The sequence below is a fragment of the Vanellus vanellus genome (assembly GCF_965231255.1).
Source record: "Vanellus vanellus genome assembly, chromosome: 2".
NCBI lineage: Eukaryota > Metazoa > Chordata > Aves > Charadriiformes > Charadriidae > Vanellus > Vanellus vanellus.
The window spans coordinates 70,628,506-70,871,023 of NC_138906.1; the positions used below are offsets into that span (position 1 = coordinate 70,628,506).

Below are 242,518 nucleotides of genomic sequence, written 5' to 3' on the forward strand. Positions count from 1 at the left end.
TTGTAACAAGGTTTAAGATTCCCTCACGTTAAGAATGTCCCCAGACTGATGACCAAGATCTCTGCTGTCTCTGTACCATTAATTGCCAAACAATTGTATTGTTTCAATTGAAAATTCTATGGGAAGATTACAAAATGCTGTTGAAAAATGATGAATTTAAAATAATGAAGGGTTTGATTTTTGTACAAGTTTTTCCAGGCTTAAAAGAATTCAATGAGAGAATTACTTTCCTCATTCAGAAGGTATTGTAAACCATGGTTTTCCTCAGGAATGAAGATTTATTAATTAGGTAGATTTTATGCTCCAAACTTGTACCTGAAGAAGTGGGTGAGCAGCAGAGCTATTGAAGCCCGGTTTGTAGGGATTTGTGTGCCTTAACACTACTAAAACAATAACCTCCAGCCCCCTTATATCGCCTACAATGTGCCCCTTGACCAGGGCAATGCAAGTTATAATTTGCATTGACCCACCTGCATGCTGATTAGCAAGCCTCATATACGATGCCCGTCTTCTGACTGGATGACACCAGAAAGTCTACAACAGTGGAGCGCTGCCTGCCTTTTTACATCAACAGTTCAAACAGTTGCCAAGTGCACCAGCACACAAATAGTGAAACCCACATGGGCTCTATTTCCCTAAGAAATTCGGTTAAGCAGAAACCTCAACTCAGCTCAACCTTTAAGGATTAGACTGATCACTTCACAAAATCGTAGCAAAAGTCAGTGCACTCTACCAGGTACTCTTCAGACTTGTGACTAAGTACAGCATTTATCTTTTGTGATTACCTTTCTGTTTCATTATACGCAATCAGAAGCAAAGAAGAAAAGCTTTCATTTGACAGTCTGGTTTTGACCAAGGAGAACCAACTTCAGGACTTCTGCAATAGGCTTTCCACCCCCTTAACAAAAAAAAAAAAAAAAAAAAAATACCTGCAGCACAGATACAAGATTTAGATTTTTTTTTTTTTTTCTAGGCTTGGCCACAAACATCCTCTGACCTTGGAAAAGTGCACTAATTTTATCATCTGTAACACCACAAAAAATCCCTTCCTTACTTGTGCCCCAGATTGTGGGGACAGACTGTGAAGTGTCTAAGATATCCAGGCTAGATGGATTCAAGGGCAAAGCAGAGAAACACAAATGTTCAACAAGGAAATCTGAAGTGAAGTCATAGACCATCACTACCTTTGTTAGTCACTACAAAAAAAAGTTTTCTAGTGAACATCAATGACCCAATGAACTGGATTATACTTGTTTGGGAGATAATGCAAACGATCATTCAAACAATACAAAATGTCTACATATGGTGTATTTCAATCAATCTTGCCTTAGCTAAGGTAGAATAGATAAGTGCCACACACGCTCTTAACTGCTTGAATACTAGATGCTAATACAAAATACATACTAATTGCCTGCAGAGGAGTCATGGGATCACGAGGGGCCACTGATACCTCGTATTTCTGAATCTCTCCCCGTGTTCTTCCTTCCAACTTCCAGCCATCTTCCATTTGACTCTTCAATGTATGCTACGTATGTCTTGTTATCTCAGCCACACAAAGACGTTGGCAGGCAGTTCCTAAAACCTCCTGACTGGTCATCCCTGCACTACCTGTCTGAAACTTGGCTAAATCTACTCTAAGAGTCTAAATCTTTTCACCTTTTCTTCAGAATAGTTGTTTCACTCAGCAAAACCCCAAATATCCCACTGTGAATATGGCAGTAGTTCATGATTTTTCACATCTGTAGAAACATATAACATGCTCCAGTGTGCTTGATCTTGGTTTTGCCTTAAAGGCTTTCTTTGTGCAATGTGTTGAACCAACAGTTTTTCTGTTAGTATATACATCTGAGTTCCTGGTTTACTGGAAATGTAATATGCATGACCATGATATTTTTATGCCTGTCATTAATGTGTGCATAGGATTATCAGAAGGTAACTCCTTTAGGTTAACACCTATTTGACAGTTCCTAACTGCTAACATTTCTACTATTAAAATGCAAGTAATGATAAGAAGCCGTAATTTGTGAGACTGTGAGCTAAATTAATTACATAGCCTTGTATCATTACATTTTATCTTATACCCTACTTCAAACTGTGGTCCTCCTGCAAAACATCACCCAAACATGCAGGAAGCTGCCCTGCCAGAAAGAGCTCACGCCTGGGTTGCAATCAGAGGCAACAAGGAAGAGTTGTGAAACAAGACAAGAAAAGTAAGGCAGGAAAAACTGTGACTGGAAGACGATATAAGCTACCTTTGTACACAATGAAATGATTCAGAACTTTTGACATTACTTCTTCAGCCTCCTTTCCTCTTCATCAAGAAAATAAATAACTGCAATTCTTGACCAATATTAACCAGTCATCACTGTTGGCTAGCCACAGGTAGAAGTCATAGAGGAAGTAAAGAAGCTGAAGGAAGAGAAGATGTTTCTTTTATGAATAATAAGGCAAGGCGCTTTTTTTACAGAAGGGGCCACATAGAAGGTCCTAACAACATGAGCAAGGCTGACATCATTGGCAGAAGACAAAGGAGCAGCAATGAGTTGCGGAGGACCTGAGAAGCAGAGAGGAGAAGCAGTAGTCATCCCAGCTGGAGGGCTGTGGGAGAGAGGGCACTTGGCATGTGCTGCAGGCCAGCACAGGAACCGAACAGCCACAGCTGAACAGCCACAGCCACCACCACAGGATAGTTGATGGCAACACCTAATGCCTGAGAAACAGTAACAACCAAAACCACACATTTCCTTTCACTGTTTCCAGAATTGCTCATTTGTCACTTACAAAAAAAGAACAGGCTTTTCAAGCACATTTTATGAACTGGACAGAATGCTTTTCCGGGCCCGAAAGCCACATGAAACACTTTACCACCAGTTGATCTCAAGCATTTTTCAGTCACCTGATTTCATCACAAAGCCGGCGGCTCCTGCATGGCGTTAACTGAAACGTAATTATTGGGAGATTTTTTTTCCCATTTCACCTTTTCTCAGTTCAGCCCCCAACCCCTTCCCCACTTTCCCTCTCTCCTCAAAAATCCTCACTGTTTCAGACAGGTCTGTGAAGAACCTGTTTTAGTAATCAGTGGGGTGCTCCGATTGCTTAATCATGATGCAGATATTGCCAACACCTCATAGTGAAGGTGTTTCTGGCGGGGTTTGTATTTTGCCATGTAGCCTTCATCCACAATGCGAGCCATCTTAATAAAGGAAGCCATTTTACTGACACTTACAACTGAGAGGAACTCTCCCTGGCATCTGTAATTAGAGCTTCGGTAACTGATTGTCCTGAAAAATGATATGAAGAAACTATTCTAGGAGGGATTAGCTCTTGGTTAGGAGCTAGAAACAAAGCAGAGTGTTTAAATGCCATGAAATCAAGCAGTGCTCCGCAGACCATTCTGGAAGAACAGCTCTGTGTGGATCAGCTTCCTGAAACACAGACAGGGAAAGATGTGGAGACCTGGCTCTGGAAAGCTTCTGTCTGTTTGTCGCTGGGGTTGGCAGCGGCCAGGCAGATGGGTTACTGATCCCCTGATGCAGCCCCTTTGCAGAGTCACACAAAGCTCCGCCTTTCCTCAGATACAAAGTCCCAAACCCCGCTAACACAATCAGCAAGGGATCGACTACCCCAGCCCTTGGGTAGACACATTTCTCCTTTTCAGAGACCATTTGAGCCATTTAATCATCATGGACACTGCCTTTATCAAGCCTGCCTTCATTCACGTGGCAGATTCCTAATACTGCCTGGCAGAGCAATTGAAACCTAACATGTGCAGAAGGGTATGCCGCTCCCCCACAGCTCACATCTCCTCTTGAGCATTCCCTTGCCACGTTTTTAGACACTGGGAAAGCTTTTAGCCTTTGAGAAGTGTCACAGGCTCCAGAGCTGCTCCTCCTCTATTTCCACCTCCTCTTTCCAAGTGAGAACAATTTATCTTTTTCCCAGCCAGTCCCAAGTGAACAAGCTCTCCTCTTTTTTTCTTTCTTTTTTTTTTTTTTTTTTCTCCTCAGTCCCTTCCCACCATACTGACACCTGCTACAAGAACAGTGGATTGGTCATTTGTGCTCCCTTCAGCTCTTCAGCCTTTTCTGGACTCTGCTACATTTGTAGACTTCCTCTCAGGAAAACTGCCCCATGTTGGATAAAACTACAGTAAAACTAGCAACAGCTGACAGCAGCGTCTAGCCTGAAAGTCAAAATGCTCACATAACATGTTATCAACATGTGGAGTGTTAGACAACTTTTAGTCAAGTACACGTGCTATGTACTGCAATCATACAATCGCATTATTTGTCTTAACATCAGGCGCAAAACAGATCCGACAGTTACTAATGAGCTTTTCAACTTCTGTAAAAGCAAAATCACTAACGCACTGTGTGGGAATTTCCAATGGGTTTTCCAAGGGGGGAAAAAAGTGATAAAGAGCCCTCTGCTCCTGTATCGCATCTCCTTCAAAAAGCTGCTGAGCAAAGTGCTAAATGAACGTGGTAAGGTCACCTGAAAACCAGCTCTGACCAGTTATTCATTGGCTCTTCAAGAAAAAAATAAATATTGAATACTTTAAAACACTGTTCATATTTAAGATTTACCTTAACATAAAAGGGGAATAATCAATAAAATCGGAGACTACCTAGTCAAAGCTACCACAGTAAAGAACCAGAAAACATTAAAGAGAGAGTGCACATCAAGAGCTACTGTGATAACTGGATAGTGTCTGGCATCAGGAGACTGAAGAAAAACGCACTGCTGTTTAAAAGGGGTATGATGTCGGGGAAGATGTGCAATTAGGACCAGCTGTCACAGGGTTTAACACATTATTGCTTGAGACTCCACCAAACAGGTTCACGAGGATCTTTGTTAAATGAAATCAGATAGACACTGCTGGCGAAGGAAATTACTGGTGTTCCCAACTGCTCACTTGTGGGATAAATGCCTTTGAGATCCAGAGCATCAAACAGTGCACCAAACTACAGTTTACCTTTTTTTTTTGCCAGACTGATTGTAGCTTGCTCACTAAGTCCCATTCACCTCTCCTTCTGCCTTCCTTTTATTTTGCTTCCTCTCTTCCCCTGTATTACAATGTGCAGTATAATGTTAAACAACTACATTTGTGAATTGTAGAGAAAGTATCCTTTTGAATTCATTCAGCAGGAACCAGCAGAGGAGTTGCACACAGGGACCAAAGAGGATTCTCTCCATCCCCTCTGAAACTGTGGCTTTTCACAGGTGCATGCCAAGCTTGATTTTGAAATTCCTTTTTGATGCAACTACACACCAGTTTTGACTTTAAAGCTCCCTTTCAGTAAAACTACTGTTGTGCTTTCTTTTAAACTATTGTGAAGAAATACGACCACAGAAAGCTATATTTTGATACCAATATTCTAGAGGCACTTAAAATAGAATCTAGCTTTGCCCTTATGATTTATACTGTTGTTATGGTTTGAGGAACCCACAACAATTTATTGTCGTTTAGACAATTATTCTCTCACCCAATGACCCCTCCTCACCTGGGAAGGGGAACTGGGAAAAAAACAAAGAAACCCAAGGGTTGAAATATAAACAGATTTAATAGAATAAGACTAAATAATTACCATTAATAACACTAAAGAACCAGTATTGATCCCGATACCAATATAAAATATACAAGGATTATACTCAGCCAATTCCATCAGTAGGAAGATGTGCACTCCCAGCAGTGGACAGCAAATGTCGGACACAGCGAGCACTACGGCTTCGGGAGGAAGGGGAGGCCTCAGGGGTCCGACACTGGGGCAAGAAGTTCTCAGCATCGCAGCCATCAAGGGAGAGAGAGAAACTTCTCAGCCAACTTTCTAATTTATATCAAATGTGATGTTCATGGTATGAAATAAACCTGTTGGCCAGCTTGGGTCAAGTGTCCGGGTCACAAAATCACAGAATCAGAATCACAGAAGGTCAGGGTTGGAAGGGACCTCTGGAGATCATCTAGTCCAACCCCCCTGCCAGAGCAGGGTCACCTACAGCAAGGTGCACAGGATGGTGTCCAGGCGGGTTTTGAATGTTTCCAGAGTGGGAGACTCCACAACCTCTCTGGGCAGCCTGTTCCAGTGCTCCTCTACCCTCAAAGTGAAGAAGTTCCTCCTCATGTTAAGATGGAACTTCCTATGTTCAAGTTTGTGCCCATTACCTCTTGTCCTATCACTGGGCACCACTGAAAAAAGACTGTTCCCTCCTCCTCCTCCTCCTCCCCATACCTGGCTAGCTCAAAAACACTGAGACCTTGAAACCCATGTACCATAGCTGGCTAAAAAGTAAAGATTTTCACAAATTCAGACACTAGAGTCTTCTAAAAATGCAGTTTTCCCTAGCATTAGAAGAGACCTCACTGAAAAGTAAAATTACTGAAAGATAAATTAATCCTGTGTTGCTCAAACCAGGACAACTGTGAATAGAAAGCTTTAACAAAATTACAATAATATTATTCAGTTGAATTTAGTTTGTTGTATAGCAAACATATGTAAGCTATAAATCTCAAGAAACAAAAAAAAAATCTATTTAGCGGTAGGCACTTTTATATCACCAGTGGGCTTGGGTATGCTTTCAATATTTTGTCTATTCAATGTTAAAGCCAATGGATTAGGCAGATTAGGTGTGCCTACCAGTGCAGCGATAAATTACAGGGTTTCTATCCACAGCAGGCCCTCAATAATTCCATTTTCTGTGGAAATTAAAATGTATCTTTGGAACAAAAGAAAGCACTCAGTCATCAAGCCGTTCACTGAAAGTTTTGTTAATATCTTAAGAACACAACCATACATCGAAGCATGCCTACCATTCCGTAAGTCACCCTGTGAGCAGCAGGACTAATGAAGCCTGGTTTCACGGAATCCCAGACTGGTAGGGGCTGGAAAGGACCTCTGGAGATCAGCTAGTCCAACCCCTCTGCTAAAGCAGGCTCACCTAGAGCAGGTTGCACAGGAACGCATCCAGGCCGGTTTTGAATTAGAGGTGCTCCAGTCCCCTGATCATCTTCATAGCCTTCTGCTGGACTCTCTCCAGTAGTTCCCTGTCTTTCTCGAACTTGGGAGCCCAGAACTGCACACAATATTCCAGATGTAGCCTCACCAGAGCAGAGTAAAGAGGGAGGATAATCCCCCTCGACCTGCTGGACACGCTCTTTTTAATGCGCCCCAGGACACCATTGGCCTTCTTGGCCACAAGGACACATTGCCGGCTCATGGTGAACCTGTTGTCCACCAGGACTCCCAAGTCCTTCTTCACAGAGCTGCTTTCCAGCAGGTCAACCCCTAACCTGTACTGGTCCATGGGGTTATTCCTCCCTAGGCGCAGGACCCGACACTTGCCCTTGTTGAACTTCATTAGGTTCCTCTCCACCCAGCTCTCTAGCCTGGTCAGGTCTTGTTTGCCTAAATGATCTCTAACTCGATCCTCCTCAACCAAGGGAAAGTCTTCCTTTCTCCAGACTTTTTCTCCTACCTCCAGGGTCTGGGATGCCTGAGGACCAGCCTTAGCAGTAAAGACTGATGCAAAGAAGGCATTCAGTAACTCTGCCTTCCCTGTATCCTCTGTCACCAGGGTACCCACCTCATTCAGAAGTGGGCCCACATTTTTCTTAGTCTTCCTTTTGATACCGATGTACTTGAAGAAGCCCTTCTCATTGTCCTTGATGTCCCTTGCCAGATTTAACTCCAAGTGAACCAAAGCCTTCCTCATTGTGTCTCTGCATACTCCTAGAGCATTCCTATACTCCTCTCAAGTGGCCAGTCCCTTTTTCCACATTCTGTAAACTTCCTTCTTCCATTTGAGTTTTCCCAGAAGCTTCTTGCTCATCCATGCAGGTCTCCTGCCTCCTTTGCTTGATTTCTTACTCCTAGGGATGCACCTATCTTGAGCTTGGAGGAAGTTGTCCTTGAATATTAACCAGCTCTCTTGGATCCCCCCTACCTTCTAGAGCCCTAACCCATGGGATTCCTCCAAGTAGGTCTTTGAAGAGGCCAAAGTCAGCTCTCCTGAAGTCCAGGGTTATAATCCTACTTATTGCCCTGCTTATTCCACGCAGGATCCTGAACTCACATTTGTATTTTTAAACTGTGTCATGGACGTCCCTTGAAAATTAAATAAAAGGCAGGAGTGTAAAAATGAGGACACAGTCGTGGATATGCTGGGTTTAGAGAGTGTGCCTGTATGCTTTGCATTGGACTAAAGGTTATTTTTTACCACCACCCACATAAAATTTCCCACTGCCAGCAGAACTACTGAGCTGAAAACCGGAAGCCATCAACTTTAGATAATGGATAGAGAGAAACATATCTATATATCTGTCATGGACACATATTAGGCCGTGATTATAGTGGCCAACACTCGCTTAGATTATCAACAAACTGCATTTCTATGAAAAGGGATTAGCACTAATTACTGTTGTTTATATGGCTTAGTAGATATCTGTGGATGTCAAACAAACAAAACTGCAGACCTCTTCAGTATTTCTACCCCTATTGGTATCCAAAGTAATGGGAACTGGTTTCAGACTGTTACCACCAGTTTCTACTGGCAGAAGGCAGGGCCTAACATGAACATACTGCCTCCATTTCTTCTTTCTTCCCTTTCTTCCATTTCTTCTACTTTCTTCCCTTCCTTTTCTTTCATCCCCTCTCTACAATTCAGGAACACATTATCTTTTCCTCTAGAAAAAGCCATGCCTTTGAAGGACAATATTAACGCAACTTGTCCTCAATGAAAAGAGACATTAAGACAAATAACAATATACATGAAAGAGGATTCCTCACGTTTATTAAGATCCCCAATTGAATTTCTTTCATCGGAAAGACAGAACTCTGAATGTGCTTTTAATTTTTGGTTTGTTGTTGATGATTAAGCTTGGCGCTTTTTTTATGTATTTACAAAATGTCAAAATTATACATTTAATTATTTTTCTCAAAATGTTTTTAACAGAAACGCTGTTGAATGTTCCTTGTCTACAACCCGCTTTTGTTTCAGAATTTATGTCATGTAGAACAAAATTACTTTCTTTCAAAGAATCCTATATCAATTTTAATGATAAATAATGGTAGTAGTTTATAATTTATTCTCAGACAAGTTAACATTTTAGAATTACTTGACTCTTCTAAACTAAGCCTTTATCTGCTAATAATGTGAAATACCTTAATTTTTCCCAAGTCTATTTGGCACAATTTAGCTTCCTCCTGAAATATTGCAATTCTCATCAATTGTTTGAAACTTGCTCTGAGACCTAAAATTGCAAAAGCTAAAAATTTTAAAATTCATTATTTCAAGTAAGAAGCATATATATTAATTCACACTAGCAAGAACTGAGTAAGTCAACAAACGATCTCAAGCTTTCCAAAATCCCAATACTTTGTGTTATCTTTTGTATTCAAACAAAACTTAGTCAAACAGAGCTAACCATGACACAGAAGACTAAAATAATTTTAAAATATATTATGCTCTTTTCACTGACTACTCAGTCTGTTCAGCTTAGTGCCAACACAGGTTCTCCTTAAATCCTAGACTGCGTTCATGGGGTAAACTGCTGATTATATCAAAGGAACTTCTCCTGTCAAAGTGTTTGATACCTGGCTGCCACTTTCACTAGCCAAGTGTGTTTTGTAAGCTTTATGAACTGTGCTGCAGCCTATGCTATTTTAGTTCTATGACAGCTAGAAGCAGCAGCTGAGACAGATCCAAGCCTGTCATTTTCTAATCTAAGTCACCACGTGCATCATGCTCTATCAGTGATGAAAAGTAGAAATATAGCAGCCGGACGCGTCTTAAGCTGAAGAGTGCCTTTGGCCATATAGTGTCCAGAAGACATTTTAATGAAGTCTAATGTCCATAGTTCCAGTGCGTTTTGTGTGCAGCAAACTGAACTACACACTCAACGCAGACCATTTATTCATCCTCAAACTGAAATTGATTTGATGCTGATAATTGTCAGGTACAACATCAGCAGTGTTTAGGGAAAGAGAGCTGTGCTATCCTCCATGGAATCACTTCAAGGCTCCTCAGCAAGACAGGCAAAACTAAATGTTACTGCACCAAGAATGAGAAGAAATTAAGTAATTTTGTCCTCATCCCTAGGCCAGCAATATGCAATTTGGGAACAGCAGCAAAGCAGGGGTATAGTGGGGAGGAGGTGCTAGGAGGGGGCTTATGGTAGGTGGTGAAGTTATTGGACTGCAGAGGAGTAAGGGTGAAGACCTGAAAGAGGTCTGGAGGGATTCCCAGATACCCCTAGAGAGTGGCTACCAGCAAGCAGTTACAGGGTTCTGAGGGGGAGAAGGTTTAGGAGCCATCAGGGATGATTTGGGCCCGTACCAGGTTTTCTTCTCCTCCCTTTCCCCCCTAACCTCCCCCTGTCCTCCTCCCAGTCTGACCTCAGTACAGCAGACCCCTCTGCCTATTGCTTTTCAACACTGTATCCTCTTTCCCCACCTCTCTCCCCTCCAGGCAAAGCACTCTAATTCCCCTCCCATCACCCTTAGATACCTTTCTCCATACATTCCTTTTCTCCCACTTCCCTCAGAAGTTTCTGGCAGGTGAGAACAATAATGTGAGCTTGATGGGATTTGGAGAAGAGAGAACTGTAAAATGGACCAACAATGCTGTTTCCCTGTCCTCTTTGCAGGCTGTTCTGTTCAGTTAACACTTCACTCACCATCAGCCAGAATTTTCCCTGGCTGGTTTTGTTCTTCTTTGTAAATTCATAGCCTCCTTTTGGACAATGGATATTTTGGGTCAGCAAGTCTCGGGAATCTGAAAGAAAAGCCAACTGGAAATACCTTGTCTCCAATCGTGAAACAGTTCAAATAGATCTCCTGCTCTTGTGCCCACTACGCCATTACATTTCTTTACCTCCAAAAATTCCACTTGGAGGCCAAATGTTTTGTACAGAACAACCACACCATGGGCTAAAAATAAGTTGCATATACCTGTGACTGGAAACAGTACAGCATGGCCAGGAAAATCCAAGAAAATAGGGAGCGTCTGACAGCCAAAGAAAGTCTGTCAAACAAAATTACTCTGCTGCTGCCAATATTATTTAACACAGAAAAATCTCCACTGTTTTCTAGGACACTGGTCCCACAAACCAACTATCTCTCAACCTATCTTTCAAGTCTTATTTACTTCTTCGATGATTGACTTGCCATAGGGAAAATTTTTCTAAACAAGCAACCTACGCATTGTTCTCCACAAACGCTTCCCAAAATGAGTGTGTACATTTGTGTGTATGTAAAAGCTTTAAATTTTAAAGCACAGTGGTATTAAGTTTGGTGCTTAATTCAGGCTTCCTTCCTTCTGACAATATAAAATTATGCTGCCTAGAGTGATGTAAATTGGGTACCATAATAACTAATTCAATTTGTAATGTCTCTCCCTTTCTCTAATATCAATTATCTTCTACAACACCACAGTGTCATTGAAAAACACTAGAACAAATTATGCACAAGAACCACTTTACAAGGAAAAATCAAGGGGATGTGTGAAAAAAATACATCTGATTACAAAGACTGTGTAAACTGAGACAATTAGATCACTATTCCTCTACAACTTATAGAGTGGTCCTATTTTACAGGTTTTCCCATCAGCTGCAGGTTTTGCAGCTCCCCCCCCTTCCACCCTCCCCCTGAATGGTGTCAGTTAACCCTGGAATAAACACACTGGGTCTGAATTTCAGTCAGTGTAAGATGACAAAGCCCTTCCAGGCTGTACTAGAAATTTACACCAGCTAAGAATCATTCTTGACATCCACAAAATGTATAATGTTTGACCCTTTTTTGAAAAGCAATTATAAAGCCATTGAAAAACATTTCCAAACAAGCATAGCTACATTTTACATTCACCTCTGCATACAGTGATGATGTATAGTACAATGCAATGTAGATTTGGGCTTCATAATACAAGGGCTACTATAAATTAACTACCGTGTACGGAAAGGAATGTAAAGGTGGACAGACAAGCAGAAAGAAATATAAAATGTGTAGTTATCTTAAAATAAACCACGTGGAATGGGAACATGAAAAAAATTGTGACTGCTAATCAGAAAAATATATAAAAATTTAAACCAGCTAGATGACTCCATATAAAGGCCCCACTTCTCAAAAACTCAAAATACTTGCTACGTAACAACAGGCTATACTCTTCTTTCAAAGACATTGCCTTATTTTTTCTTGAAAAGGAAAGCCTTGCACTGTTCTAATGAAAACAGTATTTGATTATTTAATTCAAGATAACAAAATGCCTCAGACTCATCCTCAAATACAAACATGACATTGTATTATTTTGCATTAGTCTAAAGAGCCCTCTAGTGTTCACATACCACAGGCAGAATAAATTATTTCAAATGACTAAGGAACTTCCTGGCAAATCTCTATCTATTAGCTCTACCAAACACCTCTAGCTAGTGGAAAGAAAGCAAATTTTAGGCACTGGGTGTTACATCTGCATGAAGAAAATAATTTGAATTCTATAGTTAAAACTGTTTACCAGGAGAATATTTCTATATTACTTTCTGTATATTTTTTAAGGACTCGTGGGTTTAAACAACATTTCAGCCATCCATTAATAATATTCATTGATATATATTTATTTATATATATACAAAAGGAGCCTTCAGTCTTCGAAATTAACTAGCTCTCTCATTCAGTCACCACTAGTGAAAGTCAGTGACTAATGGGCCATGCTGCAGTTATCTCCAAAGAGGTATTTTTCTATAGAGGTTCTGTTCAGGTCAGTTCTTGAAGGACCACCCCATTCCAGTTTAAGCAATTAATTGCAAAAACCTTCAGACCACGTTGTGGAAAAAAGACAGTATTAGCTTAAGATTTCTTATTCATTCACATGCCCCACTCCCTCATCTGGGTCAACAAAATTGCCTGTGGAGATAAGCTATGAACCACACCACGACATGCCCCAATGCTACCACGGGCTGTAGAAAAAGCACATAGAGAGACTATGTCTTCGAGTTCCCTATCCACCGTCTGAAAAAAGATATTAACCCATTCCTCCACTGAAAAGGGCTGCAAGACAGAGACATACGCAATCTGTGAAACAGCACAAAATATTCTTACATTTTGTCCACAGGAAATCTACTGATAGACACATGCCATGTGTACCTGTAGGGTGACATATATCCTGGACATGAAGAAAGAACGATCTTAGATATATACGTCAACAGAGCAGTGTCTTAAGTTGGATAAAATAATTGGCATCATCTATCCTTATTGCATCTCCCCACCAAAGAAATACTTCCTGAAGTATGGTGTTACTGGTCATTCAGACACCCTAAAATATATCAAACCTCCCACGTGAGTTATTTTCCCCATTATAAGTCTCCCTCTGGAGCAAATTCTGGTTTAGTCACTGAATATCTGGATCCCTCTACTCTCACCTGATGCCACAGATATTGTCCACGGGGCCAAGGAGATCAGGGAATTTTCCTGCTGAAAATTAACGACCTCTCAGATCAGGCCCATGGTCTGTCCATCACACGGCCCCACAAGAGCCAGCACTGGCACAAAGTGGAAGCCAGAGCTCATGGGTAAGGAGAAAGGGCATAATCATCTCATTTGCTGATACACTGTCCCACAGGCTCCACCACCAGTGTCCTGACACCTGATCATCATGGTTCCTCTCCTTGCCGTGTGTCAGTCATCGATAATACACAAGTCCCTACTGTAGTTTCTCATGAACCCCTTCAGATTTGCTGTAGTCTAATGATATATTATGTACAATGAGTAACACTGCTAAAATAATGGGATTATGCAGCATAACATCAGCCTTTGTCTGAGCTCTATTAAGCAGGTTAGACATATGAAAAGCCATTTAGTAACTACTTGCTCACTCTGCCATTAGGAAGAACACAGAATATGTGACACAGTCTTAACTCTCATATGTTTATTTACAGGATTCTTACTTCAGGGATTTGAAAGGATTTTTTTTTTGTGTTGCAGTTACTGTGAGGACAAAAAGCATGAATTATTTTAAGTATGGAATGAAAATGTCAATTCACTGACCTCAGTTATAAAGCGTTTGTACAAAAGCTTTAGAACTGTTTATAACTTCCTAGCACTAGCACAAGTTGGTTATTTACATGTAAATTAAATTTATGTTTCCCATCAGTATCAATAAAATTATCAAGGGATAATAAGCAAAAGAAAAATACATAAAATCCTGTAGTGATTTTAAGTCTATGAAATGACTCTATTGAGGTCATTAACCACAAGGTCAAAGCACATCCAATTTTATGAAGAACAACAGTACCGTAGAAGAAAACCTTGTTTTCCCAAAGGAAATTCACTGCTACTTTACCATTATTGTATTTTTCCATGTAAATCAGTTACATTCTCAGCGTCCTGTTATAATTTCCCGCTTCCTGTAACCTCTATTAGAAAATGAAAAAACAGCATGAAAGCAAGCAGACTGACACTAGAACAAATTAATTATGATGCTGACACATGGGACTGGACTGTTTTATTATATTAGTGATAATATAGATTAATTTTAAAGAACCCTACTGGTCCTACTTCACAGAGACCATAGATGCCAGAAGAACATTTTGTTAAAACAAGCAACAATTTCTAAGGTCAGGAATGAACTGAGCATGCCATTTTTTTTGACAGGAACATTTTCCAATACTTCCCATGACTCAAAATCATGTTTGACAGCAGCTATCATGTCAATTGTCACAAACACAAGGTTTCATTTTCACCCCGATGTAGCTCAAAACTATCAACTAGTCTATCCCCTGAGAAAGACACAATATTATATACCAAATTTATTCAACATTTTTCCCTGTCCTCCTTAAAAAAAAAGGTCAAGATAAGAAAAAACACAGGCACTACAGATCCTTGTTGAGAGGTGACTCTGCAGAGGGCAACTCAAGTAAGCAAGCATGTTTTCTTCATCTGAAAACCCTAACATGAATATACATCTTCTGCAAATACTTTAAAGAGAACTGTAGTTACAAAGGTTACAAGTACTTCCGCCTTTATCTTTTAAAAGTACATTGAAAAGAAATCATTTGCAAGATGTGTAGAATCACAGAATCATTTTGGTTAGAAGAGACCTTTAAGATCATCAAGTCCAACCATTAACCTAGCACTGCCAAGTTGCCACTAAACCATGTCCCTCAGCACTACACCTACACGTCTTAAATACCTCCAGGTATGGCGACTCAACCACTTCCCTGGGCAGCCTCTTCCAATGCTTGACAACCTTTCGGTGAAGAAATTTTTCCTAATATCCCATCTAAACCTCCACTGGTACATCTTGAAGCCATTTCCTCTTGTTCTATCGTTTGTGACTTGGGAGAAGAGACCGACCCCCACTGCACTACAGCCTCCTTTGAGGTAGTTGTAGACAGTGACAAGGTCTCCCCTGAACCTCCTTTTCTCCAGGCTAAACAACCTCAGTTCCCTCAGCTGCTCCTCATAAGACTTGTGCTCTATACACCTCCTCAAGAGGGGTCCAAGGGTTCTACTTCTCAAAAGATATTTCAGAAATCAATGCATTTTCCTTCTGTAATCAAAAAGGTTTACGGATCTCATAAGATTTTACATTGATCTCTTCTAATGTCTCTAAACGCTACATGCCAAAAGAGGAGGAGATTTAAATACTTACCCAAGATTCTTTCAACCCATTTCAAGGTGGAATAAAAGACAGACATTAAAAATTTTGTGACTGTTTCACATAAAGTCAAGTCTTTTTATAAGAGCATTAGTGAATTGAACTCCCACTTGAAATTGAAGCTACTTCAAATTCAAGTGCAATCCAGACCAAAGCAGGGACCTGCTGCACAATGGCAGTATACGCTACTGCCATCACCCTGGCTGGCAAAACCAGTTTGTAGCCCTGCTACATAATGTTCACTTCTAGTTATGGAGGCTTTAAGGAGAGTGGCCAGTAGTCCTTCACAGACCTCACACAGTAAACTGGCGGGATGATACGGAATTATAGTGGTGTGAGTGACATTAAAATTCAGCGCTGCAAAGCATATAATAACAGTAAACCACCAGAAACTGGCAGCCAAAATCTTGGCCCCCCAGAGCGCCCACCTCTAAGCAGTGGCTGCTCTCCTGGTCCAGCAGTGCTGTTCTGAGCACGCACCCGGGGTCTGCCTGCAGCTGCTCACAGACTTCAGACAAGTGCAGTTTTAATTCCTTGCATTTAGAGTGTTGTCCCTCGTGGCAATATATGACATGATAAACAATCTCTAATCTTTAAATAACATTACAAAGCCTGGTTTCATTCAGTTATTAATCACAGTCTTGTATCTATACTTGTCCTTCCTACAAAAATATGCTCAAACCTTTATGTTCATGCCTTCAAAGCACACGTTTATCAACAATGACATAATAAAAAAGAAAAAAAAACCGTGCTAGAACTCAAAGCTCCATACATTAAAACCAACAAGTTTTCTCTGTTAAAATAAACAGAAATGGGAGAGCAATAGGATTTGGGAACTTTTAAAAGTGTTCTTTATAGCACTCATGATACGCATTTAACTATTTGCTCAAAGTTTAATTAAAAAGTAGGGGAAAAAAAACAACTGCTCTGGAAAGCTGTCCAGCTCCACAGTGCTTTGCTTGTGTACTTCAATACCTCCAGCTAACATATGGCATAGAGTTTTCTTTCCTTCTAGCAGTTTCCCTTTTCACTGTACCCTGGATGACACTCCTCAGCTTCGGATCGCAACCATACATGGAGAAAAAGTAGTGCTCGTTTCGCTTTCACTACCACAGAAATACAATACTAAAAAGAGGTAAAAAAGAAAAAGATATTGGCTCTTTCTATACTGATATTAGTATATAGAATCATAGAATGATTTGGGCTGGAATGGACCTTGAAGATCATCTAGTTCCAGTCCCCCTGCCAAAGGACACCTTCCACTAGACCAGGTTGCTTAAATCCCCATCCAACCTGGCCTTGAACACCTCCAGGCACAGGGCATCCACTACTTCTCTGGGCAATCTGTTCCAGTGTCTCACCACCCTCACCCTAAACAATTTCTTCCTGATATCTTTACATCTACCCTCTTCCAGTTTAAAAACGTTACCACTCATCCTACCGCTACACTCCCTGATAAAATAAATGTATTCAAATGTCAAAAGAACTAAGTATGAGTTCCAATTTTTAGGAGACACATTTTTAATAGCAAAATAAAATCAATTACAAATCTTATATGTCCACTTTTACTATGTCAAAATCTAATGCTTTATTCAATAAATAAAACATAGAACTATTATTCATACTACTTCACATTTGGTTTTAAGCCCACAAAATAAGCTAATCTCTGTGGATGCTGCAAAATCCCATGATTAAGATTGACTTTATAGACACACAAAAAAATAGAAACATTTCATAATGGGGCTAAAAAACCAGAAGCATTCAAAATCATGAAAAAAAAATCAGACACGGTATTTTGTTTTGTTAATGACAAAGTATTTCTGATTCTTATTACATTTTCCCTTCATGTCAAAGAAAACTTGTTGATTCAAAAGCAAGTAATCAGACCTGCGAGGAAAGAAAGAAAAGCAACACTGAACCGAAACTTTACTCATACTGTAATTTATTATTTTAAATATTTAGGTGTGATGAAATATAATGTCTCCGGCATCTTCCAATCTGGTGCAACTGTGGGCTTTCCCTGAAAGAAGAGCTCCTGTCTGCATCCTTCCCCTCACACCTCCCTTCCTTAGCTTTCTCTCCACCAGATCTAATAACTGTATAGCCACAAAGTAAGAAAGTCCACCAAGCTCACCTGACAGAAAACTTAGTCTTCCGCCAGCCTCCAAAAAAGAAAGAACTGGACTTCTGCTGGACTTCTCTTGCCCCAGGAACAGAGGAAATGTATGAATCGGTACAGAAACACAAGAGAAATCCACTTCTTTCTGCAGGAGTTACAGTTCTACCAGACAGCATCATGTCCAGCCTCACACTCAGGGCATTGTTCTAAGCTAAAACTGACCTAATTTTATGTTGCCCCAAATAAAAGATGGTCCTGACTTCTCACTTGTGCCAGAATAGCACTGGTGTAGGCAGATGACCTGCAAGGTCTGGGAGCTGATCACAGCCTTAATCCTACAATGACAAAAAACACAATCCCTTTCCAACTGGACCACGTCTATTATCCAGCTAATCATCCTGTTAATGAACGCTAGCAGCAGCATAAGACAGGGCAGCGGCTCGTGGTGGGTGGGCAGGGGGAGGACAAGGACATCCCCTCCAGCAGAAGCACAGACTTACACTGGCTTCAATGCAAAACCGAGGTTGAGGGGGATTCCCCCAAGGGCCTGACGTGGAGGTGAGGAAGGAGAGGAGATGCACCTCGTGAGGCCAACAGGCACAGACCGGCGCCTTCGCTCTCTGTAGAGCTTAACCAGTCCCCATTGCAATGAATGAACACCCAGACAGATGGGAAACCTTCCTGTGTTTTGGTGGGGTTTACGGTTTCTGCATCCCTCCACTCTGCAGAGGCCATTTCATATTATTCTTTTGCTTCTGACAGTTTTCTTCTAAGAGCAGAGTGGTCCCACTAAGACAGCACCACAGTAAAGTAACAGGAGTCCTCTTCCTAGCCCATTGCTATTTACTAAATAAAATGAAACATTTTATTTCTCTGTATCTGTTTTTTTCCTAGTCCCATTATGTCGTGGTTTAGTAATGTGTCCTCAAACCAGGACACGTTGCTATTTCCTAAATAAAACCAATCATTTTACTTTATCTGCTTTTTTTTCTTCCAATCCTCATCTTACTGTACACTGGAAGCATCTGGAAATCTATTGCCATTTGAATGTACAGGCCACATTTGTCCCTTCACCCCTCTCCTCATCAGCTATACATGAACATCAGTTAATTCATTTTTTAAATAACCTACACATTCGCATTTTAAAATATCCTGAAACACTTGAGTTTTCTTGGACTTTTTCAAATGTATGTGAAAACACCAATTGGTATAAACAAATACATGCAAGCTTAGATATTACGCAATATTTGCCAGAATAAAATGCAATACAGAAAGGTGAAGTGGGCCAGTTCTCAGCTCCGCAAAGGCAGAGACAGAACGCAAGAAGGGGGGAAAAAAACGCATTAAAAAAAGTCTTAAAAGCTGTAATATACTGTAAGTATGAAACATTTAATTTACACACAAAAAAAAAAAACAACAGAATATAAATGATTACAAGTCTACAAGCAATACTTACACTAGCCTCGACAGAATAACCCCAGGCACAAAACCAGGTATCCTCAGAAGAAAGTAGAAACCAACACCTAGTAGCACTTCCAAAAAAAGCTGTTTCCAACTGCTCTGAACTGTTTGAATTCATTTTCAAGACTGTTTTTCTGAGGTCAGGAGCAGAGCCCATGCCAAAGAATGTGATGTTTCGTTAGTCAAAAGGGAGTATTTAGTTTGGGAAGCATCAGGAATGTTTAAGGGATCATATTTTGGGGGTTTTTGCAGGATACTACCAGGAAAATTCCAGATTATTGGGACTGAATTACAGGAGAAGAAAGTGATGTGTAACTACTTAAAGGTTATAAAGGAGTTTAATATGCACTACTACACACTAAGTTCGCAAAGTAGTCAGCGTTCCTAGCCAGAACCATACAAATGAGAAATATTCCTTATGTTCATCCAAATCAGTCTGTATGGAATTTAATCATAATTCCAGAGAAGGAAGAGTGCCTTATCCCACCACTAACTGCATTCAAAATTTCCTCTTGCACACAGTTTCTGCAGGATGGCCTCACTGCATGAGTGTCTTTGACATCAGGGATGTCCACAACATGAGAAGCAGACTTTTGTACTGCTGGAAGAGTGTGGAAAGATATTCAAGGATACATGTCCTTGCATGAATGAAAAAGGACTCTTACAGCTTATCTACACAAAGAAGCTACTCTGTATTAATTGAAGGTATGAATTTACAGCGCAAATTCAAATGTTCGACAACTCCTTCCATGTGCAATTAGTTGAACGCTCCAGGATATTGAACTACTTCACATTCAACGGGAATATTCAATACCCGTAACAGGAGCCAGTGCAGAGCAACGGATGTTGTGTACATTCTGCCTTATTCCACTGCAACTTTTCTTGGAAGACACACCTTCAGTATCAGGAAAATGGAAACTTAAATAAATAAATCTAAACAGTTTAACTTAACGGCTTCACTTTTTGCAGATTTGCAGGAGAGAGCACACTCCCACTTCACAGTTTGTGGACAGAAAGCTCACTTACACAGGGATGCTCATGCTACTGACTCAAGTCCTGCCAAATCCTGCAACTGAAGACGGTAGGGAACACAGAAGATGTTGGCCTTTTCGCTGCCTGCCTCACCTTTCTGTCAAAGACGGCCCTTGCTGCAGCACAGTAAGCAATCTGTCCGGGCTTCATGACGCCCTAGTTCTCAGTCCACTGTATTTGCTTTCTCTGAACATAAGTTTGGGCTATGTACCATTCATGAACTACCCCAGCTGCACAGCAAGTGTACCTGTTCTGCCGCTCTTTGTCCAGCAGCCTAAGGACAGGAGCAGAACAGAGAACTAGACCAAAACTTAGCAGAGTTTACTAGCCAGGACCTTCAGGAAGATTAATTCAAAGACGCTTTTAAAAATGTATCAGTTAAACCATAAATAGAGTTTAAAAGTGATTGTAAAATGCTTTTGTTCGATTTACTTTAGAAGTCAGCTAAACAAACAAAAGTCACTTCCAAATAAACGTATCCATAACAGATTTGAATGTGATTTAATTAATACACTTTGAAGTTAGCTCAAATTAATATTCCAGAATGTCCATGGAGTTAATTTGGAATATTTTTTTCTGAATGTTCCTATGTATGCAAGCCTGGAGACTGCTATTCATTTTTTCTGAGGCACAAAATGCAGTAAAGACAGAGGGCTGTGTTTAGCACTGGGCAGGAAGGTAGCTGTGAAGTGTGAAGTGAAAGCATTTCAAGCAAGTATTTTTGTAAGGCACTCACAAAAATGACAAAAATGGCTCTGTTGCTTTGCTCATTTTTCAAGTGAATTACTTAACCAGATGGAAAGCCAAGATATGTGACCTTCTGTGCCAAGTAAGGTCGCATATTTTTTTTTTTTTTTTTTTTAAGAGTTTAAAAGTAGAAACTACTCTGAAAAAACAAGCAAAACTTTTGGTGAAAACTCAAGGTGAATGCATTTTCTAAAGGTTAATTGCATAGGCAATTAGACACACAAAACAGATTTGATCTAACAGCACTCAGATTTCTGAGAAAACACATATATTATACCACCCCTGTATTACTGATCATTCTGATGCATACTGCAGGCCAAATTCTTCCTTGGTAAGTCACCCCTTAAGCACACCAGAAAAAAAGAAAAATTACATACCTACACATTTTAAAGGAGAAATAGCCGTGGCATAACTAAATTGCTACTCTGATGAGAGCCATGGCATTTGTATTTAGTAGGTCTTAACTTTTACAGTTAATGCTAGATCATGCTTTGCTTTTCAGTATTTTCAGTATCCCAGCAAAGCTCAGAGTGTATTAGACAGAGGAGAGGCTTAAACTTACAAACTGAACTGACATTTACATGTCAGAAGTGACACACAGAAACTCTCTGCAATTGGATCACTCAACCTGCGTACTCCCCCCGCTGGCTTCAATAGCGACATACATCACCTCGCAATTTACTGCGGGCAAAAAGGTTTCTCCTCAGAGCAGCTTCGTTTGGGACTCCTTTAAAACAGTGGAAGGACTTTAGCAGGCTTTAGGACATGACAGATCTTATACCCAATTTTAATCAAAATTAAGCACATTTTTAATGTTTACAACAGGTTTGCGTTTCAAGACCAAAATAGGAAGTTTTCTAGAACAAGCAGATCTAATAAAATTACATATTAAAGCTTTATATAAAGCTTTAAAACCTGTATGCTGCATTTTTAAAGTCTACAATCCTGCACACAACTGTACAAACTTTTAGGTATGTGAATATTCCACTTTTATTTGGGTAGGCAAATCAGGTAACTACTCTCATAGATATTTATAGGATTGGGATTTCAGGACCTATTTCTGAGAGGTGAGAGGCAACTACTACTTCCAACTTACCAGAGTGTTCAGGTTACAGAGCTCATGTGTGATCAAGGATCTTGTAATCAATGCTGCAATCCACCACCAAAAAGTCTAATTCTCATAAATAATAAAAGATGCTTTACAGAGTGGGTATAACTGTGTCCCTTAAGGCCTAACTGAGCATCCAAGGAAGCCTTAAGCCACTAAAGGTAGCAGCAAGTGTAATATGTGTTAATTAATGCTAATTTACAGCAGCTTAAAAGCACAGCAGTAAAAGCCTCACCACACCGTAGCAACCGGGGTACAAGTCTTTCAAAAAACAAATAGCATAAAGCAATTAAGAATAAACTAGAAACAGACACCAGATTTTTAAAATATTTTGTTCAATCTTTTATTTCCAAAGTAATTAAACACTCAATGAGAAATGACCAGGCTATAACTCTCAAATTACATAGCTGTCCTTATATAACAGCAACCTCTTTCCCCAGCTACATTTCAAATGGGAAAAGCTTTTTTTATTATTATTTATTTTTTTAAATCAAAACCAGGCAAAGGATTTTCCCATAAGCTTTCCAGGAAAGTCAACCTCTGGAATAAAACCAAACATAAAAATTTCAGCAGGAAAGGAGAATATTTCGTTAAGTTACGAGTATGCAAAGACAACATTCAGACACAAGACAATGGTGAAAATTCTTATGTAACTTCCAATTTAGCAGGCCACTACAGACTACCAACTATTATAACAAGAACATAACAATTTATTAAAAAAAAATCTCAGATTAATTCAAGGCAGAGGCATTGTATTGTGTGCTCTCTACTTCTGTCTGATTTTCATATATCAATCTTCAGTATCAGGAACAAATGCTTAAAAAGCATGAGAATGTGTTATATTCCACAAAGACACTTCTGTCCACACAACTATGCATGTTTTGTTCCAAAAAGCACTAGATAATTGCATAGAATCACAGGATTTTTGCCAAGTTTGACAGTTAACGTCTTTGCCAAAATTAAAGAGTTTCAGTTTATTTATAAAATAATTACTTGGGGAAGCTAGAGTATTTATTTTGAAATTTCACATGCTGTATCACCTTCTTGTAAGATGAAGAAGTACAACAAATACCTGCAACAACAAAGGTTATGTAACCAGAACAAGAGTTTGAAGCATCTTGTGAAATTATTTTTATAACAGCTAGAAAGAGTAATACCTGAAACACTCCAAAAACTTTTGTAGAATATAAACAAAACCAAGATCTCTTTTACCAATTCTTATATACTTTAAAAATTATTGGGAGTAATACACCTCTCTGCATATACCCGATCATTCATAAGATTTAACTAAGACAGTTGTTCAACACAGGCCTAACAAAAGCATCATCTTAACCAACACGTTGAAAAAATACCAGTTTTAAAGTTAATTTTGCATTTCAAGGTCTTCCTTAAAATCCACTTATAAGGTACCTGAACATATGGAGTGAGGATACAGGAGACATCAGGCCTGTGGATACTTTAGTCTTGCTAACACCTCTTTGCCCTGACAACAGAACATCAACAGCAATACCGGTTTGGTCATTTTTTGCTGAAGTCTTGATAAGCACAAACAGTGTAAGTTCCAAAGTCACTCTCAGAAATCGAAGCAAATAATTTTGCCATATTTTTCATGCCAACAAAACACACATAATAAAATGCATGCTTGTTTGCAAACATAGCAGAGAATATTTGGAAATGAAAAGTCATCAGTGAGATAGCTTATGTTGGATACATGTTATTACAACGTATGTTTGGTTTTCCGTCCTATAGCTGTCTGCCACAGATCATAACCTGGTATTTCACCTTAACACATCAAGCTGTAAAGCACAGTGAGGCTGCTGCTCCATAGACAACAAAACCATGGAAGGAGACAGAATGGGTATCATAACTGTTTCCAGATAACCTATCGCTGTTACCAATTAAGTGTCCTGGAAGACTATACAGTTCGATCTGTTTACTTTGCTGTTTTCTACTCGCTTTTAGAAAAGATGTTGTAAATTTCTTTTTTTTTTTTTTTTTTTTTCCCACTGTCCAGTCAGTATAGATGGGAATCAGCAGACTTGGAGCCTATTTCCAGTTCTGCCATTAAATGATATTCAAACTATGTTATTCCACATTTTACCAGGTCATAAAATGGAACAAAAAAAAAAAAAATTCAACAACCTACTTTACTTGAGCAGCTAGCACAAATTTGGCATCTTGGAGGTTGTTTCACTTAGACAGACTAATTGGGAAAGTCCAATATTCCATTAATAGAAATTTATTTATTTACAACACATGTATATGGGACAGCAGAGGATGGGACAGAGGAAAAGGTGAGACAAAGAAGAAAAAGGTTCCAACTAGTTTATGAGCTCTTCCATCATTAAGTATTCACACTGTTATATATGTAATAGAGGGATGAATATTAACTAGCTAGCCTGTGAATTTTCCGAAAAAGCTCAACCAACTACCCACAGATGCACGTGGGTAGTGATGTGATGTTATTCCTGGAAATCCTACTTGTAATGTCCACATTTCAGAATTGGTATCACTCATCCTCAGGCAATTGAGTACTCAAATTCTGCCTCCTGTGACATCCTTGCAATAATTTTGATTTGTGCAGGGATTGCCATAACCAAAGTTTTTTTACAGAGCAATTTAATTTTTAGAATTACATCAAGTAAAATAGTGACTTGATACTGTCTGCAAAATAAATAGGATAACTAAAGTACTGATTTCCATATAAGTAAGTGGATACTCTTGTGTTTGGGTATTTTGACAAGGAAGGCTTTGCCTAACTTTATAGAAATTATTTTAAAAACTATATAAAATTCCAATAAACATTTTAAGAACTTCTATAGCTTCCATTCACTAGGCATCACACAGTGTTTCATTTTTTTGAGCAAGTTTCAAGCTTATTTCCTCCATATTATACTTACAAAACCCAGGTACAGCAACATTCATTAATTTGTCTTTGATGACACAAGAGGTGACTATTAGGTTCATACAGACAGGACAGAAAACTTGGCTTCTAGTTTCATACTGAAAAAGTCTTTCCACTTTTGCAAAGATGAACATTTAAGCAATAAGCAATAATTTGGTAAAACATGCTTAAATCTTGAGCAAGTATTTTATAAAATCCATCAACGCATGTAAATACACTTTGTACTCGGAAGATTTCAGAATCTATTTCTGTTATGGTCATGAGAAAAAGACTGAAATATGAAAAAGTCTTTCTGTTTAAAGGAGCAATAAAATTTACAACTACAAGCTTCTATTCTGTGCAGAAAACTAGAAAAGGTTGAGCAGCTGTTTAAGATCAAGGAGTTTAAATCCGTGTCTTCCTCCACAACTAATGGCTGAAGTACTAGGAATAAAATTAGGAAGAACTCAAATTCTGCAGAGCTGACTGCAGCCTTCCCAGTAAATACCCAGCCACCTCCACATTTGCATGGCAGTATCTCTCATCATTCCTATGCCGGCATCTTCGTTCCTTTATACCTTATCAGAGTACTGGATGCCCTTGAATTCCACTCCTGCCCGTTGGAGCAAAATCTTCCTCATGTTAAAACACCAGGTGAACTTTTCTCTTACCCGTCATAACTCCTGCAAGCCAGATTGCTTTATCTGGTAGTTACCAAGGTGCAGTCTTTATGTTAACCTCTCGTAAGGAGGAAATTTGTATCACCATGTCCACAGCTGCTAGTCAGGAATGACGAGTTTCACAGCTTTCAAACCTTTCCACATCATTTGAGTGCACTATACAAAGGCACATTTCAAAATGATGGGCTTCTTCAGCCAGCTACATCCATTGGAAGAAGTGGTTGGTGGTTCAGTCCTCTTAACCTAAATGTACTCTCCCTTTTATGCTTTTTCTTAATTTTTATTGCATATGGATACCTCTTGGAATTATGTAATGCATGCACATCAGTGCAAATTCTTTATGCCCCAAACTTTAAATGAGAGGAATCAATTGAAATTTACTTGGAAAAATGATAATGAAAAAGAAATACGTTGAAGAAATGTAGTGACAGAATTCATGGTTACAGACTTTTTACCTTTGTATAACATTTAGATTAGGCTGCAGCTCAGCAGAGCCTTCAAAATATTTATCTTAACTTTCCCCTTCACATGACAAACACTTATTTGAGTCTCACGTTCAAAATTAGGCTTTAAACCATATGTATTCTCCAAAACAAGGATACTGCTATCAAAAGTGATACTTCAAATAAGCATTATCAAATTTGTTTCCACTTTAAAGTAGTGTGACAATATTTAAGTAAGTGTTTGCCAATCCACTTCTAATCACTCATACTTAGATATCATTTCTGTATAATAAAAATAGGGAGCATTTTCTCTTCACAGACGTTAATAATTTAAAATACATCTTTCTAGGTTCTTAGACTGCAAGCAAACTTTACCTAAACGCCTCCTTAAGATGCATTAATACAGGATCAAACCTAGAACCTGACTAACGAAACAGTAAATCTTCTGTCCCGTGCTAAACCCCTGCAGCTCTCTACAGGCCTCCTGTAACTTTTCTTGGGGTCCTAGACCATGATGGAGCCCACCTAACACTAAGGGGAAGCTAGATGCAGAAATCTGTGAAGCCTCTGAGGTCCAGCCACCAGAGAGGAAAATATGAGCTTCCTATATTTAAGTTGTCTCTATTTCAGAATGTCATTACTGGAATTATTTAAGACCTTTTTTTTAAAAAAAACTTTAAAAGTCCTTCTCATCCTGACTTTGCAAGGCTATTTATGTGCAGTATACATAAAATAGTTTCCCTAAAGCTTTTAGTTATGTCATACCAAAATTTCCACTAAAAAGGTCATCAGAACTGAATGCTTATAGCTTTTAGCCACACAAAACAGCATTGTGGTTTCTTGCCTCTACTGAAAACATGTGTTACATCTATATTTCCAGTTCTGCAAGTCCCATTAAAGAGGAGAATCAGTTCAATTGTGCACTATACAATTTACATACAAATCCTGTATTAAAAGCCTAGCTTAAGCTAACCAAAGTCACAAAATATGACAGAAGCTATTGAACAAATTCAGTATCCAGTCACAGTCAGGTAAATCTAGAGTAACAGCTCTGAAACAAATAGAGTTACCATGGTATAAAGTCTGAAGTAATTGGGAACAGAACTTGGCCACCTGGCATTTACTCACTTCACTAAACCTAAAGCCCTGGAAGGGTCAAACAATGAATAACTACTTAATTTGTGAGAAGTGTCTAGAAACCCAGGATACAGAGGTGAAATGAGGATAAATGCTTTGCTTCCATGCTGAACTTTCCAGATTTTGTTAGTATAAGCCAGGCCGTGGATATTGCTTTAATATGCCACGAATATTTTCAGTGTGAAATTCCATTCATTTAAAAATAAGATGTGATTCATAAAGAATCCACATGGCAGGCCCTGGAATTTTAAAGTAGCTTGAATATAACATGCAGATGTATAAACCTTTAAACAGCTGTAACTGGGATTTCTTTATCTATATAATAAATGCAATTGCTTCAAATGCAGACTGAATACTTTGAGACTTTACTGTTTGTTTCTATATCTAGTTTATGTATTTCAGAATAAGTAATAAGGGTTCAAAACTGAAAAGTGAGAGGGTTGTTCACAATAGTAATCTCCTCAAGGCTTAGAAGCTTTTGTAGGGTTGCACTTGCACCACACGTGGCAAAGCATACCTAGAGAAAAGGTAAGTGCAAAATGCCTGAAAACGCCTGTTAAAGTTACAGAGAGTACATGCTTAAATGAATGTTACCTAAAAAAGACTGAAACCTTAATTAGTCTTCATAATATTACTTGTAAGTGTATGAAATGAAACCCCCACTGAATAACATCGCCGCACTGTTTTAGCCCTGGAGCAAACCGCCGAGCAAACCTGCATTCCCAAGCTCCCAGGGTCGAGAGGAATCGCACGAAAACCCCAAAGCTGAGAAAACTTCACCTCTTTTGCAGAAGATAACGCGATTAACCCACACGCCGCGAGCCAGCAATCACCCCCTGTTCACCTGAAAGGCGGGAGTGGAGAACCCCGCCTGCCTGGCTTCGGGCAAGGAGAGAAGCGGGCTCAGCCCGTTCTCTCCCTCCTTCCCGCAGGTGCCCGCCGGCGGCCGCTGGGGACGGGGGAGCGCGGGGCGGGCAGCCTGCGCAGCTCCTGCCGCCGCACGCCGAATCTCAGCGCCCGCAAGCCGTTCCCTACCTTTGCCCCTCGCCGCCCACGGCTGGGGCCGGCACCGGCACCGGCACGCGGTTTTCTCCTGGACGCGGCGCGGGTGGGAAGGCGGCCAAGGGAGTCGCTGCGAATCCTCGCTCCGCGCTGGCGTCCTCCTTCCCGGGCTGCTCTCCGCCCCCTCACGCATCTGCCGGCTGCCCGAGGAGGCTGCCGGCGAAGGCGGAGAGCCGGGGCCGGCGCCCCCTGCACGCCCGTCCCGCTGTTGCGGGCGGAGAGCGGAGGAAGCGGCGGCCCCGGGCAGAGCCGGGAGCGGGAGGGGGGCTGGGGTGTCCCCGCCGCCGAGGCCGCTGCCTGCGGCGTTCCCGGGCGGGCAACAGCGGGCGGCGCTGCCGCTGCCGCCTCTTACAAAGGGCAAATTCATTTGACATTTCGGTGGAAGGGCTCCGTTGCGGGCAAGTCCACCGGCTACCGGACGGCTGGGGGGGGAGGAGGAGAATCTTACTCTGAAAAGCTTCTTGTTTTCTGGAAAATGTCAAATTATATCACGTCATGTCGAGAAATTATTACCAAAATCACCTTAAATTATTCGAAAGCCACAAAGTTTTCCTTTTTCTCGTTTTTGGTTGTTCGGTGTGGGTTTTTTTTTAAACGCAGGTTGCCACTAACTACACGCAATGCATACAGAAAACCACCAATTTCACTTTGTAGCTCAACTTGATGAGCTAAGTGCAAACTTGTCCTGGTGCAAAGCAATGATACCCTTGGAAACGTTTTCCATTTACAATGAGTTTAAAAATGTGTAATTGTAAATTACCAACTGTACCAAACCCTATAGACCTGTCAAGCAGAAAGTTGCAGGCTCGAACCTTAAAGCCTACATGAATTGACAGTGTTTCTTTTTCTAAAGTGTGAGTTGCATAACATTTACATAGTTACCTGGCACACACACCCACTATTCATGGCAAAACTCTCTCAAAAATAGCAGGAGGCCAGTAACCGAGTGAGCACTCACCACCGGTCAGATTCTGTCCTTGCAGCACTTCACGAGGGAAACCATCCTGCGAAAAGTTCTCCAAGTGAGGGGCATGTGGGACCCTCGAGGTGAAAGAGGGATGCCGGAGAGCTCACAGGGCTATTGTCTGCAAGAGCTGCATGTCAGCCATTCAGAGTTCCCAGACTGCATCCATAGATCTAAATACTGGATCTAGTGCTAGATCTAAATACTTCATAGAAGACACAACAGCTGTGCATGCTGTGACTGAACATACCACTGCAGATGTTACTGAACACACATAAAGCAGTGATTTTCAAACCCTGCAGAGTGAGATTTAACTTCATGGTAACTGAAAGGTTAACAGAAATCCCAACATGGAGCTCAGTTTGACAGAGTACAGTGTTGTCATTCACACACAGATGGAAAATGTGACTTTATGTACTATTTTGATTCATTGTCTATCTCTGATGTTTCTTATTACTTTACAATTTTGTTGAATCTTTGCATATACTTACCCTGAAGCATGGGTCATACAGATATTTCTAAAATATAGTGAAGCTGCTTAGATCAATTCATATCAATTACTCATTTAATGTTTGGGAGAATTTGTATTTACAAGGACAACTCTTTAAGCTTCTTAAGGGTAAGAAACAGATGACAAGTGTGGACAATGCAATAGTCTGCTAATCCTGAAACACTGACATGGGGAATGAAAAGGGGAACGCAGGATGTCAGAAGTGAGCAGGACCCCCTTGGGAAACACTTTGCAAATTGGGTATTCTTATCAACTGACAAAGGTAAAGTATTGGGCACAAATATGCAGTGAACGCTTGGAGATACTCAGCAGATGTTATTAATCACACCATAACTACATACTGGTCAAATAGTTTTCGAGTTTCTCTTGTCTTGTAAATTGCATTAATTAGTTCAATTATCAGTTCATATTTAGATTCCTGTTTTCAGGAGCAATTATATAATCCTTAGATTCAAAAGCCATGTAACGCTTCTAATGTTAGTAAAGATGTACTTGGCATTTACACAGGACTTTTCTCAGCATTTCATAGACAAGCCAGTTTGACATTTCTAGGAAATATGTAGTCACATGACTTACAGAGAAACTGAAGCATGTATGCATATTTATACAACTCATACAAGAACACAAAGCAACAGTGCCTACATTATTAAAAAGTAACATCCCATAATTTGTTGCTGTGGTATTTTACTCTGTGGATGAAATTCCTAATGAGAGTTACTAAGTACTTACTTTCATGCAGGGGCTTTCTCTGCAATCTACGGATGACCTTTTTTGTAATTTTGCCCACAGCAGACCCACTAGTTTCTGTGTTGATGGCAGGACGCTGCAGTAACCAGTCACTTTGGAAACAAACGCAATCCTAGGGGACTTTGTACACTTTGTGAAGCCTACACTTCTACTCCAAAAAGCTTCTCAAAAACTGCTATAAGCTCTATACTGAAAGCCAATCAATGTTGCTTGCTAATACAAGCTGCTCTGAACTAACTGAAAAGAGCTGCTTCTATTAGATGCTGGTAACCATGTTTAAAATAGCACAACCTGGTGCACATCAGCATACAATACAAGCTTGTAATGTATCTTCAAACATGCCAACTTCTTCTTTTTATGGCACCTTCAAACCATTTTTCATCATTTAATTCTATTAAGTTACTACATCTAAGAGACATACACTTTGATACCTAAAAGTGAGCTCAGGGTATCTCCAGGATAATTGTTTTATGGAACTGGTGTTTGCAAATGGAGCTAGCCGTCAAGCCTAAGAGAGTGTCCTTAACATCGGGACTATGGCAGTAGGAGAGCAGCCTCTCCATGATGGAATAAGAAGAGCAAGCTACAGTAAGCAGCTCTCGCATTAACTCTAAGAAGCTCTTAGAATCACATATCCCTTTCCAATTTAGCCTTCTTCAAGAACCAAGGTTTTTAAGTTGCCTTTAGTATCTTTCACTACACTGTGTAAACACCTTAGATAATGCTAACATTTTATATCAATATAATTATCATACCTATCATTTAGGTCTCTCAAGTCTCAGCTGAAATTGTATCATTATCTTCATCAGGCTGGGTGGAAAAACAGCAGCAATACAGAAGTGTCAATACAGTGAAGCATCCCAAAGCAGTGTAGTGAGAATGAACATTCTTACTCATAGTAAACAAGAGGAGATAAACCAGTTTCGGTCTCTTCTCTTGAATATAGCAATTTCCCCTTAACACATCTGAAATTTTCTTCTTCCAAATTAGCCCCCTTCCGTCTCTCAGATTCTTGCATCGCAGATTTTTCCTAAAAGCCTTTTTAATCCATATTGTCTCAATCTTGTCTGGCAGATGTAACAACCACTTATGAAACTGTTAACAGAACACTCCATAAACTAATAAATCAAAAAGATACTACAAGGGACAGAGAAGGTTTCAAAAAACAGAATCAAGAAAAGTTAGTTATCACAGCTGTTGAAGTTCTGCCAGAAGAAACCCATGACAAAATGCAATTTACCTGTACTAAGTGTTCCTAAATATTGAATTCAGTCTATGCTTAAGTGTCTGCCTGCTACTAAAGCGATGTCTTCACTAAAAGGATCAATGAAGCCATTATTTTCTATTTCTCCTCAAGATGCAGCTCTACTGTGCTATGTGTAGGACATTAACATAGGTAGTTTAATTAGGTAAATCATCTCCATTGGGTAAACACGTCACTCTCTACAAAAGAGACAGTCTAATTTATCATCACAACCTGAAGCACAGCCTTTGGATGTCTTCTGTCACGATTCTGAACTAACTCAAACCTATTCATCTTATAGGAATTAGCCTGTTGTCTTCAAACATCTGTCTTGTGCCATTTGTGTAGCCCATGGCTTAATAATGAGATATTTTTGTCTCCTTATTGTGTGTTATATTCAGGCTTGTCTAATTATGTATTGCTGGTAAATAATTTACATTTTTCCTTTTTAAGACCACCACCATCTGTGATTGCACCAGCTTTAAAATTTTTTTAAAAGGAATCTGCATGTTCATTGCATAAATTGGGGGGTAGTTAATATACACTCCCCAGACTTTCCTTTTGTACACGGTATACGAATTGTAGTATTCTCCTATTGTAGATTCTATTACTCTATAGTATTAATATCACACATATACCCTAGTTTTATTACCAATTCCACATGACTATGCTTTACACACACCTACGATTAACAGTTCGCATCAGCGTGACATTTTTCTCACTTCCTCTCTATCTCCTTACCCCTTGACTTGATCCCTCCCGAAGTAAGAGCCACCTGCCCACAGCCACTCACACTAGCCAAAAAGCTGCTGTCCGTATTACGTGGCTTGGAGACAGCCATGGGCACTGGCTAGTCGGGGCTACTTCCTCCTCACACGTATTTTCTGAGTACCCCTGACTGCTGCTGAAGGCACGTTAAGCCCGGCCAGGCCTCCTCTCAGCTTGGAAGATTAAACTCTGGCAGGCCGCAGCGCGGGGAGAGGGACGGGGCTTTTGCTCTCTCGGGGTCGCCGGCGACACCCACATTGTACAGGGGGTGAGGAGGCGGCCTCACTCTTCCTTCCCCGGCTCCTACTTCAACGGCCGTTTTCTTCCGTTGGCCGCACCTCCACCTCCTCTCAGCCCGTCAGCACCGCGGCCGCCGCCCCTACGCTTCTCCGGCACCCGCAGCCGCAGGGAGACGCGGCCGGTAAAGCGGGACCTGCCAAACCCTTCCCCGCCCGCACGGCACCGCCAGGGGGGAGGGACGGGAGGGGAAGGGAGAGGAAGGGCGCGGACAGGTACGGCCCAACAAAGCGCCGGTGGCGGCTGGGCGGGGCGGCCCCTCACACATTCCCCCACCCCGGCGGAGGCAACGGCCCTCGCGGAGGCGCGCGCCACCGCCGCCGCCCGCGGGGCCTGACGTCACCGCCGCGGGCGGCGCTGCCCGGCCGGCCGGGCGGCGGGCGGGCGCACGTCACGTACATCCCCGCGCCCCGCCACAACCGCCCGCCCCTGCGCGCGCAGCCATCCTTCCCCATCCCCGGCCACCGCCTCCCCGCGCCGGCGGGGCTGCGGGCGCTGATTGGCCGCCGCCTTCCCGCTTCCTTCTCCCCGCCCGGGAACCCGCCATTTTGAAAACCTTGTTGATTCCGGGAGAGCCAGAGAGTGACCGACGGCGGGACGCGGAGCGCGCGTCTCGGTGGGGGTGTGCGTGGCTCTTTGAGTGTGTGCGTGTGTGGCGCTGTGCACCGGGGCGCCCGGCCCGGCCTGGCCCCGCCCCCTTCCCCCCCCGCCCCCCCCCTTTCTCCGGTAACTGTCGCCTGCCGCCGCTGCTGCCGCAGCCGCGCCTGAGGAAGGAGCCAGAAGCCGGGGCTTGAGCTGAGGTGAGTCCGGCTGCCATGGCCGTAACGGCGCCGGAGAGGGCGCTCCCGCCTCGCCGCGGTGGGGCCGGGCCCGGGCAGGCGGCCCAGTGAGGGGGGTGACGAGAGAAAATGAAACGGAGCCGCTGCGCCGCCGGGGAGACGCCGTGTGGCGGGGGCGCCTGTCACCGAGCCGCGGGGGCCGCCTCCCTCCCAGGTCTCCGCGGGGCGGCGGGCGGTGTTTTCCGCCTGAGGTGTTTGCCGGGCGCTCCGTCCTGCCCGATGGCGGGAGGGGGGCGGAACGGAACGGTCTCGCTGCCTGCTGTTTCGGGGAAGGGGATGGTGCTCGCCGCTGCTCCCGCCGTCCTTCTCCTTGGCCGCCGGCTCCTCCGGGCGCTACCCATCGTCATCGCCCTCCCCGGCCTTCGGCTCGCAACTCGGGAAGGGGACAGGTGGCGAGACCGTGTCCGAAAAGTCCTGGACGAGGGTGGGAGGTGCTGTTGTGCACGAGTGTCCTTCTCGGGGCGGCTTGCGAGATACCCTCTGCCGGCCGAAAATACCCCCGACTGAAGTCTTCCGAAACGTAGATCCCAGTACCCTTTTTTTTCCCTAAGCAGGTTGTCCTCAGGGACCTGGTTGCTGAAAAGCTAAGAAGGCTTTTACCTTCCTATTCCCGTTCGGCTCCTATGAAAGGGGAAGGAAGGACAACTTGTACTACTTCACGTGTTTTGTCACTTGTGCAGACAAGTAAAATTCAGAGAGTAATGTCGTGAAAAAGTCGGATTAGTTTTCTGTGTCAAATGAAATTCTGATCGTAATACCCTGAGAGATATTTCAACTTTTCCCCCCCTAGTGATTTAGCAAAGAGGAGTAAACTTTCTTTTCCCCCTTACTATTGGTAATGTAACTCATGTTTTCTGTCATTTGGAGTGCTGCTGTTTTCTGACACCTGTTCATATTGTATATACGCAGTTGATTTTATTGTTGTTTACTGAGTCTGACCTCTTGCAGATAGTTTTGGCTTTAATATTGGAAAAAGAAAATGGTTAATCATGGTTTGTTTGTGGCTTTCTTTTTTTCCCAACAAGGGCTTATACAACTGATGCTGTTCCAGATTGTAAACAGTGAAAGACTTTGAAAGCTAGAATTTTACTAAAATGAACAGACATGGTTGTCTGGTGGGGGCTTTGAGCAACCTGGTTTAGTGGAAGGTGTCCCTGCCTATGGCAGGGGGGTTGGTACTAGATGATCTTCAACATCCTTTCCAACCTAAACCATTCTATGGTCTTCCTTTGTTAGATAGGCATCCTTTGTCAGTAAAGAAATGGTAATTGCTGAAGTCATATGTTTTAATTTTAAAGTAAACATTTAATCCACTTCAAATGCTAAGAGAAGACTCTTCTTAAAGATCCTAAGTATGAAGCATTTATTCTTTTTTGTTGTAGATCTGCAGGTTAAAACCAAAAAGCATTTTCAAGCTCTAAGATGTCACAGCTATTTGAATTCTGAAAGTATTAACTTTTTCTATATTGCTTGTAACTCTTATTTTTTTATTTTTCTGTTCCCATTCCCCATCTAAATATCTAGTTTGTTTAACTTACTAGGAAACTTGTATGCATAGTTAACCATGATCAGAAATAACTTCAGTTTATAATATGGTACACTAAAATTGTGATATCTTAAAACATTACAGTTCTTAATAGATAACAGCAGCAGCTGCCTTGAGTGGGTGTTTCTGAATGCCTCACAAAGCAAGCTGGAAGAGTTGTTTGTGGAAAGAATTGATAATCTTTTAAACTGTTCTTAGCCAGGTTAGTTGCAGAATGGATGGCAACTTCTGAAAAAAATTTATGTATTGTGTGTATGCAGAATACTTTAGTGTCTTAAAGAATGTGAACAATCACAATATGAGCGCTATGACATTACTTCTACTGTACAAGAAGATTTTTAAAAAAAAAAAAAAAAGACTCCTGTAATTTTCCTGTATAATGTTATATTGATGATGGTTTCCCTGATTGCTTTTTACAGAACCATACACCATGTCTTCTGTTGTTTCGTCTAAAGAAGATACAATGTCTTCTGAAAAAGAAGATGAGAAGCAACCCGAAACTGAAAACAAAGCTGAGGAAAGTGATGAAGATGAAGAGGAGGAAGAAGAGGAAGAGGAAGAAAAGGGTATGTGTTTTTCCACTGAATAAGCTGTCCTTTAAAAACACCTGAATGCAATCTCCTGTGATCTTGGCTAATTGTACAATTATTGATTAGGAGAATCTATGGTACATCTATCTCATGGGTCATAAACTGCTTCCCAGTGGACTGTAACAAGCAACACTGGAAACAGTGATGCTGATGTTCCTCAGAAATGATTCAAGGAATTGCCAGCATCCTGGATTCCCATGCTAGGTTTTTTTGTTGTTGTTGTATAAACTTCTAGGTGATTATAAGAGGTAGTGTCCTTTATCAAATTATTTGTATAAAAATAGATATCCAAAACAGAATCCTTTTATTCCAGTAACACTCTGATGTGATCGGTGTTTGCAAAAGAGCTGAGGTTTGACTTTAGGAAAGGTAGTAGAAAAAAAAGAGATTATGCTGTTTGGGAAACAACAGAGTAATTAGAACTAGGTTTTTAAAAACAACTGTTTCTTGTGTACAAACAAGTGTGTTTTGCTGTTTTCAGCAGATGCATATCCAATTTTGATGATGTTCATACACATTTTGAAGTTGCTTTCAGATATTAAAGCCAGGAGGGCCCATCTGTTTAGCACCAAGGATAGCTCGAGATGTGATTTGAGGTTAAATTTTTTGTATGAAATGTTTAGATGAAGCTTTATTTTTTTCACCTGAGACGGTATCTTTAAAGTAGCGATGTGCAATGTATTCATTACTAAGCAGTACCAGAGTTACTGGGAATAGTATTCTTGTAGTATTTGTGACACTCATATTGTGCCCTGCAGAGTGCTGTCCTGGGTAGCCCTCTGAGGTGTAGTACAGTTCCACTGTGCTTGTGCTTCTGCCTCTCCTGCTGATACGTGTGGGTCCTCCAGTCCAGCAGTGGGAAGAGAAAGTGTTTGCAGGCATACTGGACTCTCCTTTTGCCCATCTGGTGCAAGTATTCTCCTCGACAGAGCTAAAATGGAGCTGTGCGTGTAGGAGCTGGGGCATCCCAGAAGGGGACTATGCAAACAATGTAATTTCTGTACATCAGAAAGGCAGTGAAGTGAGAGAGGATGGATTTCTGAAAATGCATAGTGCTGCAATCTCCATTGTGGGGTGAGGTTCCCTTTAGGAAATGCCCAGCCTTGTCGTCAAGGTGAAGTTGGATGTAGGATTGCTGTTAAGAACTGGAGACTCCAATAAGCAGCTCCATAGAATCCCATTGACCTATTAGCCAAAGGTTTCCAAGTGTCATAGTACTTGGTTATATGCATGTTTGGTTTGCAGTTGCAACGATTCATTGTTGTATTGTCTGTCGCTACAGTGGAATCTGCTTATGTAGTGAAGAATACTGTGTTTAAGGAAGCTGTCTTTTGCAGAAAAGAGTCTCATTGTTGAAGGAAAAAGGGAGAAAAAGAAGGTAGACCGACTGACCATGCAAGTGTCCTCGTTGCAAAAACAACCTTTTACAATTACACCAGGTAAGCTTGTGCTCTCACATAAGAACTGTGTGTGTTGGGAACAATAATGAAACCTCTTAAAAGACCAAATTATTAATTTGTTGTAGATGAGACCTAACTTAACAGTCATGATACATTTTAAAATAGTAAGGCTATTATCATTACATGAAAACACTCTTTTACAGTGTAGCATCAATTTAAACTATAGAAGTTACATAATGTTTAAACTTAGTTGGAATAGGTTATTCAGTAACTAGCCATCACTGGAAAAGGCAGGAGCACCTAGAATAAAGAGAACTGCCAAGTCCTTGTACCCCAGTCTAGGTACTGTCAAGTAAAGAGAATGTCAGGATGCCTAATTGATAGGAAAAGGCCTACTTAATGTTTGACTGATTATTATGTCTGATGCTATTCTGAAATAACTGCTTGCTTAAAAAACAGTAGATATTTGAAGATAAAAACACACAGGTAAATAGGAGTGTGATGATTTGCATAATTGATTTTAACTGTTTCAGGAAAAGGACAAAAACTCTGTGAAATTGAAAGGATACAATTCTTTCTGAGCAAAAAGAAGACCGATGAACTTAGGAACCTGCACAAACTCCTCTACAACAGGCCAGGCACTGTAAGAACTTAAAATCACTCTTTCACTATGCATGAGAACTAATAGATATAAAAGTATTTGTAGTACAGTTTTTTACATTTGCATTTGTGGATCTACTTCTTATGTGTCATTTATTACAAACTACTTAGAAAATGAATATTGCAGGACCAGTTAAGCAAGCCCATAATTTTTCTAACTCCTGTAAAGTCCTCTTCCTATAAAAATCCTATGAGCAGGTGCACTGAATTGTAAGTCTGCTTAAATATAGATTTTGTTTTAATTTTTTTTTTTTTAATGGGTGGAGGGGTGGTTTACCTTATGAGAATGAGTTGGAAATAATGTATGGTTTGCATACTAAAAGCTGCTGAGATACAGAATTTAGTCAAAATACTGCATGTAGTTATTTTGTTCAATGTAGCTTTTTCTTACTACTTCTATTTCTCTTATGTTTGAAACCTGTTAGTAGGTTTTAATACATTGCTACTTACCTAGCCATTTTCTCCTTTAGTTTGCATAAAGCAGTAGAAAGTGAAACTACACTATACGTAAAATCTTTACAGTGATTTTTGTCACATTTGTCTAAGGTAATTAAAATATTCATTAAAAACTGATATGCTCGCTTTTGTATTTAAGGATGAAACTTAAAGAAAATGTAATAGCAAATCTTTCTTGGAGCCCTTTATGTATCAGTGATTGTGCCTTAACTTTCAGAGTAAATATTACCCAAATCTTCTTTGCTAATAGAGGTAAAATGGATGCAGAGAAATTAAGGCAGATTACATTTTACTATTTCAATACACTTACCATATTTATAGGAATTTGGTTTTAGCCTCTTTGTGTATTTTGGAAACTTGAACAGCCAGCACACAGAAACCAGGAACTAAATAGTACTAGTACAGATGCATGCTAGCTGTAATATCTCAGACCACTACTACAAATGTAGTGCTGCTTTTAAATAGCAAAGAAAGATCTGTTGCCTTAATTATTCAGAAAAAGAACAGTATATATTCATTAAGACCCAGTTCTGTGAATTATGCTGTATATTCACTATGGCAATAAATCAGACTAGAGAACTTGTGACTCAGAGCGTACAGAGTTTTGCAAACCTTTGGTTTGTCCTGCAGTAGAATTTAATTTGTTTGATAGGAAAGGTACAATGACAGAACCATGTAACCTTCTGATTTAACATGCTCTACCGTGGAAGTCATCTAACTGCATCCATTTACTCTTCATTAAAAGAGTAATGCTTTTCTACTGTCTTTGTGGGGAGTTACTGGGATACCGTTACCTGAGTCTATCTTTTCTACTTTAGATTGCAGATCTGAGGCGTAAGAGATTTAAGAGACTATAGTTTATTGATTGTGCAACACACTGCTAAGAAACTAACAACTCAATGATACTGTTGTTAATAATTGATTTAGTAATAAATAATCAGCTAATAGGCACACAACTATTTGCCCTTTCATAATTATGTGCAAATTATATAATTGTAATTAATATTTAACACTCTTGAATCATACTAATTATACACAACTGCTGTTGAAATACAGATCTCGCCCTTCCATCCCGCACCACTTACTTGCATGCAATTTCACCCCCACTTTTGCTCTGCCCTCCCACATTTAGTCTTTTGGATGTAGGCTTGTTAGAAAGTCCAGCTGGATTGCTGCAGTGTCCCAGTGGTTTGACTCCAAAGATATGAGAATGTAATTATTTGCCTGGAAATATGTTGGTATGGTTTCATCCAAAACTGTATTTAATCAGAATTGTTGGGAACTGAGAATGCTGTTTAATATAGCGAAGATCAGCTGTTGTCTTGTATGCACGTTTTGTATGTGCTTTGGATCATAATTAATATTTTTAAATAAAACATACCAATGCCATCTGCAAATTTTCTCTAGGTGCTGGACAAAGATAATTCTCTTTGGAAAAGGAGCTTAGCTTTGGTAAAATTATAAACTAATGGAGAAACACCAGGAAAAAAATTTGTAGAACTATTGAAAGTGAGTTCAAAAGTGAGTTCAAATTATTCTTGATAGTGTTCAAAAGATCTCAGAAGAATAAAAAGATTTGGGGATGTTTTTTAACTTACTTTTGGTAAAAAGAGATAGAGTGAAAACAAAGAACTTAATATATTGGGATTTTGATGGGAGCAATTTTCTCATTACAGGGGTTGTCACAATGAAAGTTCAACCCCGTTCAGGCTGCAGGTATAATGGTTAAACTTGTAAATTGGGTGGTATGTAAATGCAAAAATTTGTCATGCTAAAGAAAAGGTTCAAAAGTACAATCATGGTCCTATGTAAGACTTTAGAAAAGCAAATAAAGCAAATCTGCTTTGGCAGATCGTAGAGTAAAAACAAAATTCACTATTCTATAACAAATTGCATGGTACAAAGCATGCAACAGGGTTCATATGATCATAGTTGTGAAAAGCTGTAAATAATCATGCGGCATGTTCTAAACAAGCTTGAAATGGCAGGTGATTTTACCTGGTAAGTTACTAAAATGAATTAAAAGTACTAAGATCACAAGAACTTAATTGTTGTAGTTTGGCTGTCATGAGATAAAGGCATAATCCATGTAGGTTATAACTTAAAGGGTATAACTTTTTGTCAACAGAAAGCTAAATGTTGGAATAGATTTTTCTCGTATGAAAAGTTTACAAATGTAATTGGATTAAATCTTTTAAACTACTTGCAATGGGAAGTAATCTGTGTGTTCTGTTCTAGGTTGCTTCCCTCAAGAAGAATGTGGGTCAGTTCAGCGGGTTCCCATTTGAAAAAGGAAGTGACCAATACAAAAAGAAGGAAGAAATGTTAAAGAAGTAATGATCTCTATTGCTGCTTAACATAGCTTGACTCATGCTATACACTCCTTCTTATTCTCAAAATTTTATTTCAGATTAAATTTAAACTTTAAGCTGAGTCACTGTTTTCTAGAGCTCTATGGTCTGTTTCTGAGCTCATTTTAATCACACAAACTGATCTCTTAAGACAACTTGAAATGTAGGAAAAGGAGTTAAATTGTGAACATTTCATTCACAGTTCCTACAGTCATGGCTTTAACTATCGTGTGCTAACTAGCAGATTCTTCTGCCAAGTGAGAGGAAAACCTTATTTGCCCAGGGCAAGCATAGTGTTGTGAATAAGTTGTCCTCTATTCGTGGTGCAAACGTGCATCCTTCTATGCCTCAAAACCTTCCTCCTTCAGAATCAAAGCCATTTCTAGTTATTGTATATGAAACACATAGTCTTATTGCTAGAATTAGTCAAAAAAGTGAAGTAACTAGTCAAAAAAGTCTTTCTTTTTTAGTGTCTCCCCACATAAGCTGCTTCTGTATTAACAGAAGAAGCTGGTGCAGCTTGGTTTTGACTGGATTCAAAGGGTTTAAAAATGCCCTTGCATATTTGTGCAGCTAGTTGTAACAAATAAAAGAACTAATAAATTCTACACAATTGATTCTAAATCTTTTTTTTTTTAGCATCAGTTCATTGATAGTGAGAAGGCTTCCGGAATTTGCAAATCTTCCTTCCTCAGATATGCAGTTTTCTAGGAGTAGGGTTTCTCAAATCCATATGAATCTATCTACAAGACAAACTCTGTCTCAGGATGGGTGTTTTGACTGTTTCCCACTGATTTAAATGGATAATGTTTCCCCTTATCTGCAAAAAGATCACAAATTAAATATTTTAGCTCATTTTTTCTTCATATTTTCCGTATGAAACAATTGCTAGTTAAATTTTGTTACCCTTCAGTCTGCAGCAAATGTTCTGAAAACTGGTTGCATTTTCACTAATATCAAGGTACTGAGACCTGTGTGCTTGTGTTACTGTGGTAAGTTCTGCTGCTGTTCATACTTATGTATGAAACACTGCTGATTAATTTATGTTGACTACTTGGTTGATTTCTGCCCACAGTGTACACTTGGATGTCATCATGTTTAACAGCATTAAACAAGATGAGCAAAGAAAAAAAATATTTTGCAGATTCTTACTGTTCAGATTATGAACTCCAAAGAACGAGAGTTGAGGTGGCTGTGTGAATTAAAGTTCTTGGATATTTTTTTTTTTTTAAGTCAAAACTACTTGCTAGGGAAGTTACTGACTGAAAACTTGTGTGCACTTGTTTATTCCACACTTGAACTGGATTTTAATACTTAGTACATTATGTTTGCTGTTACCTGCAGATGTATCTTCAAAGAATTAAAATAGGAAATTATTTGGGAGGTGATATTTATTCTTTGTATATATTCTAACCTAGGTTAAAATATGAGGACAGATGCTGCGTGTAACACAAGTCATAAAGAATTCTAGTTAAAGCAGCAATAGAACCATAAAATCCTAAATTCAGTATACAGGGTCTTGAAAGTCTGAAACGGAAACTTCAGTGTTATGCAGTTTTTAAATCTGTTAACAAGTTAAGTAGCTTTGACTCTATAGTATCATTGTCTCCTAAAATGTAAGAGAATGACTTTTGATTCTGCAGGAATAACTTACAAATACTCAGTGTATTCTCAAAAGCTAAACAGGAAGGCTTTCCGCATGTTAAAGTTGCAGAAATTTTTTTTTATAACGTTGTCTAGAAAAATGATTGAAAGATGTGCCTTCATCATTGGAAGGATGGTGGATGAACTATACTTTGAAGCAGCGAGATGTACCAAACCAGTTAAGATTTCTTGTTCCCATGCACTAAAACATGGGAGAACAAAGTTGTTCTGCTCCCTTAAGTCTGTGAGTTTAAAGGGACAGACTGAAATTAAATGCTACTCTAGAGAGGTTGTAGGCCACCGTGAAATAGTTGCACTGACTCTTTGAAGAAATAATGAAAAATAAGTTTCCTTTGACTTTGATTACCAGAAATAGCTATGTGAAAAACGGTCAGATAATGAAATCCACTTTTCAGGCAGCATTGTACAAAATAAGTGAAGAGGAAATCATAAAGACTTGAAGGGCGGTAACAGGTAGAATAAGTAGGGGTTTCCTTGTTTGGTTTTGGGGTTTCTTTTAGATCTCATTAAGCTTGCATTCTGATGTCATACCCTCACAGGATTTGACCTTGTCTTTACACTTTTTTCAATACTAGTGGGACAAATGATTAAGTGGGACAATTGGTTCAAGATCCTTTTAGAGTAAAGGGGGTGGATGTCAGAGTTTCTCTTCACCTAGCTTCGTCAAAGGTACTTCCTTAAAGGGATAAGGAACCAGAGTAAATAAAGGGAGACCCCCACTGACAGCTTAGCATTCAAGTCTTGTACCCACTGGATTTATTTTCCAAGGTTGATTCTTTCCAGTGTTGGTAGATCAGGGGAGATTCTGGGGAAGACTTTTTTACTAAAACTTTATAACTTTTTTTCTATTTTTTATGTCCCACTTTACACACATGGGGATTTGGGAATTTTGTTTTATTTTGCTTTATGTAATATGGTGGTGGTTCTTTGCTAACTATAGATAAGACTGCAAACATAGTTAAGTGTATGTATTCATGTCTGTTGTCAGGTTGCAGACACAAACCAGATAGGAGCTTCTAACAGCAGTCAAATGTTGACCAATTGTTTAGGGTGTGATACTGAATCTTTTTTTTTTTTTTTCTTTCTGTCTCTCCAGATTTAGAAATGCAATGTTGAAAAGTATCTGTGAAGTTCTTGACTTGGAAAGGTCAGGTGTTAATAGTGAGCTGGTAACCAGAATCTTAAACTTCTTAATGCACCCAAAATCTTCAGGCAAGGTGAGATGCAGGTTGTTATGCTTGCTTTTATAACTTTGTTCTGATAAAAAATGGAGCTGCCTCTATTCCTTAATATTTGCCTGTTACCAGTGGCAATGCAATTATTGTTCTAACTTACTGAAGAAGCAATGGCTTCTTGAGAGCAGCTCTGCTCATGCAGATATCCATAATAGGGTGAGGACTTAGAAACTATATGCTTACATGTAAATGCACCCATTCTGCTTTTGTGCACTAACAGTGTGTATGTGGTCAACAGATGAAGCTAATTAGAGATATCCGTACCCAGATACCCTAAGTAGCTTGGGCTTTGCGGGTGAACGGAGGCAAATAGGCATAAAATGTGAGCAGGAATGAAAAAAAAAAGTGTCAGAGCAAGGAAATAAAACATGAAAGGACAGGAAAATAAGCTGTCAAATGTTACTTGGGTGTGCTACAAGTTGACAAGTGCGTGTGATCACATTTGGTCATCACTAAATGGAATTTGTTGCAAGGCTAGGAAAACTTGCTTTAATTAGAATATGCTAGTGCACTAGATTTAGCTGCCAAGACTAATATACTCTTAATCTTCTTGAACTTTCAGTTTTTAATCTAAAAGCAATACTTAAATAGTTAGATTCAGGAAATTAAATTTGTTGCCAGCAAACACTGGTAAGTGATGTGAACAAGGGGTCTGCATGGTGCCTTAGGGACACTGGTACTGAGTGACAACAAAATGTAGTATTGCATAAGACATGACAGAATTCCTGCCTTTACATCTTTTGAAGAGTTGTCAACTAATTTGTTACACGAAGAAAAACCTTGCTTTTAGGGGTTGGGGGAGCACAGGTAGGTAAAACATTCCTTCTAGAATGTTCTTTCTTGCTTCCCTTGCCTCACCCCCCACCTTTGAGGATTTGTTTGGTTATGGGAATGGAAAGGGTGCTTAGCTGAAATTTCATTTTACTCGGGTCCATCTACATAATGAATTTCTGCTTACTGCAAAATGTTACGGCTTAAGTGTAGTTCATAAAATAGTCCTGGTTTTTGTTTCAAGACTTGAGAGACCTCTGTATTTGTTTACTGTTCTTTCATGTAACTTGAAGGAAATTATATTTTTAAAATGCACTTTTCTATCCTTACTTGGATAACACATCTCCCTGTCTCTCAGCCATTGCCGAAGTCCAAAAAAACACCAAGCAAAGGTGGCAAAAAAGAACGCAGTAGCACTGGAACAACAAGAAAAGCAAAACGCACCAAGTGCCCAGAGATCTTGTCAGATGAATCCAGTAGTGAAGAAGATGAAAAGAAGGAAAAGGATGACTCTTCAGAAGAAAAAGAGAGTGAAGATGAGGTAATGAGGTTTTTGTTTATTTTTCAACATAGAACTAAAAACGTTTGTCTGCAGTTTGTCATTATGTGGTTGTTATCTATTAGTAATTCTTGTAATATGCAGAGTTGAGGGTGAGTGATGTTTAACTGAATGAATGGTTTGAAAGAAAAGAGAATACACCTGCAATTTATAAGAGATTTTCATAATTTCTTAGTGCATTAAAGTTAGGGTATTAATAGGAGGTGAAGATTCTGATTCTTGGATGTATATGTGCACCTTATAAAACTATCTATGATTTTGGGGCAGCCAGGTTTTAAAACATAATTGATTGAATTTCTTGTATCATCTTGTGATGACTAATGTAATTTCATAAAAATTCCCAATATCTATCTATCTTTTCTTTTTCTGTGTTGTGTTTGTTTGGATACATAGGACTTAACTATGAATTCGGTAGAGGTCCCTGACCTACCTAGCTGTGTTGGTTTTGGGTCTTGGTTCCATATTTCTCCTGGATTTTGTGTTGTAATCTCTCTTTTAGGGTTCTGTCTTGAATCACAAAGGTAAAGTGAGCAAAATAGTAAGCAGCCTTACAAAGATCCCTGCAGTCTCCAAAGTGTTCTCATCTCGCTGTATTTTCTGTTTTTTCTCCTTTTTCTTTGAAACTTCTTTTAGCCTTTCATAGTAGGAGATAAATGAGATTAACTTTGTATTTAAATGCAAAATACCTTTACCTGTGCATTCTCTTTCAGCCCCCTACTTATTCACAGAACAGACACAGTCTGGAGGGCTAGGCTAGTACAAGTGTACAGCTGATTTGTGTACAAAGTGAATGCTGATTTGTCCATATGCCTGAAGGCTGGAAAAAAAAAATGAAAAGGAGCTACAGGCTCCATCTTAACCTATATTTTGATTTAGATGGGACTGCCTTTTTAGCCTCAGAGTGCTGCAACAAACAGTACTTAGTTGACTGTTGTTGTCCAAGGAAATGCTTTATGTAAGCTATGGAACCTTTGGCTGTAATATAAGACCATTGTTTACATTCTGTCTATTACAGTGGAAATGTGACAGGCTGTTAAGTAAATAGTCTGAGCTACAGAAAATAGTAACAAAAATCTTTTGTTGAACGGCCAATTTATGTAACGTCAACAGCTTTTGTCACTGTCATTTTGATAGGTGTTAGTTTTAATTGAAAAACATGTTTAAGGAAATTCTCCATGCCTCCATGAAGCAAACTTAATTCTTAGTTGGCCTTTTCCTTTCCCCACAAATGGCAAATTGAAAGAGGGCTGAAATACTAAAAGTTTTGCATTTGTTCATCTCTTCAGCAAGACAGTCTTCCTATTGTGAGGAGAGGAATATCACTTTGAGGCAGGAGTTGTCTTTTAGAAAATTTTTCAAGAACTCAGTTATTTAAAGAAAAACAAAACAAAAAACACACAAAAAAACCCCAGCAAACAAAAAAACCTCACAGTAAACCCCGTTGATCTAACTGGGTCTTCTTTGCCTCCTTTCAGAAGGTAGGAGTTAGACATCTCTGCCAAGCAATAGCTGAGTAGACTGTAGTCTTCAGAAACTGAAGCTGACTTCCATGGAGTAAAAGCTTAATTATTACACAAACACTAGTATGTCAAATTAGTTTGAATATAGGAAATGGTGAAATGGAAAATGTCTGTGTTTGTGCAGCTTTAAGATTGCAGCATTTAAAAAAAAAAAAAAGGTTAAGTTTATGACATCCTTTAACATATTATGAGTGGAAGGCATAGGATGTAGGAAGATGTAGGCAGCACATCTGCTTTGCTACACCAGCTCCATTAGGATCCTAGGCATGGAGTGGCTGGAATAGATTGCCCTCGGAGTTATATGTTTCTTTTGGTTGCAACTCTTTCTTTAAACAATAGAAACAAACAAGAAATCTTACAGTTACCTGGAAGCAAAAGATAACAGAAATATTTTTGTGTGCTGGGGAGCATAATTTTATTAAAAAAAACAACTGAAATGTGAGTTCTGGGTGTAACTTCTAACTTTGTATCTGCTGATGGAGCTTTAGCAGAAATTAAAAAACTGAAATGTTAGAAACTACAAATGTTTGTTTAGAAATGGGGCCATCCTTGAATGTATTTTCTGAATTTCAACAGTGAAAGTCTTTTTCTTTCCTTTAACACTGCAGAGTGAGTGCAACTATAACTGAGCAAGCCAATGTAAATAAATATAATGTTTTATTAAATACTAGTTTCAAGAGTTGCACAGGTGCTAATGAGAGAAGCAGTTAAGTTTTATATGAATTAATCTTAATTGTTTAGATGTCATTGTTTGCTCTGTTGATTACACTGCCATTTTAAATATAAATTAGAATTACGAATTTAGTAACTACTGTTACTTAATGTGTTTTGTGTTGTGATGTTCTTTCTCTGAAGTACGGTTTATTCCTGGTCAGTGTTCCATGTTTGTTTCTGTAAGAAAAGCTTTCAGAGTTGTCAGAAGTACTATCTAAAGATTTTGTGTGTTAAGCATGTATTTAATTTGTGCCAATAATGCAGTGCACTGATATGTATATACTGTATTTATGTTACCAATTTCTTCTATTAATGTTAACTTAATGCTACATTTTTGGGGGCTTTACTAGTGGCAATAATTGGCCAAATTATGGATTAGCTAATGTAGTTCTCAGCTAGTGCAAAAAGAATTGGCTGTGTGTAGTCTTAGAGAGCTCTAGCATCTAGAAATAATTGATTACAACGTACCATGTCCTTTTTAAAAATTTTCCTTTAAAAGTGATTTTATAAGCTAATTATAAGTAATTATCACAGAATCACAGAATGGTAGGGTTTGGAAGGGACCTTCAGAGGTCATCTAGTCCAACCCCCCTGCCAAAGCAGGTTCACCTAAAGCAGGTTGGACAGGAACGCATCCAGGTGGGTTTTGAGTATCTCCAGAGAAGGAGATTCCACAATCTTTCTGGGCAGCCTGTTTCATTGCTCTGTCACCCTCAAAGTAAAGAAGCCTTTCTTCATGTTGAGATGGAATTTCCTGTTTGTGCCCATTGTCTCTTGTTGTGTCGCTGGGCTCCACTGAAAAGAGTCGGGCTCCACTGAAGAGTCTGGCCTCATCCTCTTGACACCAACCCTTTAGATTATGAATAAAAAGTTGTAGCACAACAAATGATTAGTATCATGAAAAAGTTCTAGCTGTTTTAACTTAAGAGCTCATGTAGAAGAAAAATGTGAAATTTAAAAGAATGTAGAAATACTTATTGTGGGCATGTTCCCCGTATGGTATAGGGGTAGAAATTGCTAGTAAAATACAGTAATTAAATTTGCTGATTTCGTTTATATTGGCAGAAAAGATAATTTCAATTGTAGAAAAGGGGTATGGATTGTTTGAGGAAAAAACGTCATTTTAATCTTCTGTTTCTCCTCTTCTTCATAGCCCCCTAGAAAAGCATCTAAAAGAGAAAAATCTAAAAAGACGACTTCCAAAACGAAGAAGCCTGTGAAGGGTGCAAATGTCAAGAAGGCAGACAGCAGCACTACTAAAAAAAGTCAGAACAGTTCTAGAAAAGGTAAATGCTTTAAGTCTTTCATCATACGTTGTCTTGTGGCTTAACTGGGATGCTTATTAGAGAGCAAGCTTTTGCACCTAATTGTGAAAGAAAATAAAATTGGTGAACTGTTGGCTTGCTACTTGCTGTTTCTTTGCTTGCAACAGTAATTTAAAAAACGTTCTTGGTTTGGGTTTACTTCATGTAATTTCTGCTGTGTGCATATATATACTTTTTATATGCATATAAACTGAGAGTATCAGCCTAGTTGTCCCTTCTGCTGGAAGAACGTTAGAGAAATTCTGTTGGTCTCTGCAGTGACTTTACATGAAGCTTAACATTGATCCAGTAGTAGATAACCCACTGTGTATGTCTTTTGTTCGGCAGCTTGATGTGGTTTTTGTTTAGATAGGAGTTCTACATGTGTCCTGTTGCTATTGGTTTTCTCATATCTGATGACATGCATAAAAGGTATACGTACACTGAGTTCCTTAATACCTATGTAAAGATTGCAGTATTGCAGGAGGGGACGGGGTGGTTTCTTTCTGAGCAGCTTTGCAGAAAAGAACCTGGGTAGGAGCAGATGGTCCTCACAGACAAGGAGTTGAACCCAATTCAGCAGTGTGCCCTTGTGATAAGGAACAGTGGCAGCACTCTGGGCTGTTTCAGCAAGTATGTAGCCAGCAGGTTGAGGGAAATGATTATTACCCCCCATTCGGCACTTGTGAGCCTGCCTCGGGAGTGCTGTGTCTAGCTTTGGGCTCCCTGGTGCAAGACAGACATGGACATACTGGAGTAAGTTGAGCAGAGGGTCAGTCAGTCACCAAGGTGGTCATGGGGCTGGAGCACAAGATGTAGGAGGGGAGGCAGAGAGAGCTGGGCTTGCTCAGCCTTAAGAAGAGACAGATAAAGGGGGACCATACCGCAGTCTGCAGCTACCCAAATGGGAGAGCAGGAGAAGGTGGGGCACCATGTTCTGCTTGGAGGTGCCTAGTGAGAGGACAGGAGGCAACAGGCACAAGCTGCCACCAGGGAAATCGTAATTACGTGTCAGGGGAAGAAGAGCTTCACCGTGAGGGTGGTTGCACAGAAACAGGGCCTGGAGCAGTTGTGGACTCCCCCCTGTTGTTGGAAATGTTCAGAACTCAACCTGGCATGGTCCAGAGCAACTAGCTCCATGTTGGCCCTGTTCCGAGCCAGATGATCTCCATCTCTCTTTTCCCACCTTAAAATCTCTGATACCCTTATGAGATAAGTCATGTCTCTGTAACAATTGTAGTATGAGTTATTAATGCAGAATATATCCATGCTGCAAACATACCTTTTTAATGTCAACACTAGCATATATATGCACAGCCATCAGACAGTTCAGATTATTTACCCAGCTTGTCAGTGTATTAAGAAAAGGAACGACATGGAATTATACTAAACTTCTTTCATAGCCTTACTTGTCAGCAAAGTAAACTGGCCTGTGCTGAACTCAATGAATTTTCAGATTGGCTACTGGCACTACTAGTGTGGCTGACTCTGTGTGTGTGTGTGCGTGCTATATTTTTTCATCAACAAATATATATATATATAAATACATGTGTTGTGCATATGTTATGTAATATATTCATAATGTCTCTACCTTCAAAACAAATGCAGTAGGAGCATGTTCACAGTACAAAAATCAAAATCTTAAGTCTTCTGTAAGCTCATTATCTAGATCATTTGGCATCTGTTTTGAATTTTGCCTTGTTGGCAGTAGAGGAACTGAGTGGATGTTTGAGTCGTTCAGCCTAATTTTTTTGCTGCTGGAAAAGGTTGTGGGAGTGTCCTGTGCCTCTTCAGTTAACAAACGAAGAGAATCTTAAAGGAAGTTGTCACAGTGTTTCCGATAGCATGTTCAGTAAGGCAGCATTGCAAAATTACAAGATCCTAGTGGGCAGCACTGCTGGGGAAAAAAAATCTGAACTTTTTTAAAGCAAATAAGTACTTTTTTTAGGGCCATAATACCTCAATTTAGAATTGCTGCAATAAACTTTTTTTTAGTTTGATAGATTAATTTAATCTGTCCAATGCTTTCTAGAGTACATATTGATTTGTAAACTGATTGTTCATCAACAATGACGTGGATTCATAAATAAATGTAGTCTTGATAGCATTTGCTTTGTTTCTAAATGGATGGTCTGGCAAGATGTCTATTTTAAGGGAGAACATCCGCATCAGATGTTTGGGGAAAGTTCTGATGGCTGCTGTTTTGGAGGAAGGAAGCAGATTGGAAATCTTTTATTACAATTCAAATTATTCTTCATATTTAGAAAGTGAATCTGAGGATAGTTCAGATGATGAACCTTTAATTAAAAAGCTGAAGAAACCACCCACAGATGAAGAACTTAAGGAAACTGTCAAGAACTTGTTGGCCAATGCAAACTTGGAGGAGGTCACAATGAAACAAATTTGCAAGGAGGTAAGCAAATATGATTTTACAATCTCTCTTTAGGCAGTGGGTTGTCTGTGAACAGATTTTTGTTATTGTTTCAGAAATGGAGTCTTGCATTCCGCATAAAGGTTCACAAACAAAAGTAGTTTTGCATTGATTTATTTACTTGCCAACAGCTATAACAAGGAGAGCTTTAATCTTAAGATATGCAACACTGATACCCAACATTAGAAGGGAAATCTCCTAAGAAAAATTAGCTACATGGAAAGTAGCAATATTACCTCCAGAACAGCTGCCATGTATTAAAGAGAAAATATTTGAGATGCTGAGACAGTGCAGCAGCTTGCTACTGTCAAAAGGGGAGGGCTGTGTCATGCTCTCTGTACATTTCTCCTGCTCACCTTGCTCTCATTCTTCATATGTTCTCTTTATGAGTCTGTTCAACTCTATCAGCAAAAAATGAGTAGTTCTCAGCTGAGTTAGTGAGTTGAATCAGTTCAGCAAGGAATCCATTAGTTGCCAGGACATGCGCCAGGAAGGGACCATGAGCTGGAAATGGGAAAGGTGGGGAAAAGTGACCAAATCACACGCAATGCTGTTACCTTGACTCTTTCTACAGTCAGTTAACTTGCATGTTTGTTTTCCTGATACTTCCAAGAAGTTATTCTTACGAGAAAACTGTATGCTTATATTCTGTACAAACTCTTTGTCATGTTTGTAGTCATTCTAGAAGTCTGAAATTTGGAATACTGAAATAAAACATTCTTCATTGGTTGTCAGTGTTGGCATCAGTTTTTTGTTTGTTTGGTCCTCTCCCACCCAGTTAACCAAAGAATAGTTGTAGAATAGCACTTAAATATGTTGACGCTATTAGTCACTTGTTAGCAAAAAATAAATAAGCAATGGGATTTGATATTTGTTTAGCTTCCTACACTAATGCAGGGGTATGTGACTACTTAGAGAGTATGTAAGACGAAGATTGGGGAATTCTTATTTGCCTGACATGGCAAGTTAGGCATTCCAGTTTGTTGATGTGAAAAATTTAGTCGGTGACAAAACATTACAGAAAACGTGTATTTATGTATTTAAATATTTGTGGTCAAAATAAGGACAGGAAAACAAGCTTGTCACTTGCCATAATTAACAGGGGGTGTTTTGACAGTTGTAGTACTAGAAGTACCACACCAATTTTTGCCCTAAATTTACTTAAACTCCTTCTATTTATACAATACATTGCATGAAAGTAATTTGAAGTTGTTTTTTTTTCTTTTTTACTTTTTTTTTAGGTATATGAAAAGTATCCTAATTATGATTTATCTGACAGGAAAGACTTCATTAAAAAAACAGTCAAAGAGGTAAAGACTTTATCATTTAGAAAACATCCTGGGTTGGGTTGTTTTTGTTTTTGTTTTTTTTTTTTTTTCTTCAGCCTATTAGAAAGTGGCATGGCATCCTGTTATGTTAGTTTTAATGGCATCCTGTTATACTAGTTTTAATAGCCTCCTGTATAATATTGGAAGTTTAGTGCTCTGATAAACCTGAACTCTGGCTCCGATTTTTTTTTTTTTTTTTTTTTTTATATCCTTCTTTCAAAAAATAACCACTTCAGAGTCTGTTTTCTTAGCATGCCACTGCTATTATGATTCCTCTGGTAAGCAGAACTAAAATGAAAGCTATCATTTTTTATGACTTTTACTCTCTGAAAGCTATGCATTTGCTTTAAATTAGTCTTGGCTGCAAGGTGCCCTGTAATTCATGTGCTGACCACATACATTCGTAGGTAATGATGCATGAGGTTGTATAAGCCTGCAGCCTGCAAGCTCTGGCAAAGAGAAGGCAAAAGAGCATAAAGATAGACAGCTTTTCTCTGTATATGCTGCTGGTAGCACAGTTATAATGCTGCCTTTGAGTTTGCTGCACTGAAGTTTAGGCCTGATATAATGTACTCATGACAAAGGGTTTATTGTCCAGTCTGTGGTTGGTAATTTGTATGTGAATTTGAAAGTTTTCTTACTTTGCTTGCCCCAAAACTAAAAATGGAATTAGAGAAGTGAGGCTCACCGAGTGGAGTTAATAAAGTATCTTCTATTTCTCTTGTGGCTTCATTTGCAGATATTGATATATGGTTACCTAGAAAAAGTTGCGTCTATGTGCTGTGCATGCATGTGTCACTATCAGCAAAGGCATTAAGAGAGCAATTTGTCTGCTGTAGGGGTGTTCCTGTTTTTTTTGTGATAGCAAAAGTAGAGTGTACTTTCTTGATAGCCTGATGCAAAAGGAGAGGCTGTATGTAATTGGATTGAGAGCAAGGAGAAAACTAATACACTTTTCATTTCAGTTGATTTCATGATGTGATTTGACTGTGGGAAATGAAGATTCCTGGTTTTACGTTCCTATGGATTTGAAGATCTGATAGGCACCAGCAAAAGAAATGTGTCTTACCCCTGTGGTATTTAGTCAGAGATGATTCTGCTGATCTAATGTTAAGAGTGTTGATGTAAATTGCTTTGTGTATCTTTTTTTTTTTTTAAAAAAAAAAAAAAAAAAAAAACCAACAAAACTGCATTTGATGCAGTTTTTAGTTGAACATACTTAAGTTTCATGCATGGCAATAAATGTTCCCTTTTTTATAGTTTTTGTACATTTTGAATTGCTTTGTATAACTAGATTCATTAGAACCATCATAGATTTTTAGTGTGGATTACTAGACTGCAGGAGATTTTAAAATCACGGAAGATGAAAGCTGCTTATCTGCACATATACATGCAGAGACTGGAATATTGCAGTATTGGTTATAAAGATATTTTGAATACATATCCATTCTGACAATAACAAATTAGTCACATGTTAATGTCTTTTATATTCTGATACATTCTACAGATGCAGAATTATTCTAAATCTAGATTACCGTCTTGCATGTGTAGGCACTGAGAGAACTGTCAAAGCATGGTAACTAATTGGCATATAGATGTTATTTTTGTACTTTTAAAAGGCTTTCTGTTGTGTATATAAAGTTATTTCCGATTTCTTTTGTGCAAATCAGTTTTTTAATCTTGTTATCTTTGGATTTATGACATGAAATGTCAGTGTTCCCCTGTGAGGCTGGGAGGAAAATTGGTATGCAGAAGTTTCATGAAACTACAAACAAGTTGAGGTTTTACGATGTTTGTCCCATCTTACCTTGTACAGAAACTCAACTGTAGTTTTATACTTAAGTTTTTCAGCATTTAACTTTGTACAAAAGACTACAGATGCATTTGTTTCAAAGGCTTGACATAGTAAATAAAATCACTCCAAAGGCTATAGAGAAATTTCTAAAGTTCACTTTTAAACAAATCTTTTACTTTAGTGTCTTGATGTGATGGCCTAGCATCTCAGAAGTGGGTATCCAAGATATACGGCTGGGAGGCTCAATAGCTTTGGAAGTCCACAGTGGGGCTTTTGAATTGGGTAGCACTGACTGTGTCGTTAATCTCTCTTCTGTATGGGGAAAGCTCTTCTGAACCTGAGCCTTGGTGCCTCAACATGGACAATGGTACTCTTAAGCCTGCAGTTTTGAACTTTGGCCCATAGCTTTTTGGATCGAAGGGAACTATTTGCGTAATTTTTCGTTGTTTAGGTTTCTGTTCTCCATACACTTTGTTGCTAATACGAGAAGTCCTACATGTAAAATCATGAAACAAAGAGTTGCCAAAGTGTGGGCTGCCATTAATGCCATGAGCACAGAATCCCTCTGACTAGTATTGCTGGAAAAACAAAGTGTATTTTTTTGAATTTTATTATTGTACAGTTGAGAAATAAGGGTTCATAAATGATCTAAATTCTGAAAATGTTCAGCCAGTTAGACTAATTATCTTCACACACTTTTGGAATTTCTTTGTGTGTAATCATTTATAAAATAAGGCTGAATGTAATGGGGCTTTTTGTATCCAATAAATGTCTTTCACAAAAATGTAAATCAATTTTGATGATTTAACATTTGCTTAAATGTATAGTAAAAAAAAAATCTATACAGAAACAAGGTTGTTGTCTTAATCGCATCTGGTAGAAACTTCAAGCCTGATTCAGCAGGCTACTTTAAAGATACCGTTGCTGAAATGTGTGTCCTTGCACCAGGATAAGATTTTATACCTTATGTGAGGTTGGTTTGGTTTTGGTTTTGTGTGTGTTTGTTTGTGTTTTTTTTTCCTTGCTGAACTACCTTAGCATAAAGAACATTCTTAATTTGCAATTAAAAACATCAAAAGTTTCCAAAGGGTAAGTTACTTGTGTCAAGTTTTGTTGGGTTTTTAGATGGATTTTCTACAAATACTTGAACTGCCTTGTGATTTTTATGTAAATACACAAGTCAGTTTTAATTATGTGGGTCAGGAAGTGTTTTTAAGATGAGTGATTCACAAGTATAAACACTTCTTACAGTGTAAATTCTAATGAAAACTTACAAAAGGATAGTGTACTTCTATTTGTTGTATATACACATTACTTGCTACTTTGGAATTGCACAGATGGAATGGAAATGAACTTCAGATCCTTCAAATACTTTGTTTAAATCTCTTAGCTAAGTGTAGTCCTCAACAGAGAAAAAATGCCTGAGCCTTTTACCTGCTAATACATACCAGTCTGGCTGCAACTGATACAAGATTCCAGTTCTTTCTACAACTGAGGGAAAGGCTGCAAGACAATACTAAAAGGTAAATGAAATGTCCTGCTTATCTGGATGCTATTGGATTAAAAACATAGCTGATCAGGTGTCTAAATCCTTTACAGAGATGCTCATGAAAAATTGAAACTGGCTAACTAGGTAAAACGTAACTGAATGAAGTGTTCAGGCCTATACCTTCCAGATGCTCAAGATGATGTCCTGACCATTTGTCCTGGTTTGAGGTAAAACAGAACCAATTTTGTTCACTAACTTTGCTTCTTAGCTGGGCCTCTTCTAACTAATGAAATTAACAGCATATTGTGCAGACAGTGTTCACTCTCTCAGAGTGATAAGACCAATTGTTTATAGCTGATGCCCGGGCATGGTATGCAGAGAGGCTCTTGCTTATACTTATTGCTGTAACACCCAAGGCCAACCAACTTTGTTATTTGCCACGTTGGAGGGTTAGAAGCGGAAAAGCATAGTGGGGTCCCACCTGCAGGGAGGAGTGGACAGGACAGGTGACCAACAGGGTATTCCATCCCATCTGCCTCATGCTCAGTATAAAAGCTGAGGGATCAAAGGGTCAGCTCTCTTGTCTTCAATGGCTGACCTTTGAGGAGGACTCTGTTTGTCTGCCTTTGATCCTGATCCTGAATCCAGTTCCCGTCCATCACTGAGTCCAGTCTGGGACTGCCCCAGTGCCAGCCAGTGTCGTGATTGTCATCTCGGGAGCTTGATACAGTTTTGTATACATTTCATTATTTCTTTTTATTTTATTATTAATATTTCATTAAAGTAGTTCAGTTCCTTCTAAACTCATCAGTCTCTTTTTCACTCCTCTGCCTCTCTCTTTGAAGAGGGGTAGAGGGGAGCATCTGCCGGTCCCATCTGGGGTCCCCCAGGTCCCCAGTAGCGGATTTGGCCTAAACCATGACACCATTGTATTCTAGAAAAATAGTCCTAACATCTTGATTTAATTGCTTACAGCATAATTCCTACAGTCCAGTGTGTTGGTTCCTCTGTTTAGTTAAGGATTTGGTATTCAGTGTTTTGTTTGTTGACCTGTAAAACCACACAAATTGCCCTGAATGACTTGTTTATATAAACAACTGTTCTTATGAGTGAGTTTGGTACTTGAGGTAACAGTGTATGGGCCCAGTAGGAGAAAGGCTAGGTGGGGAAAGGGAAGAGTAGAAATTTTGAGTGAAGAGAGGTTACATGTCTTTAGGTAAAGAGCTGAGTTAGAGTTATGTGGTAGCCCATGGTATACTGCTCAGGCATGTCTAACCAAGATGAAATTAGGCATATACAACTTTAAGTGTCATCCCACTTTTTTTCCAGAAGCTCTAGACTAATAGCCTTCTTGGATCTGAGCAGGCTTACAGCATCTGTGTTCTTTCTGCATTATCCTGTTACATGGCATGTGACAAAGTAAGATCTATGAATGTCTGGGTTTAGATTAGCCACTGCTAAGATGAACTTAAAAATACCTCTCTTGGAGCCCAGTGCTTAATCTGGCCAAATAATGGCCTTGGCAGTCAGCATGGTGATTCCAGTAAGGTTTATTAGCTCTGTTGCTGTTTCAGAGAGAGGGTGGCTCATGACCGCTTGGGTAGATCTAATTATTCCTGCTTCCAAATCTGAAAGTTGACTATAATCAAGTAGCTTAGGCTGAGCTAGATGAAAGCATTCCTGAAACAACTTCTGGTGGTGGTGGCTGTTATTTTAGTTCCCATAGTTTAGGGAGACCAGTGGAAAACCTATAAGGCGCCAGAATACTGTCTGAAAACTTGCAATAAGAAATTTATTAAAATCAATGTTTCGCTTGCTGAAAAAATTTAAGAAACATCTTGAATGCTGATAAGTTTATTTTCTTTCTTCAAAGAAATGTCTCCCTGCCTTTGAATTTGGAAATATTTATTAAAGCAATTAGCTGGAAGTTGTAGGTCTAAAAGTTTATTCAGATGGACCTTGACTTGCAGGAGAAATGGGCTGAGAGGAACCTCCTAAAGGTCAACAAAAGCAAATGCAGCATCCTGCTTTTGGGATGGAATGACCCAGTGCAACAGTGCAGGAGGCGACGGGATGGTTTCTTTCTGAGCAGCTTTGCAGAAAAGAACCTGGGTAGGGGCAGATGGTCCTCACAGACAAGGAGTTGAACCCAATTCAGTAGTGTGCCCTTGTGATAAGGAACAGTGGCAGCACTCTGGGCTGTTTCAGCAAGTATGTAGCCAGCAGGTTGAGGGAAATGATTATTACCCCCCATTCGGCACTTGTGAGACTACCTCGGGAGTGCTGCGTCTAGCTTTGGGCTCCCTGGTGCAAGACAGACATGGACATACTGGAGTAAGTTGAGCAGAGGGTCAGTCAGTCACCAAGGTGGTCATGGGGCTGGAGCACAAGATGTAGGAGGGGAGGCAGAGAGAGCTGGGCTTGCTCAGCCTTAAGAGGAGACAGATAAAGGGGGACCATACCGCAGTCTGCAGCTACCCAAATGGGAGAGCAGGAGAAGGTGGGGCACCATGCTCTGCTTGGAGGTGCCCAGTGAGAGGACAGGAGGCAACAGGCACAAGCTGCCACCAGGGAAATCGTAATTACGTGTCAGGGGAAGAAGAGCTTCACCGTGAGGGTGGTTGCACAGAAATGGGGCCTGGAGCAGTTGTGGACTCCCCCCTGTTGTCGGAGATGTTCAGAACTCAACCTGGCATGGTCCAGAGCAACTAGCTCCATGTTGGCCCTGTTCCAAGTAAGGGCTTAAACCAGATGATCTCCAGAGGTCCTGGGGATAAAAGGATGGTAATATTGTATAACTTGCCATGCCTTTTCATCTGACCTTGTTCACTGGACTGCATTTAGTCGTAAACTTGCCACTGCACTTTTATTTCTGATCTAAGTTTTAGACAGCTGGGCTAAAAGGAAAAAATAAATTCCCTCACACCAACTGCTTTCTTGAAGGACTGTCATTCTTTGGGGGGATGTGATGAAATATACTGATTTGTACTTTATTTTAAAAGAAGCTTTAGTATTTTGTTTCCATTTTAAAGACTGTTATTCTTAGAATGAAGTTAACATTTTTCAAGACCAGTGTCAGGTGTAACAAAAATAATTTCCTGCAGGGAGTTAGCATTAGGAGAACAAAGCATGTCCTCAGGATACAAACTTTGAACTGCTAATCAAGTATGATGAGGTTAGGGGAAAGCAGTGAATCCTTCACACAGTAATGTTTTCACTGTTTCAGACCTCTGTGTGTTGCTGGTTGAAATAAACTTTCAAAAGGAGTCAGAATATTTTTTTTTTTTTCTAAGTTGCCTGCAGTCAGACTTATACTAAATGAACATCTGACCCTCACCCCCCTATTCAATAAGTACAGTGTAGGTATGTGTTATCAGAATTTGTCATTGTTTGTATTTTAAATGTTTTGGGGTAGAGAGTCAGGCTTGTACGTGCCTATAGTGATCTGTGCTAACAGGAACCTTTCGGGACCATGACCCTACAAAGCATTCACACTATTATTCAGTGAAAAGCATTAAGTGCTTCTCTAGTGATTTTTCTGGCTATCTTAAAATTATGGGCAGTGCTTCTAAACAATTATCATTTTATCTTAAATTTCCTCTGGCTAAGGAAAATAATCTGACATGAGCTTATGAATTGTTTTGTAAAACTTTGAGGCAAAAGGCACTGACTATTATGGTATTGTCCAAATAACAGCAAAGGTAGTACTTAGAGCTCAGAGAAGGCTGTGGAGCAGCGCTACTGAGGAATTGTCTAATTATGAATATACTAAAAGGAAATTTTAAATCAGTATCAAATGTAACAAAAAAGTAGGCTTAGCCACTAGTTAAAATTAAAGAAAAAAAAAAAAAAAAAACAACAAAAAACATGAGCATCCTGTGGATACTTTCCAGTTTTATTCTGCTGCCATAACATAGTCACACAGAAGAGTTGAAGTGTAACAGATCATGCTCTGCATTCAAATATTTTTATATAACATTTAAACAAATTACTCAAAAGAAAACATTCCCCAGTTCTTTATTTGCAGGGAATAAATTAAACACAAAAGAAAAAACACATACAAGCTTGAAATAAATTTTAACATAAGTCTTAAAAAAATTTTTGGGGAACATTAATTAAAGAATGAAGTCTCAGAACCAGCCTGATGTTCTTATACATTTCAATGAACGTAAGTTAAAATGGAACGTACTTTTTTTATTTACTCCTCAAACTTAAGTGCAGCACAACATAGTTTAAGTGCCTTGGCACCAAAATAATTTACAAATAATTAACAAACTAGGCCATTGGTAAATTTATCATTTGTTATCCTTTTTTTTTGATGCTGTAAGAAGTGCGCAGCAGCTAAAGTCAAATGTGATGGTGTTTGTTCATGTCCATCTTTATTCTCTACAATATAGGATTTATCTACCTGCAAAGTTGTAGATAGATTTAAAACCCTAAATACAAATTAACAGGATGGAAGCATATGTCTGAAATCAAGCATGTTCACACAAACTTTGGACTGCAGAAACGGATGCTGAGCTCAACTTTCCAGACAGTTCCTACCTAAAATGTGGTGAGTTTATATCTTGTTATTACGCTGACTGAAGTTTTGACCAAGGTCAACTGAAGCAGCCGTTGAATATAATGTTTTCGGCTCATAGTAATAAGCTTATTTCCCACCTTCAGAAGCTCCTCTCCTAATAATGTTGTCACGTATGATAAACTGAGAAAGAAACTTGGAACTTGAACATACGCAGCTCAATCTTTCCTAGTTATGCTATAAGTTGGCCTGTAATATATGAAATCAACAAAGTGCAAATGATTACCAAAAGCAAAATCTGATGTCTGATTAGCGTTTCTAATCAGAGGATTTTATCTTGCTTCTTATAGCCTTTAAATTACAATTTAATACTTGGAAATACTTTAAAGCTGTACATACTAGCATTTATGTAGAAGAAAATTATTATGAAGTTACAGTTTTGTTATTAATCCATATAATTCAGCTTTAAGAAGCAGAACAGAAATATATCTGAAAAACATCTAGTTATATAAACATCTTCACCTTGTAAATTAGAGATTAAATAAAGGTATTTAACAATATCATAGCTACTCTAAAAACAAAATACTAGGTATTTTAAAAGAATTGTGTTTATTCAGTAGGATTTTTCTTAAGGTTGCTTGTTGTGTTGGTTTTCTTTTTTCCAAGGATAGAGCTTTATGGAAATAAGCACTGTAACTCAAAGTCTGCTGTGTCGTTCTTAAATGAAAAGATGAAAAGAACAAAACGGGCTATGCATGAGAATGAGAGGGGGGGAAAGAATAAGTGCTTACTTTCATTCCAGAAATCATGAGGTCTATGCAGTAAAGTTACAGAGAAGGTGGTGGGGAAGAGATCTAAGAGTTGGCTTTCATTTTTTTCACTAATATTGTTTTAGTAGAACAGTATTACAACAGGTATCCTGGTTGGGTCTGTCTTATTTCTACTGAAAATTTTTTTTTTTTTTCTTCCCTGCCCCATGGAAAAGCTATTAGATAGATGCTTAGCCCTTACTGAATTACTCCTCAAGTTGTTCTTAATAATACTTTAATAATAAAATTTAAAAAACCCTTCAAGTCAAAGTGCAAGCCACCTTGTTTCAGCCCTTCATAAAAGTTAATATTTTTCCTCATTCATCTTCACTTATTTTTTAAATAGAAAAGCTGAATGAGCTGTTAGGAACTTACAGTCCTTCACCCCTCACTGTGCACTCATATCAGAAGATAGTTCCTCTACTCAGCCCGAATGAATTTGGAAGTTTGTTTTCAAAACATCATAGAAATATAGTATTTTTAAGCTGTCCTGTTTCTACATGATCAGAAGCACTAAGCAAATCTAAACTTAGCCTATTATTGTAACAAGAATTTCTCTGAATAAGTAGCAGAGAGAATATTTCAAAGTTTTTTAAAGTAATGTAAAAGTTAATTTTTCAAGTTTTTATTAGCTACAATAACCTTTCTATGATTGCACCGTAAACTGTTCCAGCAGTCTGATTTAAAGGAACAAACTTGATATTCCAAAGCCCGCTTAGTGGAGGCTAAGAATATGAAAAATAATATAGAAAAGGTTATTGACTGCAAGTGGAAAGAATGATAGTTGAGTTCCTACAATAATTCTAGAATTTGTCTAGGCTATTCAGGCTTTTGGGAGCAAGTTTGAACTCCTATGAGCATAATCAACCTGAGAATCACAGTTAGTGGAAAATTCCCATTATCGTTACTAACTGCCAGCATTTTTAATGCTGTATGTTAACTTAGTCTTGTTTTAATCTGGCCTTCTGAAATGAAGGTTTACAATAGCATGACTCGAGCCATACAGAAGAGGACTCTCAACAGAAGTTCCGTTAGTTAAGCTGTGGCCAGGGACTCCAATGTCACTCTTGCTAGTAATACCTTAGCTGGAAAAAAAGCCCCAACAATACGTATCATCAGGGCTTAAAAAAAGGGGAAGGGAGGGGAGGGGAGGGGGGGAGAAAGAGGGAAAAGGAAGATGAAGATTTTATCTTCAGGTACCATATACTATTTAAGTACCACTTAGGGAAAAGGCAGCAAATAAGAAACTTGAAGATAGTTTTATCCACAGAAAACAATTAAAAATATATCTATAAACACAAATTTTCAGTACTTAATATGCTGCTATTTTGCTCGCTTCTCGAACGCCACTCAAGTAAGCTCCTGTAACGGTCTGAGGAAAGTGCCTATTTGTGGCCTGTATGTTAAAAAAAAAAAAGTTAATTATTTCTAAAACTATTAGAACAGATAGAATTTCAGTTTATAAGATCAGTTTTGTTTTCCTTAAGCATATACCAACATTTTTAAAAGCCATGGAAATATTTAAGATTTTTAGCAACTTCAAAACGTGCAAGCAAGTCGGCTAGAAAAATTAGTACTCTTTTGCGATCTGCATGTTAGTGGGGCAGGTAAGTTCTGTTCCAGTATAGAATGCACCTATACCATCAGCAACATGCATTTGTTATGTTACCCACAATGGGGTAACAGAAAGATAATTGGACTGAAAACACAAGTGAATCATATAGTCTTGTCCTGTTCTGCACTTATTGGTTATGCAGTTCACTCCTGACCTGAAGTATCTGGCAGACTTTCCATGCCCAATAATAATATGAATAAAGAGGGTTCTTTGTCAACTACAAGAAATGTTAGCATATTTGTGTAACAGAATATTTGTATGCCATTTCTAGACTAATGGTTCGCAAAAGACGATCTTTCGTAAGAAATAATTCCCCAATAACAGTAATCAACAGTAACAAAGATACTTACCTCACCAGCGAAAAAAATTTTTCCTTGTATGTCTTCAGCTATAATGTCATAAGCTTCACCACTGCCCCCTGTTTTTACAAAACTGTATGCCATCTGGAGCCAAGGGTCTTTGCTCCATCGAGTAACAAAAAACTTCACTGGGTCAGGAACCTCCTGCATAATCAAAATCAAAGTTATGCGCTGCAAAGAAAACCTCATATTGCATAGGTTTTTTTCTCATGAACAATTTCTTGTAATTTTCAGAGCATGTAATATTATTATGATACAGATTAGATCACATTCCAAAATTAAATTTGAATTTTCTTTATTATACTACTAACTGCAAAGATAATTTTGTTTGCTAGGCTTTCCTGATGTCTGAAACATCACAGTTGCGCTGTTTTGAGTGAATCAAATCTGGATATTGTAGTTCTAGGTATATTACACCCGAGGGAAAAAAAATTTCTCAAAATACATACATACTCTTGCAAACAGATAAAATACCATTATCAACATCGTTCAATATGTTTGTTTGTATAATGTAAGAAATTTACACCTTGGTAAGGCATGACGCTTTGCTACTTCTAGCTTGTTAAATCTCAAAATGTAATCTTCATCTTGGAGATAATTTTATTCCAATGGAGAAAATAATGTTACTTGTCTAAGATCAGAAAATGAGCTGGCTTGAAAGCTAGGTTCAGGGAGAAAACAAAAAACAGAAATTCAGAGTGCCTGTAGCTAAGCCATGACAGTAATACTGTGTATTCTTTGTCACATTGCAGCATGCAAATCCCACGCAGTTCTACCAAAAAGAGCCTGGATAACAACTGTATTAAGGCTTAATCAACTACAGCTGTGTCTTACCCTTGAGGGACTTGTGGCAAGAAAACAGAAGCAAACCCTGGTTGCCTCTTACACAACATCTGGTATCGACAAATATTGACTATTCCATTCAGGTAGCCCACGAGAGACTAAAGCTCAATCAATCAAGACAACAGCTAGCCAAGTATGCCAAGTAGTATGGCAAGTTTCATGGACGTCCCAGAAGTTCTGATATGGCCCTGGAAGCTGTCTTGTCGTTGAAAATCCCGCTGCATTGTGGACAGATGGCTGAAACTCACAACTGCTATAAACCATGGAGAGAGACATGAAAATCACTCTTCTAGACTAGAGTGGCACCAAAGACCTGTTCGGTACCTCGACATTCTCGTGAGATCAAAACAGCAGGTATGTGGATCTACATTGCGCATGATTCTGGTAACTGCATAGCCATTACCAAAAGTATGTTTTCTAGGAAAAGTCGGGCTTTCAGATGCCAACGTTTTTCTAAGATCCTTAATCCAAATATCACTAAAACTTGAGAGGTCACCTATGAGCATTAATGCAACCTTCCTCAGGATCTAACTGCTCTAAGTAATTTAACTAAGGCATTTTACTGTCTATAGAGTGGAATACAAATAACATTGCTAAGTGATAGTCTTCTGCTTGCCCCAGATTTCTCTCATTTTCCTATTAGTTTTCACCTGGATGATGAGCTGGGGGAAGAAAAAAAGGTAGAAATTTGTATCTAAGATTTTTTTTTTTTACAGTCAGGATGTAGGGCGCTTGATCGATCATTTTGTTTGTGCCTCCATCCCAAGACAGCTCAGGAAGGGTTCTCTTATTAGAAGAGTAAGGCATTCATTTGGTTTGCGGGTGGGGGTGGTGATCTCATTTCAGTTGCTTTTTACATGGAAGGAGGGGGAATCGCAATCAAATTAATCTAGCTTAAAGCTTTTATGAGGTATTGTAAGTGGTGATGACGAAAAAAAAAAGCTTGGAAAAAGTGACAGTTAAGAAGTGTATTTCCGTTACCTGCCTAAAGTACTGATCTTAATTAATTTTCCTTTCTAAAAGTACCTAAAAGGATGATAGTTCATTTCTGTTATTCATTACCATTTTCCTTCATACAGATCTAAGATAATTCAATTCACGTTCTTCACACAGAAGACCAAACATGTTTTCTCAAAGGAAGTGTATTTCCTCAAACTGACACAAAAAGAAAGAGTTTAAAACGTCAAAGGTTTTCCTATACATTATGAAGTAATATAATCAAAAGCTTTACCTCTGTTGGCAAGTTAATTCATCTCCTAAGAAAAGAGGCTCCTCTTACCTGCTCCTTAAACAGCTCTCGAAGTACTGTCATACACTGTTGCAGTACTTGTTTATCATCTAAATTCTTAATGGTTGTTACAGCATCTCCAGTGACCACTGACATTAAAATGCTTTGTTTGCCCTAAAAACAAGACATTAACATACGAAATAATAATTTTGAAGTTAGGTTATTATGTATTTCTTGAAGAGTCCCTTTTAATTGGTATTGACAAAGAGATTGTCAGCTGCAAAGCAACTTTCGTTCTAGAGGAAAGTGAGTTTGATTCCTTAGAATAAAGGGTGCACGTTCTACAATGTTTATGCTCACATTACTAATATCCTCTGATGTCGTTTACTGTGCTGTGTTATGTTGAGCCCCTTTTACGACTCGCTGAGTTAACTGAAAACTTCCCATCTAACTATTTAAAGGCTACACCAAAAGATTTGACATTTCTAGGGTTTTTCTTTGTGACAGGCCTCTTAAGTTCCAGTTCCGTGCCAAAATTCCACCTCAATTGTACTCCAATTTCAAAAGGCGGTAACAAAGAGAATCTATTTCAATACTAGTTAGATATGTTTTGGATTAGGCCAATACTAAGTTCTTACCAGCAGATTTGGGCCCAAGAAATGAAAGCTCAGTTCTACTGGTGTTTCCTTCCACTTAAAAAAAAAAAAAAAAAAAAAAAATCTGCTACCATGCAGAAGCTTCAGAGATGAAGTGGTGACTATAGAATAGCACACAGGTTCTCAACTCCTTTAAAGAACTCTCCCTCTCTTGTTTATATAAGGCAATTCTTCTGTTACTAAACTTGATAAGTAGCAAAGAATAGCTATCAAGAAAACTAAGAATTGTATCTAGTGTCTTCGGACAGCACCAGCACGCTGAACCTTGCCTAGAACGAGCTTAAAAGTACTGAAGAGAGAACTTCTTTAAGGAAAATCATACAGTTACAGATAATGTAGTAACTGAGCAGTCTTCACAGGATGGCTTCACTTTGGAGTAAGCCATAAGGTCACAAAATTTCTGCCAAGTAGTAAGTAGCAGTTGCTGTAAAAGCATGAAAAGGGATGATATAAATCTGTAATGTGTCTGCTTGGAACTGGCAGGGAAGAGAAACACGATGTCAATGCACTGGTTTGAATTTGTTTTGAAATTCATGAGTTTGGGATTGACCTTACAGATCTCTGTTTCATACAAAACCTACTGTTTGTGTCGTCTTCCGCCAATCCACATAGTTGTTCAGGCTAGTGCAAGCCACTAAGTATTAATAAGCCAGCATGATCTTTTTAATAGGATTTTTAGCTGATTTAAATAAGGGAACAGAAGCCCTAAACTGGAAGTAACTAATAGACTTTTTTGCATATCAGTACATCTGTAGTCACGTATTACAATCTGTTTTCAAGGCAGTTTGAGAATTAACTTGCTTGTATGTTATTTTGTATCCAAAGGTAGGAAAACATTCCCATTTATTGCAACAAAGTATCGATCAGCTTTTTCTTGATGACTAACACTGCTTCCACTTCTTTTAACAGTTGCGGGGGTGGGGGAAAGAAGAAAACCTTAATTGTTCAGTAATTATTGCACCTAGTTTCCAAACTGAATTTCTGAAGGGCCAACAGAAAATACAGCTAGCATATGATACCTCTGGATCCATGTCATAGAAAACACTGAAGAGCCCACGTTGGCTGGAATTGGGTGGAACATGACCAAAAAAATCAGCTCCTTGAATTTTACTGTCCCAAAATCTGTAAGGAAACTGCAAGGCAATCTAGAGACAGAGTGAGAGAGAAAGATAGAATTAAACCAGTTCATACCACAAAACTCATAACTGCATATGGTATATGATGTTCTTCTAATTCTTTTTCCCTTTTCCACTCCATTGGAAACACTCAGTTCTATGAGAGGGTCTCAGTAGAGAACATATGGGCCGATTCTCCAAGGGGGACAGGGAAGGAAAAAAAACCTGCTAGTCTCACAAACTGCAGATTCACAGACAGTATCAAATCCACAATGGAATTCACTATGGAAAATGCTCAAGAAATTCAGCAAAATTTTTACAAATCTAACATAGAACTTAGTAATCCCCATCCTGGGGGGAGGGGTTCTGAATCTTGCCTTTAAATTTCAACATTATTATAATCCTGTTTCTAGCATTACTTCTTTTCCTGTTTTATTCTAAGCACACATCCTACTCGGGATCTTTTCGGGAGAGTCTGTCCTTTTCCACTGGGAAAGGATAGGAGATTTTACACTGGTCAAATACACAACTCTCAGTATTCTTCTGAAATATTTTATGTGTTTATTAGGTCAAAAGAACTTGGAATAAGCATATTATGAGAATTTTGGAAGATCTAAGACGATCATGAAGGCTTGCTCAAAATTAGGCACAAAAAGCTTAAGCTGTGGAGTGATTCTGCAAACAATTTCTTTAAAAAGCCCATTAAGTTGGGAAATCTAAGGAACAGAAATACATGTGATCCCTGATAGCATTCTGCTCTTCTGGGCTACTGTATACAAGTAAAACCAAATGTGTAATAAATCCTGAGAAATACGCAGCAAAAGTAACAAGGACAAAGCAGCCAATGTTTCTATTAAAAGAAAAAAATGAAATATAATCTGAATTTACTTACTTTCTCAATCACTCCTGCTCCCAAACTATTAATGGCTTTAATTTTTTTTTCTGACAGTGGAGGATTAAACTGAATGGCATTTTTCTGAAGAAGGGCCAGTGGTACAGTCACTAATACCTGAAAGAAATAATTACAGTCACAACAGAAGCAAAAGCTTGAATACTGCACTTAAGCCTCACGGCATCCTCTTAACTATCTTGTCTTATTCTTGTAGGATGCAGCATAATACTCACCAGACATCTCTAAATTAGTGTCTGGTTTTACTCCCATGGGAAATGCATGCCTTACTTTCTGGTGAGAACAGATCCTGCTGTTTACTAGTTTGAAGTTGTAGTCTGTTAAATTACTTGTATCAGAGTGGCTAACCATGCTACTAAGTTTAATACCTCCTGTAAATTATACTCAATGGCGCTCAGATTAACAAAACTGTATTTTTGAAAGGAGAGAAGATAGATACTCATTGTTTTGGTTTGGTTTTAATTCCTTCAAAGATCCTTTCTCTTTAAAAAGTGCTTAGTAACACTGTTGATGTCAATCCAATCTTGATCAAGTGTATGTATCGTTTTAAAAATTACTAAAAGCTAGATTACGCAGCATGAAGCAGGTGGGGATATAGGGAATAAGGGACACTGAGAAATATGGGTTGTCAAGTTCTGCATACCAAAGGGAAAAATTTTAACAGGGCAGATTCACATGCTAAACAGGGTAAAGCTGAGCTGGGAATGCAACCAGAAAACACATTGTCACTTCAAAGACCAGATAAAAACTTATTTGCTTGACAATTTTAGTACTACCTGTATAGTGCTTAGTTCTTCAAATTAACTAGTACTCAAAACTCAAGCATGCTCAACGGAAAATAGATTTTAGGACATTCAGATTTGCTAGAATATATGAGTTTTCATCTTTGAGTGGGTAGAAATTGGGCTAAATAGTCAGGGGGCGGGGGGAGCGTGACTAAAAGGACATGTACTGTGGTCAATATCGTTCTTGTGTTCCCTAAAATCCTTAATCTTGAAGCATATTGGGTACCTTTTGTGTTGTCCACACTGTTCCATCTGCAGTAGTGATCTGCACTTCTTCACCAGAATAGTCAATACTCTGTACCTATTAAAAGACAAATTGAAGATTATACTACAAAATCTAAATATGCAATGCAAATTCAGACAAGAATAGCTAATATAGCACCAGTCTGCAAAACAGAAATTGAAGAACACAAATTTCCAGAGAAATATTGAAAGAGAAAAAACAGCCTCCATGGAAATGAAAAAGAAGAATCATCATGATTCTAACATGTATAAGTTCATCATATCATAATATTTAAGTACTGACAGTCCTCAAAGAGGATTTCCAGAAATGCTGGAATTGTCCTCTTTTTTTCTTCCAGACCAGTCAAAATAGTCACAGGCACAGATTTGCCTGGTCCAAAAGAATACGAAGATATGATTAGGTGCTTCAAAGCAATCCAAGACAGGCATTGCATCAACATTTTCCAGACTCACTGGGAAATTCAGCCGGATGTCCAGCCCTTCTGCCAATTTATCAATCACAGTCGAATATCCCACAGTTAGAAGAGTGTGATCTCCAGCAAACTGGGCAAAAAATTCATTGTGGTCCCATGAGCGTGCAGATACCTGTGGACAGAATATAACTAGCTGTCTCTGCTGGTGAGGTGACATGGGTCCTAGCAAAAGTCCCACAGTTTAGAAGAAGCCACCCTCATTCCCTTGAGAACTGGAAAAAAAAACATGTATCGCCAAAATGTATGGTAATGCTGACAAAAGCAAATGGCTTATTTACCTAAGACCACTATACAACATATGAATTGATGGATTAAGAAATGTCATAATATGGGTTGGTCACAAGCAGTTCTGCTTGGTAAAGAAAACAAGGAAAGCAGTTCAAAAATTCAGGTGGATTGCAGTGTATTTATTTCAGTTTTCTGTCTCTAGCAAAGAAATCAGATTTTCCAGCCTTAAGACGTCAAATAAAAATGGAAATATTTTATTTCCCAACATGAAGGGGAAAATAAGATACAAAAAAAGCTCAAGGGAATTTTTCTGCCACTCTGGAGGTTCTTCCATGGTATCTTTCATTGACCTTCTCCCCCCACCCCTGCAAACTCATAGTTAGTACAATAGTGATATTTGCTCTAAGCAATCACCACTTAGCAGTGAAAAATCTGAAGCAATTCCCCAACTGCTATTCAAATGCCAATTCCTATCACTGCAGTTGCATTTACTTCTTTTTTTTTTTTTTAAATTGAAGGTAAGATAGATGTTAAAGTCTTTCTTATTTCCCCTGGGTGCTCCTGAAGTGTGAAAGTGTGACATATCAAAATATTTTCCATTGACTGCCCTGCTATAGCATTGTCTTGCAGATTTCTGTTATATTCTTATGCGCTTCTCAGTTCACATCAGATTTGTGCATCTGCACATATCAATCAGCTGTCCCACTACCATAGTACAATTAACCCTAAACATCTTTAACCCAAGCAATGCGACTGAGTAAACAATGCACTGCAAACAACATCATACTTTGATAGTTCCTGAATCTGCTTGCTAAAAACTGAAGTCACGAGGAAAGTCAAGTATCACATAGTCAACAGAATACCTAGGAGTGGTGAACTGGGGCCCACCGTCAAGGTGTTGGAACACTTCAGAAGTTAAATGCTTTTATTTTCAAGATACCTAGCAAGGTAGAGAAATACCTCAGTTTTTAAACACAGAACTGAGAAGCAGAAGTCACACATAACATCTGTGGAAGAGTAACTCTCCTGTGAATCCTACCACCCAGCATCTCGGCAAAATGCCCTACTCCAGTGCACCATCTACTCTCCAATTCTATGTTAAAAAGGCTGTCGCATGCAATAAACTCCCATCAGATTACCTAAGGCAGTGCTGGAGTCTGTCTCAATGCTTTTGAAGAACAGGTTAGGGATGTAGGAAGAGTTTAGGGATAGCTGATTCTTCCTTTTGGGCCGTGGAATGGATCAGATGACTTCTCAGTGTTACTACCAACCCTATTTTCTATGAAACTCAACCACTTCAGAACACAGCTGTCAAAACTCACCTGAGAGAGATTGCTGCCACAGGCATACTCCAAATTACTGAGATGGAACTGTAGTACTTTTTCTTCCAGCTCACTGAACTGGATACCAGACTCCTGAATAAAGGCTTTATAGATCTCTTGTATTTTTTCTGTGAAAGAACATGTTTAAGATAAGAATATACCATTAACTGTCAGAAGTCCTAGTGCATTTCAATGTGCTGTTCTCTGGATCACAAGATTTTCAAGCTTATTGCTGATTTGCGCTAAGATGTTTTTCTTCTCATAGAAAAAAAACCACAAGATCTTTCCGGTGATAAAATACAACTTTGTTGTTTAGTCATAGGTTTCCCTAGTAAAATCTTCTTCAAAAAGGAAACATACGTAGCTTCAGGAAAAAAAAAAAAAAAGAAGTTAAAATGATTTCAAAGAGGGGGAAAAAAAAGAAACTGTGCAACAACACAGCTAGGCTAGCCAATTGAGACAGGAGAGAAATTAATTGTTTAGCTATCATCAATATAGAGTTGAAGATATTTCAAGGCAAATACACTTTAAGATAAAGGAGAATGCTTGCAAATGAATCCTGCTTAATTTTTACAAAACCAAAAGACCTGAGAAATTTGATTCGGAGTTCACTGGCGAAGATGGGAGTTACTAATTCTGTCTTACAGAATCCACGCTGAAAAGATTTGGGAGGCAGACATTTCTGAGCAAGTTTATTTTTTGTTGTTGAATGTGCTTGCATGCTATAAGTGTGGTGGGAGGCGTTACCAAGGGAGATGGGACTATTCTTGCCAGCAGATGCCTTTGATCAGGCTCTTTTTTAGACAGATTAGTCAAAAAAACATGTCTAGCTATGGCCTGCTTCAGCAAGAAGCAGGTCTTTTGAGCTGCTAGCGCCACTAGTTATGCTGAAGCTACCTCGTGAAAACAAGATAGTACATCAGTAGTCATCCAGTATTATAAAAGCCTTCAACTTAGGCTTTCTAAGAAGTTACAAGTGATGTTTTGGTCTGTGTGTATACGACAGTCAGTCTCCCTTTGTCCCCCGCAGAGCCAGGTTATCACTGTTGGATTTAAGGTCAGATGTACAGCCGTACACATCTAAAAATATCCGATGTAAAAGCTAATTTAATATAAAACTCTATGAACACAGCCAACATCTTCACTTTGCATTACATCTCCCACTTACCACCAAGAGGAACATCTTGATGTTGGGTTTTATCTTTTCTCCACTCAGAGACGACATCTAGGATGGCATTGAAATGAAAGTCCATACGTTTATCAATAGTGGGATCTGTTATCCTTCCACCTTCCTGGATCAAGTCACATTTCTCCCCTAGTTTGTGCATTTTAATGCCAAGCTTAAGAAAAAGACATTTTATTGCTTTTTAAGTATGGAAAAACTATAGTGCCTAGTGTGCTCAAAGTTATTTAAAGTAAGGTGAATCCCTCAGATTTAAGTGATGCCACTTAAAAAATGTCCATGACTTGAAGTAATTTGTCAGATTAACTCAAACTCTCGTTCTCCTAAAACTGGAATACTAACAATCCTTCTACCCATTCATGGTCCACAAACTGGTTTTCCCCACTCGTCTATCCTTTTCTTTATACGGGATTCCCAGAAACCTCATTTGCAACTTTCCTATCAGGCTGGGGGCTAGTACGGAGATGTTGGGTCTAGTAATCAAACACGATGAACCAATCTCCTTCATTTCTACCTCACCTTATTCTCTAAATCGCCATTAAAATCAGGTCTTTTCTGCAACTTTCTGGTGCCTGATGCCCAAACAGTTCCCTGCATTCAGGAATTGACAGGATGTTGCATGCCAGTTACCACCAAATTCATTAACAAACAAGCAAAGAAAAAATTTATTTGGAATTAAACCTAGTATCTTGCTCTGCTTGTCCAAGTTTTATCGAACACACAACAGAGCTAAATCAGAACAGAGACGTTTTTACGTTCTACAGAGTCAGTCTAGAGAAAATAGCACAAACATAGCGCTAACTTCTTCTTAGGGCCTTGTTCCTTGGGGTGCACTCCAGTGTTTTTCACATATCCTTACATCTCTCTAGGCTCTTAGTCACCACTGCAGATCTGCCTTCAAGATACAGTTGTACTTTGAACAAAACATGACATCAAATGACAACAAAGGGATAAGAACCCAAGATGTATTCATAAGTCATTGCTCCTCACTTCATAACTAAAACGTTATTTAAAAAAAAATAAATAATCCTTCATACTATAGAGCACTAAACAATTAAAATAACATGGGCTGGATCTGCATGCCTCTGAACAAAATCCATACTCAAGTCCCACTTGGAGAAATTCAGCTTCCTGCCCAAAAAAACTCAAACCAAACCAACAAATTAAAAAAAAAAAAAACAAAATCAAAACCAAAACATCAAACTGCAGTGTGTTTGCATCAGTAGTTGTTATACATATTCATCTTAACTTGTGCAGAATTCAACAAGAAATACAGAAGCTGAGCAAAGGCAAGTCCATCATAGAACTACGTATTAAGACAACATAGCAATAGCCTTCCACAGTAAAGCCTTTCTCAGCTCTACAGAAGTCTGTCAGGGACCTTTTACATTACTGTCTCCAGAGAAGGGGGAAAAAAGTGGTTTCTTCTGGTTTTGAAGCTGGAGCCACCTTGTTTTTCTTTACATAATGTGCTCAAAATAATTCTACAGCTCCTCTCTGTCCCCAACTATTATCAAAGTTATAATAGCAACATGGAGTTTACTTACAACACAGAATGGTGTTTTAGTCATGTCACGGAAAAGGACTCCCACCCTTACCCAGCCACCCAAATCTGGCTTTAACAACAGTTTTTCACTAGTGATAATGTACGACCACTGCAGGGAACCCACTTGCTCACACATTAGTGCCATTGGGTTGTTGACACATCCATTGACGATTTGTGCACCTCTTCCAACGGTGACTCCTTTGAATGTCTTATCATCCCACACTCGGCCACCAATTCTGTCTTTAGCTTCTAAGACAATGACCTATGACACAAGACAGCTTAGTAAATTGCAAGATTTGATTATATTAAACATATCGGTTCGACTCCAGAGCAAAAGGGAAAACAAAACACAAAAAAATCCCAAGCAATCCATCAGTGCTAACAATCTTAACACTTTATTTTCATTTGTGGTATAGTTCATTTATGCATTTAAATTGTCTTTTAAAGGTTACCCTTTAGGATATATACATATAAAATAACTGTTACTTTAAGAAACAATCCTAACAAAAATAAGCCTTCTTTTTCAAAAAGCTAAAGACCTATTCAGGAAATCTCAAAATTGGAGTTTAAGGCACGCTACGGGCTTTTAAACACAATGATCCAGGTGGAGTGTCCATCGGAGGAAGTCCATACACCTTTTGGAGACCTTTATTCCTGGGATAGTCCAAGAAAACCCCATTCTCATGTATTTCCACCATTCATACGTACCTCCTTCAGTATCCACTACTTGTCACAGACAATCACAGGATACTGGACTAGATGGATGTCTGACTGACTATGTTTACCCTTACTTATATTATCTTTTTGGTTTTAGAGAAAGTCTTTAGAGAAGCTCCATCTCTCCAGAACAGTGGAAAGCAACAGTGTGTATACATATGAAAATATATATAGCATATTTTATATATTAAAAAGGGTCCTATCAGTTTATATTTATATTTATTATATTTATTAATTAGGATGCCCTATACATAAATATTTGTAACAAGAATGTAATATTTTTCATTTTGGTGAAGACCGCTGTCAACGCAGGGGAAGTCTGATCTTCTAAGTAATGTACTCTAAAGTTTCTTACCTTAATTCCAAAGTTGTGCAGTTGTCGGGCTGCTGCTAATCCTGCTGCACCAGCCCCAACAATAATGACAGATTTCTAAAAAATAATAAAAGATTTAAATAAATAAAAATAGTTAGAACTAAAATAGAAATTATCATTGCACACTTATTTTTCTTCTTGCTAAAGTTAAAAATACCTGTAGGTTTCAGAAGTCTAGGCTCTCTTTTCCTCAGTAAAAGTAATCAGTGATAACTTTTAAAGATTATGATAGTGCATTTAATATAGAGAAAAGATCAACTGTAGATTTGATAATAGATACAGTTTTAAGGACTTTAAAAGCAGACGTCTCAGCTTCTTTTAACAGAAACAGCTGAAGGTATCAGTCAAGTAACAAAATCTAACTGAAGTTATCAGACAAGAGAAACACTTTGTAAAAACTATTTTATAAATTAAAAACATATGCAAATACACTTTACAAACATAAATCAACTTAAAATTCCTAGGAGATATTCTATTACAGGATACATTAATTTGATACATTTCTGTGTGTTGTCAAGCAAATTGCTAGTCATAAATATGTACCCTTTAATCATAGTTCTTGCGAACCAATACACAATAGGAGTTTCCTCAACTATGGAAGCAGATGTGTATTACAAGATTAAGCCATAAGAAGAACCTGAGTGTACTGTATATATTTTTCACATAGTTCCCGTCCATCTGAAAAGCTCATAGGAAGCTCCAATCCATAGGACTGAATTCCATCATTGTGGGAACAAAAACCCTGCTGGAAAGAGTCCCATGTCTGTAGTTTCCATAACCATTGAAGGCAGATAAGAACCATGTGAAAAATATCTGATGTGTTTGCTTTTAGATATATTTTTTACATAAAAGGTTGGAATGACAGGTAATGAGTAAAAAATCCAGAACCAAAAAAAATATGACATGTGCCATGTAGTTTTATAGCACTAATAATATAGGGATTATTATAGCAACTTACATTGTGGTATTCTTTAGGAAGAAGATACTGGTCAGGACTGACTGATAAAATCCCTGTATTAATTAGCCCTTTCCTTGTCATAAAATAAAGTATCCTCTCCATTTCCCGTACACACCGAATACGCACAAGCCCCCGAACAATGATGTGATGGATACATTTTTGAGGGGTAAGAGCCTCCTGCAAAGGAGAAACAAAGAATAGAAAGTTTTGATTTTCTAATATTCAATTATTTCATGCATTTAAATAATATTTAAACTGTGAACCAGATGGTAAAAAATTAATCATGAATCAGGCTTCTGACAGCATTTTAAAAGCAAGTTTTGTGGCAGTTTCTTGCTAGCCAGCTTTACACAGTAAGGTAACAATTTATTAAGATAGATTAACATGGAATAAAAGCAAATGAGTCTACAAGATACTCTTGCAGACTCCATGGTGTGCTCCATTAGTACAGGAACAGTACTGAAATGCATTCCTGATTGCAAAATGCATCTACCTGATGGCAATGCTCACAGTGACATTCCAGTAAAATCCATTCCAACATGGTATTCCATATAAAAAATAGATCAATATCCAAAACCTTCAGATAAATACAGACATCAGTATCTGAAAGCTTCAATATGTGAAATTCTAGCAGTTCCATTGAAGGCAGCATCATAGAGTTAGCATAAGTAGAAAGACAATAACTTCCCTGTCCAACAGTCATATGGAAAAAAAAATTCATAAAGCACCCACAAACACTGTTTAGAAATGTTCAAGCATCCCTTTAAAAGTTAATAGCTGGGCAGACTCAGTAGAGTTTTAACACTTTTAAAAAATTTGCATTTTACTGCAAAAGAAGCTCCCAGGCATTAAAACTAAAAAACAAAACAAAATGCCAAAAAAACAGCCAATCTTAGAATGGATTTTCAAAAGGATGGGAGCAATTTTTCTAGTGCATAAGGAGCTCTCTCCAATCCCTTTGCTCCCCATCCCCCCAAAAATAGCTAGCATTTGTAAACCAACAAATTAACTATTAGCATCTCTCACCTTGCAGTTTGTGTACCACAGAGCTAAAATCAGGTTTCTCAAAGCCAAGTACATGGTAGGGTCTCGTGAATATTCTGGGAACTCATAGAGCTCATCCAGTTCCATGACATCTGGCCTCACACAAAGTGCTTTCCCACATTCATTGGGCTGGTAAAAAGGCTGGAAATACTTGTTCATGCCTGCAACTGAATAAAGACAAACCAAGAACTAGTCATATTCCATCGTATCTTCATTGTATACTTTTCCCTCTAAGACGATCCACTGACCTCAACACAGATAAACAAGTAACGAAGCTTTCCGGCCTCTAGCCACCTTCAGAATGATTTACTGTATATTGCTGTCCCCTCTCCTGCTCTCTAGGCTGTGCAGTATTAATTATTGTCCTACTACCTGATGGATATGTCTATCGGAGCTTAAGTTTTGTCAGAGAAACAGTATGTGCCCTCAGATGCCACGGCGAGTCCAGCAAGGAACAGGATCTAAACTCAAGTCTAAGGTCTAACATTACTGTACAGGCTCATGCAGTCCTCTGAATCCCTTTCATCTTCAACTCCCAATACTGCCCAGAATAGGTAGTAACTAAAAGCAATCATCTTCCACGTGCAGTATTGGTAGCTCTGTGTAATGAAGTTTTCTGTTTATTAAGCAGATAAATATCTGTTGAATAGATAAGCAGATTTATTTTCAGCACCTACGGAGAGCAAAGCCTGCTAAGAAGACACAGAAACTGAACTTTATTCTACGGGCTCTCTCTGAGCTAATATTGAGGTATATCAATAAGGATGAGTATGGGAATCCTGAATTACTTTTCTCCATACCTGACCTATTCTGCAGATCCACACTCCCAGGCTGTCAGTCTCAGAACTGCCATTAGCAAAAAATTCATCTAAACAGAATCCGAGTGCCTTAAGAAATCAAATCCTTTTCTCCAAAGGCCCAAAGATCCACTATATCAAAACGAGCAGAATCATGTTTTGTTTTGATAAATCTTAATTTCCTTAAGAATGCAAACAATCTTTAAGTACCCGCATGTTCATTTCCCATTTCTATACACAAATGACAGGCGGTGAACAAAAAGCCTATGCAGTCTGTGCTTACTCCCTAAAGAAATGCCATACGAAATGTATTACCTTTATCTTACAAACGAGTAAATCGCATCAAAGAAGTACAGAGGCAGTCCCACAGAGAGTGTGTATTAGTGCTGAGAACAGAACCAGTAGTTCTGAACCGGGAGCATTATGTGCCTTATACACTCACTTACAAGACAGAATTTATCACACCTATTTAAGCAACAGAGCCCTGCAGATGGCCCTTACCAGTCAAATTAGGCACGCTCTTTAAGTGCTCTAACTTCACAAGGTTGGATTCACCAGGTAACCGATTAGTGCTGGTACAGGATGGACTCATGCCCACGCAGTCTGGATAATATGCAGCTAGAAAGGGAGCTGCCACACTGTCTTTCAGCAAAGGAGGGAGTATGAGCATGGAGTACCACCAATGGTCTGAAACTTCAGCCACTCTCTGGCCAAGCGGAGAAGTGAAGGAAAGAGGGGAGAAGAGAACACGTCAGTACTTTGAAAACGTTGGAAAATGAACCAATTTCCCCCCCTCCCTCCAATACTGAGACCAAAAAGCACGAGAAGTACCAATCTCAGAATTGCAAGTCATGAAGACATTTTCTCTCCCTCTTTCCCCTTCCTCAGCCTGACACAGAAAACCTGTAGCATTAATCTCTTCCTCAGAAATGGAGCTGAAACTTCACAAACTCCACAGCCCCGTGGAAAGCAAACAGATGAGACATGCCATGACAACACATCTATGCCTTATCAGGTCATTTACAGTCATTTATGCATCCAGAAATCTAAACCTAGAAAAGTCTACGCTAACTCATCAATTTAATTTAGATTCTGCTATCCTTGAAGACCTTCTAAAGCTCTAACAAATGCTAATGATTCAGCTTTGATTTACAAAAGGAACATGCATTAAGGAAACAAAAAACACAAAGCTTCTACAAGAATCAAAAGAAAGCTTGAACATGTTTCCTGGGATAGAGGTGCCGCAGGTACACTTCCCAACATTGGCTTTTTGAACATCAGATCATACTAAATCTGAACTACAGGGTTACATGATCATAAAGCCACTGCAACACCAACGTACATCAAGTCTAATTTTGTATTACGAGGGAGAGGAGAGAGAAAACATGTTCTGATGTTCTCTTGCAGTCTTCAAAAAGAGGAGACTAGCTTTACTAAAGATAGAAACCACCTGAAAGAGAGGGAAATTTTAGGATGGGGAATTGTATTTGAAAGCTGGCAGCTGAATACCATTTTGCCTGATCAAAAATGAGAATTAGGAGTAAACCTTGAATCTCAGGCCACAGCTCAAAGACACCACAAACCACCTGAAAGCTAACTGGCATGGTAAGGGAAAAGAGGAAAAAGATGAGACAGCAGAAAGCCCTAGGCTCTGTTGCAAATAGTGTCGGACAGTTTCCTGAGCAAAATGCATAAATACTGCCATAATTGGCCAAAGGACCAAGAAAAGGAAGGTAATATGCCGTGCTTTAAGATTGCTTTTATATTCTAGGACAAATGAGAAAGAACAGCTGTTACTCACCAAGTCCTCAGGCATGGAACACTGGTCTGAGCCCTCAGTCTGAAAGAAAAGTGAATGGTATCAGAGGTATTCTTAAGCTGTATAACAAAAAGTAAATCTAAACCAAAGTAATTTGGCCATGGCATAGTTCTTTAAATTTAAAAAACAAACAAAAAATGTATTAGTTTTAGCCTTCTGTAGCAGAGATGACTATGTTAGTAAAAGCAAGTAATAGAGAAATGCACAGTTAAAAACACAACACACCATAAAGCCCAAACACCCCAGAAAATGTTTCTTATTTGTTAAATTAAATAGTTTCTACTGATCAGACATTAAGATATACATTTTATTCCATGAAATTTAGTGGAACACTGAAACAAAAAAGGGGGAGAGAGAGGGGGGAGGAATTTTATAGAAAAAATCTGGAACAATTCCACATTTTCCAGAGACTCTTCCAGTCTAGTCTAGACTATAAAAAAAGTTTCTCATTTATTTTAAGAGGGTTTTTATCATAAAGTTTCAAGAAGAAATGCTGACTCTTCTAATTTTCATGTGGTCAGTATTTTCATGTTATGTTTTTTACTATATAGATTCTATGGCACTATAAGGACTCTTTCAAATTTCAGGAGTTATCTTCATGCCAAAGCTGAAAGTTTTTATGTAAAGTCCCATGACAAACTTGCTAGCAATTAATAAAAGCCCATTGAGCTATTCAAATGTTTTCCTCAATAATGAAGCATGGCCAAACAAAACCAAAATAAACATTTTGGTGTATGTCTATTTTGTACATGCTGATAAACTTTCCATAGTTTCAAAATGAAGGATTTTACAATTGATTATGCAGAGAAAGAGTATTCCAGATACTTCTTTCTTGACATTCCCACTTGGGAAACAAAAAGTCCAAACAGCGTGTAGACCTGTCACTGTGCAGCTCTCCAGACCGTCAGGCAACTGTTTTGGCATTAGACACATTAAGTAGCAAAGCAAGAAGCAATTAACGTCTGCAAACAAGAAAAATCAACTTGTTGTTCATTTCGATATGAGCAAAACTCTTCTGTGTTACCTTGGTGGAATTGTTCAGTTTCATACCACATCTGTAGGTTTTTGCTATTTGTGGTGTCAGCTGGATTTCCTTTGTCAGCTGACGCCATTTACCACAGTCTGGCTTTGTGCACTGCACCTACAAGTCAAAAAACAAACATGTTTTTACTTGTTGGTGTCTGATTACAGATAAGATTAACGAAGCATAACTAACCAATTAGAAAGCGGAGAGATGTGAGGAAGTCGTCAAATATAATCGTTAAATTCATTCTCATGTAAGCCTCAAGTCACAAGTAGGACAGTTGGTATACAGAAACCTTGTGCCCATCTCCTGTAAGACTGAATTTCTCCACAGAAGCTAACTCCAAAATTAATTCCACCCAGTTACTGTGGTCTTCAGTGGGTTTTGCAAGTATTACTGCAAAAACACATTGTTCACCACTTCAAAAACAACAACGAAAAACAAACCACACCACCAACAACAAACTTCCATCCATTCTAGTCTCTCTTCTTCTGCTCTCTTTATCAGGGAAATACAAAATCTGTTTTGGAAGTCTTTCACACTCGTACTTTCCTATAGCTGGCACACTTCTTTTTCCCTGCCAAGTCTTATTCTACCTGAACATATTAGCTGCTGCTTCACTGAAAAGCAACAGAATGTTGTTCTTTGTGGGGTGTGGAGAAGGTCTCCAGCAATCAAGGAGCTGATCAGAATTACTATCTTGAGCTTTTCCAGAGTCTTCTAATACTGGAAAAACCCCGCAAAAAGAACCAAACCAAACCAAAACAAACACCTCAGCTAACCTGCTGCTTGAACATACAATATCAGAAACTCACATCGGAACATCACATTGAAATATACCCTATTAAATAAATCACCCTCCATCTTACCCAGTAAGGAAGCTGTTGATCAGCCATGAATGCTTTTGGACTGGGCTCACTTTTACCATTACTTGTCCAAATCCTTTTCCAGGCAGTATATTTCTCATAACCATCTTTATGGCTACAAAGAAGGAGAAAAGAAAATGGCAAGCAGTTAGAAAACTGGATATCTAGTTCATTTCAAGCAACAGCAGTTAGTCTAAAATTAAACATTTTCTATAAGGACAGAGAAATAAGGCTGTAGAGTAGTCTTATATTTTTCCTATTAAAAAAAGAAAGAGAAAGTCATAGTTCTTAAAATAGCAATAAATTGCATCCTGACCACTATGTCCTGATGATCATGAGCACACTTCCCGGTATCTAAGGTCTGGACTGAGTCACAGGTACCGCTGAGCATATAATCACCTAAAGGTCTTAGCAGAGCTGGACTCAACTCCCACTCAAACGGGAAGGAGCTTGGAGCCGAAAGCACTCTGTGAGCTTGACTAGTCTTCACGGTCACCGAACCGCAAGCATTAAATCTGCTCACTGATCCGATGTTACAGAGAGGCAAGATTTCCTGGCCTCACATTGTAACGTGAACTTGCTTTATAAAAGAAAATACATTTACTTAAAACTGTTCTCATTATTTAAAATTCTCTGATGTTGTTTTTAAAAAAAAGGACCAAAGCTTCAAAATAACCACACACAAACCAGCCTGCCTACAGTAACCATTTTTGTTCATGCTGCTGTATTTTAAGTTGATGATTAAGCCATAAAACACCTGCAGTTTTAGCACCAATATCTAAGCCTCGCTTTGAATAAAGCAAGCACAGAGGACAGGTCTTTGCACATGATGTTTCAACAGCTGTAATGTCTGCTAAATTTTAATAAGCACTGAAAAGGCCCAACCTTAATTGACAAATTTACCTTCGGTAATAGTGGTCAAAACATTCGTTGCAGAAGTGTTCCCCACAGGAAAGATGATACCATCTAGACGTATACCCATTTTTAGCACATCTGTAATGCAGGAGACATAGAAATAGTTTTATGGTACAGTTAGAATTCTAAATAGAATCTATTGACAGTAGCACATTCTAGACTGTGAACAAAATATTCAGGATGAGCCAGGGCTTTATGTGACATTCACGAAGGCTGACTTGCACAAGGCTCTACAGTCATACAAATAACAATAAGATCCTTTCAATTGTCTTAAACATTTCCAGTTTCCAAACTAAGCAACACCAGATGCAAAGGAGGCAAAACGTACACAATGCGCAGTTTTTATAGTTGGTCTGGATTCCAGCAACCTCCCGCTAACAATGGTCAACTGAGCTGGTCTTTAGTACACTTAAAGCAGACGTTTCCTGAACATTAAATGCATTTGATCTTACAATATGAGCTGTGACACACTAAGCATTTTGCAAATGTATATGAAGGTGAAGTCCCTCTCCAAAGGTACTTACAGTTCCTTTACTTTGTTCCATTTTTCCTGTTATTAGTGCAGGGGTGGGAAGGATCCTTTAAATTAGTATTTTTCTTGTACGCATGATCAGTTGATTCATAAATCATTACAACATCCCATCCCCAGAACAACTGACAAAACTATAAAGGCAAATCTGAACGCAAAACAGATGTTGCCTATTTTTTTCACGTGACTGAGCTGACTGCGATTTTAACCCAATGGGAGAAAACCCTGAGGAAGCAGTTACACATTCTGGGCATTTATTCTTTATTACTCTTAGACAGAAATATCCATTAGCAAAGATTATATTCTTCAGACAAAGTAATCGCTCTTCACTTATAGAACTCTCATTAAACTCAATGAAACGGTTCCAGATAAATGCACGAGGTAAAAAGCACAAGGTATAAAGCAGTGACTTCAGCTACTAACTGAAATAGCTAGCCATGAAATGATCTCATCGCAAATAAATAATGTTGAAACTATGTTCTTGGGGAGGTGGGGGGTGGGAATGAAAATATTAAAATAACAATTCAAAAAGATGACTAAGCAGTATCTATTGTTTCCTTAATAAAAAACATAGTATCACCAATGGTGATCTCTCGGGTGCTCATTTCCCCTACAAGTCTCTTAGGCCGCTGCCAAAACACTTGGCTTTCCGATGACAACATCCAGAAAACATTGACCTCCTGCCACTGAAGAAAAATCCACATAAGTGACTAAATGAAGCACAGAATTATTTTATATCATTGGAAAATAAATAAAACAAGGAAAGTTTGTCTCAATTAACCAGGGAGGGAGGCATGCTATGTAATTACAGTCTGCCTGCTGCATAATGAGTTCTAACGTGTTGCTTATTATAGATACCTCTTGCCAGCATCGTGCGTTCAGTACCTCCGGGGTCAGAATGCAAAAGTACACATGCAAGTACACAGAAAGCCACAAAAAACTCGAGAACAAAGAGTTGAAATAAGTACGACTGTCTCCCAAGACCTAAAATCTCAAGGTCAGAATCTCACCTCAGACTGCAAAGCATTCCAACGGAAGAGTGGTAAAGACTTTCTGCAGTAAATGACGGTTTCATTTTCCATCTTGAAAGCAAGTTTAGCTTCCTCAGATTACACTAATATGCTCTCAGTTTCACAGAAGCAAGAAGTGTTCCAGAAGACACCATTAATAACATAAATAAGCATATTCTAAAGATATTCTATATCTGAATTAGCAACTTGCAGAGTAGAAAGTTATCCACAGCAGGAATAACTTGTGACACTTTCCTGGCATCTTAAGACTTATATTAGTACCTTTCAATTCTCCCTCTACGTTTAGAAATGAAGGGTTTTACCAGAATATAATTACAATCGTAAACTTCAGCTGCAAGTTTAGGAAAGTCCATGGAAAATGCAAATAAAAAGAAACAAACCTTTCAGCTGCACTGGCAAAGCAAACAGGACATGTTGCAGTGCATCCAGCTTTTTCACACTTTCTATATTTCTTTTCTGATGCTTCATCATCATCATCTGCTGCTTCAGCCGCTTTCTTCTTCACCTAATAAAGAATAGCTGAAATCTGACCAGAAATGACACAAATGCATCTTCTACAAAATGGCATTCAGACAGTTTTGCAGCTTGAGGGTAGCATCAAATGGTTAAAATGGTAGTAATGAAAATTTTTGTATCCATTGTAAAATAGCTGCAGCGTGAAACAGCTGTCAAAGTAGGTCAGTTTTTCTACAAAAAAAAAAAAAACAAACCCAAACCACCAAACAGTAAGGCTGGAAATATCATTTAAAACTAAAAATGTCTTGCTTTAGTATAATTGATGCCACTGAAGAAATTATAAGCAAAGCTTCCAATGTAAAACATATTTTAAGCTCCATCACATGCTAATGAGTCAAGCCTCATGCATTCATTCTATTTCTATTTGTATTTTTAACGCTTTAAGTATTTACAGGTTATATCGAGGATTTGTCTTTTCTGAATATTGTTGATAAATGAGACACTTTGCCTACTTATTCACAGAATTAACCAATTCTCCCTCTCTCTGGATAAGTCCAGTTATGCACAATGGAGCCCACTTTCTTTATAACTGTCAACAGAAAATAAAAAATATCAGAGTATGAACCCATGTGGTTTTAAATTATTATAAATACCTGTCTTCCAGAACTCCTCAGAGGAAGGTTGTCTGGAGACTGGTCTGAAGAACATGCCTTTTTTTTCGTTCGTACCCTTCCAGTTGACATTGTATTATTAGATCTGCAAAAAAAGGTCGGCAGTAGTTAAGAAAAAAAATTAAATTGCTTGACTTTGCAGCACTGTCTAATCACCTGGGCAGTATAACCACTCATAATACTACTTTTGTCAGAGCTACCTAGGTAAGAATCTGTTTAGCTTGACTATTAATTCAGGAGGAAAATGAGCATGAGGCATTATGGGAAAGGAATGATACTACTATTTTAAACTAAATTCGGAGTTAAGATTAGATCCTTGAGCACATCTTGACAGGCTGTTCCTGATCAGCATACCCTGGATTTCTATAATCTGATTTGCATTACGTGAAGACCTGGACTGGAATTTGGGTTGGCAAAGTGAAGAGACATCAGCTCATAATGCAGGCATTGAAATACCACTCTGAGAAACGCTCGTCCTGCTAACTACCGATTTATTGGTAGCAAGAGATTTGCACTGTAAAGCACTTTTCCAAACAGTGTACTGTTTAATACTGTTTAATACCAGGTGAACAACCAGTTCCAAGACCTGCACACCCTCCTATGAAAGTACGTCGGAATTTAAAGTCTAAACTGCAGTTGCGTTGCAATTATAGGTGATCAGAATATTACACACTTTGTTGTTAAGCTTACTATAGGAGCAAAGATTTATGCCACAAGAGAGCTCTATAGCTGTCTCTGACTACATCGGTGGGAACACGGAAAAGACCACAGTTTATCACATAAGCTGGAAAGCACAGAGTGTGAGAAAGCATGCCACAGAAATATGAAAGCGTATTTAAAATGGTATTATCAAAGGCATTCTTTTCACAGGGAGTAGAACACGAATAAATAGAGCCTAGAGGAAGAATTACATCTAAATGTGCTCCACCACACACAGAAAGGAAGTGGAAATAAAACCCTTATATTACAGCACTGCATCATGAACGTTGTCTTGTTGTACTAGGGATCGGTTTGTAATTATATATTTTTTTAAATATATTTGAGACTTCTCAGTTCTCTCTGTTCCAGGCTGCATCTTCCTTGTTCAAGATGACAGTGATGGACACGGCTGTAGTAGTTTTGTTCTGCTAAAAGTAAAGGTAACAGGAGGAGAGAATGGGCATTTTTACAAAGTTTCAAATGAAGGTGATGCAAATCAAGTAAATCGGTGCTTTATTCTCCTCTCAAGATAGAAGAAATTGATTTGGGAGGGGAAGGAAAATCATACTATGATATCCACCTACGTGAAAAATCAGTTCAGACAACCCAATACTGTCTTTTTTGGATGCAATCCCCCCCAGTTATAACTAGAGGGAGGAAAAAAGAACCAAGTCAATCTTTATTACCTAAAAAAAAAAAAAAAAAGCATGACTCCACCGTAACTTACCACTGTGCATAAGGTTGGAGAGTAGAGAAAGAAAAACCAACCAGTTTCGTTTACATGAGATTTCCCTAAACTACTGTGTAACGCCCTAGAAAATGGTGGCTTTTTTTACCCCCCCCAGGAGCATTCCTTCAGGATCAGTGGCACAACAATATCTCTTTCTGTCACCTTAGCTTCTGACGCGAGATAATCGTTCCTACGTGCTGCTGCCTTTACAGTCGGAGGCCATGGACTACCTTAGCACCGAGCAAGGCGCCAGGCGGCTCATTTTGGTGACTACCAGGTGATCACAGCCCGCTGCCGCTGCCAGGCCCTTCATCCAAGAAGGTAAAAGGACACGCGGCTGTTCTATCGCGTATGTGGGGTTAGAAAAAGAAAAGGCGGCAGTTATCGTTTACTAAGAAGGCCGGCAGAAATATTTAGGATTTAGAGAGGCCTCCCGTTTCAAAAGGCAGAGGCCAGTCGTACAGAATCACAAACATATTTTTTGCTGTAAGCACTACGGGAGGGAGGTGGGGAGAAAGAGATCAGCTTATGCATAAAACTGCAAGCGAGGCCATTGCTTCCAGTCGGATGCCACTTTGTCACCACTTCCCCTCCCAAAACAAACACCACTCCCCACCCACCCCCAAACCCCACAAATTTTTAAAGAACAAGCAAACATCGCTTACTTTACTAAGCTTTACATGACTCTGCATCCTAGAAACCTCATCTTATTGGCTGAGAAAATAAGCCCTTTAAAAGGAGAGAGAGAGAGAGAGAGAGAGGTGCGTAATACGCTGTCACATTCTATAACATTTCATCCGTCGGTAACGTGTGCGGCCTATATGGGAAAGCTTTGTGGGGTTTACCTGGACAGTTGACAGCAAGTTTGTCTTTGGGGGGAAAAAAAAAAATAAATTTAAAAAAAAAAAAAAAAAAAGAAACCGGCACACACGCTGACAGAGAAGGAGGATACAGAGAGCAGCCGGATAAAGAAGGGGAGCTGGGACCTGGGGGTGCGCACACACCTCCACAACTCAGCCCCCGCCGGCCGAGGCTGACAGCCGCCCGCCCCCCACGTCCGTCCCGTCCGCCCCCGTCCCCCCCCGCCCCGGGTCTGGCTGTCGCCGGGCCGGCGCTCAGCGGGGGCCGCGGCTGTGACAGCTGGCGGGCGGGGACGGCGGGAGCGGGGTCCCGAGGGGGAGTCCCCGCGGGAGGGGCTGTCCCCGGAGGGGATGTCACCGGAGAGGAGCCGGAGGAGCCCCCGGGGGGGAGGGGGGTGTCCCCCAGGGGGAGCCGCCTGGCACTCACCTCGGGGGCCGGGTCACTCGGGGACCGGAGACCACATTCACGCGTGTCCGCGCCGCCTCCTGCTAGAACTGCAGCGGGGGAGAAAAGGGGGAAAGAAGGAGGAAGGAAGGGAGGTGAGGACGGGGGCAGCGATCGCACCTGCCCCGCCGCCCGGGGATAAGGGGGTCGGCGGCCCCCCCGGCGGGCGCTGCAACCGGGAGAAGGGGGTCACTCACCGCCGCCATCCCCACCGCCATCCTCCTCCTCCTCCTCCTCCCCGGTGCCGTGCACCCTCAGCCCGCCTCCTCCTGCCGCCGCTTCCGCTCTCCGCGGTGCGTAGCGAAGGGGGGGGGGGGGGGGGGAGGAACGGGGAGGCGCCGCCCCGTCCCTGCAGACCCCCGAGGGACCCGCCGCCGCGCAGGTACCCGCCGCCGCCGGGGCTGGGGGGGGGGGGGCGAGCGGTAAGGGAGAGGGGGGGAGAGGGGAGGGGGGGTGTTAAGCCCCGCCGGGTCCTTCCGGGTCCCCTTCGCCCCGAGCCCCTTCTCGCCCCCGAGGTCTGCCCACGGGTTTCACGCGAGACCGGGAGAAGTGTCGGCATCCACCTGGCTGACTTACCGGCTTGGGCCCGCGGGTTGCGCCCGTGTGTGCTGTGTCTGTGTGTCCGTCCGTCCGTGTCCCCCGGGGCAATGGGGCCGGGCAGCCTCTGGGTGGCTTCCAGATGTGTACTAAACGGGAGGTCACCGGCGTTTCCGCAGCGTTTCCACTGGGTGCGTTTGAGGAGGCTTCACCTCGGGGGGGGGTGGGGGGGGGTGGAGGAAGGTTTGGGCGAAGCCACCCATAGCAAAGAGTCTCCTCTGACTTTCAGTACAGCTACATTTAAATAGTCGTTAAAGTATAATCTCTTAAACTGTACTAGATTTTTATTTGATTCTAGGAAGTAAGAGGCAGTTCCAAACTATTCGTTGGGTGGGGGTAAATTCTTCCCTCTTTTTCCACAGCTGCCAGCGCTGCCTGGGAACGATGGACGGCTCAGCAGATGCGTGTGGGGTCCCGGAAGGCACTGAGATCGGGTCACAGAAAGACAGAGTGGTGACTGAGGAGGAATGGCTGCGAAAATGGGAAATGGGTAACATTGGATTTCACAAGGAACAAGGGCATCCGTACGTGACTTTACCCTTCTGCCTAAGCTGTTTTAAAAAAACACTGTGAGGTGAATGCCTTGACTCCGCCAAAAAACTCTTTAACAGAAAATGCAGAAAATGGAGCATTTACAAAAGGAAAAATCTTTTACGCAGCTTGAAAATAAAATAAATATTTTTGTGGCCTACATTTGTCAAAAAAAGGGCAGAGAAAAGAGAGGATTGGATTGAATTTAGAACTTTTAAACCGGGTTTTAAACTATAAAGCTTGGATAACTTGACTAAAAATCTTAAATTTTCTGATGCAGAAGCTCTGCGCTGCTGTTCGTAAGCTATGAAACTGGGGCCTAAAACAATATGCAGAGGGCATGGGAGCAATTACTGTGCACTGGAAGACAGGGGCCTAGGAGAGAAAACCTAATTGTATAGTCTTGCAACCAAGGAAGGTTACATTTAAGACGTGTATAAGTGATTTGATTGATACAGAAGTTTAATAATCATTCTAAGTTGTCTATTGTGGCCCTCTTAGAGGTGGGTTGTTTGGTTTGTTTACTTGACAGGACAAACAGAAAACAGAACAAAGAGAAATATGTGTTATTTTCTCACAGAAATTAAATTTACTTTCTTTCTAAGTAAATGGAAAGAGAATGGTTTTCTTTTATGTTTTTATTTCTAATGGTACCAAGCAGGTTGAACTAAGAACCTGTGTTCCATCATGGAGTTTGTGTTACCTGGCATAGGATGCAGCGCTTGGCTTTTAGTGTGCCGGCACAAATACTCGCAGTGTGAAGTAAAACATCTCTGTTCTTCTGCAGGCTCCTACACAAGTATCTGGACGTTCTTTTAAATGGCAGGAGCGAACTGAGGATTTTTTTCCCACTTTGTGGTAAAGCAGTAGAGATGAAATGGTAAAGCGTGGATTATAAGAGCAAAAATCTTATTTGATGTGGGGAGGGAGGGAGGGAGAAGGGGAATTCCCAACCTTACATTGGCCAATGGAAATGTGCCGCATCTCTGCTGGTAGGAGAGCAGCGTCACTGGAGGCTGAAGGGAGGAGGAAGTTTGGTTTCATTTCCTGGCATTTTGTATAGGAGCATAAATGGGATGGATAAGGACTAACCTGAAAGTCCTCCTGCTTGTCCCGAGCTCAGCTTGGGGAATGCTGAATTTGTGATGGACAGAGCGACTGAGGCTATACCCTTACCACTGCATCTTTTGGTGGCAATGCCGCCTTAAATTGCCCGCAATGAGGTCGGTTGTGCCAGAGCACATTCTCAAGGGGTCATGTAGCATGTCACACTGGGAACTTAAATGGTTTGGGTTAAATATAACTTCCTCTTTTTTACGTTTATTATTTTAGTTTTACTTTTTTAGATGGGTTGTATTTATCACTAGGAGCTGTATAAGCCAGTGTTTCTTCTTGGAGGGGTCACACAGAAAAAAAAAAAAAAAAAAACCAACCCTGACTGAACTGCATCCTCAAGGAATCGAGTTAGTCGCAGTTACCGGCTTTTATCATGGTAACCCCCTGACCAGGCTGACCGCAGGCTCTGACGCACGTTGCCCTTGCGTGGAGCTGCAGCAGCAGCAAGGAGGGTACGGCAGACTGCTGCCTGGTACTGCCGCCCCGCGGGGGCAGCTGGGGGCACCTCCGCGGCCTCAGCCGCTGCAGTTCAGGGCAGAACCTACTTCTGTCAACCGAAACGGACGGTTTTCTCCGTGTAATCACCTTTGTTTTCATGGAGTTCATAGAAATAAATGAATAATCCGTTGAATCTAAATAAAGCCCTCCATCAACTGTACACTGAGTGGTGCCAATTTAAGCTCAGATCGTGGAGGGGAGGCGTTCAGTAGAATGTGAATGCTCCGGAAAGTCAGGATTAGACATCCCAGCGTGTCCTACAGCCAGGGTTTCTCTAATGAATAAATGCTGCATGGGAGATACGCGTTTGGTAAGGCCCAACCTGTGGGCCTCACGTAAACTCGTCTCCTCGCTCTGCTGCCGGCAGGCTGGCGGACATGGGACACAGCGTGGTTGGTGTGGAGGTCAGCGAGCAAGCACTGAAGGAATTTTTTGTAGAACACAGTCTGCCTTATCGCGAGGAGCCAGTCCCAGAGATTCCAGGAGCAAAAAAGTTGCGGGTATGTTTCCTGCGTTGTCGAATGATCTGGTGTGGTTGATCACGCAATACCGGCACAACTGAGCAAACAAGTCATTCTGCTTTTACGCCTCTGTCCCACTGGTAATCATTCACCTCTCCTGATGAGGTGTGAAAGGAAGCTCTGAGTTGTAATTTTGGACTGAGAACTTCTTCTTTTGAGCTTATTACTTTGGCCTTATTTTCTTATGACATTGAATCACCTGAATGTAAAGTAAATGTATTTGAAAATTGGATAGTTGCATGCCTTGATAGATCGGAACCTCTCTAGAGGGGATCGGAAGAGGTACCTCAGTAAAGAAAAACTAAAAATGTTCCTCACGAGTTTTCCCTATTACACTTAAGTATATTTTTAAAAATAGCACATGTGTGTATTTTAAGGTATAAAGTATAAATATACATTTACAAGCGTATATTTAGGGATAGTTTGCTGATAAGTATTGTTTCCTCTGCTTTTCATTGTAGAATACCTCTGGGAACATTTCTCTGTACTGCTGCAGTATTTATGATTTGTCCAGGTAGGAATACACAGCATGCTCTACAATTTTCTGTAATCAAAGATGTATTAATATTGTCATATTATTTTATTTGAATCGGCCATAAAGATTTGAAACAGGTCTTCTCAAGAAAACTCTTATTAACCTGAATGAGAAATGTGAATAGCTAATCTCCAACAAAAATTAACTGTTGACCATTAGAGAAGGATGCCAACTAAATATCTTTAAATGGGCTTCTTGTTCTAAGCCATCCTATGAAAATTATAGAAAACTTGGTTTGCTTTTACAGTAAAAACAAATTAGGTTTAATATTGTTGATGGATTCTACAAAGCAAAAACTGTAGCACAATCTCTTATTTAGTAGCTTAGTAAAAGTGAAGAGAATATACCAGAGGTGTCTTCTTAGACAGCTTTTCTTTTAACTAAGCACTAAATACATTTTTTCCACAAACTATTGATTAACATATACATAGGTAAGCTGTACCTGTTGATTATACGTGTCCAATGCTTTACTTAACGTACTTTTCTCCATGGGTTTAAAGTACATTGCATCACTCCGGTTTATGTGACCACATACTATGTTGTCAAACACTGCAAACACTCTGCAAGTGTCTTAACAAACACGGCTTGACTTACTAATGTCTTTTGAAGGATTTTTAGTGCTGATACGTCCTTAGTTAAAAGACACAACAGGAAATGCAAAATACTTCAACGCAATCCGCACTGCTGACCTCTGAAAAATGTTTCAACTCATTGTGCTCTGTCGCCTCAGTCGTTGCTTCTCAGATTTTGTGGTGGCTTTGCACCTGACCTTCTGCTCAAGTGTCAGCTGGTGGAGGAATTTTGAAAATTACCCAGCTGTACAGAGACTGCAGGAGGACTTAGGACTCTCTCCAGCCTCTAGCATAGAAGAGTCTGCCTTGGACAGTAACGTGTCTGGCTTATTTATTTGTCCCCAGAAGTTTCCTAGTGGTGTTGGTAACAGGCATATTTAAGTCTGTCCTAAAATGTCCTCAGACCCAGACTGGTGCTGGGGTAGCTGGAGATTGAAGAGCGTGCAAGAAAGCAATGTTGTTTCTGGTTTTGTAATGCATCTTGTAGGAAGCTGAAGGTGCCCAGAGTCCTGCGCTGTAGTTCCCTCCTCTTGCAGTTCTTAGTCAGACATGATTTTCCCTAGATTGTAAGGTTTTGGTGAAGTTTTGTGTGTTTGTTTGCTATTCTTAAAAACAACTGTCAGGAACGAGGTTTTGTTTCATGGCTGTTCAATAAGAAGGAGGAGGTCAAGTCTTAATCTTTAGCTTTTTAGAGCTACTATGTATACAGGTGTAATAGGTAGTTTAGGACACCAAAATATGGTGCTCACTATATGATTTTTTTTTTTATTCTGCATAAACTGGAAAAAAAAGAATATTTATCGCTAGAGTTCAAAATCTTTTAGACAATAGAGCGTTGCTAAGACTTCTGCTGGTGCAGCTGACTGCAGTTGGTTTGAATAATGTATATATAACTAGCCCTGCAAAGTGAGGGCTTTGGAACAGATGGGCTGTATATGAACGTGACTTTGTAGATACTGCCTGGTTTCCTTCCCCGCCTTGCCCCTGCCATGTAGCTACACTTGCTGTGTAGATCCCTATAAATCCGTGCTGTGAGTTGACAAATTGCCCAGGGATTGCTTAAGCTTCTTGTCAGCAATTTTTGAAAAATTTGAGCTCTAAGTTTTGTAGCAAGTAGCGTGGTAAAATCTGTAACTTCCATCATAACATGATGGAATAATACTCTGGAATAAACCAAAAATAAGTAAGTGATGACATTTCCCATGCATATTAGTGGGTCCAGTACATAGTTTGTCATCCACAAAATAAATTGGCAGATACATGTTCTGAGCGCATTGTTCTGTTCTGGGTACAGTTATGGTGCCAGTATGAGCTGTATTCCCTATAGCAGTCAGCAGATGCCTGTGACTAGAAAAATGCACACACTCTTCTAGTTTCTATGTACAGACAATTTGATTAATTATCCAGCAATTATGGAAATTAAACTTATTTCTCTCTTGCTGAGGCTGGCCTGCAAACAAATCCTTTTGATCTCCATTAGCCTAGCATTCATTAGAGGAGAACTCAGATGTGCTCGTGACCTTTGTCAGAATGAGACATTTCAAAGACTCCTGCTAGTTAAAGAATAACAGGAATTACTGCTCTTTGTGGAAACTCTGGGACACATGTAAAACAGTTATATTACACAACCATTCTACCTCCTCATACAATTATGGCTGCAAGACTTTAAAAAAAAAATATTAAAAATTGCGTTAACTAAAACTACTAAACTTAGGCAAAGATAGAAATTCACAACTTTACTCCTTAAATCCAGTGGGATTTCTGCAGATATGTGAATTTCTGCTTTACATGTTAATTTTTATTATTACAGTGTAGTACCTACACTGTGATCTCTCTTGCTACATACCATATAAATGCATAGCAGGAGATAATGTAAGGCTAAAAGATCGGGTAGTGATATAGTGAAAGGTACACCCAAGAGGAGCGCTTCCTAACCCCTTAGCTTCATCCTGACTCCACGTCAGGATGAAAGAGAGCTGTGTACCTTTTTTGACCTTTTCCTCGTGGCTTGGTTATCCTCAGAAGGCAACTGGATGCGCAGACAGGCGGGGAGCACCCAGATGCTCAGCAGGTCCCGAGATCCGGGCACCCAGGAGACCAGGACTGGGGGAAGGCCACAGCATGAGGCTGCCTGCAGCCTGCGATGTCTGTATACCCTGATGAAATCGGTGGGGAGTAAATTACGTGAAACACCTGTATGGAGTCACCGCCACCATTCCAGTTAGACCTGATTAAAGTTGGGAAGAAAAACCAAGTGGAAGAAACTTCAGGAGCTTGCCTAAGGTCACACAGCAGGCTCAGCTATGCAGAGGAGAACAGCCTCCAAGCCTCAGCAGATCAAGTTTGTCACTTGCCCAACTAGATTTTGCTTTGTCCCCCTCATGCCCATTGTATGTTTAACTTGTCTCTTTAAAAATCTCCTTTCATTTAAGAGGCTGGTTATTTAAATTATACGCTTAGCCTTGGCAAACTTTAAAAGAAGTCAGGACTTAAAAGTGTTATCATGTCTCACCACAGTAGAGTGGGAAATACAGGATCAGCTTCTAGGTTAGATGCCAGAGACTTAGCAATGCTGTTGCAATGAAATAAGCAGAAGGCGGGGAGAAGTTGTGGTGGTTGAACCCCAGCTGGCAACTAAACACCACACAGCCGCTTGCCCATTCCACGCCCGCTGGTGGGATGGCAGGGACAATCAGAAGGGTAAAAGGGAGAAAGAAACTTGTGGGTTGAGGTAAAAGCAGTTTAATAATTAAAAATAAATTAAAAGAAAAATTGTAAGAAAAAAAAACAGCAGAGAGAGGAAAATAAAACCCAAGAAAGAAAAGTGGTGAAATCAAAACAATTTCCCACCACCAATCAACCGATGCCCAGCCAGTCCCCAAAGCAGCAGCCCCCCTGTCCATCTCCCACCCCCGAGTTTTATTGCTGAGCATGACATCACATAGTCTGGAATATCCCTTTGGTCAGTTGGGGTCAGCTGTCCTGGCTGTGTCCCTTCGCAATTTTTTGTGCACCTCCAACCTACTTGCAAGTGGGGTGTGGTGAGGAGCAGAAAAGGCCTGGATTCTGTGTAAGCGCTGCTCAGCAGTCACTAAAACATCGGTGTGTTATCAACACTGTTTTCAGCACAAATCCAAATCATAGCCCCATATAAGCTACTATGAAGAAATGTAACTCTACCCCAGCCAAAACCAGTACAGAAGTGAAGAAAGAGGTGAAACAATTGGACTTTGACACCCTCCCAGAAAGGTATTGCACAATTGCATCCCATATTTTTCTAAGTAAACTTATTTCAGACTTTCTTTAAAATCATGCAATTTATGTTTTTACTACCTTACTCTCTCAACTCTTGTTTTAATAATTATCAGAAACAAGGCTCTTCCCTCCCCCCCCAAATATCCTCATCTCTAGTTTCATCCTGACCGCTCTTACAATCCATCAATAAAGGCACTTCCTAGTAGTCTTGGCCATTTGCGGGATTTGGGTGGTCACTGAAGCCACCTGCCAGCATATCCAGGAGCAAAAATAATGTCTGTGGCAGTGGTAGACTGGGGCAAGCAGCAGTGTAACTTGGCTTTTCTAACATTAAACAAATTGCAAGCTGACACTTACTGTCCTGGGCATGTAGCTGGGAATTGAGGTGTCTAAAATTACTGGGTGTGCTGAGTTCAGTGATAGTAAAGCAAGGGGGCACCTTCCGTAACTTATGTTGGAAATCATGCGTGAGTTTTAGAAGGTGGACCAGAACTATTGACGTGCTGAGTGCATGTTAGCACAGCCTCAAGGGTCACGGCAGGGCATGATTGCCAAAACCCCAGATTTGTAGCCCAGTTGTGTTTAAGCTTCCTCCCCGCCTTGTCTCAGCACACCCTAACGAAGGCAAAATGCTGAACGATTCCAGCACGTCTTTGCTATCGCGGCCCGGCCGTGTACCAGGGGGTTTTCTTTGGTTCCAGATCATATTGGTTTGGATCACAGAAATGCCGGACCATAACGAAAAGGTAGTGGGGAATCTGCACAGCTAGCTGGAGAATCCTTGTGTCTTCACAGAGGTATATGAATAAAGATGAAGGTGCCTTTTTTGTATTTTTAAGCCTTTTCCTCATCTCCCTGTAGCTCAATAGTTGGCAAGTTTGATGGGGTTTGGGACAGAGGAGCTCTGGTAGCTGTGAATCCCTGTGACAGACAACGGTTAGTAAATTTTCTTTGTTATTGTCTTTAATGTATGCAGTGACACATGTTTTTCCTCCTGCCACTTGTCGAGGAGTCCTCTTTCATTTAAAGGGGTAACCTACGCAAGTTCTTCTCTACCACAAGCATGAGCTGCAGTTGCAGAGTGCTGTACTCTAAATTTGTGAGCTTCCTTCAGGAAGCCACCATGCCTCTTGGTGGGAAAATATGTGGTTTGTTGCAGCCCAGCAGAAGCAGAGCTGCAAGTCTCATCTGAATTTTATTATTTCCTTTTCACCCCACCTGCTTCTCCTCTCTGTTCTTTTTGCCCTCACTTCCCTTTATTCCAATTTTTTGTTCTTGCCTATAGCCAACCCAAATGTAGTTTGACCCTAGCCTAGGATTTTTATTTTGATACATAATCTTGAATGATTTTAAAAGATCGGTACTGTTTTGCGTGTGGTATTCTAGACTGTGGTAGATGAATACTATGTTTTGTCTGTTAGTTTTGAGATGAATATGCAAAAAAAGATAAATGCTTTTTTATGAGGAGTAAAGTCACCTTTATTTGAGGTGTTTCACGTGTAGCATGAATTTCATGTTCATGAAATTCAAACTAAGCTTTGCTTAGTTTCTGTGCAGTTCAAGTTGTCTCTGCACAGAAATACATTACCTCTTTTGTTGAATGTTTCAAATGCTATGCTTGAATGTCCGTACAGTTCCAAAATAATAAAGTATGACTTTGTTCTTTTAGCTATGTCAGTTTGATGATCACCCTAATGGAGAAAAATTCTTCTTATCTCCTCGTTACGGTTTCATATGATCCAAACAAACACAAAGGTGAGAACTTTGCACTGTTCATGCTTTAACACAAAATGTATATAGATGTGGTAGATATATTAGTGTCTTACCCAGGTTTTTTATCAGCCATAGCTTTGTCATCTGATCACACCAATACAAACTGTGTGTTAAAAATGTTAGATGTTGACCAAGCTTGAGACTAAATTTGCTTTCTCTCTAGCATTCAGACATGCTAAGAGTAAGTGGAGGACAGACACGGTATATTAACAAAGAAATGAAACTGGAAGTGTGGCTATGACAATGAAGCTGGAAGAGTGAACACTTAGCGTAACATCCTGTCTAGCCTAGGGAGCTTGAAGCGCTCCCAAGAACATTGGCTTTGCTCTGTTACCCAATACTTGCAACCCAACATGTTCCCCATCTTGTGACTCTCTCCCATGGTCTGAATATGCTTAGAAGAGGTGAAATTCTTTAAAATCATAAAGTATTTTATTTTATAATTTTAAGTTATTTTATAACTTTTTTTACATACCAAAGTCTGAGGTACTTTTAAAAAAAAATTCGTATTAATACTCAAAAGAAAGAGATTTCTTGCTGCTTTTGGGCTCTTCAGTATAATTATCACTGAAAAAACAGGTCTTGTTGTCATAAGCTATAGTAGTTTAATTCATTGCTCTTCCTCTCACATTATTCAGCTTTTAGCTTTAATTATGCCATTGTAGTATAACGAAATTGTTGGCTGGATTCACGCAGTGCACTGAGAGTGGTTGTATCCACGGCACGTTCATGACTTCTGACAACGTGGCTACCCTGGCTGCAGCCTGGAAATGATGCAGCAGCGAACACCTGAAGCTGTTTGGTGGCCCACCAAGGATGCCACGAGTTCTCGGGGATGGTGTTTTCTGGTTCCTGCAGGTGGTGCTACACACTGGGGCGTGATGGTGGGCCAGGTGCTGTGAGTGATGGGGCTGGCTCTCCTGCTGCAGTGTAAATGTTTGTCTCCATCCCGTGCCTTCTCTCTGATTAGCTTCACCCATTTTCTTTCAGGCCCGCCGTTTTATGTTCCTGAATCTGAAATTAAGAGCTTGTTTGGTAAGTAATATTTCAGCTAACTCGTCAGAATTTCTTCCAAAACACATGAACATGTTTATATGCTTCTACCTCGCCCTGTGACAAGTGATAGAGAGACATTTGCTTCTCATCTAAGGGGTGGAGTCATGGAAAAATAATGGGGAAAATAAATACCATTTAGCCACAGGGATTTTGCTGTAAAGGAAAATTCTCAGCTCTTCAAAAGACATGAAGAAAACCCGAGAGACAGATACTGTATCTTTCCTCCCCTTGGCATCTTTTCCTTCTCCCAGGATTCATACTGCTGCATGCAGTGATCTTGCAGCTGCAGTCTTAGTCCCATTTGATCATTTTGTCTTTCTCTGCACCTCATCACCATCTACCCTGGTTTTAACAGAAGGCCTTTGCATACCAGTTCTACAGTTTCTGCTGTACTTCTGTAGTCTAAGAAGGAAAGTAACATGCCACGCAAAGAAAATGCTGAATGTACAGCTCAAATCCATCAAAATAATGAAACTCGGAATTATGGTGGGAATTTAATTGTAAAAGTTCCTCCTGATATGATTTGATATTGCACTACTTTTAAATGTACAACTGTCTGAGCACCCTGCAGTGTCTGTGTGCAGTGAGTCATTGGCATGGACAGTTGCATCCCAGTGCAAAAGGGACAGATAAGTTTTCCCCAGTGCATTGGTGTCAGTGTGTTAGGGACTGTGAGGAAATCTGTGGATAAGATTTTTTTTTCCTGACAGTTTGCATTTTTCAGTGACTAATTATTCAGTAATTTGCTACTCTTTCCTCCTTTTCAGGCAACCACTGTGAAATTAAGTGTCTTCAAAAACTCGATGACTTCTCAGACAAACACAGGCAATGGGGACTAGATTATTTTCTGGAGGTGCTATACATACTAAAGTTTGTAGCTTGATTAAAACGAATTAAAATAATTTACCTCCCATCTTGCTTTTGTTTTTATCTCACCTTTTAAAACAAATCACGTTTTGGGGCACTCTTAAAGCGGGCTTCAGCATACAGAAAAACACCCGTGGGACATGGCTGACACCCCAGAGGGCCGTGCTGCCATCCAGCGTGACCTGGACAGGCTGGAGAGCTGGGCAGAGAAGAACCTAATGAGGTTCAACAAAAGCAAGTGCAAGGTCCTGCACCTGGGGAGGAAGAATGCTAGGCACCAGTACAGGTTAGGGGCGGACCTGCTGGGAAGTAGCTTGGAGGAGAAGGATCTGGGGGTTGTGGTAGACAGTAAATTATCCATGGCCCAGCAATGTGCCCTTGTTGACAAAAAGGCCAATGGAATCCTGGGCTGCATAGGGAAGAGTGTGGCCAGTAGGTCGAGGGAGGTCATTCTCCCCCTCTACTCTGCACTGGTGAGGCCACAACTGGAATACTGTGTCCAGTTTTGGGCTCCCCAGTTCAAGAGGGACAGGGAACTGCTGGAGCGAGTCCAGCGAAGAGCAACTAAGATGATTAAGGGCTTGGAGCATCTGCCTTATGAGGAAAGGCTGAGAGAGCTGGGCCTCTTTAGCCTGGAGAAGAGAAGGCTGAGGGGAGACCTTATTAATGCTTACAAGTATCTAAAGGGTGGGTTGAAGGAGGATGGAGCCAGGCTCTTTTCAGTGGTTCCAAGTGACAGGACGAGGGGCAATGGGCACAAGTTAGAACACAGGAAGTTCTGTTCAAATACACGGAAACACTTCTTTACGGTGAGGGTGACAGAGCACTGGAACAGGCTGCCCAGGGAGGTTGTGGAGTCCCCTTCCCTGGAGATTTTCAAGACCCTCCTGGATGCAGTCCTGAGTAATGTGCTCTGGGCAATCCTGCTTTAGCAGGGGAGTTGGACTAGATGATCTCTAGAGGTCCCTTCCAACTCTGATAATTCTGTGATTCTGTGACATTTTTCTCCATTTTGCTTCCCAAGTCAGCTCTCCTACGTCTCCAGCTTCCTTCAGCTTACATCTCCCAACTGCCTTCCCTGCCTGGAGATGCGCATAGCTCTTCTGAAACTCCACGCACAAAGAAGCATTTTTGAAGTCTGTCTATTCCTTCCGTATCAATTCAAATCATCAGAGATGGGGGGGGGAAGAAGAAATGTTGCTGTTCCTTTTCGGCCATTGCCGGTCGATGCTGTCCGCATCAGGGGAAGATGTCCCTGTGGCTGCTCGCGAGCGTGACGCTCCCCCCCCCGCAGCCACCACCGGCGCCGGGCGAGAGGGGTCGGAGAAGGCCTGCGGAGGAGCTGCCACACGTTCAAACTCTCCTTTGAGGGTCTTCTATCACTCCTGTGTGGATGCTACCGCAGTTTTTAAAAATGACAAAAATTTGGGGCTCTCAAACTCTTCTCTTGCCCCGGCATTCTCCCCTTGGCAGCTTATTTAAAAAAAAAAAAAATGCAATGTAGCGTATTACATATAATTCGCCAGAAGGCGAGTCAAAGCCACGGGGCTTTTTGTGCCGGGTGACGTCAGCACGGCTGCCCCCACGCGCCTATTTTCGGAGGTGGTGACCGTTTTGGCGGGGGGTGGAGCGGCGCTGAGGCGGCGGGCGGGAGCTGTCGGTCCTCTCCGCCCGCCCTCGTCGTAGCGGGGATGGCGGCGGCGGCGGCGGCGGCGGCGGCGGAGGAAGACGAGGCGGAGCTGAGCCTGCTGGAGTGCCGGGTGTGCTTCGAGCGGTACGGCCCCGGCGGGCAGCGGCGGCCGCGCAACCTGCCCTGCGGCCACGTCCTCTGCCGGGGCTGCGTGGCGGCCTTGGGGGGCCCCGAGGGCCGGCGGCTGGAGTGCCCCTTCTGCCGGCGGGCCTGCGGCTCCGCCGAGACCAGCGACTGCCTGCCGCTGCTGCAGCTGCTGGAGGTGCTGGGCCCCGCCGGCGGCAGCGTCCGCTCGGCCTTGGGGAAGAGTGGAAGGGCGGCCGGGCCGGCCCCTGCGGGCCTCGGGCTGCGGTTGTCGCTGGGGGGCTGGGGGTCGCTGGTGAACCCCACCGGGGTGGCGGCCTGCCGGAGGTCGGGGCGCCTGGCGGTGGCACACGATGGCAAGAAGAGGATCCACGTCTTTGGGCCGAGCGGGGCCTGCCTGCAGCGGTTCGGGGAGCGGGGGGACGCGGGCAACGATATCAAGTACCCGCTTGATGTGACGGTCACCTGGGATGGGCACGTGGTGGTCACCGATGGCGGGGACCGCTCCGTGAAGGCTTTTGATTTTGAGGGAAGGGGGGTCCTGGCTGTCCGGGAAGGTTTCTGCTTGCCGTGGGGCTTGGATGCCACCCCCGAGAGCGAAGTGATCCTGACCGACGCGGAGGCAGGTGCTCTCTACCGCTTGACAGCTGACTTCAAAAGGGGGAAATTAAAGAAGTGTCAGATGATTCGGTCTCAGCTCATCAGCCCAAGAGGGGTTGCGGTCTCCCAGACCTCGGGTGCTGTCGTGGTAATAGAGCACCTTAAAGCCCAAGGACTGAACAACGGCAGCACCCGGGTGAAGATATTCAGTGCAGAGATGGATCTCATCAGCCAGATGGATAGCTTCGGTCTGAACCTTGTTTTCCCCTCCAAAATAAGTACCACAGCTGTGGCCTTTGACAAAGAGGGTCGTGTTATAGTAACAGATGTCTGTAGCCGGGCTGTAATATGCTTAGGGAAACCAGAGGAGTTTCCCATCTTTAACCCTCTAATTAGCCACGGGCTTTCTTATCCCTCAGGACTGACTTACACGGCAAACAATTCTCTTGTCGTCTTAGACAGCGGTGATCATTCAATAAAAATATATAGCTCCACCTGAAAGGGTTTAGATGCTTACTGCTATAGGTTCAAACTGCTTTTTGCCATAAAGCAAGCAAAGTTCTTGTGTTTGTAGGCATGTAGGGAGGAGGTATTTTCTGGGCTTTAAGTGAAATTGCCCTCTCTGACCAGCATGTTGTGCTTCCTGCAAAGCGTACGTCGAATCTCTTTGCCTATGCACAGGAGAAGACCTGGCTGTTGCAAGGCTGTAGTCAACAGTGAATCAACCAAACAAATAATTTGGCATTTTAAAAGTATTCCATACTTTGACAACCAAACGTTTTTGGTACTTTTTGACAAGTAATAATGAAGACATTTGGAATGGAGTAATCAAAGAATGGCACCTGGGAGAGAAAGTGATGGATTGTTTGTTTACCTTTCCCAGCACATAGTTCTCATTGTTCTTTGTAAAGCATAGCTGCACTCATTAAAGTGACAGAGTGGTTTGTTTCCAGGATTTCTGCACCGGAAAGGAGACTGGCTTGATGAAATGACAGGAAAAATGGAAGCTTCAGTTCAAGGTCATCTGAATTCAGCTAAGAACATTGTGATGGAGGAGCTACCACTGATTAGTGAGTTATATGAAGTGAATTGATGCTCAAAGCCTATTTTTTTCCATACTGGGGAAACACACTTCTGGGCGCACTCTTCTCTGTACTAGTTTATTCCCACCTTTATTAGGGTTGTACTGGAGCACTCGGTCTTCCTGTACAGTGCACAAGTCTGTCTCTTCATCTAGTGATAACTTGGTGTGTGGTTGTCAGCATGGGCAGCTTTCCCTAAAAGCCCCTTGGAGTATTTATTTGTGTTTAGACCACAAATACTTTTGCACATATAAAATTGAGTTGGCTGTGCTGCTAACGCAGCTATGCTTGGGAGGTTTCCAATACTACCTTCCCTGAGAAAGGGGGACATAAGCCTCATTTTTTTACTAGCTTCCAGATGAGGTTTTGTTGACTGTGAATACACAGCAAGTTTTCTCCAGTTTATATTTCCTTGCTAGTTTCACTGGGGACACGAGTTCCATTGCCTTATTGCACAGTGGAAATTAAGGTATATCTGAAAAATTTTGAGAGGGATTTAACTCCCCCACTAGAAGTCACTGCTGCAGTTTTAGGCATTTACCAGCTCCTAAAATGATCATTTAGGCAGTTCAGCATTAAAAGGAAGTTAGATATAAATGTAGATGCTCCCTGATGTAGATTAAACAAGTAGGTTAAAATGGCATAAAACTTTTAGGATAATTTCTTTTATTTAGTCAATGAAATAATGAATATTAACTAACAATTTGAAATCTACAGGTGATCTTTCTATCCGTAAATTTTTAATCTCGCTTTTGCTCCGACTTTAGGGCATTTAATAACTGCATGTATTGCTGCACCAGTGATTTACCATTACTTTAAATTGGAGCTGTGGTTTAGCCCTCTAATTCAGACAATGTATTAACCTGTCTTATGTTAACATTTATATAAACAAAACAAATTATTAAATGCAGCTATTTGTAAAGGTTAATTGAACAGTGACTTGCCAATAAAGTGTGATTTGCTTACTCCTGTATTGAATAATTTAGTGAAAACTCCTTGTATCTTTTTATCATGGGCTTCTCTGTTACGATCCAATTTCTCTGTTGCGGTTGCCATGTAGATGGTTTCTTTTTTTATTTGGAGATATACTGCTAAAGTTGTCGTAGGGTAATCTTTTGCTTTTGAAAAATAGAGGAACCTGCACATTTGTTTTTTTCCAGCCTTCTCTACTGCCAGGCTACACGGTAAGTGCCTTTGGTGGGTGGGGCCAGAAATACTCCTTGGCTATGACGGCCCTGAGCGGGAACCCCCTCTTGAGGGGTCAGGAAAGAAATATGCTCAGACAAGCAGCCCCCCTGGCTTATATATTCCTTTCTAGATGCCAAGGAGACGTAGGTCTTTGAAGGATATAAAAACACTTCCTTTGGGGAACTGTTGTGTTTCAAAATGCGCGGAATACCGTGGATGCTGTATTCAGATGTAATTAACGGTTTATTTCAATAGCATGTGTGGGACCTGGACCCTTCCTCTGAACTGTGGGCTGTGAGATTTCATCTCCTCAAACCTTTGTGTGCACCAAGAGCTTGTTTTTGCTACTGCGCTCACGGATGGGCAAGTTTCCTAGCCCCTACTGCCATGTAGGAAATTTTCCAGCAGCTGAAATGCTGATTTTTTTTCAATATTTAACTCATGCTGTTTTAAAATCCACAAAAACTCCCATTGTTGCCCATTCTGCTCCTATCTCCTTTGGTATATGACTAGAAATCCCTTGATGTTTGGGTTTGTGAGCAAAATAAACTTTGTGCCTTTATTCTACCTAGTTTGCCCTATGCCATCTCCTGCAGTCTCTGCTTTACCTACTGACTGAAAGCAAACGTAGACTTTCTCTGTGAATGATGCAGCTGTTTTCCTTTTGCTATAAAGCTTGGTGCTTAGCGTTGTACAATGCTGCATCACAGAAACCAGTACATTCTGTCATAATAAATTTGATGCAGGTGCCTAAATAGAGAAGGCATAAAGAACTGTATAAAACCACTAATTAAAAATTCTGAGTTTTTCAGTGTGTAAGGGAAAATGCAGCAGTAAACCTGAAATCTTTCTTTTGTCACGCAAGAGAATTTAAGAGCTAATGGGAGACAGAGATCCACCAGTATGCTGATAACAAACTAAAAGCCTTTAACATTTTTACCCACTCTTGCCTCTCCCTTTATGCATATATGCACATTTCTCCTATAGCTACTGTAGATACCCGTTGCCTTCAGGGTGATACCTCAATGCCATCTGCTTTTCAGAGGCCCAGGGGACACGTGCTGCTCTTATCCATCTGTGAATCTGTTGCAACCTAGTCACAGATTTCAACAGAACAGAAACTTGGGTTCTGAGAGTGGGATGGTGAAGGGTAAGGGGCACCTGTCACGAGGTGGGTGATGCTTTTGGGGTCTGACGGGATGTGCTTACAATGGGGATAGCTAGATGTGTGCCTGCCCTTGGAAAAAAGTGGTGGCTGTTTAATCTAGAATATCACGTGGGACTGTGTCTAGTCGCTTCAGTTATAATTACCATTGCATTTATTTAAAAAAATAGACCCTAAACTAAGCTGTGCATAATGCTCTGTACCTCATGCTTTAACAATTTGGATTAAAACTGAACAAATATAATGGACGGTATTCCCCTAATGTCATCTCTTCAGCCCCTACTGTAGATTGGTATATCTGTTGTGCTCACACACCCCCCGCAATTCCTATTTGGTTTATTTTTAAGCACTGATCTCAGGTTGCTATCGTTGTATATAAATATACCAGGGTATGTTTACAGTGTTTAGGAATAAGGGAGGTAGGGGAGTTTCAGAAATGTGTATCAAAATTGTGCCCTGTAACGTAGGTATTTTTTGTTTTGCTTGTGAACAAAGTACTTCTAGGTGAAGAATATAATAAATGTTTCATAATGGTAAATAAAAAGAAGAAAGAAGCATGGGGGGGGGAAAAGGCAAAATTTACTTAATTTTGGCCATTGTGTGCTAGACCATCTGTCCGTTCCCTCCAGCCACATTGCTGTGCACATGAGTTTGATGTTTATATTTTCACAAAGTGTGGAGGTAATGCCACCATAGCATTTTTTTAATATGGACTGGTTTGAGGTGAAGGCGGCACCTCCTGTAACGTCCAGCCCCCAAACCACTAAGACTTTATAGAGCAGGGTCCATCAAAATGATGGCCTTGAATACAGGAGAGCTTTTCTTTCTGGAAGGGTTGACAGAGGTAAAAAAGCAGCTTTTTTCCCTGGGACCATGTGTTATGGTGCTGTTGCAGCCTGCAGAGGAGGAATTTGCCTTCATTTCTTTCTCTTCAATGGTTGGTTGTTTTTTTCCCTGGCTCTTCTCAGAGGCCCATCCTTATAGTTTACAAGTCACCTGTGAGCCACAGCTTGCCTCCACAGGAGTGTAATATAACTAAAGCAAAAATATACAGATTTTGCAAAATGAGTTCTAAACCTCATACTTCATTCAGGCATCTCAGGAGAAGTGACAGATCATTCAGAAAGCAGCAAGTGCCTGAGGTCTAGCCCCTGTGTAGACAGTTTAAATTTACTGAGCATAGAATTATTGAAGTTGGAAAAGACCTTTAAGATCATCAAGTCCTACTGTAAACCCAACACTGCCAAGTCCACCACTAAACCACGTTCCTAAGCACCATTTTCTCCCCTCGTTACCTTCAGTTCCCCTATAAGTACACCAGAAGCCTCTGTATAGAATCCACTGTCCTACTCTACAAAAGTATGGTGGGAAATAACTCGTAAGACATTGCCTTTTGTAACCTTTTTGTCAGGTCCATTGTGCAATTTCTTGATCAGTCCTGTCCAGCCCCAGCCCTGCTGATTGCTGTTTGAGATGCCAGCTCATCCTGTCAGCAGGCTCTCTGGGTTTGGCCAGCTGTTTCCAAAAGTGCTTCCATCTGATCAGAGGATCTTTTGGGTGGAATAGGGGGGGTTTCTCCTGACCTTGCCTACTTGTTTTAGCTTGATGTGAAGGCTGCAGAGCCAGCATGAAGGCACAAAGGAGGCTCTGGAAACGAAGTAGATGTTACCATCTTGAAATAAGTATGGATGGAAAAAAAATTGCCAGAAGAATTCAAAATCTGTCATGTCACATACGCAGTCACTGACTGTAAAGGGGAAAAGGCCAGGCAGACCTGAAATAAGGTGTCGGTCCACCTCTCCGTGCAATGCCCAGCCATCACCGGGCAGAAGGTTGACTCAGCCCCACTGGAGATGAGCTGAGAACATGTCCTGTCGGCTTGATTCCTCTTCAGCAAACGCTTCATGCTACTGAATGCAATGGGGAATTATTATCATTAACTGCTTATAAAACCCTCAAATGTACAGAACATGTACATCTTTAAACTTGAAATACATTAAACCAAAGACCCACCCAGCATTTTTCCCTTTGCCATGTACTGCTGTGGGTCATACATCAGTCCAGGGGGAAGGAATGTATAACCTGTCTGATTCTCCCGGACAGCTTCAAAGCTATCTAATACCGGAGAGGTTCTCAGTGAGTAAATGATGTATTGCACTTATGCCTTTTTCTCACCACTGCTTTCCAAGAGATTTACAGATATTTTTGAACTTGGCACTCCAGCCTCTCTTTGAGGCAAACACGATATAAATGTCCTGGCCCTGAAGCTGCAGACAGCAGAGCTGAGAATCAAGGGGAGCCTTTGGCAGGCTTGAGACTAGATCTCAGACTTCCCATTACAAGGTCAGTGCCTTAATAAAGCAGGGAGAGTCTGTGGTTAATTATCTTCTCGTCTGGGAGTTCCCTTCCTGATTTTGGAAGAAGTTTTGACATTTCACTGGTGATCTTCTTGTTACTAATTCCTTTGGTGTTTCCTACAAATGATGGAAATTAATACTTTTCTAAACCACAACGTATTCCTAGATAATTGCTTCCAGCGTGCTCCACAAAGGTGCGTGGTTTCAGAGTTTTGAAATGCTCTGTAAGGAGGTGTACTGCTGTGAAGCCCCATTGCAGTCATCAAGTTGCTTATTTCATGTTGAGGATAGAAAGGAGGAGAAGAGATCGACTCTGAGAAGGAGAAAAAAATAATGAAAGGTGTGTGCTGCTTAAGCAGAGGATGAACTCCACCAAGTCAGAGCACAGAGCACACCCATCGTTCCAGTAAAGGGAATGCATTCTTAAGAGGTGAAGCATTTCAGCCTGGAAAATCAACAAGACGATAAGGGCCAAGTTGCTTCTTGATTAGTATTGACCTCTGGCAGGGAGTAACCTACATTTGAACAGATTTCCCAGCCACAATTAGGCACTTTTCAGATGTTAATCCTTAGGAGAGCCATCTATTACTTTCAGCTCTGTAGTTGTAGCAAAAATCTGTGGGAAATGAAGATTTGGAGCAAACTAAGCATTTTAGGGAAGTATGCTCCCTATAATTGATTAAAGACATACATAGCACTTTTCTAAAGATCCCTCTGTACGTAGGCAATTTTTGTTCTTTGGACACAGGTGAGAACTATATGGGCAGTGAGTTGAGGTGAGAACAAATTCTGCTTTCTTGGAATATATTGTTTTTTATCAAGAAAATATTGCTAGTCAGAAGATTCTGTAAACCGTTTAAAATACTCTAAATATAGTTATATGCTTTGTAATGAATAAAAGGTAGGCAATTTTAAGCAGGGTACCAGATTAGGAGAGATAAAAATATAGCTGGGGAAATGAAATAATTTATTTTGAGAAAACCATGAAGATGTAAAAAAAAAAAAAAAACAAGAAAAAATATGTCTTTATCAAAGTTTGCTTTTAAAAGTTCCTATACAAACAAGATGTTTTTGTGTCGTGGTTTAACCCCAGCCAGCAATTAAGCTCCACACAGCCGCTTGCTCACTCCCTCCCGCCAGCAGGATGAGGGAAGAGAATTGGAAGGGTAGAAGTGAGAAAACTTGTGGGTTGAGATAAGAACAGCTTGATAATGGAAGTAAAATAATAATAATAATAATAATAATAATAATAATAATAATAATAATAATTTGTAAATGAAAAGGAAAATAACAAAGAGAGAGAAATAAACCCCAAGAAAGTCAAGTGATGCAAATGAAAACAACTGCTCACCACCAATGGACTGATGCCCAGCCAGTTCCCGAGCAGTGGTCCCCCAGCCAACCTTCCCCCTAGTCTATATGCTGAGCATGATGTCATATGGTTTGGGATATCCCTTTGGTCAGCTGGGGTCAGCTGTCCTGGCTGTGTCTCCTCCCAACTGCTTGTGCATCCCCAGCCTACTCACTGGTGGGGCAGTGCAAAGAGCAGAAAAGGCCTTGACTCTGTGTAAGCACTGCTCAGCAATAAGTAAAACATCCCTGTATTATCCACACTGTTTTCAGCACAAATTCAAAACATGTACTAGCTACTGTGAAGAAAATTAACACTACCCCAGACAAAACCAGCACATCTTGAAAGAACTATCCCACCTACATAATCACAGGAGGTAACTCATTTGCTAGTTTTTGTTCCAAATATAAATAGATTGAAGATAAAAAGTATTGAAAGTATTAACGTTTGCCTGGCATGATTTCCTGAATAATACGGACTATGGAATTTAACCAGTATTAACAAAGGTTTAGTAACTACTGGCTTGTATTGAAAGTAAGAAACAAGGAACAATTGTGTCTTTTACTATCACAGACTAAGGAGCTAATGTCAGCAGAAATGTAATGTCATTAGAGATACGCTTTATAAGAAATCTATCAAAAAGAGTCAGACAGATTAAATATTAAAAATTTATAATCCTCTTCATATGAAAAGGATGTGCCTGGCTCCCTTATTTATCCTTGTCCTTAATTAGGTAGGAAATAGGGCTCTTCAGTGAGTTCTGCACCAACTTGCACACAACTTACAGCATGATATTGTGGAGACAGAAAATATTTCAAATACATGTATTAGTCTTTTTCTATTCTTATTATTCCTTAAAGTGACTTGTTTGAGTTGAGGCATGCTCTGTCATAAATAGTTTATCTGTGCAGTCATGAGTACTGCAGATGGAATTGTCCACATAAATACACACTGCAGGACTGGGCTTGAAGTCAGGTAGATTCAGGCTAGTGCAGAGGTTTGCCCTGGAGAAGTCTTTGTAGCAGACTTTATTATGACAATTTCTGGGAATGCTGCTTTGTGGGTTTTTTGCGTGCTGAAAGCCCTGCCCTTGTTTAGAATATATTGTAACTAACTATGACTTTCTTTCAACATCAGAAATCTTTTGTGAAACAAATTTAATGTAATGGTCTAGCTTCTCGTTTATTTCTCTGTAACATACTGAACCCTTGCCTGGTTCCTAAGAGTCCATCAGCCTAAGTGGATCGGTACCACACCTCCCTTTTGGGATGTGCAGTTGCAGTCCTTAGTGACCAGAAATCTGGGGCAAGACTCACTCTGGACTGGCATCAGTGGAGACCTTATACCTGAACTGCTCTTGCAGAGCCTAAAGAGGAGGTTACTGGTCTTAGGCAACAGTTTAGGAAAGTTATGATGTTTTCATTGTGGTAGAGACTCACTGTAGGTTCTAGGTTCCAAGAAGACTATGCGAGAGGGTTTCTAAGGTTGCAGGGTAGTTACCCACTTTTTGTTTCATTTCAGATAGAGGAATGGCAGCTTTTAAAGACCAGGTGAAAAGTGCACCCTTTTTTCCCTGGTATGGTGAAGTGAAATTGAAGTTGCTCTGGGCCCAGGATTAGAGCTACGAGTCTATTTATCATTTATTTTGTGATGTTCATAAAGCTGTATTTGGATGGTGTTATCATTAGAATGCAGCTGATATTATTCTTCTTATTTTTTCACTGTGTCAGTGTTACAGAGAAAAAAAACAAAACCACACACTTAGAAAAAATTTACCTTGAAGGCAGAAGAAAATCTTCTCTTTCTTTTATCTCTTTCACTGCAGAAATAAAAGCCATGCAACCAAATTTGATTTCAAGCATCTTTATCAAGCGATGGACTTTCACCCTTTCACTTGTGTTGAACTTGAATCTCAAGTCTTTTTTTCTTGACGATAAGCCTAAATTTTTGATTTCTGAAATTCAAACACGGTGTTGAAATTTGTGCCTTCTGGACAGCCCCCACCCATTCTTCCCAGTTAGTTGTTTAGTCCCTTGAAGTATCTTCCAGAACTGTATTTCTCATTACCCATTGTTTAGTCACACTGTGTGGTGTGTATGTGTGTTCACTCCACTGTCGTTTCAGAAGCAGCATTCATTCCCCCAGAGGTTCTGTCCACGTTTTGGTTTTGCCGCGTTTCTTTTCTCAAACAGCCTTTCATCTTTACTGTCAGATTAAAGGGAGGAAACCTCAGATCACAATAGGAATGGTGGGAAAGGACTTAAGTCATTTAGGGAATGCTTTTGGGAGACAGGCATGCAAGCTTTATTACAGGAGAGAGAAGGGTGAAGGACTGTACAATGTAAACTCTGTGTGGACTGAGTTCTAGGAACCCTTCTACCCTGGCTCCCCCTGTGCAGCTCCGTTTGTAATAGTGACTGCGGAAAAACTAAATTAGAAGTCTCTAACTTGGGCATCACTGGCTTTTTGTGTGGTTCTCTGCAATAGCAGCAGACTGCTCCCAGTGATCCAGAGGTCCTCCTGTATTGGATTTTGTAGATGTCTCCTATAAATGGTCTGAGTTTCCCTGCCAAATGCTGGTGTAGACAAACTACAAGAAGCTTGGAAGCCTGCACAGGCCATCTGTTCCTCTAAGATTTTTTACCTGTAAAAAGCAAGCCTTTCCACCATGAATCAAAGAGGATGGAATTTGAAGTGACATGACAACAAAGCACAGCTGGTGGTTGCACTATTTTACAGTCTTCAATCTAAAAATGACAGTATGATCTGTTGCTGATAGTTTTGTTGTTGTTGATTATGAGATTATGATATTTGGTATAAATATGGGAAGAACTGGGAGGGGGAGTGATTGTGTGTTGTGTTCTCTAAATAAAAGATCCCGAGTCTTGTTATGCACTTTAATTAGCACCTTCAGCACTTGTTTCCACCTTATACAGGAACTGATGAAACCTGTTGAACTTAATGTCAGTCTTCCTGTTGACTTCAATAGACAGCAGAACGGATCCAAGATCTGTGCTGAGCTGACTTCCATATGGTTTAACAAACACGATTCCACTGCCTCTCAGGGCTTTGCCTCACTCAGCTTCCTTACATGCTGATCTCCCCGTGCTTACCCTTCTCCTTTCTAATCGATTTCAAGCAATAGCTTCTTTTCTTCTCCACGCTTTAAAAAGACGTTTGGCTAAAGCATGTATTTGCAGGCATCACTAAAAAGTAATTGCGTAAGGAGAAATTTTGGCTTGGCCAGCATGGTTACTAGCTCAGCTTACTTAGTAAGCAAGTTTGGTGGGCGCACTCCTCCCTCCCCACCCTCCTCCTCCTCCTCCCAGGAGCAGGGCCCAGGTTCCAAGTCTCAGGCAGGGCAGCCAGCAAAGTTCAGCTTCTCCCGGAAAAGCAGAAAGTAAACCAACAAAGGGACTGTGACTGAGTGCAAAGGGGTTAATAGGAATGCCGCACTTCTGTTCCAAGAGGCTGCTGCCATTAATCAGGCTGTTTATATTTACAGCTTTCCCCTTCATCCCTACTAAGCAAAAAGCAACTCTCTGAAAACAGAGCCTGAGCTTTGCTGTATGTTAGACAGACTGTGTGTATCTGATTGCTACCTGAAGAGACTTGGAGACTGCACGCTCCCTTTTTCTGCCTGTGGTAAGGCATGCACCTGCACTTAGCAAATGTGTAATAATTAGCGATGCTCTGGAGAGCGTTCATGAGCCATCCCCCTGCTCACAAGTGCCCTTAGTCTCGATTTGGGATTCATAGTCACAAAAGAACTGCAGGGATATGCTGGAGTGACGATCGCATACCACACATTCCTCATCATAAAGATGAAGAGGGGTGAGAGCTTTCTGGGTAGGGGGAATAATGGGAGGGTTGTCCTTTCCTTCAGTTTGCTGGGGCCTGCCTACTGATTTAAATTGTAAATAACATTACAAACCAGCTGTGACAGTTTGCTGTTTCTTAGGAGAAGCATCTGATTTCTATTAATATATAGTAGAAAAGGGGGAAAAAAGGAAAAATTGTAAATCTACTAATTTAACATCATTCCCTTTTCATAACTTAATAGTTATATTAACCACAAGTAGGTGATGTCCATTCCCTTGGGATCCTGTCATCTTACCTTTTTAACAGTACAAAATTGTTTCCCTTTTCTTCCCTTTCCACTACCATAAACTATTATCATCACCATGATGTTTAAAGACTCTATAGTGGCATGTGTCTGGTAGGGCCAGCAGGACAGGTTCCCTGCTATCATGGCATCTAATACAATCAAGTTCACTCTTCAAACTGGCGAGGTTTAGTCCTCTGGTCTTCTATGCAAGAGGCCATTAATTCCTCTGGTGATGGAAGTCAACTCATTGCCAGCCTGAGTGTGTTCCAAGACAGAATCACAGAATCACACAAGGGCTGAGGTTGGCAGGGACATCTGGAGGTCACCTGGTCAACCCCCCACCTCCCCGCCACTGAAGCAGGACCACCTATAGCCAGTTTTGCAGGACTGTGTCGATGTAGCTTTTGAGCATCTACAAGGATGGAGGCTCCACCACCTCCCTGGGCGACTTGTGCCAGTGCTCTGTCACTCTCACAGTGAGTAAGTATTTCCTGATGTTCAGAAGGAACCTCCTGTGTTTGAGTTTGTGCTCATGGCCTCTGGTGCTGTCACCAAGCACCACTGAAAAGAGCCTGGCTCTGTCTTCTTTACATCCTCCCTTTCAGGTAATTATACACATTGACCCTTCTCTAAGGCTGAACAGCCCCGGCTCTCTCAGGCTTTCCGCATAGGAGAAATGCTCCAGTCCCTTAATCATCTTTGTGGCCCCGCACTGGTCTCACTCCAGTAAGTCCATGTCTTTTTGATCCTGGGGAGCCCAGAACTGGGCACAGTATTCCAGATGTGGCCTCACCAGTGCTAAGTAGAGGGGAAGGATCACCTCCCTTGATCTGCTGGCAGCTCTCCTTGTAATGCAGCCTAGAATAAAAGGGCTGCATGAAAGACAATTTACATCCATTTGTTCTTTTGCTGGTGTTTTCCTTGAACTTAAGTAGCATAATGCTTTTAACTGGCCTGAAAGGAAGCATAAACAGTCATATCCCCCCTCAGTCTTCATTTTGCTAGACTAAACAAACTGAACATTTCAAGTCTGCCCTTATTTGATCATATTCACCACGCCCCACTCCTCCCAGTAACTGTTTTGTGAGTCTGTTCCAGTATGAACACCTCTTCCCTGACTGCTGTACTGAGTTTTCCGGGTGGAGTCTCAGCAACGCTTTTCACAATGTCATCCGTACCTCCTCTTTCACTGTTGGAAATAACTCAAGTGGTAACAGCCCCAGCTACATACGCTTTCGTCATGCTTTCGTTTGACATCAGTTGGCTGTGAATCCAGGCTGAGAGCTGTGAATGCAGCCCTGCTCTCCCCAGTATAAACAATTTTAGGAAGGTATTTGAGTCGGGGTGGAGTGTTTCCTGAGGTGAAAAAGAGATGGCATACAGATAACTAACATCAATAGCAACAAAAATGTAACTAAACTCATCAGTATATCATTTCTTTCCCTGACAGCTAAGGAATGTGAGCTACACAGCACACAACTAGCTGTCAGAGGACAGAATTGTTGTCCCTAAATAAAGGTTCTTCACCCGGTGTGCAAAAAAATAATCAACACACCAAGTTGAGATATTTGTCTTTATTCCAATTCTGCAGAACTGGGTGCTGGGCACTTAACAACAGCCAGCACACTACACATTTCTGACAGTCCAGTATTTATAGTGATAAGGTACACCTGATTGGTGAGCTACAGGCCCTTTACCATCCCTCATCATACATATGCACTCAATTTAATGTTTGAAACGTTTTGGGAGATCCCCTTAATTAGCGTGCTCATTAGTTATAAGAAGGCGTGCGTTTTAGTATTATAATCTCCTAAGGCTCCTCTCAGACACACTCTTATCTAGACTCCATTCCAAAGACTATACATCTTGTCACTCGGTACTTAGATCAGGGACAGGAGTGTACTCCCTCCGTGGGCCTTGTTGGCCTTCAGTAAGCTCTCGATAATGGTAATCCTTCAACAATTCAATTTCTTTGATCTAAGTTTCGGTTAATTGTTTCTACATCTAGTCCAGGTGGATGTGCAAGGGCACAATCAAGTTTAATTGTTTCTACGTCTAGTCCAGGTGCAAAAGGCCCCACTGAGTTTTAAGTTTTAATTTCAGGAGTTCAGCTAAAGTTCAAGCAGAGTTCTAGTACACTTTTATACAGACCACTTTTCTGACTTTTTAACCATATTCTTTTGACATCAGAACTATGGTCTGTATTTGAGGTTAGGCTTGCAGGCATATTAAATTCCCTGCCAGAAATCAAATCCCTCCTGAGATGACAGAAAGGTTCACTTTGGATTCAGTAAAAACTTCAGTCAGACTTCCAGAGCGTAGGCAAATGTACCTGGGCAACATAAAGAATTATTTTTGTTACTTTTATCCCCTTCTTTGCATCCCATCAGTTTCCTGGCTATAGCTGCATTAGTCTGCTTCTAAGCTCACTTATTTCTATTAATGTAACTTTTCGTCTGTAGGTAGCAATGACCATTACAGTTCTCACAGTAATTTGAAACTGTTTCTTCCTGCTAAGTGATAGGAAGTGGAGAGCAGAGCTGCCTGCCCCCTGTTCTTCAGTGAGTAGAGTGAAGGGATTGTCCTCTGCAGAATGGTCATGGAGTTAAAGGTAGCTAAAATTGAGCAGCTCCTCTCACAGACAGGTTAGTCTCATCCACTATGCTGAATATTGGGCCAATGTTTCTAAAAGACTATTGCAATATTGTATCAGAGGCAGGGAGAAAATGTTGGATCTGATCATTGAAATTGCATTTGATATTTTTGCCCCCACAGCAAGGAACGTTTCAGCTTGATGTGAGACGCGCCTCCGTCTGCTTTGGGGACACTGGCTGTAACTGTTCACCTCCGATCCCAGATTTTGATCTGCTCTCAGGCACCCAGGGTGGGCATGGAGGCAGGGGCAGGGCCCTCGCAGAGGTTAGGACCCCATCCAGGTAAAGTCAAACAGGTCATTCAAAACATATGTAAATTAGCCTGTAAGAACAGATTTAGTCTATTCTCCACTGAAAGAGCCTGTGCACCAGCTCTGCTCAGAGCTGAGGTAGGTTTAAACTGCAGTGCCTGTTAAAAGCAATATACTATGCAGGAATCTACACATGTAGCTGTCAGCCACCGCACGCAGCTTTGAGCAGCATCTCTCAGGCAGGAAAATGTCTAGGTGCATATATTCTGCATTTATTCCTAACTTTGGCAATTAAAACTACTTCTCTTATTTCTGAGTGTCAGAAGAGCACAGCCCCTTTCTGGGCCCAGTGTTGCCATAAATATGCTGAACATAGAGGACAATTTTCATGCCTCCAGCACAGCTTTACAGACACAGTCAAAACAGATCTCTGATAAGACAGAGGTGGCAAACATCCAGCCTGACTAACGTCCAGCTTGAATTAGGAGTGAAAAAGGAAATGGAAAAACAGCCTGAAAACCTAGCTGAGGGCTCTGGGTAAAATCCTGCTCTCATGTACTCTGTTTTAAATTCACCTGTCCAGTGGGGTTACTCGCAAAGCCCAGTGGCGCATGTGAGACAGAAATTTGGTTCCCAGTGGACAATTATGGGCAGGCACTTGCTTCCCTCAGTGCTCTCCAAATGCATTTTATTCAATGAAAAATACAAGTTTGTGTGCATAACAGGACAATCATCTGTGTCCTGTCACAAATATAAAGTCATATTTTATCGCGCCCCTCCAGTATGAAGTATTTCTCCCTTCCAGAATGTCCAGGCCTCCTTCCTATATACTAAATGCTATTTTTAAAAAAACCCAAAATATTATCCATTCTTCTTTTTCACCAACATGAGTGGAAGATGTATCAATCATTTTCTAAGAGCTATGATTACTTCCTATGCTTTTTCCTAACTTAAGGGTAATCTATTACATTGTTAACCTTAAAAATATCTGTTGGTTTCATTATAGAGTATCTGTTTATTTTACCTCTTTCAGACTGGATGATGAGGTAAGGTTTCTCGGTTGAAAATAAAGGTTTGTTTTCTCTGTTAATTTTAATTAAAAAAAATGCTCAGTAAAAATTTGGAAACCCAAAGAAAACTTTAATTTTGGTTAATCTTATAAAATAGATGCCTTGGGTTAAATTTGGTAGCAAAAACCTTCATTGTAAGCATCTTTTGGACTTCAAGTGCTGTAAAATCAAACACTTCGTCTTTCTTTAACACTTTCAACACTGAAAGAAAAACACTGCTTTGCTTCCTGTGCTCTCACTGCTGCCAGCTCCTCCTCTTCTTCAGCTCCTGTGACACAAGATGAAGTTGGACGTGCCGGTGACAGCGTGCACCAGTCAGGCACAGAAAGATACACACTGGGGACGCTGCTGACAAGATGGATATTCTTGGCAGGCACTGTGACATTTCTCCCTGCCCTTCACTGAAGAAAGGAGGTCAGTGGAACACTCTGCACTATCGGCGGGGCTTTGGGCATCAACTCTGGATGCACAGAGGCACTCCCCCGTTTCCATGTCACAAAGTACAGTAATCCATCCTCCTGCTTAGAATATATGGGAAGACATGGGCATGCCTTCATGTCAAATCATATTATCTGTGTTATGCCTTTGCCTTGGGAAGATGAGAAGCAGCTGGAACTTCCCACCAGACTAAAGTAGGGAGTGATATTTTCTTTATGCTCTTTGCTGAACTGTGGATCGATGGAAAAGTATATGGAAATGCTGGAAGGGAAGAAACAAAAATGAAACAGATGGAAAGCAAGCGAAAGACAAAGATTCAATCCTGGCCCTAGTGAAGCTGAAAAATTCCTGTTGATTGCAGTGGTGCAGAACCAGAACAAGATAGGGAGTGGAGGAAAGCAGGCACAGGGAAAGAAAATAGGGGAAAGATGGCTTCAAATCATTTTCTCCCCATGTTCCCATCCCTGTTCCCCTCACCCACCATCAGCCTCCACTTTCTCCAGCTCTCATTTTTTCTCATTGCTGAAGGAGTAAACTGTCTTTTCTCATCTGGTATCTCCCATCCATTCATCTGCATTTCTGGGATAGCTGGCAGCTATTTCTGATGGGTGAACGACCCAGCAGTATCCCTCACTAGTTCCCATGGGGCATGTAAACTGATCAAGCTAACGAATGCTGACAGGTGAGAGGACATTCACCCACAGTTGCTACCGGCAGCAAAGACAGAGATGTAAAGGGCTCCATATGGTAGCTGTGTTCGATGGGGAAATACAATGCCAGAAAAGAAACATCTCATTGGCCTGAATTGCACTCACTTCCCACCATCCTTCAGAGATTGCTCTTTGGGCGACCTAACGATCTCATGCAGCCCCTATAACGTAACTCTCTTCCTATTCTGCCGTAATGCCAAAGGTTTAGGAGAGACCAGAAATACATTCTGCTACATGCATGCTGCCTAATAGGTGTTGTCAGGTCGTGGTATAGATGTTGCCAAAAGCGCTTCCTCAAGAGGACAGAAAAACTTGGTGGAACCAGCACCTCACTCTTGGCAATTGTTTTTCAGGGCATGTTGACATGAATGAAAGAGCAAAAATATTTTTCCCAATTACCTAACACCAGAAAAAAAAAATCAGGATTTCACAAGAAAAGAATAGTTACAGTCTGTATTAGAACAAACTAGGTCACATCTCCCTTTTCAAATGCTTTTGCATGGATGGCTTTCTGTACATGCAAATGGTGGAATATAATTCGCAAGCCTATTCCAGACATTAATGAAAATTTCTTCCCAAGACTCTTCCCACAGCCAAAATCATGGTCAATCTCATAAAGACTCCCTTTAGTTTCTCTTCAGCTAATTTAATTGTTTTTATTTAATCTTGCAATGATGTAGTTTTTCCACTAAAAGGTGGGAAATTGAGACGGAAGGGAATATTTTCCCTTCCATCTGTTGGCTGTCTTCTCTTTCCCAATAGCATCCAAGTTTCACTGAACAACTCTGTTTCTGCACAGCCATTTCAGACTTCACACCTTATCTTGAGCCAGCGCTTACTTTGATCTGGGTTCTTACAGTCTACAGTCATAAGTGGGATGTCTCATTTCAACATCGTTCCTTTTCTTTACTCATTGAGCCACACGCTTACAATGCACTTCATTACAAACCTCATTCCTTATACCTACTTCCACAGGCAAGAAATCAGTGAGCAACAGCCACTGCTCGTGACGTTCTCCAGATGCCCGGCTCGATTTGGCAACATTTCTCTTTTGCTGCACTAAATGCGTCTCTCGTTTCCTTTCAGCACTCCTTACAAGCCGTGGCCGGTCAGGGCAGCCGGGCCTCCTCCAGAGACATTCCCTTCAGTGGCTTTGCAGGGCTGGTCCGGCTGGTGCGCTGGCAGCCGGGGGGTGGGGGGCACGATCTTCTTAGTGCCACCTTTTGCTTTCACCCCCCTTTGAAAGGCCTGCTCCTTTTTTGAAAGGCCTGCTCCTTTTTTGAAAGGCCTGCTCCTTCTTAGTGCAGCTATCTATTAATAATTTGTTGTTTAGCCCATTCTCCCTACAGTAGCTTAGCCCCAGAGCCGGCAGAAAAATCCCGTTTGGGTTTGGGCCTGAATTTTCAGTAAAAAAAAAAAATGTTACAGGCATCACTGTTTTGTGCCTGGGATTCCTGCCAGTTAGCTGCATTGATGATTGTATTGAGGACTGATTGTTTGGAAGATATTTTCCTGAAGCTAAGGAAACGCTTCTGGGGAGAAACCAAAGTTTTAACACGACGCTTCAAAAAGAAGGTTACCCTGAGATCATCAGCCTACTGCAGTTCTAACTAAAAAGCTTTCTTGCCTTGCCTCCTTTACGCATGCGCGGCCGAGCGCCACAGCGCCACCTTCCCGCCCTTCCCGCCACTGCACGGAGCGGGGAGGCGCGCATGCTCATTCGAGGGAAGCGGCCGGCCGAGGGCGGGGGGGAGTAGGGTCGGTCTCCCCCCTCCTCCCCCCGCCCCGCCCCGCCCCGCCCCGTACCGAAGGCGCTCGGGTGTTTCCGTGCCTTTCCAGCGCCGCGGCCTTTCCCCGCCCCTTCGCCGCTCGCCCGAGCGCCGCAATCCCGGCGGCGCGGCGGGAGGAGGCGGAAGATGGCGGTTGGGATTGGTGGTGGGGCGGCGGCGGCGGCAGCGGTTATGCAAACGAGGCCGTCGGCAGCCAGCCCCAGAGCCGGTGTGGACCGCGGCTGAGCAGGGAGGCGGCTGGGGCTGCACCACCGCGACCGCCGCCCTCCCCGGCGCCGGACCCTCCTCCTCCTCCTCCTCCCCCCTCCCTCCCTCCCTCGCCGCCCTTCGCCTTCCCCGCCCGCCCCGGTCCCCCCGCCCTCGGCTCGGCCCGGCATGGACGTTGGCGCTCCGCCGTGTCGCTGTGCGCGGCGCTGCGAGGCCGCGAGCCGCCGCTGCCGCTGAGCGGGGCCGCCCGCCGCCGCTCCCGGGAAGAGGGGGGTGGGGGGTGGGGGGAAGATGTCGGACACCAAGGTGAAAGTTGCCGTCAGGGTCCGGCCGATGAACAGGAGAGGTAACCGGCGGGCGGCGCCGGGGAAGAGGGGGCGGCGGGGGGTCTCGGAGGCCGCGGGGGGGAGCGGGTGTCCGGGGGTGTGCGGGGAAGGGGCGGCACCGGGGTGCGCCTGAGGCGGGCGCGGCGTCCCCCCGCCACCCCGGCATCTGCCCTGGGCTGGCGGGAGGATAAACCCCCCTCACCGCCGCCTGGCCCCGCCGAGGGGGAGTCGGCGGGGGGGGTGGAGGGCGAGCTACCCCGGCGTGCGAGGAGAAGCGGGGGGTGTGGGTGCTCTCGCCCTGGGTACAGCCCCCCACCCCCGCGCCGTGTCGCCCTGCAGAGCTGGACCTGAATACCAAGTGCATCGTGGAGATGGAAGGGAACCAGACTGTGCTTCACCCTCCGCCTTCCAACACCAAGCAGGGAGAAAGGTAAAAAAAAACAAACCAAAAAAAACCCAAAAAAAACCAAAAAACAAACCAACACCAATAAAAAAAAAAAAACAACCCAAAACAAAACCTCAGGTGCCCCAAATAAAGACCCAGCCCCGGTTCCTCTGCTTCACCCCCGCCGGCGCTTCGCCTGGCTTTGTTAGGGGAGCAGCGGGGTCCTGAAGTTCTTGGTGCCTCTCGGGGGGGGGTGGGCTGCGATGTTGGGGGGAGGGGGGGAGGGGGGGAGCGCCGGCCGGGGATCGCTGCCGTGTGCTTGCATCCCTGGGAAGGGAGGAGCAGACCTTCTTCTCCTTAGGTCCCTGAAGGGGAGTCGGAGGTACCCAAATTGGGATGCGGGGTCGGGAGATCCCTATTGGCCTCCCAGGTTTAAAAGCTGATTCTTGATCAACTGCTCAAAAAAAAAAAAAAGCTGTTGTTTAGGTAAGGACTTCAACCGACTGTGTGTGCTGCTCTCAGAAATTTCCCTTGAGTGCAGGCTGCTAATAACTTGATGTAACCTATGGGGGAACAAGAAGCAGAATCTGGATTTTATGCTAGTGATGGTATTTATTTTTTTTTTAAGCTTGTTTACTCGGTTTTAACGTATTTGCATTTGAAAAGGCTGTAATTGCTAGATCCTTTATTAATTCAGTGTTGTTCTGTGAAGTAGCCTATGAGAATATGTTAAAATAATTTTGAAATCTGGCATTTAGTTGTGATGCCCCAGTAAAGAATACCCTTGGAAATCATCCAAAATACCAATGCACTAGACTGTAAAAATAGATCAGAACAGGAAAAGATTTCTTTCCTTTGAGGGAGTGTGGGGAAAGACAGGGAGGTGCAAGGGGAATAGTTAGGTTGTATGCTTATATGTTCAGTTACCTGTTGACTGCTCAGCTTAAGTTGATCTGTTAAATGTACTTAATGCCAAGGAGTGTAAAATCATTTGCATGGTTATAGAGATTTTAATCTGAACATGTTCCTATTACTCAAGGTTTTATTAAGAATATTTTTTTATCAAGTTCATAGTAGTTATGAAGAAACTGTAGTGTGAGAATATGATTTCTTTCAAAGGTGGTATGTCACACTTTGTAGTTTTCCAGCAGAAAAGGTTGAGACCTTTTCTATTTTTACATGGCCAAGATGTGAAGGTGCTTCTTGCATCAATCCACATACTGGGATATAGCTGTAATCACACCAGTTTAACTTAAGTCCAAATTGCGTTGTCTTCAGAACCGTTGTGCTGGCCTGGGTTTTGAAAGATCTGTGCTTGTTTCCTGCCCCTTTCACAGATCTTTGTGTGATCATCTACAAGTCGTGCTGCCTCTCTGGGTCTTAGTGTCCCATCTGTAAAATGGAAATTTTTTTTTTTTTTTTTCTTGAGACTATTCTGTTTTTAAAAGTATGGGTTGTTTTTTTTTCCTCCTGTTTATTGAAGCGTACATATGGCCTCCAACACAACACTGCTATAATAAGAATAACATTAACTGTTTAAAGTGAGTGGATTTGACAGGTATAAAACATGAAATACAAATAGAGTTTACAAAGCAAGAACAGAATAAAGATTTAAAAATCTTTATTTCAGTAGACTAGAGAGCCTAAGGGCCAGGTGGTTTAATAAAGAGCCTATAATGTGTGGATTTTGCTTGTTGGCAGGTGATAGCTGTCCTGCTTGCAGCCCAGTGTAAGGCTGGAATTTGGCCGGCTGTTACATGTGTAATTTCAGTGTTTGAAATGACTGCCTGATGTGTTATTGGAAATAACACTCAGAAATACTGATCAGAAGTAACTCACGCTCGTGCAAATGTACAGTTTGGATACCTTCTTAATGACAGATGTTGCATGTAACCTGTTGAGATGCCTAAGGGACTTCCTAGTGCCTTGTGAAGATCCTTACATTTTTTTCAGGGCTAAACTGTTGAATTCTGGTTTCTGCTCAAGATAAATACTTTATTTCTCATGATGAAAAGTGAATTCTGTTGTTCTGTGTGTACCCACCATAAAACGGCAGTATAAACTGGCTCTGAATTGCTGAGTAGTTGCTGTTTGTACTTGGATTGATGCCTTGGCAGGGTTAGAGATGTCAAATGGATTTTTTGGTTTTCTTTGTGTAGCTTGTTTTTATATAGCTCAACTGGATTTTTCTTTCAGACCAACCATGTCATTGCAAAAATGATTTCACTAGTTAGGGTGATTAATTGGTCTTTCTCTACTATATGCATTATTTTAATATTCTATTTAGTCTTACCTTTCCCTTTTCACATTTTATCTTTTTATATGGAAATTCCCCTTTTCCAGCTGAATGGAAGTACAAGTTTGTACTGCACTTTGGAATGAGAATAAGTAGCCTTCTAAAGCAAATTTGGTTTCCAGGGTTGCTTTTCTTAATTCAGCTGAAGCCAAGAGACTATAGGCCGTGGGGAGTAGAATTCGGGACCATGCTCTTTATTTGCTTTGTTCTCTCAGTTGTAGTTTTAAAGGTACTGACATAATTTTCTAAAGTAAAATTAGGTAGCTCTTTAATAATTATAACACCATAAAATTTGCTCTTGGAAGAATATCCAAGGTTTGGAAAATATAATTTTACTAGCTTTGCCTATTCTGTAAGTTCTTGAATTAAATCTAAGTTCAGATCCATGCCGTTAATCAGTCTGTGAAGGATTTTAGATGGGCAAGTAATGCCAGTTTTACAAGTGGTGAAAAAAGCCTAAAATCCCAGACAGTGCTGTCATTTGTCCAACTTTCACTATTATATTAGAGGTAAAGCAGTACATTATAACCATAAATTAGAACAGCGTTCTGACTGCATCTTCTGCTAGACCACACAGCATCCATACCTTAACAAACACAGCTACAAAATAGTAATTGTTTTTGAATACGAGTATTCTTTTTATAAGCATCAGGCCTGCTGTTCCCCACAGACACACGACTTGTAGCATTCTAAACTAATGAAGGAGGAAAACCAGAACATAGTGAAACAGAACAGTCTAAGTCTGAAAGGCACAGGAAAATCTTTATCAACTGAAATAATAGGAGGCAGAGTTCAGAAAGGAATGGTTTTCATTAGCTGGTGTCAGGTATAATCTCCGGTCCTGGGAAATTTTTTGTAAGTTGGTTGTTGGACTTCATACTTTTAACCCTTGTTTCACTATAACTAGTAGCAGTATTTTTCTTTATATCTGCTTAAGTGTGCTTGTGTGGTATTTTAGTTACCTCTCCTGTCTCTCATCCTTTTCTTCCGCAAAATCAATACAGGTTTCCCTTTCTTCCCTAGAAGAACATCTTGTCTTTCTGGGAACCCTCTGATTTTTTTTCTGTCTTCACCTGGGAATCTGAATTTCCTTTCTCAAAGTACACTCTTCCTGAAAATAATTGTTCTAACTTACAGTCTCTTAGAAATAAGTGTTATGTTTCAAAGCCAGTTGTATACATCCTGCTGTCTTTCTGTAAATGTTTGTATTTGGTTGTTGACGATAAGGTACAGTATTAAAATGTAACTATGAGATAATTGGAGTATGACAATCTTTCAAAATATGCGAGTAATTTTTTACAATGGAAATTTCACACCCCTCTCTATGTCTATGAAAGGTTTGACTTTACATTAGGGATGTTATTTTTTAGTAGGACAAATTAGGTTTTGCAGGTTCCTCCTCTGCTTTTGACTGTTAAAACATGCTTTGCTCCAGCCTTTCCTTTCAGCTACACTTTTTTAATGCATAAGATCTGAAAAGCTTTATTTTAGTTCCCTGACAACAGTTCTTCATGACATGCTTTTTCCTTTAGTAAGCAAAATATTTGTCTTGACAGAAATAAACAAGGAACTATGGAGACAGTAGAACTGAAATACTATTTCAACTGTAGTTTTGACTGAAACAAAAATTTGTCAGTTGGGCAATTTATTCCATTAGAGCACAGTAGCCTTGTGCAAACTTAGCGTTATTAAAAATCGCAGGGCAGAAAATAAGAAAGAAATCATAAGAGTGTAGAGCTGAACTTAAAATTACCACTCTTCTCTGAAAGCATCTTTCTTGCCTGGCTTAACTCTTTTTTTAAAACAAAACAAAACGTTTTATGACTTGCTTTCTCTGTCTTCTTCCATCCTCATTTTGGTAACAGGCAAGTAGTATCAAGGCCCAATTCTACTTACTCTTCTTAGAGCTCTAAAGTACTAAAGATTTCAGAATATATGGGGGCTTTTTTTTAGTAGGTTTAAGCTCTTTAATAAAATAAATAGCTAGGAACAGATGTGTGTGTTATCTGTTTTTCTTTTGTAGGTCATGATGTATTCAAAGATGAGTATCTGAGATTTCATCCTTCAGCAGCTTGTCCTGAAACTCTTGTTTCCAGAAAACAGCTGTTGCTCCCCCAGCCTTGGTGAAAAAATGATTTTTGGATGGTCTTTAGTACATAATCCTTCATGTGGTGGTTGTGGCACTTTATATTTTTTGATACAATGCTTTGAATGGCCTCAAAGATGAGAGAAGAGTGCTATTGTAGGGAGAGGTTATGCGTTTCTGTTAATGGTCGCTTTTTCACACTGAAATTTGTGGAAGCTGGAAAAGGACAACTGCTAATTATTGCCATATATGAAGAAATGATCAGCAAGATCATGTCTTTGATAAGTGTACTTCAAATTATCGCCTGCCTGAGGTAGATCATAAAATAATAGCAGGCAGCAACTTTTATCTTTGTCTGCAGGAAATTGTAAAGGTAGTCTGACTTTGACCTCTCTGTTAACTTTCCTGTTAGACATCAGTGTTCAGGATGTGAACTGTTAGCTTTGAACCTTCGCAGAAGCCGTGTACTTGAATTATGAAATGCGTGCTTGGAAAATGGCATTTTGCGAGCTATTTTTGCATTGCTTTCATTCATTCATGCCTCAGATGGGACACTAGATGCAGTTCCTTGAAACACTATTCTTAAATTCCATGTAATTCGAAACAAAGTGAGATCCAAACTTGTAATCCAAAACGCTGTGTGGCATGGCTCTTGGTTCTTAAGGTGGCCTGAACTGGGAGTAAATGCAACATCCGTTATTTTACTGTGTTTATAAGATCCAGACACCTGCTAGGACCTTGTGCTTTGGTCTTTAGATGGCATTGCTAGAGGAAACTACCGTTGGAGGCTGTTGGGATTGTGGGTAAGCAGCTAGTAGTACTTAGCTGGCAGTACTTCAGAACAAAAACAGATAAGGTGTTTGAAGAGAAGAAAGCAAGCTGTGCTTGGTATGACCATGTTTAGGCAATCATTACTTTGTAGCCATTCTCTGCTCTTGGACTACCATGTATTACGTTCAAATACTTCTGAGTAAAGCACAGTAAAACGAGGTTCAGCTTTGAACCTGCCCAGTTTTTCTGTTCTATGACGTTAGAAATGCCTACATTATGGAACATGAAATGATTTGTTAACAAGATCTGTAGGCATTCAGACACGCCTAGCTTCTCTGTTTAGGAGAGGCAGGTACGCGTGCACTTGCTTATTACTGCAGCCAGAGGTGTATTTTGAGATCTGGATTACTGGACAATAACACCTTGAATGTGTTGTTTGTTGGAAAGAACTAGGACTTTTAAAAATGTGCAGCTCTTTTAAAACAGATTTTTTTTTTTTTTTTGGCCTGTTTCTCTGGGGAGATCAGGACTAATGGAAAAGCTTTATTTTCACCTCCTTTGCCCCCATAGCATAAATAGTGGAGACAGCTTTCTTTTGAAAACAAGATTATCTTTGCTCTGTTGTGCATATAGGTTTATTAAATGTGCCTATGGTGTGATTTCAGGCTTCCAATTAGATTCACTGTAATTTAATAGTTTAAAAATTTAAAGTAAAATGATACTTGTTGTAGTGACCCAGGCGTGGGCTAGATTCAAAATACTTCAGGAAGTGCTTAAGAAGTCCCCGTTTGGCAGAACCTGAACTTAGAGAGAAGCAGTGCACACCAGCTGCCCTTCCATGCAGGTCTGTCTGCCGCACAGAGCTGAGGTCCAAATCTTGGTACAAAGTTTTGGGAACAAAGTGAATCACTTCTTGGTCTCATGTGCTGTGCGGCATGCCCAGACAGGCATCTGCTGTTCAGGGAGTCGGCATGTTGGTACTTCTAGTAATAAGATTAGAGCTAAATCTTTAAATTGATGAACGTACTTCTTGCTGTTGTGTTTGAGACGTTATCAGATTTTAACTCCTTCATTCCTTTATAGTTGGGTGCAGATTGAGTAGCCATAGCGGTAGCTGCGTCTGGCTGTGTTGCCGGTGTCTCTTGCGTGGAAAGACTGTCCTTAATGGTGGGAAAGTAGTACAGTGTCGTTGCTTATTTGGCCCGCCCTGAGCATGGTTTGAATCTATTAATGGAAACAGTTACTGCCTACTGTAGCGAAATGCCAGCTGCAGCAGCAATGCTGTGCAGATGCTGTTGCTTAACTGAATAACTGCTCCCATTGCTCCGTTGCTTGTATTTTGTGAGGATGTGTGTTACTGATGGCAGTGTGGAAAAGGCTCTTTAAGGAAGTGTGAAAGTGTTGGCTGGAGACAGTGAATTTTACTGGCTTCACTAAGTGCAGCCTACAAAGAAAAGGCCCCCGCTGTGCAATGATGTGCACTGCAGGACTCAACTATCAAGTTAACTTGTGACCCAAAGCACCAAGTTAACTAAAACAGTTATGCTGTTGCCAGGAAGTAATGTTGCCATCTGTCTTTTTACGAGAGACAGTCAAAGGGATATAAGCTTGTTCAGTCAGTACCTGACTTTGATATGAAATTGGTCATCAGAGTTTGAGGTCTGCTGGAGCTTGAGTTGATTGTGTGTGACTTTGAGACCCTTCTGTGGCATGCGATCGGTGTTCACTGGGGGCTGAGGGAGGAGCTCAGTAAGTTAATAACAAGCAGATTGAAAATTCACTGTATGAAGGTCAATCAGAAAAACGCATTGCTGATGGGAGTTGAAAATCAATTACATGAGCTCAAGATATCCATGTTGGTGAAGAGTAGGAGTTACACAAGCTGCTTTCAATGCCATAGGAGGGTGTCCCTTTATGGCTTTTCTCGTTTTGGGGGGAAAAAGGAATCTGGCTTTCAGATGCTGTTGTGCTTGGTTAGTGTTAATTAACCTCTGCCTTTTGGCCTTTATTTTTGTTAGTTGCCTTTTAATCAAAACATAATAATTAAAAAAAATAACCCTCAGTCATTGGGATATGGTTATAAATTTCAGATGTTTTGAACTAATACATTCCTTAGTCATCAGCTGTAACCTTTATTTGGCATTTTGTTACATCCTAAATAGACACATCCTCAAGCATGTACGTGCTTACCAAATACAGCTACATATGGGCACAAGTTGGAACGTAGGAAGTTCCGTTCAAATACATGGAAATACTTCTTTACGGTGAGGGTGTCAGAGCACTGGCACAGGCTGCCCAGGGAGGTTGCGGAGTCCCCTTCTCTGGAGATTTTCAAGACCGCCTGAATGCAGTCCTGAGTAATGTGCTCTGGGCAATCCTGCTTTAGCAGGGGAGTTGGACTAGGTGATCTCTAGAGGTCCCTTCCAGCTCTGAAAATTCCATGATTCCTTGGATAATGTGAAGTTAGTGGCTTGTAAGGTGTAACTTTTTCACTAGGAGGTAATACGAATGTTCCATCTCATGTCACAAGATCACTGTAGGGAAATCTATATAGTAACAGCCCATAATGAAGTCCTTAATGATTTATTGTTTTGTAGTAACTTATTTGCTATTTAAGTGTTATAACTCAGGCCAAAGATTTGTACCACAATTACTCCTTTGCCGATTAAGCCATTGAATATATTTTGGAGCTTATTAATGGTACAGTACTTATTTTGAGGTATATCACTTAGCACAGTGGTAGAAAGGTGTATCTGAAACGTTGCTGTGTGGTTGTGTTAGTGCATGGTCACTAGCATGGTTAACGAAGATGTGGAAGATAGAGAGAGGTGAAGAGGTTTATTGTGCACTAGCAACAGAGTACATACTTACAATGTGTTTCCTAGATGCTAGCCGCCCACCAAGCCTGCGCTGCTGCCTCTTCATGTTTAGTAACAGCATAGATAGCAGGCTAGTTACTGGCTTACTCTGAGATTTGTGGCATCGTTACATCTTCTTTTTGCAGTGTATGTATATTCCAAGAATTTTAAGCATTTCGTAAACATGAATCAAAGCAGCTGCTGTGACTGGAATGGCATGCTTATCTCTGCATGTGTTTATGAAGATACTGTTCAATATATTTAAAAAAACCTACCAGGGTGCATTGTGAACTGTAAAGCTTCTGTGGAGTAATTTGATGCTTTGTTTTAAAAACATGTTGCTGAAAATGTCAACACTTTAGATATTTTTTTCTGAAAAATTTTTGTATTACACTTACCATGTACATTTTATTTGCATCCTATTTATTTGGCTTACATTTTCTTAGTTTATTCCAGTTATTTGGGATTGACATTTATGTTTAAAAAAAAAAAATAGTGTGCAAAAGCCTCCAGGTGAGATTAAATTTCCTTCTAGTGTAAGGTCTCAAAATTCTGAATCTGCCTCTTGAGCTACTGAAATAATTTTTCTAGCATTATACACAAGTGTGTGGAGCTGTCTGTTCTGCTTAATATTTTTTATATGATGACGGGGAACAGCAGATCTTGGATAAGAAACTGAAGTACTTGATGCTTCTTCCCATGTGGTTTCCACTTTTTGTCTAACTTTATGATTAAAAGCATGTGCAGTGTAGCTGAGAAGGCCTTTTACAAATTTGACTTTCAGAGTTGAAGGAAAAAGGATTGGGTGAGGTGGAAGGGGAAGTTTATCTGCAAAATGAATAGATTTGTACAGTAACTGGCACTGGTTGCAATGTAATATTTAATGCTTCAGAGTTCTTATTTTTGTGGAATATTTACTTCAAATTTGATTTTACTTTGTGATTCAAAAGCCAAGGCTTGTTTTAGAGTAGATGAGCTTTTGCTAAAGATAAGTCAACAGAGCATTCCAGTGGAGACAGAGAGCTGGTGGAAGTTTTCTACTAGCAAAGCTGCTTTATGGCCCTGAATGAGCATCCTGGTCTGCTTTGGAAAGTTTCTTTGTTAGCATCTGTCGATGTGAGTTTTTTTTATGTATGCAGTGTGATGTAAGTCTGCAGTGCTCCAGACTTGTTTTGGCTCAGTAATGCCACCTCCCTGAATGATGCAAGTCCTAAGCATTTCGATGTTTTCTGATATTTTTTCCTTCCTGTCATTCCATGTTGTCATTCCCTATTTTGAGATGTTTCTAAGCTTCCTTTAGACTTCAAATGTGTTTTCAGAGAATTTTATCTAATGGAATCAGGCTGAAATAGAAATTGGCCATTTGGTAAAATAAAGAAATGTTCCTATATTCACTGTATGCAGCTGAAGACATTAATACATTACTTATCCTCTGTATGCTCAGCAAGAAGTAGTTGAGTTTGAGTATGTTTTTTAAAGAGAACTTTGCAGTTATGTAAGGGAGTAAGAGCAGAAACCGTTATCAGTCTTCCTGCCCTCTGCTGTTGTACTGTATTGGGATAAAAAGATGGTTCTGAAAGTTTTGTTAGAAGTGTGGAACATCATCCTGCCACTCAGGTTTTGCTGTTTTGGAGCTTCTTACTGTGACCGCAGCGGATATGCTATTCTGAAACAAACTGCCTAGAAGACAATCTGGTATTTTCCATAGTGCCTGTTAGATTTGCAAAGAAGAAAGTTTTGAATAGTTCTCATTCTTCTGGTGTAAATATAATCCTTGTACCTGAACTCTTGATTGGAGTGCCCTTGAGAAATGCTGCTTCAGTGTCTGCAGAGAAACTGACACATAAGGAAATGCAAAAGATGGCTCGGTAATGGATTTGCTGCTGACATGGTAGAGTATAGGGAAAAGATACTTGGGGACCAGGACTGGAAGGATAATGAAAGGCAAAAGAGAGGTACAGAGATGGATGCCCAACAATGTGATGAAACTCCTCGAAGTACATCTTGGAGGAAAACCAACCAAGAAAACCCAACAGCCTTGAATAAGCTTTTTTCCATCCTCCTGAAAATGTGTATGAGAAACTGGCATTCTCTGGGGTGGTAGTACAGTCTTCATGTGTGTTCTGGTTGAGATCCAAGTTGAGAACAAAAAGGAAAATCAGTTCTTGTAAACAGACCATTGAATACTGGACAGCTTGCCATGTAGTTTCCTTGTCAAGAGCTTCCAAGTCCTTAGTATGTTTATTGTTTGAGGTGTTTATGACATTGTAGTTCATGTCATGTTCCAAATTCTTGTTGCATAGCTGTAACTCATATTTTAACACAGAATTTTTACTGTTTATTGCATTAAATGTCATGATTGAGAATCTGTGTAAATTGGCTATGAAATAATCTAATTGGAAACACTTGTGTGTCTGCCAAAAGGGTGATGAAAGTGTGTTTGAAGATGCAGCATTTAAGTGTTCTCCTAAGGTCTCTTTCAATGAAACAGTGTCTTGATTTTTTAATTTTTTTTTAATAAATTCAGTAGATGTTCTGTCCCTCTCAGCATCCCAATTCTATGGTTGGATTCCCCCTTACTGTCAGAACTGCCGCGTACTGAAGAAGGGGGATGTCTGACTTCCTCATGGTGAAAGTTAGAAGTTAGCTTGTGCCAGTTCTGTGATCAAGTGCTAGACAGATATCAGTCTAATCTCTCCTCTCTAATTACTCTTTGGGGCAGGTTGCATCCTCTCAAGTAGTTTTTGAAGTTTCAGTTTTGCAGATGTGAATGTGGCAATGGGAAACGTTTTTTCAGAAATACTAATGGCATGCAAGATTTGTGTCCTTAGTTTAATCTATCCATACTACCATCTGCACTCAGAGATAGAAGCTTTGTGTATGCTTCAAGGAATGTGGTGCACCTTTATTTGAAATTTCAGAATGGCATCTTGCAACTTTGTGCTAGTTTAAACCCAGAAATGCAGATTTGCAGTTTTGGGCTGGCTGAATGCCCTTAGTGTTTTGCAATGCTGATGTGTTTTCTGAGTTATGGTTCTTCTGGTGCATGGTCTGAGACATATTATAGGTTGTTATTTGAGAATTTCTTACCTGAATGAGGAAGAAATTCATGGCTCATGTGCAAGATAGATCAAATAAACTTTGAAAATAGTCTTGCACTTATATGACCAAGGTATAAAATGAGTTTTATAAAACTGTCTCTAAGCCAACTCAATCTTAGTCTGTCATCCTTTGTCAAGAAGGGTGTTGTGGGATAACTTCTGGAGGATCTCGCAGTTTAAATGCTTACATTTTTCTCAAGGTATCTGCATCCTCATCATGGTTCAGAAGACAGGCAAGTGAGTCACTCACACAAGTGACCTCTTACCTGCTTGCCTTTGCTGTGATTAAAAAGGGAAAGTAAACGCTAGGTCTTTACCTGTATACTTGGAAATGAGGTATTATTAAATGGAATTGCAGAACTGAATTTTGGGGAAGGTAATTTTCATCAGCAGTGTATATAAATGAAAGAAAATAGAAATACTAATGATTACATGCAGTTGTTATGTAGGAAAACAAAAACTAAATTAGCATTTTGTTATTTTCAGGAAACATTTAGGAGTGTCTGACGATTTGTTGACTGGTAGCTTTAATGAGCAGTGTCGGAGTTGAGTGAGCTCAAGGTGGGGATGTTTGATTAGACTGGGAAACCTGCATGTTTTTTCCAAATAATGGTGGCAAAGCTTTCTATGTGAAATACTTTTATAATTCTACTTTGCATCCAAAATAGAAGGCAAGTTATAGATTCCTTACAGAACTTTTCCTTTAAATGGAAGGAGCAAAGGGTGCTATGTGGGGTTTTTTTGTTGTTGTTGTTTTTCTCTTAAAGGTCTAGATTGGGTAATTCATTATTCTTTTAAAAATCGTGTTACTTCTTTCTTTTGTTCTCTCCCTATAGCTGTTTCTGCATATGAGGCAGGTCACTTCTTTGGCCCAGTACTGTTAATCTAGGAGTATTTGAAATGGGATGCTTGCAGATGTAGTAGATGAAAATAAATTGAACTGGTTTGGAGTTACTAATCCAACAACATGACTTCTAGCCATTTTTGGAGTAGAACAGCTATTTAAGCAAAAAGGAAACAGTTGACTCCTTATTACATTGAAAATTGTTGGGAATTGGGTGCTGCTCCTGACCTTTATTTAATATATTAGTGATGATGGTCAAAGTGGGAAAGCTATGCTGAAAAATTAATGTGATAAACTTTTTGAATAATTTTGAACTTAATTCTGTATTTGTCAAACCTGAATTTCATTTGCAGTATTGCTGCTCACCTACTTGGCTCCTTTACATTCTTGTCCTAATTTTACTAACCAAAACCTGCTGATCTCAGTAGTATTTGCCTTCTTGGATCACTAATTAATGTAACGCTTATCAAAGTTCAGAACCTGTGACCCTTTCATATGACTCTTCATGGTGTTTCAGACTGATCTACTTGTTCTGAGTCTTTCGTCTTCCTTAATATATGACCTCTTGTTCTCTTCTAAGGATTTTTGTCAACTTTTTGAGACCGCATGTGATTCTGCTTGCTTTCTTCTAGCTTGTTTTGTGTAACTCTATTCGCTACACAGGCAGATCGCTAGGTAGATCGTTTAGGCTGTGGGTTATTTATGGCAGAGATAATTAGCTGAGTTGCAGCTCCTGAAACAGAGGAATTGCGGCTCGGTGTCGTGGAAGTTTAGCTGATAAGCTTTGCGGGGCCTCACCTCCTCCCATGCAGAGTCAGATCAGAAGACTCAACGTTGGACTCCCACAGCCTGGTTGCACAGTGCAAATACTGGGTGTCTAGCAAGGTTTTGTTAGCCTGTGCTGTCTGTGCTGTACCTGATGTTTGTGGCTGCCCTTGTGAACTTGGAAATGGGTGGAGGTGGCAGTGATGGAGTCAAGAGCAATGCCAGGGACAGGAAAGGGCAAAAAGTAGGTGGGTGTGGGCCTCCACTACTGTTTTATTAGTTCAGATACAGCGCAGGATGAACACATGTTCAGGTAATGAGGCAAAGCTGACGGGAATCTCTTAAAACTCAGAGTGTGGGAACTGGCTGTACAGATTACTAATTGACTCCACAGTGTAGATTTGGTGTTTGGGGAATGTCTGCAACATGCCTCTGAGCGTACACTCTGTTATCTGGGATTTTCTGTTGTCAAGAGTGTTTCAGCTTACACTCATCGTGAATGGTAGAGCTGACTGCAGATCACAGCAACACAAACGGTACTAAATGGAACTATAAAGCTATGTATGAACATTTTAAGTAGAATTTAAAGTCCTTCATAAAGTATTAGGAACAAAGCAGTTGAAATACTTTGCTGAAAAGTGGAGTAAAGCTCCCAGTTTGCTTTAAATGCAGCTATTGACCTTACTGATTAAGCTGAATGTTAAAGCATGGGCATTTGCAGTACCCCTGTTCTCTCTATGAAAGAGATGTTCCATTGTGTAACTGCAGTACAGGATCACTTGCGCACACTTCATATCCCAGTGCAGAAACCTAGATCTTCCTTCTTAACTGCCTCTGAATAGGTGCCAGCACAGGCCACTGACTGTACTACAGTCTCTGGGTTAGCATGCAGATGGCTGCGCCCAGTAGCCAAGGTTGACTTACCTGCATGTAGGCTCTTTAAACATACACAACTAATCTTTATACTAAACCTCATTATCTATGGATATGCTTGCGCAGAAACAAAGTTTATGCCTTTCTCTGTTGTTTTCCCATTTAATTTTTTTCTTCCTCTACCTTTCATCCTCCTGACCTACCTGAATTCTCCCATGCTCTTTAAAGATAGTATTTGAAGGGTTATCTCCAGAAATTAGGGTGTTGCAGAACAAACGGATTGAGTGCTCTTAGCAACTACTGGCAGCGCTCTGCTGCTTACTCTGAATTGGAAACTTTGATGACATTTAATCATCTGCAGTTGATGTGGTAATGTGTGTGTTGCTTGTGCCTCAGCTCCTTGCTTTCTGTGCCTCACTCCTCTGAGTAACTTACCTTGTAGTACTCACTGACAATGGTTGGTTATCTTTTTCTCCTGTTATCAGCTGCTTTGTATTTGTGTTTTTCTGTGCTAATAGCTAAATATCTCTCTCCAGTTTTGAAACTTGCCAGGGCTGGCAGCTTGATTTCATTGTAAGATGACCATGTTTTCTAGTTTAGGGTTGATTGGTTTTTTTTCTATTGCATTAAGACAAATCTTACAAGGGAATAATTTTTCTTTTTTCAGTGTAACTGTGCTTAGCATGCTGCTGCTGAATGGGAGTTTAAAACACTCAGCTAGACCCCAGTGAATTTCTGCAGGGGGATATGTGTTCTCAAACTCCCTCCCTTAACTTGGAGTCCTCCTTGGCTCACTGTGTCCAGGCTGGGGCTGTGCACTGATTTGATACCTAATCAGGTGCTCTCCCACCACCTGAAAGTGTCCATGTACCTTCTCTATTTTTAGACATCAGCTTGTCTCTTTGCCATTTTTTTTACTTTGTTTTGTGCCTGAGCTAATAAAAGCCTGGCTGGACTCAGCGTTTGCTTTTTGTCTGCACAATAAACTTGCAACATGGATAAAACTCACGCAGGTAATGGCAGTGGGAAGATACTTCAAACAACTTCTACCTTTCAGTATAATAATACAGTAGTGTTCCGCGCTCTGTAAACAAGTGTTCATAAAATGAATTGTGGATATAAACCTTTCTCTGCAGTCTGAGATCACAACTCAAAACACATTTTGAGAGGATAATTGTTGGCTACAAGCCAAGGAGAGGAAGAAGATTGAGGGGGGACTTAAATAAGAATGAACAATTTTTCAAGAAAGATTGTCATATCTTTAAAATATTTGAGCTGTAGATACACTTTAGGCTATTTGAGTAAAATTCCATTGAGGATACCAGATGTTGTTTGAACATGGTGTGTTTTAAATGCAGAAGTCTATCTGGAGAGAAAAAAAATGTTTAAGGAAACAACTGTTTTCTGACAACGGTGTGCTGTGCAGGCTGCTAGTCAGAGTTCAGGATGTCTCTGCTTGTATATTTTGTAAAGATTCCTGTGTCATGATGTCTGCCATCAATAAATGTAAGTTACATAGTGTAGGAAGTCAGTTTGGGAAGGTGATTAGGATGACTGGCAAGCTTTAACTAAACTGTCTCAAGAATTTGTTAGCAAAGTTGCTTAGTTTGTCAGTATGGCCTTTAAACTATGATATCACCTGAAAAGATATGCAAAATCAAATTTTTGTTAATAGCTATAGCTCTCTGAAATTTTAGGGGCTGGATTCTTAGTTTCCTAATTTTCTGTTGTCAGTTAATTATGTCTGTAATGTCCATCAGTGTGTCTCTTGGAGCTTAACACCAGTTGTGTTGGAAAGGAGTAGACCTGTCAGCCTTTCCTGTAGTGGCTTTGAGTATGAGAATAGTAATTTTGCTACCAAAGTCAGCATGCCACTGCAAATTCGCTGGGCAAGTTCTGTGGAGAGAGAAGTTGTTGATCTCGGGTAGACATTTTTCAGAGCAAAATTATCTTTAAGCTAATCTGCTAGGTGACTATATCAAGCACATTACTGTGCTCTTATGCAGAGCAATGTGTGGAATAAATTGAGTAGAGGTTTGGTGAAGCACGTAAAAGGAGTTACAGAAGTAGTTGGGCTGGGCATGCTTGTATGAAATGCTGGGGTTTTGGCTTGAGTTGAAAATTAAAGTAGATTTTTAATGCTTCTCTTAAAGCGACATTTTAAACTGTTTTGGTATCAAAGGCTTCAAGAACTTAAATGCTTCTTTTCAGAGTTGTTAAGTTTACAGGTCAAAAATCCAAAAGAAGAATCCAGAGATTTTATTAAGTAAATGTAATAGTAAGTTAGAGATCTCTGTAGATTGTACACAAATTTTGATTCCTTGTAAAAGCAGGGCATTCATTTTTTTAAATTAATTTTTATAATATTTGACATGTTTTTAAAGTAGACATCAAATAGGCTCCTATTTTCTGTCCCGTTTCTAGAATTGCCTTTTCTGAGCACTCAGTTTCCTGGTGAACTCAAAGGCAGGTGGAGAATAATCAGTTTTGAGCATGTTCTAGCTGTCAGAAGGATATTTTTCATCATGTTCCCTGTTTCCTTGAATAAAGTGTTCCAGCTGTCTTTATTCAGTAAAGATACCATCAATTGCAAGTAATTAATGGGGCAAATCAGATTATGATCTGTAGATTTTCTTTTTGGGAGGCAAGAGTATAAAGGAGAACATACCCCATCTACTTAACTTGTTTTCAGGAACCTGCAGAAGTAAAATACTGTATTCTCTCAAGAATAAATTTAGTTCACAAATTGCTTCAGGAGACTTGTCTGGTAGGCAAGCATCAGGTATCCAGTAAGGTTTTTTCCTGACTCTTTTCTTACTGTAACATGTTAATAGTAATGTGTATTAAAATAACACCTTTTTTTTGGAAGTAGATAACAGCTAATTTTAATTATATGGCTGTAGCTTTTTAATTTATACGTGACTGGCAGGAAACCTGGGTCTCCAAGCTGTTCTGTACATCAATGCTAAATTTAAAATCTGAAGCTGCAAAAAGGAGCAAGTAGCGCAAAAGTAAAAGGAAAAAAAACAATCAAAAGCAACAATTTCATGTAAGCGATGTGAGCTGTCTTAAGTGTCTGTGGGCCAGGCAAACTTTGCTACCTTGCGTTTGCTGCTTGCAACTACCATGGCTCAGATGATCCTTGGTAACTTCGTTATGTCTGAGCTTATTCTAAGTATTGAGATACAGCAAATTAATGGCTGTTTAAAACCATTACTATACAACATATAATAAATTATGCAGAGATAATATCTGTGAAGGAAATATTCTTTGAAGGCAGTTTATGCACTGAGCACTAGGTTTGTGTAGTGTTAAATCTTTAAATTTGTCTAAAAGGGAGCCTTCCTCCTCCTCACATGTTTTTACTGACTGGTTTTGGGTGTCTGTAGTCAATACAGATTCCTATTTTACTGAGATGATCACGAAAGCTCCCCAAATCATTACACAGGGATTTAATATTAGTCTTTATTGTATTGGAGTTCTCCACTGTTAAAATCCCAGCTTTGCTCTTTTATTGAGTGATCACATTTTGTGTTGACATTTTATAAAAAACTGTTGTAGCTGACACAGTGACTTTGATCTAAAGCTTTTCTCTTTCTTTCTTGGAGTTGCTCAGGTTATTGTTTATTACTTTGGGGAGTGTGGTCATTTAAGTTGAGCATTGAGAAATCTATGAGCGGAAGCTGGCAAGCTTGATTAGTCCTCTGGGAGTAGTGTTGCTTTCCTTCAGTTTCCATACCTACAAAATAAGGTACGCCACTGGTTATCAGACTGCACAGTACCTATGTTGGTAAGGCATCAGTCAGGTGAGTTTTAACTGACATTTGTTTGTAGTGTTAGCAATATTCTGGGCAGATGCATTTTTAGAAGGCATTGCAAGGGATTACCATGTGAGAGGTCAGTCCTTAATTTCAGTGCAGATTTATCAGGGAGTTTGACGTACTAGCTTAGAAGTAAATATTTGAGATAACTGGAAATTATGAAGTAAGATGAGGGGCTCTTCAGTGTATGTATCAACATAGATTCTTAAACCTAGCTACAAAAATTCCCTGTATTTAACTGTATTGTCTTATAATTGTCAGTGTATTAATAAATAGTAAAACCATTCTGATTTTGTAATAGGAAAAGTAAAACCTTTGAAAAAATGAGAACAAAGAAGAATCACCATTAGTTTAATTTTCATTTAATAAAGAGCACGCAATCTCACTCTTGCTTTTCGTTCATGGCATACTTTCAAAGGCTGAAAGATCTTTACTGCTTGCAAAACCATGATTAGTGTCTTCACTGCTTTTAGGAAAGTTTTCACTTTCCTAATATATATTCCATTTGCTTCTGTCCAGTGTTAACCTTACAAATTGGTTGTGAAGGGGAACAAAGTGCTGACAAACCTATTGTGATGCATGGGATATGGGTTACTAAATAGAAATACGTGAAGAAAATGAGAAGACAAAATTCATTTATTAGCAAAAGCTTTACCTACTTCTTCTGAATTGCACCTTTTTCCGTATAGTCAGTCCATGTGAGGTGCGATGCTGGTGAATTCCTCTGAGTTGATGAGAGGTCAGATTTTTTTGGCATAGTAGTTAAATCTCTCCCATTCACCTTCTAGCTTCCTAAATTGAAATGCTGTATAACTTACTGAGGACTGAAGGTTTTGGTTTTTTTCTGCAGAAAAGTGTGCAAAACTGTTGACAACTAACTTAAAATGGATGATCTGACCTTGAACTCAAGAGTGTGATCAGGTAGTGCTTTGCACATCAGCTGAGGTGATGTCAGATGTTTCAGATGTTACTACCCTTTAGCTGTTTAGTACTGTGCCCTGAGAGTTCATTTCAGTTCTCCTCTTGAAGAAAAGGTGCTTTGTCGCATTTTAATTCTTTTTTTTTAACTGTGATACTTATAAAATGTTTTAATTAAATAATATTTTAAAACCCTAGGTATTTTAGTTTTGCTAATGGTAAATTAATAACTTCACAGATATATTATACCAGGAACAGAAGGTTTATTAATGTACCAAAGACTAATAGCTAAAAGCTCAGGTCCAGTGAAGGGGGGAGCAGAAGCACAGTTACTTAATTATTGGAAGAAACTGCTAGAGGAAGGAAAAAATGTAGCTGCTAACTTGAGGAAATAAGATAGGTCTTTCCTTTTGCCTTTGGCTATCTCGTGCTTCTCCTCTTTCTGGATTGCATGGTGGGTGAGACAAGTCAGCCTGCTTTCTGAAATGTAGAAGGCTTTGACCTCCTGCTGCCTTGGACAAAGTTGGGGTGGTGGTTGACATCCTCTGGGTTTCTGGTGTCACAGAAAATGTCTTTTGTCTTCAAAGCCTGCACTAAGAACTACATCTCTTACCTCTCTTACCTTTTCTTTTTTAATATTGTGTCTCAGGTTGCTGGTGGGGTGGGTATTGGCAAATCAGGAGGATTATAGTATAAAAATTTAAAAAATTAACAGTTTCATCTGAGGCACAATATGGCATTTCATAGGTTTCAGAGGAAGTATGTGATAACACATTTTGGTAGCCATCAAATATAAAATGGGTAATTAACCTTTTTTCATTGTCCATGTCTGTCAGCTGGGACCACTGTTCTTTTAACAATAGTTTTTCTTGGTATTTGTCTGCCCTGTGTATTTGAGCTAAACAGTTTACAGAAATTACTTGGAAACGTGGAAAACTGAAGCCTTGTGCAGGCAGAAGAAGGTTGACCACTCTGAGACAAGTACTGCTTTGGACAGAAGCTGTCAGAGGACAAAAGATAGAAGAGCATTATGGATTATGAGCTGTGTCAAGAGGGTTTCTTGCAAAATACATAGATGAGGAAGAAGACTTGTTTAGTTTTGGGGGAGTGTGATAGTCAAGAGCTGGTGACAGTTCACAAGAGAATTTCTCCTGCATGTGTGCATTTAATAAATAAGATAAATTACCAAAAATTTGTACTCAATTAAACTGCTGAAGTTGTTTCCTTCGTTTTGGTGCTTACTGGTGCTTTCAGTAACATTGCTGTGACTTCAGGGAGAAGGGAGGATGGAAAGCTGGCTAAAATTGTGGTTAAATTTCAGTTTTACTATCTCCTAGATCATACTCCCAGAATTCTTCAATTTGCAAGCAGGGGAACATAAAATTCCCCAGTGTGTATTTAAGATCATGGATTGCTTGAGTGTTCTCCAGTAGTTTTCCCCTGTCTGTTTAAAATATAAAACTACATGTAAAATCTTAATCAGTATTCAATTAAGTATTGTTTGAGAGATAGAAAAACTGTTTCCTGAACACTTGCTTCAGAGGTGCTCATTCTCTGACTGCCTCTTGAAGCGTTAAGGATGTCTCTGATTTTAGTAATTCATTTTAGTTTGTATACAGGAAATAGCATATTTCCTTGAGTAGCAGCTTTTCATTTTTTAAAGCGATTTTAACACAGTTGATAGACATGTTTGGGAAAAAAGTAATTGTGATGCTATGCTCTGAGATTGTTATTAAAAACAGGTGTCAAGTAAATAGTTGTCTTTTTTTTTTTTTTTAAATGGTGAAAAGATTTGTGGAGATGTGTAGTAGCTCCTCTGAGATAAGCAGAAACTTTGCTATGCAAGGCTGCTGTTAATGAGCTTGACTTTTATTATTGCCAGCTGAATAAGCAGCTCAAAGCAGCTGACGGAATTTTATATTAGTCTTATACCAGCTGGGGTGAGCACAGATGGCAGTTTTAGTTTCCATCACTGGCCAAAGATAAATGGCTGCTCTGTTGTAAACATGGAGGAGTGTTAAATAGAGATCCCAAGTAGTGTATTTGCTAGTCTTTATTAAGATGCATTGAGAATCTGTAAGAGCAAGTCCTGAAACAATGTTAAAATTCTGTGAATTTCATTATTATGGACAACCTTGATGTTAAGAAAAGCACCTTTTTAATCAATAATAAATGTACGTCCAGAAGACAGAAAAGTGAAGTGTCTGTAAAGAGACAAGGTGTAATGGATCAGATGGTGTGTATGTGCAGTTACAGTAAATTAGAATCATCCATGTCTTGGATTTGGAGGAAAATATGGAGACTGAATTGTTGGAAAACATTTCTTTTTCCTCAGCTTGTGGCAGAGGTGGAGAAAAGAGGCATAGCCTCACATAGGGACTGCAGGAGGTTGCAAATAGAATGGTCAGTGTTTAGCGTTGAAAGAAAAAAATCCTCTGATACAAAATGAAGCTTAGATGAGGTGATTTAGTTGGAATTGGGTCAGAAGGCACTGGTTTCTGTTGGGGAGGGAAAATTGCTGTAAATCCCTTATAACAATTTTCTGAGATTATGGAAGTAATTTGCATTAATGAAGAAGAGATGGCTTTTAAAAGCTCTTCAGGAATTGGTTTGCAAAAAAAAAGTTCATGAAAGTAACTTGTCTGTTTTGGCTTTCTGTGAATGCAAAAACATTTGAAATGTGTTCTCTGAACAAATGCATCTGCTTCTGTGTTGGTTTTTTTTGAAGTTTATTCCATTTCTTTTTTCCCTCTCTAAGACATGAGAAAGTAGGTCTTTTTAGTTATGCTTTATGCTTTTACTGAGTTTGGGAGTTTTGTGTTCTATATTTTGTGTCTTTGACCTATTTAGCACCTTAGTATTTTTGTTCAACATTGTTTTAGATCCACAGATAATACCATCAATTCAAATAACTTTCCATACTTGGTGGTGAGACAGCTGTGCAGAAAAGATTCTTTTCTGTTATCTTTGAAAAATGAATAATGAAGTTAATGATAAAGGTATACAGAAGGGACTAGCATAGTAGTAACTCATTAAAAAAAAAAAAAAACACAAACCAAAAAAACCCAAAAATAAACAAAAAAAAACCAACACAAAAACACCCAACACAAAAACAACCAAACAAAAAAACCCTGCCAGACAACTGTTTTTTTTGGTTACAGCATGAAGGAGAAGAAACCATTCAATAATTGCTTTGATTGTGGAGCTCTTTGCAGGATGTGGGTAAAGGAAACAATTGAGCAAGACTTGGAGAGCAAAGATGGCGTTTTTCATTGTTCCCTGCCAGAGATACCAAGCCTTCCCTTGCTGTAGAACAGCATGTAGGAGCTCTAGCACCTCACACAACCCTACAGGTAAAACAGAGTGAGCATATATGTTTACTACAGCTTCAAATTGCAGTTCATGTAAGTTGTTCATGGGTCGGATGACATCTTGGCAGAATATTTCTAAGGTTGAGGTGCTTTAGCATTCTTAGAAATTCTCCCACTCTTAGTCTATTGTTGCTGTTGGCAATCAAAGAAGAGTGAAGGTAGGCTGGGTGCAGGCGTGTCTGCTACTGTTGGGTGAGAGGGACACTCAAGGCTCTGTCTAATGTTGCTGTGTTGTGCCTCCTTTCTGGAGGAGAGTTAGTGTGAGGGGATTAAATTCTAACTTTGGTTTTATGTTCCAGGCTGTGCCAGGTTTTGGTACCAAGGTGAGGTGTGTGAGAACAGTAAACTTGCATTCAGGGAAATCTGGGTATATTTCACTTTGGCTTCCTGGAGGACAACTCGGATCTGACCATGAAAGTACAATGGGGGCGTACAGATTGCTAAAGGATAGTCGGTGTATAGAGAACACCTTTTTTTTTTTTTTTTTTTTTTGTGATTCCCCCCCTCTTCATTTTTCTTCATCTGTGACGTGTTTCTGGAAGATAGCTGCTATCGAGTGATGAGCAGACCTCTATGAAAAACTGTTTTGAGACAGCTCTTCAAATGGGCCGTATATTTATTTTTTTGTTAAACAAGCTTTTAAAGAGATTTTAGGTTTGTAAAAAAAATCTGCTTTTAAGCTGTTCAGTTAGTTGGAAGTGAGTACTTGACAGTTGAAAGTAGCCTCATGATCACAGGCTCTGGTTCTCATGGTGGACTTCAACCACCCTGATATTTGCTGGAGAAAGGCAGCATGGCCAGGCGCACACAGTCCAGGAGGTTTCTGCAGAGCATCAATCATCCCTTTTTGATGCAGGTGCTGGAGGAGCCAATGAGGAAAGGTGTGCTGCTGGACCTTGTACTAACAAACAGAGAAGGACTCGTTGTGGATGTGAAGGACGGGGTCAACCTTGACTGCAGAGACCATGAGGTGGAGTTCAGGATGCTGTGTGGAATAAGCAGGGCAATAAGTAGAATTATAACCCTGGACTTCAGGAGAGCTGACTTTGGCCTCTTCAGAGACCTACTTGGAGGAATCCCATGGGTTAGGGCTCTAGAAGGTAGGGGCAGGGGGTCCAAGAGAGCTGGTTAATATTCAAGGACCACTTCCTCCAAGCTCAAGATAGGTGCATCCCTAGGAGTAAGAAATCAAGCAAAGGGGGCAGGAGACCTGCATGGATGAGCAAAGAGCTTCTGGGAAAACTCAAATGGAAGAAGGAAGTTTACAGAATGTGGAAAAAGGGACTGGCCACTTGGGAGGAGTATAGGAATGCTCTAGGAGTATGCAGAGACACAATGAGGAAGGCTTTGGTTCACTTGGAGTTAAATCTGGCAAGGGACATCAAGGACAATGAGAAGGGCTTCTTCAAGTACATCGGTATCAAACGGAAGACTGGGGAAAATGTGGGCCCACTTCTGAATGAGGTGGGTACCCTGGTGACAGAGGATACAGGGAAGGCAGAGTTACTGAATGCCTTCTTTGCATCAGTCTTTACTGCTAAGGCTGGTCCTCAGGCATTCCAGACCCTGGAGGTAGGAGAAAAAGTCTGGAGAAAGGAAGACTTTCCCTTGGTTGAGGAGGATCGAGTTAGAGATCATTTAGGCAAACAATACCCATGAGTACTGAGGGAGCTAGCAGATGTTATTGCTAAGCCACTCTCCATCATCTCTGAAAGGTCATGGAGAATGGGAGATGTGCCTGAGGACTGGAGGAAAGCGGCTCTAGCCTTCAAAAAGGGCAAGAAGGAGGACCCAGGAGACTAGAGGCCAGTCAGCCTCGCCTCCATCCCTGGAGAGGTGATGGAACAGCTCATTCTGGATGTCATCTTTAAGCATGTGGAGGAAAAGAAGGTTCTCAGGAGTGGTCAGTATGGATTCACCAAGGGGAAACCATGCCTGACCAGTCTGATAGCCTTCTATGGTGTCATAACTGGCTGGGTAGATGAGGGGAGAGGAGTGGATGTTGTCTACCTCGAGTTTAGTAAGGCTTTTGACAGTCTCCCATAATATGCTCATAGGAAAGCTTAGGCAGCGTGGGTTAGATGAGTGGACAGTGAGGTGGATTGAGAACTGGCTGAATGGCAGAGCTCGGAGGGTTGTGATCAGCGATGCGGAGTCCAGTTGGAGGCCTATAGCTAGCAGCATTCCCCAGGCCTCAGTACTGGTTCCAGTCTTGTTCAACATATTCATCAATGACCTGGATGAGGGGACAGAGTGTACTCCCAGCAGGTTTGCTGATGACACAAAACTGGGAGGAGTGGCTGACACACCAGGAGGCTGTGCCGCCATACAGCAAGACCTGACCTGACCAGCTAGAGAGCTGGGTGGAGAGGAACCTAATGAAGTTCAACAAGGGCAAGTGTCGGGTCCTGCACCTAGGGACGAATAACCCCATGGACCAGTACAGGTTAGGGGTTGACCTGCTGGAAAGCAGCTCTGTGGAGAAGGACTTTGGAGTCCTGGTAGACAACAGGTTGACCATGAGCCGGCAATGTGTCCTTGTGGCCAAGAAGGCCAATGGTATCCTGGGGTGCATTCAAAAGAGCAAGTCCAGCAGGTCAAGGAGGGGTGTTTTCCCCCTCTACTCTGCCCTGGTGAGGCTACATCTGGAATATTGTGTGCAGTTCTGGGCTCCCCAGTTCAAGAAAGACACGGAGAGAATCCAGCGGAGGGCCATTAAGATGATCAGGGGACTGGAGCATCTCCCTTAACAGGGAAAGGCTGAGAGACCTGGGTCTGTTTAGCCTAGAGAAGAGAAGACTGAGAGGAGATCTCATTAGTGCTTATAAACATCTAAAGGGCAGGTGTCAAGAGGATGGGGCCAGACTGTTTTCAGTGGTGCCTAGTGACAGGTCAAGGGGAAATGGACGCAAACTGGGACACAGGAAATTCCATCTGACCATAAGGAAAAACCTCTTTACTTTGAGGTTGACAGATTGCTGGAACAGGCTGCCCAGAGAGATTGTGGGGTCTCCTGTGGAGGTATACAAAACTGGCCTGGGTGCAAGCCTGTCCAACCTGCTGTAGGTGAACCTGCTTTGGCAGGGCGGTTGGACTAGATGATCTCCAGAGGCCCCTTCCAACTGCTATCATTCTGTGCTTCTCCCAGGTCTTCCTGTATTCTTTTTCTTGCTACTGCCTCCACAAATCAAAACATGTTTCCAAAATCACTCTTGCAGTTGTTTGCTTATATGCCACTCTGAAAGCTTAACTAGAAGCTAGCTCCTCATATTGCAGTAACAATAGGTTTACTTTAGATATACTAGGAATAGCACTGGATGGATTTTATTTCTTTGGAAAATTAGTTACCAAGATAGAAAAATGACAGCACCCTTGGTAAATTTGCTGTTGGAACTATTTATCCCAAAACATGAAATTGATAAAATGTGACTTTAAAGTTCATGCTGGTTTAGGACCTGATATGGCACATGAATTTTCATCCCTTTTTGCAGTCCTGTGGTTTCGTAGGTAGGTGTCTGTCTGCCTTGGAAGACTGCACAATAGAGTAGGAGTACCATTAGCAGCAGAAATAATGCTGTGTGTCCATGCTCATTTTACTATTCAGAACGTAGGTATTTTCCTGAAGCTATCTGTTGTTTGTTCCTCTACCTTTTAAATAGAGAAATCAATGATATTTTTTTCTGGCTTTTGATTAGCATAGTAAATAAACGTGACTTGAATCACTTGTTTATACGGGTCCTTAATCAGGACTGTTTTTCACAGCTTTGCTCCATTTCCACAGAGCTTCCCTTTTATGATAATTCAGTGTTACGTTTGACCTGAAGTATAAAGCTCTCATGGGAACAAAAGATCTGGAGGATTGTTCAAGGACTGGTTTGCTTTTGAAGCAGGATTCCTGGTTAACTTTCATGCCAGCAGTTAGATGATGCCAATAAGGAAACAATTGCTTTTGCTGATAATGGTTCCTTCAAATGCTTGTCTGGGGGTGTTCCTTCAGGAGGAGGGTGCGTGCTTTGATGGAGATTATTACAGTATATTTCTATCACTTTTTTTTTCTGAGGAGAATCTTATGGGAAAATATTAATCATCTGTGAGGTATTACTATAGTAAAAGAAAGAAAAGCTCCTTGCCTGGGTCTCACATTTAAATGATGCTGACTATGCAGTTTTTGTGCTGTTTGTGCTGTGGGTTAATCATTAATATGTAGTACATATATGTAACATGCCCCAGGACACAGACACATGAGTCGGTTAACCCATGGCATTTCAAGCGCTCTGTTTTGAAAGATTGCAGACACCTCGTGAAACCCCTAAAGGTGATGTGTCTCTAGATAATGGAACTAAGTGTATCTCTGGATTAATTCAGGCTGCGTTTCTCATGCTTAAGTTCTGCCTTTCAAGGCACAATCCTCTGTTTCTCATACTTCTGACAGTGCCTGGTTTGAATATACCCCTGACTTGATCTAGCGTTATTAGTTAGACCTTATCCTTTCTGCTCTGGATTCATAAAGCATTATGTCTTTAAGTTCTTGGGAAATCTGGTAGCCAAATACTGAAGAATGATGAGTCTAGCCAGCCATTGGATTATTGTTCATGTTATTGCAACTGTATGTGCTGTGTTATAGTAGCTTTTTCTGCTTTGTTTTTATACATTATGTATTTTTCCTGTGGAACAGACCAGATGATTTACACATCCTTTTCAAATATTTTTGGGAGAAAAACACTCTCTCACCTTGTATTTCTTTAATGTTGATCTAAAGTCTGATCTCATCGTATGAAACTCTCGGTCCTTGCATATAGAAGAGGACAAATCCAGTTGCTCCTTTGGCCTAAACACATTTGTGCTGAATTTCCCATCAAGATCACCGGTGGGTTACAGAGCTCTCCTGCACACACCCTTATCTTCTGTTCATCACATCTGACTGGACTGTTGCTCTGGAAACGGTTGTAATGTCACAACTGACTTCATTATGATTAAATGAGGGGAAAAAAAATAGAACAAAAGAGCACATTCCTGTTTCAACATGCAACTTGGAAACTGAAACTGTCTCACATGCATTGTCTGTATTTCAGAGTACTTTTTGGTAATAGGACACAGATCTGTCTGCTAGTCAAGAATAAAATCTGTAACTTGAAAATGCTGTTATTTATTTCCTTTAAATAGAATCTGTAATCAACTGATATAGTTACAAGGATAGCTGGTTTAGACTCTATTTAGACTATTAAAAGCTGTGCATGGATCTGTCAAAAAAGAACCAATTAGTATTTATACTTTATGTCTTTGTCCCTCGCAGAGACTTAATTAGTTGTCCTAAACACTGAGAATGCTTTAGTTTCCAATCATATCTGGGATTATTTTCTATTTATTTCTAGTATCTGTATAATATTTGAGTTTCTGAAGCAGGTCTGTAACTGCAGCTAAACAGAAGGTTATAAAAATGTGCCAGCCTGTTGCAAAATTATTTGGCACTGACTCAGCATTGTTACTGATCTAAAGGGATTTCTATGTCTTTTGTGGTAACTTTTATTTATTTTTTTTTTCTTCTCAGTTCACACTTAATAGCTTGTCTGGTAAGTTTAAATCTTTAATGCTGTATGGTAAATAAATAAAACTTCTTGATGACTGAAAAAATGGAATACAGAGTTATGATTTCCTGGACCTGCCCTCTGTCTTTGTTTTCCTCTTAGAAACTCCCCAGAAGCTGCTTGCTGAAGGTTACCCACTCTCTAGTTTTCTAAAGAGCAAACCCTTCTACCCATACAGCTTGTGTTCAAAAACATATAATGGTTGGGAGTCGTATCAGGGATTCTTGCTTGGAGGTGCGAGGGAGGAGAACAAGAGGAGGTCAGTAGCTCTGCAGGGGTTCCACCACTCCCTGGCAAAATGGTGGGTGTGCAGTGCTGGTTGGATGTCCAGTTAATTAACCCTGACCATCCCGCTGGTCCTCAGCTGTGTGTCTGGGTTACTCACTGTTTTCTGTAGTAGCATGATGTGCTGCCAGTCACGTGTTGGTGCTTTGCTGGGAATCTCTCCAGAGCTCGTTTCTGAGCTATGGCAGCCTGTCCTTGTTCTGGGCATTACAATAAAGAGGGCTGCTTGCTGAGGGATGTACATTCATCTGTGCCATCATTCAGAGCACTTCTTTCTACTCCTGCTTCTGTGCAGAGATGAAATCAGTAACAGGTCTACAAAAGTTCAAAAAGGCTTGACATACACATTTCCATTAAGTTTTTAAAGATAATGACAAAGCTGAGGGATACGCATACAAGGAGAAATGATTTGAGTCATGTCTCTCCAGGAGCAGCTTGATAGGTGACACCACAGATTAAGATAATGAGTTTTGGACACGTGTTTAAATCCATCTTTTTTTTTTTTTTCTCCTCCTTCATTCTTTTGGCTTGCTTTTTTATTGTTACTGGTTTGTTACAGTAAGTGAAGTAGTTGACCTGTGGGATAGTGTAACAGAAGTGGCTGAAGTATAGAAAGTATTTGGGGTGAGGTGTGCTGCAGAGCTAAAATCAACATCTAAACAACATCTAACATCAACATCATTGCTAAAATCAACATCTGGAGCCATTGATAAACTTTAAAGTCATTAATACTTTCAAGTAAATTGTTTTTTGTTTTTTTCCCCTAGCAGTGTGTAACGCATTCCTTTTTTGGCAAACCAAAATGAGTAAGCCTATCCTGAGTAATACATGAATTATCTTTTCCATTATCTCTCAGGAAGTTCTGATTGTTTCTGAAACCTTGCGTACTACTGATCTGCTACCTGAGGAATGTGTCCACTCCCTCTATTGTATAAATACGTGGTGTAACCATTAATATGAATCTGTTGTTCAGTTGTTCTTTCTGGAAAAATAATTAGCAGTATCAAAACAGTGTATTTTCTTGTATAAAGCAGTCATTTTTATCTGAATATGTTTTTATAATCTGTGTAGGTAGATGTAGATGAGCATCTTATCTCTAAGAATCCTTTAATAATATCATGTATCCTATTGCTTTTGTTGCTGGAATCCTAAGTTCTGAATCATAAATTCTCTTCACAATATGAAGACAGCCACTTAGTCATGCTGTTTCTGAAGAAGCTCTGAAGTAGGACTTCATTATCAAGGAAAATATTGTGAATATACGTATTCTTGGATAAATCCAATACTGATAACACTCATATGTAAAGTGTGCACTTGTTCAATCAAAAGTCCATCACAGTAGTCCTGTGAATTATCATCAGTTTAATAAATGAGAGGGTGTGTTAAATAACTGTTTAATTCACAAAATTCAGACAGACCTATTTTCATTCCACGCTGTTACTGAACATATTTAAGTTGATATTTTTAGCAGATACACATTATACTGAGGCACCGTAGTTGTGGAGGCCAGTTCTTTCTGAATTGCTATTTATAAGTTGGCCTGGAATGCTCACATGACGATATTGTTTGTGATCTTGGGTATTTATATTGCTAGCGATGCTATGGCAAAGAGCTTCTCAGTATTTCCATTATACAGTTCTGTTTCCAAGCCGTATACCTAGTGCCTAACATAAAGGTTGGCTTGGAGATGGAGGATGTACCTCCTCTGCAAGTGGAATAAATGCTGTCTTCCTATTTTTGAAAGAGCTGTGTGATAGTAGTGACTTGTATATTTCATTATCATGTTGCTACAACAAATATTAAAACACATGGAAGTTAAAACAAGATCTGAAAAGTATCCACGGAAAAATGGTCAAAGAATAGACAGAAAACTGAAACTTAAGCATTGGAGTTTGTATGTGAGATCACTCTAGTACAGTTGCGTTCAATCCAAAATGTCCAAGGCATAAATGGCTCGGAGCTGGGTTAGTGAGACCCGGTTGAAAATACAGACCAAAAGTAATGTTGGCAATATGTCAGCATTTTGTTTCAAAGTGTTCTTTAGTTTTATTAGCTTAGGCTCCCTCCAGTCCTTTAGCACAGTGATTTAAAAAAACAAAACAAAAGACCAAAAAAACCAACCCCCAAAAAACTTCGTTTGAGGTGAGTAGAAAAAGGAGGAGCAGAAAATAATCGAGCTGGCAGGAAATGAGTACCACTTATGTGTGTAGTTGGAATAAAATATGGCAAGGCAAAAAGGTGAAAACCAGATTTGATTTTATTTTTTTGTCAGCTGCGTAATGGAATTTTTGTCTCTCTCCTGCCTGCCCTGTTATTTTTTCGCTCTCCTTTCTAAAATGGTTTGAATTGCTTATTGCAGAGCTGCCTCTTGGTGCTCCATTCCCATTTGCTCAGCATCACGCTGCTGTGATGGCATTGCTTGTCAGTGCAGACTTTGAAGAGGCTATTTTATGGTTGCTCTTTGCATGCCTCATCTGTTAACAAAGAAAAAGGTAGTCCTCTGATGTCGCACACTTAGTGGGTGGAAAAGGTGGTAACTGTGCTTGTGCAGAGCACGGGCCCGCAGCATTGTCACTGTGGGGTCTTGTGTTGAGATTTTGGTTGAGGGGCTGTTGATATATCTGTGGCCCTTTATACCTTCAGCTGAAGACACAGAGACCGTTGCTCACTAGCGATCGTGCTATTCCAACTAGATCTTGTGAGGTAAAAGTTGGAGATAACAAGCACTATCCACTTCTGCTGTCTACCACTATGGTACATGGAGAAATCGCTGATTGTCATTTTCTTCTACAAGGAAAAAATAATTTTTCTCCTCCACCTGCCATCCTGTTCTCCCCTTCCCCTGCGCAACAGGTTGAAGAATTTATTCATTATGCTTGAAATGAAGAATGAATTAATCTTAGAAGATGATTTGAGCGTGGTATCCCCACTAAGAAGGCAAAATGGTGAGGTTCCTGCTGACTGGAAAAGGGGAAACATAACCCCTATTTTCAAAAAGGGAAATAAGGAAGACCCAGGGAACTACAGGCCAGTCAGTCTCGTCTTTGTGCCTGGCAAGATCATGGAGCAGATCCTCCTGGAAACTCTGCTAAGGCACATAGAAAACAAGGTGATTGCTGACAGCCAGCATGGCTTCACCAAGGACAAGTCATGCCTGACAAATTTGGTGGCATTCTACGAAGGGGTTACAGCTGCAGTGGACAAGGGAAGAGCAACTGATGTCATCTACCTGGACTTGTGCAAAGCGTTCAACACCGTCCCACACGATATCCTAGTCTCTAAATTAGAGAGACATGGATTCGACAAATGGACCACTTGGTCGATAAAGAACTGGCTGGATGGTCACACTCAAAGAGTTGCAGTTAACGGCTCGATGTCTAAGTGGAGAGCAGTGACGAGTGGTGTTCCTCAGGGGTCGGTACTGGGACCTGTACTGTTCAACATCTTTGTCAGCAAAATGGACAGTGGGGTTGAGTGCACCCTCAGCAAGTTTGCTGATCATACCAAACTGTTTGGCGAGGTAGACACGCTGGAAGGGAGGGATGCCATCCAGAGGGACCTGGACAGGCTGGAGAGGTGGGCCCAAGCCAACCTCATGCAGTTCAACAAGGCCAAGTGCAAGGTCGTACATCTGGGTCGGGGCAATCCCAAGCATAAATACAGGCTCGGCAGGGAATGGCTGGAGAGTAGCCCTGAGTAGAAGGACCTGGGGGTGCTGATTGACGAGAAGCTCAACATGAGCCAGCAATGTGCGATTGAAGCCCAGAAGGCCAACGGTATCCTGGGCTGCATCAGAAGTGTGGCCAGCAGGTCAAGGACGGTGATTCTGCCCCTCTACTCCACTCTTGCGAGACCCCACCTGGAGTACTGCATCCAGCTCTGGAGTCCCCAACATAAGAAGGACATGGACCTGCTGGAGCGTGTCCAGAGGAGAGCCACGAGGGTGATCCGGGGGCTAGAGCACCTCTCCTATGAGGAGGGGCTGAAAGAGTTGGGGCTGTTCATCCTGGAGAAGAGAAGGCTTCAGGATGGTCTTATTGCGGCCTTCCAGTACCTAAAGGGAGCCTACAGGAGAGCTCGGGAAGGACTTTTTACTGGTGTGTGTAGTGATGGGATGAGGGGGAATGGCTTTAAACTGGAAGAGGGCAGGTTTAGATTAAACATTAGGAAGAAATTTTTCACTTTGACGGTGGTGAGGCACTGGAAGAGGTTGCCCAGAGAGGTTGTTGAGGCCCCATCCCTGGAGGTGTTTAAGGCCAGGCTGGACGTGGCCTTGGGCAACCTGGTCTAGTGGGAGGTGTCCCTGCCTATGGCAGGGGGGTTGGAACTCGGTGATCTTCAAGGTCCCTTCCAACCTAAACCGTTCTATGATGAATGTCAGGAGAGGATTCGATGAGACTTTTTGATGTACAGAGGAAGCTTTTCCTCCCTCCACCTAAAGGAAGCAGACTGGTACTAATGATTTTTCAATTTCACAAGCTGGGGTTGCGTTTGATTTGATGTATGCAATCTTATCTTCCAGGGATTTTTTTGAATGAGAGAGGGTTTAGAAAATTCTTGAGGCTCCCTGCAGTGTTCTACATTAAGTAGAAACAGAATTGCAATCCCAAAATGTAGCTGATCGCTATGCAATAGTAATGGAGATGGAAAGCTGTGTCTATATTTGAAGGAAGCTTGTGTGTTAAATTTACCTTGATCCTCAGTATTTAGAATGTGAAGGATAGAAAAGCTAAGATGCTTGTAGAGTTTTCCACTGCAACTTATTGAGAAGACAACTGAGAATAAAGCAAAATATTTTTAGCCCTCTAGATTATGAAGCACACATACTGTCTCTAGCCTTGCTTTTTTGCTGGACTATTATTTCTTGGATGCAGCTTTTGAATTGAATGATGCCACAAATCTGTTTGCAACATGTTTAAAAAAAAAAAAAGTACTGAATATTGCTTCATGTCCCAAGCTTTAGATTTTATTGTGCAGATAGGTCCAAAGGTAGAAGGATATTTTTACTTTATTTCACAACTCAGTACTGACATTTTGGGTTTGGATTTTTGCATCGCCTTATTTCAAATCGCTGCATTTTTTTAATCTGCAACTTTTTCTTCTGAAATTATGGTGGTAATAATGGCATTGTAATTTCAGATAACTGGAGAGAGCTGATCAAGGGATTGTGCAGTGAATTTATCAACACTGTTAAATTAGTTTAAAAAATTAGTGTCTAGCAAAAGTATTGATAGCATTTTTAAGAGTCGGATTTAATATTTTCTATAATGCTTTTCAGCAATTCCTACCTGAATGGTATTGGGTGGGTGGTTTAGGTAAGGTGTTGCACACAATTTTTTTCCCTTTGGAAGGGACATACTCATTCTGCGAGTTTCCTTAGTCTCTGTAAAAATACTTCTGGAAGGTTCAAGACTCAAAATAATTTTACAGGTTCCAGTGAGTTCCTGGAGGTGTTCAGGGCCAGGCTGGATGGGGCTTTGGGCAACCTGGTCTAGTGGGAGGTGTCCCTGCCCATGGCAGGGGGGTTGGAACTAGATGATCTTTAACATCCCTTCCAACCTAAACCATATGATTTTAAGCTAACAAGGCACTGATATTTGTTCTTCAAGTGTTTTGAAGGACAAGAATCTAGTCATGATCCACAGACTGTGACTTTTGATTTCCCTTGGTTGATAAAAGTCACAAATTCAGCAATGATGAGACATGTGTCCAACTAAAATCTTCTCCACCTCTGCGCATCTCATATGGAGTCCTGAAGAGGTCTCTGCTTGGTCTCATATTTCTTCTTTTATAAATGAACTGGAGAAGGGGTGAATACTGGTATGACAGAATATATTGGCAGCACTATGCTGCTGCTGTTGTTAGAGCATGGCAGCCACAGAAAGTTGTGGGAGGACCTTCAGGTGGGTTGTGGCTGACTGATAAAAAGGTACATGAAACTTGCTGTGACATGCAAAGCTCTTCTGACCTTACGTACCCAGCCGTGGTTTTTGGACTCCCTGTTCTCAGGAGAATCATCGTGGAGTTATGCTTGTTCAAGGGGAATATCAGAGCAGTGCTCAGCAAATGGGTGAAAAATGACAAGGGACTGTTAGAACCTACTGGGGAAGCATGTTGAGAGAGGGCAGGGAATGAGGGAGGAAGCTTTGTGTCTCTGTGAAACTGCAAAGTGATCTTGACTGGTGTGTTTTATTCTGTCTCAAAAAGGTGTGCTGGAACTTGGAAGAAATAGAGAATGGCAATGGGGGCTGTGAGCTGCTTACAGACCACTTTTACATGAGGAAACAATAAATAAGTGAGAAGTCTTTGGTCTAGAAAAGGACCAAAGAGGGGGAGGGGAAGGTGTATAGTTAGACAGCTGTATGTCCATGAACAGTGGGAGGAATTATTTACTGCCTTTTACCTTACAGCAACATGGGACTTCACCTTAAATTATCAGGAGATGGGTTCAGAACAAATGCAAAGATATACCCATAACTGAACTGTGGACTTTGTCACAGGATTGTGTCACTTTTAAAAGTCCATGTGATTAAAGAAGTTAGGGAAATTAATATGGAAGAAAAATCATCAAAGGCCATTAAGCTCAAACATACCAGTTAATTCTGTCTGAAGTTTCTCACTGCCTGTGGCTGGTGAGAGTGCCTGTGTCCTGCAGCTGTGCTAGGCTGCTTTTGAGTTTTCTGCTGTGCTCGTCAAGTGGCTTGATTAAAGGGTCTGAAGACTGTCAGAGACAGGATCTGCCCCTCTTTTGATATGCCAGTGGCCTAGTAGTGATGTTCGACTTCACTCTTTCTCCCTGGTTTCATGTTCCCAATTGCATGTTGACGTTTACTGTGCACATTCCCTGTATTGGTACAGCTGGTTTCTGGTTCTGTAAACTAAATCAGTGAAGATAATTTTTAAACTAAAGAATGGCAAAGCAAACTAATGCTCCCCTGTGACACTCCGAACCCCCTTGCCCTGCATTTATCTGACAGAGGCACAGCTGAATGTGACACTGACACTCGCAGCTGGGAACAAGAAGCTGGAGATGAGCAGAAACTTCTTAAACTGGCTTTGCCTCTTGAACAATTACAGTGAGGTATTCTTAGGGTAACTGTTGCCAATGTCTGTTAGTCTGAAGCTTACTCATTCTGCCTCAGACCTGAAACCCAGTGTGTACACTTGAAACCCTACCTGTTTTTCTCCTCCCCCATCCCCTGCAGAGATAAATCTATTTCAGCTGCAGTCTAATTAAAGATACAATCTCTGCTTTCAAAGTTTTCCTTTCTCTGTTTCTGAGACATTCTCAGAAAGAACTAGCTAGCTAAAGTAGCTCTTCAGCTTTCAAAAATTAAGCTATTTCTATGGTTCTTGCCTCCTTCTTTTTTTCTGATCTCTAATGCAAACAGAAATTTGTCATAATTCTTCCCTTTGCAATCAGTCCACAGGAGACCTAGGCAATGGTTCTTCAAGAGTACTGTAGGAATATAGCAAAGGCTAGAGAGAGTTATGTTTTCTATGCAAAAATATTTTGTTTCTAAGAAAGTTCATATTTTCCAAACTGTTTAAATAAAAACGTTACTTCGTAAGCAATGCAGTATAAATACAACATAGGAACTATGCCATTCTGAAAAATGCTTGGTAGAACCTCTTCTGGAATATTCTCTACATCTCAGATTCATTATGTTTTAAGAAATACAAATTCAAACTTATTTGAAGTTAAGATGGCTAGAGGACTGCAGAACCTATGTAAAAGAGTACAAGAACAAATAAATGAACTTAAATTCCTTCAATATCGCAAATTGGGAAAGCTTTCTGGACAGCAGGAGAATGAATAGCCTTCCATGAGGCAGAACAACACAACTGACTTTGAATTGGTTAGACTCTATCTCAGAAGACTTTATGGCATTGTTGCCTGTGTCAGTTGTACACTATATGACCTTGAGGTCTTTGCTCTATCTGTTATTGCTTTGTTGAGCCAGTTAATGTATATTGGCAGAACTGATCTTACTTCTTAGCTGTAAGAATAGACATAACTCATTTTCTGGTTCTGTCTCTTCAGGAAGTACTGATAATCCGTTTCAGTTTTTCGGTAATTCTTTGATCCCATTACTGACTAGTGCACCATAATAGTGTGTCCTCTTTCTAGACTTTCTTGAAAACTATCAATGTCTAAGAAGTCAGAGATTACTTCTGTTTGTCTTATGCTATCTTGTACTGCTCACTAAAACTGCATTCTAGTTGTGCTTGTGATCCTGTGATTTGTGTGTCCATGTTTACTCTTTGAAATAAACATTTCTTATGTTGCAATGCTTTATCTGGAATCTTACTTTTGACTTACACTGTAGCATTCCAGTTTGTCTTCCAAAAAATTGCAATTTTTATGGGACAGAGGCCAACTCTTTGGTGTGTATTGTAAAAATGAAGTCTATTGTAACAAAACAAATAATTATAAATTATGCTCCTCTTCTGAGTTTGAGTGATACACTAAAATTGCTTGCATTTAGCTGTGAACACATTCTCCACTGAGGGATTTCAAAGCTGTATCTGTCTTTCCTTAATTTTATAGACAGAGTCCGTATGTAGAGTCAGCAGTAAATCAGTTTTGGTTTAACCATTTGTGACACTCCTGACTTGCCCATGCAAACTTTTTCTTTTTTGTAAAGAATTATTTGAATTTATACCTTAGGCCTTATGGCTCTTACTGAGTTTTCTTTCAGAGTTTGTCTTTAAGCATTTCATTTGCACTGGAGCTGTACAGAACGTCACTTTCTTAGTAATTGACTGTGACCATCTGCTTAGAACTGAAGTAAATAGAGATTAAATTACATCCCCTTCATGTGCCAGAGCAAAATAAAAATTGCTACTGTGATGTTAAAGTAGTACTCTCCAAGCTTGTTCACTGAAAATCAATAGGTGAAACCTGGATGCCAGTCCTTGCCTGATAACATCACTTGATGGGCACAATGAAGAATATTCTTCACAGGAGACTGACTTTATCTTTGTGGAGATGTGAAGAAATTTCAGGCATAAAAAACAGATGTGAAACCCCACTGAAGGTTAGTGGGCTGCCGCAAATTTTATATTTCATGTTGAAAATTTCTTTCTGTGAAACTGAGGTATATGGGTTGGTGTGGGGAGCCGATTATCTAAGAATTTTTAGAGATGATTTTTATTTACTTTTTTTTAGTTGACACAAGTCTGGTATGATAGTAAGGGTTACATATTCCTGAATCACAAACCTTGCAGATCATCTCTTATACTACTGTTCATGCTACTACTCTATGCCACAGTATCTTTAAAAAGATTGATTTTAGCATTTTTCACAGAAGGGTTGATGTTGGGAAGGATGTCTGCAGGTCACCTAGTCCACCCCGTTGCTCAAACAGGACCACCTAGAGCCAGTTGCCTGGGACCATGTCCAGATGGCTTGTGAATATCTCCCAAATATGGAGACTCCACAACCTCGCTGACAACCTGTGCTAGCGCTCGGTCGCCCTTACAATGAAAAAGTGTTTCCTCATATTCAGAGGGAATCTCTTGTGTTTCAGTTTGTGCCCGTTTCCTCTGGTCCTGTCACTGGGCACCACTGAAAAGAGCCTGGCACTGTCCTCTTTGCACCCTCCCTTCAGCTGTTTATAAACATGGATGAGATCCCCCTTGAGCCTTCTCTTCTCCAGGCTGAACAGTGCCAGCTTTCTCAGCTTCTCCTCATAGGAAAAATGCTTATTCCTTAATTTTTACTTTTTAAATGTTCTAATTTTTTTCCTGATTCTGTTATTCTCCAGCGTATAAAGTCAGGCTTCCTTAAGAACATTAATTTAACCATTTAGGATTCAATTAGATCTAGAAAAAAAATTTTCTTAATACTGGATTCAAATATCATTTGGGTCTTTTAATCTGTGATCTATTAAGGTCATCTATTCCAGTCATAAAATGATACTTTTTTTTTTAATTCTGCAAAGATGTTACTCTTATTGTTGCTATACGTCTAAATATTTTATATTTTTTTGTACATAAGTGGTGTGTACTTCACTTTTCAGTCCAAGAAAATTTAGAACCTTGTTTGTTTTTCCACAGTGCTGGTTGTAGTGGTTGCATAAAAGTCTGGAGTGTTTTTTGCTCTTCTCATTTATGTCTTACATATGGCATGTGGTGAGGAGGTGGTTGTCATTACTACTGAGTGCATGTTTTCACATACATAACATAATGCCTGCTAGAGAGGTCTTGCCTGCAAGCTTTGCTGTAGAAAAGGAAACGTTTGTGGCTCAAAGTAATATAATGTTTATACAAATCGTCACAAGTTCACATCTCACTGGGAAGGGGGAATCCTGTTAAATTTTGGTGGTCTCGCCTCCCCTGTTCTATAGGATGTGTTCTCTGACAAGGTACTCAGCCCAGTAACTCGTTTACTTCTGGTGTCTACCAGAAAGGCATCTAACCTCTGTCTGAAGCCCTCAAATAGAAAATCTGAGTGTGCCATTGCAGTTGCCACCCTTGTGCTGGAAATTATCTATTCTCAGATCCTAGAAATGAGTTCAGGATGTGTCTTTCCCTGCTAGGTTCAGTCACTTGGTGCTTGATGTCTTCTCTTTGTGAAGATTGTTAACTGCCTTGGCAGTTGTTTGGTTTTTGTTAACTGATAAACTTGGAGTGCGTGTGGTGAAGAATTTTTCTAGCCTTTGGGTAACTTTTGTGGTTCATTTCATGGCACGCTAGGTTACGAGACCTAACTAGATTACTGCCTAAGCTTTGTGGAGATCAGTGAAGAGACCTCTGGAGATCTCACTTGTATGAGTACTATACAAGAATAAAGTCTCCTCAGTACTTTTAGGTGTTGGTCCTGCAACAACTCAGGAGACCTTATTCACTTTGTCTATTTATGTAGAGTTGATTTGAGTTTACATTCTTGGTATATTGTTCCACACAATAAACCTTTCTTATCCCATGAATCATCATCGTCTTTCTCTGCATAGTGTCCATTTTCTGGCACACGGTAGCAGTTGTTAAAGCTGTCTGTTAAAGCAAATGGTGTAATCTCAAAGTCACCAAAACAGCTGGTGTTGCAGCCATCAGAATATACTTTCTTCTGCAAAATCTTTTTAGTGAAGTGGTGGAAATTGTTATGCCAACGTGTATTGTCATCAAACCCGGGGAAAGTTTTAATATCAAATACAAATTAATGGATGGTATTTTCTTTCTGATCTGTTAATTTAATATTCATGTCACTAAAAACGCATGCTAGGATGAGTCGAAAGTAATAATTTGTGAATTTTGCTTAGTCTCAGACAGCTTTTTCATACTACAGTTATGTTTAAAGAATGCTAACATATATTTGCAGAGCTGTGGGAAAGGATGAAGTGTCATGCCCAATTAGCATCTCTCTTGAGATCTCATTAGTTACATAAAATAGATGAAACTCGAATGATAATTTTCCCTGTTGTGGTAAAGGAATGTGACAGTGAGACTTGGGGGTTCTTGTCCGTTGTCCAGCCTGAACACATTATTGCATGTGTATCTTCAGAAACTTCTCAACTATATCCTTGTCCTGATGTAATAAGAAGGAATATGCGTATCTCCCAGCAAATAGTGTTTTGTTTTGTTTTGTTTACTGAGGAAAGTCAGGTGTTACAACCAAGGTTCGGATCCAGTTACTCAGTTAACACCTATGGTTTAGTTCTTTCCAGTACATAGTCCTTCCACTGACTAGAGAGCTTCTGTATTGGTCCTCATCAACAAAGCTGCTAATCGCTGTTCATGGCTTTGTAGCAAATTGTAACGCTTAAGTTTTAAACAGGCAAACTAACAAAGTGGAATTTAATTTATGAAATGCTACATTGCTTAGCAAACTTCCTTCACATGCCTTTGAAGGTGATCTCTGGTAATAAATACTGTACATAGTGATAAATAGGAGTGTATTTTTCAGATATTTTTGAGCACTGCCTGAAGAAGGGATATATCTTCAGTGCAGCCTAGTGTTTTGATGGTTCTTACAGGCAGCATTTCTGAAGGAATTTCTAAGGAGCGGTAGTGTTGAAAGGGAATGTTTTCCAGTGACATTGGAGATGTATCAGGTAGTTAATAGCTGGGAGTAGGTAACGCAAGTGATTAGTTGGTTGGGTGTGAGAGTCGCAGTAGAGTTTCTGCACAGAGTTGGAATGCCAGTTAATGCTCAGGGTGTTTTTCTCCTCGAGAGCGGGAGTAATAAATGCAACAGAATAAGAATAATGGGTGCCTAAAAAATGCCATGGTAATTTTATTAACACTTCTAGCATATGTTTCCACATACTTTCCAGAAATAGACTGTTTGCCCTGACATCAGTTTCATTGCATTCAGGCTAAGAATCAGTCATTGGAGACTAGTCTTCAGAGCTAACAGATCTTGGGTTCTGAGATCATATTCTTTTGCCCCTCCCCCTTTTCCTTATCCTCTGAACCTGATGAGTTAGTAAAAATCTCCTCATTTAGATTCTTTCGTGTTCAGTTTTATTGAAAAGGAGGGAAAAGGGTGAAATTGGATAATTTTTTTTTAAAGTTTATTTGGGGCGGGTAGACGGAGAATTTTTTTTTAGTGAATTTCCTAGCAAAGTGACAGATCAAGCTTTCTGCTTATGGGTGGTGACTTTTTTCCTAAGCTGATTGCTGTTTGCAAAGTGGCATGCTGTTGCACGTAGGACAGGTATCAGCCCTGTTTCAGGCTGTCAGTAGAAGTTGCTTTTACATGAACACCAAGGCTTCTGTGTGAAGATTAGAACCACTTGAAGTTCACGTCAACAAATTGCTGGCATTGGAATAATAATGCCTTGGGCAGCACAAATAGTGAGAACTTGTGAGTGAAGGTAAGTTAGGGACTAGTGGTGTTCCAGGGTGATTGTCACTTCCTGTTTGCTATCTTGTAAATGTCAGAATATAATGCCTTTCACTTATTTTAATGAGCTTGTGTTGGTTTCATAACCTGTGCTGCCTTTTTTTTTTGGGGGGGGGGGGGATTGTTCATCGCTGCTGTAGTGAATGAACTTAAGTTCTTGGAATGGAACCCTGTTATGGTGAAATAACCAAGCATTTTCTAGGTTTCTTCTGTGTCCTGGAAGTTGCACTGCTGTTGTAATGTCTGTTTCGTTTAACTTGCGCTGCAGTATTTCTCATTCTGATTTCAGTGTCTGACTTTTCTCTCTTTGCATGTGGTAGGTATGCAGTGAGTAGCACAGCTTCTTTATACAGTATTTCCATAAAGTGTGAGAGAGCAACCTATTTTTACAGTATGCATCTGTTTCTGGTGGTGTTTCTGTTTATGATCAGCTACTACCTTATTATGCAGGCACTTGCTCAAATTGCTTTACTTGTAAAATGTTTTTCTCTTGCTGTTCTTCAAAGGATTATTTTGTCTATAGAACAGACTTTTGTTGGGTAGGAGGATTAAACAGATAAAGGGCATGTGCTGCCCACCTTATGCAAGAATATAAAATAACTAATTATCTATATTTATGTATGTATGTGTGCTCATACAGTATGTAAAGTAACTTTTCCAGGAATCCTAGTATCGAATTGTGATGCCAACTTCATTAGGGAGCTCTGCAGGAGGTGCCCTAGCCAAGCACAACGGTAGGACAGTGTTCCCCTTCAGGGCATTGCCCCTGCCATTTCCTTTGATCTTCTTCTGTATTTAAAAAATGGAAGGGGGAAATGGGCGAATAAATTTCCATTTTCTATGCTCTTTGTAGAGAAGATGGTGTACTGCCAGAAGTTGCAGTACATGATTATCTGAAACTGTTGAAGTGGCAAACAACGATCTTTTTCTAGATAGGTGCTTTTGTTTAGTACAGCGTCCATTAATAATATATAGGCATGCTTTTTGAGATGCTTTGTATCAAGCCTGCAAGTAACAGCCTGCAGTGATAAACCATGAGGCAACGAAGGGTCCTAGAGCTGCATGATCTTACTGTGAAGGTTGGGAGAAACATCATCTCTTTGCTTCTACATAATTTACATTGTTTCAGTTAGGAGGATTGAATGTCTGCTGTCTCTGCTGCAGCCACTCTGAAAGCCTTATCTACATGGATAAACAAACGATGCAGTTACTTTGATGGAGTAAAGCAAGGTGCACTTATTATGATGGACCTGCCGCTCGTTTGTTCCCTTGCCCTCTACCTTTGAGTGAGGCAAACACACACTGCTGGTGACATTCTCAGCCTGAGTTGTAAGGCAGCCTGATTTAAAAAACAAAAAAAAAAAAAAAAAGACTCAAAAAATACTATAATACTTGTTTTGAACAGCTGGTCTTTAGATTCCAGAGATGCTGGAGCAGTGGTGAGAGAAGAGATCGTGCTGAAATCAGAGAGGGTGAGCGCAAAGCAACATCCTTGCATATGCATAAAGCATAACAAGTTCGATAACCTGTTGTGACTTGATGTAACTGGGAAGAGGCTGTAGACTTGTGTAAAGTACTCATTAATTTTTCTAGTACTGCAGAATTCTCAACAGAATAAATAGCATGTGAGGAATATGTGGTAACCAAATTTTGGAAACGGTGGCTATCAAATGCTGTTAAAGAGAGCTGAAAAATAAAAGTAAAAAATACTCTTTTTATCTATCAGGATAATCTTTTCAATTTGATGATCTTTATGCTTACAGAGGAAAGAAGAAAGACTTTTTAGAACTCATCATATAAAAGCCTGAAGTCTTTTCTCTTTTTTCTAGTATATTGGTATTTGCTTGTAATAATTCTTTTGACCAGTGATCCCAAGGAGTGCATTGATGACTATGTAGCCACTACATCTAAACGCTTAATTATATATTTGGGAAAACATTGAGTACCATGAATTTGCTGTGCTTGCACATGTGATGAGAGCAAAAAGATATTTCAGACTCAGTGTCTTAGATGATGATACGTGTTGTTGTCAGCTTAGAAGAGCAAGCTGCGAAGCCATGTGGTTCATTCATCATCTGCTGTAGATACTATGTGTGGTTACTTAACATAACTGGTTATGATTGCTTCATCTTCATTAACTAATTGTGAGAAAGGAAAAGAATCCACTAAATACTTCCCAAAATGTGCAATAATTATAGTACAATTGTGACCTACTTGGCTTCTTAGCACAGCCGAATTGGAGATGAATTGGGCTGTGTGGGTGTTGTTCCAAAGAATCTAAGACTCGTTTTTCAAAGATGCCTTGTTCCTCTGTCTCATTCTATGTGGAGTACCTGGTTTTACACCTGCGTTCTCATTTATAATGTAACTTGTCCCTGCTGAAGGTGACATTCTTGACTGGGGGTGGATGGGATGATGAAACCCCATTATATGGAAAGGGGAGAAAAAACAATTCTTTCAAGCTTTTTGATGTATAAAATATTTTTCCTTCTGATAGAAGTGACATTTGGTTGGGAATGCTGACAACACTCGCTAAGGGACAAAAACCAGGTATAATTCTGAAAATGATTAAGTCTTTAAGATGACGGTATTGTGTAATTCTGGATACTCGTGGTGCAATAGTGTCTTCTGTTGCTTCCTGTTGCATGGGACTAGTTTTCTGGTCAGAATATGTAATGCCTAGTTTATACCAACTTTTTACATGACAAAGGGAGACACCTGTTTAATTGTGTAGGTAGTTAAAAAAAAAGCAGAAACAACCTTTGCTGCTGTTAAACTACTAGAAAAGCATGCTCCTTTCATCATGTGCCGTCACAGGCAGTGGGTAGATGGTAAAGTGTGGATCCAGTCAGGAAGACTTCCTGGTCATGTATTTGTGTAGAGTGTTAGAACTAACATTTTGTGAATTAATTATCTTAGCAAATGTGAGAAGTGTTATGGGTTTAGTTTTAGCAAGACACAACAGGAAAAAAACCTGTTTGCATTAGCACAAAGCTTTCTAGAAATTGGGTTTCTCCATCTAGATGAAAATTTGAGATAGCTCTGCATTCTGCAGTCTTGGTGTGTGTTAGCCAAGCGGGACAGGAGAGGCTTAATACTGTTGTGAAAGATAAAGCTTGATTAGATTTTAGGAGTAGACCTCAGAAGACATACTGCTTAGTAAAGTTAGAAAAACATTCTAGTGATATTTTACTAAAGTCATGATGGCTTAAGGACAAAGACAGGAGGAAGTTCAGAAGCTCAATGGGCTTTGTGGTCATTGAAATTCGTATTTTTCCTCTGATCTGTGAGAACATTTTTCAGACTTTTGGTGGTATTTACTTTGGTTTTGAGTTCTAGGCATGTGAGAAAAGTCAGTCTTCCATCTGAATATGCAGATGCCAGATGTCCTTTGCCAGGTTAAACCAAAATCTGCTATTGTGCAAATGTATTACAAGGTTAGGTAACTCTGTGATAATTTCCTAAAGTGTACTAGCTGTCCACTTTAGAGGAGATGTTGTTGTCATTCAAAAGGTATACCTACACATTGTCATTGACACCATGGATGATTAGACATGGAATTAGAAATACTGGGAAATAAAAATTCTAGTTGTTGTATCTCTGTGATCTGCTGTGTGCCCTATCATCATCCCCCTCACCCCAGCTGTGACACTGAACCACCACATTTGCGTCATCAGTTTTTGGTAAAAATTGAGACAAATCCAATTATTTATGAAGTTGAAAGCTGCTGGTTTCTGGGAAAGGAAAGAAACCATGAAGCTTATATTAAAAAAAAAAAAAACAACAACAACAACAAAAAAAACAAAACCGAAACCAACAAAACGAACACCACCAACAAAGCAAAACAAAAAACTTAAGCAAAAAATTGATTGAGGCTAATGCGGGTTTTATAGCACATCTTTAAGCTGCTACAGATGTGATTTCTGGTAAACTGTAAATAGTTCTTTATTTATTAGTCTGAGTCCTTTGATTGAAGAAAGTATTGTGGAGTATCTCTGTCTGAATCACTGCCAGGGTAATGGTTACAGTGAGTTGGTTAGCTGGAATTTCCAAATAGCTTTAAAAAAAAAAATAAAAATCTATCCTGTGAGCCAATATAGCTGACTTATTCCAGGAGCCCTTGATCGTGTTCCTGCTGGTGATGCTAGCAGGTGACTTGTGGAGTTGCTAGTTTGGTCTTAATAGCCAAAGAGGTTGGAGCAGCAGGATGTGACATACGGTAGGAAGCTGCAGGTCCTTGTGCTTTGAAATCCAGAAGATCAGTGATGAACATCTTGCTTTCAACTGGGGAAGCTCTGCTGTCCACCAGTGGTTTAAAAAGTCGCTATTATGCTTTCCTTAAAATGGGCATCAAAGGAAAATAAGAGGAAACTTCCTAAAACATAGTGGCTTGCGTTGCTTAAGTAAATATCTTAAAAAATGTGTCAAACCATTTGTTTCCTTCAGTGATGTTCTGTACCTTTTCCAGTTGGGGCTTATAAGAATGATCTCGGAAAAAAAACCCAGTTGATAAACTTTCTGTTGGTGTTTACTTCAGTAAAACTGTTTAGGGCTTCTGCTGAACCTGTACAGCAGTCTATCAGGAATTCCCTGGGAAAGCTGATGTGTTCTGGAATTATTTTTCAAGATATGAGTGTATTTAAGAGCTTTCCAAAAAACCTTGGATGACTTCCTTCGGTAGGAACTTCTCTTCCAAGTAGGAATTGGAAGTTTAGAGCTGGTGCTGAAACTCTGGCTAGAAAAGCTGGTAACGTTGGTTTTTCATCACATCTGAAAATTGATCAAAGTGAAAAATATTCGAAGTAATACAGCTAAATGTATTTTTCAGTTAGATAAGAGTGCATTCTGCCCAAGTTCTGAGCTGCCTGGACACGAGCTAGCTATGAGCTGAGCCTGTGTAGCCACCGTTAATGAAAGGGTAAGGCTGCAATGAATGGTTTGGCTCAGAGGCAAAGTATGTTCACATTATACCAGTACCGTGTACCAGCTGTGTAACTTCTGGTCTAGACAGACATGTCATCTAAGGTACCAGCTGAGAGTAGGCAGAAAAGATTGCGTAAGGATGTGTTTGTGGATTTGCTTCTCTTCAGCTCTTTTTTTTGCTGAGCTATTGTATTGTGGGTTGCTAAGAAAACTGCTCAGAGTGTTTTTGGTGGTTCCCCCCCCCCTGCTCTGACTTGGTGGCATTAGCGTATGTAGTCTGGTGGATGAAAGCATGGCTTGATCCCCCGTGTTTCTGCACTGAGACTGTAGCCTCTTAATATCTTTGAATTTTGTGTAGTGTGTCTGTTGTTGCATAGATAGAGACCTTTCATCTATATCCTTATCTTATAAACCTTACTATGTTCTCTGCTTGTGCTGTTTTGTCTCTAGACCTTTCTGGTTGTGTTTCTTTTTTTCATCTACATTTGTATGCTTTTTTTTTCCTTGAAGTGAAGAGCAAGTGGAAATTTCTTCTGTGTATCACTTCAGCCTTATTTCGATACATAATTTAAACATATGCTTAAGGCTGTAGTTTTCATGACTGGCCTAAGTCAGTCTAATTCTGCACCATATTTTAACCTCCTCTCTCACAATGGCATTAGTGAGCACAGGGCAGCGATCTCTCTTGAAAGCAATCCCACCAAAAAAAGCCACGCTGATTTAATTTACTACCTGGCCATATGGCTGCCAGCATAAGCATTGAAGCATTTAAGGACAAGTTGAAGTACTCTGAGCTGGTGTCTTTAGTTTGGGTGTTTGTTGTCTCTGCTTTACTTCTGACAGCACTCATTGGAGTTGTGCGTGAAGGGTAACGGTGTTTTTGAGTTGGTTTCCTGTGCTCTGTGTGGGCTTTCTGTGGGTAGGGAAAATGCAGGTTTATTTTTGTTCACACTTCTATAATCTCTACAAGAAATGTTTGTTTGACTGTTACCTCAGTCTTGCAGGTGTAGCAATGCTGAAGTCAGTGGGGCTTCACCCTGGCGCCTTGGTCTGCAGTTTGCAGGCTCAGGTTGTTTCCCACAAAAGATGGGCTGTGTTTTGATTTCCACAACGAAGAAAACAGATCCTTGTCTTCCTTCTGGAAGTCAGTGCTGTTAGATTTTTATACCTATAAGGAATCTAACATATTCCTTTCTTTTTAATGTGGGGCTGTATTACTAATAAGTAATTACTGGTTAAAAATCTGTGGTGTATCATATAAATATCTTCTGATCTGCTTATTCTTAAGTACATTGCGGATTACAAAAAAGTTCAGATTATAGTAATGATGTACACTGACTTTGTTTCTTTTTTCTTTCTTTGCTCCCTTCCCTTTATGTGAATGATGTATTCATACTTCTCCTCATCGTTGCTGATTATTTTTTTTTTTTGCCAATCAAGAAAACCGCCTAAGGTAAGTATTTTGTCTCTCCTTACATTTGTACCTCCTGGAAAATGTTGAGCAATGCAGTAATATATGTAGTATATATATATGTGTATATATACATAATATAGTATGTGATCAAAACAACTTAGAGGAAAATACATTTTAAAAGTTTGTTCCTCATATTTCTAAGTTAAAGATGTCATAATTCCAGAAGAATATATTTTAATCCAACTGACATGGAGGCAAGGCACATGACTTGTTAAAGCTGTGACCAGGACAAGCCATGATTTTAATGCATTCATTAAAACATTTGAAAGAGTAAAGAAGTATTGTGTATAAAACATTTCATTGCACATAATTCTGCTTAAAAGTTAAAATACTGTATTTAAAAGGTGGCATAATACTTCTAGTAAAAAAGAAACTGTTCTTATTTGTAATTGGTGATCTTCAGAAATTAATAATTTGTGTAAAAGTGGCTAAAGTACACTGGAATTCGCCTAGAAAAGATGTTCTGTGTTGTTTGTAATGCAGAGGAAGGGAGGGAGAATGAGTGCTATGTATTTACTGGATAGAGAAGGAGCCTTAGTGGGACGACAAATACAGTATCAGTACAGCGTTGGTAGCAATGATGAGGTAAAAGGACTGTGTGAACTATGTCTTGTCAGCACATGCAAAACTCTGGTATTTTGCTTCAGCAGTTTAATAATAATTTTATCCTTTCCGTTTCTGTTGGGTGGTACTCTTTTACAACAGAAAGCTGTAGTTAGCTCTGAGGTTTTTTACATTATTCTTTTTGAATTGTAGATCTTCAAGAAATAGTGTATGCAGTTCAGATGTGACTTCTACAGGTGTAGCAGAATGTTCTGTAGGCCTTCTGGAAATGGAAATTGGGATGGATATTGATCTATATATCTGTGTACTTTATAGTTCAGAGAGCTATTTTATATGTGTGTATAAAAAATACGAATATTTATTAATTTGATTATTTTTTTTAAGTGTCAGAAGAAGACATCTTCTCAGTAAGTGATGTGTATTATTCCCAGTAGACAAGTAACAATGGAATAAACTATTTTAACGTTAATTGAAATAATCACTTTGGAAAAAACAAACAAAACCATGTAATTTAAGGGCACAACAGGTGTAAAGGAATAACACTGATATTACAGTTTAAAATGGTATGCTGTGCTGGTTAATTTTTTTCCTGGACCTGGCTTTCAGTTTCTCTCTTTTTTTTTTTAAAAGCATTTAATAAAGTTCTTCTGTCAATCTCAGTTAATATATGTAATACAGAAAAGTTTGATCATTGTTAAATTTTTTTTTAAACCAAAAAAACCCTCCTTCTTGTTGTAATTTCACAAAAACTTTCTTACAAGAGCCTTCATTTTCTGTGGTACATAATTCATGTTCAATTATAGGCAGATAAAGTTATTCTTGACATTATGTAAAAGCATAATTATTACCTTCCATTTCTTTGACAAAAACATAACAGCTGCACATTATTGTTAGGTATATAGATGGTCATTAACATCCTGGAGCTCTAATGCCGAAACTTTAAATGTTGTGTGAAATGTTTAACAGTTTGAGGCAGAAGAAGATTCTTACCATCAGTGTAAATAGGTTTTTTGAATTCGTAAAGCTATGGTATGACACTTGGATGTTTCTTGATTTATACAGTTTTTAGGGTACTGCATGTAGTTGATCTTTAAATTAGGATTTTTTTTTAAATGAAATTTCATAAATACTGGAAGTTTCTTGACCTTTAGTTTAATGAGCTAGTTTATCATCAGCCATGGATGTATTGTGATCCCAGTTCAACTTGGTAGCTCAGAAGCCGTGGTAGGAAATGTTATAAAAGGATGTTAGGGGTTTTGCTATTTCTACAAACACCACATTTCAGTATATTACTAATCTTGGGCTACTAATCTAGTGTAGTTTTGTGACAGAGGCAAAGCGGTTGTTTAGAGCTGAGATTTGTGAGCTGTGCCCTAGGCTGCCTTCACACTTTCTGTTCGTAGCTCTTCAGGCCTGTGTTAGATCTCGTCTTTTTCATACTGTGACCAACTTCTTTCTTTTTCAGTTCTTTAATGGCTTCCATTTACATTAAGCTTACTGGTGTAGACTGTTTGCCATTTGCTAATGTATCTCCTTTATCACTTACCTCCATCAGCTGTTGCAATAGGCGTGTAGAAATAACTGCCTGGCGAATGAAAATTTCTCCCTTGCTTTTCTTTTTAGCAACCTGGTAGCCCTGTAAGTCACCCTACATGTCAGACTTACTGCTTCATTGAGGTTCATCTGAGCAATATCTGCACCTGTCCAGCATAACTTTTTTTTCCTGTAAAAACAAAGCATGATTGGCCGTCTATCAATCAGATGAAAATGGCTATTAAATGTTAGCTATGCATTTACAATATTTTATAGCTACATAGACAGTATGTTGGGGATTATGTTAGGTCTGGGTAATGCGTTGCTAAATGCTGGAACCCCAGACTCTGTGTAGTCTGTACCAAGGATTAGGCTTCAAAACAACTAATAATGAATGTGAAATTAGACTCCTTTCTAAACTAATTATGTCATTTGACTTAATCTGGAAAGCAGTTAATCTTGGATATGGTACTCATTACCTGTAAGTAGTTCACATAAGTATACTTGCATACATAAACCCTTAAAATTATTAATTCTTCAAGCCATTGATTAGGGGCTTTAATAAAAATGAGTTCTGCAGAATATTGTTTTGGCTATTTAAAATACGAATATCCCTTGGCTCTCTTTTCTGATTCTGTGAGAAATTACTGCTATGTAGCAGTCAGGCACAGTGGCTATAAAGTTAAAACTATAAAGTTAAAAATCTGCAACCTCATTTTACGCCATAGGTACAGGTGAATTTGGGACAAAACTGTAAATTTTTCACTCATGTGGTGGATGCATGAACCTACATCATTGCTTTGCTGTAGTAGCCATAACCTTTAGCTGCCTTGTTAGCAAAATAATAAGCAACAGCTGTCTTAAACTGCTGTGGGTGTTTGCTGAAGAAACCTGACTCAAAGCCCCGTATCTTTTTTTTTTTTAATTTAACTTTTTGGTTACTAGAACAAGTCTTTTGTTAAATTTCTAACAGTTGTTGACACTCTGAATATTATTCTCTTTAATCTAGAAATGGCCTATGTAACTCTCTTGCCTAGGGTAATGTGTACACTTACGATGACTCTGGATTATGGTAGTACCAGGATCCAGCATTTCCTGGCTAATTCTTTCTTATGGCTTTCAGTTTTTATATGTTTATGCTGTAATGTTTGTGCGTTAAAATTCTTATAATGCATATATGAGTGCACACTCAAGTTCATATACTTATTTTTACTATGGACTTCCAATTGTGCAAGATCTGTCCTGGTGAGTCGCGTTCCATTACCTCTAGCTCTGGCTGTTACTTGACTATTTCTAGATGTCTAAAATACAACGTCGAAGCTTTTTTCCAACTGTCATACTACTCAGACTGAAAATACTGTGCCGTGTCAAACACTGCAATAACAGAGCTGGGAAAAAAACCCACCCTGTTGGTATTCTAGCTCTACTCAAAATTTCTGGTTTAGAAGCTACTACCCTAGTGTGGCATGTTCTTGGCAGCTTCCTTTTATCTAGCTTTCTCTTTTAGATGGTAGAATGAAGTATGAGGTACAGAATCTTGCAAAAATAAAGTTTTAAGGCTTATTTGTTAGTTCCCTCTGTAATTTAAAAGCCCAGAATAATTTTGGGTCGGGTTGTGAGAACTGGCCAACACCTGTCTGTCTGCTTGTGGTTGAATGCCAACCTGTGCAGACGCTTGAAGTAGGTGTATACCTGTCTGTCCTGGTTTTCCCATTTTGCTTACCTTCTGAAAATATGTTAAGCTTCCTGGTACAGTGGCTATAGAATTGGCATCAGAGCAGTAGGAAAGCAGAAATGTTCATCCATATAGTCACAGAGATTTACTCAAAATGCATAGAAGAAAAACTGAAAGTTCAGGAAATCTTAGTGGAAATACAGGTAGCAATTTTAAACTTCGAGTTTCGAACAAAAAATAATGGCTTATTTTAATGTTAACACAACCAGATGGAATGACTTTCCAAAATGTAGTTTAATTCACAGAGGGTGCTTGAAGCTTAACAAGTTCTATTTGTGTGTCACATCTCTCTATTTTAATAGTAGTTTTGATGTAGCTGGTTGATACAGTTTTGATATAAATGGATACTTTTTTTTTTTTGCTTTTGAGTGTTCTTCAAAAAACTGAAAAGGCATTTTCAGTGCCTAGTAATGCCCAGTTTGAGTATTGGCTGTTCAGTCTGAGACGTTAGCATTAACAGAACTTCTGATAGCTTTGATAGTCATATTGACAGGGGGTTTCATATCTTCTTCAAGGAAATGGATCGTGGGGAGAAAAACTTAAGAAAATAATGACTATTACCCACCACTTTTGTTTTCAAGGAAAAATAATCAGTGAAGATGGGAGAAAGAAAGGAGCACTTTAGATGAGACTTAGAGGATATTTTCACAGCGTAGGTTCTGTATCTTGACCCCAAGTACGCTTGTATGCTGTTCTTGAGACTGCATGTCATGCAGTTCCTGCACTGGAGATCAGGAAAATATAAACTAGGGAATCATCTTTGTACAGAAAACACGATCAAACGTGTCACTTTTCAGGTAGAACACTGTCCTTAGGTATTTCCCATAGAATGCCTTCATTATGTGTGTGCGGAAGAGCCTCACTGATCAGGACCAAGTTTCTTCCTCTTGTGTGCCTTACTTACTCTGTAAATTCTTGCATTTGGAAACTGTTTCCCCAAACATCCAAGTTGTCCTGAAAATTGCTTTGGTTGGGTGCTTCCATAAAGTATCAATGCTGGGAATGTTCAACTTTGCTGTTTTGTCATCACCAATCAAGGTAATTTTTAATTTTTTGCCCACCTGTTTTAAGGAAGAAGGGAATTTTACTGTAACTGCTTGACAAGTTTTGCAGATAGTGCATGCCTCAGCAGTTTCCATGTTTTTTGCCTGACTTTTTTTTTTTTTTACGTAATCTTTTTACTTCTGTTAGAAGGATTTGGAAATTTTCCAGAACAGATTTTATAAATAGCCTAAGCCAATGTCCTGGCTTTTTAGGTTTAGTGTGAAAATATACTAAAATGCTATATTTACATTTGTTTTATCTTGAGACAGAATTTTTCTCTTACTATTGCATAATCATTTTGGAACTTTTAAAAATCAGTCTGACTGATTTTTACCTTTTTTTTTAAAAAAAAATCCAAATAACAATTACTTTTCTATGAGAAAAATTTGGCTGCAAGCACATATTTTAGTTTCTGAAGTCTCTTTACAAGATCAGTGTTAAAATTAAGAGTCATTGAATAATCCTATCATGATTTTCCATGTTAACCAAGGGGAAAATGTGTAGGACAATAGATTAAATTGGCCTGCAGTACTGCTCTATTGACGTTTAAGTAATTACAGATGAGCATGTGTAGCTGGGTAACCTTTCTGAACTAGGATGTGTGATCCACTGCAGAAAATACTTAGCTTCAAGGGGGAAGAATGGGCATCTGGTAGATTTGGATCCTTACAATTGAGTTTTCTTTTGTAATTGAACTGCTTGCCATTTGATCGTAAAGAGATTAGGTATTGTTACCAAATCCCAAGAGGAGAATTTCCGTAGAAGTGGAATGTGAGAAAACGCTATTTCTTGGCCTGTAAAAGTTAGGAAAAGGGTTAGAGCATTCTTATTGATGACAGAGAGTTCTTTATGCTTAGAGTTGAAGCACGCTGAAGAAACACACAGAAGTTATTTAAAATGCCCCCTACTCATGTGGGGGTCTGAAGATATAGTGAAGTAACTGCTGCATTTTGCTTGCAGTTCAGTGGCAAAACTACATCTTTGACTCAATCACAGCAGGGAACGTCCTGACTCCTGAAGCTGTCTCTTTCTATTTGTGTTGCAGTAAGTGACTCAGACCTCCCTGTTAGATTATTACTAAGGGGGTTTTTTTGTTTGTTTTCGGTTTGGAAGGGAATTCCAGAACTCGTTTCACTCTTGTGGACTAAGTGTTGTCTCTGTATCGTCTTCTCTCAGGCCATTTGATGTGTTTTGCATTAAGTTGGGGGAAAGAGAAGGAGGTGAGGTTACTGCGCTACCTGGTTTTATCTTTCTGAAATATTTACAGCAACAGACATTTTGGGAAGCGTTAGGTTACAATATATGTGTAGATTAGATTGCATGGTAATTCTGCAATAGCAGGGAATCAAGTTGTTCTACATTCCCAAACGCTAAAAAGAAATAATCCATCTTCTTCCTCACTTCAGGGTTTGTCTCACAGGAATTTGGCATTTCTGCTAATAGAACTTGTGGCTCTTGCCCTACATTGACCTGCATGGTTTGCCTCACTAAGGGGAACAGCTGTTGGAGGACCAGGCAAAGAAAATCTTGGCCCAGGCAAAGTTTTAATAGAGAAGGTGGTTTGGGTTTTTTCCCCACCTCTTGGGATACCAAAAGAAAAAAATAAATAGAATCTGTATCATTAACTCGTCCACAGTCAGCTCAGAAAATATACTGCAGCTTAAGGTGTGTTTATTACAATATAAAGGTGTCAGAACAACAGTGTTAAATATTTATACCATGATGGTCTCAGATGTGCAGAAAAAGTAACTCGGATCAAATCCCAACGTGTTAAGTGGTTTTACAGGACACTGTTCCAGGTCCACAAGCCCACTGATAGTGAATCTCATTCGATTTCTACCCAGCTGGAACTAGACTGAAATGATATTAAGTGTTTTCATTAGAGCAGGCTCTGATAGCTTGTCTAATAGAGCTATATTTTCTATTTGTAGTTTTTGAGCTTCGTCTACTGAGATCCAGTACTGTACTCTTAGTTTAGGCAGGTAATCTGATACTATTTATTTGCTCCTTAAGGCTTGTAAGTAGTGATGCTCCTCTTTGAGCATTACAAGTCCAACCCATGGTAAAACTTTTGTGCATCTTGTATCGATGTATGCTAAATAGTCATCTCGACAAGTTCTGTATATTGAGTCCTTTAGGTGATGTTTCATTACTGCTGGCAGAAACTTTTGTCACCATTGGTGCCTGGAGGAGAGTGGAGCAAATTATGAGGTTTTGGCTGTGTTTTGAAGTCTCTATTAAGGGATACAGTAAGCAGTATTTTGTATTGTCTATAATACAGATAGAAAAGAAGTATTGCAGTTCTGCAACTCTCAAGATTTCCCAAAAGTATTCCCGCTGATGCAGTCTTTTTACAGTTCTAATTTAGGATCTCTAGAAACAGTAGAGTCTAACTGCAATTAAAGTAATGGAATTGTACTGCTTAAAGAGAAATGTCTTGAAGCCAGAGTTCCTCATTTGTCTTTTCCTCATGTGCTTCTACAGGTGTTTGCCTTTGATCACTGCTTCTGGTCCATGGATGAATCAAACACCACAAAATATGCAGGTAACCTATTTTCCATACATTTGATGGGGTAAATAATTTGAGAACATATTAGATCTTGGGCTTTTGTTTTGTGGGTTGTTTCGTGTTTTGTACTGTGATGGTCAAGTGACTTCTTTACAAAATCAGACTTCTCATTTTCACAGGGATTGAGTTGTCTGAATTGCTGGCACCTCAGTTCAGAAGGAGTGCAAGCTTTAAGGAAGGTGCCCAGTGCACTGTTCAGGAAGGATGCTTTTACATCTAAGCCATAATGTTTTTTGTTTGGGTTTGTTTTTTTTTTTTAATCCCCTGGAAGAGCCTCATGTGAAGATTGTTTCTGTCACTAAAATGAAATTTCAGTTCTGCATCAGAAATTACTTCTGACTAATGCTAGTGATGAAAATGTGCATTTTCAGTACTCTGCGTTCCTGTGCACAAGAGAGGAATAAAGCATATTCTTCTCAGATGGTGTGGTTATTTCAGGTCTTTCAAGTTATTCATAGTCTGATTGTTCAGATCCCTAATGTTTTTGAGTGATCAGCTTTGTGACTCCTCCTCCAAAAAGCTGGATAATCCTGACAAGATTGTAACCCCAGTGGTAAGTTACCTCGTAACTGGATTCGTGTATTAGCATATTCATACTGTATAAGAGGACTTGTTTTGATAGAGACATCGCTAAACACTGGGATTTCAAGGCTGTGGTCCACAGAAAGGAGAAAAAAAATAGCATTCAGTTTAGATGTTCATATTATGAAGTTTTGTCAGCCATAAGAAATCGTGACTGTTGATAGGGTTAGCTCAAAGTTTGGGATCTGTGGTCTAATGAACAAACCGTCATATACTTGTGTTAAAATGTATCTCTGACTGCTGTAGCCTCTGGTATCAAATCCCAAATCTTAGGGGTTGCACTTGATCATAGATTCTGCTGTATTTCTTAACTTGCGTGAGCAAAGATAAGTTTCTTCAGGAAAGTTGTTCTGTGTCGGTTCATTTTTTCAGTAACTGCGTTTGCACTGAACAGGTGCACTGCACAGCATCCAGAGTTCAGGCTGGTAGAGCCACTGGAACACACAACAGCTCCTTTTGTGCCTGCACACCTCCGTTTCCTTTTAAAGGAAGGAGGTGATGGTACGTACGCACACAAATCTTGTCCCTGTGTGCCTTGAGTGTGCAGGTGGGAGCTGCACCTATTGGGTGCACCATGGTGCTAACCCACTTGTAGAGAAGAGATAGACCAGAGACACACCCCAAACCAGTTAAACTTGTTTCTCAGTTTAACCCACCTCCGAGTGAATTCAGTGGGGTTCTACATCTATTTATTTTTAAATTGAGTCAAAACTAGATTTCTCTAGACTGTTTCAGAAGTTGTCATTGAATTGTCTTAGCTGAGAACTGAAGTTTTATTATCCATATGCAGATGAACCTCTTGTCAGACTGGACTCTAGAAAGCTGTCACCCACATCTCTTGCATTTTCTTACTGGCCAGAAAGCTATAAAGTTGTTGGGGTTTTTCTCCCGTTCCAGATGATGTTCCTGCTGGGGCAAAAAAAAAACCCAAAACACAACATAAAGCTTTTTTCCTGTGGCTTTTTTCATAAATGTGATAAGAATGTGAGCTTCAAGACTTGCATATGAAAAACAATGCTTTTGCTGATTTTTTTTTTTTTTTTTTTTTTTTTGTATGGTCTTGAAGTTAACTTGTGACTTCCAGCCCTCATGTTCTGGAACATAATGAATTTGGCAGAATATCACAATAAGAGTAAAAAACAAAACAAAACTGTCTCAGGCCTAAGTTACTGGATTACTGGCTTGTTCACTTGCTTGTGCATGAACTGATACTGTCATATATACATATCCTAAATTACTGTACTAAACAAACAAAAAAATATGATAACTGGGTTTGGTTGGGATTTTTGATAATTCATTTGCCTCATGGAACAAACCCCCATTGTCCTAGGCACCTTGCAAATACACATGCTGTCCGTGTCTGGAGATTGTACCAGAGACTGTTACAGGATTAACAAGCTTAAAGAGTCCAAACAAGCCACCTGACAGCCTGAGTTTTTGAGCTAACCAGTAATTTCTTGGTTGGATGCTGGACTACACAAGGGATGCTGATCCAGAAGGTAGACAGATGCATTAAATACTCCCTGCCTGAAGTAGCTTCATGTTGATGCATAAGTTCAGTGTCCCTGGCGTGAGCAGTGATTAGTTGCACAATTAAAAGGAAACACATATAAAGCTTGAAAGCTAAGTTCTTGTAAATGTAAGCAATGTATGAGCTTCAAGCTTTAGTAAAATTCTTGAAATAAAAAAGGTACGTGAGACAAATTTGATTACTTGAAAAACCTTTTTATCTGCATCAGAGAAATAGTGGAAGGTTTAACAAGAGGTTCTCAAGTACTAGACTACCCTATCAGTCATTGCTCTCTGTGCAAAACCAAAACATGCTCAGCTTGCATTATGTTGAGTAGATCTTTTGTTGTGTATATCACATTACATTAAAGAGTTTGTTGATTGATATGTGGGACATCAGAAAACCCACAGAATGGTGTACACTGTGGACAACATACCTCTCAATTTTTTGTTGACTTACGTTGGGTAACTCTTCCATGTTTTGGTGTTTGGTTTTGTGTTTTTTTTTTTTTTTAATGTCAACAAAACCAAAGTTTGTGCTCTTCTGGAAATGCACATTTGTTACAGGATCCTTAAAACTATCACATATGATTATGGTCTGGTTTTATTTTTCACTTTGATCTATAATACTACCGGCATGTAATAATTTTGTTTGCACAAGAGCAAGATTCTTGTTTGGATAAATTTAATCGCATGGGTAATTGATAAAAATTCTTGGGCTGTGGCAGAGCAGGGCTGACCCTGAAATGGGATTAGCTATCTCTTTCTCTTACTCTAAACCCATTCTGTGAGATATCTTCATCTTTTTGGGCTGAAGCTAAGGCTTATTTTGTATGTACTAATTTTCTTTCTGAACTCATATGCAGGAAGTACAAGGGATCTTATTCCAGTTTGAATGTTACCGTCTCTTTCCAGCATTTGAAAACATGGGGATTGTTGCTGCGAAGACCTAGTGCTGTATATTTAGATTCTAACTTATATTTCAGTAACTCCATATGCACGAAGCACTAAACTATCCTTTTTTATTTTAATGATCATGGTACAGAAGTAGGCTCTTGGTAGCAGAATTTCTTTTCCGGCAATTTTTTTTTCCGCTGAAGTGGTAGTTGGTTCTAAATTCTAAAATGATCCAGCAATATCGCTAACATAAATAGCGAAGATTACCTTTATGTGAGGAAAAACATCTAGAGAGGGCATCTTTGCAGCTGCACTTGCAGGACTCTCATGAAGACAGCAGGGAGTCTGGAGCACAGAAGATGAGTAAGCTAATTCGCAAAACCTTTGTGGAAGTGGTGCTTTGGTTTCAGATTCTGCAAGAAATGGAGGCTCTTTAACAACTTGATATCCCAGCTTAGAGATTGAAAGATGCAGAACCCCCCTCTGAATTGCTCCTAAGACTGAAAAGGAAGTGTTTATGTTAAAGTATTATTTGTTTTAATCCAACCAATTAGCAGGTAGAGGATTACTCTGAATACTGAGGCTGTGTGTTTCCCTACAATTTGTTGTCTACATTGTTCCCAGCAAGGAATGGTTGCAAACCTTTGGGTTTGTGCTGATCATCACATGTAAGCTCCTTGGCCTTTTTTCTAATGATTTAATTCTGAAAGACACAGTTGGGTATTTGGCGAGTATATGACCCTCTTACCTGAAAGGAAAGAAAAAAATAACCAAAGTCAATTTTTTTTTTTTTTGAGAAGGGAGAGCAATTTGGTCATAGGACAGAATGAGTTTGCCTTGCCTGGTAGGCTATAGGACAGGTGTTTTGAAAGTATGCAAAATAGCATCTTATTACCATTTGTTTCTTGACTTGAAGGGGTCAAGAGTCAGTTCATGGATAAGGACACACCTGCTTGCCTTGAAAAGCTCACAGACACAAATAACAGCTTGGCATTTTGGTGAAGGGGAGGATACTGAGAAATTCTCAGAGACGAGAACAAAGAATTCTTTTTACAAGCCTAGACAACAGTGGGAGTATATTGAAGTCTGCAATGAAGTGGATTTTCAAAAGGAAGGAAAGAAACCCTTCGGTTTAGGAAGGGTTCAAGAGATGGTATAAATAACTACCGTAGCACTTAGGCAGGTCCGTTCCAAGGACCCTACGCTGTATTGCCTTCACTGTGGATTTTTCTTAAACTCCCTAAGCTGCATCACGTTTGGCCTGAAATTTCAGATCTGTATTTCTGCAGGCTCTGTTGTCCTGAGAGGCGAAACACCTGACTTTGGGCTAAGCTATAATTTTATATGGAATATACATATGCTGACTACTGCTTTTCCACCAGCTGTTTTAAAAGGAAACAAACCAGGCCTGTGACTTAAAGAACTGTACACTTCTGCCCTCATGAAAGATGTTAAGTAGTGGATTTTGAGCAGACAGGAGTGTCTGTCTGTCTGTAGTTCGGGCCTACCCATTGAAGCTGTTATGTGGGAGAAGCCTATCCCTTTCTTACTGTTCCCTTGGCTTTTTTTTTTTTTTTTTTTTTTTGTTCAGAGGAGACTACGTAGTATGTGGAATTTAATTTTGTGTCACACAGCTGACACCTGGCCTGTACATTTTTGGTGAAACTTGAAACTTAGTTATTCAGTATGATTTTAGCACTGTATGGGTCAAGCACTTAAAATGTAGATCTTGCGGCATCTAATTTGAAGCACTTTAGTGCTTTAGTGGATTAAAGCTTTGATCATTAAAGACTCCGGAGCTTTGTCAGTACTGTAGTGTTAGGCTGCAGTAGTTAGATGATGCTAGCTGTTGTGCTTTTAGGTTCTTGTTAAGCTGAACCATAGGCATCTTTTTTTCCAGTTTTACAGAGATTATTTTGAAACTGTTACCTAGCAGAGCTTTTAATAACTCTGATCTCCACAGATCAAGTTTTATTTTAACTATCAGATCATGAAACCAACTGCAATTTATTGCTGTCAGGATTTGCTTATGAAAATGTTCTGGATTAGCAATTAAGCCATAAAGAGACTTGACTTTTCAGGATTGAACTTAAGTTGTTATTTGGTTCTAGCTGTTTTTGCTGTATAAGGGAGGGGGTTTCAGGAACTGCAGTGATGTGTCATAACGTTGCAGTCATGACCTTGCTGAATGAATCTGTGCTGATATGAGACAATTATCCCTATTTCAGATTGACAAATTATTGTGAACTAGAAATACTAGACATCTGAAAAACAGACATGGAAACTGATTTTTTGTTACAGTACATCTTGAATATGTTTGTCACTAAGTGAGCAGATCTTGGGAAACGCAATAACTGTTAATGCCCTTTTAAAAGAGTTTTGTTGGAAAGAGTGTGGCCCTTTTTCCTCCTCTCCCTTTTCTTCCCTCTCTTCTGCTCGTTATCTGTCACCAGTCTAGTGAACTTGAAAATGTTTAAACTTCATTTGTAAAAAGCTTCATTTTTCAGATTGTTGAGAAGATGTCCTAGGGTTCCTCTGCAACGTTCAGCTTTCTCTAGGAACACTATCAAATCAGATCTCCTGATCGGGGCTTCAGAAACTTTAAAGGGATGACTTGGAGTAAGAGAAGGGGAATGAGCATAGAGATATAAGGGAGAATGCTTAAATACCTCATTCTGAAAATGATGCGTGTTGTATTCTTGCATGTTCGTGTCTGTATTTATCTTTCTATTTTCAGGGACGTTTTATTATTGTACATATTTTCCAAATTTAAATGTTCTAATAATTTGTGCTGGCTCAGAGATTTCAACTAACATTTTCACGTGCAGCTCTGTGGGTAGGTAATCTGAAGGTTTTACTTTAGAATTGTTAATAATTTAATAGCCACTATTAACATGTGCACTGCCATACTTCGCTACCTTTGTTTTATATTTTTTTCATTGAAATACCCAGCCATTTTAGTAGGTAGAGAACACGTGAAAAAAATTTTTCGCTTCAGAGTGCCATACTAAATGCCCTTGATGTATGGTAATAGCACAAGCATGATTTTTGAAAGTTCCAGCAATGTATGTAGGTTAAAAATGTAAATCTGAGAGGAGAATGGGTTTCCTTTAGCTTTCGCGTTAAGTCACAGATACCATGATGAAATCTTCAATATCTTTAGTGTGGTCATTGCTAAAAAAGAAATATTTACTGTCTCGTTTTATGTCTTTATGGAAGAATGTCAGAGCATGTCAGAGTGCTGAACACGTGAAAGTATTCAGTCCTAAAAGCTGATGGAAAGATTCTTGGGTTAGTCTCCTGCTGTAAGTGGCCTTCTGAGGGATTGAGAGTTGTTCATTTGATCTTTCTTAGATGTTGCTGCTGTTGGCATCAGGCTTGCAGTTGCCCTTGTCAAAATGCACAGATAATGTCTTGAAGCTATGAAGGCAGTTACATCTGTCTGGTGAAAGTGGAAAAGGTTTCCATGTTGTCTTGATGGTGCTTTCCAGTATATCTTCCGATTTCCAGTACATCATTAGAACCGAGCGGGCATCCACCAGTGTTTTTCAGGTTTTCAATTAGCAGAGCATCCCTAACACTGGGTTAACAGGGTTCCCCCACCTTGTAGCATTAGGGGCACTGCTGCCACATGCGCCGTAACTAGAGTTACAGCAACATTGTCTGATAATCTTTCTCATTGCTTGATTCCAAAAGTCTTGCTCCTTAACGTAAAGGAAACAAGATTATTTAGACTGCTCTGCAAGAAAAATTCACCTGACTTGGCACCCCTTTCCTCGAAGGGATGAGCAGACAGGAGATCCTTGCTTGTGAGAATTAGCAGCTCATACACTCATCCTGGGCTCCTTGACGGCCTTGGGTATATTAATTGCAGGCAGCATAGGTTTATTTAGCAAAACAAAAATGCAGTAGTGTAGACAATGGGACTGCATTATTTCTTTTGACCAGAAGCGCATGTAGATGTAATTCTGTATAATACAGGGTTCTGTCATCAGTTTGCAAACCCACTAATAATATTCATGACAGAAACAGTGAGGTTGCTTAATGAAAAATATCAAAATCTCATGGTTGATATGCTGCTAACCTCAATAGTGCACTGCATTAGCAAATGAGTAAAATACCTGTAATTGAAGTTTAATATTTTGTGTTCTTTTCTGTGAGTGCACTTAAATTTTATTTCTTCCCATGAAAATCTGACTGGTTACTATAAACATCACTCTTTAACGACCCATTTGCCTATGTTTGTATTGCTGAGCTCTTAAAAATGGTAATAAACCTACTATTTTAGAATTATGTATCAGTGTCGTGTCCAGTTGACTTTCAGTTTTCGTGTTGACCATTTGAAAATTAAATCTCCTCTGACAAAAAACCAAAACCCAGCTTTGCCTGTGAGATTCGAACTGTGTTCCTTTCCTGATATTTACCAGCAAGAGATTCTGTAAGTCATCTTACGGTTATCGTGACTGTGCACAGTTTTATTACATTTTGATATCTGTTTTTTCTTGGAGGAGGTTACTGTTTTATTGTTGGTCAGAAGTTGGTAATTAAAGTTTTTTTTCCTTTTCTGACAAGTGGTTTTATTCTCCACTCACAACGATTGTGGAATATATGTGCTTTTTTCTCTTCATAATTATACTCAACCTTAATCTTTGTTTGATTTTGCGTTCTTGCTCAGCAAAATAGTAAAGTGGCTCCCTGCCTCTTTGATACTTGGTAACTTCAAAATGAGCCCTCAGGAGCTGTTTGGAAAGCAGTGTGTAAATGTATTGCTAGATGGTGGGGTTTTTTTATGCCAGTATGTTCCATTTTGAGAACTATGGGAGTCACTATTGCATCCACTGTACAAAATAATTTCTTGTAACTGACAACTGCTGAAACTAACTTACCTAAATGAGAGATGCAGCTGATGACAGCTGTTCAGAAAGTTACCAGGCAGTGAATAGAAATTTAAAACCAAACACCAGAAATTGTATAAATACTGTCCTTAGCTCAGCTCTGCTTGTTTTGGGTATACACACAGATGGTGTAAGTCTCAGATCAAAACTCAAAGCAGACAATCCATTGACCCTCTCTGTGGTGTACAAATTCTGGGCTTTTCTATTTAATAAAACAAACAAACAAAAAAACCCCAAACCCGAAACCCACACACCAAAAAACAACCACTATGCCTATTTTCATCTTCTACATCTAAAAGTTTGAAACACCTCTAACATCTGCCTGGCACAGAGAGACAATTTTCAGACTATGAAATTCTGCAGCTGATGTTTCTGACTATGGATTTGACAGAATATATCTTCAAACAGCTCTTTTGAAGTCTCACAGACTCCTAATATGCATTTCCTGCCTGAATGTCATTGGGAATGCTTTTATCTTGGTTCCAGCATCACCTTGCCACAGGGTGAATCATAATAGCTTAGGGTGAAACTCGAGGCCAGTTCCCAAGAGAAGAACTACTACTATTTCTAGCATGATATTTGTTGTACCTGTAATATCCTAGTTCACTAATGGGTTTCATTGCAATTCTGTTACAGAACTCTAGAATGTATGCTAATTGCAAAATCTACATCTGAATAATACAAAATTTAGACATCTGTGTAATTTTCTAAGCATTCAACTTGGATGACGCCTTTTGAAGAGCTGCTTCCTTCACAGAAAAATCAGCAATATGTTTAAACACAGAGGTAGCTGTTACACTACTTCCAGGCAACGGTTTTGAACGTGTCACTCAGTTGTACGTCAAATCATTTGTTTGTTCATCAATGTACTCAATAGTAAAAAATAATTTGCAAACCTTTTTTTTCTTTCAGTAATTTTTAGTCTGTTATTCAATTTAAAATAAACTTAAAAATAATTATCTTCTAGGTCAAGAAGTGGTGTTCAAGTGCCTTGGAGAAGGAATTCTTGAAAAGGCCTTTCAGGGATATAATGCTTGTATTTTTGCCTATGGACAGACAGGTGAGTCTGCGAAAAACACTTTTTGTGCACATGGGAATTGGGAAGAACAAAACATAAATATTAAGCTAGATAATATTTAAAAATTTTATTTTGAAATATCGTGATGTTAAATGTCAAATATTTAGCACAGCCAGTGACAATGTAAAGTTCTTAAAGCAGCTCTAAATATATTCTAGCTACTACCTGTTGGGGCTGCTTTCAAAACCTGAAAGGAGTAGTTCATACCAAAGGCTCATTCAGTCTTTTGTGTTTGAGTGTGTTCAAAGGGGTCCACGTAATGGCCCTGCTGAAAGAAAACTTTAAGATAATTTCTCTTTTTGTTTCTGTAGTCCAAAGAGCAAGCTACCTGTCTGGAATAGCATGTCATGTTGTTCTGATATGTGCTTAGGGAGGAATAAAAAGATGATTAAAACGTGCTTCATGAGCAAATGAAGCTCGGAAACTACATTCTAAAGCATTGTCTTCTCCTTTTTTCCTTTAGGTTCAGGAAAATCCTTTTCAATGATGGGCAATGCGGAGCAGCTGGGTCTGATCCCACGGCTCTGTTGTGCTTTATTTCAGAGAATCTCTGTGGAAGAAAATGAATCTCATACTTTCAAAGTTGAAGTGTCCTATATGGAAATCTACAATGAGAAAGTCAGAGATCTGCTTGACCCAAAAGGGTGAGTAGCTTCACTCTCCCCCACAGCCTTCATTATTTTTGTCCAAAACTGTAAAAGTAGAAATCACTTTTGGAAGTCCTTGAGAAGGTTCTTTTGGGAACATATTTATACAGCTTCTTTAGAAAGGATTAGATACTGAAAACCGGAAAGAATATCCATGTATATGAAGTAGTAACTGGCGTGGATCAATTTAAATATTAGGATACCATCACAATGATGCAAACAAATACTGTATGAAGTAGTTTACCACCAGAAAGCAAGACAGTGTATAAGTAAATTCTGGGTTATTTTTGCCATATGATCCAGATCGTATTCAGGTAAGAATTTTCATCAGCTAGAAGGAGTTTGAAGCTTATCTACAACTTAGTTCTTCTGGTCTAGATGTTGAACTTTTTGAATGTGGAAGGGTAACATGTCAGAATACACTCATGACACTCTTTTGTTTACACAAAAATACTTTTCAGGCTCTCTGGCTTGGAGATGTCTAGGTAGCTTGATAGGTTTTTTTTTGGCTAAGCATTGATATATGTGGTATATATTTTGATCTTGAACATAATTGCGCTAGGTGAAGAAGTATACAAGTTAGTTAAAAAGGTAGATTTGAGACTGACTTGATATATGTCAATAAAAAGTGGAAAAGACAAGAAGAATTGAAGCTTTAGCAAATTGCTAGGGGGAGGGAGGAAGGATTTTTGGTTTCCTTTTTTGTCATCATTCTTTCTGCCAAATAAGACGTTTCAGGTTTTGTTCTAGCCACACACACTGGGGTGGGAGGATGCATTAAAAATAATTCATGTATATAGAATAAAACTGGTTAGATTAATTTGAGTCTTTATTGTTAATTTGAGTTTAAAAAAAATCTGGAAGCAGCCTTTTTTCCTCCTGTTACAATTAAAAGACACAAATTGACTTCTGCTATATAGAAGATTCTTATAATTTTGTACTATAATTTTTCCTTTTCAATAAAGTTCACACTAGTGGATTGTGCATAAAGTCTACTTTATTCCATAGGAGTCGGCAGTCTCTTAAGGTTCGAGAGCACAAAGTGTTGGGACCATATGTAGATGGACTGTCTCAGCTGGCTGTTACAAATTTTGAGGTAAATCTAAACCAATGACAAGTTTATAAATAACACCTATGTACATAAGCAATAGGAATCTTGCAAGGGATAGACTAGCGTCCGTCCAAAAGTTTTTGTTCTTGAGTGGTTATGGTCTCTGGCAATGGAAAAAATCCTCTCTAATGCTTCAGGAGTATTTATTTCGTGTAAAAGCACTGGATTTGCCTTTATGTTGGTTAAAAATATAGTAGTGGTATCTCTTTATTTTGCAGTTTTCAATGCATATGGTATACACCAAGAACACAATGTTTCCTTGACACAGGAAATATGAGGCTTCCAAAATAAGAATATTAGTCTTCCAGCATTAATTCCTTTGATTTTGTTGTTGAATATGACCTCTTATTTTATACAGGTGTATTGCATAAGGAGCTACAACATGGCTTATATAATTCATAATTTAAATCATAACAGTATCTGAGCCCACTTGAGTTACCAAAATACATTCAAATAAGTCTGTATTGTAGCAGCCAATGAACTACTATAGCTACAATGGAAGTAATTAAAGCAGTGCAGTTGTATGAGTCATGTAGGTCTTTTTTTTTACGAGGAAGCTGATTTGAAAATGTTGGTTTTTTAAAAAATGTTCATTCTTAGTGTAGTATTATGTGGGGAACCATTTTGCTTTTTTATGGGGATTTTTATTTTTCTGAAGCTTCCATGCATATTATAGAGTTATAAAAACTGCTTTTGCAGCTTTTATGGTGAATTGTGTACTTTGAATGCACACCTTCTTTTTTCAAATTCTAGGAAATTTTCTTCATACCTAGTTTTTGGCTGATTACTTTTATGAAACTGTCTTGGAAGACTCAGCAAGCACACATATCAGACTCTGCATAGCTATCTTTGTTTTCACATATGTGGGAAGGTACAGCCTCCAAGTGAGGTAACCCTTTGAGCCAATTAAGTGAAGATAGTATTAGTGCAATTCAGTAAAGAGATGCGTTGTGTTCAGCTGTGTAAGTAGATCTGTGCTGGCCATGATTACTGGCATTAAACAATATGATTTGTAATGTGGATATTGCCAACATATTTCAGCAGCAGATAAGGAGAAGGTGCATTGAATGTAGTTGCTGAGCTTTTAAGCACAGCACTTAAACCAAAGATGTTCCACAGAACGCTGTTCTGTGGAATTACATACCCTCTGTACCAATAGATCTCAAAACGTGCAAAGAATTTTCTCATTACTTCTACCTTCCTTTCTTCTTCTCTCCCACACGTACACACCCTTCCATCTAGATGGGGATTTTGTTCAGCAAGCACAATACTTGCTTTTATCCTAGCATCACTTTTTACTCTTTTTGCTCTAGGATATTGAGTCACTGATGTCGGAGGGAAACAAATCACGAACAGTTGCTGCAACCAACATGAATGAAGAAAGCAGCCGCTCTCATGCTGTATTCAATATTATAGTGACTCAGACACTTTATGACCTGCATTCTGGTGTATGTATTTCTTTTAATTAATTTATGAAGTTGTGATGAATTCTTCTTCTTCCCTCATCTTCCACATACATGATCTTTTTAGCTGTGCTTCTACCATTAATGCCATGGGGTCCGGTAACCAAAGTAATATTGGCAAAACCATAAGATTGAGAGAACCCTGGCAGAGCGAGGAAGCACACCAGATAAAGCAAACAGTTGGGTCACTTTTTAAGACTATATTGCCACCATGAAAACAGTCTTAGGTCTTAACTGTTGCTGAAGTTGATATGTTTTAATGGTCTACTTTGCCAGTAAGGTTATTAATGTTACCACACAGCTGATTCTGGTTCATTAGCGCTTCAGCCCTTTACTATAAAATTTATGAGTGACTCTTAAAGAGCTATAAAAACTCTGAGAATACCTTCTTCTCTCTTATCTTGAATTTGATACTTTAAGCCAAATTATTATGAAGAACAGTGTTTCATGGTGCTGGTGTCAGATGTGTTAGCACTTAGTGCCGGTGGTTTTTAGTTGTTGTTCTCCCTTGTCCTATCTGCACAGAATTCTGGAGAGAAGGTCAGCAAGGTCAGCCTGGTGGATTTGGCTGGGAGCGAGAGAGTGTCCAAAACAGGAGCTGCAGGAGAACGTCTGAAGGAAGGCAGCAACATAAACAAGTAAGACATTGGCATATGTAGGTTGGAAAGCTTTATCTTGTAAGAATGACTGTTGTTTCCTCGGCCTCTTCTCTTGGTGTGCTTGTCACAAGTCGTTTCAAATGATAGACATCAGCAGCAGCAGTTTCACATGTCGCTCTTGGCTGCTCTGTGCTAAACAGCATGTGTTTCTTTACATTGGCGTAGGAACCCTGATTCATACTTGACTCAGTTGAGGGCTATATGAATTTTATCTGGAAAAAGTGACAGCAGTGCTCTTTAATAAAGCATATACCTTTTGTGATTCATTTATACACCCTGTCCCCAGGCTTATGTGTTTCTCATCTGCTCAAGGAAGAATGCAAAGTTGCAGAGTTGAATGGCTTTGTTCCAACATGTATTAAGATATGTAAGAGTATAATTCAGAGTTTAAGAAAACCAGATCTGAATGAAGCTGTGTTAATTTAGCATTGCCTTGGGCATTTGTACTCAAGCAATGACAAGTTTCAAGGCACTTTTTTACTGTAATTACTGTGTTATTGCCCAAAAGCAAGAATTTAGCACACTATTACCGCTGTCTTGAATATACTGATTTTCCTGTGAAAGAAAGAGTTTAACTGTTACATTAAAAGCTACTGCTTTTTCAATTTAATTTTTAAATGTTACAAAATGTTTTGGTATTTCATGACAACAATGACAACACAAAATGTGTTTGAACAGCATTAATGCTTAAAATTATTTTAAATTACCTCTTTTTAGAGTTTCAACATGTTTGCTCTTTGTAGCTTAATTTCTAATCTACTTTGTATTTAATGCATCATATTGGTAGCCACACTGGCATAGTCCTTGTGAAACAAAATGATGTGGCTCTGTTTGCCTAATGGCAGGTATTGTACCTTTACCCCACAGGTTACTAGTTAAATTCAGATTGGTTTTACCAGAAACTGTATTTGTATTTTGCATAAACAAAGGTGAGATTAAATGTTTCTTTCTAATTATTGGGGAAGAATTCAAATGCCAACTCTCCCAATGGCTATTAACAAATTGCAAGAAAGACTTCCTTTTTTTTTTTTTTTTTTTCCTATTAGGATGTTTACTTAGTGTTTTACTCAGTGTTAAAGTTTTAGGGCATTGATGCAGGAAGGTTGTTTTACCTGTGCTGAACTTCTTTGACAATACAGGACTTCAGAAGCAAGCACCAACCTTTTCTGTAAAAGATAAAACAAAAGTGGACAGCTCTATGCTTTCCCATCAATTAATTTTTTATATGGTATAAGTCTGTATTATTTAGTCAATTTATTAAGCATTCTCTATTTGCAATCTCTTTTGGCACTGATAGGCAAGAGAATCTTAGTGCTGTACTTGCCGCCTTCTATTAGATTCTTGCTGTTACTTGGAGCTTTAATGAAGTCTGACTTTTACTGGAAGCCTCAAAATTGGCACATATGTTTTAGTAGACTAGTTCTTCAGAGAACACTGTGTATCATCTTTTTGGTGTTATGCACCTTACTTATTTGGGAAAGGCAATAATCTTTCCTGGAGTAATACAGAATACTTAAACCTTACTATGTCGGCTCCTTTTTTTATTTCTTTCTTCTTTTAGAAAAAGCACTATCTTAGATTGGTACAATGTGCTATGTTTAATGAAAAAAAAAAAACGGAGTTGCTGAAATTACCTGGCAAATAAATTTGCTGCTTGTGCTGTGTTTTATTGCCTCAAAGAAGAATGTGGAAATAACATTCCTGTTTATGTATTTACAAGACAGGGAAAACGTACACTCAGCTGTGCATACCAAAACTGCGTAGTGTGACATTCAGCCAGTCTCCACAAGTTTCTCTGCTCTTTGTTTTCTGCATGAAACCTGGCTAGGGCTCTGGCAGCTGCTGCTTCCATACCTCAACTCATCCTGTTCTAAACACTCTTTCCCATCTTGGAACAGCATATATAGAGGGGAGGCAGTGGATTGCCCTCCCACTTATGGAAACAACTGGGAGTTGTGACATTTTGTTAACATCTTCATAAAGTTTTAATAAAGATTACTTCTATTTTTTTCTCAGAGGTGATGCAGAGTTGCCTTGGTAAAGGTGCTGGATGTCTGCTTTCCTTATTATTAAGGTTTGGGGGGACTAGCCCATATTTCATAAGGAAGCTGGATGGGCTCATTCCTCCCCAGGATGTGCTGGTTCCTGTACTGAGGTAGAAACACAGGTGCTTAATAACTTTGTGGCATAGTCAAAGAACTTCTAGAATACAGTAGTAGGAGGAAGCAGAATAAACAAGCTGTCAATTAGTGGCTAAGAAAAATACTTTCTGTGAGCAGTCTGCGATTTTAACGGTGATTAGTAAAATCATAGCTGTTGTCATTTTAACTTGAGAATGCAAAAAGAAGCCTTTAAAATGTAGGCGGGGGAAAGAGTGGGTTGGGACAGGTCTGGCTCCAAGCTGATTTTAGGAAGGGGGTTTTATATTCAGAGTTAACTAATAGAAAGGTGGATTCTGCTCACTGAAGAATTTGGTTGTAAATTGTACAGAAATAGCTTGAATGGCTGTCATTTAGGAACAGTGCTCTTCCCTGTGGTGAGGAAGCACCACCTCCCCCTAAAATGCTGCCAACTCAGGCCCGTGGTGGGAGTGTGTGAGCTTCCTGGCACTCACCAGCAAGGGCAGCCCAGTCGTGCCTGCGGGAGAGGGGCAAGAACAGGGAGTGCACGGAAATGGCACCTTTGGCACCACGTCAGCTCACTTCTGCGGCTTCTGAACTGCCTCGGTCTGCCATGTGCTACGGGCTTAGGTTGATTCATTATAAAAATAGCGTGAGATAGGATCAAAGTAATGACGGATCTCTGATGCATCATTTAGCATGAAGGAAAGCGGCCGATGAGTCCTGTAATTACTTTGTTGGGCAGCCATTTCTTTTACTGCTTTCCTTAAAGTCTTTAAACAGCTTTGTGTTACGAAATCTCAAGCAGAATACCTAAATTACTCCAGTTTGGCTTTTATTGCAGATGTTAACAGTTGGTCTTAAAATAAAATCCATATTTATAAGGAGCAGAAATATTATCACATCTTTTAATCCTGTGTTAATAAACTGTAGCTTGTAATTTCCTGTTCATTAAAACACAGTGCCCATAACTCGAATTGGTCTTGCAGCCCTGTTGTGAAATAGATTTCAGTGATAGGCCTTTTTCAATCTCGGTTCTTCCCATCCCCCTTCTGAGTTTCCTTTTCTTCCCCTTCCTTTAGTTTTTGGCCTTGTCTTTCACATTTCTCCTCATTTAAAGAGAGAAAGAGAAATCAGGGGAAAATAGGCCAGGGTGATTTTTTTTTTTTAACTGTATGCTCCCTGAAGGTGGACTCCATTGTGGTTATGCTGGTGTTGCTTTTCAGTTGTGCTGTAGGAGGTTGCTACGGAGCAGCATACAGCATCCTACTGTTTGTTCTCACATGTTTAGCACACTGTCATCTCCATCTGTGGAGACCATACATTGGAGGCAAGAACCAGTTCTCCCTCCCCCATCTTCCCCCCACAAGCTTTCAGAGGTTGTTAGGCTTTTGTTAAGGTCACAAACTAAAACTAACAGTCCTTTTTGCTGTGAATTTTTCAGAGGTGAATTGGAAAGTTATCCTGTGGACAAATTTACAGAACAGAGTGCTCTCTTGGGAGGTCACATTGCCTAGCCTCTCCTTAAATTTCTTTTTCTTTTAATTTTGCTTTCAGGTCTATGCTATATCTTCATACCACTTTGTGCTATATGCAGTATGGCACATCTTTTGTGACACACGTAATAGTTCTTGTTACCTTACCCTCATATGTCTTCCTTGAAATATTCTTCTGCAACATTTTTGTCATTTTCTAAATGTTATTTCTGAAGCACTGGTAGTTTCAAGCAGCACTAAGGCCCTGTTACAAATATTGTGCAAACACTGCCTATAGTACTACTCCTTGGGAAAGAAAACTCAGAAGGATGGAGTGAAACAGTACAATTAAAGGTTTATTTGACTATCTAATTGTGACGCTGATGAAGTTTTCTGTGGTAGTTATAAAGAGTAGCTGGATAATTGGGCGTAAGTATGATGGACCAGTATACTCTTGGGCTTCAGCGCTGTCTGTTTTAAAACCCTTTAGGCATCTGTTTAATGTTCTCAGGCTCCTGAACCAGCTCATTATCTTAAACATACTCACCCCAAGAGCCCTGATGTCACTTAAAATTTGCACAGGTTTGTATAACAATTGGATTACATAATGCACAGATGCTTTGCACAGATTGCTAATGCAGTTACCCTTGTTGGTAGAAGTGGTACGTGTACCAAAACGAACAAGTTATCTGTATTTTCTTCACAATTCTAGAGTGGTGTTTGGGATGTGGCTGTCTACTAGCAATTTGTGGGGTTTTCTCTTTCATGCTTGTGCAGCATTTTTGTAACTGGGAGATTGTTTGGTTTATTTCACCCCCAGGAAGCTAGTGAGGCTCCACCTCAATTATAAGTCAACCCATTTGTCAAGGGACCTCCTAATCGGTCTCTTCTGATGAGCAGTCTTCCATTGTCATGTGATGGCTGATTAGTTACTGGTTCACCAGGCAGACTAGTTCTCCTGGGCCATAGCTGTCTTGAGGATGCCTCCTTATGGCTAGAGAATTGTTCGGGTTTTAGTCTGTTGTTGAGCCAGTGCTCTTAAAACATTGTTTCCAGAGATGGGATTCTTGCTGTGCTGCCAACACTGACCCATAACAGTGTCAGGAGGCAGTGTCCAAGATAGAAAGATTTTTAGTCTCTGAGGAAAGGTAGATGTCTAATCAAAGGCAGTGATTCTCCATGTACTGAAGCAGTCTGCTTTGCACTTTTCAAACTATTTTAAATATCCGAGTATTTCAACTTAGGCTTCCTGGAACTTGGTCTTAGTACCAGATGAGATGAAACACTGTAGATAAAGATTTTTATTTTTTTTTTTCCTTCCAAATATGTAACTTTAATAAATACATTGCCCTGTTTGGAGCAGGGTAATGAGCTAGCTGATCTCCTGTGGTCATTTCCAACTTAAAATTATTTTACAGTATTTTGAAAATTGGATCCGAAGTTCTGCAGAGCATAAATGAAACTCTTTAGCAAATTCCCTTTTCTGTGTTTTATTAAATCTACATTTGGAATATGTATTAAGGCTGTTCTACTGTGTCGCATTTATAGATCACTTTCAACGCTGGGCTTGGTTATATCATCACTCGCTGACCAAGCAGCAGGGAAGGGGAAAAACAAGTTTGTGCCTTACAGAGACTCTGTACTCACTTGGCTTCTCAAGGTAATTAACATTTTCTGTTCACCTTGTTCACATGATGTCAGCTTAATGGTTTATATGATCATTGAAGCATCCCTTTGTGTACGTGGACTTATCTTTTTTCAAAGAAATGAGCTAAGGAGCTCTCATAGCTTTAAGTTGTTCCAAGTAACATGGACAGCTAAGTGTATCTTGTGTTAATTCTATGTAAAGTTCTATTTGGCTATTTTTATTCATAATGGAATCAAATGATTATGGATCATAGTGGTTAGTTTACATCTGGAGTACTTTTAGTGTCTAACTAGTAAGCTTTGTATTTTAAGTATTTTTGTAAAGACATTGTATAGTCTCAGAACAGTTATAACCCTGAAACTTATTGTGGATGCACTCTGCAGGACAACTTGGGAGGAAACAGCCAAACTGCCATGATAGCCACAATCAGTCCAGCAGCAGACAACTATGAAGAAACACTCTCTACTCTGAGATATGCAGACAGAGCCAAAAGGATAGTTAATCATGCTGTGGTGAATGAAGATCCAAATGCTAGGGTCATCAGAGAATTACGTGAAGAAGTTGAAAAACTGAAAGAACAGCTCTCGCAAGCTGAGGTAACATTATTTACAGTACAATGTAAACTGAGTATCCCAAGGAAATGTCAAACTCTGGCTGGAAGACTAGCTTTCTTTTTGTCTTACAAAACGAGGAAAGGAAGAGTCTTTCTTTCTTTATCTTTTTTTTTTTTTATTTAAATAATTGACCTTGTTTCCTGAAATAAATCCAACATAATGGTTGCTTATGTTTAATAACTTTTAAATGAGGACAACATTGTACTGATGGTGACCCTTGTCAGAATAGACTATTCTTGAAGATCTTCATGTCAAGCAAGAATTGATGCAGCAAAGCTGAGCTAGTGTACAACTTCATTGTGTAGACTTATTAGCAGATTATTTTTTTTTTGCATTGGTGGACTATATAATTTTATGATGTCAAATGGAAAAGTGTGAAAAGCTCTAAGTCTGGTATTGGACCACAAAATGTGTGGGACGTTTCTCTCCTTGACATTTGTGAAAATCTATAAAAAGTTGTCAAAACTGCAACACTGAAACCATCAGCACTTTGCTTTATTGCCTTAACAGTTAACACTGTGAGATTGGGCCTATCTTAGATTTATACTTCTAATTGGAGAGTAAAATATTAGGGTAGGATAGTTTACTTGGTGATATCTGGAGAAATTAGGCACTGCACTGTAGGAAAATATTTTGATCTTTTCAGGCAAGACAAAATACTGGTGGAAAAAGAACGGAAGTGTGTCTGAATGTAAACTTGTGTGGTGTTTAAACTTCACGTTCATTTAAGGAATAGTGTTCCTTGTATGAATAGTTCCTTACAGGCTGAAATGGGAAAATCTGCTTTAAGAAAACGGAGCCATTCACTTTTTTGTAAATAAAATCCTGTTCTCATCCCATATTTTAAATCAGAAAATACTATCATAGCATGTTCTTAATTATGTTGGCAGACTGTGGCTGAACACAGTCAGTAGGAAGGTGTCCAAAGTCGTACTAATATTTTTAAAAAGTTTTTTCTCTTATACCTTCTCTTAAAATATAGAGTTATAGGCCAGTCTGTTGAATTCTTACTTGGCACTGGATCTATTCAAGCCCTTTGCTTTTGTTTCCTATTGTGAAATAAGAAGCCTGTGTTAGCTCCAGAGCATACCTTCCTTCAAAGGTAATCAACAGGGTCAGTCTGAAAGCTTTAATGGAACACTTATAAAACCAAAGTAGAAAGGAAAGCTAAATATCAAGAGGAATATGTGTTTGAAACTACTGTTGGAAGAAAGACTTTGCAGTTGAACTTCAGACAGCTAAGACTTAAAGTTGTTAAATACTCAGATTTTTTTTTCATGCAGACAGTGAAGCTTAAGTGGCCAGGCCCAGAGATTTTACTGGTTCCATTAGCCTCTGGAGCCATGTCAGTCTTCACTTATTTCAGATCTGGACCCATGATAGGTTGATTCTGTCCTCTTCTTTTGCAAGTGACCTGTTTCTTCTACCGTGAAAAAACAGGGGGTATAGTTGAAAGCTATACTTGTTGCATTTTGTATTATATTGCTGTGTTCAGTTTCCTTGTGCAAGCAGAAGTTGCAGTGGGAAGAGTAGCTGAAAGTTTTTACTAATTTCTGTCTTTTAGGCCATGAAGGCACCAGAACTGAAGGAAAAATTGGAGGAGTCTGAAAAACTGATAAAAGAGCTAACAGTCACCTGGGAAGAAAAGCTAAGAAAAACAGAAGAAATTGCACAGGTATTTCAGAAATTTTGAGAAGGAAAGGCCAGATACTTATATAGTGCAAGTCAGCTAAATTTCATGAGCTGTAGTGGACTGTGCTGTCTTCCCACCAGCTGTTTAGAATTTGTGTAGATCTTTGTCTTTTCCCCTGGTTTCTGGCTGTTGTGTTTTTTTTTAAAGTCTAAACGTCATTAGAATAAACGTAGTTGTACCATGATATCATTGATAAAAGCTAATGTTTGAGTTTAAAATAAAACATCAAAATATCTTTGTGTAGCTCATTTATTTATAAGACCACAGTCGGATCTTGGATGTGTTTCCCTTGAAGTAACTAAGAAAATGAAGAATTACAAAAGGATCAGAATTTTGAGTGGTATTTGTTGCTTTTAATGGTTTCTTAACTAGAGAAGGAAAATATGTACATGTATACACTGATGTTTGCTCATTATTATTGTATTTTAAATAAGACTTCTGGATTCCAGTGTACTTTTCCACCATTTTGACCATCTATAGCTTGGAGAATGAATATTGTTGGTTTCCCTTTCTAGTCCTAATGTTCCAGAAGCATGCTTTCATGCAACCACTATTTAAATAAAAAAAAAAAAAAAAAAAGGCAGAGGAAAAAACCAAACCAAACCCAACCAGCCAAACAAAAAACCCCACCCCGAAACTGTAACAAAGCAAAAGACATGTGTGATCGAGTAGCTGTTTTAGCTGAATTAATAACAATACTGCAAAAGAATAAACCTAAACTGTGGCATCCTGTTTTTGAAATTTTCTATGACTATGATTATCTTTGAAGTAATTGCAACTGAGACTAGTTTTTAAACTGACATAGAGGTTCATTGTGTTACTTATGAGTAGGTCTGATAAAACGAATAGGGCGGCTTAGGTAAGTAAGTGCCACTTTGGGGAAGCAGGTGTTTGAGAATTAGATGTAACTTGTTACTGTTGGCGTGTAAAAATAAATTCTGTTAAACGTGTGGTACTTGACCAATGTCTTAAGTTCTATTTCTGGTAGCGATATGCAGAATGCATGTTCAGCATATGCATCTTCTGCTTTAGTTGCTTTGCTTTCATTTACATGCTGTACTTGTCTCTACATATTGTAGCAGGCAAGATTAACCTATTTTTGTGCTTGCAGGAGAGGCAAAGACAGCTAGAGAGCATGGGAATTTCCCTTGAGTCTTCGGGTATCAAGGTTGGGGATGACAAGTGTTACCTGGTGAACCTGAATGCGGATCCTGCGCTCAATGAGCTTTTAGTTTACTATTTAAAGGTAAGAATGTGGACAGGATGTTTACACAGAATGAAAGGATGCTTGTTTATTGTTTTGAATTTCTGGCTCAATTTGTTATTCAGAGTGTATTTAGATTTTTAAGACTAGTTGCAGCAAGATAGGATAGGCCTCCTCCTACTGTTTAAGCTTTTGTTCTCTCTTTGCAGTTCAGCTTCATTGTTTTCCTAATTGATCTCCTGATTGCCAACAGTGGGAGAAGTGCTTAATGTGTGCCTGTGTTGAGATAAATTCTAGCCTTTCCAGACAGGATGTGCACAGAATTTCCTTTTGGGCTGAACTTGAAGTGAGAGCTTCATGTTAGATCCTTCTTTAAATAAGGATTGCTTTAAATATTCGATGACTTAATCATAAAGAGATGATGTTTAGCAGTAATCAGTAAGAGTGAACACTGTCTTTGACAGAAAAGCTTAAGACAAGGAGAAAGGGGAAAAAAAAGCACTGTTAAAAATTTACAGAAATGTCTTTTCCTTGTGCCACTAGCTTTCATACCATTTGGTTTAGCATAGTCTCATGTCAGAGTGAAAGTGTCAAATGCAAACCTAGTAAGTTTGTAAGGAAATGTGAGCTCCTTGTCAATAAGAGATGAAAGAATATCCTATCTATTTTTATAGTTACTTTTCTGCTTTAGTGGCTGAGATAGGGCTTCTGTATTTGAACAGTAGCAAATAAAGCACAGCTGCTCCTACAACAGCAAAGTAAAGTATTTCAGCAGAATTTACAATGCAACTTGAAATTATGTAGAGATTAATATGTTTAGTTGAGTTGCTGTATAGCTGTTTTCTGAAAAGCAGCCAATTCCATGCACCTAGTTTTACTATCCATGTTCTCCTTTATATATGCCTGTATGACATGGCTGGTTTTCTGCACTGCTCACATTTATTGCTTGTATGCATGCATAGTCTGAGAATATTTTTAAATCAGAATTTGTGTGTCAACTGCTTTATTTTCCTTTATCTAAAACCACGTGAAGATAAAGTGCAGAGCAGAAGAACAGCTTGTGTGTGACATTTACAGTCTGCTGCGACACCATTTCTGCTCTATAGAAGCGCTTCAGAAAGGAGAGCATGTAGATTGTGCAGTCTGTGCTTTAGCTAATATTTTCTTAGTTATATAAACAGTGATAGTTTGCTTGTCTCTTAGTAACAGCTTATTTTCTAGGATCACACAAGAGTTGGTGCAGATACCTCTCAGGATATACAGCTGTTTGGTATAGGAATCCAACCAGAACACTGTGAGATTGATATTGCTTTAGATGGAGAAGTTACACTCACACCAAAAGAAAATGCAAGGTAAGGAAGATTGGCAGCACTTTCCAGTGAAGTGTTTTCTTTACCAGAAGATAACTTGCATGCATTTTTATTTCACATAGTCAGAAGTATCTTACATTCTGATCAATGAGTAGCTTCAATATAGGTGACTTAAACAGATACTTAGAAGCGATAAAACTGAGATTTCCCTACAGGCGTACACACTCACCCACCCACCCACTCTGCAGCGTAATAGGCTATCAGTGGTTTGGTTCAGAATAAACCGTCACAAGAAGCTATTCAGTAGGAACGAGGGACCATTGCCTGTCAGTATCTTGGGTGATAACAGAATCACTGAGACATTGCTGGCTATCCCAACCCATGTGATGGGATAGTAGACTGGGTATTGATGGAGGAGGATAAATTGTGCCTTTTGAGTAGTTCCTGTCGTAAAGCTCAGTATTTTGTGAGAAAGAGATGTTTTAAAGATCTGAAGATCTTTAAATTAATTTCTAAATCTTTAACTACTGTTGTGTCTAGTAAACATGCAGTGCGGAGTTGTATTTCTCCTTTTGTTTCTACTTCTGTATTTTAATTATTTTTTCATTTTTGGGAGCACTGTGGCTTCTTGGGTGGAATTGTAAATGTCTTTTCACTTCATCTCCAATGACGTGTGATAAGCAGTACTTTTGTCCTAGTTAATAGTCATGCTGCTTGACTGAAATCTCAATATCTAAATAATGTATGGATTAGTATTAGAATGAGAAACAAAAGTTTGAGGCAGATCTTTTAAAGAATCTATTTCTTTCATTCTGCCTTCAGTGAAATACCTCCTAGCATTTGCATTTTTCTTCTGCAGCTGGCAGTACAAAATTTCAAACAGATGGGATTCATGCTTGTGGTGACAGAGTTACTGTACTGGAAATCAGTCATTTTGACTGGCAAGAACAAAGGCACGTGTCAATAGAAAAAACATAATTTGTTTTACTCTTACCAGATCTGCAATGTTTAAGTAGCTGTTCTTAAGGTATTAGTGTCAACAGAAATTTAGTTACCAAATTTCATTGGAGAAAAAATTAAAATCTGGTTTTAAATCAAGCACTTACATGTTTGTGTTGACTTACTTGAGAGAGACAGCTGAATTCAGAACAGTGCATCTGAAAAGGCTTTTTTCATGTTACTTAAGTTTTTTTCCCTTTCAAATAAAATGTTGTGCTTTGTGACACATAAGCTAAAGTTCAACAGCTCCATTTTTCTCATTTTGTGATTGAAACTTTAATACAAAAAACCTAAATGGAAATAAAGCAGTATACCAGATGTTCACAAAAATAGACCCTTGTTAATAATAGAGGCTCTATTTGTTGAAAGAATGAAAGTTGGATCTAAGGGTCTTTTCTTACGCTTGAATGCCAAGTATGTTAACAGTGTATTTTACAACTGTGTGTTGACCAACTTATATCTTGGAGGGCTATATCAGTAGGATTTGCATACAACAAACTTTACAGACTGTTTATATGAAGCAGGCTGTGACCCAGTTTGAGAAATGGGCATTTAAAGAAAACTGTGCAGCTGAAAGCAACCTTGTCTGTATGTTTACTGAGGACTTGTTGCAGCCAAAGCTGGAGGGGAAAGGTGCTTTGTGTAGAAATCAGGCCAAAGAATCAGGCTAAAGAATCAACTTTCCTGTTGATTCCTTAGTGAACCTAGCAGATCATCGTATGATACTAGTCACTGTCTGTAGATGGGAGAAGCAGTAGATCTTGTAGTTACTTTTCAATCTTTTTATGTTTAGGATTTTACTAAGTTGTATTTTCTTCTTTCAGGTCCTGTGTAAATGGTGCACTGGTATGTTCTGTCACTCAGTTATGGCATGGTGATAGAATATTATGGGGAAACAACCACTTTTTTAGGTAATAGTCGATATTTACTTTCCAGCCTCTTTATATTCAGCCTGTTGGTTTTTTTTTTCTTCCATTGTTTTGCATAAATTTTTTCAAAACTGAATTTCAATTTTTACACAGAATCAATTTACCAAAGAGGAAAAGACGAGATTGGCTGAAAGACCTTGAGAAAGAAACTTCATTAGGAGAGCATGATCTAGATGCAGCTAGTGAAGCTTCTTCAGAACCAGACTACAACTATGAGTTTGCACAAATGGAAGTTATTATGAAGACACTGAATAGTAATGGTAAGGCAACTGCCAGATAAAAATGTTCTTTTGGATGGTCTAACAAATTCAGCATGGAACTTAATTTCTGGGTAAAACAAGTGGTCTTTGGAGCATTTTCAGAAAAAGATATTTTACAGAAACAATGTTAGGCATATATATATATAAAAAATTGATGCACCTAGGTTTGAATACAGACACACACACACAAATTAGTAGTTGGTTTGTGCCCTGACGCACAATTTTATCTGTACATCTGCTGTCCTTTTTAGTGCAGCTGCATTGTAATCATATGCCTGTCAAATCATCGTCTCAGTCCTACTAACCTCTTGGTTTTGCAAGTTACTGCAGACAAAAGGGTGCTCCAGATATGGCTCAGTTAATTTCATCCTTCCTTTTATATCAAATATTACTGACACCACTTTAACCTTAGTAGGAAAACACTGACATGATAACAAATCAACAGTCAAATGTCAGCTAGTGTGGTTTTTAATGCTTGATCACTCTCAATATTTTATATAATATCTGTTAAAACCTATTGTGATGCCTTTTTTTGGACAGTATAATAAAAAACAGTATATATAAAATAATAGCATGGCATATATAAAACAACATGGTGTTTTCGTGGTTTCCAGAAGGCAAGCCATAGTTCATATGATATGAGATGGTATGAAGAAATGCTGAAAAACTTGGTAAACTACTGAATGCTTTGTACAGCTTTTTAATACACAAAATTTGAGAGGCAGATACCTTGGGTTTTGGTCACTGACCAGGAAGACACAGCAGATGGTGTTTCATTGCTTTCTGTTCTCCTTTCTTCATATTTTTGCAGTATTTCCATTGTTTGCTGTGGTTTACTTGTTGAAATACAGTATTTATTTTTTTCTTAGCCTCTTATTCTTTAACTTTCTCTGTTTTACTGTTGAATACGGCATGATGGTTTCGTATGCTTGATGTTCTATCAATACTTAGCAGGTTTTTTACAGTTTGAATTAAAGGGGGTTGCTCGTGTGAGTGAGTTACAGGGTCATTTAAGTTGATGTGAAATTACTGTTTAATAACAGAAGTATTCTCATTATGGTTCACTTATACCAGGAGATGAATTTCAGATGAATCTGCCATCCTGGTGGTCTTCAGTGTTGTCATCCCTCGTGAAGATTCTGTTGCCTGTCTTAAGGCCTCAAACCATCCCATATCTGTGCCAAAACTGGGACAAAGGTTTTGAACTCAATTGGCTCATGCATGAGACTGCTGGAGGCATTTGAAAGCATTAATTGATGCTTGATCTGCTTGTCACTAACTGGGGATTTTGACTAAACTGTAGCAGTCTACAATGAGTCAGTGTTCTTTGAACAGGCGGGTCACGTTTTTTGTTTTTCATGTGTTGTTATCTAGCTGATGGAAATGATTCTTCACAATATTTCAAGTGTCCTTACATTTTAGTTCAGTAGGCTTTTTGATTGTGATCCAGGCCAATTTTTGTATTGGTCGGTTGTTTTCTGTGTCTTTACTCAAGAACAGCACAGAACTTGCTGTTTCATTAGAGCTCTTTCCTCCCTAATGCACAGCAAATGTTAGCAGTCATACATATTGCAGTTTCGGAACTGCCAAAACCCAATTTTTCTGCTTCTTATTTCTTCTGCATCCTCCCACATAAGCGTTGCTTAACTAACTTGGAGTAGTGAGGGATAATAAAATCTTGACAAAACAAGTGACTGTGGGGATCATAGGCTGGTCTTTTGATGTGAAGCTAGCTAGCGCTTCCAGGTTCTGCTCTTCTTCAGTGGTATAGCTAAAATACAGTTTTTCTCACAGTCTTCCAGTTTGCTGCATAAGAAGTAAAACAGCTTTGTTGCAATACCATTTGTTTATTCTTCCTTAAAATGAAAAATAAATATGGGCCAGGAAGAAGAAATAACTAAGTAACAGAACACAAATTCTATTCTCCGTATTCTCTGGAGAAACCCTAGGGGGTGAACAAAGGGGTATTTAAAAAAATTGATTAGATAATTATTTTACAAGCATGTTTTGATAGAGCCCAAAGCAAGAGGTTTGGGTTTTCCTCTGTTTGGTTTTTTTTTTTTTCCCCTTGATCTATTTGAGAATATAAATAGCCTAGCTTCTCCAGGGTGCAAGCAGATTTGTTTTTATGGCATGTAACCAGTACAACAGTGTCACATATTGCATCTGGCTCCAAAGAAGCTCTGAGGAAAATGTGTAACTTTGAAAACAGCCGTAAAGAAAACATGCAGATTCTTCCCCTCCCTTCAGCATGTTAACTTTCTTTGTGGGATTCTGTCAGATCAGCTTTATACTGCTACTTTGTGATGCTGGTCAAACACAGAATGCAGCAAAGTTTACTTTATTCTTGTATATGGTGCAGTGGTTAAGTAAACAATGTGATTAGGTTAGGCAGCTTCTCATTTAAGCAAACAAAACTGTTACAGCTCAGGGTGGGGATTTAGATGAAACAGCAAAGCAGCCTGTGTCGTAACCTTCTAGCTTGCTTAGAAAAATGCATTTACATGAAATCTTAAGGGATTTATTCAGCATTTTTGTTAGATGTGAATTGACATGGAATCAAGGTAATAAATGCTGTTCATCCTATGGAGAAAGTACATTCTTCTGGTTCAATGTTAATATTCTAACATTTTGTGGAGGATTAAATGCATATGAATAGACTTCTCAGGGCCATTGAACTCTTGTCACACAAATGATTAAAAGATTGGGACTCGGGACTTTTAACAAGTTATGGAATTTGCTGTGCGTTTGGTAGGCACTGGGTACTTCCCTAATTTATTTGGCATTGCATGAGAAGTCCAAAATTGTGGAACGTGGTGTTTCGGTCTAACTTAAACACTATTGTAGTTCGTCTAAATTGTGAAAAACTTGACTTTATTTGTTCATCTTCTAACTAGATGGTTTATAATTCACACCATATTTTGCTCTTTCACTGCGAAAGGCTTGGGGGTTTCTGTGTAAATTCTTTCAACAGTTAAATTGAAGACTTTTCTAAGAGTGTAAATTTCCTTTTTGCATTTCAATACAAGCATAACCCAACTTTTTTCCCCCAAAACAGTTGTGGATTTTGTTGGAATTGGGACTTTTTAGACTAGGTTCTTGCATCTTGTTCCAAATATTTTCCATAATCTATGTGGCTGAAAAGATCACTTTTATTAAGGAAATCCTCTCCCTGAACTCAGAGCTGGTCTTTGAGCAGTTTAGGAAAGTCTCGTCTTAATGAGTCAGCCTTAGATTCATTTCCTGTGTTTGCAAACACAATAGAGGGCTTTAATTTCTTCCATGCCTCTTCTCTGTCTTCTGTGTAATACCTGATTTCTCAACCATTCTTATACATAACTAAAATTATTTTAGGGATTATCCAATAAAATCTATGCATGTGAAGGTAATTCTGGTATTATCTGGAGAAGTTAGGAGGATGATAATGGTGCAGATCAACATGAATAACTTGGTTTGTGGTCTAGAATATTAGAACTTGGTTCAGTCAATTGTTTTTGTTGCACTGTCTGTTTAAAAGCTAAAAATAGCTAACTGTCTGTCTGAGAATGTCATGTACTAAAAAGTAATATTTCTGGTTATTTTAAGACACTTTTATGCTTCACTGTTTTGTTATTTGGTTGCTATTTATACTGACTGATTTTTAACTTTGTGCTTCATAATTACCATTGCGGTGGTATTTTACGATGCCTTTGTGTGAATCTTCCCTGGATAAGGATAGGACCACGGTAGCAACTTGTGGTAGTGTTTGTTTTCTCCTAAAAATAAAGATATGCTTTACATCAATCTTAATATTTCAGAAAAGGATGCTGAGAGGCAAATGCAAACCCACTGTAACAACATTGGCCTGGGGAGATCCTGTTTGCTCCTCTGGCATTTATAATAGGAAGGATTTGTTTTATGAAGTGACTTGCCTAAATAGCCTTGTACGTCAAAATCACAGACAGTGAGTCTGTTTATCTTTAGCAAAATTGGTCTCAGTAATTTTAGTACTAAGTAAGTTATTACACATTGCTAAATACAGTACATACAAGGGATGTGGTTTTTTGGAGAGTATATGTGTGTATTATGGTGGCCAGCATACCTGATAATGATAAAAACCCTACAGAACCTTTCATGTGAGTCCTCTATTGGATGCTGGAGTAACCCAAATTTTTTTTTCATGCAGCATTGTAGTATCAGGACACCTGTGCAAAATCTTACAGGACTGGGTTTTGGTAGGGAAGGCAAGATGATTCCTAACTAAATCACACTGACAGTTTTGGTTGGGTTTTTTTGAGGAGCACACCTCTAGTTCCTAAGTGGGACAGTGTCATTAAATCTAGGTTTATTTTTCTCCCTCCTTTGTGACAGACTGGCATCCTTAAAGGTCACAGCAGCTTTTTTTTTTTATATTTGCAAAATGGAAGAGGTATCGAAAACAATTATTTTAAATATGAGGTTTTTTGCATTTGAAAATCCTGTCATGTCCTAGAGCTGCAACGTTACTGCTCCTAATATTCCACCACTCCAACTGTGGAACTTCCTCCTCTCCCTTCCCCTTCTCACGTACAGAATCGGCAATCTGTTAGGTGATGCACAGTCGCTCAAGTATTGATCTAGATTGGTCCTCTTGCAAACCACTTTTCTTGCTGTATTTAAGCTTTCAGATGTACATACACGAAGCAGATACATACTGGTAGTATATAGAAGGAGCTTATTCCATTTAATTGCTTTTTCAAAGGCACAGACTGGCATTGGACCTAAAACCAGGAATAGACAGAGTAATGTTTCTTTAATTTGAATACAGTTTAGGTCTAACCATAGCAGTTGTTGTTTCAGGACAGAGCATCCAAATAGATATTTGTTCTGGGTTTATACTGTGAAGAAATGGGGTTTATAAAACTAAATGCAGAGGTCGCCTCCAGAATGTACTTTGTCTGTTTCAGTGCTGTGAAGCGCATTGGTGCAATGCCATGCGTGACTAGTCAGTCAATCCGTTTGTCTCAACTTTCATCTGCAGCTCTCCAACACGTTTCATTCTCTGCCAAAATGGAGAAAGTAAATTGCTTTTTACTTCCTTAAGTCGTTTCCTTCTCTGGTTAACATCATCTTCCCTTGTATTTTGCTTTGTTTTCTTCTCATTAATTTGTTCCCTTTTCCATCTATTCTTTTTTTTCTATTGGGGTTCTGGAACGTATTGTAACTTCATAGTACTGAAAGATGCAGTAGACGAGGGTCTTAATCATTTTTGTAGCCTCTTTGCATGCTGGTTTTTTTTTTTTGTTTGCATTTATTTATTTATTTATTTAATGCAATATTTATTATTTTGGCTTTTGTTTTGGGGGGCAGTGGCCATCTTGTGTTTGCAAAGACTCTGGGATATGTTGATTGCTGTTACCAAATAAATAATGTGTTTTGTATAATGTGTTCTGTAATGCTGTAATGGCATTTTCTTTCTTTTACGTTTTTTTTTTTTTTTTCCCCCAGACCCAGTACAAAATGTGGTCCAGATCTTGGAGAAACAGTACTTGGAAGAGAAGCGGAGTGCTCTTGAGGAGCAGCGGCTGATGTATGAACGTGAGTTAGAGCTGCTGCGGCAGCAGCTCTCTCCAGAAAGGCAGCATCAGCATGGCAGTGACAGACTCTCCTACACGGCTCAGACTGCACAGCAGAAAGTAAATCTCTGGACAGAAGAGAGGTGAGAATACTGGAGTTAAAACAAAGGAATTAATAAGAACTACAAAGGGTGAAAGATGAGGCTTGAGCTGTCTGTCAGAAACTGATAATATTTTTTGGTGGAGTTGATGTGTAGTACGAGATCTGCCTCCACCACGCCTTAGCATTTCATGTAGGCCTAGGTTCTGATGTGTAATGGGTGTGCAAGATCTTCCCATTTGATTTAACACATGAATGAAATAACAATTCAGCTTTTATTGATCAACATTATAGCTTCTTTTTTTTTTTTTTATCTAGAAAAGTGCTGCTGAAATGTTTAGTTTAGCACTTATTAAGTTAGTTCTGGAAAGAAAAAAAAGGGTCGTGCAGAGGTAAATTTGTCAACTCAGACTGAGGAGTCCACTAAGGAGTATTGTGTGTTGAGAGTATATCGTGAGAGCATGGTATTTTTGCAATCTAAAACCCATTAAAAATACAGAAAATGGGAGTCCTTAAATGTTGTATGTATGTGTTTCTAAAAGTAAACCCAGCTTTAGAAGAGTTTGAGAACTGCAGAATAGTCAAATAGAGTATGTCTGAGCTGAGGAAGTAAAGGGCATGCCAGGAGGTGAACAGGCCTCTTTGCAAAGGAATAGCATGGCACCTGAAGGCAGTCTTGGTGAAAGATAATGAGATTTTCAGGCACTGTTAAAAAAGCGGACTAGGAAGATGTGAGCAGAGTTTAAGCAGCATGTGTGTGTTTGCACCTTGACAAGGAGGGAAGCTTGTTCTTAGTATCATTGGGGAGAGAAGGACATCAGCTCCATGGAGAGAAGTTCTAGGGGCAGCAACCAAGATGATTTAAATTTTCAGCATACAAATGAATATTCTGTCATTGAGTTAATGCAACAGGAAGAATGACTAGAGATACTAATAGGTTTCTTGTAAGTTTCTTTTAAATCCGTTTTCTTTTAAAACAGAAGCTTCATATTCACTCAGCTTTTTTTCCTATATGTAGTGACTTTGAGTGTTCTTTTCTGTTTTCATTGGTTTTGCTTTCTTCTTCACCATTTAAAAAAAAAAAATCCATGTACAAGAGGAGTCTAAATAAAGATAGCCAAGACTGTGTCGCAGCTTTCAAATTCAGAGTGCTTGAAATATAACGGAACAGATCTTGGTTTAGTTTTTGTGCAAGGTTTTGTTTTGTAATTTCTACCCAGTTTAGCCTGGGGAAAAAAATTAAACAAATAACAAACTGTTGCCAGCTCACCAGCAATGACTAGAATGTTTTCCACGGCAAGTATAGGGAGAAGTAGTGCTGTGTTTCAACTTCAATTAAAATAATTGTGTGCCCCTGTAAGAGCTAAAAATGGAATCATTGGGAACTGAATGTAAAGCATTGCAGAGTCGTGGTTGGGATTTGCAGGCTCTTTTAGGGCTGCAGGAGTGCAAAATAAGAAACATGCTGGTTGGAATCCTTGCTACTCAGAACTGCTTTGAGCACAGCGAGGTCATCAAGAAATCATTGATAACCCACTTCTGCAGCAGAGATGAGAACTGGGCTTACTAGCAGGGGAAGCCATACCTCTAAAAAGATGCAACAGAAGGGAAAAGGAAGTAGCAAAAAAACTGTCCTTGAGAGTTGAGAAGAAAAAATTGTAATTGATCAACTTAAAACTAACCAACCACCACAACCATGTAATGACATAAAAAATTACAATCTGGAGCGATATCAAGGCTAAGTGTTCTGCCAGCCTTCTCTTCTCAGTAGTGGTTAGATATTTCTAGGAGGAGATGTGCTTTGAACAAGCATTTTTGCCTCTGGATTTCATGGGTGAATGCTTTACTCCATGTAACTGTTGAACTGTTGAAAGGCTGAGAGAGCTGGGACTCTTTAGCCTGGAGAAGAGAAGGCTGAGGGGAGACCTTATTATTGTGTACAAGTATCTAAAGGGTGGGTTGAAGGAGGATGGAGCCAGGCTCTTTTCAATGGTTCCCAGTGACAGGACGAGGGGTAATGGGTACAAGTTGGAACATAGGAAGTTCCATTCAAATACACGGAAACACTTCTTTACAGTGAGGGTGACAGAGCACTGGCACAGGCTGCCCAGGGAGGTTGTGGAGTCCCCTTCTCTGGAGATTTTCAAGACCCGCCTGGATGCAGTCCTGAGTAATGTGCTCTGGGCAATCCTGCTTTGGCAGGGGAGTTGGACTAGATGATCTCTAGAGGTCCCTTCCAACTTGAAGATTCCGTGATTCTGTGATACTTGAAGCCTGTACTTTGCTGCATTGTAAAAAAAGAGTAGTGATCAGTAAGGAGTCTGATAATGCTTTGGTAGCACTGCCATTGAATGAGCGGTTTTCTGGAAGAGCTAATTATTAGTTTCCTGTCCTCCAGAAGATTCTCCTAGGTGTACTTTTTATTTATTTATAGGTTTAGAAGATATTTGGGCTGCTGAAGAAAAAGGTAAAAAAATTGAATCTTTTTAAATAAGAAACCAGAAAAAAATCTTTGAGGGATTTCTGCTGTAAAAGCATGGCAACATTGTGCTGAGAGGGTGTTTACCTGCCAACTGGCAAGAGGGCAAGAAATGCAAGAAAAACTGGGAACACTGGATGTGAAGAACATGCGAAAGAGCCAAGTGTCTAGATTGCATGGGATTTGATTAGCGCAGTTTTAGCTGTCACTCTGTTGCCATTGCAAATGAAGCAGAGCTGTACTGGATCAGCCAGCAAAATGATTTTGATAGGTATCAGATGTAGGCACGTGGCTGTATCTGTTAGATCAGCTAGAACACATGGCACAGAGTTTATCCCAGCTTTATGCTGACTATGGAAGGGCAGATGATACCTGGCCTGACATTAAAACCTGTTGGCAGAAAATTAGCCCACTGTAACTTTGAACAAATTTAATTTGTCCGGGCGAGGAGAGGTGCTGGTGTAATGGACCAGCGGTTTAGTTCAGCATATTCTGTACCTGGCATTAGGAATGCCAGAGACTTGCAATGACACCTCGTGAGTTTCAAATGTAAGTTTTCCTTGTCTGGCTTAAATGATTGCTTCAGGATTTTGTGTGCAGTGGGTATTTGCTTTGGTTAATATCCTGATGGAGTTTGTCATATGTCTTGTGCAGTAAAAACTAAGAAACCCCATCCAAAACTTTTTTTTTGCTTAAGTTTCTGGAAGGATGCTGGCACAGCTATATACAGAAAAACACAACTGTAATGAGAACTACCTATAATAATTGGTTGAGTTACTCATAAGTCCTCCTTATAGTCTTCAACTATTCCTTTCTCAAGAAACTAGCCAAGACAAGATTGGTGTGGGAGCCTCCCCAAAAAGCCCACCAGATGCCAGTTTCCCAGATCAAGGAAGGGACTGGCTGTAGCTGAATCCCATGGCTCTTACAGCACTTAGAGATCAAAGCTGCCTTCTGTTTCTCAAGCTAGGCAGCTGTCTTGCAGTGGTTACAGGTGTAATGTACTCTCAGTATTAAGTACTATTTAGTGAGTAATTCTTGACTCTACCTTTGTTTTCTGGGTGAATCCAAAATTATAGCTGTCTATGGAATGTGTCACTCCCATGGTCTGGAATTGCTCATTTAATCTTGATGGCCTGGATAACAGAAGCAAGAGGCAGAGGGAAAGGAATTTTTCGTATAATGCCAGCAGCAGATATGGAGGAAGCGGACTAAAAGCCCACTGATAGTAGCAGCTATTTAGGATCCAACAAAACCCACCACTGTTGCAAACTTAGGCTAGATAGGGGAGAGGCACAAAGCTGCATGTTTTCTCATGTTGAAGGCACTAAAATTCAGGGCTGCTTCTAACACTGTTTGTTTACCACTTTGGTATGGTGTCAGGAAATCAGCAGAGTGCAATTTGAATTACCCAGGCTGTTCTTTGGGATATTTTGAAAAAAGATAGCCATTCAAGAAGAATTCTGTTGGGGACTGAAAGGCATATTAACGTTTGTTTGTGGCTTGTACTATAAATACATACAAAAGATCTAAGCTTATCTGAATAAAGGCAAATAGACAAACTTTGCCTGTATTCACAGCAAGGCCCATAAGTTCACTTGTTCCTCCTACACTTGTCCATAATGTAATGTCTTTTGTAGAAATTAGAAGTGTATGTGCACAAAGTGTACTGTATTTCAGTAGGACTTTGCACAGAAAAGCTAAAAAAATCATACAGGGGAGTGCTGCTCACTGAAATATCTGAAGTTTGATCGTGAGTTTTATGAAGATGATGAGATGCGGTACAGGCTGTTGGGATTACAAAGAAAGGCAGAAGGGGGGACTTCGCATTTGCTCAGAGTATAATTGTGATACTTCTAAAAGATAAATTAAAGATGAGAATCCCAGGTAGAGAGTGTATCTTAGTATTGCAGGTGGAGGTATAGTATGTGTCATAGCAGGTTTGCCAGGTGTTAGGTTAGAACAGGTTTGCTCAGACGGGCCTTGGAAACCTTTTTGGAATTTGTCCAGAGACTGTTAGCTGTACAGAGTGCGCAAGCTTTAACCTGTGCTCATTCATCTATTACTTAAAAGGTACTTTGGATATATAGGACTTCAAATTTTTTTTTTTTTTTTTTTTTAATGTGTACAATTGAGATGACTTAAGCATATGGAGGGAGGTCTGGGGGTCTGTAGCACTGCAGAGCCTGTGGCCTGCAGTGATTGCAGGTTCCAACTTCACGGTCTGAGGAAAAGCGGGTTTTATCGAGATGAAGTCTTACATGTTGGGACTGGTAGTTTCTGTGGAACAGGACTCCAGATTAAAGACACAGAGAGCTGCAATTATTTCATTTCTTGAAAATTAGGAATGTCCCTAGGGCTTTTAACAAATCATCACTGTAACAGCTCCCATAGCACTGCGCCCTTTTAGTTGGGCATTACTGTGCTAGACTTATCTCAACAGTAATATGTTTAATATGCGATCACTACTTTTCCTCGATAAAATGGTCTGACAGTGTTTCGTGTTTGCTGACATAGTGCTATACAACATTTCTTCTTAAACTTGTTTCAGAAAAGTCTTTGTTAGCAACTCTATTTGCAGCTTTCCAATAATAGAAACAGGTTTCTGTGTATTTTTCATGTTACCTACTGCACCACAGGGATGAATTGTTTCGACAGAGCCTGGCTAAACTTCGAGAGCAGATAGTAAAAGCAAATACACTCGTGAGAGAAGCAAACTTCTTGGCAGAAGAAATGAGTAAGCTCACAGATTATCAAGTAACACTTCAGATCCCTGCTGAAAACCTCAGTGCCAACAAAAAGGTAATGACAGCAAAGAATGCTGGAAAATGTAGTTTTATGGCTAATCTACAATATGTAGGCCTATATAACATACGTCTAACTTGAGACCATCAAATGTTGCTTTTGTTAGATTATGCATAAGCAAAATAAGGGTGCTACCTGACTTTAATATATTGGAAGTGCATAATTATAAGTAAAAATGAGAACATGGCATTAGGTATGGCTCTAGCTGTTCTTTCAAGTGTATGATCACCATATGTGCATGTGGTTTGTAAACAGACATTTGTGTTCGACTGCTGTAAAACCTGCATTTTAGTTGTTTGCAGAAATTACCAGGTTTTGTTACAGATGCCTACAATTTCTTTTTGTCTCAAGGGTTTTTTAGTTGTAGTGCTGCTGTAAATATAATGATAGCAATTAGGATAATATGCTTATCATAAGTGGTTTGATTGAGAGTGTTAATGTTCCTGTGTGAATGGTAGGTGTCTGAGAAGGACAAAGATGTCAGGATCCTCAGAGATGTATAGGGTATGCTGTGTTTGAGGACAGAAGTAGTATGGCTAGCATGCAGAGAGAAGCTGTATATTCTGTATTTTATTCCTTTTTAGGAATGCAATTTGAGTGAAGAGTTAAACTAGTTACATGCACCTTTCCTGCAGTGATTATTTTTTTCCTCTGATTTAGAGGGGTGCAATAGTAAGCGAGCCTGCTATTCAAGTGAGAAGAAAAGGAAAAGGTACTCAAGTGTGGACTATCGAGAAACTAGAGAACAAATTGATTGACATGAGAGACCTCTATCAAGAATGGAAGGAGAAAATTCCTGAGGTATTGTATATATTTTCTGAAAGGAATCAGAGATTGTGTTTGTTTTCTTTTAACCCCTTTTAATAAGTTGTACAGATCAAGTGCAATGAGTTTGTATATGAAAGGGTACAGTATTGTGGGTTTTTTTTTTAAATACAAATAAAAAAGCCCGCACACCTGAGTAATACTAAATATTCAAAATGCCCATGTATAGTAAAACACAGCTATGTCCTATCCTCACTTGCATTCTCGAATATAAGTGTGCTGAAGTCAGATATCATTATAGAATCATAGAATGGTTTAGGTTGGAAAGGACCTTGAAGATCATCAAGTTCCAACCCCCCTGCCATAGGCAGGGACACCTCTCACTAGACCAGGTTGCCCAAGGCCACGTCCAGCCTGGCCTTGAACACCTCCAGGGATGGGGCATCCACAACTTCTCTGGGCAACCTGTTCCAGTGCCTTACAACCCTCAGAGTGAAAAATTTATTCCTAATGTTTAATATAAACCTTCTTTCTTCCAGTTTAAAGCCATTGCCCCTCATCCTATTGCTACATTCCCTAGTAAAAAGTCCTTCCGTAGCTCTCCTGTAGGCTCCCTTTAGGTACTGGAAGGCCGCAATAAGATCATCCTGGAGCCTTCTCTTCTCCAGGATGAACAGCCCCAACTCTTTCAGCCTCTCCTCATAGGAGAGGTGCTCCAGCCCTCAGATCATCCTCGTGGCTCTCCTCTGGACACGCTCCAGCAGGTCCATGTCCTTCTTATGTTGGGGACTCCAGAGCTGGATGCAGTACTCCAGGTGGGGTCCCACGAGAGTGGAGTAGAGGGGCAGAATCACCTCCCTCGACCTGCTGGCCACACTTCTGATGCAGCTCAGGATACGGTTGGCCTTCTGGGCTGCGATTGCACATTGCTGGCTCATGTTGAGCTTCTCGTCAATCAGCACCCCCAGGTCCTTCTCCTCAGGACTGCTCTGCAGCCATTCCCCGCTGAGCCTGTATTTGTGCTTGGGATTGCCCTGACCCAGATGTACGACCTTGCACTTGGCCTTGCTGAACTTCATGAGGTGCTGAGGTAGTGACTCATGATACCACTAAGAGTTTACTTGGTGTAATATAGGTGCCATGCAGATAGGCACCAGCTCTGAATGGAAGTAGCAAGCTGTATTAGAAATAAAATTATTAAATTGCAGTCATTATCAAAGCTAGCAAGGATGCTGCTTAGATACACTCATGGTGCAGAACATAGTAGTGGGGTAGAACTTGATCTTAAAATGTGAGATACTCATTTGTATATCCCCCAACCTTAAAGCAGTGAAGAAATCAATTGAAGATACTTAGTCTACATCAGTATCTCCCATCAAAACTAAGTAGCGTTTCCTGAGAATTTTAGTAGTATGTTAGCCTTGGCAAATAAGCATGAGGCTTGTTAAAAGCTTGCTTGATTACTGGCAAGAGATAGACATGAGATTTGGTGTTCCAGAAGATGTCCTCCAAATATCCAGGTAGAACTGCATAGGCAGTATATCTTGCTGTCTTGTGGCTCATAGAGAGCACCTAAATTCATTTTTTCAAGAGTCATTCTTAAATATGTTTGACCAGCTGTTGTGCCTTTGTTACATGCCTTGGACGGGACAATGGGGATCTCTAAAATCATAACACAGGGGAGGTCAAGCACTTCATCTGTGCCCGTTGAAGACAACGATGATTTTGCTGCTGACTTTAGTAAGAACTGATAGCACATCCTTTGAATATATTAACATGTCTGCCTGAGCCAGGATCATCCTTGCCATGACCTATGTCATCCATAATGCATGTGTTCTATGTGCTACATAGAAACACGTAGGTCAAATGCATGTGTTGAAGACAAAAGAGGAGGAGAAGGGAAGGAGCTGACAAGTCCGCTGAGGAGTGCATATTGTGCTAGGAATCTGCATGAATTCTTTGTGGCTGTGTATGAGGCACTTGCGTAGAAAATGGTACAGGTGTGATCTTAGCTCTATGGGAGTCATAAGAACACTTGTAGGCTTAAGTGGGAGTCATTCTGCATCTTCCCTTTTGCCCTTGTAGTGGCACCCAGCAGCCAGACCAGCTGTTAAACCTGAGGATGATTTGTCCTCTCATTTAAAAAGTGTAATCAGAGCAGAAAAGTAAGGTGAAACTTCTTGAAATCAATGGCTACTGTGCTTGCTCATGGTAAAAACTGCTTTGTCTTGACATCGCTAAAAAATGTAGGTCATCATATTACTATATCCCATAGTAAAGAGAGGATTGTGTAATGTCTCATCTCAAAGATTTCATTTCAGATTTGTGATATGCTCCTAGTCTCTTTCTACTTCTGTAACAAGAAGGAACAGAAAAGATCAGAAGTGACTTAATTTTTGTGCCGTGATCTTATACTATGTGGTTATTTGATTTTTGTGGTCCCACGCTTACAGGTTTTTTTACGTAACTTTTATGATCTTTAAAACAGATAAGGAAGCTGATTGGCAAAAGAGGTGATCCTTTTTACGAAGCGCAAGAGAATCACAACTTAATTGGCGTCGCCAACGTGTTTTTGGAGTGCCTTTTCTATGACGTCAAGCTGCAGTATGCTGTGCCCATCATCAGTCAGCAGGGGGAGGTAAAGCCAAACAGGGCCTTGACATACAGCGGGACTGGGTACACCCATGCGCTCATACCGGGGATAACATGGCGTTGTGCTGGGAGACCTAACGTACACCTATTTTTTTTTAACAAGCAAATGATGCTTAGGGTCTTGTTTCCCAGTGAATAAGTGTTTTGCAAATTGTTACGTGTGTTTTCCGTTTAATTGTTTACAATTGTCCAGCTACTAAAATAGTAGAATACAATTCTTAGTGTCAGCATAAGTAACTGAGCATAACTCAGCATCTTAAGGTTCTGATGTACAGTCATGACACTGTATGCATTTTCTGTTGTGTGTGATTTAAAAAGGTCAGTAGTTCTGCATACAAACATTTATTTATTTATTTATTTCTCATCTTTTTTGGCATTGTTGCTTTTCATTTGGTGGTTAAGAGCTGTACAGTTCTGTTTCAGCACACCTCGTAGAGTTAGGTGTTTACCATCTTAATGTCTTTAGGCCCCTTGTGCACAGGTTCTTAGCATTTGTCTTGCCTTAGGTTGCAGGACGGTTGCATGTTGAAGTAATGCGAGTCACTGGGTCTGTCCCAGAACGTGTAGTAGAAGGAGATGACTCATCTGAGAACTCCAGTGAGAGCGGGAGTCTGGAAGTCATGGATAACAATGGAGAAATTATTCACAGAGCAAAAAAGCTCTCCTGCAGGGTAAGTGAGAACACATGATGAAGTTAACAATTTCAGGCATTTGTAACTATGTGGTCGATCTGATGTGAAGTATTAAGCTATGTAGGCTATTGCTTGCCTAAAATTCTCTAAAGAGAAAAGAGAGACTTCTCTTTGTTCTGGTTCAGTATAGGTCAGTCTAACTAGCTGTAGTTGCCAGTGGCTGAATTAATTTGCATTAGTTTCTAGTATATGTAGGTGTACATCATAAATACTGATGTTACGAAAGGACTGTCCATCTCGGCAGACATCAAAGGGGAAATAGTTTTTCCGTGTAACCATCTCCTATGGTTTGTTTGGTTATATGAGTGGTGTCTGGATTTCATTTCTTCTGTGATGAAGTGCTTCATTCTCCACTTGAGCTTATCAGCTTCTTCAAAGACAACATGTACATGGGTGGGCTAGTTAGATGCACGTAACTGCCGCCTTTGTATCTGCCTTTCTGTATATGCAAAACAGAGATTTCCTAGATAGGGACATCCTTAGAAAGCAATTGGAGGTGTCCTATAAAGATCCTTCTTGGCTGTTGGTACTTTTGGATTAAATATTTAGTTTTTGAACAATTTAAAATTGAAGAAGAAACAATCATATTTATGAGAACGTCTGTTTTGTCTCCTCAGGTAAAAATAAAAGAAGCAACCGGACTGCCACCTAATCTCTCCAACTTTGTCTTTTGTCAATATACATTTTGGGATCAATGCGAGTCAACAGTAGCGGCACCAGTGGTAGATCCAGATGTGCCTTCACCTCAGAGCAAGGATGCTCACTTTACAGTGACCTTCTCTCACTGTAAGGTAACTATTTTTACTATGAAATAGTGTTACCGGGAGGATGGTATGTTTGAGATAAGCTATTTTAGAATTTGAACCTTGTTTCATTGGGGGAGGAACGAAGGAATCAAGTCATATAACTAATGGCTTTTAACTATACTTTAGAATGCCATATTATTTCACTTCGTCACCTCTTCAAAATGCAGCAAAATCATAAAAATCTTTTAGTTAGTTGGTCTTTAAAATTCCATTGCCATCTGTAATGCATGGGGGAAATTATAGTTTATATAATGACATTATATGCTTGTTTCGTAAGCTCAGTAACTTAAAGATCGTTGGAACTGTGACCTCATTTTTATGGGAATTTTCAAAGCATGAAATACAGTATGCAGAAGCAGGAATTGCTGAGATGATACGTTTCACAACTTACTTGAGCGGAGTTGAGCTTTATGATACAAACTGTATGGTTTTACCATGCAGGTAGTTAGTTGTTTGGTGTGTCATACAAACTAGTTGAGGAGATACAGTTATTTCATTTGATTGGATGTGATTTATTTTTCTCGTTGCCAGGACTATGTGGTGAATGTCACAGAGGAGTTTTTGGAGTTCATTTCAGAAGGAGCTCTTGCTATTGAGGTGTGGGGTCACAGGTGTACTGGCAATGGCAGCTCTGTTTGGGAAGTTGATTCTCTTCATGCTAAAACTAGGACACTGAGAGACAGGTACAAATAAATTACATGTGAATGCTTCCATCAGCTTTCCAAAGTCTTTCTAATACTTGTGGTGCACAAAATATAGCTTAGTGAGGCAACCATCGGTTTTTGTGGGGATGTATTTTTAGGTGGAATGAAGTAACTCGACGAATAGAAATGTGGATTTCCATACAAGAATTGAATGAGATGGGAGAATATACTGCAGTTGAACTCCATCAGGCAAAAGATGTAAACACAGGGGGGATTTTCCAGCTTAGGCAGGTACGTGTCTTTTTCCCTGTCCTCATATTCATGCTTAAATTGATTCTTAATTTTATTCTTAGTTTCTCTCTCCCTCTCTGTCTGTCTTTCCTTCTTTCAATTTACCTGTTCAGGGTCATTCTCGCAGAGTTCAGGTGACAGTGAAACCTGTACAACATTCAGGAACGTTGCCTCTCATGGTAGAAGCAATTCTTTCAGTCTCTATAGGTGGTGTGACTGCCAGGTCAACCAAACTGCAAAGGGGCTTGGACAGCTACCAGGTAAGACAATTACTTTTTCATGCATTGCATTATTTTTTGGGGGTTTGTTTTGCTGTTCTAGAGCCAGCCCAACATAGTCCCATAAGGGACCGTAGCACACTGATATGTGATACGTAATTTTGCAGTTTTACATGAGTTTGAGGCTAATATGTATAATGTGAGCATATGGTGCTAAATCTGCTTTTTTTGCTTGTGACTTAATGTATAACTGATAAAGAGCCAAGTATCGTGTTAGAGTATACACAAAACAGCAGCAATATGGAAATTATTTTTAGCTTTGTGTGTAGAGGTGATTAATAGTAGATTCCTAGCTCCATTAATTTCCCTCCCTTACGAGGATGGTGAAAGTTGAGGAGGAGAAAAGCGGGGGAAAATAAAAAAAAGAAAATTAATAGAGAAAATGCCTTATATTGAAGATACTGTTTATCTTTTCAAAAAGGACTGAGCTGTTACTTGATCAGAATCAGAAATAGTTATCACTGAATATGAAAGGGCTATTTCATTTAGGAGAAAAAGGTCTTAAGTATAAATGCCTTCAAACTGATGCTGGACAAATTCATATTGGAAATAAAGCATGCTTTTAACAGTGATGGCAAAGAACAAGTGGAATGGGTCACCCAGGGAAGTGAGGTGCCTTTTGTCAGAAGGGTTGCATTCAGAAACACAAGTAGTTATAACCTTAAATACAGTTGAAACTGTAAAATGTGAAGATTGGTGATACACTTGTTCAGTCCCTTCTCTGGCACTGTATTCTATGCTATGATATTTTTTTTTATAAATATATTCACTAATACTCAAATAATGGATTCAATGCTATAGTCTGTAATGAGAAAAAATCTGTTTCTACCTGTTAATAAGACTGGTTATTTGAATGTTGTAGTTTTAACATTTTACAAGTTTGTGGCAGAAAAGTTTGTATTTGTGTTTTTGGGTATTTCTGTGAGTTTCTGTTGAGAGAAATGCATGTTCTTTTGTGTTTTACAAAATTTATTTTCTCCTACCAGAAGGAGGAGGATGATGGTGGTGATATGGATAGTTACCAGGTATTGCTGCTGTTGCTGTCAATCCTGTGGCATGGGGCACAGCTAATGCTAATAGCCAGCAACTTTCAAATGAACAAGCGTACTGGAGCAAGCAAAAGCGGCTTTGAAATATATATATGCTGTGCATTTAAGAGGCTACCTGGGCTATAAAACATCGCTATTTCAGTTTACCTTGTGACTTTATACTCTTGCAGTGTGCTCTCTTCTCTAGCACTCAGCAGTCAGCTCTCCTAACTGGCTACATGAATTGCTATGTGAATAAAAGCCTAGAAACTTTCATTTAGAATGAAAACAGTTTCCAGTGAATAGCACAGGGAAGAGAACAACCACCTGCAGTTGCAGGCATCTTTATGAACCAAATTATACAACATAAGGTTGTTTTCTAAAGAAAACATCGTAACCTTTTGAGTTGTGCAATGTTCTGAACCGCTAGTGGGAGAGAGAGGGGAGGATGCGAGTGTGGGAAATACAGAAGCTTCAGCGAAGCAATTTTTTTATCTACACAGAAACAAACCTTGAGCCGGCTTTTTGTATGATAAGTAAATATAGGTCAGTCAGAGTTTAGAAAGCGTAACACAAGAATCATTTAAAAGGCGACAAAGGGCAAAAGAGGAAGTGCCTGAAAAAGTAAAACACATTACAGATCTCTACATAGAAGTCTTCTTTCTAGTGTAGGCAGCTTTACAGACGTAAAACCAGTTAGGTGAGAATGCTGACATCCCTTAAGATAATGTATTAGGTTTTACAGCAATCCCAAATATATCAGGTACTAACTTCTTGCGGGCTGTTTATGCGCTTCCTGACTTATCACAGAGAAGAACGAACCAGATTTTCTGTGATACCACAAAGCATGAATGCATGACGGGTTTTGTTTGCATGAGAAATCTTTTAATTGCACTGATAGCAGCTGCTAGCAATGGAATTTTGGGCAGGTTTGAGGGCATACTGACCTGTCTAATCTTCAGGGGCATTTACGATCAACTGATGATACCTGTTTTTCCTATTTCATATGCTGTTAGAAAGTGTGATTGCCACTTTTGTGAGTAATTAGCCTATGGTGTATGATTCTGTTCAGCAACTGAGGCAGTCACGTTTTCTTTTCCTTCTGTTGGAATTTGAGACTTCAAAGCAAATAAGCTTCCATTCATGGGTGATGAGGTACTTAATCAGTGTGCATGTCAATCGGGGAAAAATGTTTTCTGCATCATGCAAGCTGTTGAATATCAATTCTGATAAAATTACCACAAAATTCACTGCCCTTTAATCTTAACAATGTAGCCTTATAGCTTTCTTTTCTCTTTCCATGTTAGGAAGAAGATTTAAACTGTGTACGAGAAAGGTGGTCTGATGCATTGATAAAACGCAGAGAATACTTGGATGAGCAGATTCAAAAGATCAGCAATAAGCAAGGTTTGAAGCTTAAAGTCACTGTCATAAGTACTTTATTCCCTATAGTGTGAAAAACTTATCTCATATATGATATTAATCTCTTTCACTGTAGAAAAATCTGAGGATGATCTAGAACGAGAAGCCCGGCTGGTTGAACAGTGGGTAGGGCTGACAGAAGAGAGGAATGCAGTATTTGTTCCAGCACCAGGCAGTGGAATTCCCGGTGCCCCTGCAAATTGGTATGTTCAGAAAAAACGTTGGAGTAGTTAGCTTTTTCTACATGAACATTGCACACTACAAGGTAAAAATCTGAGAATGTTTTAGAGCTTTCTACGTTTTCCTGTAATGCTACCAATTACGCTTAGCTGGCAGAAGGCCAGAAGGTCAGGTGCTGGTTTGAATGTAAGAAAGGTTTGCTTAGTTAACGTATTACATAAAGTAGCTTTGAGATAGCTTTCAAGATTTGAAAATCACCTTTGAATTTAACATAGTATTTTACACTTTTTCAAAATTCTGAGAGAGATATCCCGTAGTTTGACTCCTTTCAAAGAAAGGAGTCGTTCAAAAATGAATGGTAGAGCGCATGGTAATTTCATTGATAAGGGGTGGGGAGGGAAGAAGTTCTGATTTTAAAGGAAGTGTTCTCTTTCCTCATTTACTTTCATTTAAATTTGTGTTTTAACTAAGATCATTGGAACTGATGTGCAAAAATGAGGAATGCAACATGTTAGATTTGGGAAAGCGTGGACAAGAAATGTGGCTCTGATCAAGTGTACACTGATGTCTCTGATAGTGCCTAGTATCTCTTCTTCGTTGGGTGAATGATGTAGTGATAATCTTTCCTCCCCTTTTTTTCCTTTATCCACCTGAAGTGTGCTGTGGTCATACCGAGAAAAGCCTGTTTATTGATATAAAGATTATGTTTTGTCATTAGTTACGTATTCAGTTGTTTGAAAGGTTGCTAACCGTTATGTATGAGATGACTACAACTAGTTGACTTTATAAGAAACAGAACAGGATGTTTAAAACTTGTCTTCAACATAGAATCACAGAATGATCAGGGTTGGAACGGACCTGTGGAGATCAGCTGCCAGAGCAGGGTCACCTACAGCAAGGTGCACAGGACAGCGTCCAGGCGGGTTTTGAATGTCTCCAGTGTGGGAGACTCCACCACCTCTCTGGGCAGCCTGTCCCAGTGCTCTGCCACCCTCAAAGTAAAGAAGTTCCTCCTCATGTTAAGATGGAACTTCCTATGTTCAACTTTGTGCCTGTCACAGCGACTGAAATGTGCTGTGTGGTGTGAATTAAGTTTTGGTAAAGCACTACGTTTCACTACATGTGTAGATAAACAAAACATTGTTTGTGCAACATAGGCATTCAAATTAGCCATCAAAATGTTGACAGATTTAGTCATTGGTTACAGTCAATATGAAGTTTGCATGGAGATCTGTTTGCCCAAGTTAGCTTAGGTTATGTATTTGCCTTCCTTGTTGACAGTAGTTTGTTTTGTTTCAGGATTCCACCTGCAGGAATGGAAACACATATACCTGTCCTCTTCCTTGATTTAAATGGTATGTTGTAATGGCAGATTAAGAAACCTGGGGGGAGAAATTAGTTAGGATCAATAAATTGATGAATGAATGAAAGTGAAATGTATCAGAAGTCAAAACAAGTCCTGGCAATGGCACTGTGTGATATGGCTTGTAAAATGATTTTTCTCCTGATTTCTTATGTTGCAATAATTATCTGTAGAGGCTTACACAGCTAGTTTAATGAAGAGTGTGTTAGAACTACAATGAGTGTTTTGTTAGAGAATCTAAATCTTCTCCCTTTGAAGGTGTTTAGTTTTACGTGTGAGAAGATTATCGATATATATTCTTAGGACACAGATACACTATAAGCAACAAGAGACTAGTGTTAGCACCACATTCAAGGACTGTTTAGGAAACAAGCAGAGGAGGATCCACAGGCCTTGTCACATGGAGCACTTCAATGGGCTAGTAGAAGTGTTTATATAGGCAACACATTAATACCTGCTTTAGAAGCAGCTTTTGCAAAATGATATACACTCTTTCCTTTATGCTCACAAGAAATGTTTTTATTTGATTTTTTTCATTATCAGCAGAGATTAACAGACAGAAGATCAAACAGGATATTTAAACAGATTAATGGATCTTTGCGCAACTCTTGTTTGCTTGGTGGTTTTTTTGTTTTGTTTTTTTTTTTTTGTTTAGCTAAAAGCCTAATGTCACCTGAACTTTTCTCAATTTAAAGATTCCCTAATACATCAGAAGTGATTTAACTGAGATAAGCTGGTTAGGGTGACAGGTGGATAAATCAGAAAATTTCTGTCTCGGTAAGTTAATGTTACGAATAACTAGAAATAGTTTTGAATTCTGTTTAGGCTCCGTGAGAAATTGTCTTCAAAATATTGCATAGTAATACAATTAATTAGGATTAAATGTATTATGAAATATGTGTAGGACTTTATTACAGCTTTTTCTTACAACTTTGCCTCTCTATATTAATATCCTTTGGTATAAAACTATTTCATTCTTTGCACATTTGTTTCATTAGCTGATGACCTCAGTGCCAATGAACAACTTATAGGTCCCCATGCATCAGGAGTTAACTCAATACTACCAAAGGAGCATGGGAGTCCATTCTTTTATCTGCCGATCATAAAACACAGTGATGATGAGGTAAATTGTCAGCAAGCCTCCTTCTTGACAACTGCAGCTTATGTTTCTTCTTATGTTTTATTTTCTACTTATATGTATTTAATAAGTATTCTTATTATATTTTTGTCATAGAAGTGCAATCTATATCTAGTGCTGCCTTTATTTTCTGGCCTATTTGTTTAAAATTTAAGAGGATAATGACTTGTTAGCCCTTCTGCCTTAATTCAGAGGTGACAAGTCTTAGCTCTTCTGGGTAAAAGAATAATTCAGCTGCCTGACTCGAAATCCTTCTTCTTTCCTCACTCCATCATTCGTCTTGCAGGCTCTTGATTCTTCAGAGAAAACTACTTCATTTATTGTGCATACTAGGCAAAGCATAATGTTTATATAAAACTTTTTCCTTTGTAGTACACAATTACATTTTTAAATATAAAGTTTGGGAATTGTTGGAAATAAATGGTTCTGAATCCATTTTGGAATTTCTTAACTCATTTCTTCCACCTTCTGTGCCAACTCAGGCCACTGCTTAAGAGACCATTTCCAGAATAAACGGAATGCCAAAGTTGGGGAGGAGGCAAGGGGAAGGAAAAAGATGTTCTGCAGGATGGGAGCATGTTTATTCTGCTTGGGCCTTTATAACCTAGTCCAATACAGATAGGAGATTTGCCATTGAATTTGATAAACTTGTAATACAGTTGCAATAGGATTTGTATTCCTTCCTTCAGTCTTGCCTCTGCTTTCCTCTCTACCTCCGTGTGAAGACTTCCTTCTGATGCAGCGTTTGCACAATGCCAGGATTGTGCTCACGATTGTGTTCCCAAATATCTTAACGCCTCTTTATGCTTCTTCTCATCAATTCCTCACTATGAAAAGGAGGTTTCACCCCATTTTATTCAATTATGCTTATTTTTCTTTCATTAGAGAATTGCTTTATTTCATGTTAAATCACTGCAAATTATACCTTTTGTTAGAGTAATTGAGTCTTTGATTTCCCTTTCCTTCCTCCATTTCACTTGTCTGCATAGGTTTCAGCTACTGCTGCTTGGGACTCTTCTGTCCATGATTCAGTGCACCTAAATAGGGTAACTCCTCAAAATGAGAGAATTTACTTGATAGTGAAGACTACTGTGCAGCTCAGCCATCCTGCTGCAATGGAACTGGTATTACGCAAAAGGATTGCAGCCAATATTTATAACAAGCAGGTAAGAAGTTAATATATTATTTTATTAATAATATTTTTTTATATACTTAATTTTACAAATGTGTTTTCTTAGCTGCTTGCTTCATTTTCTGTAAGTTTGGTCCCTCCAATTCTTATGAAAGACAAATGAAAAATAGATTATTATAGGTTGCAGTGAAGCTGTGCGCTTCTGGTAAATCCCTTTAAGCGGTCCATTTTTCAACCTGATTTGGTTCAGAATGTAACAGGTGCTGCTTTTGTAACAAAAAAGGAGTTTACCTTCTTGTCTATACAACTCAAAATGTTTGTTTATCTATCAGAGTCACTGTAGCTACTCTATTCCTGAAAGCATCTTTGGTGCCTTCAAATGTGCAGTGTAAACACAATATATCTTTTTCCTTTCTCTTTGATGCTTTCTGTGTTAATTACAAACCAGGCTTGTTTCTCACACTACCCAAATGTATACATTCTCTTCCCGCTTTTGCTTTGGCTACAAGAGCGGTTGCTGTTCCCGTCGCTTTGCTGCTTCATGGATTTAGACAATGAGATGCTCTCTGAAATCATGTTCCTTTCTGTTTCCCAGTTGACTGAGACCAAGACCATATTTCAGAATTGCTTCAGATTTTGCAATGCAGTGGGGGAAGGAGCACAAAATGCCTGTTGTACTACTAAGCAACTTACTAAGCAGCTGAATTCCATGCCTTTTTGTATTTGTCGTGCTGTCCTTTGTTAGTTTTGTTTGTCTAAAATGCCTTATTAGATGAAAGTTAAGTTTGCAGTTAGTGATGTAAGGGCTAACCTGACAATGAAGCATGTTAAGCTTGTGATTACAACAGTGAAGGCCCTGGTTACTATTTCAGTTATGGATAGAAAGTAGATTTATGCTTTTCTATTGCAAAATGAATTTTCTACCTGTTGAACAGGTGGCTGATAAAATGAGAAATGTTGGTATTTGTACATTACTGACTTCTTACAGCCGCAGCTTCTCAGTTACAAGTTACTACACGAGGATAGAGCATCAGTGCAAAATGGGAGAAAAATGTTACTGATTGAACTTAGTAGCATGTAAAGAGCACTTAAAGATTCATCAGTGCTAAAGAGGAACTTATGGTTGTGAACAATGTGCTTGTGTGGTAAAAGAAATTTTTGCACTGCAACCTTTTATTTATTAGGATGTCATACATAATAATTGTCAAAAAAATAATTGAAAATTACTTTGTTTCTAGAGTTTTACCCAGAGCCTGAAAAGGAGAATATCCTTGAAAAATATATATTATGCCTGTGGAGTGACCTATGAAATAGTATCCAATATACCAAAGGTAAATTATCATAGAATCATATGGTTTATGTTGGAAGGGACCTTGAAGATCATCTAGTTCCACCCACCCTGCCATGGGCAGGGACACCTCCCACTAGAGCAGGTTGCAGCATGGTTGCCCATCCAGCCTGGCCTTGAACACCTCCAGGGATGGGGCATCCACAACTTCTCTGGGCAACCTTTTCCAGTGTCACCACCCTCAGAGTGAAAAATTTCATCCTAATATCTAATCTAAATCTACCTTCTTTCAGTCTAAAACCATTACCCTTGATCCTACCACTGCACTCCCTGATAGAGTCCCTCCCCATCTTTCCTGGAGGCCATTTTAAGTACTAGAAGGCAGCAATAAGGTCTCCCCGGAGCCTTCTCTTCTCCAGGCTGAACAACCCCAACTCTCTCAGCCTGTCCTCATAGGAGAGGTGCTCCAGCCCTCTGATCATCTTCATGACCTTCCTCTGGACCCGCTCCATGTCCTTATGTTGGGGGTCTCAGAGCTGGACGCAGTACTCCAGGTGGGGTCTCACGAGACTGGAGTAGAGGGGCAGAATCACCTCCCTCGACCTGCCGGCCACGCTTTTTTTGATGCAGCCTGGTATACGTTAGCTTTCAGGGGCTGTGAGTGCACATTGCTGGCACATTTTGAGCTTCTCATCAACCAACACCCCCAAGTCCTTCTCCTCAGGGCTGCTCTCAATCCAGTCTCCACCCAGCCTGTATTTGTGCTTGGGATTGCCGTGACCCACATGCAGGACCTTGCACTTGGCCTTGCTGAACTTCATGAAATTCCATATTGCTCTGGTAAATTCACTGAAAAGAGCAGAATGACCTATTGCAGTGGGTGATACTGATTGAGAAGTAAATGTCCAGCTTTGCTAAGAAGAGGCAGCTTGCCAAAGTGTGTATCCTGAAATTCAGTGGTGAGATCATGTTATCTTTAAACGGTTGAAAACTGTAGGGATTTTATTTTCTCTTCGGCTGTGTTTAACTGAGTTCTTGTCGTAGAGCTCTTTCTGAAATTACGTTAGTGTCTACGGAGAGAATATAGAGGGTACTCAGAGGGATGTTCAGGTCAGTGAAAACAGAATGAAACAGTGAAAGCAGGAGTGTAAATTGCTTTTTATAGAAAAAGCTTGTGCGAATTGTAAATCTACTATAAAATTTATTTTAAAGGTAAACAAACTGGACAAATGCAAATGTAAATAGTCTTATCACCACGTAATTGTCACTTTTGTGCAGTAGTACTTAAAATTTAAATTCTAGGGAAATCGCACAGAGTACCTAAGATTTGGGAAGGAAGTTGTATATACTTGCCTAGGAAGTTGTCATTAGTTAATCCTTAACATATGTGATTTCAGGTTATATATACGTTATTTCTAGAAGCACATTGACTAAGGAAAATGTGCAAAACTTTTCCCAAGCATGACCTCTTCTTATTTAAGCATCATTTACGTCTGTATTGAAAAGTCCTGGATCATTGATTATAATTAGGATTACTGATCAAGTTAAAGGTTATCCATTCAAATGAATTTCTGGATTGAGGTGGTCTACAGTAGTGAATTACTACTTTAAAAACAATAGGCTTTAATTTTTAAAAAGCTTCAATACTGTAACTTGTAATTTAGGCTACAGAAGAAATTGAGGATCGTGAGACCTTAGCACTGATGGCCGCAAGGAGTGAGAACGAAGGCACATCGGATGGAGAAACATACATTGAAAAATACACACGTGGTGTACTGCAAGTGGAGAACATTTTGAGCCTTGAACGACTAAGACAGGCAAGGAAAAGGCACTTCTTTCACCTTTTGAACTGGATTATGAGAATTCCAGTAGAGACGATTGATGTTTTAAAAATATTAAATCTTCATTATTTTTTGGTTTGGGTTTTTTTTTTTTTAGAGAACGTTGGACGGCTGAGTGTATGGCTAAGTTACTTCTGTATTCTGAAATACAGAATTCCAATAGTAGTAGGTCTAGTAACTATAGCTGCCTATGGTGTAGTCTGCAGAACCTGAACAGGCAAAGGCCAAAGAATGCATTCCAGATACAAATTTTGGTGGTTGTGCATGCAAATTAAGATTTGTATATGCAAGCCCTGCTTGCTGTTGTTCGCCACACTGAAAAAAGTTTCTATCCTACTTGACCATTTCTCATGAGGATACCATGGCATTGTTTCTGATGTGTTCTTTTCTTTATACAGGCAGTCACAGTCAAAGAGGCGCTCTCCACCAAAGCGAGAAACATCCGCAGAAGCATCAGCACTCCAAATGTCCACAATGTAAGGACCTTTTATCCTCTGGTAACTTAGGTCTAATGGGGCAGGGAGGCTCTTTTTGTGTGCTGATGTAATGCTTACACAATGTGATATGGTAATGATTATTCTAAGCTGGGACTAACCAACCTGTAGGAAAGTTGTCATGAGTGAAAATCAATCACTCGGAGCCCCTCCCCACAACTGTCCATCCTAAGGTAACGAAGTTGACAGGCAAGTGGGAATGTTGGTTGAAACTCTCCTCCTTTTATGAGGATATTCATTTTGGAAGTAGTTCAGGATGACAACTGCCCTGATTCAGATTACTTTTACTTCAAAGTCACTTTACCTTTTTTCATAGTATAAGGGATAGTTTCCATTTTGTGTGTTCTCCTGTCACCCACTCACACAGCACAAACACAGCTGTCCTTATAAATGCTCTTAGCTGAAAAAAGAAAACAGAAAAATTGTTAGTACTAAATGATCACACTGTTTCCTTAAGGCATTATATTTTCTAAGTAAAAGGTAGGCATGTTGTCATTCTGCCTATTGGTGTTCTGTAGGTATCCTGTAGCCGACTAGATCTTTCTGCCTGTGATGACGATGATAAGGTATGTAAACGTGACAACAAACGGTGCACATTCTCAGATTCCCCCCTCTTTAAAACAAGATGTATTTGAGAATTGAAAAAAATAGGAAAACAGTATTTTTAACAGTGTGTTTACATAATATAGCTTCTAAATGCTGTACTTGTTACATATTATTTTGAATTAACCTTCTTGTCCTTCTCTGCTCTTCATATTAGAATTGTAGAAACTGATATTTAAGAAGGGGGAAATTATAGCAAAACTTAATATACTTCACTGAAAAGCTAATTAGCCTCTAAACAATCCATTTGTGTGAGAGAAAATTGTCTTAGGTCAGTAACTTGACATTCCTTTGGTTTGTTTTTTTTTTTTTTAAAAAACTGCCTTTGAGTTTACCTATTAATTTTTCCGTGTTTGCCTGTATCAGCGTGCATGTTTATGTATTTTTGTTTCTTAGGGTTGGTCTGAAAGTCACCTAGATATATCTGACTGTTCTTCCAGTTATCAAGATGTATCATGTTATGGTACTTTACCCAGGGAGTCACCTCGCAAGAGCAAAGATGGCAGTGGTGAGACTTTAAAGTATATATGTAATGACAGTGCTTTGTGGGATTTTAGTTACTGCATTAAACTAAAAATTAAATTCTCAGTGCTCTTTTCCTAATACGTGCATTATCCAGCACCTTGCTTTAGCAGCTAAGCATAATCTGGAAACAGGGGAGAAAGGGAGAAATGCATGAAGACATGCAGGAAAGGATGGGAAGTTGGGGGTGTCCAAAAAAACCAAGAGGGGGGCAGAAGAACAAGCTAAATGTGAATCAAAACAGTAGAAGAAAAAAAAACAGACACAACAACAACAACAAAAAACCCAAGCCCAAACCCCAACCACAAAGCAAGCAAACAAACCAACAAAAAGGAGCTGCTATTTTATGAATTTGAAAATGAAGATGTTTTTGTTAAAGTGGGAAGGGTCCTTTTGCAGGTTCTTTGCATGATTTGGATATTTGCTCTGCCGTGTCAGTGTGTCAAAGGTGCCTGATTTTCTCCAGGTCAAATTGCAACACACTTTTCTTGATCAGGCAATACAGGTAGAGATAATGCTACAGTAAAGTGGGACCGAGAGTTTATTCATTGCTTCCTTGTCTACAGTTTCCTTTTTGATCATCCTGTCCGTGCAGGATTGCTGGCTTGGTTCCAGGGCAGAATTACTGTGTTATGGGCAGAAGACTGATGAGGCACAGGAAGCAGAGAGCTGTCAGTTCCAGTTTCAAGGACACTTCCCACTGTTTTTATGACTGAGAAAAGGAGAAATATTGGACCCTCAGAGTGGAGGGAGCAGATACTGCTATTCTCTGCTTTGCCTCTGTTTCCAGGCTTCTTGGGGGGGCATAATCTCCCCTTGTTGAGCTCTGCATTATCTTACGCCTTGGCCAGTGGTTGAATGCTAAAATACTGACATTTTTCTGTAGCCAGTAACTTGCCAAATGTATGGCTTAATCTTCAGTTATTTTGAATTATGCTGTTATAGCCAAGATATGAAGAACTGAAGTACAATATTTTTGCTTTTTTACCTAGGTGTTGTATCAGAGAATTCCCATGCTTTAATGGCCAGCCCTTTTAAAGCATTTTCTCCTCAGCCACCAAAGTTTTTCAAGCCCTTAATGCCAGTGAAAGAGGAACATAAAAGGAAGACCCCACTTGAAAGCCGACCTCTGCTTAGCCAAGAGGTAATCTTTGAAAACCACCTGATCTTTTTAAAGGAGATTGAGTGATTTTGTGTACTTGGCAAATTGTTTGCAACATGCATCTGTTGCAATAGAATTTTGTAATTCTCTGGTAAAATTAATCAGGTTGTTCTTTATATGTGGTGGGGTTTTGATGTTTGTTTTTTACCTGAAATACTGGAGTTGTTTTTCACTTCTTGGTAAGTATTCTCCTTTACAGGGTGCATCTGTTCCACTTTAAACTAACAGTAACCTGCATTTTTTTTTTCTACAGCAAGATGTTGGTGTGTTTTTTCATAGATAAAACATAATTCTGTAAAACAGTGTTCTAGGGTGGTTATAATTCTGACCTTAATTCCTCAACCTAAAAGTCTGTTGGGAGGAGCGCATGAGTTTCTCTACCTATTAACTTGAATTTTGATGTATATGTGGCCAGCATGGGTGCTTCACTTTCATCGTGTCTTAATGCCTTTCTAACTTGCACGCGTTTAGTGCTGTGGTCAGAGTTGTGGTTTGTGTGATGTGTTTGTGTGTCTGTCTTAACCTTTGCAGAGCATGCCTTCATCTCAGGTGCATTGCGCTGGCTGTTTTGTGCCTTCGGGAAGGAATGCCAGCAGCGTGCCTGTAGAAAGCAATAGCGTACGTAAGGAAAAGATTGTAAGTTTTGTACCAGTTTCTGTTATGAGGCCTGGTGGTGGGCTTAGGGCCATTTGGTGGTGGGTTTAAGGCACTTAATGCTACTGCAGCAGAAAATAGGTGTAATGTGGATATAATCGCTTGTGATTAACTAATGGTTATAATAAACCAAGCTCGCCTGGCTTGCAAATGCATCTGTCGTTGGAACTAACTCAATTGGTGTTTTGCATTTTGTTTTTTTTGTTTGTTTGTTTTTAATATTCATATGTGATTTGTCTTGTGGGTGGGCAGGAGAGGGGGGGCCTTAGTTTTTACAGGGCACAAATGATCAGGTAAAGGGTGGTTTAGTGAACCATGTTGTTGTCGTCACTCTAATATACCTTGTATGTTACCCAGATTTTGTGACTATACCCCAGAGTAAATGGAATGATCCCATTTGGTGTAAGTAACCATGCATTTAGGTGTCGGTACCCTATAAAAAGCTTCTCATTGCCTGATGTGGAAGTAATATGACTAAAATAAGATTGCCGCTCTTAATTAACCTGCAGCCTGTCTTCATCATAATTCAGGTGGTGAATTGAGGTGGAGGGCTTTTATTTTAATCTTCACCTGCCAAATCCTTTTCTCACTGCTGCTTCAACAAAAGGCGTATCATCGTTTCTGCTGTATGATAGACTTATGTTTTGGGCTGTGGAACTATAAATACTTGCTTTTATCAGAGCTTTAGATTTAAAATTTAGAACCTTCAGATTATTTCTTGGAAGTATTATAGGCCTCTTACCACAAACTGCTAGTGGTGAATTCTTCCTATTCAACAGTTATTTTCATTCCTACTATATAGCCAAGCCATTAAAAAATCTGTTCTGGATTTCTAATGCTATTTTGTAGGTTGTTATACCAAAGTGTCCTGAGTGTTCTGGTGTATAGATTTGAAGCTTGGCTGCTGGTTTTGGGTAGCAGCTGTTTTATTCACAATCATGTTAATTTTCCATAAGTTAGCTGACATGCTGACTCACACTGAGTCACTGGTACAAATAACTTGAAGGTGTTTGGAGGACAAAATCTTCTAGTGGGTTGAAAAACATCCCTTGGAAACTAAATTGTTACCAAATTTTCCATAGCAACTTCATAGCACTTTTAATCCCTTGAGTAAAAACAGGGTCCCACCCCATGCATGCCCAGAATTAAACCAGGCATTTGCCTGTGCTGCCTTCCAAAGATAAGCAGAAGCTTTCAGAGCTGGAAGAGGGCAACATCCTGCACCAGGCTTTTCCAGTTAGAATGGAACTAATTCACTGAACACTGTAAACCTGCTGTAGCCAACAGGGCCCTGGAAAGAGCTGTTCTGGTTGTCAGCTGCTTGCTCCTACCCTGGTATGATTTCTCCCTTGCATCAACATAGCTTTTTGTTCGTTTGCACAGTAAGTCAGATCAAGGGAACTGATCCATCCAGATGATGGCTGGACTACCACTGAGTTACATTTCGTTTGGATCTACTCCCGTGTCTGATCACCTTGACACTTGGGAGGCAGGCAAGAACCAGCAGCCACTAGTGGGGAGGAGGTTGAGACAGCTATTTGCGTAGCCCTGCCAGCTTATGGCGCTGGGTTTATCGAATGCTGGCTTCTAGGGTTTTTTTATCACTTTAGGAAGGAAGCCTCTGTAAGACGTAATCCCAGGATACCTTGCATTTTTCAGAGCTGGAGCACGTCTATGTTTGAACTAGGCTGGAGTATGTATTTCACATATTTGGATGAATACTGCTCTCAGAATGAGTTCAGAGACTACAGTAGGGCGGTATCACTGCTCCCCATGAAACTTCACTGCTCCTCTCTACTTGATTCGAAGTAAAGTTTTCATATTATTAATCAATACTGTAAATGATCACTCCAAGGTGTACAGAGCCTCATATTCCTAATTAATCACTGGATGATTGGTGCTGCTTCAGGTATGATGCTCACTTGCATCTTACAGCATGTATAAAATGCCATAGAAGTAAAGCAACCAAACATACAGGAAGCTAGTAATATTAACTAGGTAAATGTTCTGCACTTAAATAGGCATAAGAATGATGTTTAGCCTCTTATGTTTCTCTGGGGTCTTTTCTTAACTTTTCTTAAATATTCAGAACATATCTGTCAAAGGAAGAAAAAAACCAACCAACAGCACTTAACAAAAAAATATTTTTATTCAGTTGGCCTGAAATAAAGCATTCAACATAAAATTTCAGACAGTACTTCCACAAGCATTTAATATTGCAGATATTTCAAAACAGCATGACATAAGTGCATGTTCTATATAATATGCAAGTACAGTGCATACGTTAAGGTCAGATGAAATGTTTTCATATTGAGTGTATTTGAATACTGCCTGTAATTAACAGGGGGGTTTGGCTAAGAGCAAGCCCTCCTAGTGGGCAATGAAAATTGAAGCACCAGTGGTGCAACCACTAAATAAGCGTTACTGATTTTTAAATTAGTAAAATAGGAACTAGCATCTTTACAGTTACTTGAGAGGTATAATTTAGGGATTTGAAAAATCATATACTTTAACTTTTAACTACACAGTATATTTGTTACAAAGCAGGTGGAGGGAAGTTGCTCTGTGTTCTTGCTTACTTTGCTTCTGTTATTGCTAAATCGTGATGTATAGTCTGTTTTTCGTTATAGTCTTTCTGTTACTTCCCAGGGAAGTGGCTGCAGTTTCTTTACCCATTTTTCAAGGATTTTATCTTTATTTCTACCAGTAGCCTGAGCAGTGCAAGGTGGCTTCCTTCTTTTTTCCCCCACATCTTACATCTACAGGAATTTGAAGAACCGTGAAATTGTTTGTTTCTGGAGTTTCCTAGTTGGGAAGCTTAAGAGAACTTTGAAAGGAAATATTTCTTGTCCCCACAAGGGGCACCTTTTGTCTGTCACAAGGTGATGTGTCATCACCTATTTGCAGCATTATTCACAACCCATGTTCTAGCAATAAGACTGCTTTTCTGTACCTTAGCTTTTGTATTTCTGATGATAGCTAACCCTGAAATGATGCATGACTGGCAGTGCGGTTACTTGTATGACTTTTCCTAATCAAGTCACCGATGTCTGCGTATCTGTAGAACCATTTCTCAGTTACAGCGCCTCTTACCCAGTCTGATTCTGAACAGGGACCCTGTGTGTACTAAGATACTCTTTTTTTCAGTCAGATGAGGAGTCTTGCAGGATTCAAAGGAGAAACAAAGAACCCTGTAATAAAAATGCCTTTTTGTTTCAAGCTGATCTTTAGCTAGTATGGGCTAGAAATACTTCCTTCATGAAATGCTTATCGGTTTGGAATTTATGTACTATCTTAAACCCACTGTATTTGATAAACACTACAGTTTATAATATTTTAAAAACAACAAACTACAAGGTTCTGCATAGAGCAAAACTTAATTTTGAATAAGTAATAAGGATGAAAGGGAAGGAGTAAGCAGAATAATTAAGAAAAGGTCCCTCAGAGACAAGCAACGGGTATACTCCAATATGCAAAAAAGATGCTTTGCATCATGCTTTAGTGCTTGGAATGGTATTTGTAGTCTCAAAGTGGATATGAATTTTGCCCTTTACTTTTAAGGGGATGATCTGTAGATTTCGGATGTAAAGAACAAGATTTTCAAGAATATGAATAATTTTGATTAGTCTTATGTGACATTTCATAACACTGTCACTCCTCTGCAGAGAAATAAACAGTTGCAAAATGAAGCGTTCATCCAAATTCTGCATGAGAAATAACTCTGAAGCAGACCTGTAAAAACTAGTAAGCAAAGGATGCCAAGCCTTTACTTGGGCAAATATTAATAATCTGAAACCTGGTTGGATTTGTCAGGTATACTTAGACAGATATAGGTATCTTCTTCAGATACTGATTGCTCTGGCAACAAAACTTTAATATTATTGGAAATCTTGATTCAGCTTAAGAGGTTATTTTGCATGAGTAATATGACTGAATTATATCCGCGATGAGCTTGAACATGGTAGGAATGAAAATAAGACCTTGTTATAGACAAAGGGCCATAGTGAGTAGTGATCACTTCAAAAAATGAAGGATAAAAGAAAAGTCAAGTCATTTAGAACATCTTTACAGTTTTTAAAAACAAATCAAACAAAAACTGGAAACCCCCCCACCTCCAGGTTAGGAGAAGGATCTTGTCACATAAGCACGTGTTTCCTAATGTATACCTACAAGGCTGTTTTAATTAATTGCGCTGCTGAATGGGGACAGGGGAACTGGTCACAAATGACTTGGAGAAGGCCAATGTACTCAATGCCTTCTTTACTTCAATCTTTATCTGTAAAACCAGCCTTCAGGAATCCCAAGCCCTGGACACCCAAGGGAAAGTGTGGAACAAGGAGGACTTACCCTTGATAGAGGACTACCAGACTGGGGACCACTTAAACAAACTGCATGTTTGTTTAAGTAAACATACCCATGAGTGCTGAGTGAGTTGGCTGATGTTATTGTAAGGCTACTCTCAATTTATCTGTGAATATCATAACAATTGGGAGAGGTGCCTGAAGACTGGGAGAGAGCAAATATCACTCCTGACTTCAAGAAGGACAAAGAAGAAAGATCAAGTTAACTACAGACTGGTCAGCCTCACTTCTGTCTCTGGGGAGGTGTTGGAGAAAATCCTCCTAGAAAGCATTTCCAAACACATGAAGGACAAGAAGGTGATTGGGAGTAGTCAGCATGGATTTACAAAGGGGAAGTCATGCTTGACCAACCTCAGTTGCCTTCTACAGTAAGGTGACAAGCTTGGCGGATGAGGAGAGAGCAGAGGATGTTGTTTGCTTTGACTTTAGTAAAGCCTTTGGCACTATTTCCTATAACATCATCACAAATGGGCTGACAAAATACAGGTTAGATAGGTGGACAACAAAACAGATTCAAAACTGGCTGAATGACTGGGCCCAGAGGGTTGTGATCAGAGGTGTAAAGTCCTGTTGGAGGCTGGTAACAAGCAGTGTACTCCAGGGCTCAATACTGGGACCAGTACTGTTCAACACCTTCATTAATGACCTGGATGATTGGACAGAGCGGACCCTCAGCAAGTTTGCAGATGATACAAGAAGCGGCTGATACATTAGAGCATTGTGCTGCTATTCAGAGGGACCTCAACAAGTTGGAGAACAGGGCAGAGAGGAATCTCATGAAGTTTAACAAGGGGAAATGCAAGGTCTTGCTTCTGGGAAGGAATAACGGCAGGCACCAGTGTGTGTTGGGGGCTGACCTAATGGAGAGCAGCTTTGCCTAGAAGTACCTTGGGGTCCTTGTGAACAACAAGCTGGCCATGAGCTGGAGAACAGGGCAGAGAGAAATCTCATGAAGTTTAACAAGGGGAAATGCAAGGTCTTGCTTCTGGGAAGGAATAACGGCAGGCACCAGTGTGTGTTGGGGGCTGACCTAATGGAGAGCAGCTTTGCCTAGAAGTACCTTGGGGTCCTTGTGAACAACAAGCTGGCCATGAGCCAGCAACGCACCTTTGCGGCAGAGAAGACCAACAGTATACTGGATGTCGCCAGCAGGTTGAAGGAGGTGATCCTTGCTCTTTGCTCAGCACTAGTGAGGCCTTATCAGGAGTATTGTGTCTGGTTCTGGGCTCCACAGTACAAGAAACATACAGAATTACTGAAGTGAGTCTGGTGCAGGGTTACAAAGATGATTAATGGCTTGGAGCATCTGACATGTGAGGAGAGGCTGGGAGAGCCAGGACTGCTCAGCCTGGAGGGGACCAGGCTCAGGGGCATCTTATCAATGGGTAAAAACACCTGATGGGAAGGAACTGAGGACAAGGCAGACTCTTCTCGATAGTGCCCAGTGACAGAACATGAGGCAACAGACCCAAATTAAAACACATGAGATTCCATCTGAACACTTTTTTACTGTGAGGGTGATCAAACACTAGAAAGGGTTGTGCAGAGAGGTTATAGAGTCCCCATCCTGGACAGTCTTGGTTATTGTGCTCTGGCTGACGCTGCTTGAGCAGGGGAGTTTGGAATAAATGACCTCAAGAGGTGCCTTCCAACCTAAACAATTCTGTGATTATTCCGACGTGCAAACTGAACAAACCTGTTTGCTGTCGGTGTATTTGAAGCTTTGTTGTACAAAGTTATTTGAGCAGTCATGGCTATTATGAAGTATAGGAAGCATTTTCAAGAGGATGTTAATCTCGGTGTATTGGTTCTCAATGCATTGGCCGTCTGGTTAAGTATTGTGCTTTTCCCTTTCCATCAGTGATTCATGGCAGGTGTCTGAAAGAATCAAACTACTTTAGATATCACACAGGATCTGCCTTCATTGGTAGTTGAAATCCATGATGCAGATAAACAAATTGAGAAATAATAGGTTCTTGAGTTCCTCTAAACTTTAAGTACTAGAGCAGTTTTCATTTTTCTGAAAATATTATTCTTTCTAGTAGGAATTTGCTGTAAACTAACCATTTTTAATATATGTGTGTGTGCACAGATGTATGCATATATACACATATGTTTATATATGCATATAGATGTATAAATAAATACATATATTTATACAAAAAATGAAGTACTTAAAAAAACATCCATGTGGAGTCCTGCCTGCAGTATTTTATATTGGGAGCAGCCCAACCATGTTGCTGGGGTTTTTCTCAGATGTGTCTTGACAGACTACAGTCCTCGGCTTCAGATGGGCTCTGTGAAAGCCATGTCTGCGGGCTGGTCACAGTGCATCACCACTCATTAGCAAAGAGAAACTCAGGGAGGTACCTCCAAATTCTGCCAGGTTGATTAGTGTCACATATTTCCCTCCAAACATGTACATGTATGCATACAAATGCTTCCATGAAGATTTGCTGTCATACTTGATCCTTTTGCCTTTGTTTTCAAACATCGTGAATGTGTTCAAGTGTGACAGCGAGGGGTAAGCAAAATTATTTAGCCTCACTGGTATCAGATTAAAAGAAATTGTACAGGATAGTTTTTAACAATCAGTATTGCAGTGGAGACCCTGTAAGGCCTCTTCCATTCATATCTATGTGTTTCTTGTTAGGTGGTCAATTAGCTCTATAGAATACCTTCAATAGGTTTAATTAGTCTAAATTGGTGGAGGGGGGAACTTATAATACATGGCTTTAAAAAGCTGAGTATGGTGAAAATATGTAAATATATCACTTTTTCATGTTGTGAGCTTTCCTCATGCCAAACTTCATTGCTTGATATTTTCTGAACTATTTAGAATTTGTTTATTTTCTAAAAATTGAATAGCTCAGTGTAGCCAGGATATGTTCCCAGCAGCTCTTTTCAGAGGTGTCTTCCATTCTTCAATTAAAGAATATTAAAGTTATATATTTCTCCATGTTCAGAAAGGAAGAAAGTCAAGGAAGGCTAGTTTATTTTGAAAACCTTACTGTCGTAGGTTCCTAATCCCATGCAACCCTCTCTTCTTTTGCAGGACTCTGAGGAGGAGGACAGTGAGTTGGAGGCCATTAATAAGAAGCTAAGTCCACAAAGTTTTCAAAATTTCCGGCCTTACGTACCAGAGGAGTTTGCTGACTTCAGTGTTTACAATGCTAGCCTGGAGAACAGGGAATGGTTTTCTTCTAAATCAGACTTCATGAGTTCACGTGTTCTTGAGAAAGAGGTATCCCGCAGCCCCACCACTAGCAGTATTACTAGTGGCTACTTCTCCCACAGTGCCTCTAATGCCACTCTGTCTGACATGCTTGTTCCCTGTAGTGATAGCACAGACCAGCTAGCCAGTCACACAAAGGAGCTGGACTCTCATGATCCCTCGGGATCATCTCTTGCACATGACTTAAGATCTTCTTCGAACAAGGAGTGTCAAGAGTCAGAAAAGGAGATAGCGAGAGAAAAGTTACCTGTGTTACCACTGAAAGACAACAGTGCCTTAACGGAACAAGTACCACTGTCCCTCGATGCCACTGACAGAGACTCTCAACAGTTACCCAGAGCTGGATCATTTTCTGTTTTGAATTCCTCGGATGGCAAAAATACCTGCCGTACAATTGAATTTTCAGCACGTGAAGCAACAGTTGAGCACACGATGGACATTCTGGAAGATCACTCCTTTACAGAGTTCATGGGCGTCGAAGATGGAAAGGACTTTGACCATTCGACAGCTCTGCAGTCATGTTCCCTTGTGTCCTCTAATGGAGTGAGCGCCTCAGAGTTACCCCGAGGCACTGACAAGGAGCAGAGCGCGTGTGCGGGCCAGCTGAGCTCTGCAGCGGGCAACCGGCTTGCAGACACTGCAGAAAGCCCTTTTTGTTCTGTACTGGTAAAAGAGACTTCAGACCGTGAGACTTATCCTGATACTTCCGTAGACGATTTTATTGGGAAGGACCACTTGGATGGTTCCGATTGTGAAGAAGGTGCTTCCGCAGATCAAGCCCACGTCTTGCCTAGCTGGGTAGCCGTGGGCGAACAAGTCTGTGTTGGAAGTAATAAGATGGGCACAGTGAGATACGTTGGAACAGTGGATTTTTCAGCTGGAATCTGGGTCGGAGTTGAACTAAATGTTCAGCTGGGTAAGACTAAATCTGCTCTGGGTTATCTGTGCAGCTAGCGTGATCTATTTTTAAAGTTGCAGTACAATCATATGCTCTTCAGTCCTGGGAAGTGCCTCCAATGTAAGCTTGGTATCTGATACACCCAGTTCCAGGCTCTCTGTTTATAGGGATGCTTTTATTAATTTTTAACTGTCTTAAAGGCCTGCTCTTCTTGCTTTATGCAGAATAATGCTTTTGAGTGTTGTGGTAGTTCCCATTGGTACCCATCTGTTTTTATAGATCAGAAAAACAAGCAAAGCCTAAAATTGGCACTTTTTTTTTTTTTTTTTTTTAGATCTACATGCATGTTCATGGACAGCACTTGTCAAATAGGTTTTCTGTCTGTAGCTTTCAGAATTATTTTTTTTTTTCCACTGGGGAAAACTTAATTATAGAGCACAGGTTTTCTTTAGCTTCAGTTTGGTGGGATCAGAAAAAGTCAATGCTCTGCAAGTGTTAAGAGATTCCTACAGAAATGCTTCAGATCTTTTAAAAAGATTGTTGTTACTGGTTTAATAGATATTAACGCTGGGACTAGAAGTTTCTGTGCCAGCTAAGTTTTAAGCTTTGTAAGCAGTTGGTTTTGAGGCTAGTTTAGTTTGTAGAATGAACAGATGTTTGACTTTTTAAACTGTAAGTTAACAAAGTATAATATTGTGGGAAATCATCTTTTTGGTCCCAGTTCAAGCCCTCCTTTCCAGGTTTTGTTCTCCCCAGTGTATGGTCTGCATCTGGCTTCATCACTCAGCATTAACAATGTTGACTATTTGACAGGTAGCCAAAGATACTTACGCTTCGATGCTACAATTGTATGTGCGAATGAAAGTACCAAGGATTAATCCTGTGCATTTATTTTCATTGAAGGGAAGCATGACGGGACTGTAAAAGGCAGAGAGTACTTCCACTGCAAACCACGACACGGTGTCTTTGTTCGTCCTGGGCGCCTCAGCAAAGCACCAGCTTCCGCAAGGAAATGGAGCAGCACTTCACGGTCTCAGGCATCTTCCACTTCAGAGAAACGGAAAAGTTCCATGCTTCAAGGCTCGTCATCCACTCCTAAAACAGAAGTCCTCTGCCATTCAGGAGATGCAGCGGCTTCTGCTTTTTCGAGGAAACAGGAAAACAGGAAATCTTGGATTAACTAAACTGCAGTATTTTTGCACTTACTACACGCATCGCTGTGTAGAAAACTTTATGGATTTTTGAAGCTATTGTACATTTTAATCTGTCCATACGGAATGTGTATTCTCTAGAGTCCTTGACTTAATTCTCTAATTTTTTATAAATAATATATATATTATATATATATATGAATGTGTATCTATAGTTTGTCTGCCAGTGAGCAGATACAGCTGCACACTAAAATACAGTTAAAGCTGATCTGTAGATAACTGAGGTACTGGACTATTTGTTACGCAACAACTTGGGAGATATATTTTAAACAACAAAAAATATTTTATTGTGGAGAAAACAGGATGTAAATCCATATTTGGAAAAAAAAAAAGCTACGATTTGCTGTTCTTAATTACCAAAGAACTTGTTTTAGACGGACACGTTTGCTGTTTATATCTTTCTCTTGTAAATGTTTTAACTGATAACTTGGTGCCATGTTTCTTTTAGTCACTGGGCACCGTGCAGCCTTACGTTCTGTGTTTAAGCACACTGAAATATCCAACTGCTTCATATATTTTGTCTTCCTAGAGGCCTGCCACTGTGCTGACCTGGCGTTGGATTGAAATGACTAACAATGCCTGAAGCTATATGTCTGGCAGTTCATATGTTAACATAAGCCAGCCGGGCAGTTTGACTGCAGAACCAGTATTACTGCAAGGGTGTGAGAGGACAACGTTTTGGGGGGGTTTGGTTTTTTGGGTGTAGGGGGGAAGTGGGGAAACAAAGAAGCAGTAAATGGATCGTGACTGCAAACTTTGCACTTGTTACTTGCTGGTTATTATCAAGATGAAATAGAACCTGCTAAAGTAATTTTAATCTGTAAAGTTTATTTTAATAGTGGGAATGATGGAGGGATTTATGTCTGGTGCTCATGAATTCCTAAGAAGGTTGTTCCACATGTAGATACTGTAGATGCCTGTAGAAGCGTTCTGGATATTTGTAAAGTAACACGGTTAAAAATGAGTGAAGTGAATGGCCTGCTGTATCTGTTCTTCTTTGTTTCTTAGCAAGTGAATGATTGAGATACCTGGGACCTTACTGAAAAGCTGCTGTTCTTTCTTTGATTGTTGTGTACAGTAAGCGGACTCTCGTATTTTACTATTTACTGTAAAGAACTGTAATTTATATACTGCCATACTGTATTTAATTGGTACAGACCTATTGTGTGTTAGAATACAGACTGTTTACTTGGGATTTAAAAAAAAAAACAACTGTTTTGCTTGTATGTGGTACAGCTAGGTTTCATGGTCAAATAGTAAGCTGTTTCTAGCTGATGGTGCTCAGATGCAAAAGTACTTTGTAAAAATGCTGAAGGACAATATGACTGGAGTGGAAGACTGGAGGGTATTAACCTGTTTTAGCACTGACGGGTTCATGCAGCATTAAGAGGGGAATATCAGCCCCTGTGGATACACATTCCTCGCCAGCTGCTTTCCCTGTCCTTCACAGGAGGGAGGGCGGAGCTGGGAACTCCTGCCAGAGAATGGTGTTCTGTGGGTGAAGGGGAGACGGGACAAGTTCCTGGAAGACAGACAAGACAGACTCATAGCTAAATACGTAAATGCCTCAGCTGAGTGCAACACAGTTGGCAGCGGGGAGGGTAATGTGCTGGGGCAGGGGGGTGGGGGGTGTGAAAGCAGGGGGTGCGAAGTTCAGTGTATTTGCCCTTCACGTAGCTTTCGGCTTCTCTGAGACAGGATTCTTATGTGTTGATTTTGGTGAAATGAATGTCTTTACATTACATTTCATAGTTCTGGTGTCCACCTAGAGTTGCTCTCGCTGCGTTAGTGATACTGCTGCTGGAGGAAATTACCATAATAGAAAAAACACTTTATGCAGAAGTATTTTATCAGGCACAGACAATCCTAGACCACTGCCAGGTACCTACCCCAAACACCATGGTCTTCAAGTGAATTTTAGATGTCACTTTAATATTTTTGTAATGCCTTTTAGAAAATATACGCTCATATGTGTGTGTGCACGCATTTGCATAAATGTATTTGTCTGAGGCCACTGCAAACAATTTTGAAAGCTAATGTAGCCATTTTCTTATGGCAAAGATTCTGTATTTACAGGAGGTTAGCATCAGCTGAACTAGCCTGTTAATGGTTTCGGACCTTTGAGAATACAGAACACGTGATTGCTTAAGAAGCACTGGAATAATTTTGCTTATTGAAATATGCAATCTATACATGCTGGAGGAACCTAAACAAGCCCACCTAATTTCATCCTCTACACATTTTGCATAACTGTGCTGTCATGACTTCTGTTCTTACTGAAAGACCTGTACTTTTGCAAACCTCGCATGTTAATATGCCCTGCCCAGGGTTAATGTAAAGTTAGGAGGAGTGTGTCTAATGAGTGCGATGAGGTAATGTGGAAATGCAAGCATTTTAGTTGATGTGCTCCTCAAACTCTGCTACATAAACACAGAAGCAGTTTTTTTGTTAGTAATGTTAGACTAGTAGTTTGCTGTCTTGAACTTTGTAATCGGTGGAATAATGTGGTGATAGTCCACCTGAAAATTGCCTTTTTTTTTTTTTTTTTTTAAATTATTACCTTAACCAGCATCTAAAATACACTGCCTAATAAGCACGATGTACAATCCACACTAAGACCTTCATTTAAAGAAACAAACCAACCTAGGTCATAATACTGAATAATAGTAGGGCAGAGCCAATCCCTCATTTGTCAGACCTGCCAGAGCAAACCTGTTGTCTTGGTGGTTTCCCCAGTCGAGATGAAATTACTTGATTTTGACTATCAGGATAGTTACAGTGTTGAAGGCGATAAGCGCAGAATCATGGAATGGTTTGGGTTGGAAGGGACCTTGAAGATCATCGAGTTCCAACCCCCCTGCCATGGGCAGGGACACCTCCCACTAGACCAGGTTGCTCAAAGCCCCATCCAGCCTGGCCTTGAACACCTCCAGGGTGAACTTCCCTGGGCAATCTGTTCCAGTGTCTCACCACCCTCAAAGTGAAAACTTTCTTCCTAATATCTAACCTAAATCTACCGTCTTTCAGTTTGAAGGTATTCCTCCTCCTCCTATGACTACATGCCTTTGTAAAAGGCCCCTTTCAGATACTGGAAGGCTGCTATAAGGTCTCCCTGGAGCCTTTTCCAGACTGAACAACCCCAACTCTCTCAGCTTGTCTTCACAGGAGAGGTGCTCCAACCCTCTGGTCATCTTTGTGGCCCTCCTCTGGGCCCACTCCAAAAGGTCCATGTCCTTTTTATAATGCCCGCCTTTATCTTGTTTTCTGAATTTAATACGTGCTGTTTTTTCAAGCGCATGTGCCTTTATGGAGATTCAGCCAGAGCACTCAGAAAACGGCTGGTACAGTCCAGCAAGCAAAAGCACAGTGTTCAATCAGTGCTGCCGGCTGTCTCGAGTCTTCCCCCGCAGCTGACTTCCTTCATGTTTTCAACTGGAGGCAGAATATTACATGCTGTTATGATGTAAGTAACAAGAAGTGCTGTGAAGCAGTGTAATGAGTGAAACCTGGGCTGCAAGCTCCTGGGAGCAACCTC

The 242,518-nt window shown here is 39.8% G+C and overlaps 5 protein-coding genes across 5 annotated transcripts; 4 read left to right on the plus strand and 1 right to left on the minus strand.

The window, feature by feature from the left end:
• The first annotated feature begins 33,409 nt into the window (after positions 1-33,409).
• On the plus strand, positions 33,410-53,473 carry DEK (DEK proto-oncogene). The gene is made up of 11 exons (XM_082499416.1): positions 33,410-33,645; positions 35,650-35,796; positions 37,158-37,259; positions 37,754-37,863; positions 40,575-40,669; positions 43,449-43,569; positions 44,717-44,899; positions 48,305-48,437; positions 50,720-50,868; positions 52,128-52,196; positions 53,180-53,473. Exons 2-11 carry the CDS (start codon positions 35,661-35,663, stop codon positions 53,189-53,191), a joined length of 1,110 nt encoding a protein of 369 aa, XP_082355542.1. The 5' UTR covers positions 33,410-33,645; positions 35,650-35,660; the 3' UTR covers positions 53,192-53,473.
• An 8,499-nt stretch (positions 53,474-61,972) lies between these two features.
• On the minus strand, positions 61,973-88,069 carry KDM1B (lysine demethylase 1B; the record flags this gene model as incomplete). The annotated part of the gene is given in 23 exon segments (XM_082499180.1): positions 61,973-62,225; positions 62,795-62,947; positions 64,926-65,048; positions 66,550-66,675; positions 67,538-67,654; positions 68,567-68,641; positions 69,037-69,168; positions 70,607-70,734; positions 71,775-71,946; positions 73,460-73,597; positions 74,408-74,482; positions 75,384-75,560; positions 76,410-76,594; positions 77,726-77,930; positions 79,026-79,064; positions 80,068-80,184; positions 80,937-81,048; positions 81,837-81,926; positions 83,789-83,913; positions 84,518-84,620; positions 87,252-87,256; positions 87,258-87,438; positions 87,972-88,069. Coding segments are annotated over 23 exon segments (2,760 nt in total). The 3' UTR covers positions 61,973-62,141.
• Positions 87,600-98,606, plus strand: TPMT (thiopurine S-methyltransferase; the record flags this gene model as incomplete). The annotated part of the gene is made up of 9 exons (XM_082499417.1): positions 87,600-87,651; positions 88,229-88,390; positions 89,185-89,277; positions 90,379-90,511; positions 90,994-91,046; positions 95,756-95,830; positions 96,564-96,649; positions 97,658-97,702; positions 98,491-98,606. Exons 2-9 carry the CDS (start codon positions 88,251-88,253, stop codon positions 98,604-98,606), a joined length of 741 nt encoding a protein of 246 aa, XP_082355543.1. The 5' UTR covers positions 87,600-87,651; positions 88,229-88,250.
• Positions 98,607-100,281: 1,675 nt separating this feature from the next.
• Positions 100,282-103,163, plus strand: NHLRC1 (NHL repeat containing E3 ubiquitin protein ligase 1; the record flags this gene model as incomplete). Its single annotated transcript, XM_082499181.1, has 1 exon — positions 100,282-103,163. One exon carries the CDS (start codon positions 100,282-100,284, stop codon positions 101,461-101,463), a length of 1,182 nt encoding a protein of 393 aa, XP_082355307.1. The 3' UTR covers positions 101,464-103,163.
• Positions 103,164-119,626: 16,463 nt separating this feature from the next.
• KIF13A (kinesin family member 13A) lies at positions 119,627-240,225 on the plus strand (the record flags this gene model as incomplete). The annotated part of the gene is made up of 41 exons (XM_082480110.1): positions 119,627-119,681; positions 120,001-120,091; positions 166,834-166,846; positions 174,228-174,288; positions 183,163-183,255; positions 183,737-183,917; positions 184,929-185,016; positions 186,345-186,479; positions 187,020-187,132; positions 192,297-192,408; positions 192,780-192,992; positions 194,575-194,685; positions 195,815-195,949; positions 197,129-197,259; positions 199,041-199,127; positions 199,239-199,405; positions 200,480-200,602; positions 204,872-205,082; positions 210,158-210,320; positions 210,984-211,124; positions 213,577-213,726; positions 214,247-214,411; positions 215,050-215,223; positions 215,770-215,921; positions 216,041-216,173; positions 216,287-216,433; positions 217,438-217,476; positions 218,787-218,886; positions 218,978-219,104; positions 220,381-220,436; positions 221,443-221,567; positions 222,572-222,748; positions 223,953-224,045; positions 225,667-225,819; positions 226,242-226,319; positions 226,856-226,903; positions 227,337-227,448; positions 228,455-228,606; positions 229,156-229,260; positions 236,695-237,790; positions 238,676-240,225. The coding sequence occupies 41 exons, from the start codon at positions 119,627-119,629 to the stop codon at positions 238,954-238,956; spliced, it is 6,087 nt and encodes a 2,028-aa protein (XP_082336236.1). The 3' UTR covers positions 238,957-240,225.
• Between the last annotated feature and the right edge of the window lie 2,293 nt (positions 240,226-242,518).

Excerpts from the sequence above, each read along its gene's own strand:
- DEK (XM_082499416.1), top strand. The coding sequence starts at position 35,661 with ATGTCTTCTGTTGTTTCGTCTAAAGAAGATACAATGTCTTCTGAAAAA. Across the intron at positions 35,797-37,157 it reads AGAGGAAGAGGAAGAAAAGG|AAAAGAGTCTCATTGTTGAA; the intron begins GTATGTGTTTTT and ends TGTCTTTTGCAG. Across the intron at positions 48,438-50,719 it reads TCAGAACAGTTCTAGAAAAG|AAAGTGAATCTGAGGATAGT; the intron begins GTAAATGCTTTA and ends CTTCATATTTAG.